Source organism: Cricetulus griseus, chromosome 8 (assembly GCF_003668045.3).
Source record: "Cricetulus griseus strain 17A/GY chromosome 8, alternate assembly CriGri-PICRH-1.0, whole genome shotgun sequence".
Classification (NCBI taxonomy): domain Eukaryota; kingdom Metazoa; phylum Chordata; class Mammalia; order Rodentia; family Cricetidae; genus Cricetulus; species Cricetulus griseus.
This window is the reverse complement of record NC_048601.1, coordinates 30,919,123-31,176,486: the sequence shown is the minus strand read 5'-3', so window position 1 is coordinate 31,176,486 and position 257,364 is coordinate 30,919,123. Positions and strand designations below refer to the sequence as shown.

General features: G+C 48.2%; 6 protein-coding genes across 19 annotated transcripts; 3 read left to right on the top strand and 3 right to left on the bottom strand.

Moving 5' to 3' along the window:
- The first annotated feature begins 445 nt into the window (after positions 1-445).
- Positions 446-7,838, top strand: Vhl (von Hippel-Lindau tumor suppressor). The gene is made up of 3 exons (XM_035448499.1): positions 446-811; positions 4,199-4,321; positions 6,969-7,838. The coding sequence occupies exons 1-3, from the start codon at positions 631-633 to the stop codon at positions 7,163-7,165; spliced, it is 501 nt and encodes a 166-aa protein (XP_035304390.1). The 5' UTR covers positions 446-630; the 3' UTR covers positions 7,166-7,838.
- Positions 7,839-14,978: 7,140 nt separating this feature from the next.
- Irak2 (interleukin 1 receptor associated kinase 2) lies at positions 14,979-69,025 on the top strand. 2 transcript variants are annotated; one of them, XM_027429116.2, is made up of 13 exons: positions 14,980-15,149; positions 24,109-24,291; positions 42,155-42,298; positions 47,783-47,889; positions 50,201-50,401; positions 50,484-50,548; positions 53,579-53,693; positions 54,383-54,492; positions 57,160-57,355; positions 60,546-60,608; positions 63,326-63,526; positions 66,007-66,295; positions 67,905-69,025. In XM_027429116.2, the coding sequence occupies exons 1-13, from the start codon at positions 15,056-15,058 to the stop codon at positions 68,015-68,017; spliced, it is 1,881 nt and encodes a 626-aa protein (XP_027284917.1). In that variant the 5' UTR covers positions 14,980-15,055; the 3' UTR covers positions 68,018-69,025. The 2 variants fall into 2 exon arrangements, with proteins under 2 accessions (XP_035304530.1, XP_027284917.1); XM_035448639.1 differs by lacking the exon at positions 42,155-42,298 and having other exon boundaries at positions 14,979-15,149.
- A 2,309-nt stretch (positions 69,026-71,334) lies between these two features.
- On the top strand, positions 71,335-87,544 carry Tatdn2 (TatD DNase domain containing 2). Of its 5 annotated transcripts, none has more exons than XR_003487622.2 (8): positions 71,335-71,638; positions 71,744-72,148; positions 76,688-77,374; positions 78,312-79,199; positions 83,648-83,775; positions 85,929-86,112; positions 86,292-86,389; positions 86,508-86,648. XR_003487622.2 is itself a non-coding variant. In XM_027429118.2 (8 exons), the coding sequence occupies exons 2-7, from the start codon at positions 71,750-71,752 to the stop codon at positions 86,646-86,648; spliced, it is 2,427 nt and encodes an 808-aa protein (XP_027284919.1). In that variant the 5' UTR covers positions 71,338-71,638; positions 71,744-71,749; the 3' UTR covers positions 86,649-86,675; positions 87,220-87,544. The 5 variants fall into 5 exon arrangements, 4 of the variants coding, with proteins under 4 accessions (XP_035304896.1, XP_027284919.1, XP_035304894.1 ...); XM_027429118.2 differs by lacking the exon at positions 86,292-86,389 and adding an exon at positions 87,220-87,544 and having other exon boundaries at positions 71,338-71,638; positions 86,508-86,675; XM_035449003.1 differs by lacking the exons at positions 71,335-71,638; positions 86,292-86,389 and adding exons at positions 75,743-75,872; positions 87,220-87,544 and having other exon boundaries at positions 72,014-72,148; positions 86,508-86,675.
- A 94-nt stretch (positions 87,545-87,638) lies between these two features.
- Ghrl (ghrelin and obestatin prepropeptide) lies at positions 87,639-105,022 on the bottom strand. Of its 4 annotated transcripts, XM_035449006.1 has the most exons (5): positions 96,715-105,022; positions 96,265-96,381; positions 94,316-94,424; positions 88,658-88,775; positions 87,639-88,243 (listed from the first exon to the last, which is right to left on the bottom strand). In XM_035449006.1, the coding sequence occupies exons 1-4, from the start codon at positions 96,874-96,876 to the stop codon at positions 88,663-88,665; spliced, it is 501 nt and encodes a 166-aa protein (XP_035304897.1). In that variant the 5' UTR covers positions 96,877-105,022; the 3' UTR covers positions 87,639-88,243; positions 88,658-88,662. The 4 variants fall into 4 exon arrangements, with proteins under 4 accessions (XP_035304897.1, XP_027284920.1, XP_027284921.1 ...); XM_027429119.2 differs by lacking the exons at positions 87,639-88,243; positions 88,658-88,775 and adding an exon at positions 93,239-93,384; XM_027429120.2 differs by lacking the exons at positions 87,639-88,243; positions 88,658-88,775 and adding an exon at positions 93,239-93,384 and having other exon boundaries at positions 96,265-96,378.
- A 138-nt stretch (positions 105,023-105,160) lies between these two features.
- On the bottom strand, positions 105,161-118,786 carry Sec13 (SEC13 homolog, nuclear pore and COPII coat complex component). The gene is made up of 9 exons (XM_027429122.2): positions 118,655-118,786; positions 115,909-115,953; positions 113,776-113,891; positions 112,352-112,503; positions 111,831-111,964; positions 108,286-108,419; positions 107,812-107,935; positions 106,848-106,994; positions 105,161-105,565 (listed from the first exon to the last, which is right to left on the bottom strand). Exons 1-9 carry the CDS (start codon positions 118,655-118,657, stop codon positions 105,452-105,454), a joined length of 969 nt encoding a protein of 322 aa, XP_027284923.1. The 5' UTR covers positions 118,658-118,786; the 3' UTR covers positions 105,161-105,451.
- A 7,192-nt stretch (positions 118,787-125,978) lies between these two features.
- Atp2b2 (ATPase plasma membrane Ca2+ transporting 2) lies at positions 125,979-232,306 on the bottom strand. 6 transcript variants are annotated; one of them, XM_035448650.1, is made up of 22 exons: positions 232,078-232,276; positions 203,751-203,948; positions 197,356-197,613; positions 196,389-196,514; positions 188,101-188,226; positions 186,338-186,370; positions 185,121-185,180; positions 179,821-179,862; positions 178,881-179,039; positions 176,402-176,616; positions 171,373-171,615; positions 156,188-156,429; positions 155,250-155,484; positions 145,822-146,001; positions 145,557-145,644; positions 142,569-142,675; positions 141,858-142,049; positions 139,140-139,353; positions 137,581-137,792; positions 137,377-137,484; positions 134,891-135,073; positions 125,979-126,475 (listed from the first exon to the last, which is right to left on the bottom strand). In XM_035448650.1, exons 1-22 carry the CDS (start codon positions 232,274-232,276, stop codon positions 126,164-126,166), a joined length of 3,732 nt encoding a protein of 1,243 aa, XP_035304541.1. In that variant the 3' UTR covers positions 125,979-126,163. The 6 variants fall into 6 exon arrangements, with proteins under 6 accessions (XP_035304541.1, XP_035304540.1, XP_035304542.1 ...); XM_035448649.1 differs by lacking the exons at positions 185,121-185,180; positions 186,338-186,370 and adding an exon at positions 133,243-133,329 and having other exon boundaries at positions 188,086-188,226; XM_035448651.1 differs by lacking the exons at positions 185,121-185,180; positions 186,338-186,370 and having other exon boundaries at positions 188,086-188,226.
- Positions 232,307-257,364: the final 25,058 nt, after the last annotated feature.

Sequence of the window (257,364 nt, the reverse complement as noted above, 5' to 3'; positions counted from 1 at the left end):
GAGCTCCAAGCCAATGGGAGCTATGCAAGTAGTCTCTGTCTTAAAAAAAAAAAAATACTAAAAACAAAAAAGAAAAACTGGAAAAAGAATAAAAAGAAAATATTTTAAACTTCTATTCATGTGCATAAGAACTTTTGAAAGGAAACAAAAAGTGGTAGTACCATATTCTAAGAATTATAAACTGCTGGGAAACAAGTGAAAGTTTTGGGCTTTTTGGGAGGCAGAAGCAGGCGGATCTCTGTGAGTTCGAGACCAGCCTGTTCTACAAAGTGAGTTCCAGGACAGGCTCCAAAGCCACAGAGAAACCCCCGTCGCGGGAAAAAAAAAAAAAAAAGAAAGAAAAAAAAAACGTAGCAAACACAACTCAGGCCTCCTCCGTGGCCCCGCCCTCCACTTACCCGCCCACCACCGCCGCCCCTCTCCCGCGCCCCGCCCCCCAGCTTAGGAGTTCTAGGCCGCCATTTCCGCGTTTCAAGCGGGAAGGAGCGGGTCTAGAGCCCACAGGCCTGCCCCGAGCGCGTAAGTCCACACGCACGCGCCGCCCACGTCCAGCCTGCGAATCCGGAGGCGATCAGTCCCCGGAAGGCAGCTGGTCAAGAGGAGGTGGCGGGGGAGCCGGGCCCTGGGGAGATGGAGGCCGAGCGGCCGCGGCCGGTGCTGCGCTCGGTGAACTCGCGCGAGCCCTCTCAGGTCATCTTCTGCAACCGCAGCCCGCGCGTCGTGCTGCCCCTGTGGCTTAACTTCGATGGCGAGCCTCAGCCCTACCCGACGCTGCCACCGGGTACCGGCCGCCGCATCCACAGCTACCGAGGTACGAGCCGTGCGCTAGGCCGCAGGTGCTGTAACGGGTCCGGTGCGTTTTCCCAGCCCCGAGCACTTTGTTCCTCCCAAAGTATCTACCTGTGCTTTCGGCTGCGGTGTCCCCAGTTCCCGGTCCGGTTCTGCATCCGAAGCCTTGACTTCGTGGTGCCAACCAGGAGGGGCACAAATGCATTAACAGACAAGAGCCAGCCGGTGTCACAATTGCTGCGGTAGGAACCGGCCTGAGAGGGTTGTGAAAGCGTGGGCAGAGTGCGGGTGCGTCTGGTAAGGAACACACCTCCCCGGAGAAAGTGAGTAGAGGAAGAGGCAGCCGAGAGAGTTGACAGTTGTTGGGGAATCGCCTATTCGGACTGGAGTCTTGGCCCAAGACTGGTGAATATGGAATATTGGGTTGAGTTCCTGATCCTGCTGCCTCCTCCACTGAGTGCGGGATTTCAGATTTGTACCAACCAAGCCTAACCGGGTGAGCTTATTAACTGTACCACCATCAGTGGAGAAAAGTTCTATCAAGGCCCTGCCTAGATGGTTATGAAGAGCAAGTCCTGTGTAAAATCCCAAGACTCAAGTGGCTGAGACAACTGCCCCAGGCCTTTTTGTTTGTTTGCTAAATGGGGGAGGAAAAGTTAAAAAGGTTATGTTCAAAAACCCTAGAGAAATAGGGCTGTTTGATATTGCCATAGTGAAAAACATACCCAAATCCTAGTGTGGTAGCCCAGACCTCAGGAGACCGAGACAGGAGGATTTCAGTGAGTTTGAGGCCTATGCAGCAAGATTGCATCTGTAACAAACCAAAAGACAGCTGAGTGTGATGATGTAGACCAGGTTTGCCTCTCCCGACTTCCTCTGTCTTCTGAGTACTGGGATTAAAATAAAGACCTTTGTCACCATGCCCAGATCCTACTGCTCTTTTCAGAGCTCAGTCCCCAGCACCTATATCAGGCAACTCACAAGTTCCTTGTAACTCCAGCTCCAGGGATCTGATACCCTAAATGCCAGCAATCTCTTGAAAATGGGAAACAGAATTTTGACCAAGCAAACTGTGGTGGTTTAAATTGGCATGACCCTCATAGGCTCATGTATTTGAATGATTAGGGAATGGCTCTATTTGAAAGTATTAGTGGGTGTGGCCTCTTTGAAGAAAGTAAGACACTGGGGTGGGCTTTGAAGTTTCAGAAGCCCAAATAGGCCTAGAGTCTCTCTCTGCCTGCTGCCTGTAGATCTGGATGTAGAACTTCTTCTCCAGTCTTCACCATGTCTGCCCGGATGCTGGCGTGCTTCTCACCATGCCGATAATGGACTAAACCTCTAAAAATGTAAGCCAGCCCCAATACTGTAAGAGTTGCTGTGGTCTTGGTGTTTCTTCACAGCAGTAGAACATTGACTGAGACACAAACAAAAAAAACTGGGGCAGCCCTCTTGTCTCAGCCTCCTGAGAACTGGGATTACACATGTGAACAGAACTGTTTACTTTCCATACCCATCCACATCTAGGGCGGCTCTTGAGGGCATTCTCTCCTGATGGTGGTACATCTAATGGGCTCATGCACTTAAGTATGGTGCTACAAACTTTGAAGCAACTTGGAGAGAACAGGGTGGAGGCAGGATGATCAGGAGTTCAAGCCAGTCTGGGCTACATGGAACCCTGGCTTAAGAAGATGAAATAAACTAATGCTTCTCAAATTATCTTTTTGATATATATAGAGGAAAAAAGAAACTTTTTTTTTAAACAATTGGCTTTTTTTTTTTTTTTTAAGAGTTTATTTACTTTTTTTTTTTTTTTAAGAGTTTATCTCATAATGGATGGTTGGGAGCCACCATGTGGTTGCTGAGAATTGAACTCACGACTTCTGGAAGAGCAGTCGTTCTTAACCCTGAGCCATCTCTCCAGCCCCGAAGAGAAACTTCTTAGATGTTTGGAATGTAGCACTTTTGTTTTTTCAATGCTAGTGATGGAACCCAGGGCTTTTCATATGCTAGGCAAGCATTCTGTCAAGGTCTGTCTGGTCTATCTTGTTTCCCTTAAGGGTGTGTCTGTTGTGTTTATAGTGTGCCTATAGAAGCCAGGGGAAGGGCTCTGATCCCCAGAAACTGAAGTTACAAAGGGTTGTTAGACACTATGTGGGTGTTGGCAACCAAATCTGGGTCCTCTACAAGAGAGACAAGTGCTCTTAACCACTGAGCCATCATCTCCCCAACCCCCTACTTGTTTTACTTTTTTTGTTTGAAACAGAGCCTCAGCATGTGTCAGGTTCTTTTAATGTTGGATGAGGAAGAACACAACAGGAATCAAAATTTCTGTAGTCTCCTATTTTACATAGTAGGAACTTGGTTAGTTGTGTATTAGACAAGATTTATCTGTGCCTGATTTTAAGTTTTTGTTGTTGTTGTTGTTGTTTTGGGTTGGTTACTGCTAGAAATTGAACCTAGGCCCTCACTCAGGCTAGGCAAGTACTCTACCATTGTGCATCATTTCCAGCCCTGTGCCTAATTTTATATAAAAAGAATTAAGGCAGGTGTAATGGTGCGTATCTATGATGCAAGTGTTAATGAGGCCAAAGCAGTAGGATTACATGAGTTTGGGACTAGCCTGAACTACACAGTGAGACCCTGTCTCGAGAAAGTTTTTGAGCTTGGTTTCTAGTTAATAATAAGGCACTTCCTGTCAAGTGGGAAGCCTGCGATTCAGTCCCCAACAAAACAAAACACCCACCAAGTCTTCAAGGAAGTTTGTGTCCCATGAAAGATTGCTGTATTCTCTGAGACAGACTTATCTTTGAGATATGCCTTCTTTCCTTTGTTAATGCTGTGCCCTCTTTAGGTATTATCTACACTTTAAGGCGCAGAGATCCATGGACTTTGAGAGGTTTTGGCAGTTGCAGCAACATCTGGGTAAACTTAGAGATGAGAACTTTTCCTCACCATGAGGATCCTTCCTGCTCCTTCTCACTCAGCCCCTTCCCTCCCAGAGTCAGGCTCTTGTCCACTTTTCACACTGTACATTAGTTTGCCTGTTCTTGCCCACAAGTCCTTCTGTGGCCTTTTGGCTTGTTTTTTTTTGTTTTGTTTTGTTTTTTTTGTTTTTGTTTTTTTTGTTTGTTTGTTTTTTTGTTTTTTTGAGACAGTGTTTCCCTTGCTGTCCTGGAACTCCCTCTGTAGACTAGACTGGCCTCAAATTCACAGAGATCTGCCTGCCTCTGTCTCCCTAGTGCTGGGATTAAAGGCATGCGCCACCACCCCCGGCTCATGCTTCTCTTTTAGGATGGTTTTGTTAGAACATTAAGCAGAGCAAGAGGCAAGGTGTTTCATGTGACTTGGAGTAATAAACAGGTGACTCAGACCAAGGTGGCTTCTTAACATTCTCTGCTTGTGTTGACAGGTCATCTTTGGCTCTTCAGGGATGCAGGGACCCATGACGGACTTCTGGTTAACCAAACAGAACTGTTTGTGCCGTCCCTCAATGTGGATGGACAGCCTATTTTTGCCAACATCACACTACCAGGTTGATATTCAGTCTTACATTTTTTTTTTTTCTTTTGAAATAGGATCTAGCTTTCTGACCCAGGTTGCCCTGGGACTATATAACTTATACTGACTTTGAATTTAGAGAACTCTTCCTGACTCAGCTTCTCAGGTGCTGGGATTACAGCCCTGAGTTACCACCTGGGCTCAGTGTTTGAAAAAGGTAAGGGTGAGCATTGTAATGAGAAGATAGGTCACTGGAAGAAGCAGGATATCTAGACTTGGTGGGGGGTGGGGGTGGCTCAAGACAAGGTTTCTCTGTTTTACAGCCCTGGCTGTCCTGGAACTCACTTTGTAGACCAGGCTGGCCTCAAACTCACAGAGATTCGCCTCTCTTTGCCTCCCTAGTGCTGGGATCAAAGGTGCAAGCCACCATGCATAGCTAGTATCTAGCCTTTTTATATTATCCTCTACCATGGATGAAATGGAAGCATTTTATTTCTCTGTCCTGTGTTGAACAAAGATGTTGTGTCTTAGAAGCACTTTGGGCTCCTAAGAAGTTGGCTAAATCAAGGTATCTCCTTGTAGGATTGTGATACCCTTTGGTCCCTTGGTGTTTTTGTTTTTGTTTTAAAGATTTATTTATTTATTGTGTGTAGAGTGTTCTGCCTCCATGTATCCCTGCAGGCCAGAAGAGGGCACCAGATCTCGTTACAGATGGTTGTGAGTCACCATATGGTTGCTGGGAATCGAACTCAGGACCTCTGGAAGAACAACCAGTGCTCTTAACCACTGAGCCATCTCTCCAGCTCCGGTTCCTTGGTGTTATAACATATTTGTGTCCTGTGATCCCAGCTACTCAGGAGGCTGGGGCTAGGAGATCACAAGTTCAAGACTCCCCTACAGAGCAAATTTAAGGCCAGTCTGAGCAACTTATGAGACCCTGTCTCTAAGTGGAAGGTAAAAGAATATTGGGGTTGGGTATGGTGGCCATGTCCTTATTCCCAGCACCTGGGAGGCAGAGGCAAGTGGATCTCGGTTCCAGCCAGCCTGGTCTACATAAGAGAATTTCAGAAGAGTCGGAGCTAGATGGTAAGATTCTTACTCAGGGCAAGAATCACACACAAAAAAGAGCACAGTCAGAAAAGGGACTTGAGGAATTAAAGTTTGCCATATATGACAGTGAGTTCCCTGGCGGCTTTATTATTACGTTTATTATTACTACTATTATTTTAACTTTTTTTTATTTTTGAGAAAGAGAGAGGATCACTTGTTTCCCAGGCTGACCTCAAACTCAGTATGTAGCTGAGGATGATCTTGAATCCCTAATCTTCCTGCTGGAATTACAGGCATATACCACCCACCATGCCTGGTTTTATGTGATGATGGGGATCAAACTTAGAGGTTTGTGTACTCTTCTGGCTGAGCTAGATTTCTTAGTCTATTGTGAGTGTGCTTGCACAGGTATATCATACATTATGGGTGTAGAAGGTAGAGGTCAACCTCAGATGTTATTCCTTCAATTGTCTACCTTAATTTTTGAGATAGGGACTTTCAGTGGCCTGGGACTCACTGATTAGGCTACAGAAGCTGGCCAGAGAGCCCCAGGGATCCTCCTTTCTGCCACCCCAGCACTGGAATTATAAGCATGTGCCACCATTCCTGGCTTTTAACAGGGGTTTGAGTTTGCACAATGAGCACTTTAGCAACTAAGCTATCTCCCTAGCCTCTCCAACCAGTTTTCCCCTCTGAGGCAATGTTTCACTGTAGCCACAGCCATCCTGGTACTTACTTACAGAGATCCACCTATGTCTGCCTCCTGAGTGCTTGGATTATAGGTGTATAGTGCTCTATTTTGGTTTATTGAGAAAGGTTTTGGCTCTGAGTACCTGGCAGAACTGAAACTCTATATGTAGACCAAACTTCCACCATTTTTTTTTTTTTTTTTTTCTGTTTCTGTTTCCTGAGTGCTGGGATTATAGGCTTGTACCATCATGCCTAATTTATTGTTATTTTAATTTTTCTTTATTTTATTTTATTTGAGACAAGGTCTTTATTACCCTGGCTCACCTGGAACTTATGTAGAGCAGGCTAGCCTTGAATTTAGAGAGATCTTGCCCCAGCCTCCTGAGTGCTATAATTACATGCATGAGCCACTCTGTCCCAGCTACCAGTGAGTGCAAATAGCAGTGGCTACCCTACATCCAGGTTGGTTATCTGTTACCATGTGACACTCACTCCCAAACTAACAAGATCCATTATATTTGCTAAAATCTCCAGTCTGGCTGGTTATTTTGCTACTGTTAAGACCTGATGCACCTGTCTCCTGTAGATAGTTGCTAAAGCTAGGCCTCTTAAATGACATTTTAAGGCCTTGTCCCTCTTGGTACAGTCTCTCCAGCAGGGTAGCCCAGAGCTCTTAAGAATGGACAAACAGATATTGCTTAAGGCTTAGGCCCTGAGTTACCAGAGTCACTTCACATTTGGTTAGTTGAAAAAAAGCTCTCATGAGCTAGTTTCACAACTAGCTGTGAGACCTGCTGAAATGACACTATCACGTGTTTCATTTTTTACTTTAGCCTAAAGTGCGACTCACAAGATAAATGTAATTGTTGGTTGGTAGTGTCTGGCTCATCATGTGTCTGAGTCCGCCTCTGAGGACTTGCTTTCCTATCCTGTCCTTGCAGTGTATACCCTGAAAGAGCGGTGCCTTCAGGTTGTACGAAGCCTGGTCAAGCCTGAGAACTACAGGAGGCTGGACATCGTCAGGTCGCTCTATGAAGATTTGGAAGACCACCCAAATGTGCGGAAGGACATACAGCGGCTGACCCAAGAGCACTTTGAAAATCAGCCCCTGGGAGAGGAGCCTGAAGGAGTCCATTGAGATTAGTGGTCCTGAATTCCAGCTTTGATGGTTCTGAGTCTTAACCCACACATAGGACAGGTCACTTTCTTTCCATTTTACAATGTTTCATTCTCGGAGTAAAATATACTCCATTTTGTAAAAGAAAGTTAACTAACATCACTGGACTTTGTGGTGCTTAAGGATAAACATCACAGAATGCCACCAAGTCTGCCCTTTGTAGAAGCACTCATCACAACGGTTTTCGTTTTGCTTCCTGGTAAGTCAGGAAGTTCTGTGTAAGGATGTTTGCGTAAGCTCTCCGGCTGGGATTGCACTGTGTCCTTTAATTTGGAAAATGTGGCAGCATTTGGACAGTGGGCACCTGCCTCCTGCTTTGGGAAGGCTGAGAAGGCCCCAGGGCAGGGACAGATGTTTTAAGGCCCAGTGCCTAATGTGCCAGGAGTCTTAAGTCTGGAATGTTGGATGAAGACAGCATGGTGGAAGAGTTTAGAGGGTCTGTCTCTGTCTGAGAAAGGCCTTAAGGGTACAAGTAAAGGAGCAGCTTAGTGTCCTGTGTTTAGAAAGAACTTTTTTGAGGCAGGGTTTCTCTGTATAGCTTTAGAGCCTGTCCTGAAACTAGCTCTTGTAACTCACAGAGATCCACCTGCCTCTGCCCCCAGAGTGCTCTGACTAAAGGTGTGTGCTACCACCGCCTGGCTGAAAGAATTTTTTCTAATTTTCCATGTCTCAGCACTTTCTACCTTTTTGTTGTTGTTAATTTTTTTTTTTTATTTTGAGACAGTGTTTCATGTAGCCCAGGCTAGCCTTGATCACTCAGTAGGTGGTGCTAGCCTTGAATTTCTGATCCTCCTGTGTCCCCTGCCCCAGTGTTGGGAGCACATGTGTGCACCATGGCCTGCTCTGCTCTTTTGTTATTTTGAGACAGGGTCTTAGATTGTAGCCCTGTGTGGCCTTGAACTCAGTCAGTCACTCCTGCCTCCTGATCCACTCTGGCAGCTCTCGGCTTTTTGACCCAGGTGGGCTTTCCACAGTCACTGTCAGAAGTGTTTTTGTAACTTGACATCTACACAAACAGTAGTGTTTATTCTGGTTTTGAAGATCTTCTGTCTGTGAGTAAGCTGCTGCCAGGAATGGGAATTTCTGTTGCTTTCTGTCAACTCCTGGCATTCCAGTTGGGCTCTGTATTTTCTATTAGCAGGACCTGGTCACAATTTGATTTGAGGGTCAGGGGTTGGCAGGGAGGAGGGAGCCTGTTTATGAAGCTCCACTCAGCTACAACTTCCCAACAATGGGTCACAAAGCAGCCAAAGCACACAGTAGTTTTGTGGGTGGTCACATCCTTTGTTACATATTCAAATATTCATTACTTCTGTCAGACATTTTTATAAGACATAATTTTTGTTCGGTTTTAATTCCTCTAGTAGAGAAAAATTAGAATAGGCTAGGTGTGACTCTACACACCAGAAAAGACAGTCAATGGAAAGGAAGAAGAAAGATCATTGTGCACTCAGCTTCATGTAACCCCTGTGACTGGTGCTCTCTTTGTAGGGCATATTTTGATTGGTTGAAGCAGCTTGTCATAGCTGAGATCACAGGGTTTGTACGGTTTTGTATCCTGACTTTTCATTTAACTTCATTTTTTTTCTCTCCTTTTTGTCTTGTGCTTTTTTGTTGTTGTTTGTTTGGTTGTTGTTTTTTTTTTTTTGAGACAGGGTTTCTCTGTGTAGTCCTGTCTGTCCTGGAACTTGACTTGTAGACCAGGCTAGCCTCGAATTCAGAGATCACCTGAGGTGATCTACCACCGGAGGTGCTGGGATTAAAGGCACGTGCACTAGCATGCCTGGCCTTCCTTTAACTTCCCAGTTGAACTGTTCCCCATGTTACTATAAGCACTGTGTAAACAGCCTTGTGCTACCCTCTTCCTTTGAAGGTGACTGTTGGAGTGTTGTCAGCATCCTGGTCTCCAGTGCAGTTGGATGCTCTAAGAACAGCAAAATGAATGTTTCCCATAACCCTTTCTGTGTCACTCCTTAGTCCACAACATTCCAGGAGCCAGCCAGGTGGCCACATGCCAGTGTAGAGGGTGCCTGTGTTCAGGAAGTCATCAGGTGCCGAAGAAATGCAACATTGTTTTATTTTCCTTAAGCCTATTTTTGTCTTGCAAAGATCTTACGTTTGTCTTGTTAAACTGGAAGTTTGAATACTGTTCTCCGTGCTGACCAGACAGTGGAGACCTATGACGAGAGTCACGCGTGCTCTTCCTTTGGTGTCCTGTAAATGTGTTCTTCAGATCTGGATGTTTTCTACCTTGAGTTTTCTGAAAAAGCTGACCTTTAGTACAATAAACGGTGCTAAGTGAAGGAAGCAGGTGTGTTGTCTTTCTTTCAGCAGGGTTCTTCCTGTGGAGCTGAGATGTTTGCTGAATGGTGGGGTGGGGGTGGGGGAACAAGAAGCAAGGCCTTAATTTCATTTACAGTCTCTATTTTTTACAGACTCAGGTCCTTTTTTTTTTTTTTTCTTTAACATTGTTTCTTCTAGCTTCATTTACCTTATAAAAATGAAGTATCTCTGCAAAAGCATTTCAACCCTGAAGCTGGTGAGATGTTCAGGTAGATGTGGTGGCCTACTTTTGTGACCCCAGAGCTCTGGAAGTGGAACACCTGCATCAGGAGGTGGAGCACATCCTCTGTCACATAGAGTCCAGTCTAAGCCCAGTTGTTTTGTTTTTCTGAGACAGTGTTTCTCTGTGTAGCCTTGACTGTGCTGGAACTTACTCTGTAGACCAGGTTGGTCTTGAACTCACAGATACCCTCCCGCCTCTGCCCCCAGAGTGCTGGGATTAAAGGTGTGCACCACCACTGCTGGGCTAAGCTGGGCTTTTTTTTTTTTTTTTTTTTTAAGATTTTATTTATTATGTATACAATGTTCTGCCTGCATTATGACTGCAGGCCAGAAGAGGGCACCAGATCTCATTATAGATGGTTGTGAGCCACCATGTGGTTGCTGGGAATTGAACTCTGGACCTCTGGAAGAGCAGACAGTGCTCTTAACCTCTGAGCCATCTCTCCAGCCCTAAGCTGAGCTTTTTTTTAAAGACTTCTCTAAAAGGAACAACTGGGCTGGAGAGGTGGCTCAGCAGTTAAGAGCACATGCTGTTCTTTCAGGAGACCCAAGTTTGGTTCTCAGCACCCACGTCAGATGACTCACAGCTGTTTGTAACTTTACTTCCAGGGGTTCTAATATCTCTGGCCTCCAAGGTAACCTGCAGTCTTGTTCACTTATCTATATGCACACACACACAGCTAATTTTTAAGAATAATTCATACTGAGAATAGATTTTTAACCTATGAAACAACCAAGAAAGTAAGTGATTAACATTTTCCTAGGTAGTCAACACTGGTAACCTAGCAGAGGACACTGCACTTTGATTGGTACGCTAGAGAAATGTGAAATAGAAGTGTGTCTCAAAGGGGGAGCACTTGCCTATCATGTCAGAAGTCCTGGGTTTGACACAGGGTTTCTCAGTAACAGTCCCGGCTGTCCTATAACTTGCCTTGTAGACCAGACTGGCCTTGAACACGTAGAGATCCACCTGCCTCTGCCTCCAAGCCCTTGGAATTAAGGGTGAACACCATCACTTGGGCTGCTGGCTAACTTTTATGTCAGTTTACACAAAGGCAGGACCACATGCGAAGATGGAGTCTTAATTGAGAAAATGCCTCCATAGCATTGTTCTGCAGGACAACTTTTTCTTTCTTTTTTTTTTTTTTTTTTTTGATTTATGATTGATGTGAGAGGGCCAGGCCCATTGCAGACAGTGTCAGCCCAGGGCTGCTGGTCTTGAGTATACTGTAATAAAGCAGGGTGAACACATTGGTAAGCATCGCTCCTCCATGGCTTCTGCTTCAGCTCGTGCCCGACTTCCATCCAAGAGGCTGTGATGTGGTTCTGTAAATTGAAAGAATTTTCCTCCCCTTTCCTCTCCGGGATGCTTTTCATCGTGGTGTTTAGACTAAGACAGCAGATCAGAGAAAAATTAGATGAGATTTAAGGTGGTCATTAGAAAAGACTGAGCAATAGCACTGGATTATTTAAAAAAAAAAAAAAAAAGCCTGAAACTAGTTTCTAAATTAGAAGCTAATCCTCAGCAGCATGTAGGTGCCTGTCCCTATTAAGTAGAAGACAGGAAACTCCGCCCCTAAGAAACCCTATAGAAACTCTGTGTCCAGTTTGTGGCTATCTTCTTCCACCCTGGCAGGGGCAGCCACTCTCCTGGATTCTTCCCTCCCAATAAATCTTGAATGAGGTTTGGGTGAGACCTTCTTTCACTGGAGCAGAGATGGCCTTGGGCAGAGTGGAGCAGAACAGGGCTGTAACACTTTTTGCCAGGGGAAATCTTCGGTAGGGAAGTGAAGTTGTTACACTCCACACTCCCAGGGACTGGAGCTGGAACTGTACCAACTGAAGCTGGGGAAATCCGCCCCTGCCCAACCAGAGCTGATAACACTGGGCAAGCCTTTCCCTGGAGCAGGGCTGTAAGCTGCTATGCTTACTGTGACCTGTGGTAGACTTTGGTTCCTGAGTGCCAGAATACTTTTCATTGGAGCTGTTAACATGCCAGAATCTTTCCATCCAAGCCGCTGTAATGCTTACAGTAAGTTCAGGAGAGTTTTATCTGGGCAGGGATACCCCTCAGCAGCTCACCTGCAAGGGAGTTGCATTCTTTACCTGTAACAGGATCCTGACTTTTAATGTATTTTTTTTAAAGACTTTATTCATTATGTATACAACATTCTGCTTCCATGTACATTTATTTGCACACCAAAAGAGGGCACCAGATCTTATAACGGATGGTTGTGAGTCACAATGTGGTTGCTGGGAATTGAACTCGGGACCTCTGGAGGGCAGTCGGTGCTCTTAACCGCTGAGCCATCTCTCCAGCCCCCTTTTAAATGTATTTTTAAAAAGTGTGTGTGTGTGTGTGTGTGTGTGTGTATGTGTGTGTGTGTGTACATGAGTGCAGTGCCTGTGGATGTCAGAACTGGAGTTAGAGCCAGTTGTGAGCTGCCTAACATGGGTGCTGGGAACTGAGCTGTGTGTGTTTGTGTATCTGTACACATGAGTGCCAAAGAGGGCGTCAGATCCTCTGGAACTGGAGTTACACCAGTTTCAAGCTGCCTAACATGGGTGCTGGGAACTTAACTACAGTCCTCTGTAAGAGTAGCATATGCTCTTAACTGAACCATGTCCCAAGAGAATGCTCCTTTGTTACCCAGGGCTTAGAAGAGGTGAGGGTCACAGCAGGCTTGGGTCACATGGCAGCAGCCCCAGAGAGCACCCCTTTAATCCCAGCACTTGAGAGGTAGAGGCAAGAAAATCTCTGAGTTTGAAGCCAGCCTGGTCTATATAGGTCAACTTCCAGGACAGCCAGAGCTACACAGAGAAATCCTGTCTTGAAAAGCCAAAAATAATAAAGCTTTTGATACATTTACTTATTTGTGTGTGTGTGTGTGCATGTCAGAGGACATGTAGAGTCATACAACTTTTGGGAGCTAGCGCTCTCCTACTCTGTGGGTCCCAAGAACTGATGAGAAGTCAAACAGTATTTTAGTGTGTGTGTTGGTGGGTAACTCCTAGAGTTTGAGCCCAAGGTCCATGCTAGGCAAGTGCTGACTTGGCAAATGAGCTACAGTCTTAGCTTTACTTACTTCATTTTGAGACAGGATCTTGCTGAGTTTCCCTGATGGCTTTAAGCTTTCAATCCTCCTGTCTCAGCCTCCCAGGTACCTCGGACTACAGGTGTGTGTGCCATCATGCCAAGCCTGGGATGCATGTTTGTCAGTACCATTTCTTCAACTTTAAACACACATTGCCTCCCCCCCTTTTTTGAATTTTGGGTTAACATTAGAATACTAGTTTTATCAATTTTGTTTGTTTTTCAATTTATATTTTTATTTTATATGCATTGGTGTTCCACCTACATGTGTGTCTGTGTGAGGGTGTTGGATCCTCTGGAAATGGAGTCACAGACAGCTGTGATCTTCCTTGTGGGTGCTGGAAATTGACTTCTAAGCCATCTCTCTGTACTCCCCCCCCTTAAAAACACTGGCGAACCAAAAGCCACGTGTATACCAGTCCATAAAATTGTACTTGAATTGGGAAGGTGAACAAGTTTTGTGCCTGATCGAGCTGTGAAGAGGACCCACGGCAGACTGGAGAGTATGCAGTGACAATCTTCTTGGAGCAGGTGGGTAGGATCCATCACAGTGTGAGAGGGGCTCTCTTTTACTCCACAAAATCTAGTTACAGGAACTTAGGAAGATAAACCAAGCAATAGAATACTTGCCTAGCATGCCAAAGTCGTGGCCTTGATCTCCAGTGTGGCAGAGAAATAAGGTTCAAAACAATGGACTAAAGACTGGCATGGTGCCACAAGCCTCTCATCCTATCACCAGAAGGCAGTGCCAGGTAGATATCTGAATTCCAGGACAGCCTGGTCTACTGAGTGGGTACCAAGACAACAAGGACTACACAGAGAAACTGTCTCAAAAAGCAAATAAATTTAAAATGAACTTAACTTTTTATATCTTATTTTGTGTGTACAGTGTTTTGAATACATGTATGTATGTGTACTATGTGCATGCCTAGTGCCCAAGGATGACAGAAGAGGGCATCAGATTGCTTGGAAGTAGAGATAAGAACAATTGTGAGCTGCCATGTAGGTTGCTAGGAACTGCTGCAGGTAAGGCCTCTTAGCCACTGAGCCACTTCTCCAGCCCCACCTTCCCAATTAGGAACACCCCCCTCTTTTTAAAAATTTATTTTCCTTTTAAAATTATTTTTTATATTCCAATCCCAGTTCCCCCTCCCTCCTCTCATGCCCCCCCTTCCCTCCTCCCATCTGCTCCTTGGAGAGGGTAAGGTTTCCCAATTAGAAACTTTTTTATTGACATGAAAACTATCTGTTATTGCTTTTATTATTATTGTTGTGGTTTTTTATTTGTTTTGATTTTTGATTTTTTGTCTTTTTTGAGACAGATTTCTCTGTGTAACTTTCCTGGCTGTCCAAGAACTAGCTCTGTAAACTAGACTGGCATCGAACTCACAGAGATTCACTTGGTCTCTGCCTTGGAAGTGCTGGGATTAAAGGTGCAGCCACCACTGTCAAGCTTACTTTTCAATTAAATATTTTTTGAGACATGTCTCACTTTGTAGACAAGATTGGCCTGCCCTGGAGCTCAGTGTGTGTTACTAGACTGGCTTTGAACTTGTGACAGTACCCCAGCCTCAGCCAGCAGAGAATGGTGACGGGTGTGTGACACCATGCCCCGTGCATTATTTTTCTTTCTTTCTTTTTTTTTTTTTTTTAGTTTTTCGAGACAGGGTTTTTCTGTATAGCTTTGGAGCCTATTCTAGCACTCGCTCTGGAGACCAGACTGGCCTCGAACTCACAGAGATCCTCCTGCCTCTGCCTCCCGAGTGCTGCAATTAAAGGCGTGTGCCACCAACGCCCGGCGCCCTGTGCATTTCTAAATTGTTTAGCACATTGTGTAATTTATTCCTTCTCCCAACACTGAAGGCAAAAATCTCCAGATTTTCTTCACTTAGGCCTCACCAACATCTTTTAGGTGAATGCATTCCAGGAGGCCATGGAGGTAGAGTTGGCCAGCCTCAGGGACTGCTTTGGTCTAGGGGTCGGGTGACATCTGCTACCGAATGCAACCACTAGGTGGCGCTGGCTTGTTCGCTCTCGGACATGGGCAGGATGGCGCGTGCTGCCGCACTTGATCACTTGGGGGCGCTCGATCGCCTGCCAGCCCAGAGCGGCTACGCCGCCCCTCTCTACAGAAGCCGCAGCGCTCAGCCGGGGCTCAGTCGTCGCGGGCTCGGTTGCCGCGTAGTCACACCATGGCTTGCTACATCTACCAGCTGCCGTCCTGGGTGCTAGATGACCTGTGCCGCAACATCGACACGCTCAGCGAATGGGACTGGATGCAGTTCGGTGAGTGCGACACCGCCCACTTTCGGCCGGAACCCGGGATCAGATCCGCGCCCGAGGCCGGGGGATGCCTGTATAGAACGTTGCTGCCTATGAACTTGCCCAAAGCCTAGGCTGGCTAAATGGAAGGGTGGGTAGAATTCGAACCCAGGCTTCTGGATAACTCCCACTGTAGCCGCTTGGCGTGTTTTTGTTTGTTTTGTTTGTTCCTGTTTGTGTCTTGATCATGGAGCTGTAGCCTCTAGAGACAGGTTGCCTGCGTAATTGCGAGGCTGCCCAGGATGTGTTCCAGTCTCAGAACTTTGCAGCTTGTGGTATCTGGGGCCGCTCTCTTAACTTCCCTGAAACTTGCCTTACTCTATAAACTGCAGGTGACAATTATAGCCTCGTTATACAGTTATGAGAATAAAAGTAGTGTCGCGAAGGCTAGTATTGTCATTCTGTGATTTATTTTCTATTCTTTCTTACTGTTTTGAGACAGTAACACTGTGTAGCCCTGGCTGCCCTGGAACTTGTTATGTAGATCCCCCTGCCTCTGTCTTCCAAATGCTGGGATTAAAGGTATGCGCCCCTTGACTGTCTGTCTGTCTGTCTGTCTATTATTGTAGTGGAGGGAACTTATCCTAGGGGCTTGTGCCTGCTAGGCAAGAAGCTACCACTGAATCATATCAAAGGCATTTTTTTTTTTTTTTTTTTTTTGTCTTTTGAGACATGGATGGTTTCCTTATGTAGCCCAGGTTTTTAGAATTTGTGGTCCACTTTTCTCAGCCTCCTGATTTGAACATCATGCATTGGTGTTTTTTTCTCTTCTTTACTATTTTTGAATAGGGACTCAGGTAGCCCAGGATAGCCTGGAGCTTGGTATGTAGACAAGGATGCCCTTGAACTTGGGATTCCTCACTTTTCCACTTTGGAATTCTGGGATTATAGGCTTGGTCTATGTGGTGCTGGAGATGAAACCCAATAGAGTACTATACCAATTGAGAAACTGCCCCCACTTATTCTTGTAGGTCAAAAGGACATGGTTAACAGTTGTCATTCTTAGTTTTATGGTTTAAGTCAGTGTAACTTGTCACTTAATTTCTTTTAATATATATATATTCTTTTATATATACATATATATATATTCCATTGTTGTTATTGTTTGCTTTTAATTTTTTTTTAAAGATATGGTCTCATGTTGCCCAGGGTGGCCTAGAACTCATTACATAGCTAAGAATGACCTTGAATTTCTGGTCTTCCTACTGCCACCTCTGGAATGCTGGGACTACGGGAATGTGTCACCATGTCTGACTTCAGTAATACTTTTTTTTTTTTTTTTTGCATTACTGGAGGCTGGCAAGATGGCTCAGTGGGTAAAGGCTCTCAATATCATGCCTATGGACTGAGTTCGATCCCTGGGACCCACATAAAAGTGTCAGGAGAGAACCAGCTCTGCAAAGTTGTCCTGTGCCCTCTACGCATGAGCTATGGCATGTGCACGCACACAGATCATACTCAGTAAATTGTTTTACACTTTCTTTTTTTGGGGGGTGGTTTCGAGACAGGGTTTCTCTGTGGCTTTGGAGCCTATCCTGGAACTAGCTCTGTAGACCAGGCTAGCCTCTAACTCACAGAGATCCGCCTGCCTCAGCCTCCCGAGTGCTGGGATTAAAGGTGTGTGCCACCACCAGGTGGCTGTTTTATACTTTCAATGGGTGGTTTTCGAGCCTTTAGATGATACCCCAGAAGTGACAGTTAACATGTGTCTTTTAACGTTTATTGTTGAACCAAAAAGTCTGTGAATCCTAAAATTCACGTGTGGTATGGTACACACCTATAATGCCACACTAGCGACACGGAAGCCTGAGGGTCAGGAGTTCAAAGTCAGGTGCAGATATATAGGGAATTTGACAATAGCTGGGCTAAGTGACAGAAGGCAAACACAAGAGAACAAAACTATCACTCCCCAATATTTTACATTATAAAGCATAGCACTTATGACAGACTTTGAAGGTCCCTGGTGGAGGGCCTCACTATTCCTGGGGATGAGTTGGGGGATAGGTTGGGGGGGTTGGTGGGGAACTTGGGAGGATGGGAGGGAGAGGGAATGGGGGGATGGACATGTAAATATGAGTAGTAATTAAAGAATTTAAATAAAAAGCATAGCACTAAATTAAGAAGTATATAATATGTAGGTATGCTTGACACAATAATAGAGTGAATACGTGTGTGTTGTCCCTAAAGTTTGAACATATAATATGCATGTTAGGGTTAAGATGTCCCTCAGTGGGAGAACACTCAACTAGCATGTGGGAGGCCCTGGGATCTGTCCCTAGTCCTGCAAATGAAAAAGAAAATAAGAAAAAAAAAAAAGAAATCATAAGTATTTTAAGGTAGTGGTCCTCAGCTTGGGATTTTCTTTTCCATAAGTAACAATAGCCAATGTCTACAGACATACCTGTGACACACCTTGGTAAATGCAGTGGTGAACATCGGGCTGCTGTTAAACATCCACAGGGCAGACCGTCAGCAAAGCACAGCTGCCCCCAGAGTCAGCAGTGATGGGTTCAGGGACCCTTTAACCCAGGAAGAAAGGAAGTTGATGTGCAAAGAAGAGAGAGAAAGGGAGAAAAACCAAAGAAAACACTGCAGGAGTGGAGCGCAGAAAGATGAGCCCCAGTTCTGCACAGAGATGAGCATCCTTAGCCTCTGAGAGCCCACTGTAACACCCATTGTTGCTCATGTTTGCTAGCTGCTTAGTCTTGCAGCCCCATAGTGCTCAGGAATGCGCCTTCTGCTTTTTCTCAAATGCATTGAAGTATAGACACGTATTTCAACCCTCTTGTCATTTTTGTACACCAGTTATGACAAACAGCCTGCCTTTTAAAAGAATTTTTAAAATTTTTTATTTCATGTGCTTTGGTGTTTTGTCTGCACGCATGTCTGTGTGAGGGTGTCGGGTCCCTTGGAACTGGAATTATAGACAGTTGTGAGCTGCAGTGTGAATGCTGGCAATTGAACTGGGGTCCTCTGAAAGAGTAGTCAGTGCTTTTAACTGCTTTTAACTGTACTTCACAGACAGGCTTTTCCCTTCCCCTAGTGGTCTGTTGTATTGCTCACACTGGCCTCAAGCTGGTGATCTTCCTGCCCCAGCGTCTCTGAAGCTGGGATTACACAACTGGCAAAGTATTCTTTGGATTTTCTCTTGAGTGTGCACTTTTTTTTTTTTTTTTTTTTTTTTTTTTTTTTTGGTTTTTCGAGACAGGGTTTCTCTGTGTAGCTTTGGAGCCTATCCTGGCACTCGCTCTGGAGACCAGGCTGACCTCAAACTCACAGCGATCCACCTGCCTCTGCCTCCCGAGTGCTGGGATTAAAGGTGTGTGCCACCAACGCCCGGCAGAAGTGTGCACTTTCATTCTGCATCTTTACAAGAGAACTAGGAGGCTGGTGTGGGTAACATCTGGGATGAAAGGAAGTGGCTCTCTGCTCTTGTGCCCTCAGCCTTAGTCTCAGGGTGCCTGTAAGGATGTCTGTTACCACCTGATTGTCCAGGGGACCCTGTGACCCAACACTTGAATGCTCTATGCTCACTTGGAAAATTCCATGGGCAGTGCCCAGCTGTGTGTGTGGTCTTTAATTTTTTTTTTCCATTTCATCCCAGCCCTGAACTGTCCAGAACAGGATACCTTCTATTCTTAGAATGTTAATGTAAGAGGTACACTTATGGCTTATGGCTTTTTGAAAAAAAACTTTATTAAGATATAATTTATGGGCTGGGTGATGGTGGCACATACCTTTAAATCCAAGCACTTGGGAGGCAGAGGCAGGTAGATCTCTGTGAGTTCAAGGCCAGTCTGGTCTACAGAGTGAGTTCCCTTGTCCCAGTTTCTTTTTAGACCCAAGTAATATTCCAGCGTACGGATGTCTCACATTTTGCTTCTCTATTTTTCCATTGATGAATATTTGGGCTCTTCTCGTTCTTGTGCAGTCACGATGATGCTCGGTGGACATTTTGTGTAGTATGTCCTGTGGATGCATGCAAGGGAGATGTGGATACATCTCCCTTGGGTGTACACACACAGGCCCCGGGGGTGAGTACTGCACGTTAGAGGGACACACCGCCAGTTGTTTTCCAGAGGGACTGCCCTGGCTCACACCCCACCCTCCATATAGGAGGGCTACTATTTATCTTATCAAAGTCTGGCCTTGTCCCTCTTTTCGGTTCTTGCTTGTTGGCCATTTACACACCCTTTTCCGAGAACTGCTCTGAGTTTGCAAGTCCTGGAGATGACCGAATTACCTACCCACAGTCCTCTAAGGCATCACTGATTGCGGATATCAAGGACATTACTCAGCAGGCCTGCCAGCTCTGGCTCTCACCTCCAGCTCCAATACCTCACCTCACTCTCCCTGCCTCAGCCTCACTCAGTAACACATCTGCCCGGTGAGTGGGGACTGAGCTACCTCTTTCACTGTGTCCTTGGAGGCAAGGACATTGCTGGGCAAGTGGGCAGGTGCTCAGCACCCAACCCACAGAATGACGCATGGGTGGGGCATCGTCTCACCCCAGGCTGCTCTGAGCCCAAGGCTGGGCCTCCCTTTGAGGGTCAGGGTCACTGGGCCCAGAGCTGGCTATGCAGCTGCCAGCTGGTATCAGGACTCTGGTTTTCCATGTCCCAAAGGAGGGAGAGCTTGGATGATTGTCCTTCTACTCTTAAGTCTTGACTTCTGAGTCATTCTAGAGAAAGGCGATCTTAAGCTGTGGTCCTGGGAGGGAGGGTGTGGGGTGTGGGAAGATCTAAAAGTGATTTAGAAAACCCACAGCCAGGGGAGGAAGGGAGGTAGAAGGGAACTGGGATTGTCATGTAATTCAATCTTGTTTGTAACTCAAATATATAAAAAATAAAAAACTAAAAAAAAAAAAAAAGAAAAAGAAAAAAGAAAACCCACAGCCACAAAAACACACACTGGGATCTAACCCAGTTGGTAGGCTGTCCCTGGATGGTTTCTCAGTAGTCACAACTGGACTCATTTGCTCCTGGGAAAGAGAGTTGCAGTGTCTGCCTGAACCTGTCTAAATGGGCTTCTTATAGTTTCATTTACCGTAAGGGTGTGTACAGAGGGACTCCTACAGGAGCCCCTTTGTAGGACCACTCTCCTTGCTCTCCAGTGCATAGAAGCCATTGTGCACTGCCTAGCTGTGTGACTTCAGGCAAGTGACTGTATGTCTCTGAGCCTTTCATCTGTAAAAGACTGAGGGAACACAGTGGAGTTTGGCTAGTTGGGAGAGGGACGTTTCAGGAGGCTGGGCTACCTCTGCTCTGCAGGACTGTTAGGCTTTCCCAGGATTTGGCAATCAGAATAGAGCAATGTCACATTTATGTCCCCATGACCGAGTGCCAAGTGTTATCCCAGGTGTCCAGTGTATAGAGTTCATCTAGTTCTTGTAGCCTCCTCTGAGGTTGATGAGAAAACTGAGGCTCTGGGAGAGGTGATGAGACCTTTCCTAAATGTACAGCAAGGAAGTGCCAGGGCTGCTCACATGTTGTGTCAACCAACTCAGTCACTGTGAAAAAACACCCTAGGGAGTTGCCTCAGAAAAAGGAAAGGGTTGGTTCACAGCTTGAGAGATTTCAGTGAATGGTCTTTTGATTCTGCTTTTGCCTGTGGCAATGCCTCATGACGTGGAGCTCAAGGTCAGGCAAAGCCACTTCATGGAAGGCGCTGGATTCCCATAGCCCCTTGAGAGCACATCTCTGAGTGCTTGGAATACTCTCTCTGGATCTCATCCCTTAGAGTTCCTACCTCTCCAGGTACCAAGCTGGTAACCAAGCCATTAGCCCCGGGCCCTTTGTGGAACACCAGATCTGTAGCATTCACACTTGTGGGGAAAGGGTGGGAAAAGAGCTGCCAGAATGCAGCCAGTGTTTTCCTTGGGTCTCCCAGGTAGGAAGATAAGGACAACTTTGATCAGATTAATAAGAGCCATAGCCTATCGAGGACCTTGGCAGTGACTAACTCCCCCAACTCTCTGCACATCCCGATCCTGGGTGTAGACTAAACTCTCCCTTTTAGAAGGCACCCTGAGGTTCACTTCCTATTTCTCCAGGGAGGAAATTGAAATTCAGGGAGGGTCAAGGCTCTGGCGGGCCAAGCCCCAGTCCACAGCACCCTCACTGGGCTGGCTTTGTCATGACATCACTCCTTCCTCTTTGCCCCTGAGAACAGTGGGAAGGGGACTCTGGGCTGTTGCATCACTTCCCATTGGCTAGGAATCTGGTTTGGAGTTTCCAGTGACTAAAACAGCAACTCTGAACTTTCCATTCCTACAGGGCACTTCTCCTGGAGGCTTTCTCTGTAGGAGAATGTCTCACCCCTTCCTCATTTATCTAGAGGGGACTGACAGTATAAGGTCCATTGTATTTATCTTGGCTCTGATGTTTTCTATGGTCCTAGGGAGTTCTGAGCTTTGTCTCTGGCCTTCCTGTCCTCTGCTCCCCCCACTCCCAGCCCATAATCCAAACAGAAAATCTCCATGGAGTTTTGTTCTCTCTAAAGCTCATCCCGTCTCCAGCACAGTACTTAATGCCTTTTTTAAATTAATTAATTAATTAATTATTTTGTGGTGCTAGGGCTGAACCCAGAGCCTCATTGGTGGGAGGCAAACATTGTATCACCACAGTCCCCCAGACACTTGACTTTGTGCTCACATAAATCCCCACTCTGGGATTTTTGAACTCTTGGCACCAAGGCTTGATTTTGTTGCTGTTATTTGCTTTGGGGTTTTTGTTTTATTTTTGTTTTTTGAGTCAGGCTGTCCTAGAACTTGCTTTGTAGACCAGACTGGCCTCGAACTCACAGAAATCCTCCTGCCTCCCAAGTGCTGGGATTAAAGACACCAGCCACCACTGCCTGACTAAGGCTTGATTTTTTTTTTTAATTCCTCGTTTTTTGTTCTGTTTTGTTTTGCGGTACTGGGGATGGAGCCTGGGGTCACCTGCACATGCTAGCAGGTGCTCTTCCATCACGATACCTGCCCAGGCTACATCATTCTCAATGTTTGTTTGTTTTAGTTTTATTTTTTTTCTTTCTTCTTTTTTTTTTCCCCCGAGACATGGTTTCTCTGTATTGCTTTGAGGCTGTCCTGAAACTCACTCTGTAGACCAGGCTGGCCTTGAACTCACCGAGATCTGCCTGCCTCTGCCTCCCTAGTGCTGGGACTAAAGACTTGTGCCACCAAAGCCCTGCTTGTTTGTTTTAAATGTGTCCCTTATGTCAATAAATTCAGTGGCAGGGCTGGATATGGTGGCTCATGCCTGTAATCCTAGCACTTGGGAGGCAGAGGAAGGCAGATCTGTGAGTTCGAGGCCAGCCTGTTCTGCATAGTGAGACCCTATTTTAAAAAAGAAAAAGAAAAATAGCTTTTAAGGGCTGGGAATGTAGATCTGTGGTTTAGCATGAATGAGACTCTGATTTTAAACCCAAGTTCTGCAAAACAAACAAAATCCATCCAACCAAACTAACAAACTTTATGAGCTGGAGAGAAAAGCTCTGAGTAGAGTCATATGAAATGAGGCTCTAGGCTCAGTGTCCAGCACCATGATAATAAAACAGTGATAACAATAATAATTCTAGAAAAAGAATTTAATACAGAATCTCACTATGTAGTCCTAGTTAGCTTGGAACTCACTATGTTTGCCAGGTTGGCCTCAAACTCACAGAAATTCTCTTGCATCTGTCTCCAGAGTGCTAGGATTAAAGGTGTTCACCATCAAGCTTGGCAAATGGTAACAAAAGAGGAACCTAGATTAATTGGGAGAAGGCTTGAACTACAACATTAACAAATAAGAACAGGGTCTTACCTAAGCCAGCACCTTGTGAAGGATGAGAGAGACTGGCCTAGTGGACTTGGCCAGGGAGGGTGGGATTGTCCGTGTAGTTCCATGACAACAACCGTCTTTTTTTTTTTTTCTTCATGAGACAGGGTTTCTCTGTGTAGCTTTGGAGCCTATCCTGGCACTCGCTCTGGAGACCAGGCAAGCACCACCAACACCTTGCAACAACCGTCTATTTTATACCAAACAAATGCAAAGGGAAGCCAGTAATGCTAGCATATGGGAGACAAGGGTAGAAGGATTATTGCATTGGAGGCCTGTCTGGTCTATACAGTAAGACCTTGTTTCAAAAAGTAAAAGAAGGAATGCATAGCCGGGCATTGGTGGCATCCCAGCACTCGGGAGGCAGAGGCAGGTGGATCTCTGTGAGTTCGAGACGAGCCTGGTCTACAAGAGCTAGTTCCAGGACAGCCTCCAAAGCCACAGAGAAACCCTGTCTCGAAAACAAAACAAAACAAAACAAAAAACAAACAAACAAAAAAAGGAATGCATAATTTTGCACTATTGCCAACACAGCTCCTTGCAGTTCTGCCCAGAGTGTCACAGTTAGCAAAGTGCCAACCCCATGGGCTGTGTTTGTCCCTGTGACAGTTCCATAAGGACAGTGACCATGGGTTCATTTGTTCATTCATCCATCACAGATCTATGGATTTTTCCCACCAGAGTTGAGACTTAGCCAGGTACTCAGGGAACAACATCAGAGGACATTTGTTGGGGTCCCCCAAGAGCAGGGTGTCCCTGAGGCTGAGGGCCTCCCTACCTTGCTGCCCTCCCTTCAGCCAGGCAGTGTCTCCATTTGGGGATGTGACATTGTTGGAGAGAGATGAAACTCTCTGCCTTCAGGGGGTTTCTGTTTAGATGAAGTGGGCACAGTTCTGCTCCCCACTGAGGCTTTTTCTGGGGAAGAGACCATCCCAAGCAGAGACACTGCCTCTACTCAAGACTCCCAGGCTCCTGTCTTGTGATCTTCCTCCTGTTGGGTGCAGTAGCCATGCTGACACCCGGGAGGAGCAGTGTGGCAGGAAGGGCCTCTCCCTTGCAGGCAGCAGCTCTAGCTCTAAGCAAAGTCCTCTCTTGTCTTCCAGCCTCCTATGTGATCACAGACCTGACACAGCTGAGGAAGATCAAATCCATGGAGAGGGTACAGGGTGTGAGCATCACTCGGGAGCTGCTGTGGTGGTGGGCCATGCGACAGGCCACTGTCCAGCAGCTGGTGGACCTCCTGTGTCACCTGGAACTCTACCGAGCAGCCCAGATTGTCCAGAGCTGTGAGTAACCATCTGTTCCCAAGGGGGTCTCAGCAAGGGCTAATGTGTCTGTCTGAAGACCTTGTCCATCTTTTATCAGTACAAGGGGTGGAACCAACTCGGTGAGATGAGCTCTCTACCACTGAGCTACACTCTAGCCCTAGGACCCTTCTTTTTCCCAGGTTAAAATTCACACACCAAGTCATTTATTTATCAGATATTATCTGCAGGCCTGCTGTGTACCCTTCGTGGCACTGGGTTTATCAGGAGACATGCTAACTAGCCAGAGACCTAAAACTTTTTATTTTTATAATTAAAAAAATATTGGAGCTGGTGATGGTGGCAGACACTTTTAATCCCAGCACTTGGGAGGCAGAGGCAGGTGGATCTCATTAGTTGAGGTCAGCCTGGTCTACAGAATGAGTTCTAAGACAGCCAGGGCTACACAGAGAAATGCTGTCTCAAAGAAAAAACCAAAAGCAACCAACCAACCAGCCACCACCACCACCAACCAAAAAATGGAGGCCAAGAAGATGGCTCAGTGGGTAAGGGCATTTGTTGCCAAGCTTCATGACCTGGGTTTGATCTCTGGGGCCCACATAGTGAAAGGAGGGACCCCCAAAAGTTGTCCTCTGACCTCCCCATGGGTGTTGTAGCAGCTGTGCCTCTCCAGACAAACACTCAGAAAAAAAAATAAATTGAAAAAAATTAAATATTGGGGAGCCAGGTAGCCAGTAGTAATAGGAAAGGAAAATAAACAGATCAGGAGATAAAAGTGATTGGGTAGGGAAGCCTGGTAAGACTGTGGCCAGGGACGGCCAGGCCAAAGAGAAAACACTGCAGGAGTGGAGAGAAATGGCCACGGGTCAGAGAGCCCAGGAAAAGATGAGGCTGGGGCTGGGGGTGTAGCTCTGGGGTAGGGCACTTGCCTAGAGGTGCAAGGCCCTGAGTTCCAACACCAACACTACAAAAAACAAAAGGAGCATCTGAGGCCTGGAAAGTCCCAGCCTGGGCTTTGAAGTTGACCTGTGTGGGGACCAGAATGGTTGCCTTCTGTGCCAGAGACCCTGATGTAGCACTTGCCTGGATGACCTGACCAGAAGCCTTCTTTTAGAGAAGGATGGGAGTTAGAGTGTACCAGGCTCAGAGCTGCAGCATACGGGCTTTTAGGGCCACCCTGGTACTGTGTCTACTTTTCAGCTGCTGGGTAACTCCCTGGGATCTAATGTGTGTGGGAACCCAGGGTTTTCACACTCCATGATTTTCCCTTTGGAGCTTAAATAGGAGGTGCCTGTTGCAGCAGGAGAGAGTCCAGCCAGGCTTGCTTCTGCATTCCCAGAAATCGTCTCATAAACCAAGCCCCTGCCTATTGGCCATAGCTTCCCCCAGTCTCTGGCTTTGTCCTGTTTGTCCTTCCCTGCCCAGTCTCCTTCCATGTCCACCTTCCCTCAGACTGGACAGGGTAGTCTGCTTGACTCACAGTGCTTTAGAACTGGCTGGAACCTATCCTGTCCTGTTCTGAGCTGTGCCAGACTACTGTTCCTTGTCTCCATTCCCAAGGACCAGCCTGGGAGGCCTGGGGCAAGACACAGCTGAGTGAATCCAGGCTTGGCCCATGCTACAGCCCTGGGAGACTCCCCTACTTTCAGAGTACAGACCCCACCATTGTCTTGTGAAGGCACCAGCCTGGATGCCAAGCAGAGCCCTCTCTGGGACTCTTGGAACCTTGGTCCTTGTGATCACTGGAACCAAGAGGCATTTCATTTGATCATGTGATCAGCCCCTGACGATTGTAACCTCAATTTTCTCTGTATTCCTAGAAAACTGAAATGTGACAGATGCTGGGAAATGATAGTGTTGAAATTGGTGTGATGGCAAATATCTGTAACGCAATCCTTTGGAAGGTAGAGGTAGGAGGAGCAAGAATTCAAAGCCAGCTTTGGCCACATAATGAGTTCAGGGCTAACCTGGCCTACATGAGGGAGGGTTCCCGGAAGTAGGAGGAGCTGCCAGCTCATATGTGGTCACAGTGGGTTTGTTGTAGGTTCACTTTGGGGAGGCAGTTGGCCAGGCCAGGCAAACCCTGAGATTGACGGTGGTGTACCATCGGAGGAAAAGCCCCAGAGGTTGAGAAGCTGTGCCTCCTGCTACATCCCCTGGTCACTGATGGCAGAGATCATTGACTAATCTAGGAAAAATCTTTACCATTTGAGGTCAACAAAGACTGTAGCACCAGATTTAAAGCAATACATTCATGCTTGGTGCAATGGTGCACACTTTTAATTTCAGCACTGAGACAGGCTGATCTCTGAGTTCTGGTCAGCCAGGGCCACATAGAGACTCTGTCTCAAAAACAAACAAACAAACAACAAAAGAATGGCTATGTGACTTGAGATCCCAAGGTCCAAGATCCACCCGGTCTCATCTGGATCCGGGGCCCACTGTTCCACTCTCCCACAGAAGTTAAGCGGGGCCTGTTGCTACCAACTGTGGGCTCTCTGCACCACTTCCTGGCCTTTGGGCTTAAAGCCCTTCTCTGACCAGCGCCCCCTTCTGCCTTTTACTCCCCCACACCCCCAAACACACTTCTGTTTTCCTCAGTCCTGCTGGCTGAAGCCACCCGAGGCTGGTCCCCACTCCTCTGTGCCCTGGCTGTCCTTGTGAGGGTCTGGCTATGTGCTCACCATTACATCAAGTCCCCAGGCGACACACTTCTCCTTTCTGGTTCTTGGTGTTTGTTGTTAGAGAGAGAAAAAAGCTGCCTACCTCTTCTGGAGGTAAACACCCAGGGTGTGTGTGTGTGTGTGTGTGTGTGTGAGTGTGTGTGTGTGTGTGTGGGAGCACTCGAGTTCCTGTGTTAGGAATGCTCAGAGCCCCCTTTTCTAGCCATATTTAATCTTATTTTGCAGCTACCTGCTTAATTATTAACTTGCCCAGCTGCGGTTAACTTGAAAAATTGACTACTGCCCGAATGAACTTAGAACCTCATACATGTTAGACAACTGTTCTACAAGTAAACTACGCCCGTGTGTGTGTGTGTGTGTGTGTGTGTGTGTGTGTGTGTGTGTGTGTGTGTGTGTGTGTAAGGGGGGGAGATCTTTCTGTGTTGCCTGGTTAGCATGGGACTCACTATGTAGACAAGGCTGACCTTGAACTCACAGAGTTCGCCTGCCTCTGCCTCCAGAGTGCTGGGATTAAAGATGTGTGCTACTGTGTTTGGCTCCTGCACATTTCTTTCACTCCTTTCTTTCTTTTTTTTTTTAAAGATTTTATTTATTTATTATGTACACAACATTCTGCATGTATATCTGCACACCAGAAGAGGGCACCAATCTCATAACGGATGGTTGTGAGCCACCATGTGGTTGCTGGGAATTGAACTCAGGACCTTTGGAAGAGCAGTCGGTACTCTTAACCTCTGAGCCATCTCTCCAGCCCTCACTCTTTTCTTTTTAAGATTCTTTTTTGTGTGTATGAGTGTCCCTCCTGCATTTATATATGTGCACCACGTGTGTGCAGTGTCGTTCAGTAGTTCGGAAGAGGGCATCAGAACGCCTAGAACTGGAGTTAGGGATAGCTGTGAGCCACTATGAGGTACTGAGAATCAAACCCATCCTCTTCAAGAACAGCCAGTGCTCTTTGAAAAGTTTCACTCTGATAAGCCTCTCCGCTGACGCAGCAATCCAAATCAGAACAAATCAAACAGAATTAGAAAAAGCCCATGTTTAATGGGTACAACATTCCCCAGTGGCCTTCCAGCCCCCTAGAGAGGAGACAGAAAAGGAAGACTGGAAAACCACACATCTGTTTTCTGGGAGACAGTTTAAATACCCTGTGGGAGTGGTTTTGAGCATCTCTGGGGGAGGGGTCATCGTTTGGAGGGCTTTCTGAGATGCAGCAGGGTTTGGAGAGAGATAGGGGAGGGGGCTTGGGTGGAACTTTGACCATAATACTCTTAACTGCTGAGCCATCTCCAGCTGCTCAAACACTTCCCTCCCAGACAGGGTTTCTCTGTGTAACAGCCTTGGCTGTCCTGGAACTCACCCTGTAGACTAGGTTGGCCTCAAACTCACAAGAGAGTGGCCTACCTCTGCCTATAAACACTTCTTAAAGATAGATTTGAAGGTAGCTGCATCCAGCAGATGTCCTGTGGGTGTGTAGCACTTATCTAGGCCAGGACCTGGGCTCCCAGCACCAAAGCCAAAAGCCCCAGCCATCCAGCAACGTCCATAGAGCTGAGGAGTGTCTCAGTAAATACACACTGCAGTAAACAGTGGCCTCGTGACCATTGTGTATGAGCCAAAGGCCAAGTTCAGGCTCACAGGTGCTGGACTTGCATTGTCTTGAAACCAAGTCTTTGAGGGGATTGGCCTTTGAGTTTCTGTTCCTTCATTTTTTCTCAGCTTTAATTGCCAAGGTCATTCTTTAACCCGATAGACATGAAATGCGACGTGAATTAAAAGAAAGGAGTACAGAGGGCACACAATAGGAAGCCACTCCCGCCAGCACAGCCTTTTCCTCTCCTCCCATCCATTCTTGGTAGTCTTCCTGACAGATTACAGGCTCTTCCCTATCAGCTTCTAATGACCCAGAGGGCCTCAGACAGAAAAAGGTTATCTGTACCCCACCCCCTCCTGCCAGTATACCCACAGTTCATCGCTGGGATGGAACAGGAAGCCGCAGGCCATGTAGCTGCCGTGTAGTCAGTGATTCCAGCAGGACCTCTCCATAGCCTGCTGCTGTGGCTGTCCTGGCCAGCCTAGCTTGCTGTCCCTGGTTCTGTTTCACTGGAACCTTGATGGAGGCACTCGGATGTGGAGTAGTGTAGAGCGTTCGATTGCGTTCATAAGCCCGAGACTCATGGTACTTTTGTGTAGTGGGGTAGATAGACAGTAATGATCTGAACACAGGTACCCACAGCCAGGAGCAGCACAGGCTCTGAGAAAAGCTTGCTGTGAGTGGGGAGGACCACCAGGAGAGATGGGAGGAGTCAGTCTCATCCAGGAGGCCTCCCTGGAGGTGCTGAACTTGACTTTCCAACCGAAGGGCTAATGAGCAGCTGAAGGGCGGGTCTGTTCGGTCATTTCTAGGCAGAGGGCTTAGCATGGTCACAGAACCTGTGGTGGCCAGGAGGCATGTTTGTGACCAAGAGAAGCCTTTGAATTCCCGAGCCTCCTGCATCAGCCTCTCAGATTCTGGGATTACAGGTGTGCACCATCACACCCAGATAATGAAACTCTGGGCTTAAACTCAGGGCCTAGTGCATGCTGGGCAAGCATAGTCCCCACTTCTGATTTGAAAAGAAACCTGGGGCTGGAGAGATGACTCAGCTGTTAAGAGCGTTGGCTGTTCTTCCAGAGGACCCAGGTTCAATTCCCAGCACCCACATGGCAATTTACAACTATGTGTAACTCCAGTTCCAGGGAACCTGACACCCTCATACAGATACACATGGAGGCAAAACGCCAATGCATAAAAATTAAAAAGAAAAGAAAAAAATATAAAAGAGAAATCTGCTGTTTAGTGTTGCTTGTGTTCCTGGCTTCTTCAAGACTTTCTCTGTTGATAGAACAAACCTACATTGTGCAGGTCTTAGAATACATCCTGCTGTTTATTTTTAAAGAATAAATCTCAAATGAGATTTTAAGGATTGCTTTTATTTTTAATTTTGTGTGTGTGTGTGTGTGTGTGTGTGTGTGTGTGTGTGTGTGTGTGTGTAGTTGCCCATGAAGGCCAGGGGCATCTAGTCTCTTGGAGCTGAAGTTACAGGGGTTTGTGAGCTGCCTAACATGGGTGCTGCGAATAGAACCCAGGCAGGTCTTCTGAAAGGTACACACTCTTAACTGTTGAGACAGCCTTACAGCCACCATAGTCTGCTTAATTCAATGGAATATTGCTTCATTCTAATAGAAAATAAAGGCAATTAAGGTTTTTTTGTTTTTTTTGGCCAGATGTGGCGGCACATGTCTGTAAACCAGAAAGCCCCTCACAGATGCACCCAGAGAAGGGTTTGCCTCCGTGGTGACTCTAAATCCCACCAAGATGATGAGATCAATGTATCTCATAAAAATGTATTGGTCCCATGTAGTTGCTCGGTTCTGGGTGTCAACAGAGTAGGGGGAGACCCTTGGAGATCTGAAGGGATGTGGGAGGTGACTAAACCTTCCTCTCCCATCGGCTGCCATCTTCTTGTGACTTTTTGTGGGTGCTAGGGATGGGACCCTCACACACTAGGGAGGATCTATGTGGCCGACTTGTAACCCCAGCTAGAATTTTCTTGCTAAGTTTTGCAGTTTTTTGGAATCTGTGCTTGTGCAACTCCAACCACTCAGACTTTGGCTTTGGCGTATGGACCAGAGTCACTTCCTTTCTGGGTTGGGGCTCTGGGGACAGGGGACTTTGGGCAGCTGTTGAGCAAAGCCAAGAAGTGCCCCCCCCCCTTCACACGCTGGTGACAAGGCTCCCATGTATATTCTGAGAGTTTCTGTGCATGTCCTCTCTAAGGTTTTTACAGCCTCAGGGAGAAACAGGATGTGGGACAGGTTCATTCCCTGGACCATTAGGAATCTGCCCTTGAAGCTATCACTGTGTTGGGCTGAGACAGACATCAGTCCCAGAGTCACAGCTTGTGGACCCAGAATCAACCAGACTCATCACCTGCCATGTCCCAACAAGCACCTTTACTCATGACTATAGTCTCTCCTGTTTTATAGATGTGGAAACCGAGGCTGTGTTTAGGTAAATTCTTAAGTCTCAGTTTTCCCTTCAGAGAAATGGGCATCTTGAGGTTCGGTGTGGCATTCGAGAGACAGAGGCAGGAGGATCAAAAGTTCAAAGTTAGTCTTGGCTACATCGAGGTCATCCTGGACTACATGAGACCCTGTCACAAACAATCTAACAAGTGTATAAGCACACCCCTGTTTACTTTACTTTCAGTGCAGGAAGCTTCGAGACCGCGCTGATGCCTAGTGTGGGGCGGGTCACCTGATTTCCTTCTCTGAACTGATTCTTCAGTGTCTGTGGGTTTTGAGAGTGCTGGAAGAATGAGTAGAAGGCCACGTGCAGCTCAATTAAACTGGGGCACCCCGAGGTTCATCTGTCAAACTCTGGCTGTGAGCTATGTTGTGGTCACCAGGCTCCTCTGAGTGTAAGGTTAAGCCATCCTCAGAGGATGCATGAGTCAGTGTTAGACGCATCACGCTGCACAACATAAACCCTGAGCTGAGCTGTAACATGGGAAAGGACAGCTCCTGTGTTGTGGAAGCTGGGTTTGGAACATGTGGCTTCCAAGGTCACTGTGACAGGGGAGGCAATGGAAGAGACTCGATGGCGTTTTGTTCCTGATCAGCCAGCCCAGCCACTAGGGTCTTTCCTTCATTGGCTGAAACTTGCCAAATATTTCCTGTCCCGGGACCTCTGCGTGTGTTGTTTCCTGGAACTTTGGTCCAGGGAACAACTTCCCTTTATTCTTCCAGAGTCCAGTCCTCACCACCACTCAGCTTTTGGGCCTCTGCTTCAAGGGAGTCTCCTCACAGAAGCTCATGGGGTCCTTCCCTCAAGTTGCTTCTCTGCATAGGAGTCCTCCCACTTTGTAAATTGATTGACACCTGCCCCCACCCCACCAGTGCTGGGAATTGACTCAGCCTTTGCACTGAATTTTGTCTCAAGCAGAGAGAAACCCTGTCTCTGACATTGTAAGTGGGTGAGTCACAGTGAGTCTTTGAAACCATAGATAGGTTTGGGCCCTCTGGGAATCTAGGGACAGAGCTCTTAGGAGGTGAGTCAGGTGTAGTGCCCATGCCTTTAATCTCAACAGTTGGGGGGCAGAGGCAGGCAGATCTCTGATTTAGAGGCCTGCCTGGTTTACAGAATTAGTTCCAGGACAGCCAGGACTGCACAGAGAAACCCTGTCTCAAAAAATTACAACAAAAATATTTATTTTTATTTTGTTTATATGTATGAGTGTTTTGCCCCGCAGAGGCCAGAAGAAGGCGTCAGATTCACTGGAGCTGAGATGACAGACAGCTGTGAGTCTCCATGTGGGTGCTGGGAATTAAACTCAGGTCCTCTGGAAGAGCAGCAAGTGCTATCAACAGCTCACCCATCTCTCCAGCCCCTGTAATACACGTGTGAGCACACACACACACACACACACATACACACATGTGCTGTTAAGTCATAGATCACACATGCAGAGACCAGGTCTGGGGGTTAGTTGGAAAAGTCAAAACAAGGGCCTAGTGAGAAGTTTGTCCTTGAGGTGGGTGCTTGCTCCTTTAGTGTGTGGCTAATCACTCTAGATTGTTTGGCAGGGATCCATTCCAGCTGCAAAGTCAACTTAGAATTAAAATAAATACTTAAGTATTGCATTATTATTTGACTTGAGTGGGTAAAGGGCAGGATTTCCAGCATGTGATCATAAAATGAGGGCCTTGCTAGCAGCTCATGCGTTCCTGCTGTCCCAATGAGCAGTGCTGGGATTTGCCACTGTGTTATGTGTCCCCAGGCAGCCAGGGGAGGAGGCCTAGGCCTCCCAGCCCTCAGCCAAGGCTTCAGCAAACAGCCTTTTTTATTTCCACTGAAGGAAGTGGAGCAGAAATAAAGGACTCCAGAGAAAACAAGTGTTTCAGGTTTCATTTTCTTCAGGATGTGAGATGATAGTTGGACCTGTGTGTGAGTGTGTGGGGGCTGTATTTGTTAGTGTGTGCATGTGCATGTATGGGTGCCCGTGGATGTCCGTATGTGTGAGGGCCTTCAGAGGTCAGTGTTGGTGACTTCCTCAGTCACTTCTCTCACTGAAACTAGAGCTCAACATTTCAGCTCTGCTGGCCAGCCAGTGAGCTTCAGGGATGGCCCTTCTCTGTCCCTCTAGAGCTTTTGTTACAGGAATGTGCCCCCATGCCTGGCCTCTCACATGGGTTCTGGGGATCTGAACTCAGGTCCTAAGGCTTACCCAGTAGACACTTTACCATCTCCTTTGTTTCTTAAAGAAGGGTCTCCTTGTGCAGCTCAGGCTGACCTAGAATTCATTGTGTATTCCAGGCTGATCTCAAACTCGAGGCAGCCCTCCTTTAGCATTCTGAGTGTTGGGAGGTTACACCTGAGTCACTATACCAGGGGTATAGTTGAACCTGTGTGCCAGACCTGAGTTAGATGTCCCCAGAGTGGCAATCATTGTCCAGATGGAGCCATCTAACAACAGTGGGAAGTGCCAATGACTTATATCTCAAAAAAATTATTTCAATTTTTGTGTGTATATGTCCTTGGAGGCCAGGGTGAGGGTGTTATAATTTTTTTGGGTTACAGGCATTTGTGAGCAACCTGATGTTGGTGCTGGGATCCAAACTCAGATCCTCCGATAGAACAGTAAGTGCTTTTAACCACTGAGCCGTCTCTTCAGCCCCAATGGCTTACATCTCTTGATCCCCCTTTCCCTGGGCTCATTTGTGAGCTAGCTTGTCAGTGAGCCCACTGTGTGCACTTAGCTGGTGGGATGTTGGTCAGAGCTTTTGGTCGCTGGCTGGCTTTCAGTAAACGATTCTTGCTCACAGAGACAGCTGTACCCGGTGACAGTACTCAGCAAAGAGAGAAAGAAATCACACTCCTCATACTCAGGCCTGGCAACCATGAAGGGGCGTGGACAGTGCTGTGCCCCACCTTTTGCTATTTTGTTGTCCAAGGCTCCATTCTGGTCTGCTCTGTCTAGGTCCGGCCCAGCTTGAGGAAACTCCTAGGCTCCAAGAACCCACATGTTACCAGAGCTATAGATAAAGGGCACCAGCATCCCTTTTCTTCCTGGGGTAGGGGGATTGCCAGGAGAGTGAACTCCAAGATGTCATCCTTCGTGTGATGAGGCTCTCAGTGAACCCTCGGGGAGGTGAGAATGGGTCCCCATTTCTTCCACCATCCACCTCAAGTGCTGTTTGTTCCTGTGCCCACTGAGGTACTCCTTACCCACATTTACTTTCTGAGTATATTTTTGTTTTGTATTATTGAGACAGGTTTTCTCTGTGTAGTCCTGGCTGTTCTGGAACTCACTCTGTAGACCAGGCTGTCCTTGTACTCACAGAGATCTGTTTGCCTCTGCCTCTCGAGTGCTGTGATTAAAGGCAGGTGCCACCACTGTCTGGCTACTTTCTGAGTGTTTAAAATACGCATATAGAGGTCTGGAGAGGTGGCTCAGAGGTTAAGAGTACTGACTGCTCTTCCAGAGGTCCTGAGTTCAATTCCCAGCAGCCATATGGTGGCTCACAACCATCCGTTATGAGATCTGGTGCCTTCTTCTGGTGTGCAGATATACATGGAAGCAGAATGTTGCAGACATAATAAATAAATAAAATCTTTAAAAAATATGCATATAGAGGCTGTCCAATGTAGCTTGGTTGGTTATGTTTGCCTAGCATGCACAAAGCCTTTGGTTGGTACCCAGCCCCACACACACTGGGTGTGATGGTGCACACCTGGAATTCCAGCTCTCAGGGAGTAAAGGCAGGAGAATCAGGAGGGTTTTTTTTTTTTTAACCTGTTTTTGTTTTATTTTGAGACAGGGTCTTCTATGTAGCCCTGGCTGTCCTGGAACCCACTTTGTAGCCCGAGCTGGCCTCAAACTCACAGGCTTCTGCCTGCTTCTGCCTTTTGAGTGCTGGGATTAAATGTGTGCCCTTATGCCCAGCCCAGGATTGGGAGTTTTAAGGTCACTCATGGTTGCATAGTGAGCCTCAAGCCAGTCCGAGCTACATGAGACCCTGTCTCCAAAACACAAAACCCAGGTGGGAATAGCTTTGTATTTCAAATACTTCCTCACAGACCCTCACTGGAACTCAGAGAGGTTCTTTTTTGATTTTATCTAGTCAAGTAATTTATTCTTTTGAAACAGAGTCTTGCTTTGTTGCCCAAGCTGGAGTAGAACTTCTGGGTCTAATGATTGTCCAGCCTCAGCCTCTGAAGTAGTTGTTTGCTTATTTGGTTTTTATTTTAAGATTTTATTTATTTCCTCTGGAAGAGCAGTCGGTGCTCTTAACCTCTGAGCCATCTCTCCAGCCTGCTTGTTTGTTTTTTGAAAAGGGGTTTCTCTGCAGCCCTGGCTGGCCTTGAACTCACAGAGCTCTGCCTGCCCCTACCTTCCAAGTGCTGTGATTAAAGATATGTATTACTGAAGAAATTTGATTACAGATGAGCAGTGCCTGGCCCAGAGGTCCTTTTAAAAAATGACAGTTTTCATTTTGACATTCATACATATATATAAGTATACTTAGCATATATTTGCACATCACACAGACCCCTCTGCTGGTTCCTTTACTGTCCCTAAATTGTCCCCCTTTTGCTTTCTCACATATATGTGTGTATGTATGCATGTATGAATATATATGTATTTAAATATGGATTCTGCATATGAGAGAGAACAGCTATTTTGTCTCCCCAATTTCCTCTCTTGCTCCTCATCTCTGTAGAGTCCTTCCTTCCCCTTTATGGTCCCTTTCTATTTTTCTGTCTGTCTCTATTAAACTCTAGGTTCTGCTTGTGAGAGAAAGCACGTGGAGTTTGTCTTCTGTGTGGCTCCTAGAGGTTTGTTTTGTTTTGAGACAGGGTCTGTTAGTTACTCTTCTGTTGTTGGGATCAAACACTGTGTCCAAGACAACTTAAAGAAGAGAGGGATGAGAGTCTTCGTGGTGGGGAGGCATGGCATGGTGGCTAGAACAGGAAGCTGAGGGCTCACGTATTGACCCACTGACATGAAGCAGGGAGCACAAACTGAAAAGGGCGTGAGTCTTTAAACCTTCAATGACGTACTTCCTCTAACAAGGCTGCACCTCCTAAGCTTCCCTCAGAAGTACCACTGGCTGGGGACCAAGTGTTCATGGGGGTTATCTCTCATTCCAACTGCCATACTAGACTCATGTAGCCCAGGCTGACCTCTCAGACTCACTGTGTAGCAAAGGCTGGCTGAGAACATCAAAGCCTCCTGTGTTAACCCCCTGGTTGCTGTGAGTGTGGGTGTGCATTGCATGGTGTAGGGGTGTGTTTCTCACCTCATCTCACCAAGCCCTGGCATGCTCTCGGAGCTCTGGGGTTAGGATACTATTACTCCATGGAGGGTGCAGGAGCCCGAGGGGATGGAGACCCTGCTCTGGGTACCAGCTGGCAGGGGAAGCCGTGTCTGCTTCATCCCAGGTCTACCCTCGGCCCACACTCTGCCTTTGGATTGTGTAACTCTGACTCAATGCATGTGCCTGATGCCCTTGAGAATTTAATCCCCAAGGGGGAAAAAGAGCAATGTCCCAAGCACTGGGAAGCTGTCCAGGGGAATTCTGTCACCAGCCTGCACGGGGGTGAGGTAGAACACTCACTCACCCCTTACTCTTGAACTCTGGGCCTGTGCTGTTCTATTTTCATCTCTCCAGCATCTCTGTCTTCCGGTGGCTGAAAGAGTGGGTGGGGGTTGGGTGGTAGTGGTTTGTGCCTGAGCCAGCTTTCTGGCTACATTTTCTCCCACTTGGTTTTCACAGTGGGAAAAAGCAAGCAACTGAGAAGGACAAATTAGGATGGTTTAAGTCTGTTTGTCTGTATTTCTTTCTTGCTGTTTCTTTCTTTCTTTCTTTCTTTCTTTCTTTCTTTCTTTCTTTCTTTCTGTCTTTCTTTTTTAACATTTTATTCATTTACTTACATTGGTGTTGGGGATGTGGGACCCAGGGACTCATGCTTACTTGGCAAGCACTAGATCTCTGAGATGGATCCCTAGTCTAGACATTTGAACCTTACACTTGCTATTCATCATTTGCATTCGGAAAGCTTGAGCTAACCCAAAGCTCACCCTGTCCGGGGATTTTTCAGGAAGTTGATGGGGCCTGACGTAGTAGAGCCTGACTGGGGGCTGTCAGCTGACATCTGTGGCTGGGCATGACCCTCCAAGTGTCACTAGGTACCCTTGTGTGGTTGAGGGGGTGTTAACTCCAAATGTGCTGGCAGGTTCCCCTCAGGCCTTCTCAAGCTGCTCCTTCCATTGTGTGTCCTCCTCCCAGGCAACCCTGAATGTTTCCATTCAGTGACACACTGCCAGGTGCAGGCTATAGCATGTCATTGTGGAAAGAACATGAAAGAGAGAAAAGATGGACTCTCCCTGAAATGAAAATAGTAAATGAAGCTTTTGTGTGCCTTCTGAGTGGAGCTTGCAAAGGTCAGCCATGAACCCTGGGCTGTCCACATTAAATGTGCCTGCAAAGAGAGACACAGATCTGTGCTAAACAAAAAAGTCATAGGGGCTGGGCTATGACTCAGTGGCTTAGTGCCAGTCCCTGGTTCCATTCCCAGCAACAGGGGAAAGGCCAAAGCCACCAGGAATAGGACCCAGAGGTTAAGTATGGAATGACCCTTGACCTCCATGTTATTGATAAAGAAACTGAGGCTCAGCCAGGCTGTAGGGAAGAAAATACCTCTAGCTGGGGAGATGGTTCAGTATAAAAAAGCACTTGAATTCAAATCCCCAGAAACTATGTAAAAGCCAGACACTGGCACCTGTGTCTATATTTCCAGTTTCCCTGAGGGAGATGGGAGAAGGAGAAAGGAGAATTTTTAGAGGCTCTCAGGGTAGGTAGCCTGGTATACACAGTAGAAAAACAAGAAAGAGACTCTATCTTAAACTCTATGCAAGCTCTATGGTATATGTTCATGTCCATATTTACACACACACACACACACACACACACACACACACACTCAGACGCACACACACAAATGCTGGAATATGCACATTGTGTACATATACATAGATAAATACAAAATATAAAAGAAAAGCTGTATTATATGCTGGCCCCAAGAGCAATGTGGGGACTGGTGGCCCTTTGGGGGTCATTTCACACTGCTGTGGGCATGGCTTGGGCCCCAAGTCATGGTTGAGGTGTCCTTACCATGGAGATCTCTGTCCCTCTACTTTAGACACCTGTCGTGAGGTGCTGCTGGTATGCCCTCTGAGGACCATGGCTGTCAGGGGAGGGAGGAGCAACACAAGAAAGACAGTGTCCCTAGAGAGAGTGGAGGCTGGGTAAGCCATGTGTGGAACAGCCTGCCCTTTGGGGACAGGCTTAATATCTGCTTTTGGTCTCCCCCTGGTTGGGCAGCTTTGTGGCAGGCATAATCATAAATTGGCAGTTACCTCAGCAAATGGGTTTTGTTGACATTTTGTTACAAAGACTGTCTGTTCCCCTCCTGGGCTTCAAAGTTAGCCTGGTCTACAGGGCACAGACTATGTGGATTGGCTGCTATGGGAAGTGGCTGGTTTAGAGTCTGCATTCCAGGTGATATGACCCAACAAATGCCATTTCTTAATCCCAGCACTTGGGGCTGGGGCATAAAGATAGGGAGTTCACTCTTAATGGTTGGTTTGAGGCCAACCTGGGCTACAAGAGACCCTTTCTCAACAAACAAGCAAACAAAATGAAAAACAAAAACTCCTTCTGTCCTTCCTAGCTTGCTTGCTTTTTTAAAGCAGGATCTAAAAGTATAATTCAGGCTTGTTTAGACCTTCTGGTTATCCTCCTGCTTCTTGATGCTAGGATTACAGGCCTGCCTTACCACACAGCTTCCTCCATCCTCTGGGAAGTGGTCCAGAGTGATCTCATCTGGGGCAGGATGGAGCTGGTGCTTGCTTTTACTTTCCTAAGATGGGCTTTTTATTTTATTTTTTGCTTTCTGAGACAGGATCTCTCTATGTACTCCTGGAACTTGCTATTTATACTAGACTGGCCTCACAGAGATCCTGCTGCTTCTGCTTCCTGAGTGCTGGAATTAAAGGCATGTGCCATCATGCCAGGCCTAAGAAAAACTTATTTAAAAGAGGAATGCGGGCCAGTGAACTGTGGGTAATGTGGCTAAGGGTACTTGTTGCCACCTAATGACTTAAGTTTGACCTCTGGAAACCATATAGTATGAGAAGAAAATCAATTCCCAAAAGTTGTCCTCAGACCTCCACACATGACCAAATAAGTAAATATAATTAAAAAATATTAATAGAGTGTCCCGCGCCCGCTCTGTATTCCTCGCCAGCAAGAAATACACGCAGGACACTCGGATCCTTCTGCAGACAAGCTTTAATGCATTTTACCAGAGTGGAGACATTGAACCAAGAAAACCATCCCTATATAAAGGCTGACCAGCCGCCTGGGACGTGTTACCCTAATGAATGGCTTCAGCTCCTCAGGCAAAAATGAGCCACGGGATAGGCAGAGATCAAAGGAATGGAGATTACCCAGCGCCTGTGAAGTAATTTACACCTTGGTGTCTTCAGGCAACATTATAATGCAGGAACCGGCTTCCTACAATAGAGGAATGCATCATCTACAATACAGGAAACTCAGGGAAAAGTCACCGTGATTCTCATTCAGCCTTTGTTGTCCCAAATTCCTAGAACTTCCCAGTGACCTCATTGTACTTCTGCTCCTAATTGTGCAGGGACCTTATCTTCTCTGCTGGAACTCAGACCTGACAGGGGTCACAAACAGTGGTGGGTTTTAGTATTAGTGATCCAGTCCAGGGTCTCACACTTCCTAGATAAGCACTCGTCCAAGGAGTTACCTTCCTAGATTGCTCCCCATCTTTTATTTTGAATCAAGGCCACTGAATTGCTGAATTTCCTAATTCAGCCTTCCATGGGCTGAGAGTACAAATAGGAGTCAATGTTCTTGGCTTATAGAGATGATTGGAAGTTTGTGGGATAGTGTTGGGGTATGTAGTTCAGCACGAGAGGGCTTTCCCAGCATGTTTCAGGCCTTGGCTTCCATCCTCAGCTCCACCAATAGATATTTTAAAAAGTAAAAGCATGCATGCAGGTATTAACTGCCAGAGATTGCTGTGGAAGTTAAGTATGTCTTCCAGCATTCATGAAAGCATAGTGCCAGAGGAATTTAGATGTTACCTGTTGTGATAACAAAGCTTGAGTTTGCAAAACTACTTCCTCAGTCATGCTTTCTTTCGAGAGACTCCATTTATCACTTGGAATGAATGATGCTGGGGTCCTTTCACTCCAGCTCAGCCTGATATTGTTGAGAGACTGAATAACTAGTCAGCTGTCACTGGGCGCTCGCGCGCGCGCGCGCACACACACACACACACACACACACACACACACACACGTGTGTGTGTGTGTGTGTGTGAGTGCAGGTGACTCAGAGGCCAGAGATGTCAAACATACTTGTGAGCCACCTGATGTGGGTACTGGTAGCCTAATTCTGGTTCTCATAGTCTCTTACACTGAGCCATCTTTCCAAGGTTTGTTATTGTTTGTTTTGGGACAAGGTAGCATTGTGTAGCCCTGGCCTGCCTAGAACTCATAGAGATCCTCTGCTTTCCCAGTGCTGGCATTAAAAAGGTGACTGCAACCAAGCCTGGCTCATTTTAGTGTTTTTGGCTGTGGCTGTGTGTATGCACCACCTGCATTTAGTGCCAGAGAAAGATAGAAGAGAGTGTCAGATCCCCTAAAGGCTTTCATTTTCACACTTCAAACCAACAGAGAACCATGGGGCTGTGGCCTCATTTCTTTGCCCTCACACACATTCCCAAGTGCTCTACCACCTGTAAGTCCACAGCCCTTACAATTTGAGTTTTATCTGAAGCAGTAATATTGAAGAATCCAGGCTGAAGAATTTAGACATTATCCAGGTGCTGAGGAGTCACGGTGCTTCCCTTTAAGCAATGGAATGTGATGGGGCCAGAAGGGACCTATGTTTCAGTCTCCTGCTGCCTGGTGACAAAGGAAGGGCAGCTGAGCCAGAAGCAGTGGAGGCAGGAAGGGTAAGCCTGGGCACTGGTGGAAGAGAGGAGAAAACTGTTTGACAGAACCGCTTTTGAGGATCTGAATGTGAGCCGGCATGTGTGGGACCTCCCAACATCTTTGGAGTTTCCCAAAGTCATGCTAAGTAGAATTGAGGACTCATAGGAGGGCAGGAGATGTCTGTAGCAGGCCTATAAGCCTGGGTTGTGTGAGCCTCAGCAAATCCCTGAAGCTGTTTAGAGATGAGCTGTGCAGTTGTGTGTGTGTGCTGGGTAGGGCATAGTCTGGGGACTCTCTCTAGATATAGCTGCTATGTAGGATTCACACATAGGAAGTGGGGAAGTGAAACTTCAGGGCAGTCAGGACTTTGGTATACGTGACTCCTAGAACTCAGGGTCTTGTGCATGCTAGGTAAATGCTCTCCCACTGAGCCATATCTGGCTCCAATATGGATGCCTTCGACTTGTTTACACATTCTGTAAACTGGAAAGCCCTTTCCAAAGCCCTTTCATACCTGGGCTCTCACTCTCTGCTCACAGTAGCCCTGGGAAGGAGGCAAGCAGGCATTACCTTCATGGTCTCTGTTTGTTTTTAATTAATTTATTTTAAATATGTATTTATTTGTATTGTATGTGTATGAGTGTTTTCCTTCAAATATGTATGTGTACCACCCATATGCATAGTTCCTGGAGAGGCCAGAAGAGTGTATTGCATCCCCTGGAACTACAGTTACAGACATTTTAAAACCTCCATGTGGGTGCTGGGAACAGAATCCAGGTCCTCTGTGAGAGCAGTCAGTGCTCTTAACTGCTGAACTATTTCTCTAGCCCCAATGGTCTCCATCTTATAGGAGGTTCACAGATGGAAAGTAACTTTTCTGAAGTTATATAATTAGCTCTGTCAGAAGGTGTGTGATTCAGAATGTCAGAACCAAAACATGTGGCACTGTCACAGCCTCTCACCCCAGTGAACAGATGAGCAAGCCATGACCAAGAAAACAAAACGCATGAGGCACAGTGAGAATTTGTGCTGGAGTCAGGATTAGACCCTGAGTTCCAGACCCGCCTCTCCATAGCTCCCCTGGTCATGGGAAGTAACAGCATCTTCTCTTCCTTGTTTCAGGGAAGCCGGTTGCTGAGAGCTCATCTCCTCTTCCAGCCTTCCCAGAGGCTGCGAAACCAGGGCCTGTGGCTACTTCTGGAAGAAACCTCAAGGATGAACAGGAAAAGGGACAGCCTGTGAAGCCAGGCTCCTTTCTAGGAACAGGTACTCCACCTGTTCCACTCTCTTCTGCCTCTTCTTCCGGGTTTTAGACTTACTTTTTTATATTTGTGTGCATGGGTGTTTTACCTGCACATATGGATATGGACTACTTGTATATAGTGCCCATGGAGGCCAGAAAAGGGTGCTAGATCCCCTGAAACTGATGTTAGAGATGGTTGTGTGCCACTATGTGCATTCTGGGATTCAAACCCAGGTCCTCTTAATTGTTGAGCCATCTTGTCAGTCTTATTCTTGCTCTATCTATCTTATTCTTATTCTTGCTCTATCTATCTATCTATCTATCTATCTATCTATCTATCTATCTATCTATCTATCTACCTATCTATCATGTATACAGTGTTTTGCTGTAGATGAGGGCATCAGATCTCATTATAGATGGTTGTGAGCCACCATGTGGTTGTTGGGAATTGAACTCAGGACCTCTAGAAGAGTGATCAGTGCTCTTAACCTCTAAGCCATCTCTCCAGGGCTCCCATAGGTATTCTTAAGTTTTTTTTTCTTTTGGGGTGTGTGTATATGTGTGTGTATATCAAAATACACTGTAAAAGTGAATTAGAGCTGGGTGGTGGTGATGCATGCCTTTAATCCCAGCACTCGGGAGGCAGAGGTGGATCAATGTGAGTTCAAGACCAGCCTGGTCTACAAGAGCTAGTTCCAGGACAGGCTCCAGAGCTACACAGAAAAACCCTGTCTCAAAAAAAAAAAAAAAAAAAAGTGAGTTAAAAAAGGGGAACACCCAGGTATGGTGATGTATGCCTGTAATCCCAGCTATTTGAGAGTCTGAGGCAGGAGGGTTGTAAGTTCAGCCCTATTCTGGGCTATATAGCTGGGTGTGTAGCACATACCTGTAATCTGGGTTTACTTGGGGGGGGTTAGGGTAGGGAGCCCTGTGGCCCATGGCAGAGGATCTGCTTGGTACGGACAGGGCCTGGCTTCATCCTCAGCACCCAAACCCCCCAGTCCCATAATAAATACCTTTTGTGGGGGGAGGGAGAGCTGAGGATGGAACCTGGGCTGTAGACATGCCAGCTTTACCACTGAGCTACACCCCAGCCCCGCCCCCTCCCTGACCCTATCATTTTCATTGGAAGAAAAAAAAAAGGATTTGTTCAAGGTGACTTAAGTCCTGGGATTTGAACACTCCAGTCTCTCATACTGCATACGCTGATGTCCCAGAGCCTTGCAGAGCACATTCTATATGTGTCCAGCCTGTTGGGCCCAGGCTAGCGCTGAGGGAGGGTGGAGGACAGACAGCAGTGACTTCTCGAGGGTTCGCTTCTCCTCTCCTGTAGCCTGTGGCCTGCAAGCTTAAGATCCCAGTTCTATGGAGTACAGCTCACCGAGGGGCCTAAAGCCAGCCAACCCTTCGTGGAGAAGCCACTCTGAGGGGCTTGCCTCTGTGCTTGAATTCCCACTCAACTTCCTCATTCCTCAATTCTTCTATCTGTAAAATAGGTAAGAACAGAGCCATTACATCCCATTGCAGGGAATTAGGCACCTTAGCTGGGTGTGGTTCTGTCTGCCTGTTGTCCCAGCCCTGAAGATGTTGAGACTGAAGGATGAATGCAAATTCCAGGCCAACCTGGTTTCTTGTGGGGCATCCCTGTAAACCCAGAGCTGCGCTAGGCATGAAGCAAGTCCAGTTCAGCACGACTCAGTAGCCAGTGTTGGTTCAAACTTCTAGAGTCTGACCCTGGACAGTTTATTCTAGACATATTTAAATATAGTACAACTTTGGGAAAAGGTTTCCTGTAATTGGAAGTTTTTCTCTGTCTCACCCAGTCCCACTGGACTAGTTTCTCTTCTTCGGGATGGGTCCTTACAACCACTTATAAAATAACACTCTGAGCTAATAATTAAATATAATTGTTTGGCCAATGGCTCAGGTATATTATTGGCTAGCTCTCTCTTATAAATTAATCCACTTTTATTAATCTATGTATTGTCATGGAACTGTAGCTTGCCGGTAGTGTTCTGGTATGTTACTCCTTCAGTGGCTACACGGCGTCTCCCTGACTCTATCTTCTTTCTCTCCGTAACTCTGGATTTCCTGCCTAACTATATTTTGCCTGACGTTTGGTCAAAACAGATTTATTCATCAACCAGTAAAAGCACACATATTCAAAGCATATGGAAGGACTTCCCATATCAGTTTCCTGGTGGTAATTATCACAGTAAAGCTTAAAGTGTAACTCTGTTGAAACTCTTTTGCAAAGTACATGTGACCACTCCCATTAGAGTGGATTTCTTTTGGCATTCAAATCCACTGGGAGAAATCAGAGGCTTAGACTCAATTCAAATCTAGATGAAATGAATTTATTCTTTGTCCATTTGTTTGTTTGTTTTTGTTTTTCAAGACACGGTTTCTTTGTGTAACAGCCCTAGCTATCCTGGAACTCACTCTGTAGATCAGGCTGGCCTTGAAGTCACAGAGATTCACCTGCCTCTTCCTCCCAAGTGCTGGGATTAAAGGTGTAGGCCATCACCACCCAGCAAAATGAATTGTGAAATGAATTTATTCTTACTGCTAGCAGGAGAGCAGCCTTAGAGCATGTATAGCCTGCCATTTAGAGATGGGGTAAGGTGGTTTTAAGGCAGACATCAGAAAGGTGTGAATTACAGCTATCCATAGAATCCGCAGCTGGGCAGCAAAGTGTTTTACTTCGTTCTGCACTTTTTTCCTTTCCCAGTATATAGTAATAAAAAGAACATTTCATCTCTTTCCCATAGCGATAGTGACTTTTACAGAAACAAAGGCAGCTGCTAATACCTCACAGTCCATTATCCTATTCTTTTAAAAAATTATTTATTTAATTTTTATTTTATGTGCATTGGTGTGAGAGTGTCAGATTCCCTGGAACTAAGTTACAGACAGGTGTGAGCTGCCATGTGGACACTGGGAATTGAGCCCAGGTCCTCTGGAAGGGCAGCCAGTGCTCTTAACCACTGAGGCATCTCTCCAGCCCCCTCATTATCCTATTCTTATCTCACCAGCAGATCATTGGGATCTCCCAGGCATTCCAGAACAGAAGATCAATGACCCTTAAGTGATGCCTGGTTCCATATTGTGTTTCTTTAGTCATCACAGGGACTTGTGTAAATTCTTACTCAGGTCTGAGCATGGTAATGACTGGGATAGAGAAGTTCATTCTGGGCAGGCAAAAACAAAAAACAAACACATAAGCGAAACAAACAAACAAACAAACAAAAAACCCAAAATACAGTGCCATCAGGTTACAGCAGGCTGTCACATCCCCACAGATTCTAGCTTGGTGCAGGTGGTATATGCCTTTAATCCCAATACTTGGGAGGCAGAGCAAGGCACAGCTCCTAGTTCAAGGCCAGCCTGGTCTATAAAGTAAGTTCCAGGACAGCCAGGGCTACACAGAGAAACCCTGTCTCAAAAACCCAAATAAACAAAACAAAACAAAAAAACCCTGAATGGATTCTATAGCTTATGAGCCTAGAGGAAGATCTAGTGTGGTCTAGGTCACAGGGTTGGGCGGGGGTAGGGAGTGGTGGGGGTTGGTGGTGGTGGTGTACCGATTGTGAGTACAAGGACCTAGGGCCTTCTATAGTTTTTTTGTATCCAGTTCCAGGCCAGGGCTGCATGTTGAGACCCTGTCTCAAAAACGGGGAGAGAGAGTGAGAGAGACAGAGGGAGGGAGGGAGAGAGGGAGAGAGAGAGAAGACACGGAGGGTAGTGCATGGGGACATGGACCACACAGGACATGAAGGGACAGGACACTGTTAACTTTAGGCCAAGGCGTCTGGATTGTATCCTGTGACTGAAGACATTGAAGGAAGGGGAGAAAATGTGCTGCCCATTGAACTCCAGCAGGTCCTCAGACCCATGCCATACTGCAACTCCTTTGCCAAAGGAAGAAAGACAGTGAGAGGGAGATGGGGGGAGAATGGGGAGGCCCCCTGGTGCCCTCTGTACCTTCACCATCAGCCTTTGTATGGCTCATTTTCCTGAGTGGCTAGGGGGAGCAGGTGTGCCCGGGTCACTGAGCCTGTCCCTTCAGTCCCTCCCACATAGAAGGAAGTTACTTTTTGTTTTTGTAGTTGAAAACAGGAGGAGTCATTCTTTCCATGTATCACTGATGCCTGTCAACCCCGGGGAAAGCCCCAAATTCCAGGCCCGAGCGCTGCCCAGGGAAGTCAGTGTTTGAGGAAGCTTTTATTTTAGAGAAAAGTTCAGGCACTCAGGGTTGTGTTCTGGAGGCTTTTATGTAGAGATAAATGGGCCCTGCAGTGTGTCCCTTCATTCCATGAACCTGTGCAGCATTCAGCAGACTGAAAATAACACACTTAGGCCCTCTGTGAGTCATCTGTGGCGACAATGTGTGGTGTTTGTGGTGCAGTGTGTGTGTGTGTGTGTGTGTGTGTGTGTGTGTGTGTGTGTGTGGTGTGGGTGGGTGGGATGTGTGGGTGGGGAATGGTTGGTGTGTGTTGTGAGTGTGTGTGCATATATGCGTGGTGTATGTTGTGTATATGGTATAGTGTGGATTGTGTGTCGGATGTGTGGGTTGTAGTGTGGTTTGTGTGTGGTGTGTATGTATGTGTGTTGTGGTACGGCATGCAGTGTAGTGTTTGTAATTTCTTATCAAGAATTTGCAGTGTCAAGCCAGGTGATGGTGGCACACGCTTTTGATCCTGGCACTCAAGAGGCACAGACAGGTGGATCTCTGTGACTTTGAGGCCAGCTTGATCTACAGAGAAGCCCTGTCTTGAAAAACAAAAACATAAACAGCAACAACAAAGGGAAATCCCAAATGCACAAAGCTAGAGTGTTCATGCTGCCATTTGACAGCTTCAGTGATGATCAGATTTCTGATCATCCAGTGGCCACTGAGGGCTGGTACAGGTCCCCTCTGGGGCACCAGAGTCTATGGCTACTCATTCCCTTCTGTAAAGTAACATGATATTTACATGAGTCACCTTGGTTACTGGTGCCCACAGGATGGAGGTGTTTGCTAACAAACTGTGCCTATGTATTTACTGAGTACTGGGCCTTCCCCTCCTCTCCCTCAGTACCCTCAGCTCCCCATTCCTTCAGACTATCCCAGGTGGTGTTCCTTGTCTCCCAGCCTGGGTAGCCCCTGGCCTTACTTTCCCTAGGGCCTCCCCAGGGAATGCTTGGAGAATGGATTCTGCTGTAGAACTAGAGTGGAAGTTTCTCTGTGTCTTCGGCTATTCTTTGCCAGCAGTGGGACAGGGCAAGAGCATCCCCTATTGTGTGACCTGGGTTGCTTGCTGCACCTCACGAATCCTAGTCTCCTCCTGTCATTAGAGATGATTAATTGAACCCGTTGAAGGTGTCACCAGGCTTAAACAAACTGACACCCAAGGAGTTTGTAGGCTGTCACATGGTGTCAGGAGGTGGCAGCACCTACTGAGCGAGAGGGTTGCTTTGGGATGAGTCTCAGGCAGAGTGCTGACCCTATCTGTCATCCACTCCAGGGACCACCATGGCTGGCACCCAGCAGCAGGACTTGCACCAGCTTCCATGCAAGGAGGATGCCCCTTGTTTCTTGAAAACTGACCAACCTGACTCTTCCCATTCTAAGGTAAACCCCCCTTGGCTTCTATCCCAGTTGTGTCCTGGCTGTGGTCCTCTCAGAAACAGAGTTTCTTCATTCCTTGAGGCTAGTGTGGGGGTAAGGAGGACAAGGGTGACCCCATTCTCTGCAAGCTTCTGAGACTAAGTATGGTCGTCCTTGAAACGAGGAGCCTCTGCTGCACTAAGCATGGGGGGCTTGGTGGATTTTTTTCCTTGGTGTGTAATTCAGGGCCTAATGAAGCACCCTAGCACTGAGTCCCAGGATAGGCCAGGATTCAAGTTTGCCACACTGGGGATTTGAACCGAGGACTCCCTGCGTTCAACCACTGAACTATAACCACAGCCTGTTTTTGTTTTGTTTTGTTTTGAGATGGGCTCTTACTCAGGTTCACAGACAGGCCTTGAACTTGTGATCTCCCTGTTTCAGCCTCTGTGGCCTCTGGAAGACAGGCCTGCACTACCACGGCCGATAAGACCTTTGTTTTCAATGGCCCTTTGTAAGCAGGAGCTAAGCTGGTACCACATACATGTGCAGCTATGGGAACTGGTTTACAGCCATCCAGTCTTTCCAACTTTCTTCTCAGAGCTGAGCAACAGTCAGAGTGGTCCTGCTTTTTGATTTGGGTTCCAGAATGTGTTATGACTTTATTCCTCTGGGCACTTTCACCCTCATTTGTTAATGTTCCCAGATAGTCCTGTGACTATATTGGTAGTAAGATGACTATAATTCATACTGGGTTAGAAATGAAAGCATTGGATTGGGATGCAGCTCAGTGTTACAGCCCTGGGTTCCACCCTAGCCTAGGGAACAAAAGAAAAAGGACACAACTTTTTATTCTTTGAGGTGGGGTTCCATGTAGCTCAGACTGGCTTCAAACTCACCGAGGATAACCTTGAACTTTGCATCCTGCTGCCTCCACCTCCCAGGTTACTGGGTAACAGTCATGTTTATGTGCGCTAAGGATGGAACTCAGGGCCTGTGCGTGTCTGGCAAGCACTCTGCCAACTGAGCTGCATCCTCAGCCTGCATTTAGTTTTGCGACAAGGTCTCACTGTGTAGCTCAGTCTGGATTTGAATTTGTGGTCTCCCTACCATAGTGTTCCAAATGCTGTGGTCATAACCAGGTACTACCCTGCCAGATTTTTCTTCTGATCTGGAAAGATCGTTAAAGCCAGCAATGGTAACGCTCACCTTTAATCCAGCACTTGGGAGTCGGGCAGGCAGATCTCTGTGAGTTCTACATAGTGAGTTCCGGGCCAACCAAAGCTACACAGTGTAACCCTGATATATATATATATATATATATATATTTCCGTGCTCTTGAACCTGGGAAAGAAAGTGGCAGTTCCCGGACTTGTTAATGCACATTTTCTATGATTTAGTTAATCATTTTCAGACGTGGTTGAATCATTGAGGACCTTTAATCCCAGCACTTGGAGGAAAGGCTGGAAGGTCTCTGAACATTTGAAGCCAGCCAGGGCTACAGAGTGAAACTTTGTCTCTAAAAAAGTTTCTTTTTTTAATTTTTTTTTTATATTTATTTTTTATGTATACAGTGTTCTGGCATATATGCCTACACGCCAGAAGAGGGCACCAAACCTCATTATAGATGGTTGTCAGTCACCATGTGGTTGCCGGGAATTGAACTCAGGACCTCTGAAAGAGCTGCCAGTGCTCTTAACCTCTGAGCCATCTCTCCAGCCCCCCCCCCCAAAGTTTCTATTAACATTTATTTTTCTTTTCTTCCTTTTAGTTTTGCACATCATCTTTAAAATTTTATTCTACATTTATTAGGTTATTTACTTATTTATTTATTTTGGTTTTTCGAGACAGGGTTTCTCTGTGTAGCTTTGGAGCCTATCCTGGCACTCGCTCTGGAGACCAGGCTGGCCTGGAACTCACAGAGATCCGCCTGCCTCTGCAGGTGCTGGGATTAAAGGCGTGTGCTACTAATGTCCGGTGCCTCTGGGGTTTTTAATCTTTCTTTATTATATATGTTTTTCTTTCCTTCTTACTCCGTGGCTGGCTGTGTGGCTGGGTGACTGGCCCCTGGTGTCCTCCTCTCCTAGCTCCTCCCTCTTCTCATTATGAATCTCGATTTCTCCTCCTATTTATTCTCTCTGCCTTTCAGCACCCCCCCCCCCATTTCTCTCTCCTGCCCAGCTATTGGCCATTCAGCTCCTTATTAGAGCAATCAGGTGTTTTAGGCAAGTGAAGTAACACGGCTTTACAGAGTTAAACAAATAAAAGAATGCACCGCATCTTTGCATCATTAAACAAATGTTCGCGTCACCCATTCTTCTCTCTCAATCCCCAGGACTGCAGCACATCCACATCTGTGCCCAAGCAGGAAAAGCTTTTGAGTTTGCCTGGAGACAGGTTTTTCTGGAGTGAGACCGATGTCATCCAAGCAACGGAGGACTTTGACCAAAGCCACCAAATCAGTGAGGGGACCTTTGCTGATATCTACTGGGGGCAAAGGCATGGTGTGGCCTTTGCCTTCAAGAAGCTCAGGGAGGTGAGCTGAGGGTGTCTGTAGGAATAGTGGGAGCCTGGGGCTAAAGATGATGGCTCCTCAGGGCTTATATCTTTTCCCACAGATGGTTAGCTCAAGTCCAGGGTCCATGGACAGATTCCTGCAAGCAGAGATGCAGCTTTGCCTCAGGTAAGTTTCCTGTGCAGAGCCTATGATGATAACAGGCAATATGGTGCCTCCTGTATGCCAGGCAAGTGGTTAGCACTGCCATTATTGTTTCAGGCCATTTTCTGTTCCTGTTACCTAGTATACTAGGTATACTAGGTATACCTAGTATACCTAGTCACTGAAAGGGTGGTATCTAAAGCACAAGTTTGTTAATTCATGGTTCTAGGGGCTGGGAAGTCAGAGGGCATTCAGTGAGGTCTCATTCAGGGTGATGCTTCAGCAGTGGGCATCACACAGTGAGACTGAGGGTCACTCCCCCTCTTCTTCTATAGCCATAATCCATGACCTCACCTAACCCTAATTACTCCTAAGCACCTTAGTGTATGCTCGGTTAAGAAAGCTTGGCTTGTTCCAGCTCTTTCCATGTATGAAGACAGAGACCCTTCCTGTCCCATTTTCAAACAGGCAGATAGACTGGGAGTCTGATGGCAAACTGATCTTAAAACCATAGCTCTCAGGGCTGGAGTGATTGCTCAGAGGTTAAGAGCACTGGCTGTTCTTCCAGAGCAGAAACAGCATGGGGATCACAGCCACCTTGAATAAGATTTAGTGCCCTCTTCTGTAGTGTAGGCAGAACACTGTATACATAATAAATAAATCTTAAAAAAAACAAATTAAAAAAAATCATAGTTCTCTAGACACATGGGGACCCATGGGACTAAGTCTGCCTCTATTTGAGTTATATAGCCTGAGAACAAAGAATGCTTTTTATTTTTTATTTTATTTTTTGAGACTAGGTTTTGCTATGTAGCTGCTTGGCCCAGAGCTCTTTATGTAAATCAGGCTGGCCTCAAACTCACAGAGGTCCATCTGCTTCTGCCTTCCAAATGCTGGGATTAAAAGTGTGTGCCACTATACTTGGCCTGGTATTTAGAAGATGGTTGAAGCAAATCAAAAGAAGAATATCCCATAGTCCATGAACACAAGATGACATTGGCCTTTCAATGCCTATAATAAAGTTTTATTGGTACATGGCTGTATTCACCAGTGCCATAGTGTCTGTGGCAGAACACATAGTAGGGCAGTTGTTATAGTCCACAGTCCGTGGATAATTCATATTTAGTAATTCACTCCTTATTCTAAGCTGACTTTGGGGCTGGAGATGTAGCCGAGCATACATAAAGGCCTGGGTTCCAGTCCTAGGAGCTTCCTACCCATTGCCACCCAGAGATTACAGGCCTGAAGTGATAAAGCCTTCTAAAGTTACCTTCCCATCTGTTCACTTTTCTGGGTGGCACACTCTTGTCATTCCAGCACTTGAGAGACCAGGGCAGAAAGGCTGCAAGCTCAAGGCTTCCTGTCCCAGAGCTGGGAAAGGTTTAGGGAGAGAGAGGACAGTTGGGAACTGAGATGTGTCCTGGTTCTGTCATCGTTGACTGGTGACTTGACAGGTGCACACTGACCACTGTCATCATGAGCTGCCACTCAGTGTGGGAAGGTAATGCATTCTCTCCCGCTAGGGTGTAGCTACAGACAAATAATAAGATTTTGAGAAACACAGAAGGGTATAAGTGATGTTCCTCAAAGTACCTGCCTGGCCTAGCATGTATGCAGTCTTGCGTTTGATCCCCGGCACTATCCTGCCATGAAAAACAAAACAAAACAAAACAAAACAAAACAAAACAAAACAATAAAACCCTCAACAAAGTTATAAGAACAATTGTGCCAGATGTAGTAGTGGTAGTTCAGACCTTTAATTCTAGCACCTGGGAGGCAGAGGCAGGAAGATCTCTGTGAGCTGTTAAGTTTAGAGATTGTTATTGTATTTGTTGTTGTATTTGGGTTTGTTGGCATTTGTTTCTAGGACTTTCCATATACTCTGTAGCTTGACTCCTGAGCTGTATCCTCAGCCCTCTTTTTGTATTGGGAAAGGCTTTCACTAGTTGCTTCATCTGGTTTAGAACTTTTAGGTCCCCTGCCTCAGCTTTCTGGCTCCTCCAGACCTAGTTAATTTGTCCGTCCTTCTTTCCTTCCTTCCTTCCTTCCTTCCTTCCTTCCTTCCTTCCTTCCTTCCTTCCTACCTTCCTTTTTCTTTTCTTTTCTTTTCTTTTCTTTTCTTTTCTTTCTTTCTTTTTTTTTTGTTTTGGGACAGGGTCTTATTAAGTAGCTCTGGCTGTCCTGGAACTAGATCTGTAGACCAGGCTGGCCTTGAACTCACAGGGATCCTCCTGCCTCTGCCTCTCTAGTGCTGGTATTAAAGGTGTGTGCCACCAACGCCTGGTTTAGGATTTAGTCTTGCATCACCACACCGAGCTAGTTAATGTTTTCTGTAGTCATTCATGTGAAAGAACACACATGTGTGTAACATGTATATATCTGTTCTCTGGAAACCAGATGTGTGGTTATGCTTTTCTTCAACTCTTAGCTTTCCTGGCTTGGTGGTCACTCCTTCATTGTTGGTTTAGTAGCCCAGGCTTTCCCAGGTTACAGAGAGTGCTCATTTGACATCAGGTAAACCCTGCCTCATGGTACAGTGTAAACAGACATGCAAATGACTAGTTAATGAGACAAGGAGGCAGCAAGCTCTGGCACAGGGACATTTGCAGTTGTCCTTCAAGGTGGACTGGACTGTGACCTTGAGAAGGGCATGGGAAGCGTGTGTAACAGTGCATGACGATTCATAAGGCAAGAGGTTTCTGGGAGGCAGAAGAGAAATGTCCTTTGTCCAGGTAGACATGTGGATGGTTCTCATGTGAATCATGAGACGTGGCTGGCGTCATGAGGAGAAAGGTGATTCAGACACGGGGAGTCCCCAAGTTAAACCAACCTGGGGCGGGTGTGGTGGCCTGTAGCAAGTTCTTCATCCTTAAGCCTCTTCCCAGAAGTGGAGTGGGGATGGTGCCAGCCTGCATAGCAGGGAAGTAGGGTGAGGCCATCAGGGATCAGAGCCTGTGACACCTGGGAGGTGGCTGGTGGCCTGGAGTGAGAAGGGAGGGTCTGCCTTTGGCTCTTGCTGTTTGATGTCTGACTGTACCCTGGTGCTGGGTTCAGGTGCTGCCACCCCAATGTCCTACCTCTGCTGGGCTTCTGCACTGGAAGACAGTTCCACAGCCTCATCTACCCCTACATGGCAAATGGCTCTCTGCAGGACAGACTCCAGGCTAAGGTAACAGCTGGGTCTTGGGTTGTAGTCCGATAATGGAGCGGATGGCTCCTGCCTAGGTATCATAAGGACTTAGAAGAGTGTGAACTTCTTGAAAGCTTATAAAATTCTCAATACAGACATCAATGTATCCTTTATTTCATTTTTATTTATGATTTTTTTTTGAGACAGGTCACCAGTAGCTAGGTTAGCTTCAAACTTGCTGTTTGGTAAAGAATGACCCTGAACTCCTGAGTGCTAGGATTACAGGCATGTGCTATCATGCCTGGTTTATGCAATGCTGGGGAATCAAACCCAGGACCTTGTGGATAGTAGCGGACAGTCTATAACTGAACAACATCCCCATTCTCCTCCTTTTGGTGTTAAGATCGAATCTAGGACATTGTACATACAAGACAAGTAAGTGTTCCACCCCTGAGCTTAATACCTCCAATCCTACATGTCCATTTCATACCTGAGGAAGCTGAGGCTCAGAGGCCTCATATGTCTTTCCCAAAGTCACATAGCTCACGTCTGTCTGAACTTGGATCTGTAAGTCAATCTGTCTGATACAAGCACCATCATTGCAAGCCAGTACATCACTCTGACTGAGCCCTGTGTTCAGGGACATCTTCAAAGGTGCCCAAGAGCAGGCTATACAGACTTCAGAATGGTGCAGGAGTGGCCCTTACTGTTTCTTTCCTTTCTCTTAGGGTGACTCAGACCTGCTGCCCTGGCCCCAGCGTGCTAGCATCTGCACAGGGTTGCTTCAAGCTGTCGAATACCTGCATAGCCTGGACATCATCCATAGCAATGTTAAGAGGTGAGAGGGACAGATGAGCTGGGCCTGCCGCCCAGCCCTGGCTTCAAGAATGCTTCCTATCTCTCCTCTCCCTCTCTTTTCTCCTCTGCCTCCTGTCGTGGCCCAGCATGGCTCAGTCCCAAACCACGGAAGCCACAAGGTTCGGCCTGAGTGGGGGAGTGTGGACTTGGAAACTCCTAGCAACTCAACGGCGATAATGACCAGACACAGGCATCTTGTCATCTTTAGAGAGCTCTCAGTTCCATGCTGCAAAACTGGAGTCTATTCTTTATTCAGCATCTTCCTGGCTGTAATCTAACTATTCTTTCCTGACCCGGAGAACATTTCTCTTCTATCTCCCTAGACCCTATCAGCAGATCTCTCTACTGTCTCTCTTCCAGTCAACTTCTCTGCCAGATACCTCTTAACTATCTGTTCTCACTCTTCACGTAGACTTTTCCCTCCGCCCTGGTGCAGGCCTATTCAAATGCTTAGTTCTGTAGAGATGCAAAATTAAGGGACATTCTCTGGAGCTCCAGAGCTTTGGACCCCGAGAAATCCTCTAATAGCACAATATTCGGGCCCCCAGCAGCCTCCCCTCCCTTTGGGACCTTAGGTCTCTCTGTAGGCCCTCAAAATCCAGTATTTCTGAGGTGTGCTCTCTGCTCACACTTAGCATGTGAAGCTGTCACTATGTCTGAGATCCTACTGAGCCAGTTTCCTTGCAGGCCACAACACCCTAAATGTTTGACCGTCCACTCAGAAGCCAGTCTACATTCCACCTGGGAGCTTTACCCAGCCTCAGTCAGGATCTGAGCTCCATGTCTAAGCTTTTCTCAGTACCCACCTTGCTTGTGTCTGTTGGTGATGGGTCTTGTCAGGGAGGCTTCTTGTCCCCATCATCTTAGTGTTGGGTGTCCAAGAGCAAGTGGTGTGGGAGAGATTCCAGAAGAGGCCAAAACTTTTAGCAGAACTGGCCACACGACCATGGGCCTTTCGGTTCCCTGAGGTTCCTCCCACGTGTCACATGCCAACTCAGATGGTCTTTCCTCTCCTGAATTTCATTTGATGGTACTAGAATCCATGCTGAGACAGGAACTAGAGCTGCCACTGACCCACTGCCCTGCATAGCGGGTCTGCTGACTTCTTTTTTTTTTCTTTGTGTGTAAGTGTGTTGGGGGATTGCACTCAGTATTGGATATGCCAAGCTTGCTCTGCCACTGAGCTGCACCCTGACTCATTTTCAATTTCTTGCTTTCCTCCCACACAACTCCTCACTCCTTGGAGGTTCCCTGGCTCCCAGTCCCTCCTCTGCTCCCCCCCTCACCCATTATTTGATCATGGGGCGCCGTCTCCCCATGTTGCAAAGTATCACGGTTTGTCATGGTTTCTTAGTCTTGCAGTGAAGCGGCTTGCCCATGTTTACTTAAGTGCTCCTAACAGTAGATATTGGAGTTGCTAGCTACCATAAATAAATTTAAACATTTTCTTGGTTTATTGAGACAAAGTCTTGCTGCAGAACAGAACTGGCCTGTAACTCACTGTACAGCTCAGGCTGGCCTGAAGCTCACTATGTAGCCTAGGCTGGCCTTGAACTTGCAATAGTCCTCTTATCTCAGTTTCCTGAGCTCTGAGTTTAGAGCTAAACTACCACCATGCCTGGCTTGATATCTTCTTTTTTTTGATATCTTCTTTTTTAAATACTATTTGGTGGGCCAGTGAGATGGCTCAGTGGGTAAGACCTTTGCTGCCAAGCCCAATGGCCTGAATTTGATCTCTTGATCCTATATGATGGAAGGAGAGAGCCAGCTCTTGCAAGTTGTCCCTCTGAGCTCTCCTCGAAAGTCATAGTACATGCTCCCTCCCACCACATAAGTGTAATAAAGTACTGCTAAGGTTAGTTCTGTAATGAAGCTTAACTTTTTGTCACCGCTCCCTGGGGAACTCTTTCTCTGAGTTAACTCCCTCCATTTGGTACTGGGTCAAAGGACATTTTCACTTCTCTTTTTGAAATTTAAAACATGTACCCTAGCCGGGTGTTGGTGGCACACGCCTTTAATTCCAGCACTTGATCTCTGTGAGTTCGAGACCAGCCTGGTCTACAAGAGCTAGTGCCAGGACAGCCTCCAAAGCCACAGGGAAACCCTGTCTCAAAAAACCAAACACACACACACACACACACACACACACACACAACAACAACAACAAAAAACCAAAAAAAAAAAAAAACCCAACAACCCCAGAAAACCAAACCAAAACAAAAAGAAACATGTACCCTTTCCCTACAACCTGAGCAAACTGAGCTGTAATGGAAGCCAGTGTTTGGCTTTGCACTGGTGAGTCCAGAACTTGTAGTGGGAACAGCTTTGAAAGAGTGAGTCTAGACCTGCATGAGCAGTGGGCTTGGCCTGCTCTGCTGGCCAGAGCTGACATCTGTAGGGAGTGGGAGTATGCATCTTTCTGGCCACATTTCTGAGGCAGTTTTCAACTCCATTCCCATTTAGTGCAGTGAGTGGTTTTCCAAGGCCATGTCCATTTATTGCTATTTTATGTTGGGGGTCTTCTGTGACACCCCTCTACTCACTTGCAGTACTGACATTGCCCACTGCTAAATTGTTTGCCCAAAGTGTCTCTATGGCAACCTCTTCTTCCCAGAATTTGAAGGTTTTGTTTATTGCTTTCCCACAGTGCCAACGTTTTGCTGGATCAGCATCTTAACCCCAAGCTGGCTCATCCTGTGGCTCATCCATGTCCTGCTGATAAAAAGACCAAATACACTGTAATGAAGACTCACCTGTTCCAGGCCTCAGCTGCATATTTGCCTGAGAACTTCATCAGGGTGGGGCAGCTGACCAAGCAAGTGGACATCTTCAGCTGTGGAATTGTAAGGGTCTTCTCTGTATGCGGCTTGTGTGGATGTATAACAGAGGCAGCTAGGCTGTGGCCTATAGGCCACATTTGAGACAAAGCCTACTGTGGCATCTTCTTCAATCTTATTTGTTTTTAGTTTTCACTGACTGAGCTATGTCCCTAGTTTGCCTAAATTTTTCCCCTCTTTTTTGGTGCTGGAGGTAATACTCAGGTCCTCAGTCATGATAGACATATGCTCTACCACTGAGCCATATTTCTTGTAAGTTTTTTTTTTGTTTTTGTTGCAATGAGGTTTCACCCTGTAGCCCAGTCTAGCTACCAATTTATAATCCTCCTGCCTCAGCCTTTTGAGTAGCTGGAACTATAGGTGTATGTCACTAGCCCTAGCTTCCATGACCTATTTTGTATGGCTTCTGAATTATGTGTGGTTTTCAATGGTTGTAAAGGTTTACATATCTAGGTGAGGGGGGTACATGTCTGTAATCCCAGCACTTAGGAGGTTGAGGCAGGAAGATTGTTTCTAGTTTCAGGCTAGTTTGGGCTACATAGTAACTTCTTGGTCACCTTGATCTTGTCTGAAAAACTCTTTAAAAAAATAACATGGAAAGGTATATTCAGAAACTGTATGTGATTGGCAATTCTAGTGGGCTATAGATATTATCTTTCAACTTCCTGATTCTCATCTACACTGTCGGCCTACTTAGCCATGTCCTGTCATGTCTAATATCCACCTGCTTCTGCCTCCCAAGTGCTGGGATTAAAGGCGTGTGCCACCACTGCACGGCTGAACCCGTCTTTTCAGCACCCATTTATCATTCCCATCATAGTTACTTCTGCAGTCAGTGTCCATTGACCTCTCCTATGTACTTCCTGCTTCATGACCAGGTCCCAGGCACTCAGGGCTTACTGAGCCTGATGGTTTGTCTGCTCAGTTTATCTTTAGGACACACTGACTCCTTTCGATGTCTGCAGGATGGGAGAGCTAAAAGGGTTTAGTGGACAGATGGGTTTGGAAGACACTGTTCAGCAAAGCCAAGCAGGTTTTTCATTATAGTTAACAGGAGCTTTTAACAAGATGGTGACCCTATGACCTGAGTGTTGGGAACTCGCCAGGGAACGCTTTGCAGGCTTCCCCAGCCTACTTGGTGGTGGAACCTCATTTTCTTGGTGTGTCTGTCTGCTTGGGGAATGTTGTCTGAGAAACCCAGTCTGTTTGCCTTCAGCCAAACTCAGACCTCTGCACACAGGCCTTAGCTGCTGTCTTCCTCTCAGTCTTGAACTTTGTACTTCCTCTCTGTGACCACAGTCTCCTATCTGTCCACATCTGCCTCTGAAGCCCTAACTGAGCCACCTCCCGCCCTCAGCTGGACCTCTGTATGTCAGATTCAGTTTCCTTCTGGCCCTGGCTGGCCACTCCGCTGATTCCCATCCTCCCCACAACACCCACAATTCCCTGTCAGTGCTTTAGTGAGGCCAAGCAGCCCTACTTGGAGAATCAGTGGCCCTCTGGTAGGGGAGACAGAGGAAGTTCCAAGAGAACCTAGGCAATTTAGGGAGACTGTGTCTCCAAACAAACAAAACAGAATAAAACAAAACAAAGGGGAGAAAAAAAAAAGTCAAAACAAACCAAAAGGGCAGACCCTCTAGCCACCAGGCAATATGGCCTTGTCCAGTAAAGTTACTTCAGCCATGTAACACCTGCTCACCCCATATCTGGGCCTCAGTTTGCCTTCTGTAAAATGGGGTTAGCGGTGCTTCTAGAGAGTAATGGGGCTGGGTGTGATGGTGCACACCTTTAATCTCAGCACTTAGGTGGCAGAGGCAGGTGATCTTTGTGAGTTAAAGGCCAGTCTGGTTTACAAAGTGAGTTCCAGGGCAGCCAGGGCTATGTGGAGAGACTGTCTAAGATAAATAAATAAATGAAATGTAAAAAGAGAGTTATGGGTAATGGGATTCTGTGTACAAATGGGTATTGTAACACTAGTGTGTGTGTGAGTGCGTCTGCGTGTACAGGTGTGCACATGCCACAGTGCATGATGGGTCAGAGAACAATTCTCCAGAGTTGTTGTTCTCTTTTGCCACCTTGTGGGATCAAACTCAAACGGTCTAGCCATCACACAACTGCCTCATCCTGCCCACTCTGTCTCAGTGTTGGGTTTTTTTTTGGGGGGGTGCTTTCTTTTTTTTTTTTTTGAGACAGGGTTTCTTTGGGTAGCTTTGGCTGTCCACTTGCTCTGTAGATCAGGATGGCCTCAATGTCTCAGTGTTTTTATGCCCACTAAGTGACCCTTGTCAGGGACTTGTTCGTTCCAGAACATCTATTGAATTGTTTTCTTTGTTTCTCCTTTCTGGCAACGACCTGATGGGCCGTTGCTTTTCACCTGGCTGCAGTCCCCTTTCTGTTGTGGTGCCCTGTGCTGCCCCCTCCTGGCCACCACCAGTGTGCTCCTCATTACCCTAAGAGCAGGGTCACCTCAGCAACCACTGTCTGTTTCAACCTGCTGCAGGGCGTGGGAGAGAAGCCTGACATAGAATTGCCGCTCACTCTGCAGCACAGAGCTGCTCTACCACACATGGCAGATGCAGAGCCAGGGGTCCAGGTTTCCCTTCTTGTGCAGGGTAGGCCTGGGAATCCAGGCCTCTGTCTCCAGATCCCCCGACTCCTGTGTCTTTATACCGCTGAGAATCCCGTGAAAGGCAGGCTTGTTCTTCACACAGACATGGGTCACAGTTTTCCACTTGGGTGTTGGCTTACACCTGCTCAGGCCGTACTCCTTTGTGAGTGATGTCAGGGTGGCCGAGTGCTCTAAGGAAATAAATCATGTTGATGTGGCAGGAAGATTAGGAACTGAAGGTCATCTTCAGCTACAGAGTAAGTTCATGGCCAGCCTGGGCTACAAAAGACCCTGTTTCATGAACAAAAAATGGGTCAGGATGACTGAGTGGGTAAAGATACTTGCTGCCAAGCCTGACAACCTGAGTTCCAGCCCTGGGAACAACTCCCACAAGTTGTTCTCTAACCTCCACACAAGTGCTATGATACATGAAAACCAACACACACACACACACACACACACACACACCATGTTAATATATAAATGTAGTAATAAAACAGAAAAGCTGAAGCCTCTGCCATTGCCTAAATCTTTTGCTGACTGTGGGCATATCAAGATCACACTAACTCTGTGTTCTGGCCTATCCAGGTATTAGCTGAGGCCCTCACTGGCATCCCTGCGATGGACAAGGATCGAAGTCCAGTTTACCTGGTAAGAGATCCAGTCACTTCTGGGCTGGTATCCTCGAGCACACATCCATGTGGGCAGGGAGGGCCTTGACCATTGCGTGCAGAGTTCTCAGACCTCAGGCCAGAGCTCTCTGTGTTTACCATACCTACCCACAGTGCCACTTTGGAAGTAACAGCAGCTGGCCCTGCCTGTGTGTGTGTACAGCGGTTGAGCCACATTCTGTTTCTAGATGGTTTCTTTTTTCTCCCTTCCTTCCTTTTTTCTTCTTCTCCTTTTTCCTCCTTCCAGGGTTGGGGGAGGTCTTATGTTATAGCCCAGGCTGTCTGTGAATTCTTGGTCATCTTCCCACCTCAGCCTTCTCTCGAGTTCTGGGATCACAGGCGTGTGCCGCACACCCAGATGCAGCCCTCTTACTGAGCTCCTTCTCCTGTCACAGTTGCCTTCCTTTTCTTCGGTGAGTCCCTGTATGCTCTGCTAAAGTGGGTCATTCATCCCATGCAGACTGTGGGACATTTTGGTTTGTCTGATTTCACTCACTAGTTTTTCTAGTTTTCTTTAGAATTTCCTGGGAGTTGGCTCTTGAGACTTGTGTAGGTTCGTGGTTGATTCTTCTGTCAAGAATGCTTTGTCAGGGGGCAGGAGAGTTGGCTAGTGGTTAAGAGCACTGGCTGCTCTTCCAGAAGTCCTGAGTTCAACTCCCAGCAACCACACTCACAACTATCTGTAATTTGGAATAGTGCCCTCTTCTGGCCCTCAGGCATACATGCAGGCAAAACACTGTGTACATAATAAATAAATCTTGGGGAAAAAAAAAAAGAATGCTTTGTCAGGGGTCCCCACACTGTGAAGTCACTGCTGTTTTCAGCTTCTCACACTGGCTCAGATAAGATCTCTCTTTCCTGAGGGGTCACAAGGTGGGGCTCCATGAACAGCTTCTGGATCCCTCCCTCCTCTTTGGTGATAACTTGTCTCTCTCTGTAAACCATTCACGTGTTTCAACTGTTACATGCTGATTTCCTATTCCTTGAATGTCATTACATTTCCCCAAAGATAAATAGTTAAAAGGTCATGCATGCCTACACAAGGAACTTTGTGAGTGTCAGAAGTGCCATGCTGGCCTTAGTGGTCTTTACCTCCAGGTATTGAATCTCTGGTGGTATCAGTCATGTTGTGTTCTCAGATCTTGAAACCACCTACTTGCTAGCTGGAGAAACAGAGGCACATGGGGGCTTACTTTTTTATTTTACTTTTTCTCCCTCTGGAATAAAATCTTGTTCAATTGCCCAGGCTGGCTTTGAACTCTTGGGCTCAAGCAATCCTCCTGCCTTAGCCTCCTGTGTTGCTGGAACCACAGGCCTGTGACACCAAGCCTGCTTAGTTTTTTAAATCTGTGCTGCTGGGGATCAAACTTGGGGATCACAAACACTAGGCCAGGGCTTGACTGTTGAGCCACATCCCCAGTCCTTGTTTTGCCTTTGACGAAACCATCACATCCCGTGGCTGATAATCTTTCAGGGTTGTTTTCTCTGAGTTTGTATGAAAGGTTGTATAAAGTGGACAGTTACATTTACATTGAATTTTTACATCACTTCTACAAACATCTGCCTTAATCCCAGCACTTGGGAGGCAGAGGCAGGCAGATCTCTGTGAGTTCAAGGACAGCCTTGTTTAAATAGCAAGTTCCAGAGCTACATAAATACACCCTGTCTTAAAAAACAAAACAAGGGTCTGGAGAGATGACTGCAGTTAAGAGCACTGGCTGCTCTTCCGGAGGACCTGACTCTAGCTGCAGGGGATCTGATGCCCTCTTTTGGCTTCTACAGGCACTCGCACAGATGACAGACACACAGTTTTACACACACACACACACACACACACACACACACACACACACACACACACAAATCTTTAAAAAAATAAGATTGAGTTGGCGTTGGAGAGATGGCTCAGTGCTTAATAATGTATACACCACTCTTGCAGAGAACCTGAGTTTGGTTCCTAGAACCCACATCCAGTGGCTTACAAACTTTTTACCCTGTAACTCCAGCTCTGGAGGATCTGACACCCTTTGCTGGCCTCTGAGGGCCTATGTACTCACACTTACACACCCACATACAGTCACAGTCAGACACACATACCCAAAAATAGCAAAAAATAAAATCTTTTTGTTCTTTTGAGGCAGGGTTTCTTTGTGTAGCCCTGGCTGTTCTGGAACTCACTTGTAGACCAGGCTGACCTCGAACTCACGAGATCTTCTGCCTCTGCCTCTTGAGTCTTGGGATTAAATGTGCTACCACTGCCCAGCAAAAAATAAACATTTTTTTTAAATATTAAATTATAAGTGCTAGACACATGGTAAGTGTTCTCTAAATGTTGGCTGTTAGCATTCACTGTGCACATATTGTGCAAATGGAAGACATTTATTGGAAATGGGCTATTGAATATTTTTTTCTGTCAGGTATCACATTTTGTGCTTTAGGTCCATTATTGGATTTGCATTGTGTTACACCCAGGGATAGGCATTTCATGATCCCATTTTCTGATGGAGCCATGGAATCTGGACAGGTTAAGCTACTTCAGATGAGCTGTAGATGTCACAGGGACTGCCCTGTGCACAGAGCAAGTCCCATGATTCTCAAGAGCTTGGGTGCTGAACTTATTTGGGGACATTGTGTTTCTTTTTTAAGACATCTTGCCACACCCAGCGTTTCACCTGGATTTCCTCATTCTTCCAACAGAAGGATTTGCTTCTTAGTGAGATTCCGAGCAGTACTGCCTCGCTGGACTCCAGGAAGACAGCCATGGGGAAGGTGGTGGCGAAAGAGATCTGTCAGAAGCACATGGAGAGGAGAGCCGGGCTACTGCCTGAGGCCTGTGCTGAAGCCTGGGCCTCCTCTGTATGTCTCTGCCTGCGGAGGCGCAATGCCAGCTTGGAGGAGGTGAGTTCTTTGCTGCCTGCTGTCTTATCTAGGGAGACTCACACACTGGTGACGTAATAAGTCACATTTAGTCTTGGTTGTCTGCAGCAGAACTCGCTGGGGCCATGTCAGCAATCAGGTTGCTGTGTGGGCCGTGGGGGACCCTGAGAGTGGGTGTGTGACTGGGCTGCAGAGGGTGCAGGACAGGGCCTCTCATGGGAGCCAGTCTCTTCCTGTCTTCTCTCAGCTTGCTTTCTCTCCTGGTTTGTCACTGGCCCTGTGGCTTTTCCTCCACCGTGTTGGAGAGGATGGCTTGGAGTGGCCCAAGTGTTCCTAAGATGGGCTGTAATAAGTGCCTAAAGGTCTCTGACTGACTACAGAGGACATATCCCTGAGCAAGCCATTCTTGTCCTGCTGTCCTGGTGTTCCTGGTCTTTGCACGGGAGTTGTCTGTGTGGTGAGCACCAGGATGGTGTAGACAGGACTCACTGTGTTGAGCCTGGCCAGGAACCCATACACACGTGACGAGCAGTCCCAGAAGGAAGTCTGAGCTGAGGGAGAGAATGCCACATCTTTAGATCTGGAAGGAAGTCCAGGTGGTTGAGGAATAAATTCTTGGGGTCAGACTGGCTTGTCGTGAAGTTGGTGAGGAAAAGAGCCTAGAGTTAGAGGGCTTTGGAGGCACAGAAGGATTTTTCAGGTCACTGAGGATTTCAGGAGGAGCAGTATATAATCAATCAGTATATAATCAATTGTATTCTAAGCAGGTCTCCCCTTGAACCACTCACTTTCTGACATGTCATTCTGACATGCAGTTAGTTTTTCATTCCGCTAACGGTTCAGTGTATCCCTTAAGGCTTGGGTAAAGTGACTGTAAGGAGATGGCAAAAGACATTGGTTTAATCAAGGTTGTTGCCTTTGAGTTGATGGCTTGGATGTAGGTAGCCAGCGCTGCAGTGGCAGTACCACAATATTGTGTTAGCTACATAGCTTCCATTTCAGGGTTCAAGATGGTAACTGTCTCTCAGTCTGTTGCTCAATCCATTCTACCACATGGATCCTGGGGATTGAACTCAGATCATCAGTTTTGACAGCAAGCATATTTAGATATGGTGTTGTTCTTTGCTGCAGCTTCAGGCGATGAAACACGACTCAACAAACCCACATGGATTTTATTGGGAAAGTGAGCAAAGGGAGGGGTAGATGTGAACTGATTGGGAGCAGAAATGGAAAGAGAGAGACAGAGACAGAGAGAGTGAGAACAGGTAGGAGGTGCTTGCTTATATGGGGAACAGGAGTGGCTTAAAACAAGTCTCAGGCTGGAGAGATGGCTCAGGGGTTAAGAGCACTGACTGTTCTTCCAGAGGTCCTGAGTTCAATTCCTAGCAACCACATGGTGGCTCACAACCATCTGTAATGTAGTCTGGTGCCCTCTGCTGGGCAGGGATACATGCAGACAGAACATTGTATACATAATAAATAAATTAATAAATAAATAAATCTTAAAAAACAAGTCTCAACAGTTGCAGCTGTTGAAACTGGAGTCATGGAGCTGCCGTTGGCCCAGCTCCGGTTCCATATGGTTTCTGCATGCAGAGTCCTTATGCAGCCGCCTAACGCATGAGGGACACAGCCACGCAACCTTTGACAGCCTTTGAACTGTCAGCGAGGATCGATCATCTATCAAAGATGGATCTCAGGGTGAGGGAAGGTAGCCCGGAGTGATCCTGTGGTGGGGAGAGAGCCCAAGGACTAGAGAGGCCCCAGAACCAGGAAAGGCTCCCTAAGGAGAAGGCCCAAGCTCAGGAGAGAGCTGGTTCGGAGTGACAGGCAGGTGCTAAGGAGAAACCACAGGGTTGGAGAAGGAGAGGAGTCGGGAGCAGGAACAGGGCCAGGTTGCCCAGGACTCGGGGAGAGGGAGAAGCCAGTATATCAACATACTGAGCCATCTCACCAGCCTACACCCTGAATTGTTTTGCAAGGCACTGAGGAAATGAAAGTTTCTTATTAAGGGTATGTAGAGTGAGCTGTAGTGCAGGTCTGTAAATCCCAGCTACTTGGGATGCTGAAGCAGAAGAACCACAAGTTTAAGACCAGCTACAAAGTGAGTTCAAGGTGTGGAGGCAGTTTAATGAGCTCTTAGATCAAAATGTAAGAAGACAAACGAGAGGACCCAGGATGTAGCTCCATGTAGCATGTTTGCCTAGTGTGCACACCCAAGGCTCTGCATTCAACTCAAGATCTTAGAGACACATGCAAACAGACACCTGCCTACACCTGACCCAGTCCTCGTGATCAGAAGAATCACGAGGTGCAGTGATTGGACCACCTGGGCTCACAGGCTCATCTGTGGCTCTGAGTACTGGGGTCAAGTTCAGATCTCTTTAAGGCAGGATGCTATTCTTCCCACCACAGCAGGCATTTGATTTTAACTCCCAGGAGACCAGGTGTGGGCTCTGGCTTTAATTCAAGTTCCTGTGTTATCTGTCTCTTCCCCCCAGGCACGAGTCTCCATGGCTGGGGTGGTGGAGCAGCTCCGAGGTCAGCCGTCCCTCCCTTGGAGCCGGGTTTCTGAGGGCACAGGCCTGTCTTCCAATACCCCAGAGGAAACAGATGACGTTGACAATTCCAGCCTCAGTGTCTCCTCTTCTGTGATGGTGGCGTCATGTACAAGGGTTGCCTCCTCTCCGCTCTCTGGGGAAAATGGAATAGTACAGCCATCCGCCAGTGGAAGAGTGGAGGTTGACTCCTCCTCAGAGGCCCGCACAGGCCCACAGCCACCCCAGGACGGTAAGCTTGGAAGGGTGAGGTGCCCATGCATGGTCATTCCTGTGACCCTAACTTAGGCCATCCCTCCCCTCTTTGTTTGGTTATTCAGGCATTCACAGCTCAGTGGTTATACAAAGAGGAAGCCCAGTTCATTGGTGGCCATTTTATTTCTGTCTACTCCCTTGGCTCTTAAATCTTTTGCACCTCCGTCTCTGTATTGCACCCTGGTCACAGATACTGCACATCTGCTAGGACAGCTGGGTGGCCTCCCTCACCCTTGATCCACTCTTGCCTCTGGCTCACTAGTTCTTCCTCCAGGATCAAGAGAGAGTGATTAAAATATTATGTATATGGGTGTTCTGAATCTGAGCACCTGAAGAGGCCAGATATCCTGGAACTGGAGTCACAGATGGTTGTGAGCTACCATGTGGGTGCTGGGAATCAAACCTGAGCAAGCAGCAAGTGCTCTTAACTGCTAAGCCATCTCTCCAGTCCCCAAGTTTTAGTTTTTTTTTAAATGTATTTATGTATGCATTTTTGTGGTTCTGGGGACTGGATATAGAGCCTCATGGTTGGTAGGCAAATGAATATCCTACCACTGACCCATATCCCCAGTCCTAGAACTTTTTTGCTTTTTGTTTTTGTTTTTTAAATTCTGAGACAATGTTTCATGTAGCCAGGATAATGTAGACTTTCCTACATAGCTAAGGATGACCTTGAACTCCTGGTCCTCCTGCCTTCACCTTCCAAGTGCTAGGATCACAGGGCTGGTAAGATGGCCAGCAGATAAAGACGCTTGTTTTAAAGCCTGACCACCTGGGTATCGTCCCAGTTCATTACCTGGTAGAAGGAGAAAATTGATGCCTGTAAAGTTGTCCTCTGACGTCCACAAACACAACTTGTCATGCATGTATATGCTCATGTAGGTGTGTGTGTGTGCACACCCCCCCCCCGGGGGGGGGGGAAGAAAATAAAATATTAAATAAATTGAGACAGAGTTTCACCTGGGCTATCTAGTGAAATCCTGTCTCATTTTATTTTTATTGGTATTGCAGGCATGTGCCACCATGTCCTGCTAGAGTGGTTTACAAAAACACACCGCATGGCTCATACCTATTGTACTTCAAAACACCTCATTGGGACCAGCAGGGCCTTGTGTGGTCCCTCTTGCTTGCCTCTTCTCCCTTGTCAATCACTTCTAAAGACAGCTTCTGTCACCTGAACTTGGGTCCAAATATGTCATACTTCCTAGTGGAAAAAAAAAGTCAAACCTTCTCAATGAAGTGTTACCATGCCTTATACACACGGCTCACTGGTAGACTAGGTTCTGACTTCTTTAGTGAAGAAGGAGAATTGGAAACAGCTGCCAGTATGGTTGACTCTACACTTCTCCTCTATCTGTGTAGGGACCTGGGAGCCTCTCTATGGCGAGGGTATGTGTGTGGTGGGGGTTGGGGGGTTGAGGTGTATATGGTGTGTGTGTGTAAATTTCCCTGCAAAGGCAGGAGCCATGGCATGCTGCTTGCATTTGGGGTCTGATTCACAATCTTGACAATCAAGCCTGACTCAAAGAATTTTAATAGTAACACTTGTTGAAGCTGCACTTTTTCTACTTTCTGTTTAACATCAGCTACGGAGACTTCATGGAAAATTGAGATCAATGAGGCCAAGAGGAAACTGATGGAGAACATCCTACTCTACAAAGAGGAGAAGCTGGACAGCATTGAGCTTTTTGGACCCTGATGACCAAAGCACAGCTGAGGACCCTTTTCCTCAACTGGGTGGACACTTGTCCATTCAAGGAAAAGGTCTTTGGCAGCCCAAGGTCTGTCAGGACCCATACAACCTAAATACCAGCCTGAGCAGAAGGAAACCTGTTTTAATCAGTGTTGAGTTGCAGGGAGACAGGGCAGGGGACCTCAACTTACACAGACAACAAACTCCAGGAAACATTCTTCCTTTGTGAGACTTCTGGCCTTCCATACCAGGCCAGGAATGGAACACCTGGTATGTGACCCAAGGATTTGGGTGGTTTTGTGGTTCCAGGGAGATCATGTTGATTATCATCCCAATAGGTGCTGTTGCTCCAGCAGCAAGCACTCCTCCACAACTGACAAGAACAACCCTGCAGCACCCATGGTGTTTTCCAGAGTTATCATCTGTCTGTCATATTTGCTGAGAGCTTTCTGCAAACTTCCATTTTCTAAAAGACCTTCAGCTGGTGTCTCAGTGCAATTGTTGACTCATCTCTCAAGTTCAAGATTACAAAAGCAAGACACTTGGCAAAGGACTTAGTGGGCTTTCTATTTCTTCAGTTAATAATCTTGTAAGCCACTGGTATTTATGAACTGCTTGCTTTGCACCTTTATCTTCCTAGCACACCAATGTCCCACTTTTTACAGAGACTCCAAGACTGTGTGTTATTTATAGCTGGGTGAAGAATCACGAGAACTAGTCTCATGTTTGATTCTGCTGCTAGTTAAGTCAATCACTCAATGTATAGGAACTCAGTATCCTTGTAAGTTATCCCCTGCTCTATTCTCTCTGCCTTGGGAGGAAAGGGGCAGTGACTTTAGAAAATAAATAAAAGGTATTAACTTCATGTTTCTGCCATGTAGAAAATGTTTATGTAGTGGATATATTTTTGAAAAGTCATGTTGTGAACCTTTTTGTGAAACAAAGCTATTTCTAATTTACTATTTAAAATAATTCCCCTATTGTAAAATAAAGATATTTGCTTTGGTTTTTTGAGACAGGGTTTCTCTGTGTAGCTTTGGAGCCTATCCTGGCACTGGCTCTGGCCTTGAACTCACAGAGGTCTGCCTGCCTCTGCCTCCCAAGTGCTGGGAATAATGACGTGTGCCACCAATTCCCGGCGTCCAGTACATATTTTATAATTACTTTTGTGTCTGAGTAATTTGTTTCTAGAATGTGTTTGACTTAAGGACTCTTGCTTTTATTTTATTTTTGCTTGTATAGTGTGTGTGTGTGTGTGTGTGTGTGTGTGTGTGTGTGTGTGTGAATGTGGTGTGTACACTACCATGTGCTTGTGGAGCTCAAGAGGATGACTTCAATTGTCAATCCTTCTTCCACAAGGTCTGTTAATTTTTCTCCTTCTTACACAAGGCTAGCTGGCCCATCTCTCTGTAGGAGAACATCAATTATATATATATATATATACCCTTGCTACACAGCCAGCTTTTATGTGGGTCCTGGTATTTGAACTCAAGCCCTCATGGTGTGGCAAGTGCTTTTATCCTCATAGTAGACTTAGGATATTGTCACTTTAGGATGGGTTCCATCAGCAGTGCTGCCACTGTAGTGGGGATGAAGCATTTTCGTAACCTTCCGTGGATATTAAAGTTGCTTTCATTTTTACTGTCACAAATAGTGATGGCTTCTGGGATGGTTAACCTTTACTGTTAACTTGGGTTTACAATCACCTGGAGATAGATGTGCTTCTGGTTTTGACTATGAGGGTGTTTACAGAGACTAAGGACAGAGGACTTGTTCTGATTATGGGAGGCACTATTCCAGGGGATGGAGACTTGAATTTAATGATGATGATGATGATGATGATGATGATGATGATGATAGTGAAAGCCAGCTGAGTGCTGAGAGCCTCATGTTCCTGTCACCAAAGTTGTGAGCTGTCCTGGAATGTTGGACTATACCTTAAATAGTAAGACAAACTCTTCCTCCCTTATCTTTACTTCTTTTGTTGGGAGTGGAATGTCTTATGTATTCCAGGCTGGTCTGGAATTCCTGACCCTCCCCTCACACCTTCAGAGTGCTGGTATTACTGGTATTACTGGTATTATTTTCTCCTGTAAGTGATCTGCTTTTGAGCCACAACCATTGCCTTTTCTGGGAGTGGGAGGAGGTTTGAGACAGGGTCTCAAGTAGTTGGAGGTGACCTTGAACTCTGGATCCTCTGGACCGAGCCTCCTTAGATGTGTGATTACAGGTAGCCACTCCTTTTTCTTTCTAGAGGTGGTCTCCTCGGAACTCACTAGGCTAGATATTCCAAACTGCCTTCCAATTTACAGTAGATCCCCACTCTCAGCAACCCAAATGGAATTACAGATGTGAGCCACCATGGCTGCTTCATGCTCCTCCCCGCCCTTGTTTAAATTTTTTTAAATTTGTAGGCAGGGTCTTAGTTGTCTAAACTAGCCTTGAATTTGGCAATCTTCCTGCTCTTTTTCCGGAGCAGCTGGGATTACAAGTCTGTCCAACAGGCGCGCGCGCGCGCGCGCGCGTGTGTGTGTGTGTGTGTGTGTGTGTGTGTCTGTCTGTCTGTCTGTCTGTCTGTCTGTCTGTCTGTCTCTGTGTGTGTGTGTGTCTGTGTGTGTGTGTGTGTGTGTGTGTGTGTGTGTGTTGCCTTCTAACTCCAGTTCAGTCACTTTTTGGGTGTGTCGCTTGTGTGTGTGTGTCTTGTGCCTTCTGACCCAAATTCCATCGCTTTCTGGGTGTGTCGCTTGTGTGTGTCTTGTGCCTTCTAACCCCAATTCCGTCACTTTCTGGTTGCGTCGCTTGGTTTCACCGAACCACAGTTTCCTAATTTGTAAAAATGGTGACAACGCTTGGCACGCAAGAATCCGGTACCAAGGAGCCCGAGCAATCGACCTCTGGTATTCGCTCCCGGCCTACTCAAGCTGGCGCTACGCGGGGCTCCCGGTCCACGTGAGAGGCTGCACCCCACGTCTCTCCCAACCAACCAGAAAGTCTTGTGAGGCGTAGGGCCGCGCCCCGGATTGCCAGCCCAATAGGCGCGCTCCGTCTTGCGAGGAGTTACGCCCCCTCCGGTTGGAGCAATGAGCGCCTTCCCTGGCGCAGGCTCCGCCCCCGCCGCACGCCGCACGCCGCACGCCGCACGCCGGGAAGGTTCAGCGGGGCTGACGCTGAGGCTGCGGAGTAGGCGTCGGGGCGGAGGCCTTGAGTGAGGGCGCGGCGCGGCTCTGGGCCAGGTCGACTGGGCGGGCTGTGGTGACTTCCGGCGCGCGGCTCCGGAGGCCAGTGGTTCCTCTCAGGCCCCGGGGCGGGGCGGGCGGGAGCCGAGCGGCCACCCCCGCCGCGGCCCGCCCTTGGCGTCCGGGCCTGCGGGAGCGAGCAGCCCGAAGGGCGGCTGCTTCGCACGCGCTCGGAGCCCCGCGAGGGGCTTCGGAAGGTTGACCGCCGCGCCGCGCCGCGCCGGAAGCGCCTTGGCGTCTCGGGAGTGGCGCGGCGCTGCTGATAGGAGCGCTCGCAGACTACGGCAGCGCTTCGTGGGCTTCGGCGTTCGGCCCGTGGGCGCTTCGCGGAGCGCTGTGGCGTCCCTGAAACCCGCAGCACTGGGATGGGCAGACGACAGGAACGGGAAAGGTCAGTGGGGCCGGACCCTGGCGCTGCCCTGGCGGCTTCCCGGTGGTGTGAGGTGAGCAGCCGCGAAGGCTGGTGCTGCAATCCCCGTTCCTCTGTCCCTGGCAGGTGCCCATGGCGTCGGAGCGGCGCAAGGTCAAGTACCACTGGGGCAGCACGTCGGAAGGGTGTCCCAGCAAGCGCAGCCGCTCCCGGGAGCCCGGCAATGTGGCCTCCTCCAGCCGACCAGTTCGCAGCTGTGCGTCGCGTCCTCGAGGGGCCAGCAGCCCCCAGCGTCTGAAAGCCCGGCGGGGGAACGATGTGGCCCGCACGGCCCGGAGCTCAGCCCGCCGCCGCACCTCCTCTTCCTCTTCGTCGTCCTCTCTCTCCTCAGGCTCAGGTGCAGGCGGGGCTGCCTCCCCTGGCTTCCTGATTGCGAGCCCTCGAAGGTTCCTTACGTCCAAGAGATCCTCTTTGCACCCTGCCCACTCCTCCCTTGAAGAAATGGCTTCTCTTCGGAAGGAAGCTTGTAAGGTAGGTGGTGGCGACATCTAGCAAACGGTGAAGTCTCTTGCACGTGGCTTGAGAGCTGGAGAGGAGAAATTGGGTGGGAGGAGACTAAGAATTAGATTTTTTTTGTGTGTAGGGTTTGGGTGTGTGTGTGTGGGGGAGTCGGGGGTGGAGTTCAGTGTAGAGGGAGTTTTCAAACTTGGTGGCATTTGCAACTACTGGAAAGCTTGGCAATGCTTGTGGCCTGCCATCCCAGAGAGAACGATTAAAGAGGGGATCTCTGGAGGAGGTTGGAAGGTGGAATGTTGCTCAGGAGAGAGGATGTAGATTTTGGTCAGTTTAAAGAATTTGCCCTTGGGGCTGGAGAGATGGCACATACTGGTCTTGCAGAAGACCCAAGTCCTGAGTCCAATTCAGGGGGCTCACAACTGCCTCCAATTCCAGCTCCCAGGAATCCCATTTCTCTGGCCTCCATGGGCATCTGCATGTGCTACATACATACACTTAACTAAAAATAGAATTTAAAAAATGTCGTTGTTAGAACAGCTATGAATCTCAGCCAAGGAGTTGGACTCTTTGTGTGACTTTTTCACCAAAGTTGTGGATTCTGGCATGTTGACATTCTCTTTGGTGGTTTGGTTACACGGTTTTGTTTTTTTGAGACAGGGTCTCTATGTAGACCAAGCTGTCTTGGAACCCACAGATATCTGCCTGCTTCTGTGAGATTTAAAGGCATATGCCACTATACCAGGATTGTGTGGTCTTTTTGTTAGTAGTTACCTTTGGAGATTAACTCAAGTCTAGTTCCCCAGTGGAAGCCCAGGAGTGGGGTTTGTAAGTTCTTGGAGCAAACTGAGGAGTGCTTCGAGAGTAGATCCATTTCACGTTTTGAGTAGATTTACTGAGGTCCTGTTTTGTGCCTGACAGTGGTAAGGAGTGTGGGATTCTTAACTGTAAAATAAAGATCTCTGCTCTTATACTGATGTTACAGTGTAGGCCTCTTAGCAGATATGTGTGACCTTGTTTGTCTTGAGTCTCAGGTGTTGTGAGCTGACACAGCTGAAGATTATTGATGAAAACATTTTCCCAGGGCCATCTCAGGTTGCTTAATCTGTCCACACCAGCTCTGCTTGCTTTGACTTCGACTGGTGCACACTTGGCCTTGTGTGTCCCACACTTTCAGGTCAGAGCTCTCAGTGTCAGGACATAGAATGTTCAAGAGGGAAGATGTTTGAACATTTTACTTATTCCCTGAGGGCATTAGTTTAGGACTTCCATATGAGCCGGACGGTGGTGGTGCATGCCTTTAATCCCAGCTCTCAGGAGGCAGAGGCAGTCGGATCTCAGAGTTCAAGACCAGCCGGTCTATAAGGGCTAGTTCCAAGACAGCTTGGAAAGCCACAGAGAAACCCTGTCTTGAAAAAACACCCCCCCCCCCAAACAAACAACAAAAAAGGACTTCCATATGCTAGGTGAGTGCTCTGCCTCTGAGATACATTCCCAGTTCCTGGTTAGTCCTGATGCCCACCTCACTTTGTTCTTTTGTTATTCCTCAAGTCTGAAGTTGATTTCTTAGTTTTTTTTTTTTTCCATCTTTTGTTTTTTGTTTTTTGTTTTTTTATTTTTTGAGACAGGGTTCAGGGTTTCTCCTGGAACTTGCTCTGTAGACTAGGCTGGCCTTGAACTCATAGAGATCCACCTGCTTCTTTCTCCCGAGTCCTAGGATTAAAGGTGTGCTGTACTATAGCCCCTCCCCCCTGTTTTTTTTTTTGTTTTTTGTTTCCCAGCTGAATTTGGCTTTGAACTTCTGATCCTCCTGTCTATATTTTCCTAGTGCTGGAATTAGAGGGGTGTGCACACCATACCTGGCATCTTTTTTTTTTTTTTTTCCTTCTTCCAGAGTTGTTCCTTTTTAAAAATAACAAAATAATGTTTATTGGGCTTGAAGAAATGGTTGAGTGGTTAAGTACCGACTGTTCTTCCAGGTGACACAAGTTCACTTCCCATCACCCACATGACAGGTAACCTTTGTCTGTAACTCCAGTTCCATGGAATCTAATTCCCTCTTTTGTTCTCCATGGAAAGTGGTGTGCAGACATATATGCAGGCAAAACACCATGCACATTAAATCTTTAGCAAGTCATTAAAATGTTAATTTTGTGTGTATGGGGGGCATTCATGTGGTGATCAGAAGATAACTTTTGGAAGTGGTTCTCCCCCTACCAAGTAGGTCCTCAGCATCTAATTCAAGTTGTCAGGCTTGACAGTAAGTAATTCAGTTTACTGGTTCCGCTGCACTAGGGTAGCTAGCCAACAAACTAGGAATCCACTTATCTCCACTCTCCTTTTCACATGAAACCATCTCTCCTGCCCCAGGGAGTTTATTTGTAATTATTAGATTTTTTTCCTTTTACTTGGTCAGGGATGGAACATGGGACTTAATTACAAGTGCTCTGCCACTAACCCCCCAACCCTTTGTTACTACCCAGCTTGCTACTCTTTGCAGTGTGCTTAATAACCCCCCACTTTTGTTTGTTTGTTTTGGTTTTTGGTTTTTCAAGACGGGGCTTCTCTGTGTTACAGCCTTAGCTATCCTGGAACTTGATCTGTAAGCCAGGCTGGCCTTGAACTCACAGAGATCCACTTGCCTCTGGCTCCTGAGTGCTGGAAGTAAAAAGCATGTGCTACCACCACCCAGCAATAAACCCATTTTTTTAGTTTTAGTTTTATTTGTGTAAGTCCATGCAACAGTGTTTGAATGGGGTCAGAAGACAACTTTCAGCAATGGTTCTCCCACTGTGGGGATTGAACTCAGCTTGTAAAGCTTTGCAGCAAGTGTTTTTGCCTGTTGAGCTATCTTTCTGGCTCAGTAAACTTGTTCCCCCTACCCCGCCCCCCCAAAAAAATTTAGCAACCCCGCCCCCCCCAAAAAAAATTTAGCAGAATAACAGTAGTGGCTTCTACATTAGGTCCTACTACTATCACAGTCACTGGCTTTTGACCAGTTTTGCAGTACTGGATGTGAATTATCGTCATTTGAGCTGGCCTTAACTCCAGTCAAAAATCGGTTAGCTATTCTTTTAGTAGTAATGCCTCTGTTACACTAGTGGGTATATCTTATTTGTCAGGTCAAGAGTGTATACCGTAAGGGTCCACAGCATACTAAGACCATTGATGACAATTCTCTCCCAACAGCATGAGTATCCCCTTCTGGCATTATGAAAGCTAGCCAGCAGGGAGAAGACTTCTAGCTTTATTTTTTCTGTGTCATACAACCAGAGCATGTGATGGTTATACAATATGGACTTCCCCTTTCTGAGCTTATTAAATGGCGTGCGTGCGTGTGTCTGTGCGTGCGTGTGTCTGTGCGTGCGGTGTGTCTGTGCGTGTGTGTCTGTGCGTGTGGTGTCTGTCTGTCTGTCCGTCCATCCATGAGTGTCTGTCTCTGGCACAGGAGAAAGTAAGTCAAAGGAATTGGGTTCTCGCCTTCTACCATGTGGGTTTGGGAATTAAACTAAGATTATTAGGCTTAGTGGGAAGTGACTATGTTGGTGAACCATCTCACTTGTTCTGTTTTTTTTTTGTTGTTGTTGTTTTTTGTTGTTGTTTTTATTTTAGGACACCAATTTTTAATATATAACTCATGCTTACCTGGAACTCAGTGCCCAGGCTGATTCACATTCACAGTGATCCTCCTACCTTAGCCAAGTGCTGTGATTATAGGTGTGTGCCACTGTGTCTGGCCCGAGTGAGTATATTTGCTTTGAGAGGAATGTAATATAAACGTTCAAGCTGCGCTGGCTGTAGAATGCCCTAGGCTCATATTTGTTGTGTTTTACAGCTGGGGAGGTTTGATGTTTCTTTGCATTTGTGAGGGCTCCAGTTTTCTATCATGCTGGACTAAAAGTGGACCTCAGTGTTAACACAAACTAATAGTCTGGCTTATCTGCTGCAGACTCTTGGAGTAAGTGGAAACAGAAGAAGAAAATGGGGCTGAGATACTACCTTTGTTTCAGGAGGTTCATCCTTATGTCATCTTTGGGAGAGTATCCTCTAACAGCAGGGTTACAGTTTGGGGAAAGAGTTAGAAGAAGACTCGAAGGGAAGATTAGTCCATAGGGGCAGAACTTAGGACTAGTGGACTTGGGTACCTTAGGCCAGCCCTCCCCCTTGCTGGGGAAGGTCTTAGGTTTCCTGAGTTTTGTAGTGGACTGGGCTAGTTCAGTGGAAAAATATTGATTTGTTATGTTATTTTATCTATTGTGAAGTGTGTCCTTGTTTCCCATCTCTCAGTATATAGTGCAGCTATACTGTTATGTTCCCTGTTCACTGAGGTAAGAAGATGCCATGATGCACTTTAGAAGTGAATTTTAAATAAATGACTAAAACATTATTAGCTTTCCGAAATGGAATAGGAAGAAACTACTGTCTGGGTGAATCTTACCTTTGTCACGTTCACTCACTTAGGCTGATGGAGCTACTAGTGACTTGTCATTGGCTAAAATTTGCAGATACCAAATTTTTCTTAGAACAAACCTTTGAAAGTTTCTTTTTAAATTCCAGGTTGATTCTAAAGATAATTCTTGTCACTCTATGAACTCTGAATTTGCAACTGAAGCTGAGGGTCAGAGTGATGCTATGGAGGAACCTAACAAGTTCCAGAAAAGGAAGAAGGACAGGCTTCGAGACCAGGGCTCAACAATGATCTACCTAAAGGCCATCCAGGGCATCCTGGGGAAGTCAATGCCCAAGAGGAAGGGAGAAGCTGCCACCACTCGGGTGAAGACAAGCTTGGGAGAGTATCCAAGCAGGGAAGGACCAACCAGGAATGTGGAAGGACCATCCAGAAGCAGGGAAGGACCCTCGGTCAGGAGTGGGGAAGGACTAGCCAGAAGCAATGAAGGACCTGCCAAGGGCATTGAAGGACCTGCCAGGAGTATTGAAGGACTGGCCAGGAGTGTGGAAGGACCAGCTAGGAGCCGGGAAGAACTGGTTAAGAGTGTTGAAGGACCAGGTGAAAAGGTTACAGTTACTGTACCTCAGAAGGAAGAGTCACCTACAAAGGTCAGGGTGAAGAAGAAGGAAGAGTCTATGCTAGACAGGAGTAGCTTCTGTAACAGAAGAGTGATTATAGACTCTGTGAAGAAATCTAGTGAGGAGCTGCTTGGTGACCAAAGGACAGTCATTGACAAACCCTCTCCAGTCCTAGAATTTTTTGATAACTCTGACTCTCATGCAGATATTCAAAAGGTAAATGAGCACACACTAAACATCTGGGTTTTGAATTATCTTGACTATGTATATTTGGCATTTAGTCTTTTTAATTTGATCCTAAGTGATAGAGATACTATAATTGGTATCATCCCCCCTCCTGACCTGTGTCCACCACCATACTGAGGATCAAATTCAGGACTCTAGGCATACTAACTAGGCAAGTTCTACCTCTAACCCCAACTCCTAGTTCCTGGAGGATAGTAATTAAAAGCAATACTTGATTTAACATGGACTCCAGGAAATTAGCGCCTCTCTTCCATCATTCCTTTCAATTATTAATAAATTTTGTTTGGCTTTTTAAAAAATAAAAATTCTATTAAATGTGATAGGATGTAGGTTTGTTTGCATTGAAAAAGACCAGCATGATAGTGGCCTAAACAAAACTGAATTTTTGCTTAATAAGGATGGGCTCTTGGTGCATTCTGTCTTGATGCTCTGCCCTGCTAAATATAGTATCCATCTTATAGCCTGAGGTGGGTGTACTGATAGAATTGAGTTTGTTACACAGACATTTGCCAGTAGAAAGCAGATGAGAGAAAAGGAAATATACTTTTTTTGTTCTTGAGAACTTGATTCAAAAATTATACATATTGAATTTTTTCACACCTATTTAGAAGCACCTGGAAACCTAGTTAATATCTAGCTTCAAGAGAATAGAGTATGAGAAATTCTGCCTTGAGCTCCATGTTCAAATATCAGGTTCCACACTGAAGTCTTTATCTGAATCTAATTGCATTGCAAAGACCTTGCTTCTGAACCACACAGTTAGGTTAAGTTTATACTCCCTGGTGTAACCTCAGAGTGGGATTAAGATCCGAGTGAATTCTGGAGGGGAAAGACTATTTTGGAACCACAGCACTGGATGAGAGAGGGGTTTCCCATAGGACGGCTAACTTCTTGCTTTTCTCTGCAGCACACAGACAGAGAGGTGGTGATTGAGCATCCCTCTTCAGGGAGTGACTGGTCAGATGTGGATGAGCTGGCCACTGTGAGGTTTTCCCAAGAGGAGCCTGTCTTGCTGAAACACTCAGCAGTTCCAGAATCTTCTTCCTTCCCCACTGACTATGTTATGTACCCTCCTCATCTGTATAGTAGTCCATGGTGTGACTATGCCAGCTACTGGACTAGCAGCCATAAGACTCCTGGTTATCCATTGGTGGGATCCAGCAGCCATGACTCAGCACAGACTGGGAAGAGCAGCCAGGACCTTTTGAGTGTTCATTCCTCTAAGTCCACAGTGAATACCCAGAGTATCTCCAAAGACCTGGACATTGCCCAGGAAAGCAGGTCCCAGAATTCCCATTCACTTCAATTCTCCAGAAGCACAGAGGAGAAGGAGGAGGTAAAGGGGAAAAGGACATTCCGAGAGGAGACACCACCTCGCTACACCAGAGAACATACATGCAGCTCCTTGCCAAGGAGCCACCGGGAGATGAACCTGGAGGAGGGCTTTATTGATACCCACTGTCACCTGGACATGCTTTACTCCAAGCTGTCTTTCAAGGGGACCTTTACAAAGTTCAGAAAAATTTATAGCACTTCCTTCCCTAAGGAGTTTCAGGGCTGCATCTCTGACTTCTGTGATCCAAGGACACTGACTGATGGCCTATGGGAGGAACTCCTGAAGGAAGATCTGGTTTGGGGAGCCTTTGGCTGTCACCCTCATTTTGCACGCTACTATAATGAGAATCAAGAAAGAAAGCTTTTGCATGCCTTACGGCACCCCAAGGCTGTGGCATTTGGAGAGATGGGCCTGGACTACTCTCACAAGTGTACCACACCAGTTCCTGAACAGCACCAGGTACTGCCTCTACTAGTCTGCTTTCCCTCATACATTTCCTTAGTGGTTGAGCCTCCCAGTAAGAGCTGTTCTGCATTTAGAACTCCTTGAATGCCATTCTTCAACTGTTTTTCAGAACTTTTTTTTTTTTTGTTGTTATTGTTTTGTTTTGGAGACAAGGTTTCTCTGTATAGCCCTGGGTGTCTTCGAACCATAGGCCAGGCTGGCCCAAGATCACTTGCCTCTGCTCCCAAGTGCTGTGATTAAAGTGGCCTTTTTTTTGCCACTATGTTAAACTGACCTTGAAATTGTGATCCTTTTGCCTCAGCCTCCCCAGTGCTGGGATTAACAGCACCCTTGACAACACCATGCCCAGTTTTTTTTTTTTTAAGATTTATTTATTGCCAGGCAGTGGTGTCTTGCACCTTTAATCCCAGCACTCTCGAGGTAGAGGCAGGTACATCTCTGTGAGTTTAAGGCCAGCCTGGTCTTCAAAGAGAGTTCCAGGACAGTCTCCAAACCTACAGAGAAACCCTGACTTGAACAAAAAACAAAACAAAAACAAAAAAATTTATTTATGTATAAAGTGTCTGCATGTATGTTTGCAGGCCAGAAGAGGGCACCAGATCTCATTATAGATGGTTGTGAGCCACCACCATGTGGATGCTGGTAATTGAACTCAGGACCTGTGGAAGAACAGCCAGTGCTCTTAACCACTGAGCTATCTCTCCAGCCCAGGGTTTTGTTTTTGTTCATTTACTTTGGTTTGGGAATTGGCATTGTTGAGGTTTAAATCCAGGACCTTTGCAAATGCTGAGAAGGTGCTCTGCCACAGAGACACACCTAAAAGCATTTTATTTGTCTCCTTTTGTAATCAATCCTAGCTGGCCTGGAATTTGCTATGTAGAATAGGTCAGCCTAGAACTCAGAGACCTCTTGCCTCCACTTCCTGAGCAATAATAATTAAGGCATGTGCCAACAAATCTGACTTTTTGGGTTTTGGAGACAGGGTTTCTCTGTGTATACATGGTTATTGTGGAACTCATTCTTACGGACTAGGCTGGCCTCAGACTCAGAGATCCACCTGCCTCTGCCTTCTGAGTGCTAGGATTAAAGGCATGTGCCAGCCCACATGGCTACATCTGATTTCTTCAGCACTTTTATAAAAGGTGCAAATGAGGCATTTTGAGTCTTGTAGAAAATTATATTTATTTATTCATGTGTGTGTGTTCATGTGCATGCATACTGTCTTGGTGAGTGGAGGTCAGAGGAGTTGGTTCTCCCCCACTGCGGGTCCTGGGGATTGAACTCAGTTGTCAGGTTTGGTAGAAAGTACCTTTATCTGCTAGTTCATCTTCCTGACCTTTATTCAAATAACTGTTTTTAAAGATCCATTTAAATTTTAGTGATGTGTATGTATACATATATAGGGATGTACATGAGTGCAGTGCCTGTGAAGGCCCAAAGAGGGTGTTAGAGCCCCTGGTGGAGTTCTAGGTCTTTGTGAGCTGCTTGACATGGTTTCTGGGAAATGAACTCAGGTCTTCAGTAAGAACAGGACAGAAAACTGAATCATCTCTCCAGATGCCTGTTTTGAAAGCACTACTACTACTACTACTACTACTACTACTACTACTACTACTACTACTACTACTACTTGGTTTTCCTGAGACAGGGTTTCTCTGTGTAGCCCTGGCCATCCTGGAACTCTGTAGACATGGCTTCCCTATGCCTCCCAAGTACCACCACCCTCTTGAGGGTTTCTATTGCTGTGATAAACAAAGACCAAAAAAGAAGCCAAGAGTAGGAGCCTGGAGGCAGGAACTGAAGCAGAGGCCATGGAGGAATGCTGCAGATTGGTGTGCTCATCCTTCTTTCTTAATATACCCTAGGACTGCCAGCCTAAGGGTAGTGCTACCCACAGTAGTCTCCTCAAATTAACCATCACTCAAGGAAATAATCTACAGGCCAATATGGTGGGGACATTTTCTCAAGGTTTTACTCTTTCCAGATGACTCCAGCGACTGTCAAATTGATAAAACTAAGCAGGACAGACCCTGTGGCACAGGTTAGATGTGCCAGGGGAAGAGGAGCAGTTCAGGGAGCTCATCCTTGCAGTGTCACAGGTTTACTGGATGCTTGGTGCCAGGAACCCTGTTAAAAGAACTTGACAGTACCCAAGTTCTTTGTTAGATTATGAGGGGCTCAGATCACATCTACAGTCCAGAGTCACTCTGCTCAAGCTGAACTTAGTGTTCTTCTGGCTCTCACTTGCTTTGGTGAGATGAGACTCAAATGAAAAATAATAATTAAGGAAGTAGATTGCTGATTGGAGAAGGACAGAACACACACCTGAATGTGAAGCACTTCTCATCTTAGATGTTTCTGTCAACATGGAGGATGCTGAGCTGGAGAGGGGAAGTGGATGCTGTGTTTTTTACATAAATCTTAAATTAGGTACCTGGTAAAGTGAATAGTGACCTGCACCAGCCTGAAAGTTTTTCTTGGTGAGGAAGAACCCAGGGAAGTATTGTGTCTGGCAGTATTGGGAGGGGTCATACCTGACAGAGTGTGAGTACTTGAGCACTTAGCATGGGCCATGCTTGGGTTCTGTGTTTGATTCACAATACACACAAGAGTAGCTAGGTAGCTGGAAGGAGGAGGAGTGAAGCTTAGTTTTGTTACTTGATACTTACATACTTCCTGAAGGACTGAGAAAATAGAGGGGGAAAAATGAGGAAAATGGTTCGAGTAGTTCTCATTAAGTCTTGTTTTTATCTGTGTGAACACCAATTTAACTACTTCACTTCCAAGGATTAGGCCCTAGATATTTCCTGAATGCATTGCACATTCTTTGAATGAAAAGCCAAGAAGACTGACCTCACCCACCTCATTGAGTCCTGGGTATCTGTGCCTCTATTTGTGTTCTCTTGGAATTAATTATTGGGTTAATAAAGATGTTAGAAAGGCTTGGTTCGCCTAGGAGAGCAGGGTTAAATCCAAAGTCCCTGTTAATGACTTGTCAGCTGAGGACCAAAGTTTAGGTAGTCAGGAGAGAATGTTGGGGTAAATAACACAGGTGTACATCCTTTATTGTTCTCTTTGACCCTGCATGCTAGGGTTTTTTTTTTTTTTTTCTCAATGTTTTTTGTTTTTATAATTTGGATGAGTGTGTCAAGCTATTGTATATTTAATGTTAGGCCTGTTGGTAAGTTGCAAGGGACAGTTGGTGACTTGTCTTAAAATTACCTGTCAAAGATTCAAGAAAGTAAGTGTAGGTAAGTGGTCCCACCCTCCTCATGCAGGAGATAGAATTTAGAGTCTTGGGAGATGTGCTACAACAGCTTTAAAATTGTGCCTTGCAATAATTTTAAGAAAAGAAAATAGGGTCATGAGATAGCTGAGTGGGTAAAAAGATTTGCTGTACAAGCATGAGACCTGAGTTTGGATTCCAGCATCAGTGTAAAAATCATTTGATTTGTGTCTGGTTATTATCCTGTGCTTAACACTTAAGGGTGCCAGTGAGATAGCTCAGTAGGTAAAGGCACATGTCATAAAACCTGATGACCTGAGTTTTATCTTCTGGACCCACTTGGTGGAAGGAGAGTTGTCTAATGATCTGCCCTCACCTTAAATAAATAATAAAGGTATAATAATGTTTTTAAAAAGTTAAAAGCTATATTAGAATTGATATTGGCCTGTACTCCGCTTTGAGATTATTTGGTACCTGCTTTAGACATGTTTGTCATTCCTAAGTGGATATTACCAAAAGTGTGTTGTTACTGACCTGAAGATGCAAACATGAGCTATACTGCACAGCTAAAATAATTGCTTATGAAAGTGTCATGTGTTAGGTGAGGCAATTTGCTGAACAATTCTGGTACTATTTATTCTAAATTTGGCCATGGTAGAGGAAAGAAAGATTTGTCTCTGCTCGTTTGCTTACATTATTAACTGTGGATTTTACCAGTCTACAGAATGAAGTGGATCCACAGGTACTTACTTATCAGGACATTCAGGAATTGTAAACCCTAAGACATGGGCATTTTGTTGGTGGTGTGAGTTGAGTGTACAGTCCTTCCATAGGGAAGGATCTTCTTCAAAGTAGAGGTGTGAGGTATTGTGCTGAAATACAGCAAATTGGAATTATATACTCTAAATCTCTGCTCCTGCACCCTTAAACATTGCCAGCTGCTCAGGGAAGTGAATTGGGTATCAATAGCTCTGGGTTACCGCTTTCTAGGCTGGCCATAGTGCCTGCCCAGGGAAACCAGTGAGGATTGCAAGTTGTTAAGCAGCACAAGGGCATTGAGGACTGGGCAGTGTAGGAAGTACCAGTAGATGGTACCTTTTTTTACAATTCTATTGTATAGTTTATAGGTTAGAAGCGAAGAATTAGAGGCAGAAGTACCCAGAAGTAACAGACTGAAGGGCCACTAATTAGATGCTGTGATTTTGCTTTCTCTCAGGTTTTTGAGAGGCAGCTGAAGCTGGCTGTGTCTCTGAAGAAGCCCTTGGTCATCCACTGCCGTGAAGCTGATGAAGATCTGTTGGACATCATGAAAAAATTTGTGCCCTCTGACTACAAGATCCATAGGTTAGGAGCTGCAGCTTCAGTGGGCACATGGGCACTCCTGTACTAACTGCAGATAAAACTCGAGGAAAGCAATCATGCTATTTGGGTGTTTTTTGAGGCCTTTTGTGATCTGGACTCTTGTTCTATTTTAAAAATAACTTAAATATTTTTTTAGATTTTCATACATGAGTACTTTATTTGTTTTGCTTTTTCCAGATAGGGTTTCTCTGTTTAACAGCCCTGGCTGTTCTGGAACTCACTTTGTAGACCAAGTTGTCCTGGAACTCACAGTGGTCTGCCTGCCTCAGCCTCCCAAGTGCTGGGATTAAAGGCATGCTTTATTTTATTTTATTTTTTTTGTTTTGTTTTTATTTTTTCAAGACCGGGTTTTTCTGTGTAGCTTTGGAGCCTGTCGTGGAACTCTTCTCTGTAGACCAGGCTGGCCTCGAACTCACAGAAATCCATCTGTCTCTCCCTACGGAGCACTGGGATTAAAGGCTTGTGCCACCACCGCCCAGCATGAATACTTTATTTAAATCATGTCTACCTCTTCTACCATATTACATTTAAGAAAAATTTGGGAGTTTTGAGACAGGGTCTTGAAAGCCTGGGGTAGCCTGGAACTCATGGATATCTCTTTGCTTCAACCAGAGTTCTGGGATTACAAGGTGTGCCACCACATCTGGCTTCCTATGTGTTTTAAAGTATCTTTTTTAAGAGAATTAAACATTAACTAGACTCATAGGAAACTTCTGGTGCTTGACAAGTTTTTGCTTATACAGCCATGACTTTTTAACAGTTTAATTTAATATTCTTTAATCACAAAGGAGCTAGAAGGGGCTTCCTGGTCTCAGATGAGGGAGAGGCTGCTTTAGGGTACAGTAGCTCATCATACAGAGACCCTTCCAAGGTTTCTGAAAAAGTACTTCTTATACTTCTTTTCCTTACTTGAACTTGAAAGCTCTTTTTTTTGTTTGTTTTGTGATAGGGTCTCACTTTAGCTCAGGCCAGACTTCAGATACACAGAGGAGGATTACCTGAATTCCTGATCCTCTTGCTCTGTCTCCCCTTTGCTGGGACTATAGGTATACACCACCAGGATCAGGTTGTTTTACCTCAGTGACAACCACAGTCTTAGTCTAGAAGACTCTCTTGCATTCCCATATTGCATGTACCAGGCATGGCCCTGCCCTGGGGATGCCATGGAGGCTGTAGAAGCTAGACAAAGGCTACTGGTGGCATTAGTATGCAGAGTGTGGGACAGAGGTGGACATGGATATAGGTCCATTAGTCTGACTAGAGGTGGTCAGGAATTGATGCCTGAGTGAGCTGTTTTGCTGGGCAGAAGGGATGAATAGAATTTGGCAAGGGTGGAAGTGAATCTGGGTCTTGTCAGATGGCAGGAGGGAGTGGGTTTTCAGTCAACTGCTGCTACTCACTGGGTACTAAGTGGCTGAGGTGCAGTGAGGAATGGTTGGTTGGGTTTTTGGGGCTTTGACAATGGTTGTCTTTAAAGGGACAGCTGGACCAAAGCTAAGACAGTTTGATGGGGAGTTGTGGCCGCAGGAAGCTGAGAGTTCCAAGAGTTGACAGTATTTGTTGCCCAAGAACATGAACTGTTGTCTCATTTAAGAAGAAAATTCTTAATTTCAGTAGTTGAAAAGCAGAGGCAAATGAATCTCTGTGAGTTCGAGGCCAACCTGGTCTACATAGTTTCAGGACAACCAGGGCTATATAGAGAAACCCTGTCTCAATAAGTTGGGGGGAAATTTTTTTGCCCCCCCCCTTTACCCATTTCCCATGATTTTCATTTGTCTATTTCCTTTTAGTGCTTCTGACAGCACAGGCATGATTTTTCCATGCTGTAGTTGTAACCTTGGGAGGGATGGTCTTTATTTCTTCTGTTTCCTCTCCCACACTTCTTCAGCCTGTGCTATGGCTGTAGTTGTGTCAGATGGCTGCCTAGATTGTGGGATGGAGGTGAGACTGGTGGTGCCTGGTATCTGAACTTCATACCAGCTTGTTCGGCTGTGTTTGTACTGGCTCCTTTCTCAGCTTGCTCTGGAGAAAAACTGAGCTTTTCTAGGGTCCACTAATGGGGGCTGCAGGCCTGGAGGCAGCTAGGGGCTGCTGCTGAGGCCTGGGAGCAAGCCCTGAACCATACTCTCCTACAGGCACTGCTTCACTGGCAGCTACTCAGTCATTGAACCTTTGTTGAAGTACTTCCCTAACATGTCGGTGGGCTTCACAGCAGTACTGACCTACTCCTCTGCCTGGGAGGCCCGGGATGCCCTTAGACAGATCCCATTGGAGAGGATCATTGTGGAAACAGACGCACCCTACTTCCTCCCTCGCCAGGTAGGACTGTCTTCAGACCGACTTGAGGCACTGAGGTGAATTGGTGGGAGGCTGGCTGGGCCCAAGTCCCAGTGACCTTCTGGTCGCACCCTGTGCGGTATAGGTGTCTCCCTGTTGTTACTCTGTAGAACCAAAAGTCCTGGGGGCTGAGAAGCTGAAGGGTAACCACTCTCTTCCAGGCAGTGCAAAGCCCTACCCTGTAGAGGGTAGTCCATGGAAGCGTGGGACCCCGCTCACCCAGAGCCCCCCATGACTAGGACTCTCCCTGCACCTGCAGGTAAAGGGGTCTCTACAGGGCAGCCCCAAAGAGGTCCTTGCTGGACATGGGATGGGGGACACTCTATGTGACATGTTCAGAAGGCACAGCGATGATGTGAATGCTTGCTGTCTTCCAGGTGCCGAGGAGTCTTTGCCAGTACGCCCATCCAGGCCTGGCCTTGCATACAGTTCGAGAGATTGCCAGGGTCAAAGAGGAGTCACTGTCCCATACTCTGGCGGTCCTCCGGGAGAACACCAGTCGCCTCTACAGTCTTTGAGCAGGGAGCAGGCATCTTCTGGCAAAGGTCATAAAAGCCACATGTTTCTTAGCAGTCAGCCATGGGAGTCTTCGGCTGTTTTTTTGGCTGTTTTGGTGTAACCTATTAGCTGGCTTATCCAGCCTGAAGCCTGCAGCCAAGGAAAGTTACGAATACAGTTGAATGGAAGTCCATAAACTAACTTAAACTTTGAGATTTATATGTTTTGTAACTAGATTGCCTGCTTAGGTGTGAACTTCTAGATGACCATGTTACATTACAGTGTTAAAGACTGAACATATCTGGTAGGGAAAGTAAAATCAAAGGCCAGTAAGATGGCTCAGTGGGTAAAGGCACTTACTGTGCAAGCCTGGTGAACTGAGTTTGATCCCTAGAACCTGAATAAAGGTGGAAAGAGAACCAACTCCATAGAGTTGTCTTCTAAACTTCATGCCTGCTGTGGCATGCATGCCTCCTCAATCATGCAAATTCACAATAATAATTTTTTTAAAAAAGAATGTAAGTCTAGGATTGGTATTAAGCCTGATTTGTTGAGCTTGAACTTGAAACTTTTTCTTTTTAAACCCTCTAGGATGACCAGTGCTGCCTGATAGTTTAGGATGGGCTCCATCTGCCTATCCAAGGTGAAGGATATGTTGGAGATCCTGTCAAAACTGAGCAAACCAGGATGGGATGTTACCCTTGGAACCTAATCACAAGGCTTCACCTGCTGTTTGGTGGATGGGTACTGTGGAATGGGTTGGGGAGAGGGGTAGTTTTGCCTGCTGGCGACACGGCCCCAGGGTAATCAGTGAGCAAAACATTTGTGACATAAATACAATGAGTTGGCCAGTCTGGATACCTGCCCAGTGGCCTGGGTTTCCCAGCAGTCTGAATAAAGTCACTTCTTTGTCTTAGCACATGTGGATGAGTAATCTGGTCCCTGCTTCTCTGTTGTGAAAGGAGCTTCCTCGGGGAGGTCTCCTGGGCATTCTTTCCAGCCTTGGTTCAGGTGTAACCTTACATGATTCTTCCATGGTTGCTACTGGTTCTGTGTCTCTGTGGTGCTGGTCTTTATGATCCCACTACTGTGTAATGATGTGTCCTATGAGTACTAAAGAAAGAGGTCTTCCTGTGATAGATGAACCCCAGAGGATGTAAGGGGTCCTCCTTTGGTAACGCCCCTTTGTCAGGTAGCTGAGCATCTGGGCCCCTTTTTGTATCTTGTTTCATAAAACACAGAATATTTCTCTTCTTTCACACTTGTCAGTCTCCCTGTGTCCCCCACCCATGCTGCCATTCCCCAAAGCTTGCCAGGAGCTTTGGCCATGTTGGATTGCTAGCGTTGAGCAAGCAGCCTAGAATCTAGGTGTGATTATTCTCTCTTGGCTGCTTTCTTTGTCCTGTTTGTTTTTTAGGACCCTTCATTTGAGCAGTGCATGTTCTAAATTGGTGGCTTTGTTCTCATCTCTGTGGTTCCTTGTAAAGGTTGGGTCACTTAAGGTCCTGGAGTTGGTGCTGACCCTGTTCTTGGTCCAGAAGGATTAGGTTGTGTAGTCCAGCACTTAGCAATGAGTTCTTCTAGGTGGCTTTATCTTTGAAAAGTGCTCTTGAACCTTGTGAGGTAAAATAAATAGGTGATGTGATTATTGCCTGTTTGGACTTTCTGCCTAACCATGGGACTCAGTGTCAGGTCTGGGAAATAGCTTTCATCTCTGTTCACCTCCCTTGGGTCAACAACGTTTTGTCTATGTTTCATATTTGTTAAGTGGGAAGAACAGGGGACTTGGCTTCCTGTTTGAAGACTTGGGTCTGCTCGGTCTGCCACACTACTTGTTACTCAAGCTGTACTGTAGCCGTTTCTTTTGCAGCAGGCCTTTGGTATCTTTGTGGGTACCACTAGCCTCACTTTAGGGCATTACTACTGACTATTACACAAAATTGGAGGTGACTACCTTGCCCAGATGCCTCCTCATCTCTTCTCCGACTCTGACCTTCTCTTAATCCCTTAATTCCCATCCCATGCTCACCTTGCTTATTTAGATTGGCTTGAGTGATGCAGGAGGCTATAGCGTCCTCTCAGCTTGGTAACATGGTATTCTATGTGCTGCTTTCTGTTGCTGTGTTGAAACATTGACCAAAAACAACCTAGGGAGAAAAGGGTTTATTTCACCTGAAGATTACAGTCCATCAATCAGGGAGTCAGGGCAGGAAGTCAGGTAGGAACTAAAACAGAGGCCATGGAGGGACACTACTTACTGGCTCCCCATGGTTTTCTTAGTTTGTCTCCTTATACAATTTGAGACCACCTGCTCAGGTGTGACACCACCCTCCATGTTCTGGACACTCCCATATCAATCATGATTCAAGAAAGCAACCCATTGGCCTGCCTGCATGCCAGTCTCATGGGAGCATTTTCTCCATTGAGGTTCCCTCTTCCCAGGTAACTTAGCTTGTGTCAAGTTGACAAACTAACCAACATACTTGGGAATGTCTGGAGATATTGTTAACTTATTGTAAGATTAAAATGGCTGTGAGAATACAGTTCTGTCTAAAAAGTCTGCTGCCTTGGAATGAGACATCCATGTCACTTTCCTGCAGACTTGGGTGTGCTTTAGCTGTTTAGCCTTTGGGGAGTACATAGTTCAGCAGAAGAAAGCAGTGTTGTACATGGGGATGTTGATGAAGTCAGTTGTAATGCAGGTTTTGGGCTCTGAACTCTTGTCTCCAGGTAAACTGGGGGGAACTGTTTGACTATCTGCAGTCAGTCATCTTATTTTATGGTATTTAAAATTTTCTGGTTTATCTGTATGGGTGTTTTGCCTGTATGTGTCTCAGTGTACCATGTGTGTGGTGTTCATGAAGATCAGAAGAGGGCATTGAATTTCCTGAAACTCAGCTGCTATGTTGGTGCTGGGAATTGAACCAGGTCCTCTGGAAGTGAAGGCACTACACTTAACCACTGAATTATATCTTCAGTCCCTATCAAGGTGTTTTTTTGTGGGGCTTTTCTGGGTTTGTGGTGCCGGGGATTGGCCCAGAGCCTTACTTGCTTGTGCTATTAAGCAAATTCTCTACCATAGAACTGCACCCTACCCTTGTGCTGAGATATCCTTGAACTTTAAGCTGGAAATGAATGCAGTACGTGAGATAGGCAGGTTCCCTTACCCCTATGTGTAAACATGGTCAGGTGATTGTCATGGACCATAGATCACAAATTTCTGCTTTGTCTTCATGTCTGGTTCTGGGAGTTGTCCCTTCTGAGGCTCTTCCAGTGTTTCCCTCTTTTTGCATTGATACTTGACCATTTAATCTCAGCACTTTTGTTTTGTTTTGTAAGGGAACTGCTGCTGGCATGTATCAAGATACACTGTCAGGGATGATAATTGGTACTGGCTGGTTTCACTTGGTCCCTTTGACTGTTTGTCTCTGGTATTTGAGTGTTCAGATTTAGGGAGAGAGGCTATTGTGTGTGTTTGGCCTCTTCTTTGGTGCTTGTCAGACTTTTTGAGCATGTAATATATAGTGAGATAGATATACATGCTGTTATGCTAATTATAAAACATTTTTTTTCTCTTGAAGGAGAATTTATTTTTTCCTCTTGAAAATGCCTTGTTCCCTCTAGAGATACAGTTTCCCTATTCCAGGGACCCTTAAATTAGTGGAATCGTTAATACATGAAGGAGTGGTCTTAAGAAAATTGAACTAGCCCAGTAGTAGTGGCATACCTTTAATCCCAGCACTGAGGAGGCAGAGGCAGGTGGATCTCTTGAGTTTGAGGCCAGCTTGGTCTACAGAGTGAGTTCCAGGACAGCCAGGGCTACACAGAGCGACCCTGTCTTGTACTCCCCCCCCCCCAAAAAAAAAAAAAAAAAGAAAAAATATCTAGGGACCTGGGCACCATGGTATATGCCTACAGCCCCAGATTTTGGGAGGTAGAGGAGGGGAGTTGACAGTTCAAGGCCACCAAACATGGGTGACTTAGCAAGCAAACAAAACAAAAAAAGGAAATTGATGCTGGAACATGTTTAGAGAGATGTATTTCCTTGGTACTGTACACCCTCATCGTGTGCTTGGATGTACTTTATTTCTACCAGTTTTTAACTTGAAAGTGTCCTTGATGAATTATCAAGGAAAATGAAAAACAAAAGGAGGGCCCCACCTCCCTGGTAGAGTGCTTATTTAGTATACAGAGGCCCTGGGTTTATCTTCAGCACTGAAAATCCTTATGAAACCCTGGATCCTTGGCAGTTGGGCCAATGGAGCAGATGGAAAAGCCACATGCCTCAAGTCTGAAACTCTGGTTATGAGTCTTCAGGTATTTGTTGTTTGACTTTGGGAGAGTTACTTCATTTCTCTGAATTCTCTCATAAGTAGATGTACTGTGGAAATGAACAGAAATTAAACTCATCTTTGAATATATACAGTAGGATCACGGAATCATAGGTATTAAGATGATTGTGTGCCTGTTCTTCAGGCACTATTATGCCAGATGCTGGGTTAAGTTTTGCAGTGACTGTGGCAGGGAGGAGCCAGGGAAGTGCAGGGTCTTGATGTGGGTTGTATAGTCCCATGCCCACACTGAACTGCCTGGTAGGTAGAGTTTGGCCAGAGTGCTCAGCATCTGCTTCTTGAAGGAATAATTACAGGGCAATGGCAGAAGAAAGAGAAGTACTCATTTTTTGTGAGCGAAGCATCTTGTGAACAACTGTTCATTCAAGTTCTTTCCCTCCATTTGCTAAGTTTCTTCCTTCATTTCTACTTTCCAGTAAGTCAAAGTGGTTACTTGTGACAAAAATCTTAGACCTGTGCCATTCTGAGGTCAAGACAGGTGTTGTTGGTAGAAAGGCAACAGGGCATTGGTGCTGTTGCATATCTTAGGGGTAGACTTAATTGATATGGGTGAGCATTGCATAGATGGGAGGGAAAATATGAGAAGCTGAATGCATTAGTTTTTCTGTTGCTAGGATAAAAAACCTTGACCAGAAGCAACTTGAGGGAAGAGGCAGGTTTATTTTACTTCAGCTCACAGGTTACAGTCTACCTCTGAGAAAAGCCAGCAGAGGAACTCAAGCAGACACCATGAAGGAATACTGCTTACTGGCTTGTTTATTCCTGCTTGTTCAACCTGCTTTCTTATAACCCAGAACCACCTGTCTAGGGTGATACTGCTTGAAGTGGGCTGAGCCTTTCCACACCAATCATTAACTAAGAAAATGCCCCACAGACTTGCTTAACAAGAAATCTGATGGAGGCGTTTTCTCAGTTTAGGTCCTTCTTCCCAGGTGATTTAATAGCTTATGTCAAGTTGACAAAAACTGAGCAGCACAGTGAACATCTGTGTGTCTCCATGTTTCCAGGTTTGTCAAGGACCCCACACAGCTCTGTGTTGTTTGAAAAGGATCCTGGGACTTCTAAGCAAGTCATAGATTGGGGCTTTGTTTTTTTTTTTTTTTTTGTTTGTTTTGTTTTGTTTTATTTTTCAAAACAGGGTTTCTGTGTAACAGCTCTGACTGTCCTGGAACTCACTTTGTAGATCATGCTGGCCTCGAACTCCTAGAGAGATGTTTTTACCTCCTGAGTGCTGGGGTTAAAGGCGTATGCTACCATGCCTAGCTTGGGGCTTTGTTAAAGGATTCTCTGGAGAAGGGCTAGAGTGGGACCGTGCATTCATTTGTAAGGAGTTACCAGATGGTAATATCGAGGAGCATCACAGCTCCTTGGCAGGGATGCATTTAGATTCCATAGTGCCTGCCAAGTGTGCTTATCCCTGGTCATCTCATGCTTTGGGTTCTGGGTGGCCAAGGCTTCCCTTGAGCAGGTACATGTCTCCTGCTGCAGCAGTGTTGCCCTAGCTGGGCAACACTGGGTGTTTTCCTTCTTTATCCTAAGTGCTTACTGGGCTGCACAAGGAATTTGGAGAGCTTTAGTTATGGGTCTCATGTAATATCACTGGACTTTGGGACATGGTCTAAAGATTTGCATTGAGGTGTGAGTAATATTCTTAGTATCTTAACTAAAATTACAATGGTAGGACTTGAGGATTGAGGCTCATGAGCTGTGATCTGGAGTTTGGGAAATATTTTGGGATGTCTACCTGGTATCAGGTGGTGGTCAGCTTTGAGTACATGGGACATTTGATTTGCCAGACTTCTCCAGGAGTTGAAGAGTGGAGAATGTGGTTACCTAGCCCTGTGTGGTATGGTTGAGAGCCATTGCCAAGCACCCATTCTGATCACCCCAGACAGGTCTTGAGTGTGTCGATTCTGATACTGTCAACTGGTATCTTTATGAATGTAGCCATTGGTGGCTCTTTGGAAGCTCCTAGTGTAGCTCTTAATTATTCAGGAAGCTCTGCTATATGGTGGACTGTGTTTGTGGCCTCCAACGCCCACCTTTAGAACTGTCTGTCTTATAATCCTTCTGCTGTTTTACTGCTGGAATGAGCAAGGATTCGTTTGGTTTTCAAGCATGCTCTCACCTTACTGTAGCTTTTTTCTTTTCTTTTCTCATGGGTCATAAACTTACAGCATTGTTTCATTTCATTGTTTCAGTAATTTTTAAGTAAAATGTAAATTTTACCATGTTGATGAAAATAATTATTTTGAGCATTCAGCACTTAGCTTGAGCATTTATTCTTAAGGCAGTAGGAGAGTGCTGGGTGTTGCAGTGGAGCCTAAGGTTAGATGTGGGTTCTTGCTCAGGAGGAACTCATAGTGGGCCAGTCCTGTCAGTAGTCACTTGTCAGCTGGTGCTTCTGAAAAGCAAGAGGTCAAGTCAGTCTTCAGGTTCACCGTCTGACACAAGTCATCAAATTTGCTTTCCTTAATCATGGTCTGCTGGGAGCAAGTGTGTTGTGTTGGGGGTGGGGATCACTGGCCTTGGACTTAAAGAGGATGGCATTTGAGTGTGAACTATGTGCTTTAGGGTAAGTATCCTTATATCTCCCATCTTTCCTCATCTGTATGGTGAGATATGTATGATTGCCATATTTGTGAGGAAGTGCTTAGGGAAAGAATGTAGCTTGTTTTTGAAATTTTTGTTTTCTCAGCCATGGAAAAGCTGGGTATTTTTTTTTTTTCACAAACTAAGAGGGTACTGAAAACCAAGGATGCAGCTCAGAAGTAGTGTGCTTGCCTAGTATGTATGAGGCTTTGGGTTTCATCCAGAAATTACATAGAAATCCTAAGATATAACCAGGCATAATAGCACATGCCTTTAATCCAGCACTTGGGAGGATAAGGCAGGTGAATCTCTGTGAATTCCAGGCAAGCCTGGTCTACAGAGCAAGTTCCAGGACAGCCAGAGCTATTATACAGAGAAACCCTGTCTCAAAAAAACAAAAGATACATGTCTGCTGGCATTTTCAGTGCCACTTTGTAGTTGCACTGTAAAGATATTTCAACGCCAGATGATTTGAAATGCAGGAAATAGATATCAGCACTACCTCACAGTTAAAAGAGTTGAGGGTCCAATGGGGCCTAGCAAGCTAGCTAACACACTAGTTTCTGGAACATGGGGCTGTTGAAGATGGACCTGAATCTCCAGCCCTCCTGAGCTGCCACATATACCAGCTCAGCGCCCTTTCCCATAGATAGTGAGGAAGATGAGAAGCTTGAGAGTGGGGTTGGGGAAGAAAATTTGTGTCACTAATAAAATAGGTTAAGCTACATTTCAGATTGACTCACCTTTGACCTCTTCCCAGAGGATGTCTTGAAGGAACTTCCCCAGGGCCTGGCCATGCTGCTGGTACTGAGCTCCTGACAGCTTGATACCAACGTCAAAGGGAGCGTTGAACTAGGAGGTAGAGTTGGGAGGGCCTGAGGCTTTATCCTGCCTGCCCTGCCCCAAACACCCACCTCTTCCCCAGGGAGGCCTGGCCATGTTGGCCACTTGGGTATCTGAGTGGTCTGTGAATGTAATCTTAGAGTCAGTGGGGAGTGCTAACTGGTCTGGTACTCTCCCTGTCCTCAGGTCAAGCCTGGAAGACACCTCTCTGTGTCACAGATAGAGGTGATAGTCAATGATTTAGAAAGCAGGATTCTGAAATCTGCCTAGCCCCAAGTCCTTGCTTGGTGTGGGCACAGGCTCTGTCAGGCTGCTAGGCATCAGGTGAATGGTAGCCTGCTCCTCAGTTTGTTTCGGGCTGTAGGAAGTATGAGTAGGATGGGGAGTGCTGGGACTTTCAGGGACCTGGAGCCCTTCCAGCCTTCTCTTCAGCAAGTGCTAATTGTTCTCCTCACACTCCATTGTCTGTGCAAGCTGGTCAGATCACCTAACCATACTCTATTAGGGTCACTGCCAGGGCTTACACCCTAGTACTGGATGGTCAGGGGCATGTGAAGTGGCAGCATTTGATTCTCACACAACCTGGGAAAGCCCCTTCTTCTTTGATTCAGGGTCCATCTGTTTAGTGTGGTGGAGATTGTTGGTGTTCTGTCTACAGACCTGATTTTGAAGAGAAAACCTTTGAGGAGAGATGGAATCCCAAATGACAGGGCAAGCAGTGGTCATACTCTATGCCCAGTACTTGCTACATAGGCCAGATGTTGAGGATCATAGGAACTAGGAAATGTTTAATCCTGGCCCTGTGCTAAGATTTCTTTCCTAAAAGAACTAAGTGCAGGACTTGTGGCTGGGGTAGCCACCTGCCCAGTGTGGACTTGGCTGTCTCAAGACAGTGTCCATGCCGTGTCATCGAAGGAACCTTGAGGAGCCAGGGGAATAGTTTTCAGGGTCAAACTTCCTGTGGAGCAAGGGTTTATTTGAGAAGACGCTCCAGAGAGTCAGAGACTGAATTTGGTGATCTTGGCATTGGCATTTGCCCTTGACTAGAGAGGAGGATGGGGGAAGGAAACCCAGACCTGTTGGCCTTGGGTGAGTTCACCTTTCAACTTGGGTTTCTTATCTACAAAGTTTAGTCAATGATGCCAGTCTTGCTTAGCTTAAAGGGTTTTTAAAAGAGTAAATGATCCATGATAACGGTAGAACAGGGCTGGAGATGTGGCACTTAGCAGAGCACATGCCTAGCAGTTGTGAAGCCCTCGGTGTGCTCCCTGCTGCTCAGTTAATCATGGTTGCTGTGTTTGAAGATGAAGTTTCATGTAGAAACACAGTATAGGGACAGACATCGCCAGATGCTACTTACAGTTCCCAGGGGAATCCTAGGTGAGCTGCTGAGAGGCACCTATGGGTTCCTTTATTCCTTTCTCCCAATCCTTGAGCTGTTTGTGGTTTTTCTTTACCCCATGCAAAATTCTTCAAAGCAAAACTGACTCCATTAGGCTAGTGGTGTATGAGCTAGCCAGCCTGCACTAGCAGCCCACTTACCTCTCCATAACCAAGGCAGGCCTGAGAGGCCTGGGATAGACAAAGACTTTCTTCTGTCTGTGTCTCTCCATCTGTGCTCCCTGGCTCTTTGTGACCCCCTGGAGTCTTCTGACATCTTTGCTGATCCTGGCTGCTCCCTTGCTACCCTTGCAACATTTAGCTCTTTTGTGCCAGAGACCCTGACCCCCTTGCAGAGCTGTTGTTGCTGGACTCTTAATTCATGAGAATCTTGAAAAGCTTATACTCCATTCTACCCCACCCAATTCCCATTACTGTCACAAGAACATACTGGTGCCTGGGTACCAACCCTGATCTCCAGTTCCTCCTCTGTCCCTTCTGCCTGTCCTCTGCCCTCGGGGTGGAGCCAGCCTTCCAGAGATCGTGGCTGCAGTTTGGCCTGTGGCTTCTTGGATTCCTTTCTCTGCTAGAAAGGAAAAGAGGGTCCCTTTATTTTTCTTAAAATTTATTATTATATTTACTTATTTTGAGATAGAGTCTCACTATGTAGCCCAGGCTGGACTTAAAATTTGAGGCTCATCTGCCTTTATCTTCTAACGTTGGGATTATAGTGTGCACTACCATGCTTGGATGAGGTTTTCTCTTTAGGGACTTAAATCTGCATATCCTACCAAAAGCAGAATTGGGTCACATCAGAGTCCTCCCTTAAGCTTGAAGGCCAGAGAGATGGAGCCACTGCTGCTCGTCATGGGCCTAAAACAGACCGTTTTAGATATGGGGCTTGTGGAGACAGGCTTACCTGGGCTTTCTGGTGCTCTGGGCTCAGGAAGCTGGAGCCTGTCATGGCCACATCCATCCAGAGCACACTGAGTAGCAGCAGACTGCAGATGGTCCCTGAAGACAGCATGGCCTTGGTGGTGGGTACAGGTTGCCCTGAGAAAAGAGAGTCTTCTGGCAGCATACCTATCTCTATGATACGCCTTAGATTTTGTTTAGGTTGGAACCCAAGAAACTTCAAGAAGGGTAGAACCTGGAGTGGAGACTGCTGAGTGAAGCAAGACTCTCTTGTCTTAAAAGGGTGGGAGAGCTGAAGGCTGAACTCTGTCTTTTCTAAACTAGAAGGCTGTGGTGTTCATCCCACTGTCATTTGTCCTAAGCCCCCAGGAGCCTGATGATGGAGCTAATTAGTTCTTTATTCAGCTTTTTCTCAGCAGCCAGACTAAACGTAGGTTGTCCACTGTCCCTTTTGTTCAGTGAGCTCACTGACACCCAGAGAAAGTAAGTAAATGGCCAGTAGTGAGTAATTTAGACCCCTATGAGCACATACAGTTGTGCATACACATACACACATACACAAACACACAACACAGCCTACCTGGAATGCCTCTGAGGTTGTGGTGCCTGCTGCCTGACTGCTCCTTATATAGGAAGCCTTGTGTTTGTTCAGATCTAACAGCCTTATCTTTGAGGCTGTCTACTTTGTGTGGGCAGTATTGCATTCCTTGGGAACTAATATTCTACTCCCTCCCCACTGTTGAAGAACAACAGTGGCAGTCAGGTGCTCTGAGAGGTATCATACGCAGTTAGCTTCTGTTGGGACAACAGCTCCTGATGTCTCTGTGGTACCCATGTGGGTCTGGCTCTGCTAGAGTGTTGGCAGCTCTGAGGTCTGGCTTAATTATGGTGTGACCTTGGCTTGTCCCCTTCCATGTGAGATGATATTGCCACCAGGAGAGCTTTAAGATTTTGTTCAGCTTTGCCCTGCTACTGTGCTTTTATAGCTTCCACATAGAAGCCTGATTTTGGGGTGTTCCCCAAGATGGGCTGAACTGTCTTCCCTAGGGAGTGAGTAAGGGGGAATGCTCACCTGGTGGCCATGCTTTATTGGTGTTCTGTGTGGTAAAAAGACAACTGTTTGGTCTTTTGTTTTTGTTTTGAACTTTTAGGCATAGTTTCCAGGGCCTTGTACTTGGTAGGCATTTTCCACTGAGCCATACCCCAGCCTCATCTGGTGTTTGCTAACCTGGCAGCTTGCCTCTCTGTCCTCTGTCTGGTATCAAGGCCCTAGGACAAGGGATGCCCATTGTGGAGGAGCAGATGAGATGGACCTGGTGATAGGAGTCCTGCAATATAGCTTTGACTGGGGAGAGTTCTAGGAAACTTTCCCACAAAGATCCCTTCCCCTTGCCTGCTAGTTCTTTGAGGACAGAGTGGGAATACGTTATAACTGATAATGTGGCCCGCAGGAGGCAGCTGTGTTGAACCATACCCATGGTTGTGATATACATGCCAAATTCTGTTGGCCCTAGGACTTGCAACTTCTAGAGGACTTCATGTAGTTGGATACTCTTCAGTAATGCTCTTAAGAAAAATAGGGCTGGGTTGGTGCATGCCTTTCATTCTAGCACTTGGGAGTTGGAGGCAAGTAGATCTCTGAATTCAAGGCCAGCCTGATCTATAGAGTTCCAGGACAGCCAAGGCTACACAGAGAAACCTTGTCTTGGAAAACAAAATAAAAAAGAAAAATAGGATGTCTTGAGGGCTGGAGCCTATAGATCTCTACCTGGGGCAGTACAGGCTTCTGATTCCAGACACACTGCTTTCTGACCTGTCCCTGCTGCCACAGTGATAGTGACATTGCATCGACATGGCCACTCTGGGTGGATGTCCAGTTAAAGGGGCCTTGATAACAGAATAAATGATTCAGGGCCCCATGACATCCTGAACTACTAGATAGTCTTGGGGGAGATTGGGCCCTTTGGGAATTCTAGTGACAGGTGAGGCATGGGCTGCGTTGTACCTTCTCTAAGTAAAAGACCATCTGGCAGGGGTAGCTGAAATCCTATGTTTAGTCCTAGCCGCACATAACTATATTACCAGGCACCTTCATAGCCCTGTCACCCACCTGAACTTAGAAACCATTTGGCCCTGGGGCCCAGAGGGGCTGAATATGGAGGTGGTGAAGAAGCACCTGCAGCCCTCCAGTCTGGGAGGACAGAAAGCCTATGCATGGTGATCAGGCATTGGCTGAGATAAGAGCTTGTCTACTTGGTCCCTGGAAGCTTCTGGAGGCAGGAGGTACAGGTGTTGATCTTAGATAAGGCCACAGGTGAGCAAACAACAAATTGCTGGCTATCTAGGGACAGAGCTGGCACCCTCTAGTAACATACCTTGGCATCTAGAGTGTAGGTTATAGCAGGGAGGAAGGTCTGGTGATGGAAGAAGTGTGGAGGGAGAAAGTACTAGAAAATACCTAACCACCCACCCAAAGCTGTGGGAGAGGGATGGGGCTGGGAAATGTGCCTCCATCCTAGCAACAGGAGCTTGGAGAAGACTGTATGACTCCAGAAGGACAGGTGGCTTCCCTACAACCTCCTCCCCTTTTAAAAGATTTATTTATATATATAGGTATTTTGTCTGCATGCATGTCTGCAAACCAGAAGAGGTCAAATCTCACGGGACTACAGTTATAAACAGTTGTAAACCAACATGTGGGTGCTAGGAATTGAACTCAAGACCTGGAAGATTTCAGTGCTCTTAACTGCTGAGCCATTATTCTAGCCATTTCTCCACTTTTTAATTGTGACCAAAACCAAATTGGCAGCTCCAAGAATGGGAGCCAGGCTAATTTATTCATTCTATCCAATGGTTTTTCAATCAACTAGCTAGGGTTAGGCTTTTGAAATGGTCCCAGTTTTGAATAGCTTTCTGTTCTGAGATCCCTCAAGTACATCGTGTACACTTCCTCCTCAGACCTGAAGCCAAACATGTGCCTAAAGAAGCAGTTGTTTCCATTAGTGGGAACTCTTTGTGCAAGCACATACACCCCTTTACATGCACTGTGTACACATGCTGGTGGAGGTCGGTGGTTAACATTAGGTGTCTTCCTCGATTGCTCGCTAGTTAACTTACTGATACAATCTCTCTCTCTGAATTGAGAACTTGCCAATTCAGTTTTTCTAGCTGGCCAGCTTGTCAGGGGTTCTCTGGTCCCACATTCTGGGCCTTAGGATTTCAGGTAGGCTGCCATACCTGCTCAGTTTTTAAGAACCCCCCCCTGGGGATCCACACTCAGGTCCTCGAGCTGTGTAGTGTTCTTGCTGAGGACCTGAATTCAGTTCCCAGAATCCATGTTGGGTGATTCAAAACCATCTGTAACTCCAGCTCCGGGGGACCCAGTGCCCTTTCTGGCCTCTGTCAGCACTTGCACTCATGGGCACACACCCAAACACAGACACATACATATACATATAATTTAAACATAAAACAAAAAAGGTAAACTGTCATTTTTACACTGTTACGGAGTCTCCTTTTGCAGCTTCACTTTGCATAGGTTGAATTAGGGACAACTATGATCTGGAAATAAAACATGGAAAAGTCTGGAAATAAGCAATTCATATGTGTGGTTATTTGTTTTTATTTTATTTTTTTTTGGCTTTTCGAGACAGGGTTTCTTTGTGTAGCTTTGGAGCCTATCCTGGCACTCTTACTATATACCAGGCTGGCCTCAAACTCACAGAGATCCACCTGCCTCAGCCTCCCGAGTGCTGGGATTAAAGGTGTGTGCCACAAACACCCAGCACGTGTGGTTATTTGTGTCTTTTTCCCCTCTTGTTTTGAGATAAGGCTTGGCTGTGCTGTATGTAGGCTGGTTTAAAATTATTCTGTTAAAGTGATGTTCCTGCCTCATACTCCAAGGAGTGTGGGGCTAGATACATGGCAGAGACCTGGTTCACATATTTTAAGTAAGTTTTATTATGGTTTATTGTTAAAATTGTTCTTTTGTGTATGGTGGACTTGAGTTTGTAGGTATAAGCTCTGTGTGTGCATGTGGGGGCCATAGCAGGATGTTGGGAGATCCAACACCAACCCTTTGAGTTTAATAGTTTTTTAAATATGTTGGGGTTTAAGGTCCCTAAGTTTTGTTTGATGAGTATTGTAGCAGCAAATGAGCAACAATCTGAAGCATTGCTGGGTAGAATGTTCTGTATGTTAGGTCAAGTACAAGAATGGCTCATATGTGCTGTAAATGTACTGAGTTTGAATGCTCTTTAGGTTCTGTTACTGAATGAGAATTGAAATGTCAGAAAATTGGAGCTGGTTTCTTTATATATGTTCCTGCTCCAAGTGTCTGGAAGTTCCTGTTAAGGGCAGACGGTTTTGGATTGTTAGGCCTTCCCAAATTGACCCTTTTATCATGTTCTGGTGTCTGATGGCATTTCTCCTTCTAAAGCCTGTTTTATTTGACAGAAACAGATAAACTTGATTCTTTCCTTTTGATTAGTATCTGATATGTTTGCAGCATTTTTATTATTTCTTCCCTTTGTGTTTAAAGTGGAGCTAATATAGTCTGGTCATACTGATTTAGAGATTGGTCTTGCTTGCAGTCCCTTAGCTGGGATTCTAGCATATGCCACTATTGGGCTGATTTTTCCTCCTCTCCCTTCCTTGTTCTTTCTCCATTTCCCTTCTCTTTCCATTCACTTTTCTTCTGGCTTGAACTGGACTCATTTGATCGTCCTGAAGCCTCAGTCTCTTGAGTAGCTGTGATTATTGTTGTCACTACACCCAGCCATGTGGTTTGATTGTGTGTGTGTGTGTGTGTGTGTGTGTGTGTGTGTGTGTGTGTGTGTGTGTGTGTGTATGTATGTATGTATGTATGTATGTGGGTAGTGCCAATATGTATACAGGCAAGAGACTGGCATCAGGTGCTTCCCGCATTTATTTACCTCCACCCCAATTTTCTTTTATAATGTATGTGTGTGGGTTTGTCTACATGTGTGCAGGTACTTGTAGAGGTCATAAGTGGGTGTTGATCCCCTGGTGCTAGGATTACAGGAGTTATAAGCCACCTGATATTGGTGCTGATAAGAGAACTCTGATCCTCTGTAAGAGCAATGTGTGCTTTTAACCACTGAGGTCTCTTCTTATCCCTCCACCTTACTTTTTGACACAAGGTCTCTCACTGAACCTGTAGCTTGCCTGTTTGGCTAAACTGGCTGCCTAGCATGACCTCAGGATAATCCTGTCTTCATCTCTCCCATTTTATTGTGTGGGTTCTTTCTAGCCTTTGCTTGTTATTAAGACAGTATCTCACTGAACTTGAACTTGCTATGTAGCTGAGACTGGCACTGGATGCTTGGTCCTGCCTCTATCTCCTGAGTGCTGGAATTACAAGTACATGCTACCATACCAAACATCTTGTTCAGATCTTGAATGTTTGGTAAAGGCTGCTTTTGCCAACCTGTGTGCTGGTGAGAGGTGTGATATAATGGAAGATTAAGGTAGTGAGGAGATATGCCCATGAAGAGGATACTGGGGTCCCGGTCCCTTTCTCTTCTTGCTTCTCCCTGTCATGAGGTGAACAGGCTTCTTCCTTTGCCTTAAATTCCCACCATGATGTAGGTAAACCACAGGCCAAAGGAACAGACCCAACGAACCATGTACCAAAAATCCCGAAATTTTGAGCTAAGGCATTTTGTCATAGTAACAGAAAGCTAATAGATCTTTATTTTATAAAGACATCTTTATTTTAGCAGGTGTGGAGTTCTGAGTTTTCTTTCATCAGAGATGTTTTGTTTGATTTCTGATGACAAATTGGCTGCTATTCCTTTATGTGTTCTTGTGACTATAGCATGTATGTCTCTGACTGCTGCTGTAACACCCTTAATGTGCCCAATGGTTGTGGAGGATTAGGGCTTTAATTATATTTGGGGCAGGGATTGAGTCAGGGTTTCTTTTTGTATGTAACAGACCTGGCTGTCCTGGAACTCACTTTGTAGACCAGGCTGGCCTGTAGTGCGCAGAGATCCACCTGCCTCTGCCTCCCAAGTACTGGGGTTAAAAGCAGTGTGCCACTATGCCCGGCAAGGGTTTTAATTTTAATTGTGGAAAAATATTTGGCTGTCTCTTCATATTTCTTCCCCCTGTACTTTTCCTTTTTTTGCCCTCTTCCCTCAGGACTCCCAACTACACACAGGCTAGACTATATGGTATTGCCCCACAGATCACATTATTGGTTCAATTTCTCAGTCTCCTTTTCTGGTAATTATTTGGTTCCTTCTGGTAAGTGTTAAAATTCACATATCTTTCTAACTGTGTTATCTAATCTGAGTACTTCCAACTAGAGTATATTCTAGAAATTCCACTTACCGAGTTTTTAGGTATTTCTCTCATGTTCATTTTCCTTTACATTCTTGAAAACGTAACAGCTGCTTTTAAAGTTCTTAGCTGCTACTTCCATGGTCTAACTTTTTTTTTTATTTTTTTGAATGGTGTTGCTATGTAGTCTAGGCTAGCCTGGAACTCACCGTCTCCTGCCTTACATACACTCTTCATTCTGCCTCCTTTCCTCCTTTATCTGAGTATGGAACCCAAGTCCTCACAAATTCTGGGTAAGCATTTTACCACTGAGCCAAGACCCCAGCCATGTATCTTTTCCACTTTTGGTTGAACCATATTGTCCTCCTTTTTGCACACCTTTAGTTTTGATCTGTAAGCAGGATATTCTGGTGTTTGAGTTGTTCTGCATTTTGTTATATTCCTTTAAAGCAGTGGTTCTCAAGTTGTGGGTTGTGACTACTTTGGGAACTGTATTAAAGGGTGGTAGCATTAGGAGGCTTGAGAACCACTGTTTTAAAGAATGTTAGGCTTTCTCACACAGTGAAACCACAATAGATTCCTTTGGCCTTTGCCAAGGCTGCTTGGCTTCAAGAACAAACCTTAATCTGGGCATGGTTTACACACCTTTAATACTAGTAGTCATCAGGTAGAGGCAGGAGGCTGAGTTCAAAGCCATCCTTAGCTATGTATCTATCCAGCTCCAGGCCAGCCAGGTAAGGTGTAATAGCTGGGTGTTTGAGACAGGATTGCAGTATGTAGCTCTGCCTGCCCTGGAACTCAGACAAGGCTGGCTTTGAATTTTTGACAGTTCTCCTGCCTCAGCTTCCCAAGTGCTGGCATTACAAGTGTGCCCACCATGCCTGACTATCATCATTCTTGGAACTTTCCCTAGTGTAGTACTGTGAATGTGTTCCATTGACTTACCTCCGGTGTGGACACCAGAGATTGTTTTGCTCTCAGCCACTTAGAGCTATCTTTCCTATCATCTTAAACTCTTAGGGTCACAATTTCACTTACTGTAGCCCCATACCATCTCAACTAGCCTAAGCTACAAAGAGGTCCCTGGCTGCCGTGTGACACTGTGTCATATCATCTCACTCTGTTGAGAGCAGCAAGCAGCATAGGAAGCCAGGCTTGTCCTTAGGCTGACAGACTTCCATTCTCTATGAGCTGAGAAGCACAAGAAAGCTTCTTTCCAGCCCTTTTCTCACACATATTATGAAAGAAAGGAAACTGGTTTTCATGCAATTTCCAGAGGGCTTGGGTTCTATGGAGTGACTTGGGAGGCTATGTGGGCAGGTACTAGCATCTCCTTACTTCAGTTCCACCCCTTAACATGACAAAACAACAGGTTTGGCTTATGAACAGTAAAAGGATAGATGGGAGCTCTGCAGGTCTCCTGAGGTAACTGGTAAGTAAAGGTTTGGTGTGAACATACACTGTGGCAGAGGAATAACAACACCCACTCATCAACCCCCCACCCCACCCCCACCTCTGGTTCTGCAGTGGATAAGTTTGGGGTAAGGTGGGCTAGAACTCTAATCCTGACTTTCTCTTTAGCAAGTGGATAAGTCTGTCTCCTCTGCCATATTGCTTACCTGAAATCCAGTGTAAAGGACTGCTAAAGCAGCAAGTGGTAGATGGTAGCTATTATTGTTACTTACTGCTGGTTTGGGTGATGGTTTCAGGACTTCTGCTGGGAGTGGTACCTGGCTTAGGATCAGAATTGATTTCCCATCATAGCCTTATGTTTGAATGCTGAGTTAACATTCCTTGCCTGGCATATACGTGTGTTAGCATCTCATTACCTATTCTTGTTTGTTTTTGAGACTAGGTTTCTCTGTGTAGCCTTGAATGTCCTGGAAATTGGTTTGTAGATCAGGCTGGCCTCAAACTCAGAGATTCACCTGCTTCCTGAGTGCTGGGATTAAAGGCGTGCACCACCACCCGGCTTCTCATACCCATTCTTTAGGACAGAAGTCATCACTCCCATCCCATGGAGTAAGTGCACCCAGAAGGGGCTACTGTCCTTGAAGGCCCAGCCTGGAAAACATGGCTCACACAGGTGCTCACCACAGCAGACCAATTTGGACAGATGCACTGTGTGGGATGACACAGTAAAGTTTCTATGCAATATGATTTTATTAGCTTGGAAACAGCCTGAACCAAAAGATAGTTAAAAATGGCCAAAAATATTTAAAAATAATAGTCATTTGTTCCTAGCATGAATACTTTTCAGATGGACATTAAATTAAACACAGGAAATCCCAGTAAGGCAGGTGAGCACCCAGTGTTCCATCTGTGGGTACTCCCAGGGTGAGGAATCTTGGTAGCATTAGGACCCTTCTTCCCAGTTGTTGGGATGTTGTTCCAAAATAGGCAGTCCTAGAAATAAGACCAGGCCACCTGTGTTGTCACTGCTCATTCTGTTGGCCTTCTGTGATGGAGGCTGACACGGAACCCTGGCCCTTGTTGACATCACTGATGCACACCCACTGTCCATCCACCGACTCTTTCCATAGGGTCACCTGCAAGTTAGCGCACAAAGTCACAGGTCTGCACCTGTTTCTGCTGTTCTCCAGCCTCATCCTCAGTGTGGACTCAGAGGCTGTGGGAAAAGCATTTACCTCCCACTACACTTGCTCAAAATGCAGGGGAATGACTAACTCATTGCAGAGAGCAGAAGGAAACAGCACAGTAGAACATGGGATGCTGCTCTAACTAGAGTGGCACAGAGAGGACATACGTGGCTAAGAGCAGGACAGGATTGGGCCACCCGTGTCCCCAAGTTTAACAGCACAAGTTAGACAAAATACAACTATTACATGAAATTTAAAAGGTCTGTCCCTGGAGAAGAACTGAGTGGCTGCTCTCAGACTCTCAGAAGTACATGACCTTGTGCAGCTCACCTGCACCTATCACGGAAGTAGGATCTATACTTTACACATAGGGTGAGAAATGGCCTTATAAGGCAAGCAGAATAAGCCAGCTGTAAAATGCCTCAGGAATGCCAATTTAAACACCAGGACCTGACTCTGGTAGACTGAAGTAAAGCTATCCTTTGAGATAGAGCCTGCAAATCTGTTCTGGAATTACTGCAGAGCAGAAAAGGCTATCTGCAGAGGTGTGAAAAAACATGTTTCTTCACTCATACTTTTAGCAATGAACAATGTTGTTTGCATTAGCTTTAAAAAGGAAAGCCATTATGCTAAATGAAATAAGCCAGTCACAAAAGGACAGAAAGTAGAGTGGGTAGTGAAGGGAGCTAGTTAATGGGTACTGAGTTTGTTTTACAAGCTTAAGAGTTCTGAACATAAACTGCATAGTATCAACACAAAGCACTTAAAGTCATTACAATGGTTTAAAAAAATACATATTTTGCCACAGTTACAGAAATTATGGAAGTACCCCCTGCCCCTACAGAGAAGCTATGCTTTAAGGCAGAAGGTGCTCCCTACTTTCTTATCTCTGCCCTGTGTTGGTCTTTCCAATGGCCACTTGGCTATGGCAGAAGCAAGGGTGGAGACATAGGAGGTAGTAAAAGCCCCTGTGGTATATTCTGATTCTTAGGAAAGAGGCCCATCAACATCCTGGATAGCTCAATGTTCTCCTAGCAGAGCTCAGGCCACACTATAGCTATGCAAACCCTATACAAGTCACCTCCTTTTCTGTGTAATAGGGCACACAGTGTCTCAGGGTTGAGAGGCTGAGATGTAATTTAGATCCACCTCTGACTAGGTGGGCCCACATGCCAGCAAGTGAGAAAACATTATAGTCTTGTATGCTTGCTGCCCAGGAAATGGGGTATACCTTATTGTCTCCACCTGACACAGCTAGGATGTTTGCTGTGATAGACCAGCTCACATGCCACACGACATCGTTGAATTTGTGCAGGAGTTTGGGTGACCACATATTGCCTGAAGCATCATCGCAGGTCCAAATAAATACTCGACCATCCTGGGGAAAGACACACATCAGGAGATGGAGCATTCTTCCCAGGGAGAGCCATCTGAACCTGTAGACAGGCTGCTGAACAGTCTGTTCCAATGCTAAGCTTCTGATCCATTTACCCTGAACACATCCCACAACAGACAGGGGCTCTAAGCTGGGCAATGGTGGTGCACGCCTTTAATCCCAGCCCTTGGGAGGCAGGCGGATCTCCATGAATTCAAGGCCAGTCTGGTCTATAGAGAAAGTTCCAGGACAGGCTCCAAAGCTACAAAGCGGAAACCCTGTCTTGAAAAATAAAACAACAAAAAAGAAAAAGCCGGGGCTCTGGTTTCATGGATGAACAGGCCATTGCTATGGGTGTTCTTCTCCCTGCCTGGCTAGTCTTTCTCATCAAAATGGGGACAGCAATCTTTTAAACCAAGCTCAGAGACAGGGAATGAACAAATAAGAACAACTTCCAATAAAACACTCGAATGGGCCTAAAGGTCTTGCCTCTTACCTCACATCCCAGTGGTGACAGGACATCAGAGATGGTTGTGTCTGGGAAAGGTGACTAGGTATATATGAACCCATGAATTTGAGCAACCCCATCCCTCCTACATGTGAGGGTCAGGAGGGACCCGAACTTGCCTCCAAGTTTGGTACTAGTTCTCAAGCTACTTCTGACCCATCTCACTGTACACCGGCCTTACATGCTCCTGGTCTCTGCCCAAGTCTAAAGATGCCTGCTGCCCTCCCTTCCCATTCCAAAGGACTTTTCCTCTGTTGACATTGGAAGGAATCAAGGCTGAGGACATGGGATGCCCTCATGGGGAGGGCTGACCTGAGAGCAGCTGGCAATGGTGCTGGTGGGCAGGCCAATGGAGGGGGCCCAGGCAACGTCTCGAACCCAGTCGCTGTGTGCCTCTAGCTTCTGCTCCTCCTTCCATTGGCCATCTTCCTCCTCCCTACAGAGGAAACCAGAGCAGGGAATGTAGTGGCAAGCAGGCTTTTCTACCCTAGGTGGAGAGTCCACCTTTCATGTTCTCTTCAATGAGAATAATGAGTGGAATTCTATTTAGCTCACTAAGCTGTCCATGAAGCTCCCAGGAAATGCCCTCTCTTCCATAGCTTCAAAGTTTTGGTAAAACTCAACATACTCAGAAAAAGAGCAGGTATTTGTGTTGTTTTTAAAAGGATGTCCTAACAGATTGAAAACAGGGAGAAAGGTGATCTTGCTTCTTGTAGAGTGTGGCTGAGCAATGACAGGCAAGAGTAGAAGTGCCCCTCTGAGGAGATGTCCACACAACTCACTGACCTCCACAGCTTGATGAGGTTGTCACAGCCACCTGATGCAAACTTCTTGATGTAATTGGGCTTCTGCCCTGATGGTTGGTCTATGAGGCTTCCAGGCACAACAGCAGGGGCCCAACTGACGGCGTTACAGCCAATCTGCAGAGGGGAACCTGTGGTGAGGCTGCACTCTTGCACAGCAGTGGGAAAGTATCCCACAGACTCCTAGTGATTTTCCTCTAGTTGTCAGGACTTGGATTACAGCACACAAATAATGTGATGAGCAAGAATTAGGCACTGACATGTTCCTGTTATACCAGCATGGGAGGCAGGATAAGAGGACATGAGTCAGGTAGATTCCTTAAGGTCAGTAGTCAACTAGCCTAGCCAAATCCATGCACTTCAAATTCAATGATTCAGTAAGAGATCTTGTCTCAAAAAAGTAAAATGTGGGAGCAACAAGGAAAGACATCTGATGCCAACTCTGGGCCTATATATTACTAACAAGACACACAAAGTAGAGTTAACCTTAAAGGCAAACTATTAGACCAATAGATTTCTCAGCAAAAACCCTACAGGCCAGGAGGGCAGTGTTAAGTCCTCAAAGAAAATAAAGGACTATAGTACAGTCTCAAAGTAGAAATGAAGAGCTTCAGCTAAGAGCATAATCCAAGGGAACTTGGCTACAAGACTAGCCTTGTGAATGATGGTGGTGGTGGTGGTGGGGAGGTCCTGTACCAGAGAGGAAAGAAAGATTACCCATGGATTGCCCATGGGAGAATAAATCCCACTAGAAAAGTACACATGAAAATGAGAAATAGCAAACAAACAAAAAAACCAAAACAAAAAAACTAATATAAATATGAGCTAGAGAAGACACCATCAAAGAGGAGTCAAAACAACTAGATGACCAAATAATGACTTTTCATGGTAACCCTGATCATTGGCTTATATATTTAATTTTCTTTTGTTTGGTGGCAGAGCTTCCCTCCTTCCTACCTCAGTTTCCCAATGTAAATTATCTCAATTCACTAGTTAAGATACAGACTAGGGCTGGGAAGGTGGTTCAGTAAGTAAAGTGCTTGCTGCAATGAAGGAAAACTGAATTAAAAAACAGGAATGGGCCAGGTGGTGGTGGCGCATACCTTTAATCCCAGCATTCAGGAGGCAGAGGCAGGCGGATCTCTGAGTTCGAGGCCAGCCTGGTTTACAGAGTGAGTTCTAGGACAGCCAGGGCCACCCAGAAAATCCCTGTCTTGAAAAACCAAAAGGAAACAATAACAACAAAACAGGCATGATGATGTGTGCTTGCACACTTGTAGTATTAGGGGGTAGGGACAGGAGGATCCCTGGCACTGTCTAGTCAAATCAATGAGTTTTAGTTTCAGTGAGACCGTCTCAAAAAATAAGGTAGACGGGCGGTGATAGAGGAAGACATCACACATTGACCTCGTGTCTTCACATGCATATGAACACGTACACATGCATACATTACACTACAGAAACAAAGAAACAGACTGATTTGCAACAAGGACCAACAAAATTCTGGATGTAACTCACTTCAGCGGCTCAAACAGAAATCAATCAAGTGTAACCCCAAATTCAATCAATTCCAGGACATGATTAAAAGATTAAGAATTTATGGGGTAGGAGGAGTTAAGATCAAAACTAAAAGCAGTGAAACACTACCCAATGTAATCACAGCAAAAAACTTTACTAATTCCCCCCCCCCCCAAAAAAAAGCAATGGGCTCAAGTGTAAGATGCATTTAAACCACAAATAGGAATGGCCACAGAAGAAACTTTCTATGACTAGGTAAAATGTCAAGGCTATAAAACAGTGACAATATTTAAAGCTGTACAAGGGCTGGAGGATGGCTTGGTGGATAAGGGCACTTGTGAAAGATCTAAATAATTCAATCAATAAATGGCAGATAAACTGAGCAGTTCTCAAAAGGATCAGTAAAAATGCAATACATGAAACAATGTTTGTCTAGTTACTCAAGAAATATAAACAAAAGCACACCAACTCCACCCCTCCCTAGGCAAAGCAGCCATCAAGAAAACAGCAGCAAATTCCAGGATGGATGAGGTGGGAGAAAGAACGCTTACACAGTGAAGGTGGTGGGGGTGTATGTAAATTAGTACAGCCACTACAGAAAAGAACTCCAACAGGGTTCTGCTCTGTGACTTGTATACATACCTACCTACCTACCTACCTACCTACCTACCTACCTACCTATCTATCTATCTGTCTATCTAGAGGACTCTGAGTCAGCACAGCACAGGAATAACTCAACCATCCATGTTTATTGCTGCATTATTGACAGCAGCTAAAAACTGGAGCCAGCCCTCTGTACACCACCAGAGAAAATGACCAAGGAAAACGGGGCCTCGATACACAATGGAGGGAGCTTCATTCTGCCACGGAAGAATGAAATTATTTCATTTGCAGAAAATGAATGGAACTAAAGGTCATCATGTTAAGTGAAATAAACCTCACTCAGAAGGACAACTATCACATATGGAATAGACATAAACAAGCCAGGTGGTGGTGGCACACGCCTTTAATCCCAGCACTCAGGAGGCAGAGGCAGTGAGTTCAAGAACAGCCTAGTCTACAGAGAGTTCCAGGATAGCCAGAGCTACACAGAGAAACCCTATCTCAAAAAAAAAAAAAAAAAAAAACAAGCAAAAAAACTAACCAAAAAGAAAACCAAGACATGATAATAGACGAGGTACTATTTGGGAAGAGGACTCGTGGACTGTTGGGAGATGAGAGGGTAACAGGTGAATGTGATCTAACTATATGATATGCATGTATGAAAATGTCCCAAATTGTAATTTTGCACAATGATTATATACTAATTGAAAAGCAAAAAGGTAAACATGAAATTGCCAGATGACCCAGCTATTTACAGAAAGATATATACCCAAGGGAATTTGAAACAGAGATACAAAAACATACCCATAACATTCATAGCAACATTTACTAATAAAAACTGAACATGCCCATTATCAGACAGGAAAAATGAATGAAGGTTTGACACACCAACTCCACCCCTCCCTAGGCAAACCCTGAAAAATTAGTATTTGCTAGTTTGTTCTTTCATGTACAACTGTGTTTGAGAATTATGAGACATCCAGTTAGGGGCTCAAGAAATGTGAGTTTCCACTTTCCACAATGCTTTCTAGACTATTTCAATCTTAAGGTCCAAGTGCTAGAAAGCACAGGGAACTTGATCTCTAGGCCAGTCTTTAAAACACCACTGAGTTCTGGGAACCCCTAATGCATGTCAGCCTGAGGCTTCTGTAGCCAAGCTTCTATAGTAGTTGAAGGCCCCCACACTTCTACCCCCAACCTGGGGGCTTACTAGGAGAAACCAGTGCCACCTCTGCCTTGGACGGAGAAGGCTGGTGCAGCTGCTGTCCCTCAGAGTAAAGAGGCTCCAGCAGTACCTAACCTATAGCCACTTCTCAGCAAGGATTCTCAGTCTCCTCCTGGGAGCACAGAAGACTTAAGCACAGCAACTATGCTCTCCTCCATGCAAAAGGTAGGGGTTGGACTCACCGTGTGAGCGTTGTTAATCTTCTTCACTTCCCATTGGCCTTCCCCTGTATAGGTCAGCAGGGAGATGGCCCCATCCGAGCTCCCACAGGCCAAAATCAGGCCATAATCATGAGGGGCCCAGCATACAGAGTTCACTGTAGAAAGGAGGCACAGTGAGCAGGCTTTTATCATACATCTGCAATTTTGCTAAACTCTTAGAAAAACCAGAGGGGTTGCAAGTGGCCAGTTAACATTTGGCCAAATAAGGAAAAATCAACACACCTAACAGCATTTCCTAAGACTGTCCTCACAAAGCAAGGAGGAGTGGCAGCCTGAGATTCAAGGCTATCTTGGGAAGCCTCACTGTTCTTGATAAACCTTTTTCTGGACTGGCTTTAGGTCTTGGGGACTGACCTCAGCCGTGGAAAAGCCAACCAGTGTCCAAAGGATGGACAAGCAAGGGAAGGGATTTTGTCATGTGACCAGAACAGAGGCCCTGCCCACCCACAGGACCCTCCCACTCACCTGCTAACTCCACATACCTGAGGAGTCATGTCCTGAGTGCTCATGAGTCTTCTCCCAAGTGCCATTTTCCTCCTTCCAGATAATAACTTTCCGGTCATAGGAACAGGAGGCCAGGATATTGCCGTACATGGGGTGGGCCCAGGCTACTTGCCATACTGGCCCCTCATGTCTGCAAGGGAGGGGGTCAGAGGATGCTCAGAGGGTCAGGAGACCCACAGAGTTACCTCCCTCTGGAGAGACAACAGAATATTCCCAATGTCTTAGTTTTTTGAGTCAGGGTCTCACACTATTTAGCCCTGGTTACCCTTGAGCTTGTTGTGATCCTCCCAAATGCTAGGACAAAAGGTATGTGTCACTATACCTAATTTTGGTCTTCGTTCTACTAAGTTTAAAGCAAAAACTCCCTATCATGGAATGAATTACTAAAACACTGAATTGCCTCTTTGCCAAAATCAAGCTAACAAGTGGCAGGTCTAACAATCTCTACAACTTCAAAGTCACAATGAGCACAAATGGTATTCTTAGACAACTACATGTAAGACAAAAACACATCTGACTTTTCTTGATGACAGAGTGATGACAGGCACTACAGTCACTACTGGGGTTTCCAGCCTACATCCAAAATAGAAGGAAGTGGTCAATTCAGAGTCATGCTAACAAATGTAATTGCTTTCCCTGTCCCAGTTTGCTAAACCTTTGTTTCTATTTTGAGAACCCTTGTAGACCTAGGCATCCTAGGTTAGGAACCCACATTATGTGAAAGGCACTGATGGAAAGCAAAGATAGGACTATGCAAATGAGCCAAGACCTCAAGGGTTAGTGGGAGAGAGAAGAGCAAACAGGGAGAACAACACGATGTATACAATTTGTCTTACGGGCCCAGCAAGATAGCTCAGTGGGTAAAGCACTTTCTGTGTAAGCCTCAACACCTGAGTTTAACTCCCAGAACCCATGAAAAGGCAGAAGAGAACTCCATAAAGTTGTTCTGACTGCCACATATGAGCCTGCACATGTGCCCCAAGTAAGTTTATCTCATGATCATACTTATCAAATGATACTTCAGGTCAAATGGCTAAATATGTGCAGGAAGGTAGTTGTGTTTGTTGCTTTTGAACATGGTAATGGTTGCCCATATCAAAGATATACTTACGATGGGCCCTGGATGGAGGCAGGATTAGCCCATCTGAAATTAAGCAGAGTAGGGCTCCAAGATGCAAAGTGCCTCACTTGCCTAGGTCTCTTGGGGGTAGAGCCAGGGGTCATACCTGAATACACCTGTGCCCTTATCTGCACCTCTGCTAAGGGCACAGGGGTCTGGGCTCTAAGTCTCCTCATTGCTGAACACACTCTGGGACTGCTCTAAATTGGTGCTTTCATCCTTCCTCCCAGGCCCGAGAATCCAGCTATCCCCGAGACCTTCTCCAGGCTTGTTTACACTTACCCTCTAAGGTCTGCAATGAGGATCTGCCCTCCATTTCGCACATCAAAGATTTTGACGGACCTGTCCGAGGAGCAGGTTGCTAGGCGGGTGCCATAATAGTCCATCTGGGCATCATGCTGCAAGGGAGGACAACTGGGGAAGCCTGTAGGATGGGTGGGTGACGCCCCAGCTAGGCCTAGTATAGAGCAGAATCTACCCAAACTCCTATCTGTGCATCATGTTGCAAGGGGAGGGCAGCTGAGGAAGCCTGAAGGACAGGTGGGTGAACCAGTCAGGGCCAGGTACACACAGGAGTCCACTCAAACTCAGTCGCAAAGAATCATCACCTCACACACAAGAGGCTACAATGCTGGTATTATCACTTCCTTGCCAGGAACGTCTTTCTGCAAGGGACCAAACAAGCCATACTACTGAGCTGGTTGTTCCAGACCCTCCACGCACAACTTCTAATCCTAAATGGGTACAGGAGGAAAAATTGACTTAGCTGTCCTCTGCCTCCTTTCAGGCCCTGTCCTCATCGCACGGGCTATTGGGGAAGTCACCCTGAGGTGACCCCAAGGCTAATGATAGAGAGCAGACCTCAGAATACTTCAGGCTCCGTGCGGCACCTCTCTGAGGCACTGTGGGCCTGGACACAGAATTCCGTACAGTTATGTGGTCCTTTCACCATACCAAAGTCCTAGATAGTTTGGGGACCTTTTCCCCAGCAGTGTGCCTAGTACTCCAGATTCCATACCATTGCTCCTGTTGCTTAGGAACCAACTTTTGACACCGACTGGATACCTGGACTTAGGGCTGGCTGCTGCCCCAGTTTTGGGCCTATTTCTGCAGCATGTTATATGGTCTCCTTCAACATCAGTCCCCTGTTGGCTGGTTCACCTATCCAAGTGGTTGCTGCTTTCCTTTCCCACCCTGCAGGTTTCAGCAATTGTCAGCTATCCCCTGGAGCAGTTACAACCTTTCAAAGGTGTTATATAGAACTTAACATTCCTTTGCCACTTTCCTACTCAAGGAAAACAATTCCTCTGGAAGGTCATCTTTCTACTGTGTTACTGCTCTCCTGGTAGGCAGGCTGCACACCCATTTCAAAGTGCTTTGCAGCAGAGTTCTATCATACTGGGAAGGAGGGCATAGGACCTGGGGTGGAAATTCTATCTCCTTAGCTTACCTATTATACAACCTTTGAAAACTTAGTTTATTTCTTTAACCTGTGGTTTCCCTATCTTTCAAAGGGGTTAAGGAGTGCACTGGCTTCAAGAGTGAAGACTTAACAAGGTATGGAATGGAAAGTACTCAGGATCTGATGACAAACTTAGTGAGCATGTATTACTACACTGCCTCATCTGGTCCCCAGGAGGAAACAAAGGCAGGACACTAGCAAGGGTGTCTAGATTGGATATTATTGCCCTTGGGCCCATGCCAGCTCCAGTTGTGGGCTCATAGCTAGACTGCTCATGACCAGTACCAGCAACATGCACAGCTTTGTATCAGAACCCCCAAACAAGTGCCAGTAATCAGGCTGGGAGGCCAGGAACCTCAGAGAAAAGCCTGAAACCACCAGGCCTGGGTCCTCTACCCAAAGGCTGCCTGCACTATTTGGCTTCAGGAAGCAAGCTGAATTTTTCTGTCTGAGACTTTAACCTTCTGGACCTTCCCCAGCAGCACTACATTGTGCCCTGTGTTAGCCTCTCAAGAAACGTCCTAAGTAATGATTCAGGCCTAATGGCCTGGTGTGACCTACTCTCTGGGGCAGAAGCCAATCTGTCTCTGCCCTAGGCTTTCACTGTGGCTGCCACTGACTTCCTACTCTGCCTCATTTAACTCCCTTTCAATGGAGCTAAGAAGTGGCCTTAGGAGGAAGACAGGTGGGAAGATGACTGTCAAACCTCTATCCCCAAATCAGCCTTACTCGCAGAGCAGGGTACTGTGTTGGCCAAAGCCTGAAGGGCCTGAGCTGTACAACAGAACCAGTTTCTCACAGCAAAGACAAGCCACTGTCAAAGCCTTGCCAACTCAGAGGTCATGTGGGAGAATGACCCTGGAGGCTATGGCCTGCTGGCAACTATTACACAGTCTGAACCCCCAGGGAGAAGGCCCGTGTCCAGGCAGGAGAAGGCAGGAATGAATACTTACAATCATGTCCTCATGAGAGGTGTCCACGGTGTTGATTACTGACACCTAGAACCAAAGATACTCTGTGAACTCACTGACAGCAGCTGTTGAGAGTCATCTTAATGAAGCACCAATTGTTTTAAAGTTCTCAGGCATTTGTTCACTCATTCATTCACTGACACGCTCATTCAGTAAACACTGGCTCTCATTATGTAATTCAGTCTGGCCTTGAACTTGCCTCAGCCTCCCAAGTGCCAGGATAACACATGTGCATTTTGACTTCCAGCTAAAGACTTTGTATGTATTGAGTACTGTGGGAAGGACTGCAGACTGACAGGAATGTGAATGGCAGTTCTTGCCTCAGGGAGGCTCATGTGTAAATAACCTGCCAGTAGCCAGATGAGCCATACTGTGGTTTGTGTGGGCAGGAGGAGCCCAAGATGAGGGGATACACAGTTGCCTTAAGTGATGAGACCCAGGGAGAAGATATAATCCAAGCAGACAAGGATCCCATGGGCAAAGACAGTCTGAGAACCTGAGGTCAGTGAACCTGGAAAGCAGGTCTGGCAGCTCTCAAAGGTGAGGTGGGACCAAGCAGGAGCAGAGTTCACATTCCCTTTCTGCATTACAGAGCTCCAGATGGCCCAGAGAGTCTCAGACAGGACTTGATCTGAGCTGCTTCTGAGGCTACTCTTCTGGCCTGCCTAGACTTTCACCTTAGTGTGACCCAGGTTTGACAGTTTGTAGAGGCAGAAAACAGCTGTGATGGCCATCAATGATTTCCCCATTTGTTTCCTTGGTCCCCAACTAGCTAGACTCTTAACATATACAAAAATCCTGGACAGCTACAGTACTGTATGCTACTTCTCTGCTGGAGAATGTAGGTTCTAACTATCTGTAGCTTTGACACACATTCTCCATTTGTCTTAATGCACAGTTCTAGCTGGCCTGGAACTCACTATGTAGAACAGGCTGACCATGAACTCTGAGATTCACCTGCCTCTGCCTCCTGAGTGCTGCGATTACAGGTGTGTGCCATCCTATCCCTCAGCTTTGAATCTCTTTAAAATTATTTAACACATAAATGTGAAAAAATGTAAAAAATAAGTTACTACAAAAACAAAAAAATAAGAAAATTACTTAGCACCATGTCTTACAAACGGACGAAACTCAGTAACTTATTCACTGAATTAATAAATGAACAAAAATATACCTTTTTTTTTGTGGCTCAGCCATTATTTAACTCTTGGAAGAGAAAGGGGGGGGGGACTGAAAAGGTGGCTTCCATTTGAGATTGATATTTCTCACCATTTCCCTCATGTCACCTTTTTCAGTGCAAACCTTGCAGTTCCAAAGTCTGACTCTTCAAGGCAGGGTGTTGTGGTGCAGGACCCTAACACTCGGAAGCTCAGGAAGGTAGATCAAGAATTCAAGGCTAGCTAGCCCGGGCTACTTGGGAGAGCATGGTAGTAAGGCATTCAGAAGGCAAACACTTAAGTACAAGTTTCTTTGAGAATTCCAAATGCTCTAAAAAGTGCACTTGAGGGTCTACAAAGACTACAGGAAGAGGAATTGCACCTGCTTGCAGACACTGACATTGTCCCATGAGCACTGAGAGGCACGAGGAGCAGTCAATTACAGCCAGCAGAAAAACTAAACCGCTTAAGAGCCAGCGCAGAGAAAAGCCTTGCCAAGGCCAGACTGCTAGGAATAAAGCCTGGCTCCGAACCCTCTAACACCCAGCTTGTTGTCAGAGCTCCCCCACCCCATCCATATAAGGCTGGCGGTGTTTCAAGAATCCCCACAATCCAGACTGGCTGAGGAAAAAGTAATTTGACATTGGTGACCCAAAGGACCCGTGAGAGCTGGCGTTTCTTTCTAACCATTCTCAACAACAGTCATGGGTTGTGATCCACACTTTGGGATGCTATGTGTTATAAAGCTCTTGGAGCAGTCCTCTGCAGCACCCATCACTTATGGGGTTACTGGAATACAGTAAGAAACAGCACTCAAAACAATTCAGCTCATCAGAATCACACCAGTTACACATTTAGAATGAGCTCAATGACCAACTTAAGAACCTCCAACTCAGCAACAGAAGAGTCAAAGGCCAACAGAAGAGGGAGGCAGCTCTTTGCATCACTGTGCCAACCAGGCCTAAGACTTCCAGCGGCTGATCCTCATTTATTCACACAGTGACTCAGGGGGCAGCGAACACATACTGCAGATACCACCGAACTTAAAAAAAAAAACAACAAAAAACAAAAAACCCGAGACGATGCCCTAGACTACAGCCATTCAGCTAGGCCTCCCATCAGTTTCCGGAAGGGCCTATCATACCTGGGAGCCCTGTGTCTGAGCAACTGATCCCCCCACCGCTTTTGCTGAGGTAGTAGGTGGCAGGACCAAATGGTTAGGAGGATTTGGATCTCAGCTTTGCCACTGCCCAGTTCAAGTGTTGAGGATAGCAGCACCGGCTCCGCAGGCTACGCGCAGGCAGGGGATGTGCGATGGTGGGAACGTACTAAGGGCGCGGTAGACAGCAGCTTCTATAATAGTTTTGGCTTTTTTGTTTTTTCCAATTACGGAAGACACGATTTGGTCAGGAGGTGCCGCAGCAGCCTGGGCCTCTGAGTTCCGGAAGGCCCGGCGACCTTGCCATAAGCGCGCACTCTGAAACCCACAGAGGCAGAACACGCAAACCTTTAGGAGGTGTAGTGGGGGACAGCTCGAAGGTCACGACTGGGGCCGGTACCGCAACACTCACCATAGCTGTTGCTGCGGCGACTCACGGCTTCGGACGTGGCAGCACAGAACGCTTCACTTCCGGCGCCGGCCCGCAGCCGGCAGGCCGCCACCCAGGAGCTTCCGGTCAGCAACACATTCGACTCACACAAAGGTTCCGCCTCTCCTGGAATCGCGCCCCGCCCTCCCTCGGTTCGGACTTTATTGTTGGCCGCCTGTGGGGCTCTGATTGCTATGGCGACCCTAGTCACGGGGATTTAGTAATCTGAAACTGTCACTAGCGGATTTTCTACCTAGACCAAGCTTTCCTGGTTCCTGAGATGCATAAATGAAATGATTAGTGATTACAACTTCACCCTCCTTTTCTGTGGGTTCTGGGTCCCTCTGGCTTTTATCACGAACGTGATAGAGGTTAATTTCGCGACTAGACTGGGCTAGAGCTTTGTTAGGTCTTTTGTAGGACGGCACTGCTATAGGGCAGATGACTTCAGAGACCACAGACTTCCAGAGGGATTCCTAGGATCTCATGAGTCAGGCCCATGAGGGATTCTAGAAGTCCTGTCGGGAGACCGGGGCCCCAAGATCCCCAGTGTCCCCAACCGTTAGTACACCAACTTTCTTAAGGGATGGTAAACCAGAGTCTCTAATCCCGGGTACTCTGACTGCTCCTAGGGAGGGCAACTTGAGAACTTGAGACCTGTAATCCCTTGCCCCTAGCTTTTGGTTTTCTACACAAGCACTGTAAGGAGGATGCTGAGCTGTGGGACATGGTCCCATTCTCCCACCCACTGCAGACCTGAAGAAGTCAAGTGGCCCCAGGGTGGGACTCACCCCCTGCCCCCACCAGCTAAGTCAAAAATCCTTTCTGGTCTTATGTTGAAACTGAGATTAAAAACCCTGGTGCTCCAGGACAGTCTCCAAAGCCTCAGAGAAACCCTGTCTCAAAAAACCAAAACAACAACAACAACAACAACAACAACAACAACAACAACAACAACAAAACAACCCTGACAGAAGATAGCTACCAGCAAGATGATAAAACTCAGGGAGAATGAAGGGGCTTTGGAGAGGGGCTAGGAGAGTGAAAGCCTTATCTCCCTGCCCTCCCACCATGGTACCTTTGAGATCTTTCTTCTCCTCCAATGGAGAAGTTATCACAGGGGCATGAAGAGGTAGTACTTAGGGTAAAACAGAAAACAAACTTGAGGGGCCAACTTGGCCTTCTATACTCCAAGAAACAGGTCCCTCAGTAGCTGTACCACTAATCCTTCAATTTATAAGGCCAAGTTAGTTTTCTCTGAGCCTTTTCTTCAGTGAAAAATAGTGACAATGGGATCTTATATGTAAATATAATGCATGAGGTGTCATTGTTATTGAGGAAATTTCCTGGAATAAATCCTGAAGCTGAAGACCTTGAGGATCTCAGATAAGACATTTGCAGGTAGACTGGAAGGCAGGGTGTTATAAAGCTTTAGAGAGCCAACTCTGGCTAAAGATGGAGAATTACCATAACTTCATCTCCTACTTTTGAGGGCCCATTCTTTGCCCTTTTGAGTGACTGTCTCCTCCTCTGTTTGGTGGGGAACACAGTACAAGTGAAGTATCTCTTCTCTTGGGACCAGTAGTGTTTCATTTTGATTTTGTGAACATTTGCATACCCATGAGATATCCTGAGATGGGATCTAAGTTTGATTACAAGCACATACATATTATATACTCTTACACACATAATCAGAATTTATATATTTTTAGTAATTTTGGGCCCAAATCAAACTTTGATGATGTAGGGTTTCCTGTTTGTGGCATCATGTTGGCACTCAGAAAATATCAGATTTTCAGATTCAGGATGCTCAGTCTGTAATACCTACTCTGAAAGTTGATGTTGGATTAAATTAACCTTGGAACTGAAACAGTGTTTAGAAGTTAGAATGAGGCCACTGATGCTTGATCTGGGGGCCAGTTCAGTTTGGGAAGAGCTGGAATTTTGTGTATGGAACTTGATGTTTGTTTCCCAACCTGGCATATTTTCTTGCCTGTGACAGGTTTGCCAAATTCAAATTACTAGTTGTGCTGTTTAGGTGGTGTTTTGTTCGTTTGTTTTGTTGTTGTTTTGGTTTTGCCATTTTGACACAAGGCAGGGTCATCTGACAAATGGGAATTTCACTGAGTAGCTGCATCTATCTAATTGACCCATAAGCAAGTCTGTTGGAGCATTTTCTTAATGAATGACTCATGTGGGAGGGCCCATCCCACTGTGGTTGGTGCCATCCCTAGGTAGGTGGTTCTGGGAAGTATAAGAAAGCAGGCCAGGAGGAACAATCCAGGAAGCAGGGTTCCTCCACATTCTCTGCTTCAGTTCCTGACTCCAGATTCCTGCCCTGCTTAAGTTCCTGCTTTGGTTTCCTTCAGTGATGGACTATGATTAGGATATGTAAGCCAAACAAATCTGTTCCTCCTCAAGTTTCTTTTGGTCATCGTGTTATATTCCAGCAATAGAATGCAAACTAAAACACTAGGGTACCAGGCTCCTCTTTGATTCCCTCTGCTTCAGTAGGGAATCCCACCTATAATCTGTATCCACATTTCTTATCTTCTTCCTCTGGTTTATCCCAGACCACAGTCAGTCCATTTATAGCTTCCTCCAATTGCTTCCCTTCATCTCCCTGCCACTTTGCCTCTGAGTTACTCTTTTCTTTTCTTCCTGAGACTCCTTGTCCCAAGCGTCTTTTTGAGATGGGTTAATGGCTCATGACAGGTCCCTCAGATGGTGGAGCTCAAAGATGCGATCTAGGGTAAAATGTCTTTCCCAACCAGAGACTCAACTTCCCCAAGTTCAAATCCATAGATAACGGGGACCCAGCTGTCCTTCGGAAAAAGGCTTTGGGATGGTTACCATGCCTGCGTTTCCACGTGTGCATTTATTGTTATTGCTTAGTATAGTGTTGAAAAGGCAGACAAATCCCGTTAGTTACAAAGAGCACAAGCCAGAGATACAGAGAAATAAAGAGTGTACAATAAGAGCACAGTCACTTCCCAGCCCCGATTGTTCCAGAGTCCCCCAGAGCCCAGGCAGCTTGTGGAAGCTGGAGGCGGCACCATCCCCTCGCTACTCTGTTATAAAAGATGTGCACACGAGAGTTAGCAAAGTGTGGTGACCCCCGAGAGGAAGGGCCCTGGAGGGAGAGCACCACAGACATTACAAAACAGACCAAGGGCCTGGAAGGTGGCCCCAATAGCCTCAAACCTTTTGTTTTGGAAGGAGGGGATGATGGTAGCTGCCCAGGGCCTAGGGTTTCACACCTTGGGTGGGTTGGATCTATCTATTAAATCAGAGGGCTTCATTTGGACCTTGGAAAATATTTGGAGACTTCTAGGGTCTCATTGGGCCCTTGGTGCTTCAAGAAGTATCCTCTACCCTTGGGTTCTCTAAGAGCGGGGCTTCAGATACTAGAGGAGAGAGTTGGGTGGAAGGCTTGTCAGTGTGTGGTTCAGTTGGCAGCCTCTTATAGCTACAGCAAGCAGGGAGGGGACCAAGGGTGCCAAGATATCCAAGCAAGACATGTTTGTATCCCAAAGGTGGTAAAACTCTGAATTAATAAGAGATGACCCCCAGTAAACCAAATAAAATAAAATAAAATAAAAAAAGCCAGTTTGGAAAAGGCAGACAGGAAGTGTCCCTCTGCAGAGTTGCTCTGATGAGGCTTCATGTTTTCCCTTAGTACTGGGTCTGGGAGAGGCCCTCCTTTCCCATCCAGACAAGGGGCAAATGGAGACCTGCCCTGGCACAACCACAGGAGGTGACTTGTTGGGTGCAGCTTGGTGGCCTCTACTGACAATTCCAGAGCTTAGGGGACAGGTAAGTTGACATCTTCCCAGAATTCAGGATGCTGTTTTGTCTGTCCTAACAGGACATTCTGCATGTAGAGGCTCTGAGTGGACAATGATTACAATAGGGGTGGGCGTGGCACACAGAGTGATGAGGCCCAGTATGAGGGTTGAGGGGGGGCAGAAGAAGAGATGTGAGTGGAAATATTGCATAGAATGATGGGTATTCACCCCCCTGGGACATACCAAAACGTTTATGAGGGACAATAACTAAAACATGTGGCTGATGCCAGAAAGGACAGCAGATGAGGGGGGCAAGAGAGCACTTCAAGAATTGGGCTTAAGTCTATATATAAAGACATCAGCAGGTGGCAAGGTGGCTTTCCAATAGGCATGGGGTCAGGGTGGCTCTTTATTAACCAGAGGACCCAGAACAGGGTGGGTTCTGGTTTGGAAGTAGTCAGTGCCACATCTGCTTTCAGAAGTAGGGCACCTCCCCCCCAGTTAGCTCTGTGCTGTGGTTGGGATGAGGGTAGCAGTGAGGTGGGTGGAGAAATGGAGACTGCTCCTGAATCCCGGACAGCCGTGAATGGCAAGTCCAACCTCCCTCCCCTCCTCTGCAGCATCCAGAGCTACACACAGTGCAGGCTCTCTGCTGGGCCCTCACCTCTTACTCCTCACCTACCCAAGGGGGTGGAGAGTTGATGCACTTACATAGGACAGGAAAGAAGGGGGCAGGTCCCACACTAGGAAAGAGTAGGTTTCCTATGTTCTGCTTGATTTTTTTTTTAAATACTATAGACATACCAGAAACACCTGTGTGAGTCGGAAGAGTCCAGCCATGGAAAGCATAACCATTGCATAGTATTAAATGAGCAGAGACGGTGAATTCTTTATTTACAATTATTGTCTAGATAAAAAAATTCATAAAAACAGATGAATGGTCATAAATTATTGACCCCCTAATGGGGTGAACTGCCAAACGTACCCCATGCTGCTAGATATAGGACGCGGAAGTGCAAGCTTTGTGTACTACAGTGAGTTCTGACAGACCAACCATCTCCTGTGTAGGTGTGTGCGTGTGTGGATGAGTGTGAGTGTGTGAGGGTGAGGGACTGGAGCTGGGGCTGTCCCTCATCCCTGACACTGGGAAGCCAATGCTAATGTCAGGCCTCCTTGCTAGTTTCCTCTGCTCCCTGTCTGAGAAACTGGCTCTGCTCTGAGAACCTCTTCCCGTTTGCCCTTGAGGCCTAGTTCCAAAGTCCAAGGACTCTGATTTGTAAGCACAACCCTGGTGGCATGGAATGAGGTCATAGATGCATGACTGAATGGAGGGCAGGATGAAAAAATGTGACAAAGGAATCTCCCCAAAAACCCCGAACCAACCAAACGACAACAACAACAACAACAACAACAAACTCCAAACCAAAAACCTATCCTGTTCCAAGGCTGCCCCAGGTTTCCTTTCCTTCATTGGAGGGGTGCTGTGGGCTGGCTCTGATGGTGTCTGTACTGGAATCCAGTCAGCATATCTAAGGCTGGTCCACCATTGCTGGAGAGGCAGCTCTCTCTCTTGGATACATTCAGATTCCTTCGAGATATTCTTCCTTACAGAAAGATTGTGGCCAGGTGGGATGGGCTGGCTTTGAACCCCAAACCAAAACTCAAGTTTTTTGTTTTTTTGTTTTTTTTTTTTCCACAGCCATCCAGACGTGGGCCCTCCCAGCTGACTATGGCTCTTTTCCCAAGTGGCTGTCATCTTGTTTAGTGAAGAGGTCTCTGGGCCTGGAGGAGGGCTGGGGGCCAGGCTGAGGAGCGAGGAGCAATTGTGGGAAGGGTGGGAGTGAAGGATGGAGTTCACCAGTGAGGCGGAAAGTGTTTGGTTCTCCTCGAAGCACGGGACATCATCGATCATGGTATTCAAAATGTCTTTTGCACTGTACAAGTTTATGGAAAAAGATTGTATGCTGAAAAGTCTCAAAGCAAACTTTGTATTAAATACAAAAGTTCTTTTATGAAAAAAAGCTGAGACCCACAAAGTGCTTAGCAGTTAAGAGGCCGACAGACAAGCTCTTATTAAGTGGGGCTACTAGTGCTGTTATTGTTGGGAGAGGGGATAGCCACCTTTTCTCACCTGTGATATGGGAAGATATCAGAATGGCTTTCTGTCTGGGAAAGCAGGACTTGCTGTTAAAAGGCTACAGTATGTATTGTGACTACAGGAAGACAATTTGGTTTAAAAATCACACTGAATACATCTCAATGTACACATCATAAGGTTCATTCGGATCTAAATAGTGCAGAGAAAAAAGGCTATTCTTCTTCCAAAAGAAAAACAAAAGCAGCAAGCCATACCGACCTTCATCCAATATGTCGGCAGTGCCTACGCTGCCATTTATAAGGAAAGAAATGTCTAAATTACTAACTAAAAAAAAAAAATCAACACAATAGCATTTGTAATATATGAACACTACCTAGAGTCACAGACAGCGCCAAAGACAACTTAGTTCTGAAATGCTCTCTGTAAACTCAAGCGAGTTTCATTGAGAGAAAAGCCTTCTACCGGTGTGCTATAGACGCTGGCGTCATGGGACCTGCATGGGTCAATCGGGTTGCCAACCCGGGAAGCCTTCTCTCCTCTTCTCCCTTGTCTACGGTGGAGCGCGTTGCTTAGCTCCTCAGGATGGATCCTTGGGAGCTGTTGGCTTTCTGCCTGAGCTTCCCACAGTAGTGACGTTATTGAACGGAAATAGCAGGCAAAAATCAGAGCATGGCTATTGTAAAACTTCAAGGATGCAATCCAGGGGATGTGTCTGTTGGGCCGAGTTGTTCATAAGCATCTTGGCCACCAGTGTCCTTAAACCACACATATATCCAAAGACATTATCTACAGGTTTGTAAACAAATTACATTCTTCTTTTAGGACATAAGTTAAAATAGAGCAATTTAAGCAGAAACAAGGCAACATGCCGGCAAAGGAACTTTATATATCCATGTATATATATGTATATATATATATAATATCTACCTATCTATATACACGTATACAGTCTCCAAGAAGTATACGTTGATATAGATACAAAGAAACGGATATAACCTCATGAGTGTCTGTGGAGTTCTTGGGTTCCATTGGTGCAAACCTACTCTGTGATTTCAAAAAGTTATTAAATTAATCTAGACATCTGAGACCATGCTGGGCAAGCATTTGAAACCTCACAGACCAGTGGACTGAACGAACAGCAGTCTGTTTGCAGTTCCTGTTTGCAGTTCCCGCCTAAGAAAACAAACGGAAAAACTCCCCTCCTGAACCCTTCAAGAACCAAATAAGAGAGGGGACTGAAAGTGTCCAGGTACATTCATGCTGGGCACGCAGTGGCCGGCGGGTGCATGGCTGGTCCGTGTCTGGCTGGAGCCTGGAAAGGCTTTTTTTTTTTTTTTTTTTTTTGAAAAACAAAAACAAAACCCACGCCACTCTCTGCTCCAGATGAACCCAGAGTAACCCCGCCCATGACCTAGGAGTGAAAAAAAAGTTCAAACAGCATGGCAGCCAGAGAAAGGGTCTGTGGGTGGAAACGGGTTCTCTTTCTGCTGTGTGGGTTCCGCCCAGTGCTCCTTGTTGCATCGGGGAGTCGGTGCCTGGAAGGGTGTGCGCCCGGAGGCAGGAGGCGGCGGGTCCATGAGGGTGGCCAGGCGACAGGGACCTCAGCTAAAGCGACGTCTCCAGGCTGTGGATGGGGCTCCCTGGACTTGAAGAGGTAGCTGATTTGCTCGTGTCGGTCGTCAGGTTGATCCCGCTGTCGATGGCGCTATTGTTCTTGTTGAGCGAGGACGGCGGGCTCGAGTTCTGCTTGAGCGCGGCATCTTCTTCCAGGTCGGTGTCATCGATGAGGGGGATGTGAGGCTGGGAATCTTCGATCCGGAATTCAGGATGAGCCATGAAGTTATGGATGGAGGTTCGAGACTCGGGTTTTTCTAACCCTTCATAGAGAGAGCTACGGAACGCCTTCACGACGCGGATCTGCAAGGGAAACACATGGGTCAGGAGTGGGTTGGGCCCTTCTGGGGACTTGGAGGAGGGTTAGGGGAAGGGAGGGCACGCGGGCGGCTGGGATCCACAGTCGTTGGTGTTATGAGCATCGATGGGGACGGATGGCAGAGGGCTTGGGGGATGCATCCATGAGTTGGTTTTTAAGTGGCTTTGGTTTGGGTCAGAACTATGGTATTAGTGGGGACTGTAAGCACCATCTCACAGATGCTTGGGCAGTTGTAAACCGGAGCATGGTCCACTCTGAAGGGCACCCGACCTAGTGAGAGACTGAGCCTTGTTAATGTCACAGCAGAGTTTGACCATGCAGGGGGGTTGGGAATTGAGGGGTGGGGGAGTAGGAAAGAGGAGAATCTATTTGTTAAAAAAGTGAATCTTCAAAAACCACACACAGTTAAGAAACCAAACCACATGGAACAGGCTACAGGTCACACAGAGAAGGAACAGAAAGGAGAGACAGTCGGATGAGGTGGGATGAGAGGACACACGAGGGCCACACAGAGAAGGGGACATCAAGCCGAGGCAGCAGAGCAAAGCAAAGCCAGGGAAGGCTTTCTGAGGTGCAGGGCTGCAGCAGCCAGGAAGCACAGAGGAGCAGCACACAGGACGCTGGGGGCAGGGAGCATGCCACAGGGGTCAGGGGCCACACGCACGCACACACACCGACACACAGCTACACTTGGAAGCCTGCACAATGTGAACAAAGTTGTTTGTGCCCAGCGCCTCTTTCCTTCATGCATTTGGGAGGTAAACACTCGAGTATGGGCTCAAAGCCCTGGCCAGCCATTGCAGCTTGCTAAGGGGCTCCCTCATTTCCTGGAGTTTGGGGTTTATTGCTTTGTTCGTGTTCTGAAAACACACCAAAAAAAAAAAAAAAAAAAAGAAAGAAAAGAAAAGAAAAAACCCAAAACAAAAACAAAAAACCCAAAGTCAAAAGACACAGGCCAGAAGTGGACGGCCAACCCCCAGTTTCCCTTCACATTTTGGGAAGTGGGGTAGTGTAGGGAGGTTTGGCACAGCATCATAGTGAGTAAGCCAGGGACTTCACTTCCTGAGGCCTTTATTCTCTCCTCTGAAGAATGAATGGGAGGAGCCCAGCCTCTGTGTCCAAGACTAGTGCAAAGAGCCCTGGATTTGGTTTAGGAAGGGCCAGGTTGAAGTCCTGGCTTGGCCATTCCTCATTCCTTGGCTGTAGAGAACCACACCACCTATCTGGTCCGTGTTCTAAACTGTTTATGGGGTGCAGAGGAACAGGAACACATCTTGAGTCTCAAGGGTATGATGGGACTTGGAATAAAGGTGCCTCCTGCTCTCTTCCCAGTGTTGGCTCAGAGTAGGGAAAAGGAGAAAACACAAGATGGCCCGGTGCCACCCACAACTGAGGGTCACATGCCTTGGCCATGGGGGCAGGAGACCTGCCAGAGACATTTGTGGGGAGGTCCTTGAATCCCAGACTGGAGCTGAGCTAAACCAGGGAGCTCCTTGTGGGCCATGGTTAGGGAGATCCCCATTCCCAGAAGAAACTGCTAGATGGCTTTGACTGCTGAGTCTGTGTCACAGACGAGGATGACTTTCTGATCCTAAGCTAAGACAACTGCATAGATTAGAGTTCAACTTGGCACTCATCAGTTGGGTTGTACTCTCTGACTTTTTTTTTTTTCTCTCAGTCAACTCTCCTCCTTTGCCATCAGCCTTCTCCAGCTACAACTTCTGCTTGCCTTCTGAAGAGCACCCTGTTTGTCTCCTCCCTACACACTAGTGACCCCAGAGCACTCTGCTTGCTGGAATCCAGGCAAGCGGTCAAGCTGGAGCCTGTAGAGCCAGGCAGTCTGAGTGCTGGTGTTCTGTGACACTCTGAACTATCTTTGTCTCTGGATTCTCTATGCAGCTTTTGTAGATTTTTTATTTTATGATCTGATAAGTGGGCCATTGAACCCTTGAAAATAATAATAATAAATAATAAAAGGTATAACTTTAGTTTGTTTAGTTTTCTTTTTGTTGTTTGTTTGCTTAAGGTAAGGTCTCATCTGACTCAGGCTGGCCTCAGGGGATGATCTTAAATTTGTGACTCTCTTCACCTCTACTTCTTGACTGGTTTTCGTAGGGACTAAGGATCTAATCCAGGGCCTTCTGCATGCTAGGCAAACAAACACTAGGTAAAACCCAGTTGCTGGTTTCCTCATCTGAAAAATGGGAGTGCAAATGTCCCATCCCCAGATCTATCCAGCTGGTTGGGGCTCATCCCTCTGAGGCTGATTTGCCATAAGACGCTGGCTGGCTGGAATGCCTCGTATATAGAGGGAGTTAAGGGACAGTGGCAGGCACTGTCATATGACTGACAACGTAGAGGGACACACACAATGAGATGAGGCCCCTCCGTCCTCCCCCTGGCATGGAGACAACAGAAAGAATGAACTGCTCTGGACAGGACTGTGGGGACAAGACTTTTGGGGACACCCCGACATGGCCATCTCAAGACTCCACTTCGGTTCTTTCTGCAGCTGAAATGGGAAAAAAAATAGGGGAAGAAAAACCAAAAACAAAAGCAAAAATCGCTTCCATCTCCACTGCCTGCCTGCTGTGAAGAGGGGTTTCAGGACGGAAGACTCATGGGAATGTGGGGCCAGGGAATAAATAAGGCAGGGCCAGTGGGTGGGATTGTGGATGTTTGCTTTCAGCAGCCTGAGGGACCTGGAGCTCTTGACCACCGGGGTCTCTGGGGAGGCAGAAGCCTTGTTCTGAGGTGGGCTCCGCATACTCGAATGTTTACCCGGCTTCAAGGAAGCCAAGAGTCTGGGATTAATTCACATTCATTTCAGGCTCAAGGTTAAAGACTCACAACCTCTTTTAATTTCACTCTCTCTTGCTGAACTCTGTGTCCAGGGTTCTCTAGCCCTCTAGGAAACAAAGACATGGAATATTCAGACAGTGGAGAGCTCTAGGGTTCCCCCCCACAGAAGCAAGCCATTTCTTTGCCAACCCGAGCTTGCACCAGATCAGTTACCAGAATGCTAAGGAGAAACCCAGCTTTCCTCTTTGCCATGTCTGCATTGCTCCTCACCACAAATGTCACACAGTGGCAGTTCTTGAAACCCACGTCTAAAGGGGACATGGGAGCACTTGGGAGAGAGAGAGAGAGAGAGTGTGTGTGTGTGTGTGTGTATGTGTGTCTGTAGAGTGTTGCCCTTGGCATTGTGAGGCTGAAGTGTTCAAAGTGCAGCCTCTTCAGACTTGCTAAGGACAGAGCTGGTTTGAGATGGGTGAGGTGAGGGATCTAGGGGAGAAGGGGAGGCTGACCTGGATGAATGAGTCTGATGCTGTCCTGGATGATCAGTGAAGCACTGCTTCTATGTCTCTGTGGGCTAGAGGAACACGAGTGGATCCCCACCCCCGCCCTGTTCTCCACACCTATGGTGGTGGAAGAGGTGCTCCCTCTCCTCTGGAAGGCTGTGGGCACCAGCACTGGCTCCCAGGTCTAATGGCACCCTCTGTGCTATAGAGTCAAGCCTGTTTGGGAAGTGGTGTGCATGGAGCACGAGTGACTTCAGAACACTCTCCTGCTGTTTCCCTTGCTGTGTGGCCTTGGCCAAGTGGTGTCTCTGGCTGCCTTGGGAAACTCTCCTGTCCATGGTGAGATGTACATGAAGTAAGGGAAGTGGAATTGTTGGGTAGGGCTCAAGTGCATGGCATTAGTGGTGTGGCCTTGAACTTCTGGGGGTGGAGGACCAAATTCAATTTTGAGTCAGGATGAGAAAAGCTTGCAATTCCCCTGGGTTCTCTCCCGAGTGCCCTGGTCCCATCCCAACTGACCGTGTCTCCTGACGTGCAGTGTCTGCTTGGGGCCATCTAACAGCTGTGCTGTGGAAGGGCGCACAATGAACCCCCAATAGAAGCTTCCTGATTGTAGCCCTTTGTGATCCACTCTTAATGGCATGAAGGAAAGAGATTTGTCTCCCTCTGGGGCACACAGACTCCACACATTTGCTTCAGCAGGCTGGTGCTCTGCTGGAGGCATCCTGAAGAGTCTGGTGGCCCGGCTCCCTCCCCCCCACCCTTCTGCTTTCTGTCTTCCTGTCATATCTTCTTATGGGAAGAAAACATTCTGATCTCCAAAGGAACTTTGCGTAGTATCTAGAGGGTCCCCAGAGTTCCAGGAGAGCAGAAAAGGTCATGGTACAGAAACTACCGAAGCAGAGGATGAGGGAATGTCTACTTGACATCCCAATTGTGATCTTAGTGATCCAAATGTATCTTTAAACCAATGGCAGTCCGTCTAGGAGCCAGTGCAACCTGCAAAGGGATGGTCAGGTTGTTTTTGAGACCTCACACCCACTGAAGGGCCCAAAGAGACTAAGAATTACAGACTGGAGTTTAGAGCAGAGGGAACAAGTGGGAGACTGTTAAGGAGGCTGCGGAGGTGACAGAGTAGAGGCTGGGTGAGGGAGCTGAGTTTGCTCTTGGCCTCCCTCTTGGCCCTGAGAGGGAGTGAAGGATCATGGGCCAGGATGGTAGATGAGTTTTGGTACAACTCTAGCTAGGCTTTCTTCCAATGGCTGCTTCAAAGTTAGGGTCACATGGGATGGAGGAGGGACTAGTCTGTCTGGAAGCAAGAGAATGGGGGCATACAGGCCTGTCTGTAGAAGTGTGTCAGGAACAGCCTTCTTGATGGCTTTTGGTGGTGATGGACAGGTAAGAGGGCTGCCAAGACAAGGACAGCTTTTTGCTCTAGAATGTTAGTGCTAGGCTGAGGGGCTGACTCAAGGATGACTTTCAAGGATACATGGCACTTGGGAACACCACACGAGCTCTGTTGTGGCAAGGGTAAAATGCTATGCTTAAGGAAAGAGGTAAACCAGGACGAATAAAGAATTGAGCTTGTTGGCCTAGCAGTGGTGGCACCCATTTAACCCCAGCATTCGGGAGGCAGAGGCAGGAAGATCTCTGTGAGTTAGAGGCCAGCCTGGTCTATAGAGTGAGTTCCAAGACAGTCAGGGCTACCCTGTTTCAAAGGGAGAGGGGGGAGGGAGAGGAAGGGAGAGGGAGGGAGAGGGGAAGGGTGAAGGAAAGAATGGAGCTTATGCCTTGGAGCTGGAGTCCTAACAGTCAGAACTCAGGGTAACACAGGAGTCACTAACAGGGTTACCGCCATGGGAACACCTGGTGACTATATTTCAAGATGGGAGGTGCCAAGCAAGACCAGAGTTGGATTGATGGGACGGGGAAGAAGGAAAGTCCAGCTGAGCATGGATCATTCACAAAGGTGAGGAAGGCTGTCTGCTCAAGATTTCTCAGTGATTCAGACACCATCTGCTCACAGGTGCCTCTGCCTCATCTGTGCTCATTTTGTGCCAATAGGAGACCATTCAGTCTCCTTGTCACCCTGTACATCAGGGAGGGCAGCACCTACAGGATGGTCATGGGACACCAGCATGGACTATCAATGGGCTCTTAGTGATCTGTGCCTCCTGCTGGAGTGCTCCATCCAAGAACCCTAGGCCTGTACACGGCTCCTCCCTGCTCAGAGGCAGGAAGGCATGATGCTGGGTTGGGATAGGGGTGGGGCCCTTCATTATGCAGCAAAAGATGGAGTCTGCTTCTCATCAAAGAACCTGAATGCTGGCTGGGGCAGCACACGGGTTGTGTCCATGTTATAAGGCCAGAACTGAGGTTCCATGTACTTTGGAAAGGTATGAATGGAGGCACCTGGAGACGTCCTGCAAAGATCTAGACAGAGCCAGAGACGGGAAGACTGGGTCTGAGGTGATGGTATGGACAGATGTGCTTGGGAGAAGGAAGATGAAGAGGAGGGTGAAGTCCCAAGCTATTTCTCAGGTAACAAGGAAAGGGTACCAGGGTTAGACCAGCTCTTTTGGGTCTAGCTGGCACCCTGGTAAGATGTGTGTGCCCACCATTTTCTACTTGAGATCAGCTGGATGGAACAGGAGCCTTGTCTCTTCCAGGAAGGGGTCAGGATTTCAGCATGCTCCACCCTCTGTTGGGGAAGGGTTAGTAAGGCTGCCAGTGTGCTCAGTGTACAAGGGAGGGACACCATGATCCTGAAGTGCTGTGCTTTCCCTGGTTGTCTGTCATTCCTGTCTGTGACATCTGACCTGGAGTGATTGCTTGGCACATGGTCCCTCTTGTGTTGAGCCCCCACTGTGACTGTGACCCCTGAGAGGGGGTCACACTTTGACCCACATTAACCTTTTGACTGACTGCAAGACCTCAGACAGAGCGCTCTGACGGTTTCTTTCGTGGGCCAAGCTTTTCCTGACAAGGTAAGGCACTAGAGTGGGGGATGCTCTGTGCCTCTCTTGGTGACTGGTACCTTCTGGCCTCTCAGGTGCTGAGGGTTTGGGACCCTTTGGATTCTAGAACCTTCTTGACTATGATGTGATCCTTTGATAGACCTCTTGACTGCTTATAATTCTAATGACCCACTGCTGGTTACAATCCTTGACACCCAGCTAACCCCACAACTGCCTGAGAACTCTTGACCAATGATACTGTCTTCAGTGGCTGTGGCCCTTAAGCCCCTGGGCCTCATAGTGACCCCTGTCCCCCCATGTCCTCTGGAATCCCGGCCCCTGCCCGCCTGCCCGCCCAGGAGCTGGCGTTGGTGGTGCCAGTGGAGGCGGTAAGGAGTCACACTCACGCCCAGCTGCAGCAGGAGGAAGGCTGGTCGGAGAGGAAAGAGCATTGGATAACGACACGCGACTAGGGCTAGAGAGACTGGCTACGTCCTGGCTCTGGCTGGTGACGGAGGACTGTCTCCGCAGGGCCCCCTGGAAGGAGGCCCCGCTCTTGAAAGTATTGACTACTTCAATCTGCAACGGAGGAGAGAACGAGACAAGTTGCGAGAAGAAACGAACACCACAGCTACACAACTGACGGGCGCAACATCACACAACAGCCGCAGCCACGGCGACAAGGACAACACCACTTTAAACGAAAATACCAGACACACTCCAAGGCTCGGAAAGATGTCTGCTCAGCTCTGGGCCCATCTGTAGGCCCTGGGGGTCCCAAGCAGGGGTGGGAGGTAGGGGGAGCAGGGTGTGACCTCTTCCCTCCATAGTGGCTCAGAGGCTGGGCTGGAGGTGGTGTCAGAATGGAAGAGTGGCTTCAGGCATACAGCCTGAGTGATGTAGTGAGACCTTGGGATGAACAGGCCTTGGGCCAAGGTCTAGTTCTCTGTATTACTAGCTAGGTGACCTTGGGCAAGTCCTGTTTCTTGTTCTTAAGGAAAGGCAATGCCACCCAGCTGGGAGAGGTATAAGTGGCACAGTACCAGGCCCACAACAGAGTTCAGGGAAGGCAGACTCCCTCAGGACTATAATCATCAGGGGACTATAGTCCCCTCTTCCTCTTGAGATGTGAAGCCTGTGAGGTGGTGCCACCTACTGCATCCCTCCCAGGAGATAGGGGCTGCCAGGGTCCTGGTCACAGCTGGCGAGCCCAGGCTTGTGTGGGGCAGTTGTGAGTCTAAAACCCACTCCCCTAAATGCCAAGTGGGCAGTGCAGGGGTTGTATGAGTCAAATGAGTCCCTGTAGGGAACCCCAGCGGAGCTGTTTGCTGTCACCCACGGAAATGAAGTGATTGGATTGATCCACTTGCCCAGATTGCTTGGGTGAGGGATCTGAGGGTGATGTTGTCCTGGGTAAGAGACCTCTTTCTTGGTTTCCTACAGCACATTCATAAACTACACCTGCCCCAGGCACGGGGCCTTTGGGAGAACATGGAATGTGCATGTGTGTGACCTTCCTGCACCATTATGTAGCACACAGTGGCTACATAGCTTTTGTTCTGAGGTAAAAGCCTGCTTCTGGCTGGGCAGTGTTCATATGTTCTTATATGGAAGCTTGGCTTGCATGTGTACCTCTCTGTATATGGGGATTTTAACCTTTGTTCCACATCTAGGTGGAACAGTACTTGGAGACCCTCACAGAGGCAGAGGGTGTGTACATATCTGTAAAAGTGACTAGCTCCCTGGCTGACAGTTTCCCTCTGGTATTACCTGCCCCTCCTGGTAGATACCCAGCCACGATAGAACCCTCACTCACCTCAGCCCTCATAGCCACCGCCATTCTCTCAGGGGCTTTCTCTAGAAAGCCACAGTGAGTGAGAGTCATGCCAACCCCTGGCTAGTCTTCCTGAGGTTGCACTCTGCTTGTGTAGCAGGTGATGTGTGTGTGTGTGTGTGTGTGTGTGTGTGTGTGTGTGTGTGTGTGTGTGTGTGTTGGCTGGAGGGATAGTGAGGGCTTTTCTGAGGCCACATGATGGACATGGCTCCTATGGCCACCCTCCCTCACATCAGAGTGTGAGGGTACAATGGAACACCCTGGTCACACCCTCAAGTCTGGCCCAACCCTAGGAGTTCCCCGCACCTGTGTCTGGATCCGATTCAGGCCCCGGAACCACAGGATCTGGCCACGGCGAAGCTCTCGCTCTGCATGGTCTATTTCCTCCACGTCTTCATTTAACTCCTCCTCAGGAATCTCTTCCTTCTGCGTGAGCCGCCCTGCCTCCTTCAGGAACTTGAGCCTGCTGGTAGGGATGGTGGCAATGACCTGCAAGGGATGTACCCAGCCAAGGGTCAGGACTGAGGCCGCTCTTCCTGGTCCCTTAGCCCCATTTCGTCCTTTTCTGTTTATCTGTTTCCTAGCCCCATGATAAGCCCCTCTTTAACCTGCTACCCCATTCTAACTCAGCTGTCAATTGCTTCTTATTAATGGCCTTTTACCCCATTTATTGGACACAAAGGACAGAATGGAACAACTTGGCCTTGAGGAACTGGGCAAGTCATGGTCCCCTGCTAACTCTGGACTCCTCGTGATAAGGCTGGGGTAGCTTAGGAGTTGCGAGGACCCAGGCAGGTACTGTGTACATGCTGTAAGATCCTTCTGTAGATGGCCCTCCGTGAGCATGAGATGTTCTGGACCTGAAGGCAGGATGTGTGTGGGATGCGCCCATTCTTATTCTTCCCCGAAGTTCCCTAGGATGAGGCCTGAGAGTCAAACACCAGATGCCCCTTAATATCTGTGAGGGCAGGCAAGGGCTGGACCATGTGCTTATGCTCGTTGGAAGTTCAGGGTCAGTGCTGGTTACTGGTATCAGCCTTAGTGCTCATGAGTTTGTTCCCCTGGATGCTGAGGGACCCCTCAGGATGCAGGCTCCCAGGGTCCTAATCAAACTTAGTTTTTTGTTTTTGTTGTTGTTGTTTTGTATTATTTTGTTTTGTCTTCCAAGATGGGGTTTTGTGTAGACCCGGCTGTCCTGAAACTTGTTCTGTAGACCAGGCTGGCCTTGAACTCACAGGCCTGCTTCTGCCTCCTGAGTGCTAGGATTAAAGGTAAGCACCGCCATCGCCTGGCTCACACTTAGTTCTTAATGCTTTGAAGATGTGTCACAGGCCCTTTTGGATGGATTTGAACTTTACCTTTTTTTTTTAAAGATTTTATTTATTTATTATGTATACAACATTCTGCTTTCATTTTTATCTGCACATCAGAAGAGGGCACCAGATCTCATAATGGATGGTTGTGAGCCACCATGTGGTTGCTGGGAATTGAACTCAGGACCTCTGGAAGAGCAGTCAGTGCTCTTAACCTCTGAGCCATCTCTCCAGCCCTGAACTTTATCTTTGAGGTAACATTTGCCTGAAATTTCTAATCTTAGCCAAAAGGCTGGGAAGTGGTTCCCACTGTAATCTCTGTCTACCAAGATTTCTGAGACAACGTTTTACCATGTAATCCAAGCTGGCATCAAACCAGTGGTGAACCTCCTACCTCCGCCTCCCAAGGGCTGGGACTACAGGCGTGGACCACAATACAAGTTACCACTGCATCACCACCTCCTCTTCCTTTTATTTTTTTGTGGCAGGGTCTGGATATGTAGGCTACACTGCCTTCAAATATGCAACCTTCCTGCTTCAACCTCCGGAGTGCTAGGATTACAAATGGGTGCTACCATACGTGGCTCACCGCTGTAGTTTCTTACTCTAGCCTGGGGATAACTTGAAGAAGAAAAATCGTCTTAGGCCTGTGATGAGGCCACTGCCTGGATGTCTGGGCATCTTTGGGAATAAAGTCCTTTTAGCTTAGTTTATGAACAAAGACATTTCTTCCATGTAGTGTCCTTGGTCAGGGGACTGAGATTTCAAGCTATCAGCAGTGGTGTGTGTGTGTGTGTGTGTGTGTGTGTGTGTGTGTGTGTGTGTGTGGTGTACTTGTATGTGCGTGCACAAGTGCATGTATGCCTGGAACTTGGTCAGGCATAGACAATGAGCCAGGTAGAAGAATGCTCTAGAGTCAGAGATGGAGTGACCATCAGAGAGCATCTTCAATTTAGGAGATGTTCAGACAGTCACAGGCCCACCCTAAGCCACACTGTAACATGGCAGGACATGTCCCTGCTTGGTGCCATCAGGTCACTACCCTTAGGATACCACTAGAATATCCCCCTTTTTAGCATGTTGGTTTCAGGTTCTGAGCTGTGTCAGGCCCAAGCACCTCGGCAGCCTTGGTGCCTTAGCATCATGCCCCCTATATTAAGTTTTTCATAAGCTTCTGCTTATGGTAGGTGATGCTAGTAATACAGAATTGCCTTTGGACCCCAAATTAAATGATATTGCAAAGTGCTGCAATATAAAAAAGAAAACATCAGCAGCAGTGAGATACAGATAAAAGGTCAAAATCAGAGTGCTGGTACCCACATGGCTTGCATTTGCAGCCTTGGACCGACTCCATTGCTAGGATGCCCGGTGTTGGGAATGGCTTCCCCTCGTATGGACATGGCACAGCCAGGACCAATCCTGTTGCTCTTCCTCTTCCCTCGCTTCAAGGCCCCCTCTGCTCACACCCCCAACACCGACCTGGCCCCAGACGAGCTCTCCCAGGCCGATGAAGATGCACCACATCCACTGGTCCAGCTGGAGTGGGGAGCAGCTGAAGGGCTTCCCGCCAAACTGCACGATCACTATCTGCAGGTCAGAGATCGGGAGGACAGACACGGAGATGGCACGAAGGGCTGGGGAGCCACCGCCTTGCCCAGCCCAGGTTAGGTGGGGGCTGGGTACCTGGATGGCAAACGTGCCCAGAACGATGGTGCAGAAGATAGGGTTCCGGAAGATTCCATCGAAGACGTTGCGCTCGCCGTGGATCTTGCGGGCGTTGATCTCGTTGAAAAGCTGCATCATGACGAAGGTGTTGAAGATGATGGTATAGTGCTCTGAGGGCGGTGAGTGCAGCGGTGCGTTCCTCCCACTGTCAATCTGGAACATCTTCTCACCTGCCGAGTCAGAGGGTGGGCCCAGGCTGAGGCAGGGAACGGGGCAGGGCGGGGCCTGTGGTGCCTGCTCAGTGACAGAAGCCTTGCTCTAGATCAACGGTTCTCAACCTGTGGGCCATGACCCCTTTGGGGGTCAAACAACCCTTTCATAGGGGTCAGATGTCAGCTGTCCTGAATACTAGGGTGTTTACATTACAATTCACAACAGCAAAACTACAGTTACCATGGAGCAATGAGAACAATTCTATGGGTGGGGTCCGCACAACTCTAGGGACTAAGGGACTGCATTAAAGAGTTGCAGCATTAGGAAGATTGAGAACGACTGCTCCAGAGGATAAATGGCTTGGGGCCTGTCACCTTTTCTGTGGACGTCTGAGAAAAGTGGCATGCCACCTGCATTACAAAGTGACATTCCTTCTAACAGCACTGGGAAGACATAAATCCTCCAGGTAAGGCATTATAGCTTAAGCAAACGTGGCCGGGTGACCCATGTGTTTCAGACCTAGTGCCCAGACTATGGTGCTGTGGAGCCCAAACTGCCCTTGAACTCATGTAGCCAAGGATGACTTTAAACCTCCGGTCCTCCTGACTCTGCTTCCCGAGTGCTGGAATTACAGGCAGGCACCGCCACACCCTGTTTGTGGTGCTTAGGATGGAACCAAGGGATACGGAGTAAAGGATCTACCACATTCCTAACCCTAAGGGAGGTGCTAGAACCTCTCTGAGGTGAAGTGTGATGGGAGGTTTCAGGCCCATAGCGCTCTGCTTCCTGCCCTGAGGTGAGGAATTTTACTTCACTGTGTGTCCCTGTCTTGTTACTGGCCCAAATCAATGGAGTCATCCGAATATGACCTCCTAGAATGAGAGTTGAAATCATCTCAGGGACTTTATTTTAATGAAGAAAAGCTGACTAAGGCACAGGCAAGGGCACCTGGCTCTCTGAGTGAGTGGAAGAGCTGAGGCAGGAGCTGACAGCCCAGTAGGTTGTATGTCTCTCTCCAGGAAAGTCTCCATGAAGACATCCTGGGAGCAAGAAGAAGTTGCTAGAAGGGGTCAGGGAAGGGGAAGGTTGCTTGGCCCAGGGCCTTGGCTCTCAGGGTTTCATCAGTCCTGGATGCTGCTGCCTTGCCTGGTGTGTGCTTAGTACTACAGCTGGCTTTGAGGTCAGCCAGCCTGGGACAGGGCATGAGTCTTCCCCGGGTGCTGCATCTACGTTTTCCTCTTAGGCCTCAGTTTCCCCATGAGTAAAACAGGGTGGCATGTGTCAAGCCAGATGTTGGATGTGGGCCATGGTGTGTCCAGAAGTTGGTGACCTGGCCACGGAGGGGTGAGTACTGGGGTGCTCACCCACAAAGAGCAGGGTGAAGATGAGAGTGAGCTGGTAAACGGCATGGCCCAGGATGTTCTTCATCATGGTCCGTGAGATAAGCGGCTTGTTGCGGCCATAAGGTTTCCTCAGCAGCAGAGTCTCGGTGGGTGGCTCTGTGGCCAGTGCCAGGGAGGCAAACGTGTCCATGATGAGGTTCACCCAAAGCATCTGCACGGCCTTGAGAGGGGAGTCCTACAACAGTGGCGGGGAGAGGACTGTCACACAGGGAGCCACCACAGTCAAGAGTACAGAATGGGCCTACTTCAGGGTCTCAGCAGGTTCCCACCACAGGCTGCAGGCTTCCCCAGCTGTGGCGCTCTTAGCATGTGTGTGGCAGGTTCTTGAAGCTTCTGTGGAGAATGGTATGAACTGCCCACTTTAGTCCTGGGCCCACAGCTCCATGACTTCCTGTCAACTCAGTCACATCCGTGCCTACTCCCCTCCTGTCTGAAGCCAGCACCCACACTCTTAACTCCCCACTGCCTCTGCCCTTTGACCTCAGGGGCTCAAGTCTCTTTTGTCCTGGAGACAATGTTCTTGACTTCTGCTCCCAATTGCACCATACTTTCCATCATCTTGTATCTTTTCTTTCTTTTTTTTTCGAGACAGGGTTTCCTCTGTGTAGCTTTGGAGCCTATCCTGGCACTCGCTCGGGAGACGAGGCTGGCCTCGAACTCACAGAGATCTGCCTGCCTCCTGAATGCTGGGATTAAAGGCATGAGCCACCAATGCCCGGCCATCATTTTGTATCTTACAGTTTTTTTTTTTTTTTACAACTATGACTCCAAAAAGAGTGCACTATCATGATAGGAAGTCTGTCAAGTAAGAAAAGTAGGAAGCTAACACAGAGGTGATTGCCACAGCCATGCTGGTGTGAACCCTGTCAGGTTCACTCTGCTGGGCCCAGGCTGGACAGAAACAACATGTTCTTTGTGCACTGACTGAAGGAGCCGGTCCCTTATCCTTCACTCCTCACAACTACAGGCCTTGCCCACAGCAGCCAGAGCTAGCCTCACCCCCACCCCATGTCTTTCCCTAAAGTCATCTGTGACTTTAAAAAATATTTTCTTTCTATTTTTATGTACATTGCTGTTTTGCCTGCATGCATGTCTGTGTGATGGCATCAACTCCCCTAGAACTGGAGTTACAGACAGGTGTGAACTGCCATGTAGGTGCTGGAAATTGAAACCTGGTCCTCTGGAAGAGTAGACAGTGCTCTTAACTGCTGAGCCATCTCTCCAGCCCCTATCTGTGCCTTTTATGGCATACTGAGGGACCCCCTTCCCCAGTCTCTCTCGGCAGCAGCCCCCCTAGTTACTCCTTTATTTAACATCCTGTTCTCTTCCTTTTACATCTGTCTTCCTGGGGCCCCTTTCCTGTCCCATACACACCTGTCACCTGGTGTCCGGGACAAACCTCTCCCACACACAGGCCTCCTCCTATTCAGAGCCTGCTGTCCCTTGCCATCGGCTCTATCCTTGACTGTCCTGTGGCCCATGAACACCCCTCCAGGAAGCCCTTCTGTACTGAAAGCATAGCAGCTTCTTGCCTGTCTGCCTTCCCTAGGTTTCCTTTGCTGCTCCTGCCACCTTGCCCCTGCCTGGTAGGGCTATGGCTCTGGGCTTTCTGCTGCCCTTCTAAATTATCTGATACAAGAACCTTAGGATCAGGTGTGCAATTTTCCCACCAAAGCCTGCATGGCCCTGCTCAGTCAGGGATGCTGGGCCAACTGATCCTTGTCTTTGAAACTGTTTTCTTACTGGCACCAGTCCAATCTCCAGGAAGCTGTCATAGTAATGTCTATAAGCTACCACTAGAGGGAGCTTTTCATCCACAGGAGAGGTTGCCCATTAAGCAGAAGGGGAACCTTCAACCCAACTCTCCGGGTTTGGGTGGCATATGGTCAATACTGCAGCTACCACAGGCATCACCATGGTGGGAGTCACAGCAGAGTGGAGCAGTATCCTTTGGGCCATGTGGCCCTTGGGGACGGCTGCACATGGGACTCTGGGCTCCCCTATGGGCAGGGGCGTGTGTACCCAGGTGGTGAGTGGGAACCACCAGCCCTCTGAGACTATCTTAGAACTGAAGTCACTTTCCTTCCACACTCCAGAAAGCCAGTTCCTGGGAGGTTCAGTCTGGTTATAATGTCAGGAGCCAGCCATTCTCTCCTCTGAGCCAGTTTCTGCCTCTGTGAAATGGTACTCACTCCACCTGGATCCCCCTGCCTCAGTGAGCAGGCTGATGATGACCCAGGAGCAGTGATCTGGACAGACAGACAGAAATCCACTGCCTCCTCTACCTAACTCCACCTCTCCTAATCCTCTTCCCCACAGAGCCTGGCTGGGTCTGGGTCTTCAGCTGGCCAACTAGTCCCTTGGGCCTGCACTGCCTCTGCCCCAGCTTCTGCCAGACTCTGGAGCAAGGGTCAGGCTGGTGCAGGTGGTGAGACGGATGTGAGGCCTTGTACCCCTCATTTCTGGGGCCACCTGAGTCATATTACCTCTCCATGCCTTATTTTTAAACTGCATAGGGCTGGTGGCTGCTTGGAGGACTATGATAGAGTCCTGCTCTTGTGAGACACACCACGGCATATGTGTGTCCATCCCCAGTGTTGTGATCCCAACAGCCTAGGATGTCCTGGAGGCTGGAGGCTGCCCTTTCCCAACCTTGGGTATGATTTCCCCAGGACTCACCTGTGTAATGCAGGCACCTGTGAAGGCCACGATCACAGCCACCACATTGACAGTCAGCTGGAACTGCAGGAATTTGGATATGCTGTCATAGACATTACGGCCCCACATCACTGCCTTGACGATACTGCTGAAGTTGTCATCTGTCAGGATGATGTCTGAGGCCTCCTTGGCCACATCTGTGCCTGCGATGCCCTGTGGGGACAGGGACAGGGACAGGAGCCTGGTGGGGCAGCTGGGGGTGTGAGTGGCTCTATACGGCTATTCTTACCTCTACATACCCTGTGCACCTCACCCCTGACCCAAAGGAACCAGCTCATTCAGATCACAAAACCCATGTGTGTAAATGCATATGCACGCATGCAAACATGTACCCATATACAGGTGTGCATGTGGGCACACAGACACTCTTCTGAGGCCACCTTCGTCCTCCCCCCACCCCGGAAGCCTGATCTTGCCGCATTCCTCCTCGACCCTCTAAGTATGCAGCAGGGCAGAGCTGACCCCAGCAGGGCACAGCCTGCATCCTTCAGGAAGACCTCTGAGGCTAGACTGGACTCAAAAGCTTTGTTTGTATACAAGATGGATGGCAAGGGTGAATGTTACGTGTGTGCAGGGAGTCCCACAAGCCTGTTTGAAGCTGTGTAGTCCAAGCCCTGCCATCCTTGCCTTTGAGACACAATCAGACACGAAGCCCTCTTCAGCTACGCTTACCATTGCGAAGCCCACATCTGCCTTCTTGAGAGCAGGTCCATCGTTGGTCCCATCCCCTGTCACAGCCACCACCTGCCGCTGCTCAGTGTGTGTGCTGTCAATGATGCCTAGGGGGTAAGAGTGTGTGTTCAGGGCCCCAGAGCCAGCCCTGAGCCTCAGCACGGCCTTCTGTCCTGTCTGTCAAGCCAGCCCCTCCCATCACCATTCTTCCCAGCATTTCCAGAGGTATCAGGCTCCTCATTAGCCCAGGATGGCTTGGGGATGCCCAGCCTCCAACACTGTCTTTGCTCTCACAGTCCTTGACAGTCCTACCTAGAAACACAGTCCCCCAGCTATTCTGCCCAGACCCAGGAGTTTGGTGCACCGTCAGGGACTCCCACATCTGCTTTTCCAGTTAGAACCTTCTAACTGGGAATTCCAGTCACACATAGGGACTATTTGCTAGTGATCCTGCCCCACTGACTTGGACCTCACTCTGTACACACATCTTCAAGAAATAATTAGTGAGAACCAGATTGAACACAGCCTCTCATGTCATCACTGTGGCTGCTGGCCTCCTTGTCCATGTGTAGGCTTTGCCCTGTCTGTGCCAGGCAAACAGCAGCTGCCTGTGGAGCAGGAGACAAGTTCCCAGGGTTGGGACACCATTCCCTTTATCCCACACAAATCCCATCCTCCATGCCTGGTTCCTTGGGAGTTAGCTTGGCTATTCCCACTGGCTGGCAGCCAGTCCAAATCCCACTGTCCAAGGCTCAGCCTGTTTGAACTCCTGTCCCTGAAGTTGGCAGGTCAGTCTTTGACTCTTCTAGGTCTTTGGCCAGCAATGGGCTCCTCTAAGGCAAGGAACTCACTAGTCCCTACCCTGCATGGTTCCCTGGTGGCCTCCCTGTGGTCACATCTCCATCATGTCTCTCCTGGTCTCTCAGCAGCTGGTTCTACAGGGGCTGGCCCATACTCTTCTCTGTAGGCTTTCTTCCCATCTTCCTATATACCTCTCATCCCTGGGTATCCTCCTTCACCTGTCTCTCTGGTCTCTAATGGTCTTCTTTTTTCTTCCTCTGGATTTTTGATCAGGCTGGCCTCAAACTTGGAGAGCCACTTGTCTCTGCCTTTGAGTGCTGGGATTAAAGGCATGTGCCACCACTGCCTAGCATCTAATGGTCTTATTTCTGCAACATTCAGGTGGGTGCCCTGGGTTCTTCCTCTTCTGGGGCTTATATGCCCGCCACCCCATAGGGCTCTAGCTGAGGCTCACAATGTCCTGACTCAATGGCTGTCTGTTGCAGATGGTACTACTAGGGTGTCAGAGGCCTTGGCTGGGAAGTCTTATGTTAAATGTTAGCATCTCACCAGGTTTGTTGTGCCTGACACCCAGGTGAGAGATGTGGGCCTGTAGCAGGGCCTGAACAGGAGCACCCTATGGGATTCCCTGCTGTTTCTCTCCACAACAGATTCACACACAACCTACTTGGATTCATCTACCCATAGATGCCGCACTGCACCCCTCATTCATACTGCAGCTGTCGCCTTTGGAAGACCCCAGTGACCCCTCTGCCTTCAGGTCATTCTCCTAAAGCAGGATGAGCTTCCTATGCATCATTGTTCCTTTCTTGGCCTTTCTATGTGTCCTCCCCACTTGAGTGACAGTGTCACTGGCCCATCATGGCCAAGGTCAGTCTCCCTTAGTCTCCTCTTGTTTTCTCTTTGATGACACCAGGGCCTCTGCACAGTGTAGTTCCCTGTGCTGTCTGAAATATAGAGCTGCTCCCTGCCCCCACCCGACATCTGGGCTTCACATCCTCTCCAGAGCAAGAGTCCAGTGTCTGGAGCCTCTTGACCTGTGCAGGGATATGGCTTGGTGCCTGTCCTGTGGAACCTGTCCTGCGGAACAGTGAAGGACCAGCTAAAGCACACAGTATTTCCTCCATAAATGCTCAATGACAGAGCCAGGGAGTGAACTGATGAGTCAGTGAGGAGCCAGGGTGAGCAGGGCCCTCTGCTCTAGGGTCTGTGAGTGAGAAGCGAGGGTGAGCAGGGCCCTCTGCTGCAGGGTCTGTAGTCCTGGGGTTCTATGCTTCTATCCACAGCCCATGTCTGCTTCCATCTATTTTTACGGGGGGTGGTTCAAGACAGGGTTTCTCTGTGGCTTTGGAGGCTGTCTGGAACTAGCTCTTATAGACCAGGCTGGTCTCGAACTCACAGAGATCCACCTGCCTCTGCTTCCCGAGTGCTGGGATTAAAGGCGTGCCCCACCACTGCCCAGTGTCTGCTTCCATCTTTAAGATACAGGAATCTAAGATGCCTAGGGGTGATCCCAGGCAGAAGTAAGATCCCCACCTTCTGGACATTTTACAGATGGGGAAACTGAGACCCAGAGTAGACAGATTTGCCAAGGCCTCAGAGAAGGTAGCAGGAGTCCTAGGATGTGAACCAGGGTTGCGACTACAGGAATGCTGGTTGGTGTTGCTAAGGCTCTGTGAGTGGTCATTGTAGGCAGGAAAGTTCTAGCCTTCTGCTATTACCAACACTTCTTATCCTTTGGGTCTGTTAACAAGGGTTGGTTGGAAACTTCCTAAGGGTCTGGGGCTGACTATTCAGAGACAAAGAACAGTAACTATGGCCAAGGCATGAAGGAGCTGAAGGTGTCTGTGGAAGGTTCCTGGAGGTCTGCATAAGAAAGGCTTTATGCACATGGACTAGAATACCTCTACCACAGTCAGCCCTCCTGCCAGGTGGTCTGAGACCCCAGGCCCAGGCCCACTGCCACCTAGAGGAAGTTAGAGGGTCTCCCCATTGCCGCTTCCCCCAGACGGCCCTCTGCAGGCCTCCCATGGCTGAAAAGGACCGAGCCAGAAGGTCCTCATGTGAGGAGAATCCCTGATGTGCTCATTTCCTTTCTGTGGTGAAGTTGCAATGCCACGCAAATTGGACTTGGCTCAGGCCTGGCTGGTTCTGGGTTCAGAATTACCGGCGTCACCCCAGTCTTACCTTTAACCAGCGTGTGCTTATCCGTGGGCGAGGAGCGAGCCAGCACCCTCAGCTTTGGCCAGATCTTGTCAATCCGCTCCTGCTCAATCTGGAGAGGGGTGTGGTATGTCGGTGGGGTCAGAGAGAGAAATTGAGCCCCATGCAGTCACTGGGCTCTTCGGGGCACACCAGCTGGCTTCTGTTCAAGCATGCAGTGCCCACGCCTCCCGGCCCCCTCTTGAGTTTGGCCCGCTGCAGAGCCTTTGCAGTGGCCGCATGCGCGTACCTCCCCCTTCTCATTGCGGATCCTCCGGTTGAATTCTTTGCCTTCTAGGCACAGGAAGTCCTCCCCAGGGTGGATAATGCCACACTTGATGGCGATCGCCCGGGCTGTATTGATATTGTCACCAGTGACCATTCGGACTGTGATACCTGCCCGCTGGCACTTGCGGATGGCTTCCGGGACCTGTACGAAAGGGTAAAAGCCATGCTGGAGGGCACCACTTGGGTAGGCTCTCCTTGTTTTCAAGAAGTCCAGAGTTATCCCTTCTCCCATGCAATCTCCCTAGGTAACTAACCATCAGCTGATGGTGCCTATGGCCTCTCATCTATGCCTGGACAGGCATTACCAATTGATCACAACCTCCTCCGATTAAATCTGGGAGGGTCTTAGAATTTTCAGTCTTCAGAGTCCCAGACAGCCACTACCTATTGACCATGATATCTATTCTGAGATGAAATCTATGGCTTCTGACAAGGATAAAAGTCATTGGAAAGACCCTAAAAAACCACCCCTTAAGTTTGGCCTCAGGCAAGAGTGCAGAGTGGCGGACTAACTACACTTAAACTTGTACAGGCTTCATCTACAAGCTCCATGATCAGTTCCTTTTTCAATGTGTATTTTTCAATGTTTGGTGACAGAGTCTTGTACACTCAAAGTCACTTTATTTACCTTGATTTAGAATAAATGCAAATGGCACTTTTTCATGCTAAACAGGACTGAGAGGGACAAAGCACCTGGCCCTTGCTGCCTGAAATGGCACACTGACATCTGGGACGATCTGGTCAGTCAATCAGAAGGAGATAGGGCCCACCCTTCTCAGCAGCCTCCCGTCTTAGAGTGGTTAGGATGCAGAACATGGCTGAGAGCCAGTGCCAGTGTTCATATGTGACACAGATGACCTGAATGAGTAACTGACCCAAGGCAGTGACAGACAGAGACATAGTTAGGGGACATCTGCTGCAAAGCATGATGTGTGAGAGAACATGCCACAGTGTACTGAGATCCAGAGCATGCTAGAATCTTGAGCCTGTGAGGCAAGCCCGACACCCAAGTCTTTTTGCACATAGTGGAACCAAGAGCTCACCCTACCCCCAATGCACTGGAAAGAGTCTGAACCTTTCTACACCTTCCAGGACCCATTGAGCTGCTGCTCTGTGACAATACTGTGATAGTTTGAATGTAACTGGTTCCTATAATCCCATAGGGAGTGGCATTATCAGGAGTTGTGACTTTGTTGGAGTGGGTATGGCCTTGTTGGAGGAAGTGTGTCACTGTGGGGGGTGGGCTTTGAAGTTTCCTATGCTCAGGATACCACCCAGTGTCTCAGTTGACTTCCTGTGGCCTGCAAGATGTAGGACTCTCAGCAACTCCTCCAGCATCATGTCTGCCCGCAAGCCACCATATTCCCCTCCGTGATGATAATGGTCTGAACCCCTGAAACTATAAGTGAGCCACCTCAATTAAATATTTTCACTTATAAGAGTTGCTGTGGTCATGGTGTCTCTTCACAACAATAAAACCCCAATTAAGACAAAGACATTACTGGTAGAAAGCATCTTTGGGTTGTTCAAGGTGAGGTGAGGTCATGACTAGTACCCTCATGGAGGGGGAGATTAGGATACAGAGTTGTACACATGAAGGGGTGCACATGACGGTGAAGGCAGAAGATGCTGGGCATGTGTCTACAACCAGGGATGGCACCAATCACCAGGCTCCTGGTCTGAATGCAAGTATATGACCTAGGCTCATATACTTGAGCTCTTGGTCCCCAGCTGGTGGGGCTGTGCTGGCAGGTCATGAACTTTCAGGAGGTAGAGCTGGCTGCTAGGGGAAGGTCTTTGAGGGTTACAGCCTAGCCCTGGTTTTAGAACTACTCCCTGCCTTCTGTCACATGCTCTTGCTGCCAGGCCTTCCTGGCCAGGTCAAACTGAAACCCCTCTGAAACTGTGAGCCCAAGTAAACCCTTCTCTCTCAAGTTGCTCCTGTCAGCTGTTTAGTCACAGTGGTGAGACTAGAGCTAGCAACTCCATAGAGGCAATGAGACAGGGCTGGCAGACTGTCCCCTCCCCTCATGGTCCTGGGGTCAAGTGGATACTGCCCTGCTCAGTGTCAACAGTGTACCATGTCTGATATCTCTAGCCCACATTAGACTCAGAGGCAAGTCTCCAGGCATGGTTATCATATGCTTTGCTTTTGTGTCTTCATGAAGTCAGAAGGTCTGAAATCAACTCATCCTAAGTTAGAGAACATCTGTGTTTTGTTTGGGCAGCGTAGCAAACTAAAACAAATGTTCTGTTCAAAGTCTTACATGGACAGTTCTTGCTCTGGGTCCCTTCCCAGCCCAGGAACTGCAAGAAAGGAAGGGGGACATTGAAATGCTCTTCCTGGGTCTGCCCCATCTTACCGGTCACTCCCAGGTATAAGATCTGCTTTACATAATTTACTATGCCCTCAGGGGCTCAGTGTGTGTGTGTCACTCTGTGTGCGACTGTGTGTATATGACTGTATGTATGCATGATATATGGATATGTGCATGATATATGTGTGTTTGTGTATGATGCATGTGTATATGATATGTGTGTGATGTATGTATATGTAAGTGACTGTATGCATGCATGCATGTGAATGATGTATGTGCTTATGTGTGTGTATGATATATGTGTGTGTGATGTGTGTATGATGCATGTTTGTGACTGCATGTATATGTATGATGTGTGTGTATGATACAAGTACATGTGATGTATGTGTATGTGTGTGACTGTATGCATGTGTGCATTTGATGCTTGTATGTATGTGTATGGTGTGTGTGTATGTGTGTGTGTGTGTGTGTATGTGCGTGTATGTGTGTGTGCTTGTGTGTATGTGTGTGTGAGTGTGTATGGTGTGTGCGTGTATGTGCGTGTATGTGTGTGTATGTGCGTGTGCTTGTATGTATGTGTATGGTGTGTGTGTATGGTGTGTGTGTGTATGTGTGTGTGTGTGTATGGTGTGTGTATGTGTGTGTGTGTGTGTAAGCAGCACACTTGCCTTCATCCCCTGAGCTGCTGATCTAGAAACCTGCACCCTGTCTAGCTTCTGTCACTAAGGAGGGATTTGAGGTCCTAGGTGGGGAGAGGCTTTGCATCATCTTACTCCACCCCAATGCCCATTGCCTAGATTTGCCCAGACATCCCCAGCAGATGGCTGGCTCAGTCTCTGCTTGCACACCCCTGGTGACGGGGGTGGGGGGAAGGGGACGGGGGGGGGAGTGCTGCTCCCTATCTTCGAGGTCTACTGTTGCACAGTGAAGCTAGTCTAGCTTGTTGTAGCTTGTTGTTTCTTTTTCCCAGAGGTACTGTTACTCTGTCATACCTGAACTCTCCTACAGAGAGACAGGGTCTTTAGTGCAGGCTGAGACTAAGTCTCCAGAAAGCACAGTGGAAGGTGGGTGGAGGAGAAACCACTGAGAGCTTCCTGGAGGAAGGGGTGTTTGAACCAGGTCTGAGCCACTTCTTTTTTTGTTTTTTTTTTTCGAGCCAGGGTTTCTCTGTGTAGCTTTGGAGCCTATCCTGGCACTTGCTCTGGAGTCCAGGCTGGCTTCGAACTCTCAGAGATCCGCCTGCCTCTGCCTCCCGAGTGCTGGGATTAAAGGCGAGCACCACCAATGCCAGCGAGCCACTTCTTTTCAGTCAAAAAAGACCTCTGGTGTGAGGTAGCACACAGGGCCTCAGGGCATGCAGATAGCACCCAGAGGGAGGTCCTGTCCACATTGCTGATCTCAAGGTATACAGAGAAACACCTTCAGGTGTGAGAGGTCTGGGCTGTGCTGTAGGCCATCAGAAGCCGCTCAGGGGAAGGTGTGGGATGAAGGCTGTGTGAAGCTTCTGAGGATGCTGAGGTCACACAGCGGTGTGTGTGCAGTGCGGGGTGGAGGTGGGGGGCCGGGGTGTGTGTATGTGGGGGTGGTGGTGGTTGGAGGTGGGGTGGGGCATTTGCTTCAGGAGGCACCGGGAGTCTTGGGAAGTCCTGCACAACAGACAAGGCGGTTTGTAGTGTAGTTTAGGACTCATGCTTTGCTTGTTTGTTTTGTTTTGCTCTGCTTTGGACAGAGTCTCACTATGTAGAGCAGACTGGCCTTGAGCTCACAGAGAACCACCTGCCTCTGTCTTCTGAGTGCTGGGACTCAGACTTTTTAGACTGCCTCAAAGGAAAAAGTTGACCACATTCTAGGCTTTGCCAAACAAACTAGGTCTGGGAGAACAAGGCTCCAAGCCCCTTTTATGTTTTCTTCTCATAAATGCAATAGGGATTTTCACAAGGGGCCCATGTGTAGCGCCTGAGGTAGTTTAGACCCAGAGTGTTCCCTGAGGGCCTGTATATTGGAGTCTCAGTCCCCAAGGTGACACTAACAGGAGGTACCAGGACCTTCAAGGAATAGGTATGTGGGATGTATCTTGGAAGGGGACTCTGGGACCTCAGTCTCTTCTGTCTTTTGCCTCTCAGCTCTGACATTAACTGTGGCTTTGCCATGTGTTTCCACCATCATGTTGCTGCCTTGCCACAGGCCCTAAAGCAGTGGGGTCCACCTACCTGATACCTCTGAAACCATGAGCCCAATGGGAACTTTCCTTTCTGTAAGCTGATGATGTCCATTATTTTATTACATAATGGAAAGCTATGTGTTTCCATTTCCTTTTCTTTGCCCATTCTGCCCCTGTGGTCTGGGACACCCTTTCCCTTCAGCCTTTATCTGTGAGGTTTTACCCCCGTGGCCTGGGCCTGAGATGCCCCTTTCCCTTAAGCCTTTATCTGTGAACTTTTCCTTGCCTTCTGTGCTCAGTGCTCTCTCCTCAGGAAGCATCCCTCCAACCCAGAGGGACATTTCCTTAAATTGTGCTCAGGATTTTCTTTGATCACTCATTCATTCACTCAACAAACAGCAATGGAATATTCAGTTGCTCTAAGCTCTGAGGACTGAGATGATTAAGACTCAGATCTCAGGAGCAGGGCTCTGGTTGAAATATGCTTTCCATATAAATAAAACCAGTGTTAACTATTTTAAAACGTGGCTTCCTCTGCTAAAATTATCCTAGATATTCTCACCGAGGAAAAACAGCCAGGAAATGGGCGCTTCCTGTTGCCATTACATAAAGGCTTTTAAACATCTGCTGTTTCTGTTGACAGCCGGTGTCTGTGACTCCAAGGGCTCTGAACACCCCCGGGGTAACCCCCAGCATGTCCTAGACCGATGCTCTACTGACAGTTTCCTCCATGCTGTCTTCTGTCAGCTTTGGGGTTGTCTTAAGTAGGAACTTTGGTGAATGTTTGATGTTGCTTGATCTTTTGGTGGGCCTGAGAGAGGAAGGCAGTGTGACAGTGGGGAAACTGAGGTATGTGGAGAGTGTTTATCTGCAGCCGAAGAGTGAGCCTGGGAAAGTCTGGGGACCCACTGCAGAGCCCCCTCTTCCTGGGCCTCACCATCCTGGAGCCTATTACAGGGTACTTTCTTATGTGACTCCAGGAACCATATGCTGGGTATAGGGACAGAGGACAGAGCTGGGAAAGTGGCATGAGACATAGGCTGGGACACTGCAGGAAAGTTACTTACAAAACTGGTGATAGGAGCTCCCTGTGAGTGGGACCTGAGGCCTGCGTGTGGTGAGGGCTGCCTGTGAGGTGGGAATCGGGCCCTGGGTTTGGTGGGGACTCCTTGTGTGGTGGACCTGGGGGTCTTGTCAGAATGAGGCTCTAGGTTCAAGTCTCAGCAGGAGAAAGAAGACCCCCCCGCATCTCACAGCTCTGCTGGTTTAACTTTGAGATTCATATAGTCCAACACACAAGGAAACTGAAACCCAGGAGGAGATGTTACCCACAGCATCTGTGACGTTTTACATAGCCTGCCATTGACAGCATCTGCAATCATCTTGGGGTCAGCTCTCTGGCCATGTCTGTGAGGGCTTTTCCAGATTAAGTTAGTTGAAGTGGGAAAATCCACCCTAACGATGGGCAGTATCTGTCCATGGACCTGGGGTCCTAGATTGAATGACGAGGAGAAAATGAGCTGAGCCCTAGCATCCATCTCTCTCGGCTTCCTGACTGCAGATGCCATGTGACCAGTGCCTCACACTCTTGCCATCATGCCTTCCCTCTCCAAAATATAAGCTCAAATAAACCATTTCCTCCTTAAGTTGCTTTAGTCAGGTATTTTTGTTTCAGTGCTGAGAAAGAAACTGATACATCACCCATGAGAGAATATCAGAGGGGCATGTTAAAGCTGCTGTCCCAATGCTGCTATCACAGCTTCCAAATGCAGCTACAGCTTCCAAATGCAGCTTGCAATTCTTTAGAAATTAAAATGATTATTATTATTGTGTGTGTGTGTGTGTGTGTGTGTGTGTGTGTGTGTGTGTGTGTGTGTGTGTGTGTATGATTTTTACATACCACAGTGCACATGTGCAGGTCAGAGGACAGCTCTGTAGAGTTGGCCCTCTCTTTCCACCTCTATCACAAATCTAGAGATCAAACTTAAGGCATCTGGCTTGCACGGTAGACACTCTCACCCACTGAGCCATGCTGCCTTGGTGGCATTGAAGGGACCAACTCCTCATTTCGGCAGCCATAACAGCCGAACATGTACTTGCCTGACCTTGTCTTGGTCACTAAGGTCAGATGCCTGCCCCATTTCAGCAGCCATAACAGCCGAACACGTGCTTGTCGACCTTGTCTTAGTCACTAAGAGGTCAGACGCTTGCCTTGTGGCAAGGAACAAATCAGAAGTTAGCTGGTGGTGTTATGCTTTACGGCTCTGGGTGTGCTTTATGGACAAGTGCACAGCAATGACTCGAAGAGCATAGCAACCACCCTGGGAGAGTCTATGGGCCATAACAACCAGCTGACCAATCAACACAGGGCAAACCCTCCAAGCCTGGAGGCACACCAATCCTGAGCCTGTGCATATCCCTAGACACTCCCCTTATGCTGCCCTATATGATCTCTATGCAGATACTTCGAGCTGTCTTTCTAGCCATCCACCATGGTGGGTAGATGAAAGACCTGAGCTAACATGGGGTTAGCTCGTTAAACAACTATAATAAAGCCTCATGCAGTTTGCATCAAGTTTCTACCTCCGCATGGTGTTTGGGGTGGCTGAGGTCCTGGGCTGAGATCCTGGGGGCCTGAGCTTCCGGGGGTCTTACAGCATCATAGCATGCATTTCTGAATACACACTCCAGTGGGCCATAGGTAAGATGGGGTCTAGCTGGATGATTGAAAGGTGATGGGCAGGATGATGGACTGATGGAAGACCCAGGGGGTGTGGGTATGAGGCTTCTAGCAGCTGCCTCTGGTCTAAAGATGGCAGATCCTGGAAGGAAAGGGCCCCTGAGTTGACAGCCATTCTATAGATAGAAGATAAAGGTTCCGAGGAAGCAGGTGGCTTGTTGGGAGCAGAGCTTGGGCTTGTGTTCAGCTGCCTCTTGCCATTTGTGCGTTTGAAGCAGGAACTCTAGAAGACAATATTGTCATTAAAAATTACTGGGGGCTTAGCCCTGCTCCAAGGCCCTGGGCATGGAATTCTCTGGGGCTTCTCCTCCTAATTCCTTTTTATGGTACCTGGGTCAAGGCCCAGAACACCAGGTCTACTCTGGATCCATCCAGTCACTTACAGTGAGACTTTGGGACCATCCCAGACTCTCTGTGCATCTCTAAACCGATGAGCAGGAAAGGGCCTGAATGAGAACAAGGGTCAAACCTCAATGACCAGCATTTAAACTGGAAAGAACAGAGGACACCTCTAGCATTTTGACTTCACGGAATTCTAAGTGTCAAGTGTGTTCTGAGTCACAAGGGTGGGTCATAGCTAAAACTCTTAGCACCTCATGCAATTTATTATTGTCCTCTGGAAGGGTGTTTCCAAGGCTGGTTGGGGCAGGGTCAATCTGGAGTTGTAGCCCTCTTCCTGTCTGTCTGCCTATCAGGGAATCTGTCAACTCTTAGTCCCCTAAGATGGTTTTCAGCCTCCCAGGACAGCTGCTTGTCACCAGCTGTTAGTGGGCTCAGGTCTCCCAGAGATGGGTTTGTTATTATTTCCTTACTGGAAATCACTGGGTATAAGCTGCAGAGGTGGTATGTCAGGCCACCTGCCCAGCCTGTTCCCAGGAGCTCCCTTCTGATATGGCTCACAGAGATTATATAATTGGCTCAATGTCACACAGCCCAGCAATATTAGCACATAGAGACCCAGATCTGTCTGATACCTTTGCTCACACTTTCGTAGATGCCTGACTGTCATGAAAGTCCATGAAACCTGGTTTCACCTGTTCTTTGGAAGACAGAACCCTACAGAACCAGATAGGAGTCCACAGATATCTCTCCTACCTATCCCCACTTTTAAAAAGGGACCACTGGGGCTCTTAGAGAGCAGCGAGTGTCTAGAGGTCCAAAGAGAACACTGCCAGGGCAGGGCAGGACACTGAATCCGCCACTGTTGGAGGAAGGTAGTCCCTCTGGGTATCAATACCAAATCTCACAATCAAGGCCCACATGGACCCACTGGGGCCTGAGGGAAGAGGATCCAGCTCCTGCACCTGCTTCAGGCCCTGTGGATAAGGTTAATGCTTGGCTTGCCCCTAGCACTGACATCTTTCCACAAAGCCTAATCCTGCATTGGCATACATGGGACCACATAGCCCTTCTTCCGTGACCATGACAGACCTTCTCTCTCTGGATTCAGATTCAGTTAACAGAGCCTGGAGATGGATTGTGCACCCAGAATCCCATGAGGAACACTTCACATACCACTTTCATTTTTATCACATGGGTGAAGTCACCTGTCCCTTCTGCTGGGAGTGTGACTGGCGGTTGACTTGGGAGGCTTGTCTCCCAGATGCCTGCTGAAGGCAGATTGTGGCTGTGTTAGCAGACTGGTCAGGGGACCCTATTACTGAGCCACCTCTGGGGAGAGAGAGACTGTAATGCTGACAGAACACTATGCTCTGGGTTCTCCTGGGAGGATGCCCTGTGTACCCAGTAGTAATGGAAGCTTTAAGTCCACCAGAACATCACAATAGCTACATCCTATATAGGATTAGATACTTCTGGAGCTAGGCAAGGCCTACACCTGTCCCTAGGGAAACACCCTTGATGGCTGTGATGGAAGGGGCAGTATGAATACTGTTCTCAGAGCAATTCCTGCTTGAGGGCTGTGGGGAGGTCCTTCCCATGTCTTTCTGAGTAGACAGTTGCTAAATACATCCACACTGGTTTTATGTGGAAATGTTTGAGATTGGGAAGGACCCCCCTCCTGTTGCATGGAGGTTTCTAGCAGCTGCCTCTGGTCCCCGCTGTGGCATGGGGACCTGAAGCTCAGAAAGCTGAGCAGAATTCCCAGGTTACTCACTGGTCTGGCTCTAGCCCAGCCTGCTTCTCCCGAGCTCACTGGCATCGGGGCCTACCTCAGGTCGCACTGGGTCTTCGATGCCCACCACACAGATGCACGTGAGTTCATTGAGAATGTCATTCTCATTGTCCCAGTCGGGCTCAGGGCTGCTGGGGAAGTCACGGTAGGCCACACAGATGGTTCGAAGTCCGTCACAGGCCATGGGCTCGATCACCTTCTTCACCATCTCATCTCTGTCACGGGGCCGGAAGACACGGGGCTCACCCGCCCCACTAAGGATCTTGCAGCACCTGGTGGAGGGTGGGGAAGAAGATGAATGAGACTCACCCACCTTAGCCATACCCACCTTGTTCCCCTCCCATGCCCCAGTGCATTCACCAGGCCTGGGGTCACAGGCAGGGGTGCAACTAGGTGGCCTTTTTACAATATTTGCCTCAGGCCCCTGAGCTGTCTGCTGTATGCTGTGTTTGGGAGATTCCAGTTGGGGGCAGGAAGCAGTATGTCAGCTGAGATGGCCTGGGAAGCCCTAAACCTAGGCTAGTGGTTCTCTACCTTGCTTAGGTATCAGGCTCACCTGATGAGCATCTAATGAAATGAAGGTATAGGTCAGCCTTCATGGTTCTACTCAGAGCTGTCTGGAGTAAAACAGGAATCAATGGCTTGTCTTTCTTCCTTTCTTCCCTTCCATCCTTCTTGCTGTCTCTTTGAAAGAGGGTCTCAATGCAGACCAGGCTGGCCTTGAACTCAGAGATTCTCCTGTCTGCCTCCTGAGTGCTGGGATTGAAGGTATGCACCACCACCGCCTGCTTCTTCCCTTTTTCTTTTCATTGAGGTGATTCTAATGCATGACAAGTCAGGGTTGAGAATCTCTGGGATTGACAAATGTTCAAATGGGGAAACTGAGGTGCAGAGGGACAGTGACTTGCTCAGGTCTAGGCTGCATGGGGTGGTGACCTGTGACTCAGACATTCACAGCTGTGCTGGGTGGCTTACTTTTTGAGCACGATCTCCGAGGCACCCTTGCTGTACATGCGGAAGCTCTCGTCCGGCATCTTGATAACGGTGCTCATGGACTTGCGCACGGAGTTGAAGGTATACACCTTATACAGCTTCTCCTCTGGCATCTGGCTGCGCACCGGCTCGTAATCCTGCTTCAAGTCTAGCACGAAGCCCAGCAGGCCGCACTCAGTCTTGTTACCCACCTGCCGGGGCAGGGCACCCTCCTTTTCTGGGGGCTGTGGAGAGAAGCGGGGTGGCTTGTGCAGGGCAGAACTTGCCACAGAGGAAGCCTTGTCCTGGCTATCCTTTTGACCCTGCATGGCTGAGCTGTCAGGAGTCCAGGGCCACTGGTGTCTAGGATATGAGCCTCTGAGATCCTCTGGGTCTCTGAGACACTCTAGGCCAATCCTGATTTTGGGGCAGGTCATTAAGCAGAATTTGCTTTTTAAAAAATTATGAATGATTTCTGTTCTAGTCTGTTTTCTATTTCTATTGTGAAAAACCACTATGACTTTAAAGCAACTTGGGGAGGAAATAGTGTATTTCAGCTTACATGTCCTGATCATAGTCCATCATTAAGAGAAGTCAGGGCAGGAACGCAAGGCAGGAACCTAGAGGTAGGAACTGAAGCAGAAGCCATGGAGGAACACTGTTTACTGGCTTGCACCTCATGGCTTGCTCAGCCTGCTTTCTTACACAACTCAAGACCATCTGCCCAGGGATGACACCTCCCACAGTGGCCTGGGCTCTGTCACATTACTCGTTAGTCAAGAAAATGCCCTGAAATATTGTCTACAGGCCATCTGATGGAGGCATTTTCTCAGTGGAGGTTCCTCTACCTAGATGACTCTGGCTTGTGTCACGTTAACAAAAAACAATCAGTATAATTTCCAACATAAAAAGATAATGATATAAGAAATAGGTAACTACATAACTGCTTCAAATTCTTTTCATGTTTGCTTGTTGTGAGACAGGGTCTGTCTCATGTAGTTCAAGCTGGATTTGAACTTGGTACACAGCCAAACGTGTTCTAAAACTCCCGATCCTCTTGCCTCTAGCTCCCAAGAGCTGGGATTACAAACATGTGCCACTATGTCTGGCTAGATTTTTCTTTTTTTGAAAAGTAAAACTGTGGGTTAAAGTTGAACCCCTCTGTATATTTCTTTTTTTCTTTTCTTTCTTTTTTTTTTTTTTTTTTTTTTCGAGACAGGGTTTCTCTGTGTAGCTTTGGAGCCTGTCCTGGCACTCTCTCTGTAGACCAGGCTGGCCTCGAACTTACAGAGTTCCACCTGCCTCTGCCTCCTGAGTGCTGGGATTAAAGGTGTGTGCCACCAACGCCCGGCTTGTATATTTCTTCTTATCTGCAGAACTCAGCATTTAACCCAGAACTGGTCTCGGTCTTCAGTTTGTTTTAAATCATCCTTGGGTGTGTGTTGTGGCATTTTATTGTAAGATAACTGTTGATGAAAACTCACAGAGGAGGTCCTCCAATACTCTCCTCACAGCTTCCCTCAGTGTTAGCCTTCCGCATCACTATGGAAACAATATCACAACAAGGCAGGGATGCAGACACAATTGCAGCAACCTCGTTCAGACCCTACATGTATACACATGTATTTGGTTCTTTATCAAGGCATGACATTGATTCCCGGAAGCACCATGATGTCTAAACAGGACAGATTTTCATGCATCCCTGTTTCACTCTTTGATGGCCACAGTCTGCTCTCTCTCTGCCTCAAGCCACCAATGTCCACATCTTGCCTCATTTCTCTTTTTCTTTCCATGCAGTGCTGGAGATCAAATCCAGATCCTCGTACATGCTAAGCAAGTGCTTTACCATGTGCTCTACCATTGAGCTACATCCCCAGCCCATGTCAGTCATGTCAAGCATGGGACATACATGAAATCATATAGGATGCCATTGGTGGAGACTGGCTCTTTCACTCAGCATAAGCCCCTTGAGACCAGGTCCCGTGTATCTCAGGCCTTTCAGTAGCGTGCTCACAGTGTGGGTGGGCCATCCTCCCACACTGTTTTGATTTCGGTTAGAACATACAGAACAGCTACTTCTGTTACATTAAAAAAATGACCAAACAGGGGAGGAGAGATGACTTAGCCACATAGTGCCTGCCAAACAAGCATGAAGCCCTGCATCTGGAGTCCCAGGACCCACATGAAAACCTGGGAGTGCCAGGGAGGCAGAGACGGCAGGATCTTTGGAGCTCGCTGGCCAGATAGCCAAGCAAAATTGGTGAGGCCAGCTTTTATGCAAGACTCTCTCAAAAAATAAGGTGGAGCCAGGCATTGTGGTGCATACCTTTAATCCCAGCACTCAGGAGGCAGAGGCAAGTTGATCTCTGTAAGTTGGAGGCCAGCCTAGGCTATATAGTGAGACCCTATTTCAATAAATAAAAAAAAAATGAAGTGAAGGGTGATTGAGGAGGATATTCAATATTGACCTGTGGCTGATACATACATACACATACTCACATGCACACCCACACACTCCTGCCCTCCCCCACTCCCCCAAGAACAGTGGCCTTTTCAAGAGGTCTAGTCCAATGTCTGAGTGGGCATGTAGCTCTGTCTTGCTTGTTGAAAGCCACTCCACAGTCCATTTGTGAAGCTGGTTTGTGTTTGCCGTTCTGGTGTGTTTCTTTTAAACCCTACAAATGCCACTCTACAAATAAGCACAATTGACTCATCCTTTCTCCTGGTTCTTCTCTGTTTTCTTTCTCCCCATCTGCTCCTCTGACACCCCCTTCAGCACCTACTTTGTCCTCTAGCAGAATCTCTTGTCCTGGAGGCTCAGAAAAACATGGGCTGCTCCTCCAGAATCCCCTTCCCTTAGTTGGTGGGCAAAGTCCTTCCTTAAGGACATGCTCAAATATCTCCTGTGTGGGTCCTTCTCTTGTCTTCTAATTTGTTCCAAGTTCCCAGAGCAAGCATGGACCCAGCACATAGTAGGTGCTTACCTATTATTTGCTGATGGTTCAAGGTGGACTAGTTGGCTGGGAAAGATGTCGGACAGGAGGCCAGCACAGGATGCTTGCACATGAGCAGCAGGGGTGGGGTTGGGACAAGCGGACAAACGGCTGCTAGGAAGGCAAGTGCTCACATTCCTTCCTGCACCCTCTCCCCCAGACACATACCCACTCATCATCTCACTGAAAATCACTGTGTAGCTACTTGGGTGGTGGGTGTCAGGGAACAGCAATGGCTGCTGGGGATAGCCCCAGGCCTGGAGAAGTTTTGAAGAGGAACAAATACAATAGACACATCTGTGTTCCCTCCAACTCAGAAGTGGCTGTGCCTCGGTCTCAGACCAGTCTCGCAAAAGGGGGCTATCTGAATCTCCATCCTTACCCTCCTATATATGGCCCAAGAGAGCATCTGGGCCAGGGAGGCAGATTCAAGATGCCAGCTTGGGAGCTGGAGAGCTCAGCAGTTACAAGTGCTTGCTATTCAATCAATGAGGCCAGAGTTTGGATCCTAACCCGGGTAGCTCCCAAGTGCCTATAACACAAATGCACGTGACACCCTCTTTTGTCCTCTGGAGGCACCTGCATACATACACATAAACACCCACACAGACACATATATAAGCCACCCACACATGCACAGAAATAAAACACAATAAAACTTAATTATAAAAAAGATGTCAGCCTGTACCAGCGGCTCAGGTTCTAGGGTGAGCCCTCCCTCATTGATGGGGCATGCCTCTGGCTTACTCTCCACTCTTGAGGCCCTGGCTCAGGCCTGGGGAGCAGAGCAGAGCTATGGGGGGTGGGGTGGGATACAGACATTGACAGGCAGTGGCCCCAAGACCTGTGGGTGCCAGGAAGGAAAGAACATTTCAGATATGCCCTCAGTTTCCTCATCTGTGGAATGGAGGGGTTGGAGAAGAGGAAAAATATCAGCCATTTCTACGTCAGTAGAATGTGGGGAAGGATGGTGGATGGGACTGGGTGGCAGGTTCCTCAGCGGGTGATCTATTGCCTAGGACAGGCATGAGGCTCGGAACATCTCCTGGCTCCCTCAGCCTGGCTAACCTGAGATGCAGCATCAAGTGTTTTGGGCAGCACCCCATGCCAGGCCATGGTGAAACAGTGGCATCTTTGGGACACTTCCCATAAAAATATATTCTTTTTGAAAGAATAAATTCCAAGGCCTTCCCTTTGACTCACTAAATGCAGTTAGGCTGTACTTTAAAAACTAATTTTATAACTAACTTTCTGGTGTTTTCCACAACAGCATTCCACCCCTCTGCTAATGAAAGAAAATGACGACACAGAGGTCTTAAATAAAAATACCTAATTACTTATTTGCCCAAGAGAGCTGAGCAGTCATGCCTGCCAAGCACCCGGCATTTTATTACCCTCTGTGAAATATTTTAATTTTCCTCTAAAAGGATTTCAAACAATCCAGTGTTGCAAATGGCAGAGCTGCCTCCTCCGTAATTCAATTTGTTTCTCTGAACTTGAGCTCTGAAATCGCCTACGTGCGTTACTAAGAAGCTGTTGGTTGTCCTTCACTCTGCTCCTGACTCTTTTTTCACCCTGACAAACTCTGAGGTTTTGCCCCTGTGTTCCAGCTGCAGAAGGTGTCTTCTCTGCGGGGCTCCTGCTCTGTGGCTGGGGCTGTGCCTGCTTAGAGGGAGGGGTCTCATCTCCCCTCCCCCATCTCCAGGAGAAGGGAAGAGATAAGCTGCTCTGGATTCACAGCTGCTGAAGCCAGGCCTGCGGCTGTCGCAAGTATCCTGAATCCATCCCAGGGCTCCCCGCCCTTACTTGGGTATTAAGCCCCCGAGCAGCACGGGGTGTAGCCAATGGCTTATCATAGCTGGGTCAATGGATGCCTCTGGTACTGGGGAGTGAATGCAGTGAGTCAGCACATGATGACTTGAAGAACTATAAGCAATAAATACAGTTGGAAAAAAATGGGATTAAGGGCTGGTGAGGTGGCTCAGTGGGTAAAGGTGCTTGCTGCCAAGCCCGAAGACCCGATTTCAAGTCCTGGAAGCCACAGTGCTGAAGGCGAGAGTTGACTCCACAAAGTTGCCTTCTGACCTCCACAATGCACGCCACGGCACCTGTGGAACTATACTCACACACATCACACCCTCATACCCACAAATACACAAAATTAAAGCCAAATACCCAGCACACATCACCTCACACCCATTACGATGCTACTATTAAATAACAAAAGCTTCAAGAAATAACAAATATTTGCAAGAATGCAGAGTGCCTGCAACACTTATACGCTGTTGGTGGCAATGTAAGATGATGCAGGCACTGCAGAATGCTTAATGGAGAGAAGCTGTGTCACACAGTAAAGTGTACTTCTGGGTATCTTTTTAAAATAATTACCAACAGGGATTCAAAGAGACCTTAGTGCATCCATGGCAACTAAGCTGTGGAAGCATCTGATGGGTGAATGGAGACGCAAACTGTGGTCTACAAGCACTATGGAGTATTACTGAGTCTTAAAGAGGAAAGAAATTCTGACATCTGCTATTACATGTGTGAAGTTGAGGACATTGTGCTAAGAGAAACAAACCAGACGCAAACAGTGTGATCTCAAGAGGTATCAACTCATAGAGATGGAGGGCTGAGTGGCTGCTGACAGGAGCTCAGGGAGAGGTGTGAGAGGTTGGGGTCAGTGTAGCCAGAGGTTCAGTTTTGCAAGATGACAAGGGTATGGCTGGGTCACAGCCATGGGAGTGCACATCGTTCTACTAACCCATATGTTTAAAGATGGATGAAAGGGTCAAGATGGCTAAAATGGTCAGATTTCATGGTACATGTGTTTTCTTACAATGAAGGAAAGCACTCCAACAAACTCCGTGGTAACTGGTGATTTAAGTATTAAATATCCTCTATGGGTCAAAACGTCTTAGAGACCGACACCTTTAGGAGGTGGCAGAATCTTAGAGAGGAGGGGCAGACAGGGAGGTCTTAGAGTCATTGAGTGTCCCCCCTCAGACTCCAGTCTCCTCTTTGGCTTCCTGGCACCATGGTGACTGGCTTTCTCTGCCACGTGCATCCACCATGATATATGGTCTCACCACAGACCAAAAGCAAAGGCACAACTGATCACAGACTGAAACCAACCAAAATGACCTATCCCTTGTTCGAAGCTGGTTTCTCTTGGACATCTGTCACAGACATAAGGCTGATAAAGTGTGATTTGGTGATTGTCCACAGGACTGGCTCTCTGGGACTAAACACAATCCTCAAGCACCTCCCCCATGCCTGGATTAGTCACCAGATGTGGCCATTTCCCTCCAAGTTGACTCAGCTTCCTGTTGAAGCAGTTGCTCATTTGCCCCCCAGGCTGCGTCCTCATGGCTCCCAGGAGGTAGGTGGGGCTGCTGTTCCCATTTTACAGCTGTGTACTCTGAGGCTCCAGGAGGAAAGGTAGCATTGTTCAGATGCAGTTGAGCCTGTCTCCCTCTGGAACAGTGTAGACCCTTCCTTCACAGATCACTGAGCGTGACACAGTCAGGGGGCTGCTTAATAGGCTCATCTCTGCCTGCCTCCAGCACTGGGGACCAGCCAGTGACAGACTATCCAGTTGATGGATAAATCTTCTATGTGGCCTGCTGCCAATAGGACACCAGTGAATTTTGGCCGAATTATCCCCCACAACTGCCTCCCCAAGAGCTTCTGAGGAACTAGGTTTCTTATTTATTTATTTATTTATTTATTTATTTATTTATTATGTATATAGTGTTCTGCCTCCATGTATCCCTGCAGGCCAGAAGAGGGCACCAGATCTCATTACAGATGGCTGTGAGCCACCATGTGGTTGCTGGGAATTGAACTCAGGACCTTTGGAAGAACCACCAGTGTTCTTCACCTCTGAGCCATCTCTCCAGCCCAGGAACTAGGTTTCCTGAAGAGAGCAAGGTGACCAAGTCATCCACTGAGCCATACTAGTGAACCATGAGATCTTTCTGAGAGGCTGGGGAGCAGGAGGATGGGTAGGTGTCCAGCACACAGGAGTCCCTGTGACATGTATATGACTGCTCATATGTATGTACTGCTCATATGGACTAAGCTCTGCCATGTGTGTAGTGTGTGGTGTTTTGATGGCATATGGTGTGTGTGTGGATGGTGTATGCAGTAACTGGGAGGGGTGTGTTATATATATTACAAGTGGGCAGCATGCACGTGTTGTAGTATATAGTGTGTGTTTGTTGTATGCAGTGGGTGATGGTGTGTGATATGTGTCTAGACTGTACATTGTACCACGTGCTCTATGTCCTGTGATGTGTAGTGTGAATGGCATGAGGGTATAGGGTGTATGAAGTATGTTCTACGCATGCTGTTCTCTGTGATGTGTTATATGGGGTAGTGCGAAGTGTGTTATGTATTGTGTGGTATTTGCTGTGTGTGCTTTGCTGTGATGTATGCATATGACGTGTATTAAGTGTTGCGGTATCCTGTTACATGTAATGTGTAGCAGCATGGATATATGTTGGTATGAGAGTGTGTGCTGGTGTGAGAATGTGTGCTGGTGTGAGGTGTGTGCTGGTGTGAGGTGTGTCCTGGTGTGAGGTGTGTGCTGGTATGAGGTTGTGTCTTGCTGTGAGGGTGTGTGCTGGTGTGAGGTGTGTGCTGGTGTGAGGTGTATCCTGGTGTGAGATGTGTGGTGGTGTGAGGTGTGTGGTGGTGTGAGGTGTGTGGTGGTGTGAGGTGTGTGGTGGTGTGAGGTGTGTCTTGCTGTGAGGGTGTGTGCTGGTGTGAGGTGTGTGCTGGTGTGAGGTGTATCCTGGTGTGAGATGTGTGGTGGTGTGAGGTGTGTGGTGGTGTGAGGTGTGTCCTGGTGTGAGGTGTGTTTTGCTGTGAGGGTGTGTCCTGGTGTGAGATGTGTGGTGGTGTGAGGTGTGTGGTGGTGTGAGGTGTGTGGTGGTGTGAGGTGTGTCCTGGTGTGAGGTGTGTTTTGCTGTGAGGGTGTGTCCTGGTGTGAGGTGTGTCCTGGTGTGAGGTGTGTGCTGGTGTGAGGTGTGTGCTGGTATGAGGGTGTGTCTTGCTGTGAGGGTGTGTCCTGGTGTGAGGGTGTGGTGCTGGTGTGAGTTGTGTCTTGCTGTGAGGGTGTGTCTTGGTGTTAAGGGTGTGCATGTGGACTGTAGGGCACAGGGTGGGAAGCTGCTATTCATAGCCCTATCAGAACTAGAATCCCCCTCTGGGCTCCCTTACTCTAGACTTCTTTCCCCAGAGATCCTGTTTGTAAAAGATGAAAAGCAGGATTGCTGCTGAGTTTACCATGGTGGTTCCTGTTATTTTAGCTATCCCAAGACACCATATACTTCATATATGTCCCTTCGGAGTTCTGCCACATTCCTTCGTTTTCCTATCTTGGCCAGAGTCTAGCTGCAGGATGTGGTCTGAGTAGGAGCCATTGAGACTCACTCGAGCTAGACTGGACCCTGGGTTTGAAGTCAGGACCTGATTGGAGGGCATTTCTACTCTCCCTCAGCCTCCTGACGTCAGCCTGGCCCTACAGGGACACAATCAGCAGATGCTTTCTACTGTTTGGGCATTCCCCAGGCTCCCTGGTCAGGCAGCACCGTAGCCACCTTAGGTACAGACACCCTGGGAACCCTGGGGCTTCTAGCAAGGCACAACTGGGCTCATCTGTTCAGAAACTACCTTGTCAGGCAGAGCCTTGTTTCTTCTGATCCAGATCCTGCTCCAGAGAGATTCGTTCTCTCTCCATAGTTCATGTTTCCAGAAACATGTCCTCTGTGTGTTCTCACATGGCTTTAGCTCCACTCAGCATCCTCCATTTAAGATTCGAATGTTAAGTACCAGGTCTGCCGGCTTTCAAGAGCCCACGTCCGCTCAGGAGTGTCCACTAGGCAAGAGTGGATGTGGGCGGAAGCGCCTGTCTTCCCAAGAAGGTAGAGAGCCGTTTGACTCTGAGGAAAGCCATTTTCATTGGAACACTTGGCTGCTTCTCTGAGAAGGGCAGAGTGACAAGAAGCCAGAAGTCTTGAGATTCAAAGAGCTGGAGACTACAAAGGCAAAGGCGTGTGTACAAAGAGCTCGCAATAGAATTTCTGAGGCAGCGAAGCAATTTGTAACAAAAAAAGATGACTCACACAGCTTTCTTTGGAGGTCAAGTCTAGTTCGTAACCATGCACAGTAAGAGTGGAAAGAAAAAACGCCTGAGTCTCTGAAGGGATGGTGCTTGGTTTTGAGGCTGACCCACAGGGCTTTTCCCAGATTTGTGCTTGCCACCTCAGCCCTTGCAGGGCTTCAGTGCGTCTCCTGAGGACTGAGGTCTGGGGATTTTGAGAGGCTCATCTGTGACCTAAGACCCCTCAGACCCCAAGCTTCATCTCTCACCCCATGTTTCCAGAATGAGTTGAGTATCTCTAGGCTTGTGGGTCTCTGTGGGGCTGTACCTGCCTGGAATGCCATTGCCCTTCTGCCCTTTGAGAACTCCTCTAGAATTCTCTGGGGCCCTCTGCTATGTGGTGACCAAGAGCCATCTTAAACTTGCCCTCATTGTCTTAACACCTTCTGGAGTTCTGGGACTCCATGTGTGAGCCATCACGTGTGGTTTATGCAGGGCTGAGCACTGAATACATGGCTTCATGAGTGCTGGGTGAGCATCCTCCAGCTGAGCTACGCCTCAGTTCTGTTTGTTCCATTTCTAAAGAATAAAAGGTACAAGCAAATCAAGAGGTCTGTGGACCACTGAATGCAGCCTTTGTAACCAAGGTGGTTTGGGAAGAGTTCAGCTCAGCGGTCTGGAGGCTGGTGCTGCCGTGGTCTGGATCTGGGGTTAACGGCCACTTCTTGTTGCCATGGAAAGAGGTATAGGGTGTTTCTGAGACTCCTACCATCTTACCTACATCCATCTATCCACTCACTCGTGCTTAGCCATCATCCACTCTTTTATATTCACACATCCTCATCCATCTGTGCAGCCAACCATCCATCCCTATCCATCCATTTACCCACATACCTCCATCCATTCAGCCACTTATGCACTTATAGTGACCCATATCTATCCATCCATTCATCCATCCATCCATCCATCCATCCATCTGCATGCATATGTCCATCTATCCAACAGTTCATCCATCCACTTACTGTACTGAATCCATTCATCCTCCACTCATCCATCCAAATCCACACATCCCTTATCTGTCTACTCACAACCTTCCATCCATCCACTTACCCACAGCATCACTCTCCCCTCTTTCTATCTCTCCTACTCATCCTCTCCTTCACCCCACTGATAATATACCTATTTACCTATAAAGTCACTTATCCCACCTCCATCTAGTATTTCTCAGAAGTCTATTCCAGTGGACCAGAGGTGACTTAATTGCTGTTCACTGTCAAAGAGCATACAGGCTTCAGGAGACACCAAGAACACAAGAACAGTTTCTCACATGGAGGGTTAAACAGCATGTAGGAGTCATGCCCTGGCCAGAACCCCATGTCTCTGGCTAAGCTCTTGTCCCAGCCCCAGTGGAAAGACCCTGTGTCTTTCCTGCCATTTCCTCTTGCAGGTTTCATGCTGTCTTTGGAGCTCCAAGTTTGGCTTGCAAGGTAGATAGACATGCTGGCTAGTTTTACTTGACATGCACAGATAGTTATTTGGGAAGAGAAAGTTTTCTTGGGTTTGTTTTTGTTTTTTAAGAGACAGGGTTTCTCTGTAAAGCCTTGGCTGCCCTGGAACTCTCTCTGTAGATCATGCTGGCCTTGAACTTAGAGATCTATCTGCCTCTGCCTCCTGAGGGCTGGATTTAAAGGCGTGTACCACCACACCTGGCTTGGGAAGAGGGCCTTTTAATTGAAAGAATGCCTCCATAACGTTGGTCTGTAGGCATGTATATAGTCTATATTCTAAATGATTGATGTGGGAAGGCTCAATACACAGTGGCCGGGGTAACCCTTGGGCTGGTGGTTCTGGGTGCTATCAGAAAGCAAGATGAGCAAGCCATGAGGAACAAGCCAATAATCAGTACCCTCCATGGCCTCTGCATCAGTTCCTGCCTCCAGGTTCCAGCCCTGACTTCCCTCAGGATGGTTACTTGGAAATGTAACACAAAATAAACCCTTTCTTTCCCAAGTTGCTTCTGGACATGGTGTGCTATTATAGCAACAGAAACCAACAAAGACAATGAACTTCTGCCCCAGTCCCTTCTCAGGCTTCACTTGGACCAGTAAAAGGAATCCCCAAGATCCCCTTAGCCCTATGTGATTGAAAGGGCCTGTGTGTGGAGCTGACCCTCTGGACTCCAGGCCATTCCCAAGCTCAGCACAGGGGAGTGTAGTGGTTGGTTCTGAAAATCAGAACCTGATTTGGGCCTTCTGATGGAGTAGGTATCTTCAGGGCTGAGGTTGCCTGGCTTTGCCTCTAGCTGCCTGTCAGGCTTTGGGAAAGACACCCTTTCTACCCAGAACAATGTCCCATTATCTGATGGTTTTCCAGCTTCTGTTTTGCTACCAGCCGAGTCCTCTCAGCAGGAAGATCCACTGATGAGTAAAGATGGCAATCCTATCACATGCCCACCACACACCAGGCCTTGAGCTGGTTCCTGCCACTCATAAACTCACTTCATTCTCACCACAATCCAATCATTTCCCCTGAGACACAGAATGGAGAGGTAGAGTAACTTCTTTTGTTCACACAGCTAGGGAAGGTTTGAAGCCAGGCCAGCATAGGCGTTTTAACCACCACCTACTTACACCACCAGCCCCCATGCTAATGGATGTTAGATGTTAGCCTAGCAAAGAGAACTAACGGCATGCCAGAGCATTTTTGGAAAGACCCAGAAAGACAGGCACATGGGTCCTAGGGTGACAAGCTTTGTGATAAAGCAAGGGAACCTGTTGCCTGAGAAGTGAGTGACCGTCTAACTTACGTATCCCAGGTCCTGGGTCCTGGCAAAGATGAAGATATTCTAAAGGGACACATGTGTGCCTCCCCTTTGGCTTATCAGACTACTAAAACAACAGATGCCAAGAAATTGATTTCCCCAGGAATCTTAGACGGTGAGAAGGAAAAAGGCCAGAGCCTGCCTGGTGCTGGCCAGAGGGGAGCTGGTCTCCTGAAAGAGATCTCACTGGTTCTGACTCATCAGACCATTTGGTTGGACAGACTGGAGCCCAGACAATGATGGGTCAGTGATGGGTGGGACCACACCCTGACTAGTTATGTATACCCCTTGCTTTCTATTTAAACAAACCTTGTGTCAGGACTTCGGGTAGGAGTGGGTCTCTAGACCTTTTTGTTCCTTTTACCAACCATGGCTACACTGGACAAACCTTCCTTTTCCTGCTTATCTCTAGTAATTTTGTCTTTAATTGGACTGAGGATGAGTGGCCAAACCTGGCTTGTACGGAGGCTGTCAGTGCCTAGGCTCTGACCCTACCCATCTCTAGTTAACACGGCTCCTCCCCATTCCCCACAGCTGCACCCTCACCCTGGGCAGACAGTTGACCTCTGATCTTGATGCTGCCCATCCAAAGACATCACCGGAGTTCCCTGCCAGTCTTGGAAGCACTGTTCCATGGAGACTCCCTACTGTGCAGCCAGGGGCAGCCCTGCAGCCCTGCAGCCCTGCAGCCCTCTAGACATATCCCAAGAACTCCCTCTGACTGTAAAGGACTCATAGGCATTTCAGTCCAAGCCCACCCTGTGGGGCTGTGCCTGCCTGGCCACCCCCACCACCCTGCTCTGGGAATTGCCTGCTCCTCTCTGCCAAATCTGCAGGACAAAATCATTAACAGCGTCTCAGTTATTTCCAGGAAGCCCGGGGGACAGAATAAAGCACAGCTGATCTCCCCTGCTTCCGAATCAGGGTAAAGAAGATAAGAATGTTGTCATTTGTGGCATCACCCCCGCCCCCCACCCAGTGCTCTATCACACATGTTCTCCGACCTACTTTCCCCTTTGTCACTTTGCTTCCCTTAGCCTGCCGCCCCAGGGTGGAAGCCACGCTGCTCAGCTGGTGGAGGGGACAGAAGCTGCCTCCTCCTCTCCTCCTAGCCTTGGCCCCAGTGGGACTGACTCACAGGCTCAATAACACAGCACTTCTGGTGACTCCTTACAGGCCCATGCAGACACATTCGATGCATGGGAGGGACAGAGCAGGCTCAGGGACAGGAGGGAGGTCAGGGCCCCCCGCACATTTGGAGGGTGAGAAACACCCTACAGCTGGGCAGCAGCGAACATCTTGATGGGAGAGGTCTGGTTAATTATCAAGAGGCCACAGTGCTTCTCAACCAGGCAGGGAGCATAGGCCAGTTAGCTGAGACTGGGAGTTACGTCTCATTCAGGGCGAGGTGGTGGGGGGGGGATGTTTCTGTAACACCAGTACCCTCTGTGAGACACTGTGAAGTGGCCTCCCTGATTCCCCTCTCTGAAACCAGACTCTTCCAGCACTCCCCATGAGAGGGGCTATTGGCCATCCCCTGGAGCTAATCTCCTGATGTGTATATATTCACCAACACAGAATGACAAAATGACATAGCCACAGTTCCTAGGTCAGGTTTCCAGAGTGCCTGCACAGCCTCTGTTCTTTCAGAACACTCTTGTTTTCCTGTGGACACACCCAGACTAGCCTGGCAGAGGAGGCCAACAGCATGCAGAGCAGAGCTGAACCCCTCCCCCACATCAAGGCAGCTGTCCACCTGAGCTGAGAGGCATGAGGAAGGCCAGGGGAGGTGGGATGAGGCTCGGCTCGAATGCTCGGTATCCACCCACAGGACACTGGTCATGGACTCCCATTGAGGTCTGCAGAGGCGCAAGTCCCTCTGACAAAATGATGCAGCAGAACCCATGCATATTCTACTTCAATCCATCTCTTGATGACTTAAGACACAGTGCAACGTAAATGCTAAGAAACGGCTGTTTCCCTGCATTGTCAGGGTGTAAGGACAAGGCATAAAGCCAGCAAATTGTCAATGTCCATGCAACTCAGTGCTGCTCAGTGTTTGGTTTTGCATAAACCCTGTGTCAGGACGCTGAAGATGGACTTGGGGTGAAGTTTCTAGACCTCTTTGTTCTTCCTTATATGACCACACGGAATGAACTCCCCCTTTGCTGCCTGTCTCTGTCTTCAAGGACTACTGAGGACGAGCGGCCAAACTTGGCTTGTAGGGAGGCTGTCAGGGCCCAGGCTGTGATGTACATATTTGTGTGTCTATGCATTGGTTTCTGTGTGTGGAGGTGAGTGCATGTGTGCAGATGTGCAAACACATTACAGGTGACAGCTGGAGGACAACAGGTGTTTTCCTTCGGAGCCTTCCAGCATGCTGCTTGAGATGGCGTCTCTCACTGACCTGGGGCTTGATAATTGGCTAGGCTGGCCAACCACTGAGCCTCAGAGGTCACTTATATCTAGCTCTCCAATGCTGGGATTGGAAGTGGGCTCACCCACCCCTAGCCCAGGTATGTTAGGACCCACATGAAGAGGTCAGAGAATAACTCTGTTTTGGGGGACTCGATTCTCTCCTTTTACCATTGTAAGAACTGGAGACTGAACAGTGCTGGCTGGGCCCAGCAGCAAGCCCTCCTTCAACTTGGTGAGCTGCCTACCTGGCTTTTCAAAAGTGAGTCTGAGTGTTGAATTCAGGTTCTTGTGCTTGTAAAGCAATCGCTCCACCTGCATTGTCTCCCCAGTCCTCTCCTGCATATTTCTGAGCCAGTGTTGATTGAATCAGTGGGGGCCTGGAGTCTGTTCACACCGAGTGTCTGCTGTATACAGTTGCTCTGAGCTCTCACTTGGAGTAGTTTGATGTACAGTAAAAGCTAACCAATATGGCTGGATGTGGTGGCACATGCCTTTAATCCTAGCACACAGGAAGCAGAGACAGATGAATCTCTGAGTCCCATGCTAGAGCTACACAGGGAAATTTTGTCTTGAAAAAAAGTGTTTATTTAGTTTTGAAATTGTGTGCTGTGTGTGTGTGTGTGTGTGTGTGTGTGTGTGTGTTGGGGGAGGTCAATGGCAGGAATTAAAAATAAATATCTAAACCACAGCAATCACCAGTAATAACTAGCAATGAGAGATTCTCTGGGTTTCACAAACATTGCAGCCATGTTAGTAGGAAGTTAGGAGCCGTGCTGCCCATTTTGTGAGCCTCAGAATCGGCATCTGAGTCAGGTGCTCCACTGTGGTGGATGCTCCCACGCCCACTTACCAGGATCTTGGTGGTGTAGGCGCTGTTGATGGCAATGGCGTTGACCAGCAGCTCCATGGTTTTGGCATTGATGGAGCTGGGATCAGGGATCTCCTTGTAGTGGACATCGCCGACGTAGGCCTGAACCACAGTCATGCGGTTGGTGGTCAGCGTGCCTGTCTTGTCTGAGCAGATGGCCGTGGCATTGCCCATGGTCTCACAGGCATCCAGGTGTCGTACCAGGTTGTTGTCCTTCATCATTTTCTAGAGAATGGATAAGAAAAGGGAAATGGAGAGGAAGAGAGGGTGAGGGGGATTTCCCGAGCCTCAGTCTCCCCTTAACCTTTGGCATGTGCAAGTGATCTCTGGGCTTCTTTAGCCTCACCTGTGGCTCTCTTCCTCCTTTTTATTATTAATCATTTGGACCATTTAAAATTTGATAATTGAATTTGTTAATTTTTACCACAGAAGTTACTCACATTCTGTTTTGGGAACAAGGTCTCATGTAACACAGCCTAGCCTGGAACTAGCGATCCAGCTAAGGACAACTTTGAACTCATGATCCTCCCATCTCCATCCCCCAAGTTCTAGGATCATAGGTGTGTTCAACCACACCCTGCTTCATATATTCATCTCTCTCTCTCTCTCTCTCTCTCTCTCTCTCTCTCTCTCTCTCTCTCCATCTATCTATATTTGTATATTTTGGTTTTTTGAGACAGAGTTTCTCTGTGTAGCATTGACTGTCTTGGAACTCACTTTATAGACCAGGCTGGCCTCAGAAATCACAGAGATCCATCTGCCTCAGCCTCCTGAGTGCTGGGATTAGAGGTGTGTGCCACCACCACCTGTCCATCTATATTCTTAAAAGGTTTCTTTTAGATTTCGTTATTTGATGTGTGAGTGTTTGCCTGCACATATGTGTGCATGATGCGCACAGAGGTCAGAAGAGGGCATTAGACCCCCTGGGACTGGGGTTACAGATGGTTGTAAACTATTATGTGTGGGTGCTGGGAACTGAACCTGGGTCCTCTGGAAGAGCAACAAGTGCTCTTAACCTCCAAGACATTTCTCTAGCCACCTCGTCTACATTCTTTATGGAAAAAATAGCAGGAAAAAATTTTAAAAATTAAGGCTGGGCCATCCCCAATTATTCCTAGCTTAATGTAAGTAATTGCTCTTCATTTGGTTCTGAGTTTCTCAAATGCTTTCCTGGTGCCTGGTGAAAGACCTATCAATTTCATTCTAAGTAGATACATTTAGGACACATATGTGCTTACAGATACAGGAAAATATCTGTAAAAAATAGGAAAACAAAATGTCATTATCACTAGGTGATATAATTACAGAATAGTATTGACTCCTTCAAGTCTATAAATCACCTTTTCTATAATGGGCATTTATTATAGCATGCATAATAAAAACTAAGTGTGTGTGTTCATGTGTGTGCCCACAAACATGTGTGTATGTGTGAGACAGTCAAAAGAGCACCTTTAGTGTTCTCCTCTGTGGTTCTCTGCCATATCTGCTTGAGACAGAGTCTACCACTGAACCTGGGGCTCTCTGCGTTTTGGCTAGACTGACTGGACAGTAAGCTCCAGCCACCATCTTGTCTCTGCTGAAAGCCCTGGGGATACCGGCACATCCAACTGGACCCAGCTTTTGGCATGGGCACTCAGAGTCTGGACTCAGCTCCTCAGGCTCACACAGCAAACACTTGCACACTGAGCCATCTCCCTAGTCCCAGTTAAAAACAAAACAAAACAACAACAACAGCTAAAGGAAAATAAAGGCTAGTGAAATGACCCAGGAGGTAGTCACTTGCTGGGACCCAGATGGTGGAAGGAGAGAAATGACTCTCCAAGTTCTCCTCTGACTCCCAGATTGTACTGTGGCCTATGTACACACACACACACACACACACACACACACACACACACACACACACACACACACACACTGTAATACAAAAAATGCACAACATAGGTTACTGCCTATAGTACACACGTTTCATTTACCAACATCCTTTCTTTTCAAATTTATAGCATTACCCCCCTGGATCTAGGAGTATTTATTTCCCTCCATTTACCGTTCTTTCTGACCCAGTTCTATACTCCTAACTTCTCCTAGTTTCTCCCACAAGTAATGAAAATGACATAATTCTCAGGCCGGCCCTGCTGGCGTGCTGACCCCATGTGGCAAGGAGAATTTGTGAAAAGTCTCCAGAGGCAAAATCAAGCGGGAGACTGTGCCTGGGGATTTCCTTCATTCTTGTTCCCCACAGTAACTCTTTATTACAAGGTTAAAAGGAGTGGAACTGGACAATTTGAATAGAGACTTATTTTACTAAAATGAATATTGGTAGGATAAAATGCTATTGTATTTCCCTTTCTTAAAACTTGTGGTAGTGGCACCAGAACGTGTATAGCAAGTGTCTGATCCATGACAATCTGAGTTTGTGACATGTTTTACAGTCTATTTTCTGGTGCTGTCTGTCAGGATCCTATGAGACCTGGGAGGAGCCTGGAAAGCTACTTTGCAATTGACAAATTCCAGGCAAAGTGAGCTGAGCAAGGTCACACGTGTGGTGAAATGAAGGTGGAGTTTGAGCTCAACTGTCAAACCTTCCAGCTGCTCCTAACCTCCAAGCTCCTCCTAACCCCCCAGCTCCTCCTAACCTCCCAGCTGCTCCTGACCCCCCAGCTCCTCCTGACCTCCCAGCTCCTCTAACCTGGCAGTCTACTTCATTCCATCACATTCCACTCCACCTGTCCTTACTGAAGGAGCCTTGGCTCTTTGCTTTAAGAATTTCTTGTTGGAAACCAGGTGTGGAGGCACATTCCAGCAACTGGGAAATAGAGGCAGGGGGAATGCTGTAAGTTCAAGGCCACCCTGGGCTGTCCAGTGAATCTCTATGACAAACAAAACCCCAAACAAAATGAACAAAAATCTCTCATCAGGACTGTCCAACATGGTAGCTGCTGAGGGGTGATGGACACTTGAAATGTAGCCTGAAGTATATAAGAGACACTGGATTTAAAGAGGTGATGAAAACAGACATACAGAGGAAGTATCTCTATTGTGCTGGTTACATGTTGGATTGCTGATAATTTGGACATAAATTTGAGTAAATTTAAGGTTAATGCTACCTGGCCTTTTTTTTTTTTTTGACAGGGTCTCATGTATTGCAGGCTGACCTTGAACTTGCTATGTAAATGGGGATGACCTTGAACTTCTAAACTTCCTGCTCCCCTTCACAAGCATTGGGATCATAGGTGTGCATTACTGTGCCTAGTTTATGTGGTGCTAGGGATCAAATCCAGAGCCATGTGTGTGGTAGGCAAGGGCTCTATCACTGAGCAATATCCCCAGTCACATTTTATACCCTCCTCATATGTACACTTTCCAATACAGGTTCATGTGGAGGCTAGAGATTGACAATGGGGTGTCTTTTCTGTCTTAGTTTTTGAGACAGGCTCACTCACTGAACCTGGAGCTTGTCATGCCAGCTATACCATCTGGCCAGCATACCCCTTCAGGATCTGTCTGTGTGGGTCCCTCCCAGGGCTGTAGTCACAGGTTCATGCTAACAGGCCTGACTTTTATGTGGCTTCAGGGATCTGACTTTGGGTTTTCACACATGGCACAGCAAGCACTTTACATGTTGAGACAGTTCCTTAGACTTATTTTTAAGAAGGTAGTTACTAGGACATTTAAAATGATGTTCCTGGGTTGTGTGGTACCCCTGTGAAGAGGTGCTAACCTAAGAGCTCACCATTTGCTCTTGGTGGTGGCCCCAAGGACAAGCTCAAAGGGAAAATGTTGGCCTCACTCTTTATCATGTGGTTTTGCCAGTCACATGCCAGAGCTAAAGACTTCAGAAGATGCTCAGGCCTAAAACTGTCTGCCTATGATGTCCTCAAAGCAACTCTACCAAGCTTCACAGAGTCCTTGAGCTCAGTGGTGTGGCAGTGGGAATCTACTTATGGCCATGCAACAGTAAGCCTTGCCAGGCTTACTTGAGGAGTACTGTGCTGTAACCTGTTTGGACTTTGGTTTGTGGGACAGGGGTTCTTTGAGAACCAAAAGAGAGGGAGCTGATAAGGGCTGTATCCCTTACACAGAACTGCCATTCGCTGGCACCTGCAGGGAGATCACTCTCTATATGAAATTACATCGCAGAGCGCCGTCTAAATTCAGGCTTGGAAACTGATGCTCACATTGCCCTCTGGCTGAGCTGCTAAAGTCTCAGAGCAAAAGCCTTCTCAGAAACATCTTGGTGTTGGGGCCCTGGGAAACAGGAGTCCATGTACCTGTCCAACAAGATGGGGAAAGGAAGAACATGAGCAGACGGGACAATCTGGTAGGGGCACCATGGGCCAGATTTGTAGCATGTAGGCTCTCTGATGGCCACTGCTTCCGCAGGTATATGGGCACTTAGGAAAAGCCCTAGATTCACACTTGGCCAGGAAATGTCCAGGTAGTACATTGCTTAACTGCCTGTAAACCTGAGAGGTAGAGGGGCTTCCTGTGTGGTTTTGCTCAACTTTCCCACACCTTAGGGCAAAGCCTGTTGGGCTTGGTGGAAAGGGCCTCTGTTCTGGCTTGCACAGTGCTGTCTGCATTTGACAGCTTGCAGTGCTGTGGCCTTGTGCTTGCCAATTAAGTCATCTATCACTGAGCTATACTGCAGCCCCATTTTATTTTGTAAGTCTGAGTTGATTGTCAGTATGGATCAAGACAGTTTATACTAAATAGAGATTTTTGGCTTCTTTTTGAGAAAAATTCTGAAGGTCTGGCCAGCCTAGGTTGCATCCCCATCAAGCCATCTTGGCTGGGCTGAATAGTGGGGGCTCCTGTGGCCAGGGGCTACCTCTTGGCTTGCATTATGCTTCTGAAGGTGTCTGCATTTGGGGGACCTGCTCACCCATTTCCCCCAAGTTCTTGTTTCAGCCACACACTTCTTAGCTCATCTTCAAGTTCTAGTACTGGCTCCCTGACAGAACCCCAGCTGGGACTGCCTCAGACACCCAACACTGCTCTCCTCTCTTACCTTCACGGAATATGCCAGCGAGATGGTGACAGCCAGAGGGAGACCCTCGGGCACAGCGACCACCAGCACCGTCACACCAATGATGAAGAACTTGACGAAGTACTGTACGTAGACGGGTGTGCACTCTGTCAGCCACGGCTTCTTGTTGACCACGAAGGTGTCCACGGTGAAGTAGAGCACCAGGATGATTACTGTGATGGCTGACATCACCAGGCCTGTGACATGGGGACACCTGCTCAGAGAGCTCCGGGGCAGGGGTGAAGTGTGCACCAAACCCCCTTCTGGAGGCCTCTTGGGCAGACCCCATCTCATTTCCTAGTTGTACTTCCTTGCTTTGTGGCCTAGAACAAGTCTGTGATCCTCAGGGAGCCTCAGTTGCCTCTTCTATATAAGGCATGGGGGCAGATTTCCTGTCTGTAGTTTTGTAAAGCTCACGTGGAAAAGAGGGAAAGTGCCGAGCACGGGGCCTGCCCACACGACAGTCAACCACACTATAAATATGTGTCAAGGGAACAGATGAGCACATCAAGAGCCACCTGTATACAATCGTCACACAATAATGAGGTAAGGTTGGAATCGTACTTATTCACTCAACCAACATCTTTGAGCACCTGTGATATGCCAGGTGCACGGTGCTCCCTCACCTAGGACACAGAGATCAGTCAGTAACAAAGGCAGACACTGTGCCCCAGCAGAGGAAGGTAAGCAACCCAGTAGGTAAATACATAGCAAGAGTGTTGGGATTATAGGTGTGTGTGTGTGTGTGTGTGTGTGTGTGTGTTCCACCATGCTTGGCTATAGTCAGATCATTATAGACATGGGTTGATTCTGTGAGGAAAGATGCCAGGAAGATGTGGCTGAAGAAGATGGCTGCTGTAGGCAGCGTGACCAGGGAGGCTGTCTTGGAGGAGGTAGTATTCGAGGAGACATCAGGATACGTGGTGGTCTTGGGGAGAGTGTCCCAGGTGGAGGGAAGTGCCTAGGGCACACAGACCAGGGTAATGCTGTGGCTGAAGAGATACACTTGATCTTTGAGGTCCCTCCTGCCAGATCAGTGTGCCTATCTCTGACCTGCTGCAGATGTCCACACAGGTGCTGTGGGGACTGTGCCTACCTGCTTTTTCTGATGGAGGAGGGCTAATGGTAAGGGCTTGTGGGTGCAACCACCCCAAACAGATGCCCATGACCCCCTGGCAGATGTATAGGTTTCAAGACCCAGGCAGCTCTGCATGGTGGGTGTGCTCTGTCAAGTAGCTTGTCGTCTAGGGGTCCCATGTAAAGCAAAGCCTGGGAATTCTCCACAGGTCTCAAGAGTCTCTGGCTTTCCACCCTCTCTGATATGCATTTCTTGCTTAGCAGACTCAGTTTGGAGTGCCCATCCATAAATCCGTGGCCACCAAGGGTTCAGCCCCAGAGGGAGGTGGTGGAAGGCTGGAAGCCCAGGATGCCTGACTGAACTTTATCCCTGGCAGGGTTGTGGGAGTAAGGACTGAGGTCTTCAGAGGCCAAGAGGTTGTCATCATTTAGTTTCTTGGTCCCTTAGTGCCACTCGCTACTGTGGAGTCACCTGCCTGTGACAGAAATGGCAGCGAAGGAGGAAATCCCTGGGCTCATATCTCCCCACCCCAGCTCCAGCTGCGGAGCTTCAGAGCCTAGCTCTATCCTTGCCTGACAGCCGCAGGGGTGGGAAGCCAAGCTCCTGGCAGCCGGCAGCCGAGAGAGCTGTCACCAGGTTTAAATATAGACCACTGAGCCTATAATTTGCATCTGTCCCCTGCTGCGCTGTCTATAATTAGAAATGGAGACAGCCACAGAGGCCTCAGTAGCCAGGTGGGAGGCCTTGCCATTCATAATCCTCAGCACAAGGGGAGGTCAAGGCTGTGTGGGAGGGCTGGGGCTCACCTTGCAGCTGGGCTTGGTTTCCAGGGCCAGGAGACTGCCATAGCTATCAACTGCAGCTAACATCTCAGTTGGGAAGCCTGGCTTGCCCTGTGGGTCCGAGGCAAGTCCTTCTGCGTGGACTCCAGGCTCTGCAGTCAAGCCCTTCAGTCCCCCTTCTGCACTATGGCTAGGGTGGTTATTACATCATTATATCAAGTCCAAATCCATTCTGGTTCCCCCTTGCTGTTACCGCTTCCATATCCTGTCCTACAGGGACTGTCGGCCACTATATAAGCCACAGGCTAGGTCCCCTGTCCACAGAGTCACCTTTAATTCTCAAAGTAATCTATCACACTGTGACAAGAATTATCCCCAAATACAGAGGAGTAGGCAGGGACTCAGAGCTGGAGAAGCTGCCAGCCCAGATCCTCAGAGCCGTGGCTGTGGCTTTGTCTGCGGTGCAGGGCTCCTCATATGTGGAGCCAGGCAGACCTGGAGGGAGGACCACTGGAATCAAGATTCTTCTTTTACAGGTGATATGAAAGAGGGCCGAGTAGGGTAGGGCTTGGCAAGGAGGAGGTCCCCGCTGTGAACTCACCCGCCTTGCCGATCTGCACAGCCAGCTTGGTGAGCTTGCCCTGAAGCACCGACTTCTCTTTCTTGTGCATGTTGGCTTTCTTCTTGTCATCGGCATCGCCGCCCTCTGCGCTCTTCAGGGGCTGCATCTCCATAGCAGCTGCCCCATCCTGCTGCTTGGCTGTGGGGGCAGAGCATGAATGTGCACACAGACACACACATGCAGGTCAGCCTGCAGGCCGGGATCCTTAGCACCCACCCTGCCTGCCCAGGAGAAATGCTGATTGCCCCATCTGGGCCCTTCGTGGCTGGCAAAGAAGCCTCGGATGGGACCTGTCCCTTCCAGCTGTAGTCTCTGGGTCCCAGTAGTACCTGGGACCTGGGATCAGAGACATAGTTGGGACTTTATAGGACAGGACTCTACCCTGGATTCCCAGCAGGACAGGGCTGAACCAAGCTCCCAGTTCCCACTCTAAAAGGGCCCTTGGCCCTCTCACAATCAGACAGAAAGAGAAGGGCTCCCCCCCCCCGGGTGTTCTTGAGGCCAAGTTATTGGGATGCTAGGGAGCTAGAATTGGAAGGACACAAAACATGGCTTAAAAAAGAAAGTAAGGTGTCCCAGGCACAAGTGCTTAGCCCTCACATCCAGCTAAGGGATCCTCTTTAGTGTGGAATGGACGGAAGGACCTGTTTCTCTTTTGTGCAGAGGTCTGGCCAAGCCTCTACCTGTAAGAGTATCTAAGAGCTGACTTCCAGACCCCAGCTGATGGGTAGGCATGGGAGACCCTGGGCCTGGTGCATCCCCTCACCTCACTGCAATACCTGTTTATCTTCCCCAGTATTATAAGAATCACGACTACACCCCCAAAGATGCCAGAGCTCCCCACAGGTGTGCGTGCATTTGCCTCTGGCCCCAGTGGGTCCCTATCCCTGTGTTACTCAAGCCCCATGGCTGCAGTTACCTTTGCTCTGGCTGCTGTCGGCACTGCCATCCTGCATTTTACCTACACGACAGAGAATTTCAACAGACAACAGGCGGCACAGGTCATCACAGGGACACAACAGGCCACAGACACTCATGTCACAGACAAGAAGGGTCAAGCTGCTCAGGGATGCTGAGGAAACCTAGAATGAAGGCCACCTTGGCCATCATGTTAGCCACAGGGGCTGTGGGGCCAAAAGGCTCTTGATTCTTTGAGGCTGGATGTGTGTGTGGGTGTTTCTGTTGGAATAACCTTGGCCCTGAGTATTTTATGCATGAAAAGAATGAGTTGTAAAGTAAAAAGGACCAGAGTCTGCACAGGAAGCAGAGGGAAGCTCCCAGACCTCCAAACTGAGCCATGGCATGGTGCTTATGGCTGAAAGGAGGAAAAGAGAAACTTTCTTTCTTTGTTTTTTCTGAGACAGGGTTTCTCTGTGTAGCTTTGGAGCCTATCCTGGCACTCTCTCTGGAGACCAGGCTGGCCTCGAACTCACAGAGATCCGCCTGCCTCTGCCTCCCGAGTGCTGGGATTAAAGGCATGCGCCACCAACGCCTGACTTATGTTTTGTTTTTCAGACAAGGTCTTGCTAAGTGTCTTGGATGGCCTGAAACACATGACCCTTCTGCTCTACCCTATAGCTACATTGTTTTAATTTTTCCCAAAATGATGAAGAGAGAGAGAGAGAGAGAGAGAGAGAGAGAGAGAGAGAGAGAGAGAGAGAGAGAGAGAGAGAGATTTATGCTTCTAGAATGGAGAGGAATAGAAGTCAACATGTTCCTTGTTTTGGGCTGGGAAGATGATTCTTTCTCCTTATCTCTCCAAAGGATATGATGTTAGGTTCCAAGGACATCCCTGCCTAATGTCCTATAAAGTGTACAGGGCAGAAGGTGAGCAAGGGTCCCCATCAATGGTCACTGAAGGTGCCCCAGGGTATCTGAAGGTCTGTGGGAAATGCGTTGGTCCTAGGAGGAAGCCGTTGGTTCCTGGAAGAGATCTTAAGGAGTAGCTTCAGCTTCACAGACAAGCTAACAAGGGCCAGTGGCAACACTGGGTGCTATCGCCTATGCCAGGGCCTGATGCAGTCAGGTGTGGGGAAGGGCTGGGGGTGGGACTTTTTACCTGCCATCAGTGCTGTCTGGGAACCCTTATCACAGCCTGGGCCACTGTGGGCAGGGTTGGAGGCTGCTGCTTCTTGCCTGAGACAACTGCTTTCAGCTGTGCCTTCCTATCCACTAGGCCTATGCCACTCACTGAAACTGTTCTTATAGCTTTGGTCCCTTAGGAGGGTGGGAGAAGGCTGTCTATCTATAACATCTGCTGCCAAGGCCACTAGGCTATGAGTTCACATGGTCTCCATGCTTTCATCTAGACCAGTGGTTCTCAACCTTCCTAATGTTGTGACCCTTAAATATACTTCCTCATGTTGTAGCAACTCCCAACCATAAAACTGTTTTCATTGCTGCTTCATAATTGTACTTTCACTACTGTTCTGAATCATAACGGAAATATCTGATATGCAACCCTCAAAGGGGTCTCGACCCACAGGTTAAGAACTGCTCATGTAGTGCTTGACACTGTTTCTTCTGAGAAGGACACTCACTTTGGACTCCCATTTATTGAGGAGAAACTGAGGCTTAGAGAGGGAGGTAGTTTCTTAGGCAGAGAGCTTGCCTTGCCTTGGAGCGTGAATGTTTCCATTTTTGCTATTGCCATTGGCAAGACTCCTTGGAGCCCAGGACAGAGGGCTCGTGTGGCACTGTGAGGGGTTTCTGAGAATCTTGTCTGGACACTGACCAGCTGTGGCTTTGTCTCTTACATCCTGTTTGCACCCTGGCAGAGTGGGGTGTTGTATCCAGACCCTGGGAGCATCTAGGGGTTTACATTCCTAACAACCACTTCCACAGGCCAGCCTTCAGCTGACTGAAGACATCTCTGCAAATGTCAGCCTCTGCCAGATCAGGTGGGAGGGACCATCAGCTTTGTCATTTTATAGATGAGAAAACTGATGCTGAGGAATGTCCAGAGGCAGCTTGCCTTCACAGAACACTTCCAAATGACCCTGGGAGCTGTGCTGCTATTACTGTGGATGCTTGATGGGTGGCTCAGATCCCAGCTCACTAATTGCCATCCAGAAAGCCAGTGTCCATCCTGGGGTTTGAAGAGAAAGTCCCTTCTTGTCCTGTTGTAAATGTGTTCTTTTGGATTAAAAAACAACAGTAGAAAAAACTTTTTTTTTAAGAGAAAAAAATAATGGGCAACAATTTTTTTTTCTCATAATAATTTCACTAACTAGGGTAAGGGGTGCCAAAGGACTGGGCTTCCAGAAGCACCTTTGGAATGCTGGAAGGGCTTGTTTTGCCTCATATTATCAGATGTTCTAGCTGCTGCCTGTACCCATTAAACTCAGCAATTCTCTCTTTTATTGCCATAGCGATTACATGGCCAGACAAATAATCAACAATGCACATGCTGGGGGAAGGGAACCATATTTGGGGGTGCTTTGCTGCAGATGGCCTGGTTTGTCAGAAGCAAGGGACTTATTTGAGGCTCTTATTAAACAGGCGCCCACCTGGCCCTGCATTGTATTGCAGCAGCCGGCTCGTCACCACACAGGGCCTGGAAGATGGGATCGAGGATGAGAGAGGGGACCCAGGATAGGGAAGAGTGGGGTCTCAGAGGTTCTGCTCTTCGTATATCCTACGTGGACCCATACTGATCCCTGGACAGGTGATGATAAACAGGGTTTGGTGGGGACAGGTTACATGCCAGGAGACCTCAGAAAGGCCACTGCCCTTTCCTTCTCTGTGAAATGGGTTTACAGTAACCTAAAGGGTTGTTTGGAAAAAGCATCCGATGTGTGCTGCCAAGAGGCCAGGAAGCCACAGGGGTCCATCATCTGTCTTGATTGACAGTGAGATGTGTCTTGATTGACAGTGATTGTGATGGCTCCGGGGTGAGGCCACACTTTTTAGATGTGGAATTGGGGAGAGTCATAGTTAAGGAACCATTTTTGTTGTTGTTTTCTTTCCTGTATCGTCAAGGTTTGGCTCACAGAAAGGAGGTGAGACTATGGCGGGCTCTCTCTCATTGCCCCAGCCTCAGCCACCAGCTCTCTGTGCTTGCTTCTGGAGTTTGAACAGCACCACAATTCATATTCAATTCAATTGTTGGCCTGGAGTGGGGTCTGATTTCCCAGGTGCTACCTAGATTCAGGGTCCTCTAATCTCATCTTCACAGCAGTTTCCAGAGAATGCCACGGATCCTTGTCTATGCTAAGCAAGCACCCTACCACTGAATTAGGTCCCTAGCCTTTGGGTCTTTCACACAGGGCTTCACTCTGTAGCCCAGACTGGCCTCAAATTCACAAACCTACTGTCTAGTCTCCCGAGTTCTGTGATTATAGGTGCATGTCACTACATCTGGTCCTCAAATGTCTTAGACTAGAGGGTCACCCCCCCCCCCCCGTCCCCAGGGAACGACTTCTTCATTTCAATAGAAAACCTATAAGACATACTTCATTGTGGAATCCTGGGTTGACTAGAGGAAGAACATACCTTAGAGACAAGCAGGTCTAGGTTCTAGATTTACATTTCCATTCTGCTACTTTATTTTATATGTATAAGTGTTTTGTCTGTGCACCATGAGTGTGCCTGGTGCCTTCGGAGGTCAGAAGAGGGAGCCAAGATCCTCTGGGACTGAAGCTACAGGCAGTGATGAGCAGCCATGTGGACAAGAGGCCAGTGCTATTTTGTTGTTTTGTTTTGAGACGGGGTCTTTCTATGTAGCACTGGCTGTTCTGGAACTCACTCTGTAGACCGGTTGGCCCTAGATCCACCTGTCCCTGCCTCCCGAATGCTGCAATTAAAGGAATATGCCACCATGCTGGGGATGGAGCTAATGTCTTGATTTCCTTGAGTATCATTCTCTCCATCTTTCATATTTGGACAATGAAACTGTGTCGCAGGGCCTTCATGAGGATGAAAGCGAGCGAGCGAGAAAGAGAACATGAAACACTAGTAGCAGTGTTGGTCTAGAAACTCAAGTTCTTCATCTTCCCTGTGGGTTCTGGCTGCAGCCTGCAAGGGGAACTCCCCTTTTCTTCCAGAACTTGCTGATATGGACGATGCCTGTATTCTTATCTCCTAAGGAACGTGGGTTCCTGGTTCCTTCTCCCTCAGCTGTGGGTTTGCCCATGCTGGCTCTTTCTGTCACCTCTCAGCCACCCCTCCCCATGACTTGACACCACCCACAGCCCCAGCTGTCTCCCTTCCTCCTCCTGGGCTTGAAATAGACCCACACTAGAATTAGCAACTGTTTGCAGAGGTGCCTTCTGCAGCCCCTGACATCTTCCGGGTGGGTCTGCTGGGCGCTTTGAAGGTAGGTGGGTTGTTGAGAGGTGTAGGGTGGGAAGATGGGGTGAGATGGGGTTTCTGCAGGAGGGGTGGGGCATGAACTGCAGAACGGATAAGAAACAGGTCTGGCACCCAGTGATGCTTTTGTCCCTTGCCTCAGCTTCTGTGGCAATATTTTCACAGCCAAACTATAATGACCCTGAGCATTCAGGTGCAGCCCAGGTGGCTACCAGGGGACCAATGAGGACAAGGGTAGTATCTGAGGATGATGGACAGTGGAGACCCCTGGAGCAAGTGGTTATAATCCTCCATACCTGTGTGTGAGGAGATGATGATGAAGACCTGGGACACAGACAGCCACCCCCACCAGCCACCCTGGTAAAGTAAGAATGTAGAGACCCATAGATGCTTCACCCCAGGCACCAGTGAAACACACCAGTCCACAAGCCCCAGTACCTGCTGGCTTGGCAAGAGAGAAGAGAAAAAGACTGAGGAAGAAAATGTCTACCTGTGGCTCAGCCATGCCATGAGTGGGGTTAGAGGGCTGAACTCCAGCTTGAATCTCCACTTCTGAGGAGTTTTGGAGGAGGCTAGGAGCCTTTGCTAGGGACCCAGATGCTGGCTTCTGTTTAGTTCCTGACCTCAGGCCACTTTTCAAAACCAGAGCCAGAAACATGTTTAGGGGTGGGCCATACTGGGTGGCATGCTGCTTCTCATGGGGCCAGATCTGAAGCCAGTGTCAGATGACTTCACTTCTTGGGTCATGACTCCGCTTTTAAGTACTTGGCCCATATGGGAGGGAGAGTGTTCTGGGGTGTCCATGTGTGTCAGAGGTCTGAGGGGACTCAGGATAGGGAAAGCCCCAAGTAGGGGGTGGAGAAGAAGAAACCCGGCAACCCAACCCGAGAGCTCACTGTGGAGACGTACCATTGACTAGGCTTGCATTTGTGCTACCTGCAGCGTTGGCAGGTGCTGCACCGTCGGCCGCTGTGGGGTGGGAGGGATGGAAAATGCAATGTCACAATGGAGAAGGCGACAGAGACATGAACCTACTGGGGGATAATCACACGGCTTATTCTTAAAGAAATAGAACCTCTGCTGGAAAATGAGGAACTCAAATTGGGGGAGGGGGTGAAATGTTCCTATGGAGATGTCACAGGGTGGGTGGGTACTGAGACTCGGACACAGAGGGTCTGTGAAGGACAGCAGGGAGTTTGGTCAGGTGCTCAGGTGGGATGGCACTTAATATTATTTATTATATTTTGAGACAGGGTCCTATCGTGTATCCCTGGCTGTCCTGGAGCGGGCTTTGTAGGCTAAACTGGCCTTGAACTCACAGGGATCTGCCTGCCTCTGCCTCCCAAATGCTGGGATTAAAGGTGTGCTCCACAAGCCTAGCTGTGATGGCACTTCTATGGTGACATCTGCGTTCTTCTATAGACTGTCCTAAGGACCATGCTGGCTCAGCTGGTCAGGTGGGAACCCCAAGGGATAAGAAATTTCTGTCCAGGGACCCATGACCACGAGTCAATTCAAAGTGCTCAGTGAGTGGTGCTGGGTGGCCTAGACACTTATAAGGCTTTCCCTGTGACCACCATCGTTGTGTCCCTGAAGATCTGCTGTCAATGGTGGTGACTTAGGTAAGGCTTCTGCCCACCACTACCTTCCCTGACCAGCTCACTGAAGAGTACTGCAGTTACTGCCATGTGAGGTATCTCACCAGAGAGGGCTTCTAGATGTCTCCTTTTATATCAGGGAGATTTTAACTAAGAAATTAGCAGTCATAGGGGACTGCCAAATTCATCCCCATGGAGTTTTTTCTTGGGGTGGGGATACAGTTATGTGGGAAGCAGGAGGAAGGGGCACTGGGGAGTGAAGAGACAGAAGCTGAGCTGGTGTGTGTGTGGGGTCAGGGGTGCTGGGATGACAAAAGAGGTACTGCATGTTAGTGTGTGGGGCTTCGATGGAGGTGCCATTTGGCCTTGGGTATAAGGACAAGAGGGCAGAGGAATGTCTAAGGGGATAATCTCCAGTAGGCATGGAATTGCCTCCAACTATGTGTTACTAATAGGGGCAAAGCCTAGGGGCCCACAGCTGTAGCTATATCTAAAAGCCCATCTTCCCTGAGGGTTGTCTTACTGTACCTGGTAGCTGAAGGCCATCCCCCTTCTTCACACCTGTGTGATGATTTTTGAGACATGTTAATGAAGGAGAAGCACATACAGCCTCATGTGTACACCACATCTCATCAGACACCACACACACACACACACACACACACACACACACACACACACACACACACACACACACACACACACACACACCACACACACACACACACACACACACACACACACACACACACACACACACACACACACACACACACACACACACACACACACACACACACACACACACACCACACACACACATACACACACACACACACACACACACACCTGCACATGAGACCATTCTGAACTCTGAGCTGTGTGTATTAGACTGACATGATGGGATGGGAAGACCGAGGGGTCCAGTTCTGGCTCTTCAGCCACAAGTCCTTCAGACTCCACCTTGAATCCCTACAAAGAACTGAATCTTCTGACTTTCTGTATGCTGGTTCAGATTCAGCAAAGGGTCCTGAATGGTACCCAAGGGGCCACTGAGGCCTGATTTCTTTATGGCATTGTCAGATGTAGGGCTGGCTTGCAAGAAATCCTGGGTGTCTGTTCCCAGCTAGGTCCCACAGATATTGGAACACAGGTACAAACTACTGTTTTTCACCAACTTCTTAGCTCTGCCCTCAGTCTATTCATCCTGGCTACAGGTCCTCACTCATACATGAGACCCTGTCCCACTACCTGCTGAGACTCTCAGCTAGGGCTTTGCTCCATTCTGAACTCAGCCCACCTTTGTTCTCTCCAGTCTCTTGTTTTCCCAGATAACAGCTCAGCTTCACTGTTCATTCTGGGTGTTGAAGATTTGGCTATGATCTTAGGGAACACACTGGAAAGGAGCTCTTCCACTCAGTTACCAGCTGCCTTCAGTTCTGATGCAGGTTTTGTGTTCCAGTGGCCTCTGAGGGTAGCATGCTTGGGAAGGACCATCTGCCTACTTATCAACCTTTCCCAGCTCCCAAAGGTCTGAATTTTGGGGGTGTTATTCTAGAGCTTAGGGAAGGAGATGAAAGGCTGACAGTCTGAAAGGGGACTGTGCCTGAGACCGAGTGTGGACACCAGGTAAGGTTCTGGCTGTTCTAGGCTTTGGGTTCAGGGCTATTTGTGTGAGCATCTCTCCTCTGTTCTGAAAGATATTTGTATCTCAGATGCCTACTCACTGCCCTAAGGGGTACTTGATGGTAAGGACTGTTACTTTGAAAGGGGAAGTGGAACCAGGGCTTGGGGAATGTGTCAGCTCCTGGGGAGTCAGAGCAGAAAGCTTGGAGCTGTATTTCAACCACCTTCCCAAGAGTTTCCTGCCCATGCTTGGCACTGGTCTATGCTGGATGGATTGACAGCTCTGCTGGCAGAATTGACCCATGTCAGAAGGAACATTTCTGGTTGAGGACTTCTACTCAATACTGAGGTGAGAGGAAGCCAGCTCCTGCTGGCTGCCTCTACTGCTGGAGTCCAGAGATTGAATGACATGCCCAGCATCCTGAGGCTGGCCTAGAGGGGAAGAGGTGGGGCTCTGCAACATGACTGGACAAGACAGAGACTGAGGCAGATGGAACAGACATAATACACCAAATCCAGCAGGCCCTGAGGACAAATGAGGCAGCTGTTGGTACAGGGCACAGTGTAGCAGGCACTCTGCATTGTGGAGTGAACTGATAAGTGGAAAATGTGGCCTTAAAAGCTCCTCTTCTGGTTTTCAGAGTGTGTGCTTGTGGGAGGCTTACCTTTTTTGTCTTTCTTCTCTTCCTCTTCACCTCCAGCCCCCAGCAGAGTAAATATGATGCCAGTCTGAGAATTCACACCTACAGCAGTCACTACCATCCGTCCTGAGCCCTCCATCACATGGGTCCCTGAGGAAGGAATAAGCCACATTACTATCACATGGCCAAAGCCTCCTTCCCAAGTAAACAGAAGGAACAAGTGTCCATTAGCTTCTAGTACCTTGCCCACTGAGGTCATGGGGTGTCACGTTCAGTCAGGGGTCACATCATGGGCATGATGGGGTCTTTGCCAATGTTGCTGTCTCAGGGGAGGCTAAGATGGACTTGGGACAGTATTTCTGTTGCCTCTCAGTTCTCTGTCTCACAAAAGATCCAGGCCCAGCACCTCCTATCCTGGTCTGGAGGGTTACCTCCTGCTTGTCTACGTTTCCCACTTCATCTCCCACCATTATAGTCCAAGCAGGGAACACTCTCTCTTCTTATTGATAGTATTTAGAATCAGACCTCATTCTGCAACCAGGAAGAAATGGGAACTAAGGCTCAGAGAGGACTGATGAGAACTGGCCCATCTTCCCTCCTAAAGGAGAATTCAGGAATCTGTGAACTGAGATGGGAAAGCCTCACATATATGTTTTCATAGACCTTATTTCAAAGTGAAATAAGTGTTTCTCCCCATTATGAATGTACACAACATGCCAATAGCATCACACACAGTTGTAGACATGTTATAGAGATTCCATATATCTTCCTGCTGGATCTTGTTTTGAATGCTAATCTAGAAACACAGATATTACACTGTCACACTCTTTAAAACTACTTTGTTTCAACATACCTGGTTTCTGTAAGTCTTTAAGTATCCTGTGCCTTGTATTTTATGACCTTTCACATTATGCTGAGGAGGCGGGTACACAGTGACATCAGACTCCCTGGTGCATCTGTGCTACAAGAAAATTTCAGGCCCTTTCCCTAGAAAGTTACTACTACTGTTATTGTTGTTGTCATGGTTATTATTTGGGTACTAGGGATTAAACCTAGGCCTTGTGCATTTGAATCTAGTACTCTGTACTAGTACTCACAGAGTGCCTTCCCAGCCATTTTTGAGACAGGTTTTCATGTATCCCAGGCTGGCCTTGAACTTGCAGTGTGACTAAGGATGATCTTACACTACTTATTCCATGCCTCTATCTTCCGAATGTTGGGACTACAGGCATATTCCACCATGCCTAGCTTATATGTTGCTAATGATAGAACCCAAAGCTTTGTGCATATTAGACAAAACACTCTACCAGCCAAGCTACATCTTAACCTTTTTGAATTTTTAAATTTTGAGACACCATCTCACTAAATTGCCCAAGATGTCCTTGAACTCATCCTAGCCCAGGCAGGTCTTGAACTGTGATCCTCCTGCCTCAGCTACCTGCGTAGTTGTTACTGCAGGACTGTGTTACTACATCCAGCTCATTTCTTAGAATCTTAAGTTTCTCAAATTGAGTTCCAGAAAGCCCTAGTATTTGAAGGGCCTGGAAAAACTGTTGAATGGGGCAGTTATATGTTTATTCATCTTTGTTATTTTTAAAATCTTATTTATTTTTGTTTTATGTGTATACATTTTTGCTAACATTTATCTCTGTACCATGTGTACAGTACCCAAAGATGCCAGAAGAGGGCACAGGATTCCCTGGAATTGGAGTTACTGGAGGTTGTGAGCCAACTCATGGGTACTGGGAACCAATCCTGGGTTCTTTGCAAGAGTGGCAAATGCTCTTGACTGCTCAGCCATCTCTCTAGTCCCCATCTTTGGGGCTTTTGAATCAGCAAGTCTTGTTTTTTTTGGAAGACAGTCCTCTACTATGTAGGCTCAGAGAGTGGCTGTCTTAGACACCACAGAGAACTTGTGGGAGAGTGAGAAAGATGCAAAGGTAGAGATCTGGTGGGTGACACATGTTTGTCATCCCTGTACTTGGGGGTAGAAGGGGCAGGGGGACCAGGAGTTAAAGGTCACCCTCTGTTAAAGGTCAGTCTTAGCCATATAGGGAGTTTTAGGGTAACCTGGGCTTCATGAGACCCTGTCTTGGCAAAAGTTCCTTTCTACCTCTCTGGTGCACTGGACTGTCAGCCCTCAGGAGGTGGCAGTGCTGACATACACTGAGATACCAAGGAACTCTGGGAACACTAAGGCAAGTGGAATCCACCTGCCATACGTTCCACAAGCTTCCAAATCCAGAGAGAGAAAGCAGAGTGGGGCAGCCATGGCTGCCAGGGGCTCTGAGAAACTGGAGTCTCATGAGATCAGACAGCATTGGCTGGGGAATGTGGGAAGTCCCTGGAGGTGGAAGGTATCTGCCTAACAGGATGGTTCTAACTGCCATTGAATCTGACAGTGGCTGCCAGGGAAGCAGACAGCAGCCATGCTCATGAACCAGTCTATCCACAGGGAAGTACAGGGTCTCTACCTTCTGCCCGTCAGCCTACTCTGGCATACCCAGAAGCCGTGCTTGTTCTATGAGACTGTCCAACAGGGTTAAGCTGACCTGCCACTCAGCACTCTGGGTACCAACTCTGCTTATGGACTGGGATGACAGGACTGACTGTCTCACCAGACAGATGAGGAATCTGAAGCTCCAGGAAAGCTCCAGAACACCTACTGTGAGCTCGCACTGTGCTGTACTCCAACCCTACAAACAGCAATCTCAGCTTTCACATCATGGGAAATTGAGGCAAAAGGGTGAGGTAGGCTTCCCCAGAACCTACACAGATGAAGGGCAGTGCCAGGTTCTAAAAGTCTCTGTCTTTACAGCCTAGGATCTTGGACACAGCTCACACCCCCAGGGGAAAGGCCCCCCACAGTTAGCTCTAAAATCCAGGTGAGAGAAGGCTGGCTAGGAGGTCACTCTATTGGTCCTTGGGTCCGGAGGCCACAGGAAGGCTGTTTTCCACTTGCCTAGCAGAGGAGGGATGGAAAAAGACGTGGGGGCCAATTTCCACCCAAGATAAGCAGGCCTCAAATCACCTTCTAATCTAATCACACCCATCACCATGCAGGCCTAGCAGCTCCTGTAACCTGTGAAGGCAGATAGGGGACAGAGAAGGGGGGAAGGACAAAGAGCTTACCAGATCTGGGAAACCCCCAAGGGCTCCTCAGGCCTACCACCGGATAGAAGCAGGGGCTTTGGGGAACACAGCCCCCTCCTCCAAATGGCAGTCTGACAATGTCCCCCAGTTCAGACTCGTCCTAAACCAGTGGCTCTCAACCATGCTAATGCCATGACCCTTTAATACAGTTCCTCATGTTGTGGCGACCCCCAACCACAAATTCATTTCATAACTGTAATTTTGCTACTGTTATGAATTGTAGTATGAATATCTGATATGTGACCTCCCTGAAAGGGTCATTAGATGCCCAGAGGGGTTGAGACCCACAGCTTGAGAACCACTGTCCCAAGGGCTTGGCTGACTCCCTGAGGCCCCAGTGATTCAATCAGAGCCCCACCCCATCAGATCCCAGCCTTCTTGTGCTGTGCTCCTTGACGTCTGACCTCTGGCCCATAATGACTCTGGGGCATGTGAAGCCTTTCTGGAAGTTTGAGATGGCCTTAGGGTTAAGCAAACTGACCCAGGCCAGTGTAAACATTGGAAAATGATTTTGTCTGTAAAAGTCCGGATTTATCACTGCTGTGGGGGAATTGACAACAGAGCATTGTGGTTGGTGCCTCTCCAGGTGATCCCTGCAGCCACAGACCTGGGCTTCTGGATTTCTCAGCCCTTCTCTCTGACCATAGTTTGTGTCATAGTTTGGTGTCTGCTCACCAATCCATCCTGGGGGATGCTACGTGGATGCCTACAACCTAGTCTAGTCTGCTGTTTCTGAATATGAGATCTTTCTAGATTCCTCCCCTCGGCTCTGGGGATGAACTCGAGGTTTAGTGGATGCTAAGCTGGAACTCACTTTCTCTGTCTTTCCTCACCTTTGCTGTGCTTGGAAGGGAGAACAGACCTGTGGTCTCCACAACTGACTACCAGTGTGTCCCCGCCCCCCAACATGGACACAAGCTCCTAGGGACTGAGGGTCCTTCTAGGACAAACAACTAGAACTTGACTTTTCTTTGCCTACTTTGATGTCAGATTGTTATATGTCAGGAGGGAATTCTAAAACTGGGATTTGGGGGAGATCCATGGATACCCTAAAACTAGTGCCTCTGGGTTCCTGCAGGATCAGCAGACAGGAAGACTGGCAAGGCCTCCTGGCAGGGTTATAGAGTTCAAAGCATCTAGTCATGGTAGCAACACCAGAAGATCCACACAGAGGCGTTTGGGTGGAGGAGGGGCAGTCCTGAGAGGAGGAAGAAGGGGTGGGGCGGGACATGGAGATGGAATGTTCCTTGCTTCCACATACTCCTGTGAACGGAGACAACCAAACCATTTTACACAGGAGCAAACAGAGGCTCAGGGGAGATGTGGGGGCTGTCTGGGGTCCCAGCCAAAGAGGATTAGAGCCCAGTCTTGTTTCCACCTAAGGAAGGACGTCCACAGGGGTCTACAGTGTATTCTACCGACCCTGTCCCAGTGCCTCCCTCTTTGTGTTATCATGGACACTTTATGAGTCTCACAGGTACACTGAGGCTCAGAGCAGGCAGCAACGTGTGAGGCCACACAGCAAATGCATTCCAGAGCTCAGGTCCCACCCATCACCTGCTGCCTGCTCTTCTGACATCCTTCACAGTTTCTCCCTCCTCACTCTGCTGGGCTTGGGGCTAAAGCTGGGCACAGTCTCTCCCTGCCCCCAGCCATATGGAAGTGGTGTCAGGCTCAGAGCTCTCTACCTGGACTTGATTGGTTGGAGAACTGGTTCAGGTGTCTGCTGTGGGCAGGCCCCTCAATGAGAGACCAGTTAGGTTTGGTCTGGTGGGAACATTGTCAGTTCTGCTCTTTCTTTATTTCTTTATTTTTTATTTTTTGAGAAAGAGTTTCTTTGTGTAGCCTTGGCTGTCCTGAAACTCATTCTGTAGACCAGGTTGGCTTCAAATGTACAGAAATCCACTTGACTCCGCCTCCTGAGTGCTGGGATTAAAGGTGTGCCCCGCCACCACCTGACCTTTTTTTTTTTTTTTTTTGGCTGCTCTTTATTTTTGATGGTTTGCACAAAGCAAAACTCATCAATGTTGCAAAGTAGTACCCAGTGTGCTAACAAGAGTGGCCATGGAGGACACTGGTGGTCATGGAGACCTTCCTAGTGAGGTGGGTCTTGGTGGATGGTAGCGGTTAAATAGCAAAGAGGAAGCAAGATGAGTACTGGGGGGGTGTCCATCTATCCTCAGTGGCTGGAGGGAATTCATCCCGTGGGTCTGTAGTGAGGTCCATGGGGCGGAGGGTGAAACTGCGACTCTCAGAGTTGACAGGGCATCAGATGTAGTGCCCTCCCAGCAAGCCACTCTGATTTGTCCAGGCTCTGCTCATGTAGCCAGCGATGGAGACGCACTATCTGCTTATTTTTGCATTTGTTCTGTTCCCTACTGCTGACCACACTTGTCCATGCTCTGCTGCACCTCCTGCCACTCAGTTGGTCTTCTGTGTGTGGCCAGCTTCTTCCTCATCCACCAAGTTAGTTTATCATATGCTGGGGCCGTCTTTGTGGATCTCAACTCCAACTCTCCTTTTTCTACTTGCCCTATGAACAGGCCCTTTCAAACTGAGAGGCATGTTTTCTGGAGCCTCCCACCAGCCCACTAGCCCCACAAGGTCAGCACAACCTATGGAAATCTCTGCTCCAGCCATCCTCTACTCTTGCCTACAAGGATGTTCCTTGGACCTTAATATCTGGAGGGCAAAGCCAAGCCACTTCTTTGGCTCCTCATAACCTTGGGGACCTGTGGTGGCTTCTGTAGATCTCCCTTGCTTGCCTTGGTCCTCACATGCCACCTGCTCCTGATCTGATGACCAGCCCGGGGTTCAAGGACCCACACTTGACTACCAATGAGACCTGGAGTGTCCTCACTGTCACCAGTTCCATCCTAGCCCATTTGGGATGTGTTCCCTATCCTATCTCCAAGAACCTAGGCCTCTGTTCTCTTCTGGCTTCTACCATTTCTGTTCTTTAAGGTGTCCCAAGCTCCTCCCATCTTCCTGAGAGAAGGAAGGGCCAAGAACCATAGAAGCCCTAGCTGTGTTCCTCAAACTCCTCCTCATGCCTCCCCTCCTGCCTCTTCCTGGCTTTGCCTTCACCTCCAGCTTGGTTTCACTTCCAGCGCCTCCTTTCTCTCTGGGCCCCGTGCCTCTGTGAGGGACCTGAGACCCAGTGATTCACCCTAAACCAGTGGCAGCCAGATTCTGGAATCTCTGTCCATCCTGGAGTCCTCCCTGGTTGATTTGTGACATTGTTAGCTAGTGAGTGACTCTGAATGCTGTTTCCACCAGGCTCCTGCTAGCATAATCCCTCATGCTTTTTCTCCATGCTATCTGGAGACTGTCACAATCTACTCTGGACTCCCATAGAAACCACTGCACACTTCCCCTAAGGATGGCTACCTGCCTGTCAACTCCTGCAGCTCAGAGGCTAGAACCAGGGCTGATGGGGCTGGGACCATCTCCTGATCTCTCACATGGCTCTTTGTTCCCAGAGGCACTGGAGACTTTCCATGATCCCTTACTCAGATCTCAGGGCCTTTGCACTTGCTGTTTCTCTGCCAGGAATGTGTTTCTCAATGTTCTGACTTTAGCTCGAATGTAACCTCCTGAGTCAGGCGTTCCCCGGCCTGTTGAGATTCTTCCTGATGTCAGGGCCCCTTTTCAATGCAATCTTGTGTCTTTGATGGATTTACTGTCCCAGAAATCACCTGAGTATTTGCTGTGTTTCCTTCCTTGACTGCTTCCCTCACCAGATTCTAAATTCTGGCACAGTACAGACCTTGTCTGTCCTGTTAGCCACTGACATATAGTAGGTACTTAATAGATATAGGAGATGAGGCTAGCCTGGTCTACAAAGCAAAATAGATATAGGGATATTTTGGCTAATTTCATGTCAACTGGACACAGGCTAGAGTCATCTGAGATAAGGGAGTACTAATTGAGAAAATGCCTCCAGGAGATCTAGCTGTAGGGAGTTTTCTCAATTAGTATTGATGGTGGAGGACCCAGCCTGTTGTGGGTGGGGCCCAGGCCCAGGCCCGGGCCCAGGCTGGTGGTCCTGGGTTCTGTAAGAAAGTAGGTTGAGTGAGCAGGCCATGGGGAGCAAACTGGCAAGCAGCTCCCCTCCATGGCCTCTCCAGGTTTCTGCCCTGTTTGAATTCCCAACCATTTTTGCTGATGAATTATCATATGGAACTGTGAATAAAATAAACCTTTTGCTCCCCAAGTTGCTTTTGGTCATGGTGTTACATCACAGCAGTAGAAACCCCGTCTAAGACAAGCAGTGAATAAATTCTAGATACATAAATACTCCAGCCTTTCTATTACCTAAAAGATTCATGGATCTTCCTTTTGTATTGCCAGGGAGTCCCACCCACCTGCAGGGAAATGAACCAAGTGAGCTCCTATTCATCCTCTAAACCCTAGTTCAATGTACCCCCCTCTGGCCTCTCTGCTCCCTTCTTGATTTTTGCAATCCATTTTATATCTCTACTATGTGGTTAGCTGTTAAGCAGGGCTGGAGACCCCAACAGTATGGCCAGGCAATGTGGCCTATTAGTTATATCTGTAGGTGGTATTCCACCCCACACAACCTCCCCAGCCCATCTTTTGCCCCTGTGGTATCCAGAAAAACTAAAAACCAAAAACCAAAAACCAAAAAACCAAAAAACAAACAAACGCCAATGTCATTATGCAACCCCATCTGGGCAACCTCATCCTACTCAGAATAACGTCCTGATTCCTCACCATAGTTCAGAATCCAATTATCTATATCCTGCTCTGCCTCAATTCAGTGTGGTCCTGCCTCTGGGCTTTTTGCCTTTGTTTTCCTCCCTGCTCTGTGAGCTCTTCCCCGGGAATGGCAAGGCTGGCTTCCTCCCATGGCCCTTCCCCTGTCACAGGGCCTGGTGCCTAGTGGGTATCCCGAAAGACTGTCACTTTGCAGGAAACCAAGCCACTAGAATCTATGTTGTAGAGATACTCTGTGATGTTTGCTGTAGTAGTGCCAAGGCCATGGCTCTGCATGGAAGGCGTAATGTGAGCTTGCTTGGGAAAGGGTGGTGTGCACACAGGGGGCTGATCCTGACATCAACCCCAGAGTCAGGGCCACACCAGCTTCCCCATGGTGGGTGCGAAGTGGCCGCAGGGGCATGTAGGCTGCAGCTTACCTGACAGCAGCATGGGGTCCTTATCCACAGACTTGCGCACCTGGTCAGACTCCCCTGTGAGCGAGCTCTCGTCGATCTTGAGGTCATTGCCCTGGATGAAGAGGCCATCAGCAGGAAGGAGGTCACCTGATTGGAGAGAGATGGAGTCAGCAGAGTCAGGTGGCCAGAGAAGCTGGAGCACCCCTGGTTGGAGGTGCTTATTAGGCCCCAGAGTGCAGAACCAAGAAGGTAATGGCAGGCCAACGGGCAGCTAAAGTGACATCCTTGGAGCCTGACATAGAGCCACTGGCCCATGCAGCTATTTTCTTCATAGTGTATAGCCTTTGACCTGATGTGCCCCTGGACCCAGGGTGCTCTGCGGTTCATTTTTCTGTAGTCTTTCATGACAAAGCAGGCTATTGTGGGTGGACTGAAAACACTCCAGTCAAGTAAGCCACCAGGGCTGAGAGAGGAGTGCCAATCCAATCTCCCCAACCTGCGTCTACTGATCTAGGGCTTATCTTATCCAATCTCTCTGGAGCTAGCCTACCTACCTTTTCAGTAGCAATATGACTGGCTTGGGATACTCACCCACCTACTTCGGCTCTTGCTAACTTCCACCAGGGAAGTCAATTCAGGCATGGGAAATGGATTTTGTCTCATAAACCCACTCTGAGTGTTAGTGGGGCTGTGCTGGGAAGCTTTCTGAGGCTGTATTCAGACTATGAGCCGTGATTGATTAGTCATGTCTGCTACAGATGGAAGCTAGAGGGCATTGGCATGCATGCTATGAATCTGACATTTCTGATTTAAGTGGATATGGGAAACCTGTCTCCTCTGGAACCCTTGGGGCCTCAGAATACATCCTGCCACAACATCAGCTTTTATGGCCCCCAGCCCCTTCCCTGGGTCAGGCTCTTTGTATCTGCCTGTCCTGTCCCACTTCTACCCAGACTCCAGCTCTAGAATCATGGTTAGGAAGACTTGCCATATTTGATCTGGGCGATGTCCCCGACCACAATCTCAGCCACAGGGATCTGGACCACCTGTCCAGCCCGGACTACGGTGAACTTCTGCTCCTGCTCGATACGGCTCTGCAGGCCCCGGAACTGTTTTTCCTTACTCCAGTCATTGAAGGCTGTGACCAGGACCACACAGATGACTGAGAGCAGGATAGCAGCCCCTTCAATCCATCCTGCTTCGGCCTCACCTTCATCCTCTGCCCCACCCTGGGCTGTGGCACATCCTGTAGAGAGACAAGGACACAGTGGATCCCCAGGTCACCAGACAAGAGCTTCCACACAGCTTAGCTGTGCCAAGTAGTCACTGATAATCAGATGATGGCCTTGGTGTGCCTTTGTGTGCAATGCTCTGGGCAAAGAGCACCCCCTGGTCACTTTATAGGGCGCCTGCTATATGTCTCCCACGAATGGGGAAGCTAAGGCCTCTCAGAGAGGTCTACTAACTGTCCAAACTAAGAAGGGTGGGTGGAAAGCAAGAATGCCATGCTAGGCAGCATGACTTCAAAGCCACCATCTGAACCATACTGGCCCTACCTTTGTCCTAGCTGTGAGACCTCAAATGAATGACTCTCTGAGCATCAGTTTTCTCATGAGACAGGAATTCATGTAGCCCAGGCTTGCCTGAAATTAGCCGAGATGATCTTGGAATCCTGATCCTCCTGCTTCTACTTCTGAGTGCTGGGATTACACCATGCCTGCCTTTATGCAATGCGATGGAAGTGGTGGGCAGCATTGCTGGCAACACCTCCTGGGGCTTGGGGACAGGAAATGGGTAACTCCAGGGCACACTTACCATGTAGTAGGTTCTCCTCAACTCAGGTCACAGTAAGGACAACAGGACTCAAGACAAAGGCTGCTACCTCACCCAAGGGACTCTGTACCCCACACTTGGCACTACTGAGTCCCTAGTAAGGGCCCACAACTCTCAAGGTTGGCCAGGCCCATGGGGAGATGAGAAAAAGAAAAATACCAATATGCCCAATATGGAGGCTCAAACTGAAGACCCACAATGCCAGAATGTGAAGAGCTCATGACTCCCTAACCTCTCCTTGCTCCCCACAGGGGTCTCAAGACCAAGAGGCACCTGACATTTCTAAATGCAGAACCCAAGATTCTGAGTGGCCAGGGATCATGTCCTGGGTGACAGCTGGTGCTCTCCTCATGGTTTATATTCCAGGAGCAGTGTCTGACCATCTCCCTTGGTCAACTCAGAAGGGTACCTTTCACAGGGGCTAGGTTGGCAGAGGCCTGGGCAGCCTAAAGCATTCATCCTCATCCTCAAGATGGCCAAAGAAAAGAAAGAGGCTCAGAGACAGGCAGTGACTCAGCTGGAGTCACACAGCAGATCTAGAGTTTGAACCTAGGCCTGGAATATGAGCCCAGATTTGTCCTGCCCTGAGCTCCTGAGCCCTGAGCTATGGCAAGTGACAAAGACTCATCTGGGCATCCAATCTGATCCCAAGGAACAGAGACAAGCAGTTTCAAGGGGCCCCCAACAGAAGTTTCTGGAAGCCCAGGGGTCAGAGGCAATGAGACAAGGTCAGGGAATGTGTGGGAAGGCAAAGGATCGCTGTGGCCAGGAACACATGCCACTGGAAGATTTCAGGTCTCTAGCTGACTCAGCATTCCCCAAAGGCCAGTAAGCTCCTGAAGGGCTGTTTGTCTGTTAGGAAGGTTTGAATTGCCTCAGTAACTTAAAACAGTTCAACCAGACCATTGTTTGATGGTAGTGGCTATTACATTGGTGCCACTGAAAACTGTCCACCCCCCACCCGCCCCAAGTTCAAATCTCAGCTGCAGACTGGCTCAATTTTCTCATCAGCAGAATGGGATGATAATGGGTGGACCCCCCCTCAGGTGGGCCACAAAGTGAAGGGGGCCTTCCTTGGGAAGTGCCCGCCATGGGGTCCCATGGGGTCTCATGGGATCAAGCACATGGCATAGAGCAGGAACCAGTTGGAATTCAGTTACCTGAGATGAGGGAACTAAGGGGCTGTGTGTGGTCCTGTGTTTCTGTGAAGGACACCCACAGAGATACAACTCCCTCCCCCAAGAACAGGGAACCTTAGAGATGGAATCCTTGTGCTGTTAGCTCTGAGTGTCACAGAGCTCAGGCTCCTGACCTGTGACCAACCACAGATGGGAAATGATCAGCGAGGGGACACCACCTCCGCACTAAGCATGCCCAGACCTCTCTTGTCATTGCTCCCTAAGTAACATGGTCTCACAGCTGTTCACCCAGCCGTCACACTGGGTGTCATCAGAAGCCCAGAGAGGACTTCAAGTATACAGAAGGTGGTAAATAACATCCAAGGTATCCGCAGAAGGTTCCAGCAGGAGCCAGGGGATGGCTGTATACACTCTGAGACACGAGAGTGGGGAAGGGAGGACTTGAATCCAGAGCTTGATACTCCATTTTGTAAGATTTTGGTTGTCCTCACTTCTTGCCACATGCTCTCTAAAAGAGATGCCTGTCTCCCTTGGTGTGCTTCCTCGGAGCCTGTGAATGTGCGTGCGTGTGCGTGTGCGTGTGCGTGTGTGTGTGTGTGTGTGTGTGTGTGTGTGTGTGATTATTGGAGTAATGGGACACTCAGAGTCAAGTCAATATAACACACTGAGATTCAAGACTTGGAAAGACACAGATTCAAAGTCCAGGCCCTGCTATGCAACTCCAGGTAAGTGAGCTTCCAACAAACACCTAGCACATGCCAACGTACTCTTCCCCCTTTTCCTGAGTACCCCACAGATGCATCTTAGGACTCTGCTGCCCTGTGTCCCAGGATCTGTGTTCCTTCTACAGATCAGAAGGCAAGACTGCAGGAGCCGATCCCTTGCCAGGATTAGTACCAGGTCCCCTAGGGTCCTCTACTTGCGTGACACCTGACTGTGACATGGGGCCCAGGCATCTGTGTCTCACACTGGCTTGTAGTCCACACTGAGGGCAGCTTAAGGCCTGGTTTGAGGCTATAGCTGAAGTGTCTGAGGCCAATTCTAGGCAACTGTTCTCTCCCCCAGCCCATACTTTCACTTGCTCAATAAAATGCAGACTACATACCAGCCAGATAAGAACTCTGCCAGCTGAGATGTTGGCGCTGAGATGTTGGCTCTTGGTTGCTCAAGATAAGGGCAGGTGAGTAACGCTGCAGGCAGACTGCATGCAGGATGCTTAGCAGGGTGGTGGTGGTAAGGGTTCCACCTCTCTTGGAGGACTAGAGTGTTGTAGAATGTTATTTTAAGAAGTGTTACATTTGTTTATGCCATGGAACACTTGTTTAATGATGCAAAGATGTGTTGCATTCTTTTTTTTAAAAAGATTTTATTTATTTATTATGTATATAACATTTTGCTTCCATGTATATCTGCACACCCAGAAGAGGGCACCAGATCTCATAACAGATGGTTGTGAGCCACCATGTGGTTGCTGGGAATTGAACTCAGGACCTCTGGAAGTGCAGTCAGTGCTCTTAACCACTGAGCCATCTCTCCAGCCCCGTGATGCATTCTTTTATGTTGCATTTGTTTAACTCTGTGAAGCCGTGTTACTTTGCTTGTCTAAAATATCTGATTGGTCTAATGAAGAGATGAATGGCCAATAGCTAGGCAGGAGAGAGGGTAGGTGGGTCTGGAAGGAAGAATGATTAGGAGGAGAGATCTGGGAAGAAAAGGTTGAGGAGAGAGAAAAGGCGGAGGGGAGGACATCAGGTGGCAGCCACCCAGCTACACAGCAAGCCACAGAGTAAGAAGAAAAGAAAGGGATACAGAAATAGAGAAAGGTAAAAGCCCAGAGGCAAAAGATAGATGGGATAATTTAAGAAAAGCTCACTAGAAACAAGTCAAGCTAACGCTAGGCATTCATAAGTAAGAATAAGACTCAGTGTGGTTTATTTGGGTGCTGGGTGGTGGGCCCCCCAAAAGAGTAAGAGCTAAGAGCAAAAAATCACTACCACCAACAAAAACAGAGAGACAAACAAATAAAAAACTCACTAGTCTGTGAGCAACCTGTCCTGCCTCCCTCCCTCCATTGCTTTGCTAGTGGGACACAGTGTAGACTGTTGCCTCCTACTGAATGTGTGACTGGGCCATGAGGTGCAGCACGGGCAGAAACAGGTCACATCAGGCCACACTCCAGCCACCAAGCCATGATTTCTGGACCCTGGGTTTGTGCACCCCAGAAGTTTTCATGGAAGCAGTTATCTGTCTGGAGCCATGGGGTCTCTCTTGGCACATCTCAGGAGCTCTGTTATCCTATCTTGGCCTCTGCCAGATGCCCTCATCTCACCTTGCTCAGCAGGGCCATGGGAGGCCACTAATGTTGGTGACTCAGCCCCAGCCCTTTTTGTGAAGCTGGATGTTTTTGCCAGAGCCACAGTTTCAGACCCTTGGTGAGTGACCTTGGCATATCCTTACAGGCTTGGGGACTCATAAGAATAGCATCTAGCTCCTCCTGGGTCTAGCCTGATGAGTGTACTGTTCATCCCTCACCAATGATAACTTCTCTTTGCAATAGACGGAGACCATTACAGAAAACACAACCAATCAAAATGCAGAGTTGTGGAGCCCAGGCCCAGTGGATAGATACATCTATAAAACATTCCGACGTCTAAGGATCAGAGAACATTTAGGAAGAAAGGGCAGAAAGACTGTAAGAGCCAGAGGTCCAGGGACTTTGTTGTGAGATTGTGTCTTTAAGTAACATCTGAAGCCATACCCATAACTTTACATTGCCACTGCCCAAATGTGAGCTGAACAAGAATGACTCCAGTGAACATGCCAAACTGCACAGGGAAAAAGCCCATGAGCCCCTTCAACCTTACACAAAGAACTACAGACAACTGAGTAAAACTGGGAGCAGGAGAAGTGGCCCTCCCCAGGAAAGAGCATACCAACTGGCTGTCCAGTGTCAAATGGTCACTCCTGAAAACACATACCATTAATATTACATGGACTCAACAGGTTATATTTGGGAATATGTATGTATGTACAAATACATATATATATATATATGCATGCAATAACAATTTATGAGAAAAGAGATTTGGAAAGCTGGGAGGGGGATATGACAGAGTTGGAGGGAGGAAAAGGAAAGGAGAAATGTAACTAAATTACTATCTCAAAAATGAAGAAAGAATAGTATCTGTCTATAGAGTTACTGTGTGGTTTAAGTGAAGGGGCAATGGGTTTCTGCCACAACATCTCCCGATTTGGGGTAGCTCTGGAAACTAGAGGACATATGTCAGTCTTATCATCTTCAGTCTCCTGCACTGGCTGAAACCATAAGGAAGGCTGTCCACAGGACATCCCTCTCACTATCCTACAGGAACGTCCATCCCAGGACCCACTGTCAGAAAAATCTCACCTTCTTTCTTGTTGATAACTTGACCTATGAAAATCATCCACCTTCCCTTCCTGCCCTGGCTGCTAGGAAGCTCAAGTCAAACTTAAATCTGAATCACAGTAGAAATTGCAACTGGTTTGTTTGCTTCCAACCTTTTCTGCCCAACTTTTTTATTTGCCTCCCCCCCCCATCCTCTATGGAAAGGAATCAGGGCCAGTTAGATGGCACAGTGGGTAAAGTACTTGCTGCCAACCTGATGACCCAAATTCAATTCCCAGGACCCATATGGTAGAAAGAGAGAACTGACTCCTGCTCCCATGGTCAGGTGTCAGGAAGAAATGGCCTTGGAAGGAGCCTGGCAGCATGCTGTATCATGCTCCACAGCCAACCTGAGTGAGGCCTTTCTCCTAGGTGGGCACTGTGGTCTCATGCTGGACATTTACTCCTTAGGCTCCCATACAGGTGGTCTTTGGGGATGGGGCCTTGGTGAGGTAACATGGGTTAGATGAAGTCATAGGGTGGGCCCCATCCCAGGGCAAGGAAACAGCTGAGGCAGCATGAAAAAAATGCCTGGCCTTCCCATCAACCCCTCCCCCCCCCCACCATGCTATAGTGCAGCTCAAGCCCCTCACCAAGCCTTGCTGTTGGGATTGGAAGTCTCCAGAACAAAAAGACGTGTCTCTTTATAAATCACGTAGTCAATGATATTTTGTGAGAATAAAAGAAAATGAACTTAGATACCGGCTGACCCAGAGCGACTCACCTGCCTTCTCTATGTCCCAGTCTCCTTATCTTTAAAGGAGGCACAAGCTGGGCATACTGGTGGTGCCTAATAAATGCCCACTATAGCTTTTTTTTTTTTTTTTACCACTTTTGGCTTAGCCTTGCACTCACAGTGGGCTGACTGGGAACTTGGGCCTGTCCTGGTCTCTGTGGCCTGAGTTCCAGTGAGCTTGCTCCCTCTGTGCAGTGCCGTGGGAGCCCTTCCACCTACTGTGTGCTTCAGGAGTGCCCGGGACACCCTACCTTCGTTGCTCTCTCCAGGTGGGTGGTAGAAGGACAGTCCCAGGGAGATGATGGCTGCGATCTCCAGGATGATGAGTGTCACGTCCTGAAGTGCTTCCCATACCAGCTGCAGGAAGGTTTTTGGCTTCTTTGGAGGTATGAAGTTTTGCCCAAAAATCTGTTTCCTCTTTTCCAGGTCTGGAGCGGTGCCTGGCAAACCTGCGGACAGAGGACAGACGAGCTGGGCAGAGGCCAGGGAAGATGCATACCTATCACTGGGAGCTAAGGAGCAAACGTGGCTGGAACCTTCCAGGCATTTGGCCTAGGAGCCCAGTGTTCCAAGATATTCATGTTCCGAGGGGGCCCCTGCTAAGTGAATGGAGGAACATGGATGGTTTCCAGAGTCACGGTGGTGTCCATCCCCATGAACATGCATGCTAAAGAATATCTCATACGCCTGACTCTGGACATCAGAGCTTAGCCCAGCCCAAACCACTACAGCTCAGCAGAGTCATACCACACAAAGCCTCCTTCGGTGGAGAAATTCTTAGCCAGACCATTGTAAGCTGAGGAATCTGTGAATATCCAAGCTTAACTCCCAGGACCCGGATCAGTGACCTGCCTTGGGAAAACACTCTCTGGAGACGTGACTAAGGCCAGAGCATCTTACATTACCCAGGTGTCCCTCTGTCCAGAGGTAAGTGTCCTTATGGGTAATACTGACTCAGGCAGGGAGACAGCTGTGTAAGAGGATGGACAGAGATTGGAGGGACACAGCTGCAACCAAGGACACCACACAGTTGCCAGATGCTGAAAGAAGTTGGGACCCTCTCCTGATGGGTCTAAGGTAGAGTCTGGCCAACACTCTGGCTTTGGACTTGGGGCTTCAGAGCTGTGAGAGAAGCCATTCCCGGCTCAAGGCCAACTAGTGTAGGATAGACTGCTCCAGTGAGCATGGAGGCAACCATGCAACCTGCTTCTTCCCTCGTCTGTGTTCCCACTCCTTAAACAGGCAGATCTTGGAGTGTCATTTCATTTTCCACAATGAGCCTCCTCTGGGCTTTGAATCCAGTCTGACCCTCAGTTGATGATGATGGTGGTAGTAAGGGCACCTAGCCCATAGGCTCGCGTGTTGCTGAGTCAGCAAGTTTTCCTTATGCACCAGTGCAGTGTGCATCCCTGCAGCAGATCCTGTACACTGTGCAGCCCTGCAGCAGATCCTGGGGCAGTATGCAGCCCTGCAGCAGAGTTGAGAATGAGACAACACAGCACCAGCTGGGAGCCAATCTCTGGTGGACACACATATACATTACTCTGAGACCCAGCTTGAGGGCAGCAGGCGCTCAGGTGGCTCCGGCTATGGCTCCTGGACCAGGGCAGCAAGAACAGCCTTGGCATGCACCTGTTGGAGCAGTGGGGTCCACTGACAACCCACCAGCTGAGTCTGGATAACTCTGGAGCCTCTTGCAACACTGGAAGTACCTCATCATATGTGTCCCATCCTGCTGCACGGCTTCTCGTCTGACTTCTAGGCTACAGCTGAGGTCTCCTCTTTCACTCTTGGTCTCCATCCCAGCCTTCCCAGGGTTATTCCTGACTGGTCTCTGACTCCCTCTGCCTTTGTAAGCCCATGCTGAGCCCTCCACATGGCCTCCTTCTGTGTGTCTGCACCAAGACATAGATGACTAAGGACTAGTGAGTGCCTGGGTGAGTGTGCAGAGATTGGTGTGTTGAGTACTAGTAGGGAAATAAGCTGTGTGGCAGACAGTTGGGTCACAGCAGTGTCCTGTTCTGGTCTATGCTTCTTATTAACTTATCATTATTCTTGTGTTTGGATGTGTGTGATAGGTGTGTGACCCGCGTGTGTCATAGCATGTGTTTATAGGCCAGAGGAAAACTGTGGAGTGAGCTCTTTCTTTTCCACCTTCATATGAGTTCTGAGACTCTTTGGTTGTCAGGCTTGCACAGCAAGCACCTTCACCACTGGAGCCATCTAGCCAGGATCTGAGCCAAGGACAGCCTCCTTGCTCCTACACAGCATGCCCACTGTCTTACAGGGGTGGAAGGCAGCCACCTTCTTACTGGTCCACTCCTGGCCACTATGGGTTATGGGTTTGTGGGATGAATCATCTCTCATCCAGTTTCGTGCTCTGGAGCAAAAGATGGTCTCAGGCCTGTCCCTTAGGATGGCACAAGAGGCTTTAGACTCATCTCATCATGACTGCAGGTTACATGTCTGAGTGTAGTGAGATCCATGCATGAAGGGCTAAGTCCCTCCAGGCTCACTTAACAGAACAGCTAGGGTGGGTGTCGTCAGGGAGGGGTGCATCTTTAAAAAAAAAAACAACAAAAAAACCTCAGTCTTTTAGTACTTTCTGGGAAGGCAAAAGCCCAAGGCATGCTGGGATGGGAACTGAAGATTCAGCTATTTTATTTTCTTGGGACTGAACTAGTCACCAGGTTTGGTAGCAAGAGACTTTAACCTGCAGGGCCAGCTTGCTGGCCTTTAAGAAGGTACTATAGCCTGGCTTTTGGGTTATGTCTTAGTCCTCTGTGGGAGCACCCGCTCATCCATCCTTTTAGTCCACAGTGTTTGAGCCTCTAAGAAACCCGGAGAGAGTGGTGTGCAGGCACCAGGTCTGACTTATGGCTGTAAGCACTTAGGCGCCTACAATCCAGGCCTGGGCTTCAGGGGAATAAGGAAGAAAGGCCAGAGGAAGAGGGAACATCACTTACTTGATACCCAGAGTCCCACAGAACCTCTCTGAGAGGTAAAGGAAGCCCTGGGCAGCCCAGTTCCCATCTACATAGGAAGGAGGAGTCAGGAGCTGGGCCATTTACTTTATGAAGGATGGGGCTTCCCTGAGATCCCGTGAGCCCTGTGTTTGACATGTGGAACCACTGAACCCATTGTCCTGTTTTGGGCTGTCTGCACACAGAGAAAACAAACCCAGCCTCCTGGGAGTTTCAGAGGCCGTGTGGTTTCTTCACTGTCCTGCATCTCAGAGGCCCCGAGCTTTATTCTTTTAACCAAAATCTCTGGTTTTCTGGACACCCTGGAGGGACGTGCACTCTTTATTTGTGCACACCAAGTGTGGGTGAGCTTTAGGCTTTCTTCCAGGAGTGGGTGCTATTGAGAGTAGGGGACCTGTGAGGACGGGGCTCCGGTGGCCTGTGCTGAGATTTTCTAGGCCTCTGATTGTCGAGTCCCTTTTCTGAGCCTATTTTCCCATCTAGATACTGAGGGTCTTCATAAGATGGAGCTCCCAGAGGGTCCCCAGGTTCTTGAGTGATGGCAAGGCCAGATTGAGGGGCTGTTTTCACAGCCTTTCACAGCTGTTTTCTTGGCACTCAAGAAAAGAAACTGGGCGTGTATGGTGAGGACTGAGCCAGGGCCTGATTGAGTCTTGGATCCCCCTGAAGCTCTGGTTCTAATGATTGACAAATGGTGGACAACTTGGGAATCAGTTCTGGGGGGTGGGTCAGGCCACTGCTCTGAGGTTCTGTTATGCTAGGGACCCATAGGCCAGACCCTAAGGACCCAGGCCCTGTGTCAGCAGACAGGGACTGCAAATGCCACAACTGAGGGCCAATGAGTGAAGGTGGCAGCAGGGAGGGAATCGGGAGTAGTGGAGACTAAGGCAAAGAGCATATTGGCTTTTTGAAGGGAGAACATGGGACCCAGTGGAGACAGCTTCCAAGCTTTCATAAATCAGAAGGCTGGAATCTGATACAAGATCTCCCATCTGAGATGTTTTGGAGCCAAATTCTACATCCCTGTGGGCTGTGTTCCAGTGTGGTTGTCCAAAGACATGTGAGTACCAACTGGGGACTATAAACTGCCACATTGCCAGTGCCACTGGTACTGACTACCACAAACAACCACACACTCACCACTTCCACTGACTGTCATTGCCCCCATTGCCACCACCCCTACGGCTGTCCTGGGCCTGGAATGTTGGGCACTTTTTTTCTTGCCATGCTAGCAATGGAACCCAGCACCTTGTGTGTGTGCTATGAAAAATGCTTCTCCATGGAGCCATACCCCAGCCCGGGCCTAGAAACTTGAGTTTGTGTTCACCTGGGTTAGGTGTTAGCACCCCTCTCCCTGAGTCAGGGGACTTGGCTGTACCTATCTTTCCTTGCTGTTCATGATCCTGTGTAGATTTTATATTCTCTGAGTGGGGGGAGGGGTGGTGACCCTGGGACTACTGTGTTTGAGGATCCCTGAGCCACAGCTCTGACAGAGCTTTGTACATAGTCAAGTTGCTGGGCCATGCTGCACAGACCTGCACACCGAGGCAGAGGGTCCTGCTATGGCAAAGGCCAGTGAGACAAACCCAGTAGCCACCGGGCTCTCTCCAGCCTGATGATGGATCCATGGCAGCCTGGGCCCCCAACCCCTAGGTGTCTAGAGCATTGAAACCATCAGATAGCTTCAGGGCCCTGCTACTTACATTCAAGAAAACAACAGTGGTTCAAACTAGACCATGTCCAAGAGGCTTCAGATGACAGCTGTGGGACTTAGCATGAGCTGGGGACTGTGGGTGCCTGCACATGTGATCAAGGAGGGTGTGGTGGGGTTGGGACCCTGCTATAACTTGGATGTGGTTTAGCTATAACAACAGCACTAACAGCTGGGCTGGTGTGCTGCCGTGTAGTGCGACTGTGGGAGGAGTCCATAGGCTCTATCCCTTGCCAGAGGCTAGTCCAAAGGGCAGCTCCCAGGAAACTACTACTAGGGACTTGCAGCAATAGGCTGAAATGGGATAAGATGCTTGAACTACTCCTGGCCCTGTGCCCTCAGGCAGGTGGCCTCTCCTCTCTGGGCCCCATTTTCCTCATGCCAGGCATTTGAATGGCAGCAATGCTTGCCTTTTCTGAGCTCAGTGGCAAAGGATCCAGTGGCTGTCAGCTGCTAGTACTGTCATTATGAGCCACCTACAATGTAGTTGCTGGGACATTTAAAGTGTATATTCACACCCTGACTCCAATGCCAGTTTTTGACTGAACTGGGCAGGGCCATGTCTTGAGGTGGAAAGAACTCCCTGGGATCTGTCTTGTTGCACTGCTGGGGTATGGTGGTCCTCAGACCAGAAGTCTCTCCCAGGAACTAGAGGAAATGCAAGTTCTCAGATACCACCTGGGCCTGCTGCATAGATCACTGTGTGGGTCTGCCGCCTATGTGGTTACCAGTTTCCTCAGGAGGGGTAGTGCAGGCTCTGTGTAGAGAGCTGTTAGTCTGCAGAGGCAAGACAAGGAAAATGGCTTCTAGGTGAACCTGAGCCCAGGGTCTCTGGGAGCCATGACACATGTAGGCCTTGGATCACTGGGCAGCCTAATGAGAACAGCGACTGACCCAGATTACATGGTGGTGGGTGACAGAGTCTGGACTCAAGAAGACAGCTCTTTGCTCAGTTCTGCCATGCTCCCAGCTCCCATGTGGCCTGTCTTACTTCTCGGAGTTTCAAGCAGCTGCCAAGTTCACAGCCTCCAGGAGGCCATACTTGATGCAGAAAGTTCATCAGGCCGAGAACTTGACAGCCCCAGACATGGGGCTGAGGAAGACTGGAGGAGGAAGCTAGAACACACACACACACACACACACACACACACACACACACGACTCAGTGTTCATGGCAGACATGAGCCTGCATGGTCATACACTGACTGGTTTCTCTGCAAGCAGAGCCCCCCCCCCCCGGGACATGGTGGGGAACATGGGCCTCTAACTTCACCCAGACCCGGACACGAGGGTCACTGATCCAAATCCCCTAATGTCCTTCACCTGAGTCAAGCTGAGTTACTGTGAAGTCCATGGGACTTTCACGATATTCAGCTCACGGCTCTAGAATGTTCTATGTTGGCAGAGAAGGGGGCTCATGAGTGGGGACATGTGGGGCTGGTTGGTGGAGATCTCTAGATGCTGTGAAAATATCAATTATTTGTACCAAGGAAGAGTTAGACTCATGAGTATGGATTCCCAGATGAAACAGAGAGTTGGCATTTAGGATAAATAGCAAACACATCCTTTAGTGTGAGTGATGCCCTATATGATTTTGGGACATACTTGCTGTTCACCTGAAACACAAGTTATACTGATCTGCCCCCAATGTTCCTCTAGGTTTCTCTTGCAACCTGATTCCATGGTTACTCAGTGGGGAACTGAGACACCAAAACATGGAAGTTACTTGGCCTTTAAGCAATGTGATTTGGCTGCAGAAGAGGCCTGGACCCCTCTTCCACCCTGGCCCTCTCCACGCTGTGGAGATGTAAGGGGGTGTGACCGAAGGGGAACCCATATCCCTCAAACTAAGCCTGTTGCACACACAGAAACTGTGGCCATTCCATACTCTGTCAGCCTCATAGAAGACACTTCATTCAGCTTGCCTCTTGGTGGCTTGTGCCCGCCCCTTGGAAAAATAGAGGCCCCAAAGCTATAGTCACTGCCCATGCGACCCTTCCTCCATAGAAAGTGCTTCAACACAAAAACACTGCAAGCAGCACTTCCCCGTTGCCCCAGGAGGGGGCGCACTGCACATTGGCCAGTTGGCAGGTGGGTGCCTCTCTCTGCGCCTCCATATTCTGAAGATGGGACCTAGGGACAACCTGGCTCTATGTGTTGGAGGGAAGAAAATGCGAAATGTGGTATGTTTTAGGCATACCATAGGTGTCTAGAACCTGGACAGGACACCCTTTCCTTCCTTTGATCTCTGATGTTGATCACACAGAGTCGGCAGTAGGGCAGCCTGCCTTTTCACAGCCATGACACATAGCTGAAGCCCAGACCACAGAGGCTCCATGACTGCTCTTTCCATGACTGCTAGCTGCCTTAGACAGGGCCCGGTGTCCAGGTCAAAGGCAAAAACTCTGCCTCTCCCCTGCTGTTACGGGGACAGCCACATGTTCTATACAGAGCCTTGGCTGTGGACGAGCACTCTCTTCAAGGCACCTGAAGGGAATCTGGAAAACACAGTCACCAGGCTGGCTGTTGCTAAATATTTGTGCTGTCAGTGTGATGTGGGTTCTTCCATTAGCATAAATAAAAGCCTTATATATTTGAGAAAAAAAACCCTACAAGCTCTTTAAAAGCTACATTTATAGAAAAATGAGTTTCTGTCTTTGGAAACTGAGTGGGCTAAATAAACTGTACTTCATCTAGCCCACAATATACTACACGGCAGTTCTTTAAAAAATGAGCTCGGTTTAGGTTCACTAGCATTGAAGTTTCTCCAAGGAAAAGTGGTGAGCGAAAACAAGCATTGGACAATATGTGACGTTCAACCCCATTTGTGTAAAACAAAATGCTGCATTTCTATGGGTGCACAAACATGCAAGTATGCCCCAGGAGGTGTGCAAGGTTCTGATCCAAACGCATGAAGGGGGCACTCACGCTTGGAAGAGGCAGTGGGAATGGCTGTGGTAGTCTGCTCTGACTGGAATATGTGAATTTTAACCAGGAGAATGTGTTTTATATGAATAATTCAAACTTTAATTTATTTTTAAATTAACTGAAGAAAATGAAGGCTCCCCCCATATAACTTTTAGAAGAAATGGACCTGGAGATAAATATTCCTGGGCTAATACCTTCATTTTATCTTTGACCTGAGTGTCCCTGACTGGATTATTTCAGTTCCTCCATGTCATGGGCAGGATGGTGCTTAGTTCATAGCCTGGTCATGGAGATGAAAACAAGGCATGCCAAGCCAGGCACACAGTAGGTGCTCAACAGTCTCACCTTCCCCTTTGTATTTTGTCTATAGTGATCCTTTAGGTCCATTCCCACCTCTTTTATTTTTTTCCTAGGGGTGGGATGGGGGAAGACAGGGTCTCACTATGTAGACTGGGCTGACCTTAAACTCTCAGATCTGCCTGCTTCTGACTCCAGAGCTGGGATTAAAAGTGTGTGCCACCATTATTCTAGGATATGCCAGGCCCCCTTTAGCCTCCTAACCCTGCTGCACAAAACTCTATCCAAAGAAAAACTCACCTCTGGCCAGACTTTTGCTGCCTGATTCCCTCAGTTAGTTCACCATCATTGCTGCCCCGGATAGCTTTACTACCTGGTCTCTCTGCTCCCAATCTCAGTCTGTGTTTTCAGAGCATAAGGTGCATTCTGTTCATGTTAAATCCTTATCTGCTACCCTCCAGTGACTCCTATCACACACAGCTAAAAGTCACAATCCTTACGAAGACCCAAGCCCTGCTCCCTGCCTTCTTCTGCAGCCTCACTGTCCCAGCTCCGTCATTAGGATCCCGTGACACTAGCCTCCTCCCTGAGGCTTCAACGCAGTTCTTTCCTGCCTCAGGGCCTTTGCACGTGGTGTTTCTCCTACTGGGAATGTCCCCCTCTTTGGCTGAGCCTCTTTTGGTGAGGGTGGACTCCATTCTAATGCTCCCCAAGCCCCCAAGAATCCCTTCTATTTACATCATTAACAACACAATTTTTTTCTTATACTTGGCTCTCTTACTAAGTGTCAGTTCCATGAGGGCCGGGACAGTGTGGCATATTTTGTTCTGAACTACAATAGATGTTTAGTCTTTCCTAGATACACATGCCTAGGAAGACAAGAGGTTCAGGGACAATGCTCAAGAGTGACATCTTCTCCAGGACAGATGTGTTTGTGAAAGGGAATGGAGTTATTTTTTTGGTGGCACTCAGGGTCTCCTCTGGTCATCCCCTCTACGCCCAAGTTCACTCTCAGTGGCTTTGAATTCTTGCTGACACAAGGGGTAGGAAAGCCTCCAAGCACACCCCCAGAGTCATGGAGGCCAGGGGCAGGCTTGACGAGCAAATGCGTATTGGCAACCCTGAGCCTTGATCTGGATGCCTGTGACCTTTCCATATTGATGTTACTCTTATGAAAACTGTAGGACGCTGGGTCCTTCCTGTTACAAATGGCCGCTGGAGGACCAGGCCAGGAGGCAAGCTGTAGAAATGGATGCTCTCTCACATTGAAAGAATTCTGAGGGCTTTTGGGGATGAGTGGGAGATGCAGGGAGCCATGTGTGATGGCAACTCAGTGAGAGAGAGTCCCTGCGGAGGATGGTGTAGAAGCTGCTGCACCTGTCCCTAGTCTCCTGAGGGGCCTCCCGGGTTCACAGTACACACAGGGAAACTGTGGGTCAGGCAGACAGAGGAGTCAGCCCACGGTTTCACACTGGGGCAATGGTGACAGTGTCCCCATCATTTGCCCTGCTTGGGCACGGCATCATTTACTGCTCATGGCTTCCCTGTGACCTCATTTTGTGAACTATTTTATGGATGGAGAAACTGAGGTATGGAGTGGTAAAGACACCCTCCTTTGAATTACACTTCATGAGTGAAGAAACTGAGGCACAGAAGAAAGGGGAAAAGTAGACAGGCATGATGACTCACACCTGTAAATCCTAGCAATGGGCAGGCCGAGGCAGGAGAATTGCCAAGTGAGTTTTGGGCCAGCCTGGGCTACATAGTGAGTTAAAGGACAGTGTGAACTAAATAGCAAGACCTTACTTCAAAAAGGAGAGAGATTGAAAGAGCCATGAAGGCAAATCACTGATGGGCCTGGATTGTGCAGAGAAGCACAGCACCCCTTTGCTGTTTCATTTTGTTTTTCTTGAGACAGAGTCTCATGTAGCTCAGGCTAGCCTTGAGCTTGATAAGTAGCTTTCACCTCTCAAGCTACGGGAGTACAAGTATGCACCCCCACACCCTGCTTACTGGTACTGGGGGTTGCACTCAAGGCTTTGTGTACTCCAGGCAAGTACTCTACCAACTGAGCCACACCCGAGATCTCCAATGCTGCTGCTCTGAGAGGCAACTTTGAGGGCTTTGAACCCTGTGTGCTCCTTTTCATCACGGCTGCAGGCTCTGGAGGGGCCTGAGTTAGAACCTGAGCTCTGCCAACTTCCAGTTGTCTGAACTTCAACAAGTTACTGTAGAGTGGGCATCAGTTTCCCTGTGTGTGAAGCACCAACTTCCCATGCTGAGCCTAGGGTACTGAAAAGTGTCCTTGCAGGGTAACGTCTCCCCTGTGACCACCTCTTTACCAAGTTGTAACTGTGTTCTTTGTTGTAAGGGGTCACATGCCAGTGAGCAGAAGCGCTGGGGATCATCCCCCTGGGTTTTCTGCACTCACTTGGAAGCCTGGTGTGGCATTGCTGTGACCACATGCTGGGTGAAAAATCTTATGGGAGCAGTTGGGTCAGGCACAGATAAAACACAGCATCCTTTTTCTTCCTCAGGCCTTTGAGTGTCATGTTGCAGCATCTAATGACTTGCCTTTCTGCTTTCTAGCTGTATGGTGTGAGGGACAGTCACTCACTTTCTCTGGGCCTCTCAGGACATAAAGTGAGGGGGTTCTTTAGGTTCTAGAGGGTGAGGAGAGGACTATGTGAGGCGGTGTAGGGGCACCCAGGGCTCCACAGAGTGACATTTGGTAAAGAGTCGTACCAGTCCACAGAGAGGGAGGTGTCTAGGCTTAGGAAGCTGTCAAGTGCTCCATGGTCTTGACACTCTGCTTTGCTGGCTGTTGAAATCTCTTGGGCATAGGTCAGCATTTACAAGGTATGCCATTCCTGGTGGTGCTCCACCAGGCACCATGGGGACTCTCTCATTAACCAAAACGCCCATTGCATCTCCCCAACAGTCTCTCAAAGGTCCCTGTGTGGCTCTCACCACAGCCCAGGACTGCCCTCTTCACTGCCAGGGTCTGCGGTCCAGTGTGGCAGAAATCAAATAAGTTCCCTGCCTTGTGGGGCTGGGGTGAGATGCAGCATGGGGTGTGGGCGGGAGGGCTCTGTGAAGCACTGGGCTATGCAAACACAGGAGCCACAGTGGCTGAGGGGAAACAGCATCCATCAAGGTGGAGCTGGGCCCATCATCACCCAGCCTGCCTCCTTACAAAACTCAAGACCTCTGTGAGGAACCTGTCACAGTCTCTTTATGTAATTTAGTAGCTGGTGTGATGTGGTGGCAGGTGCCTCTGCCTGCACTCAGCCACTGCTTGGCTTTCTTGAAGTACCAGAGCAAGTGCTTCTGGCTTCAGAACACTAGGGCCCTGAATGGCCCACCGGCCTCTGGTTACATCCTGTCACATGTGAAATGGCCTCCTTTGGCAGATAAGGGACAGTGCCTGACTGACTATGCTCCTGTCCTGCTGGGTTGGAGGTCAGGACTTGGGGTTCTGGCTGCAAGGAGGCCTAGATCATGGGCTCTAACAAGAGATTGGCAGGGTCTATATCCCAGGGCAGGAGAAACACAGACTCCCTGATACTGGCCTGCCTTCTCAGATGCTGGCCTGAAATTAGTGTTGAGCTGTGATGGGACGTGACACTGGGATTGATTAGTGATGTCTGTCACTGCTGTGGGTTAAGAAAGGAAGGATTTGAAATGTCTTTCAACCTGTCTGTCTTCATTTTCTTTTCAATACCCGGGACAGAATCTCACGGTGTATAAAAGGGGAGCCTTTTGTTGTGGTTTTAGACATGTCTGCCAACCAAACTCACTGTTTCTTACACATCTTTTCCTCCTCTGGCTGGCTGTGTAGATCAGCCTCCTTGGTGTTTTTGGACTTGACCTTTCTTTGCCGTTGAGGTTACACTTAGAGTCAAGACTCTAAGCCTTTCTCTCTTGTCTATTTCTCCAATGGCCTCTCAGTAAGGATCCTCTCTCCCACCCCACTTCTGATTCACCACGTAGTCCGGGCTCACCTCCCCAAGGCGCCACGACAGACTTCTACTTCTCTCCCCTTCCTCCTTCCCATTCCTTCCTACCCTCTTCTTTGTTCATTTTTCAAGGAAACATTTCATAGCTGCTGCATCCAGAGTGTTAGGAGTGTCCTGGCTCCAAGGGGCACAGAGCTATGTCACACGCACTGTTTGGCGGCGCTAAGTCTCAAATGGTGAGTGGTGAATGGTGGTGGCAAGCTGTTCCTGATTTTTCTGGAAGTGCCTTTACCTTCTGTCTACTTTTCCAAGCCTGGGTCTGTTTCCTCCCTGTAACACCCCCTCCACCCACCTTTTTTAGCTCCCTTCTCTGCCGTCCCCTGGACACTTTCCACCAACCTCAGCTCTTTGCTAATAAGATGTGAGTCAATTAATCTAGCTCTAGTTTTGAGGAGAATCCCAGGGGGTCTTTATTTCTCCTCACTGGTCCTCAGCCTATCCCCCCCAGACTTGCCTTATGTCCATTGGTCCAGATGCTGGGCTTAGGGCTACAATGCCTGACCCTGTTGTGCACAGGCTGGGCATATTAACCTTCTCAGTGCCCTTGTTTTTCATATCTATAAAGTGGGACTTGAACAGTACCTCTCCCACAGGGCTATTGTGAGGCAAAGATGCACCCATCACTTATGTGAATCTGCTGGGAACAGTGTTTGGTGCCTGGCCAAAAACATGGGCCATCACGATGTCCATGAAAGATCTTCCCATTATTTTTGAAGGAGACCCTTGGCTCAATTTTCCTCTGGGGCATTCACTTTTCTGTTTGATTTGAAATGTTTGCCTTTTCTTCTTGTGTCCATTTTGCCCCAGGGTTTCCCCTGCCTGTCTGGGAGGGGTTGTATCTTGAGGCACATAGAGGCAAAGAAGGGTGGGTGCCTAGAGTGAGTCATCCCCCATCTTCAACCTCCTGCACTGGGTTGCACCTGGCTGCCTAGCAACCAAGGATGTAGCTACTTGCAATTGTATGGGAGACATGATGTTCCGAACGAACTCTTGAATCATACTCCGCCAAGTTCTGTTCAGCCCGAGGCCCAGCCATGAAGACAAAATGACAGAACAGAGCACCAAGACACTCAGGTATAGAGCATGATGGTAGAGGCCTAGAGCCAGGGACATCCTCAAGTTGAGCAGACAACAGTGGGTAGGCGGTGTGAGTAGCTTAGCTCAGGTCTGTGTTAAAAGAGTGACCTTGTTGCATCCTCACCCGGCGAGCCACCTCTCCTCTTTATGCTTCAGCTGTTCCTTCCCCATGTGAGACTGAGGGCTTAGAACCCACTTTGTAGGCTTTTGGCCAAAATTAAACAAGAGTATGCAGCTACCCTACTCCCTGAAATGCTCCACATTTTAGAGGACAGCCCCAGTCCCTCCATGGCCTCCACTCCCTCCATGTCCACTGCCCTGGGCTCACATCCCCTAGATCCTACCTCTCACTCAGCCTTTGCTGAGTCCATCCTCTAGCTCTTACTGCATCCCTTTCCCAGGGCTCAGACATCCCCCTCTGAGCTACATTGCTGTTTCCCAATGTAGCTTTGTGCTCGCAGCCTCTAGAGCCTCCAGAACCCTGGGCAAGCTCCTGCACTGCTTTGTTCCTTGGTGTTTTCCTGTCATCCATGCTCACATGCAAGTCCCGTGAACACAGAAACATGGGTGATTTTGTTAATTACTGTTTTTATCTCTGGGCCTGGAGCCATGCTTAGCATGCAATAGGTTCCCAAGAAACACATGGATGAATTTAAAAGTTTTGGTAGATATGCATACCAGGACATTACCATTGACATCAAAGCCAGTTTCTGAACACCTGGTGCTTAGTAGATGTCCATGGGTTTCAGCTCCCTTGGTTACATCTTGAGTTTGTTTCTTTCTACAAAGGAGCCAGGCCGATGCCCTTAAACATCATGCTGATTGGTTCAACATCTACTAGAGGCGATTCTTTTTCAGACAGTCATCACATTATTAAACCTTTCATGATTAGAAAACAGGGCAACAGAAGGCCACCATGCCTGGCAAGTTCAGGGACAAAGCTGAAAGTTCAGGACTGAGGTGGCATGTTTTCCCAGAGGCCTTGAAGAGCCGTATGAACTGGAGAGCTGGAGCTAATCTGAGAGCCGAGTGAACAGAGCTGGAGCCAGGAGGCTCAGGCCCCTGACTTCTTCTGCCACTTGTTAGGGTGTGTCCTGGCACACTGTGCCTTGGTCTCCTCATCTGATAGATGCTGATAATACAGAAGCAGCTGCTGCAATATCCTCCCTGTCTCCAGCTGTCCTGCTCTGCTCAGGTAAGGCCTTTATCAGGCCCCATACAGCTGTCTGTTCTTCATTAGTGACCTGAAGCCTGGATGCTCACATGGTGCTTGTTAGCTGGCTTTGGACAAGCCTGGGTGGGGGTGGAACAATAGAGAAGCTCGAAGTTCAGGATCAAATAGCCATCAGACCCAGCGTAGGAACATGAGAGAGACAGATTTGCAGCCTGGCCCTGCAGCATCCAAAGCTACTCCCTTGCTCAGTCCTCTGCCCGAGCAATTAAAATTCCTGCCTCCCCACTTCAAGAGGAAGCCTTTGCCTCCTTCCAGAGCCAAGCCCAGATCTTGCTCAGCCTCTCTCTGTGCCCCAAGGCTAACAAGGGGCAGCTGGGGTGCACCTCCACCAGCTCAGAGGGTCCCTGTGCTTGGGGATCTCCCCTAGAGTCAGTGAGGTCAAAGGGATGGAGCTTTCCTCATCAGGGAGAGCCCTTGGGTATGTGATCAAGGAGGCTATGGGGTGGAGACAGCTGAAGTGGGGCTGGGCTGTGGGTGTTTGCAGGGCCGGGTAGAAAGGAGCCCTCAGCTCACATACATGGTATTGGGTTTCGGAGGGAATGAAATCACCCTTGCCTTCAAGAGGTGGGAGTCCCCACACCCAGGACACTCCAGCTGCCCCTTTCTAGGGAAAAGGAGACAGACGCTTAGACCTTCATGACTTGAGAGGAAGTTTGGGAAGATCAAAGGCAAGCATGGTGCTCCACAGCCTACCTTTGCAGGGACATTTCTTTTTTGGTCCCAGGCCACACCCAGCATACTTCCCCAGGACACTCCCCACCCCCTGCAGGTCACAGTACTAGATGCCTCTTGGTTATAGCCACTGTACACTCTCCCGGTGCCCCCAGCTAGGAGGGAAGTGAGGAAAAACCAGAGGGCCAGCAAGGGCAGGGACCCAAAGAAAAGCCCAGGATTACCCACTGGCCCTTGGCCAGATTCTCCCAGAGAATCCATTTCTTTTCTATAAAATAGGAGGTTAAAGAGTTGGCTCTCCTGAACTCTGTGATGTCCAAAGGCCACAAGGATCATTGAGCTCATAGTGTGACAAGAGCTAGACACAGGGAGGAAATCAGGCACATACACCCTCATTATCCACAGACAGTTCTTTTAGGCATCCAGCAATGGGTGTGGTATAGGACAAGTGACAGCCCAGTCTCATTGACAGACCATACATCCGTCAGCCCTGCCCACCCGCTCATATCTGGCCCTGAGCACCAGTGTGTTTAGGAGAAGGTGAAAGGTCTCAGGTTGCTGAGCCAGCTCCTCACACCTCCAAGGCAGGCAGAGACCCATGGATGTCCCTCACACCTCCAAGACAGCCAGGACCCATGACAGAGGGTCAAGACCATGGGTTCTCACTTATCCAGACCTAGGTTTTCTTCCCATAACCATGTGACTTGGGCAAGTCAGCCAGTCTCTTTGTCCTCAGTTTCCTCATCCACCAAATGGGTGAATGGTGATGTCTCCCCACTACAGGTATGAGCTGCTGGTTGTTCCTGGAGGATGGGCAGTGCCATCTCCCTACAGGCTCCCTTCCTATCCAGGTCTCCTGAATGCCCTCTGTCCAACACATGGTCTTAAATAAGGGGCAGCAGAAGTTTACAGGTGGACACCTTACCCCAGCATATCTGTGGACTCTGATATGTCATGATGAACCAGGCCTAGCATGGCCATCTCTGGAGGAGCAAGTCTGGAGAACAACTATTCCAGCTTCCAGCCACTGAAGGGCCTCCAGTGTCACCTCACCTAACCTCATGGGGTCTGCTCCAGGATGCTTGTCACCTTTGGGTGCTATTCCCCAGAGGTCTCCAAGAGAAGACCTCCAAACAGGAGCAGATGTTGAGGGGGAAGTTTAGCTCAGTCATTTATGTCCCTGGAGAAGATGAGGGCAGGGAGGGACCTAGCATGGCTACTCAGAGCCCTGTCACTCTCTGACTGGTCCTTTCAACTTGACCTCCCTAATCCTGGATCCTTTAAAATTCTCTGGGAGTTTTGCAATTGTGAGTTAGAAAGAAGAGAGAGGAGGGGCAGGAAGAGGAGGGGAGAGAGAGAAAGAAAGGAGAGGAGAGGTGAAGGAGAAGGAGAAGGGAATGAAAGGACCAAGTGGGAAGGGGAGAGAAGAGAATGGAAGCAAAAGTTGCAAGGCAAAAGTAGAAGGAATGAATAAAATTGGAAAAATTCATCCGAGAGCAAGGATGAGGAAGCGGACAAAACACACGCTGCGTTTGGCTTGGATGAGGTTCTTTTTCCTTCAGGACACAAGGACTCTCCCACAGGGAGGAGTTTTGAGAGCTGTCAGGCAGGATACACCAGCTTCCTGGCCTGAGGGCGAGCATGTGAACAAAGATGCTCTTTAGTATATGGGGTGGCTCACACCTGCTTGTTAAGCTGTCATTAGAGGTCTGTGATATAAACTCATAACTGTGCAAACTGCCTTCTAGAAGGTGACTGAGATGCTGGAGAGATGGCTCAGTGGTCAAGAGCTCTGACTGCCCTTTCAGAGGACCTGGGTTTGATTCCCAGCACCTACAGGGTGACTTAGCAACTGTTCAAAATTCCAGTCCCAGGGAATCTGGTGCCTTCTTCTGGTCCCCATGGGCACCACACATACATTGTGCACAGGCACACATGTAAGGGAAACACCTATTCAAAAAACACTTAAAAGACATCGACACTCCAAAGTCGTCTCTTCCTACTTCTTTGAGCATGCCCCCCCCCCGGACTTTCTCCTGGGGGAGTCTGTGTGGTGAGGGCACAATGCTGCCTACTCTTCCTAACTTCTTGTTCGCTATTGTCTCTAAGGTAAAGCAATGGCAGTATCTATACCATGGGAAGTGATCCACACTACAAGGGAGTCTCCTGCTGTGGAAAGCTGGGTGCTACACACTTTTCACAACAGCTCTGCTCAAATACTCAGTGACTGGAGGAGTTGGCTATGCCTAACCCCTCCCCACCTCCGAACTCTCCAAAAGACACTTGCTCTGTCAGACCTGCCACCAGACGGGACCCATCTCAGTTTCAAACCTTCTGAACACTCAGCCTGGGTTCCCAGTTTGCTCCCTTTCCGAGAGCCCACCACCACTCCACCCCTTCCATTTTATGCCACTAGGTTCCTTCTGTGACTCATGACCTGCAACCATAGCTGACAATGCTCTTGGAAGAAAGAGCGTTGCCACTCTCCCAATATCAGGAAGTTTCCAGATGCTTCTTTGCATAGAATCATTGCCTTTGTTGGGAACAAGGCAACCCCCTTTATCTGTAGGCCAGAGGCTGATGTGAGTCTTCCTCTATCACTGGCCACCTTATATCTGAAGTTGGGTCTTCACTGTGTCAGCTGGATTAGCCAGCCAGCAAGCCCCAGGGATCCTCCTGTCTCCACCTCTCTGATGCTGCTGTTATGATCATCCTGCTCATAGCCAGATTTGTATATGTGTGCCCGGGATCCAAATTCAGGTCCTTGTGTTTGTGTACCAAGCACATTAATAACTGAGCTATCTCTCCAGCCTCTAGCCTCCCCCCATCTTTTAAAATGCTATTTTGCAAGGCTCATCTTTGTTGTTTTATGTTCTCTATGACAACCATATTCCAGAGTGTTCCAAATAGCTCTGTGGAATAGCAGAAAAAACTTCATTGCTATCCTTACATTGGCATTTAAGAATCACCTGTCATCCCTTGCTTCTGACATCACACAGGACAGAGCTGAGACTCTGGGGGTGCCCTGGCTCTCATTTGGATTTCTGTCAGATGCCCAGTGAGCTTGGGATCACCTCAGTCTCTTTGCAGCCCAAGCTTTTTGTTTCAACATCAATATCTCCACATATTCTTACTAAAACATTTAAAGTGTATTTTACTTGCTTTTGTGTGTGTGTGTGTGTGTGCACATATGTACGTGTGTGGATACACATGTGCCACAGCATGTGTATGGAGATCAGAGGACACATGTGGATCCTTCGGATTGAACTCGGGGTCATCAGGCTTGGCTCCAAGAGCCTTTACCTGCTGAGCCATCTTGACATTCTGACTGGTTTTCCGCCCTGGCTCTGGAGTTTCCAGCCTGTCTTGCATCTCCATTCATCTCTGTACATTATCACTGTGACCCCAGGCAGGTTCCTCAGTTTCCCTGTTATAAAAATGGGATGCTTGCCCTTAACTGTGAGGATTCAAGGAGACAGATTGGTCAGGCCACATGAAAACACCTCACTTGCTTGCTTACTCCGAATGACGGCAGCTTCTTTTTCCTGCCCCAAGCCCCAGGCAAACCATTTTGTATTCCTTTCTTCCTTATCTCTGTGACTTTGTCCATGCTGGAGCACCGTTCCCCACTGAAACTGCTTACACTTTGCTTTTTTTTCAGATACTGCCTCTTCCATGCAGTCCTCCCAAGCCTCACATCAGAAATGCCAGCTCTTGCCTCTTAACCCTATGAGGAATGTCCAAAGCTGTCTCACAGAGGGACAGGTCTTCTACCCATCAACCTTTTGGGGCTACCTAGGTAGACCACAGGGATTTGTGGGGAACCCTTTTTGAAACAGAGGTTAATGTCATCTGGGTACCAGGGAGCCACATACCTGGGGTGCTCATTTCCATGGGCTATAAATAACTGTCTGAAACCATGGCAGGGGCCAGGACTGACTAGGTGGAGTAAGGTAACCACTGAGAGGTAAGGGGCCTGTGTGGGTAACTCATCTGCCCTGCCTAGACTTCTCAGGTGACAGGTGCTCGTAGAGAGGCAGTTTCGGCTGTCCTGAGCCACACCTGGCCCCATGGGACCCAGGCTGGTCTTAGAGCTGAAATACCACTAATGTTAGAGATGGTTCAAACACTAAGCACAGTTTCTTGTCATTTAGCCCATTTTACAGATAGGGAAACTGCGGGCCAGGGAGAGGAAGTAATTGAAAATTAGGGCTCAGGCCTTTGGACTTTCGGGAACTTTTGTCAGGGGATACCTCTGTGCTGGTTCACTTCAAAGCCAGCTGGATAGGGCAGGGCCATGCTCTGGTTTGAATTCTCAATGTGTCCCATGATGGAAACCCATCATTCCACATGGCAGTGACCTTTGAAAGGTGTAGTCACCTGAGCTCTACCCTTATGAGCAGAGCAGCAGCATTGCGGTGGTTCTGGCTAGTCACAGTGGGATAGAGTTAGTAACCATGGGTGTGGGACAGTGTAGGGGAGAGTTCGAAAGGATGGGCCAAGCCCCTTTCCTGCTCTCTCTGTCCCTTTCTCTGGCTCTCATCCCTTCTTTCATCTTCCCCAGAACACTGAATTGCTCTAGATTTGGATCCCTGACCTTGATTTTTAACCTCCAGAACTATTAAAAATACACTCTGTAAGATGCCACTCAACAGATGTCACCACACAAGACAGGGATGCAGGGGACATGGAGGTACAGTGGAGTGGGAAGTCCAGTGTCCCAGCCACATGCTATCCTGTTTTCTGGGTGCTTTGGTGAAAGCCTGGAGCATGAGGGAACCTGGTATGAGAACCGCTTCCCCAAGTTCTCATTTCTTTGGCTCATCTAGCCCCTGCTTGCTGTGGACTCCACTCTTGGGAGCTTGTGGTCCTCTTTACACTCACACAGGCAGGATAGGCCTAAATAGTCTCACCCCAGGTGATGGTCTGAACACATGGTGCAAACAAACCAACTGCATCAGTTACTCTTTCTTTGCTGTAACAAAATACCCCGGAGAAAGCAATTTAAGGGAGAAAGGGTTTGTTTGGCCATCATGGAGGGGAACGGGGAGTTACAGTAGGAAAAATAGGTCACACTGCATCCAGTCAAGAAGCAGAGAGTAATGAAAGCCTGTGCTCAACTCACTTCCTCCTTTTTCATACAGTCTGGGATTCCAGCCCAGGGAATGGTGCCACCCACACTGGGCAAGTCTTCCTTAATAAACAAAATATATGTTATCTATATCTACATCTATATCTATATTTATATCTATATCTTATATCAATATAATACACACACACACACACACACACACACGCACGCACGCACGCACGCACACGCACACGCACACACATACACGCACAAGATAACCCCCTCCCCCACAGGCATGCACAGAAAACTGTCTCCTAGGTGCTTCTAGACATTACCAAATTGACGATTGAGATTCACCATTTATCACATTAATTAAACTCAGACTTCACAAAATTATCTCCAGCCTGTGGCTGGAGATCCCTGCTCATTGAAGGCTTCTCTAGGAACTTCTCATGTCTCACGCTCACCCTGATCCTTACCCCAGGTTCTTGTTGTTCTCCACTGAGATCATACTTTCTTCCTATGGCTAGGCAGGCAATGCCTCCCTGCCCTTTGAGTCCAGCTCAGAGGAAGCCTCTCCCAATTTTGACCCTCCCTAGGCAGCATCAGTGCTCCTCTGATCTCCAGCATGTTCCCTCTCATTGCCGTCATTCCTGTCTGTCACATTCAGAAGCCTGGTAGCATCAGAGATACACTTTTTAATTTCTTTTTTTTAATTTAAATTCTTTAATTACTACTCATATTTACATATCCATGGCCCCCATTCCCTTGCCCTCCCATCCTCCCATGTTCCCCACCAACCCCTGCCCAACACATCCTCCAACTCCTCCCCAGGGATAGAGGCCCTCCACCAGGGACCTTCAATGTCTGTCATATCATTTGGTGGAGAGCCTAGGCCCTCCATTTTGTATCTGGGCTGCAATAGTAACCCTCCATAGGGAATGGGCTCCCAAAGTCCATTTGTGCTCTAGGGATAAACACTGGCTCCACTGTTAGAGGTCCCATAGACTGTCTTGGCTTCCTAGTTGGCACCCACATTCAGAGGGCTTGGTTTGGTCCATTGCTGTTTCCCCAGCTTTATGACTAGGGTCTCCATGCTCTCACTAGGTCAGGTCAACTGTTTCTGCGGGTTTCTGCAGCACCATCTTGGCTCCTTTGCTCAGAGATACATGTTAATTGAGAGGCTCTGAGCTCCGGTTTCTTCCTATGTCAGCTGGGATGGGAAAAGTTCCTGGTTCCCAAGGCTGATGAGAAGACAGTGGGGCACAAAGGCATGGGGGCTGGCACACTCCAGGTAAGTGTGCTCTAAGTAGTGCTCTAAGTAGTCTATAGTCTACAGTTACAGCTGTGATCGGTTCCCTGATGGAAAGAGAACTGCTCCTAGACCAGAGAGTGATGGGACAAGCATAGCATAAAGCCCACTGTGGCTCCCTTGGGATCTTTAGGAAGTTGGAAGAAGGATATCTGGGAAGGATTCTGCTCCTCTGCATCTCCCCACTGGCTGGACCAAAGCCCTGACTGCCTGTGGCTTCCAGACTGCCTACAAACTCTTATACTAGTTTCTGGCTCAATTACTCTGACCTTGGACCAGAAGTGGGTGTCCATGAAGGCTGCCTGGTCCTCAGCATCCCAGGTGCAGTCATGTGACACATTGTTCTGTTCCCTAGGGAACATTTGGAAGCTATTTCAGATCTCTTTACAGAAGAGGTCGTGTGGTCCAAACCTGCACATAATAAGTATGCAACATATAGTAAGACTCAAAGCCAATGCTCTTCTCATTCATCCCATTTTTGAGCACATAGCAAGTGCTTGCTGTTTAGTGCTTTTCTGTTCTGTTAAATGATGATGGCTTTATTATGGGGCTAAGGCGACCCTTCCTCTCCACACTTCCCTTTTCTGTTGAGGCTGCTGGGAGCATTTGATCTGGACACAGCTGCCCACAGTCAGTGACTGACAGCTGCCTACCAGCTTTCAGATTTAGCATCTTCACTCAATGGGTCTGCCTAAAGCAAGGCCCCCTCCTGCAAACACCCCCTCTGTGACTGTGCTGCATGGTTGGCTGCGCAGAGCATTGCTGAATGGCTGTCAGGGCCACCCATCCTGCTGAGATCACCTGGAGCCTTCTGGTCAACTGCAGGGTGGCCCTTTTTTGGACTGTCCCCTGCTCTCCCTTGTCCCCCATGCCCTGTCCTGCAGAGTAGTGTATTTGGGATGATCCTCAGCATGCACTCATGGGCTCCTGGCCTTATTCTATTGATGATTCAGATGCTGTCTGGGCACCACTCTGGAGAGCTGTGCCACTGACTCACTGGTGTCCGGATCAACCCGCTTTTAAAGGACTTTTCTCCTTGGCAGGGGTGTTTCAGGGACAGTGAATATGCGCTCCAAAGCAAATAGCAGGCGTTTTTTAACCCATAGACTCCTGTGTGTTGTGCAAGCTCACTTATCTTCTAGGACTGGGTGCTGGTCCCTCACCACTAATTCAAGCCCAACGTGTCCCCTTAAGTTACATGGACATCACCAGAGAAGAATGGCAACAGCTAGTGCTGAGGTCACAGCCACCACATGCCAGGCTCAAATCACATTGTGTGAATTTCTTTCCTTCTTACAGCAATGCCATGGAAGACACACAGTCTCATTCCATGTTACAGATGAGGAAACTGAGGCCCAGAGAAGTAGATTAGTGATCTAGTGACCACAGCTGGATAGGAAGAGGAACCAAGATTTGGCTGTGATATCTGCCAGTCTCCTCACTCTGTGACACTTGTCACGGGTGTCACAGGCTGGAACATACTGGCTGCTTTGGTGTTTCCCTGCTGAGTTGGGCTGCTGACTGGAGTTGGGGTATAACTGGTGTTCTGGGACCTTCCATGTCCCTTAGCTGTCCCTCCATCTCTTCTTCCTGTGCAGGCTGAGCATTCCTTAGGAGCAAAGTGTCTACTTTTCCTTCCCCTGGTCAGGTGTGCAGCCAAGGAGCCCCTGTGGTTCTGTCCCTAGTCCCTCTTTAACCTTTATTGGTCTTGGAGAGACAGATTCAATCAGTTTGAGAGTGGTCATGTGACTACAGGTGGCCCAGTGAGAATCTCTTCTGGGATGTGAAGGGGCGTAGTTATGAGGAAAGTGATGTCTTTCGCTTCTTGGGAGACTGGTAATGGGAGGACCTTGGCCTGAGTCTTCTGGGGTCCCCAGTGCCTGCCTCTGAAATAAAACCTACACAAGGACAGCAGAAGTTAAGCAGAGCTGGAAGGATGGACAGCCCTGGAGCCAGCCTTGCCTGGGGCTGACATGTCTGTTTGCAGACAGGAAATCCCTTTTATGTCAGAAGCCTATGTGAGATGATTGGCTGTCAATAGCAACTAACTATACAAGGAGATTCTATTTCTTTTTCATTAAGACATTGTCTCATGAAGCCTAGGTTGGCCTTGAACTCCCTATGTAGCCATGGATGACTTTGAACATCTGATTGTCCTGTCTCCACCTACAGAGTACAGGATTATATAGGTGTGCACCACCCCTGATTTATATGGTGCTGGGGATAGAACTCGAGCCTTGTGAAAGTCAGGCGAGTACTCTACCAAACAAGATGATTTTTAAAAGAAAACTTCTAAAAATGTCTTGAGTTGCTGTCTCCCAGAGGTGGAAGGACACCCAAAAAGCACTTCACAGAAGAAAACTAAATCCATAAAGGTCTCAAGCCCCCTTAGCAGGAGGGCTGAGGTAGGGGCTGTCCTCCTCTCCTAGTCTTTTTCTCTTGCGCTGGTGAGAAGGTAGCTAAATTTCTCAGCCTTAGGGATATTCCCGTGAGTCCTTCTCTTCTGAGCCTCACACCACACAGGGTTAAGGGCCCTACACAGGAGCAGCAGTCCTTCTAGAAAGATCTCAAGGGACCAGGGAGGCCTTGTCACCTGTCTCCAGTCTGTGGAGGTGTCCCATGTGGAATCTGCATCCTGGAATCCCGTCTCACTTTACCTGGGACGCTGTTACATCTCTTCCTGCCTTGGTTTCCCTGCTGACCCCTCAGGGGCCCAGTGTCCTACGTGGAGATGGAAGGCTCCACTCACTGCCCCACCCCTTCTGGGTCCCCAGGATCTGGCAGATCCATTGATAGTTCTGGTTCTAAAACACAAGAGCTACTTTCCACCCCAGTTCCTGTGCACAGGCATGTTCCGTCTCCCACGAACTGTTCCTCACCCTTTGCCCCTTGTCCCATGGTGTAGGCTGGGAGTCATCTAAAATTAACCACAGGCTCCCCTTTACCACAGCAGCACAGTGTCAAGTTCCCAGTGCTGGCCTGGCCCTTTGTCTCTCTCATTCTCCCCACCAAGAGACACTCAGTGATAGACACCTGACAGGGACCTGTCCCAGGCACCCTTCCTGTGGGGCTGGGGAGGGAAGGGTGAGGGCATCAGAGCCTCATGGGACTCAGGGCCATGCTGGGCATAGGGAATCAGAGCTACCTGTCTCACAAGTGACACAAAGTATTCCATGTCCTTTCTCTAGGTCCCAGCTCCATCCCTTGCAGGTAGGGGCACCATGGAACAACTGTCTCTCCCTTACCCCTTCTTCTCTCCTCGGATACTGGTTAAGTTGCTGTTCACTATACCAGGTGTGGAGAGACCCCGGGAAACAATACAAGCTTCTTCTCCAGGCCTGGGTCCCCAAAACTGGTCCCCTCACTTTCTACTTCCTCAGAGAGTATATATACTCTTCTCTGGGGTCTTATCTGTTCCTGTAACTCCAGGGCCATGTGTGCTTCTTTTATAAACACTCAGTATGGCAAGAGAAAAGGTGACCTGCATCTCCTCAGCTGCCTCAATGGTTTATGGAATCAAATGGCCACCAGGTGCTGCTGTCATCCCTATCCACAGATCAGGCATCAGGAGTTTCACTGAACTCTCTGGGTGTCCCTCGAAGAGAAAGCCATACAGGATTGATTCCCTACCATCCCAGGCTGGAAGAGTGTGGAAAGAGAAGGATCAGCAGGAGAACAGGGCAGGGCATCTCCCAGCACTCGGAACTGAGTGCCGAGGGGCAGAGGGTGCCTTGGCCTCACTGTAGGTCTTTAAAGCCAGACCTCTGGATAGACAACCCAGTACTGCTGGCCTCAGGAGTTGAGCCCACGTCCTTTGCTGCAGCAAGTGGTGCTGCAGGCAGAGTCACACTGAGGGAGGCCTCAGACCCTATCTGTCACACAGAGAGCTTTCTGCCTAAATTTAGCTGGATGAGTGGAGACTGCTGTACACAGGGCTGGAGCAGTTCCCTGCACCAGCTCTCTAGTCTCCACACCAGATGAGTGGCAGGAGGTGTCTGAATGGCCAGTGTGAGTCTCCACCTGGAGTGGGCACAGCACAGACCACGTGGTTCTGAATTAGTGGCTGAGGCTGTGTGTGTGTGGGGGGAGGTAAATACTTCTTTAAATCATAAGTTCCAATACATCAGGGCAGATGCTGAGCCTGAGACAGAAGGGAGAAAAGTGTTAGGGAGCCCAGTAATGCTTATGCCTGGTCCACCAGGGGTGCCCTGGGTGTAATACTGCACCCATCTAATTGGTAGTGGCGGCCTCCACAAATCTGCAGAATGGGCTAATTGCTTTCAGAAACACACGTATGGGGGTGCCACGGAATACTAGCTATGGATCCAAAGAATTGTATAGTGTCCTGTAGGGAGAACATGACTTCTTCCATAATGTCAAAAACAACCAAAGTCACCACTGCTGGGTACCTAGACACTGGGCACTTGGTTTATGACATTCAGTATGACTGGACTGTCATGTGTCCTCTGAGCTACTTCACATTATCCTCACCACAAGCCGAAAGGTCATTGCTATCATTAGCTCCACCATGGAGACAAGGAAACAGGCAGAGAGGCTGAATAACATGGCCAGAATCCTACACCTGGAGAGTGGCAGAGCTGGGATTTGAACCCAGACCCTCAACATCTGGAGATTTGCAGCACTCTACCCTTTTGCCCCTCCTCATATTTCCATCTCTCCTGCCACTCTGGAAGAACTTTCTAGAAACCAATGTAGCAGGATTGGTTAGTCCAATGGTGGGCTTCACTCCTCAGAGCTCTTTCTTCCTAGAGCTCTCAAGTCCAGAGAAGCAAATCATGGCCCAGAGGCATAGGGCTGACTGGGCCACAGAGAGAGAAAAACAGTTTCTCATTTACACCTGGAGCTGAAGTTCTCACCATGTCCTGTGTCTGGACTTTTGTAAGAAGCAGTATTTTGTGCGGTGTTACACATGTTCCCGTCTCTTGCTTCCATAGCCAAACCCAAACATCTCCTCCGGGAAGCCTTCCAAATCCTCCCTGTCCACTTGCTTCACCTCTCCTAGGAGCCATCAGAATGCAAGATTTCTGTCTCTGTCTCTGCCTCTGTCTCTCTGTGTCTCTGTCTCTCTGTGTCTCTGTCTGTCTGTCTGTCTGTCTGTCCGTCTCTCCCTCTCTCTCTCTGTGTCTCTCTCTCTGTCTGTCTCTGTCTCTCTCTCTGTCTCTCTGTCTCTCTGTCTCTCTGTCTCTCTGTCTGTCTCTCTCTCTCTCTCTCTCTCTCTCTCTCTCTCTCTCTCTCTCTCTCTCTCCGTGTGTTACAGTTATCTGCTATGTGGTTTGAGAGGACTCCCTGTGGACTGGGATTTAGTGGACACATCTCAGGGTGTCACTGGCAGACATTCAGCCTTCTTTGGTGGCAGGCACCAGGCTGGGTGCTGGGTACACAGAGAAAGGATGCCAAGTCCCTCTCCTCAGGGTCACACTCCCTTCCCCGGCAGCAGTGCAGAGCAGATGACTGTTTGGGAGTGGTTCTGTTAGTGCTAGAACTTGGTCATGCATGCCCCCATGCCCTGAAGTCCTGAGAGCTTGACTAGCGGCAGTGGGGGTTGTTAATCTGGGATCCAAACCTGTTGGAGACCCTGAAGTAGCGAGCCACATCTGGTTTCGACATCAGCTCTTTGCCTGGGGAGAGGATCACAGCTTCCATCAGCTCCCCCCCTACAGCTAGGGTCTAATGACATTTAAAGCAACATTCAGGTCCCCCATTCAAAGGCAAAGAACACTCAGGCATGTCTGTCTCATGGCAGGCCAGATGCCTGCTGGATGGCAGGTGAACATGAACCACTGTGCCAGAAATTGCCTGGTAGGACATGGGGGCAGGATGCAGAATCCTCACCTTTCTAGGGCCCCTCACGGCTGTTTTCAAGCCTAGAGTCAGAATATATGCTTCCTTTATGCTCTCTCCCCACTGAACCATGCTGCCAGACTTCTGGCTCAGCTGATGGGCAAGGTATCTGTGAAGGCAGGCAAAATAAGAAGAGCCAGCCTTCCCCAGCTTCTCCTTCTGGCCCAGGAGGGAAGACCACAGATCTTCAATAGACACCAGGAAACAGCAAGGTACTGATAGGTGACACCAGCCTATCATGAGCTCCACAAAGTGGTTTCAGCACCAATGGGCCAGGGATGATGTCTAGTAGTGTCCAGCTATAGACACAGGACTTACGGGACAGATTTATCCAAACCTAGTTGCCAGTCCTATCCCAGACTGCATTCTTTACTTGAGGGAGTAAGTGCTATCTAGTTAAAAATCATGTTTGCTACTTATTGAGCACCTACTGTACACCCAAGTTTGCATTAAGCTCTGCACAGGAAGCACTTGCTTCATATTGCAGAGGAAGAGGCCCAGGCTCAGGGCAGCCATTGTCCCAGATCACAGGCCTGCGAGAGTCATGGCAGAGACAACTGCCTTCTCTTTTGGCTTTGTGTGGGGAAAGCGTCCCACGTGGTCACAACGGGTAACTAGCAGTAGACAGAGTAGGATTGGAGCCCCAGCAGGGCCTGGCTCTCCACTCTGGGTAAATGTCCCATCTCTGGCCACCTCTGGAAAGATGGGAGCAGCAGAGTGCTTCTCGCTAGAAGCCCCAGGCCTGTTCTCTTTGAAAACTTGTAAGACAGCCCTATTCTTCTCCAGGGCAGAACCTACAAAGACACCCATCATCTTGTCCACCATGGCCTGTAATTGGCTCCCCAGACCATTCTGTCCAGAGTCCCAGTCCAGATCTATTCAGAGCCTAGATTTGGGACTGCAAGCTGGAGGTGGGGCATGCTGTGACAACTGGAATTGGCTGCCTGTCTGCAGTGCTTTGGGTTTATGCCCCAGCCAGCCAGCCAGCCAGAGGGTGCCTGGCATGGTGGGCAGATGTGGGCTAGCCACATTGTGGAACCCATGCTGTATCTAGACATGGGTGAGCAGGACATGGCTCCTTATAGAGTTCCCTGCAGTCATCCTACTGCCCCACCTCAAAGTCAAATGTCTCTTGGTTCTCACAGAGGTGGCAGTGGCCACCCCTTCAGACCGACTTGTTACCTTTCTGGAGTACAGCCCTTTCCCAATTGTCTTACTGTCCTTTCCTCTGCAAGTGGCATGGGTCAGATGTGACCGTTGATGAGATTTAACCTCCATGCAAGAATGCAGCTGGACTCTGAAGGCATTAGTATTTCAGCCCACTTTGGAGACATCCCCACTATTAGATTTCATGGATGCAGGCCCTGGCGCCAACTCTGCAGCAGACTAGGTTTAAATCTCCCACACCTACCTTCAACAGGCGAGGTTTTGAGGCGCCGGCAGATGGCTTCAGTATCCCCATATGTCTCCTTGATCTTGACCACGGCCTCGGTTCCCCGAAGCTCCATGAGGGAGCGCAGCTCCTCCATGGTGCACCCAAACTCGCCTCCATGGCTCGACTCGTTTCTTTGGTTTTTGGAGTAAAAGTCGCTGTTGGTCATATCACCCATGTCTGCTGAAGTCTCTGTTCAGGCTGGGCCTGAGGGTCAGCACTGGAAAAGGGACTTCTGGGTGATGGCTGTGTGTGGCTATCCTCAGCACACCCTCACTAGAGGGTAGTAACTCCAGGCGGCTGACTCCGAGTCCCAGAAGGTGGTGATGGCTGAGGTGGGCTGGCAACAGCACTGGAGAGCTCTGAGGAGTGTCCCCAGGAGTGGGGTGAGGTCCAGGGGCCAGAGAGGCTCAGGGTTGCTGACCCAGGAGTCTCCATTCATTGGGGCCCATGCTGTTCCCTGGGGCTGGCATCTACATGGTCGGCAAAGTTCCTGTGGAGACAATCACAGAGTGGGTGATGAGGATCAGACATTGAAGTCCCATGGGACAGGTGCTTAGGAGGGTCAAGGCACAGGTGTTGATATATCATCCTCAGGAATCATTGAACACACACCCATGTACTCTACCACACATATCTGGTCCAACTTCCCCTCAGTACACCTGCACGCTGCCAATACAATGGTTACAATGCTATTCCAGTACTGAGATAAAGCCTGGGAATACTGCAGGACAAACCCTAACCCCACATGACACGCTGACTTCCCACACATAGCCTGGGATGCAAATGCCCTCTTGCCAAACACGGCCCAGATGCTATACAACACACCAACTGGTCTCTTGGTGTCCATCCCACTGCCACACACATACCAGCACAGTGTTCCACTTGATGTCACCCCGATGGAGACACTTTTTATGCATGCTGTCATACACTGTCACATCTCTAGACATATAACGGAATGCGCCTTCAAACACATACAGCTTTTCTCTGCTTCCTTTTCTCTGACTGGCCCTATATGTTTACAAATACTGTTGGTCCACACAATCTGAGACACAACTCATCTCTCCATGAGTTCCTGACAACTCCCCTACAACACTCCTTCTCAAGGCCCCATATCCACCCACAGTCCCCCACCACAGTCCCCCAGATATTCATGAGGCTGTCCTTGAGCCCAGAGCTTTGTTACCCAGCAAGATCTGGGATCCACAGAGCCCTCACCTGGAGCCCGACCAGTCAGCACCAAGGACAGCAGACAGCAGTCCACAGGTCCCCCTGGAAGCAAGGAGGAGGGGGTTACTTCTCTCTGCTGTTCAGGCCACCCGTGCAGGAGTGCAGTGGCTCAGGACTGCCAGGAAGAGAATCCAATCTGCCAGGACACCCAACACCAGCAGCCAAAGCCCCAGCAAGCATTGGGTGACAAAGGGCCCCAGCTGAGCTCAGTTGAGCTTGGCACAGGGATCAGCCCCTCCCATCAGCCACAGCCAGCTGGCCATCCTGAGCCGACAGTGAAGAGCATGGGATGGAAGAAGGAAGAGAGGCCTGAGTATCACTCCACCCTCCCTGTCTGACTTTTCTCCTTTACAGGCTTCTTCCCCACATTTTAGAGGCATCCGTGTCAGGTTGGTGTGTTTCATTTTCTCAGTGGGGAAACCCCAGGCAGGGAAGGGAGCTTGTCTAGAGCTATCGAGAGCAAGGGGGTGGAGAAGGAGCCTAGAGGGCATGATGTCCTTCCACCTTCTTCCCTGGGAATGCTCTCTCAGAAGTGCTGGGTGGGATGGACTATGCAGGTAAACACTGGCACAGGGTGGGGGTGGGGTCTCTCCTGCATCTGTGCCATCCTCCGGGAGGCACTTCTAACAGGGATTGGAAGTGCAGCATGGCTTAGGGTCACTGGGACCAACATGAGCAGAACATGGTGTGGACACGATGCCCCAAGAGGAGACCTGGGCACCAGTGAAACAACACATGTCTGGAGCTTCCCTTCAGTGCAGAGGTGGTCCTGCAATGGCACTGTCCCGAGCTCATGAGGTCTGATTCACCCTAGGAGCAGGTGAGGTGGAGGCCAACTCTGCACATGAAGAGAAACAAAAATATCTTCTCCCTCATTTTTTGGAGACAGAATATCCCCAGACTTGCTATGTAGCTGAGGATGACCTTGACATTGAACTCTGGATCCTCCTGCCTCGACCTCAAAAGTGCTGGGGTTACATGTAGGCACCACCACACAAGGCCTTTCCCCTCCGTTTCTTAAACAAGTATATATTTCTTAAACATATATCAGATGGCGTGCTAAGAGGTTTCTGTACATATAGTATCACATGTGAGGGCCGTGTGTTCAGGTCAGCAGTATAGTTCTGGGATCCATCCCCAGTCTCTCTCTTTCTTCCTCTCTCTCTCTCTCTCTCTCTCTCTCTCTCTCTCTCTCACACACACACACACACACACACACACACACAGACACACACACACACACACACACGTCATACAGCATCATCTGCTAGGAATTAAGTTCCAAGCATGCAGACAGTGTATTTCACGTGTTGCTATGGGTAGAATGACGTCTTAGTATCCATCCTGTAAACTATGAATAAATGAATGAAATAAAAAGCAGTGAATATCTCAGTGAGGTATTGTTTTCTTTTTGAGATAGAATCTCTTGTAGGCTGTCCTCCAATGACCTTGAACTCCCGATCCTCCAGTCTCTACCTCCCAGGTGATGGCAGTACAGGCATGCTCCACCATGCTCACATTCCCATCGGGTCTTTACAACCCCATGGGGTGGATATCATAAATAATTCCATTTTACTGACAAAAAGAATGAACCCCAAGGGACTGAAGAAATTTATCCAAGGTCTCTCAGAGGGTGTATGTTAGGAAATTTTAAACTTTGGACTGTGGCTCACCACTCCATAGGAAGGGCCTGGGTGAGTATCCTCTAGGGTTCTGAGCCTCTTTGGAAGTGCTGGCATCTGAGACTCAGACTTACTATGCTTTCCAAGGCTACAAGATATTGCAGGTCCTCAGCAGGATCTCAAACCCAGTATACATCGTCTGTAAGAGGTATGGGGAGCTCTCTCTCCAAGCACAAGGTTGGAGGAGGCCTGGGCCCAACACAGGGGCTTGTGTGTTGAGCAATACACTTCCTACTACAGACTGTGTCTGGTGGAAGTCCAAGAAAATAGGAGAAAAACCCTCATCAAAACCAAACAGCCGGAGATGGTGATCAAATAAGGCAGCATGACTTTGTAAGTAAGACAAAGATCAAATGAGGTGGAGTATCTTGGCCCTTGTTAGTGTCTGTAGATGCAAGGTGGTCTGAGCTCAGGGTAGGTAGACCCCTTGCTGGAGGGAGGGGGTTATTAGAAGCCTTTTAGAGCAGGTTTTACCTTCTCAAGGATAAGAGGTAACCTGATGACACACAGAATTTGTATTTGCAACCTGAAGGCCCTGGTCCAGCTAACAGGGTGAGTAGGAGAAGACAGACAGGTGCATCTTCATGACCTCTGGCCTGCCTGATGCTTAGTGGCAGAAATAGCACTGTGAACTTAAGCTCTTCTGTGATTTGCATGTGATACCACACCATGGAAAGCCATTTATTAGGCATTCACCAGATGCTAGGCACCTTGGTATGTTACAGGGATATCATCTCAGAGATAACATGACATATAAGAGCAGTGGCTCTGGAAGCTTCCATGCATTGGTTCAGATTTTGTTTTTTTTTTTTACCTCCCAGAAGAATGGAAAACAAACTGACTTTGGTTTCATCATCTTACAACAGAAGCAGGGACATAAGAGCATCTCTCTCAAGGAACTCCTCTGCCTTGGTGAGTTATTGCATATGACATACCGAGGACCAGACCTAGTGCATGGAGATGCACCAGGAAGTGATCATTAGTTAATGCAACCACTTGTGACAAAGGCTGCCTGGACATCACCACAGGTCATACGTGGAACTGAGGCCAAGGAAGGTGATTTAACTACTCAAGCTCTTGTGGGTTGGCAGCAATGGACCTGGAATTTGAACCCGGAAGGCATGGGTAGAGAGACTGGCTTATTCTGGGAGATCCAGGGCCTTGCCTGTGATACTCCCTCAAGGAGTTCTCATAAGGCCTAAACCAAGCACCATATGGGAAGCAAAGTGGCTTGCAAACCACAAGGGGCTTTTAAACCTAAGGTGCTGTTTTCTCTCCCTCCCTTGATACCTGTGGCATGGCTTACAGGCACTGATAATTACTTCTGTGGCAGCACAAGCCAGGAGAAGTGTTAGCAGCAATTATCTCAGTGATCACAATAGCACGCACGAGCTAATGGGCAGCTATTGGTATTAAGGATCATGGGTTAAGATGAACTGATTTCCAACCCTATCCACTTGATCACTCAAACGTCTGCCCATTCACCATTTATCTTACTTTCTTCCCCTACCTACCAACCCATCAGTCTGTCCATCCATCCATCTATCCATCCATCCATCCATCCATCCTTCCTCCCTCCCTCCTCCACCTTTCTCCTGCCCTTCCTCACATCTTCCTTCTACACATCCATTAATACACACCTGTGTATCTACCTCTCTACTCACCCCACTGTCTTTTCAATGACGGTATTGTGGGAATGCTTTTGGTGCCAGGCAACGAATAATCAAGATCTGGTCCCTTCCATCTAAGAACTGACAATCAGGGCAACAATGAAAATCATGACTTCCAGGACTTGATGGGTCTGCCACCATGGAGAGTCCTGGGTGCTGTAGACACCTTGAGTATGTGATACCTTTTTTTGCATGTAAAAAGAAGCTGCCTCAGGAAAAAAATAGAAATACATAACTGGTTGCCAGGAAAGATCGCAGGGGCAGTGTAAGAAAGTACAGAGGGATGCAAGTATAGGGTAATCAAATCAGCTGCAACTTAGCGTTTGAGTCACTCACAGGTGACTCTTCTCCTTCTGATGCTGCTAATTCCCCGTCCCCACACCCCACAAGCACCTGCACAAGGTCACCTCCATGCCGAGTGCCTTGTTTTTTTTTTAAATTTTTTGAAATGCAAAGATTACTTTGGGGTTTGCTTTGCCTGGGAGAGATGACAATTAAAAATCACGGGGTTCAGAGCACAGCAGCACTTGGTAGAACCCCAGTGATCTCAGGCAGAGAGAAGGAACCACTGACTCAAAAGTCTCTGCCAACTCTATCAGCCACCAGGATCCTAGAGCCTTGCGACAGCCACACTTGCAGTCTCTGCCCAGGCCTCGGCCTTCCTAGCAGCTGCTGTCCACCTGGGTTTCAAGTGCCATTTTCTCAAAACTGCCTCTGGACATCTAGCAGAAACATGTGCCCCTGGCTTGGTGCACAAATCATACTTCATCATGCACAGACCTGGTGAACTGTCTGCCCCTTTTGCATGAGGGCTGGAGAGCCACACATGGACAGGAGCCATGTCCCTGTGGAGCCAGGACATACTGGAATTCACATGTGTTCCATAGATGTTTAGTGAATGAATGGAGTCCTAGATCAGTCCCCAGGCTGCCATCTATGAGATGGATGGATATATTGGCAGGTGGGTGGAAGGATGTTGGATAGATAGATGTGTAGAGGGTAGATGGATGAATGAGTGGGTAGGTAGACGAATAAATAGGTTGGAGAGATGGAGAGGGGAAGGAATGGCGGAAGGAAAGATGGATGTGTGCCTGCATGGATGGATGGATAGGCTTGTGGATGGGATGGAGGGAGGGGGAGGGGAGGTTGAGTAACAGAGCAGGTTACATAGCTCAGTGAGATTTTCCTCCCAGCATACCCAGTTTCTGCTGTGTGGCCTTGATCAAGCCCCTTTCTTCTCTAGGCCTCGGTTTCCCATGTGACAAGTAAAGAGAGTAAACTTCCCCATGGTCCCTTCAGGCTCTGAAGTTCCAAGCCATTCAGAGACCAGAACATTGTGACAATATTGGATTTCTGAATTTGGTTTCATCTTAGCATTTAAATGAGTCTGTATTGTTAGATTTCAATGAGTCAAGAATAGGTTAGGGGACTTTGGAAAAAGTCTTCCCAGGAGAGACACTGGCAGAGGAAGGACATTTTATATACATGCACATATGAGTTTATTTATATATTATATATAAATTTATAAATTATATATATGTAAGCTAATTTAACAGGGAATTTATATTTCAAAGGGAAGATTTTAAAAAAGCAACCCCTAGCTCACACCAACAGCTTTTCAGATCTGAGCTGAAGCATGCCTGGTAGCTGGGACGGTTGCAAATGAACTGTCTACTAAAAATAACTCCTGGATGCCAAATCCTTCTGTTTTAAGAGGTGCTGAATTTAAATGCCACCTGAATATGTATTTTTAAAGTCACCACTTTCTTTGAATCATCCCTGGCAGCAAGAACAGATATGGGGATACAAGCCTAGTGTGGTGGCTCCTGACCACTCAGGTCTGTCTCTGCTGCCTTTATGGCTCTGGCAGGATTCTAACCTCTATGCCTTGGTTCCCCCCTGTCCCAGATGGAAACCATCCAGTTAGCCTTGCAGGGTTTTGTAAAGGTTGACTGAAACAGAGCATGGCACATTTTCCGGATACAATGAAGTATTTGTTATTTGGTGAATGTTCATATCACTCACTTTATGCTTCTAACTGGCTAAGCTGGACTGTCCCCTGAGTACCACCTTTAAAAAAGCCCCAAAGTGGACTTTGTTGCTCACTGAAGAGCCCTCGCTCCTGCTTGGGTACCATCCAGTCCGCTCAGCACATAGGCGTTGTCCCCTCTGCTCTGGTCTAAATGAACCAATGATCTCTCCCTCGGGACAGGGCATTTTCTTTCCTCTCCTAGCTACACAAATGGCAGTGCAGGATCTGGGTAAGGAGGCCAGAGAAGCAGTAAGCTCAGCTCAACAGGCAGGGATAGGGCAACAGAGTTCTTGGACATCTCTTTTGGGAGGAGATAATTTTATTTGCATACATACATTGGAAAGGAAAGAGGCTGATGGCCTTGAGTGATCATGAGTGTGGGTGTGCACGTGACTGTGGGGTTTGGCTCAGCAGGTGTGTATTATGCCAGGTGTGTTAGTGTCTAGGGGACAAGGCCCGGGGAAGACCCAAGTCAGGGATGTGAGAGATGGAGAGGTCCTCAGAGTGGGTCAAATGTGTGCTTGGTGTGAGGGACCCCAAAGGATGACAGGAACCACAGAGACCACTGGATATGTCCACGGGAGTGTGGGAAACCTACTGAGCCAGAGAGATCTGTGCTATCCACATCTGAAGGTTTGAGCACTGCACTGCACACGTGTATGCATGAGGATTCATCAAATCGGGCACTGACAACCTCAGCTCTGTATCCTCATAACTGAGGAATGAGAACAGGGAAAGAGGAGCTGAAAATGAATACCTCCAAAGCAAAGTTACTGCTATTTTTAGGCAACTCCTATTCTGTTAACCAGAAAAGGAAAGTTAAAAAAGGGAAAAATCCCACAGAGAGAGCCTTGAAAGCCTTGCAGACACAGGTGGCAGAAGTAGGGTGGGCAGTTAGAGACCTGGGGCTTCTTTGTGGTGTCTCCTTTAGCGTCAGCTCTGTCCACTTTCCCAGGTCTCCAGAGGAGCTGCCAATGGTATGTGGTGGGGACAAGCATCCATCTCTGGTTCTCTAGGTACTTCATACACATATCCATGTATCAATCCAACTATCTACCCATCTGCTAATCATTTATCCACCTATCTACCCACCCACTTAAACATCTGTCAATGTACCCACCTACCCACCTAATCATCCATCTATACACCCACCTACCACCTAACCATCCTCTACCACCCACCTAACCATATACCCACCCACTCACATAAGCATCTTCTAGCATACCCACCCACTCAACTAATTATCCATCTATATATCCACCTACCACCTAATTATCTATCAAGCTACCTACCCACCCACCTATTCATTTAGCCATATACCACATAACCAGCCATCAACCCACCCACCTAACCAGCCACCTGTCTATCCATCCACCTAAATATTTATCACTTACCCACCCACCCACCTAATCACCCATATGCTATCTATCCATTCATCATCTACCTCCCAGCCTCCCATCCAGCCATCTACCCAACCACCAACTCATCACTCACCACCTGACCACCCATCAATCTACCTTACCCACCTAACCATCCACCCACCTACCAACCACCACCTAACTATTCATTTAGTCACCATGACCCACCACTACCTAACCATCCACCGACCTGTTACTCATCACCTCGCTATCCATCTGTCACCTTCCACCTATCCATCCATCCATCCATCCATCCATCCATCCATCCATCCACCTACCATGACCTAACCATCTAGTCATCAATCCATCCACCCACCTAGCCACACACCCAACAAGGTATATCTCAGATCCTATCCAGGACACTGGACTTGTAGGGAGGGCAGTGAAGTACTCAGATCTTTTTCCTCTGCATAGGATCTGCCTATCATGCCACACAGTCCACACATGACCTGCAGGTCAGTATCTGGAGACTGAGTTAGGAATTAGCACACAAATTTTTGTGTAGTGTTTCTAAGGATATAACCAAAATATCCCTTGTCCAGATATCATATCTTCTGGGTCCCAACCATGTCTTGACCAGTACTGCCAACAGCAATTGCATAGCAAGTGTCCTCCATGACTGTTTCTAATTTCCACGCAAGGAGGCTGAGGATTCAAGATGCAACAATAGAAAAGGTCATAGGGTAGAATTTGAAATAGAAATAGGTCTGCCATGGCACCAAGCCTTTGTTTATCTGTGTCCTGCAGCCTTTTACCAAGCTTATCCTTGAACAATATGGCCTTTCTCCTGCCTCAGTTTCTTCTTCTGTAAAGTGAGGTTACTTGCTGAACACATACTCAACTTACAGGGCCATTTTAATGACATCCTCAAGGATTCTCTTCTCCCTTGATACTGGTTTCCTAGGAACACACAATTTCCTGGGCTTTTTTTTTTAAATGCTACTGGTCTCCAGTAGGAAGGACTATACCAGCTGCAGGCCAAGTCCTGATTGGCTGGGGGAAGAAGGAAGGAGAAACACCCCAAATCAGATGCATGTGCTGGTTATAATTCACCTGCTGTGTGTGATGCCTACGGTTTCCCACTGAGGCCTCTGCACAGCAATGTCTGCCTCACAGGGCGCTTGCTTTGTGTGTTTCAGGCTTAAAGACCTCCCCACTGAAGAAATCTATGAGTTTCCTGAGCAAACTAAAATAGCCAAGAAATTAGCAGGTGGACATGAGAAGGGCTCAGTGCAGCAAATTGAGAGGGTTTATTTTGGGTTTCAGGAGAGGGATGTGTTCTGAGAAGCCTGGGGATTGGGCTGGAATGGTTGATTTGAACATTGTCCCCTGAGTCTAGACACATGCCTTCTCTCAGAATCATTTCCTGCCGTATGGCAGCATGGAACTTTGTTGGGTCCTTTGCAATCCCGAAAGCTCTGAGTTCCGAGATCCCACAGTGACTCTGTCCCTTTCTGGCATTGCTCTCGGCTCTCCCCAGTTTCCCGCTCTGTCCTCACAGGCTACACCCAGAGTCTTGAAGAAAGGAAGGATAACCGAAGTCATGGGTTCGAGCCCCCTGCTTAGGGCTATGATATATAATCTCCACAACCCTGTCATTTTCTTTCTAGCAGCTTAGGATCCTTGCCCTTCTCTCTGGGTCTCCAGCAAAGTAAGGCTTTGGTAGACAGAATACTATCACAGACAGGCCTCTAGCTAACTGATGGAAACTGACTGTGGAAGGATGGGGCCCAGGGAGTAGTCTCTGGGGATGAAATGTTGATAGATGACTGGAGGTACTGGAAAGGACTGGGTGTCGGGGAACCCGATAACATCAACCTCTGCCACCCCCTGCAAGCAAACCCGCAGATGCTGGCATATGAGCTGTCCACATGGTCCTGGTACTGAAACATGCTCACTACTTCAGTCCTGAACCCTCAAAGACACCAGGGCAACAGGCTCCACTCGGAGCTGTCCTCAAGGCCGAGGTGCTGATCCGGAGGGAGGGCGGAACTGGAGGAGGGCATGTCAGGGAGCTGTCCATGGGCTATGGTGCTGATAAGACTAAGTGTTATATATGCCCCTAAAGCTCTCCAGGACAACGATATTGGCTATCAAGCTGAGGGGTTGAGAAGTAAGAGTTAAAGTGTCTGGATATGTGATACAATGTATAGGTTCTGGGGAGAGCACTGAGTCTTTTCATGAGTTCTTAAGCGGGCACCAGGAGGTTATCCCTCACATTCAACAGTGATGTTCAAAGGGTCTTTCTCAGGAAATAGGGGCTGTTGCTGTGGACACACTCAGACAGAATGATAACACCCTGCAAAAGATTTCTCAGTACCACTTAAGTGCACAGTCAGAGTACCCATCAATACATCACTGTCACTTACCCCCAACTCCAGAAATGCTAACAACCAGTGGTTTATTCTTTGTTTCTGTACACAGTCCTTGAGCCTTGGCTCCTACCAGGAATGAAAGTATACTTAGTTAGGTTTTGGTAAGCCCCTCTCTGAAATTACAAAGTTATTTTCTCCACAGGGAATGGGAGATGTGCCAGGGATAAGCCTAGGTTGGGAGATTGCTATATAATAGTTCAATGAGTCCCGTGGGATCTAGATTAATAAGGCAGAGAGAAAATGCTTCTGTGTAGCAGAGTTTGCAGAATTTTGTGCGACTGTTGGGGACAGAAAAGACCAAGTAGGACTTAAGTCACAGGGTGGAGAAGTCAGAGTGATCCTGTGACAGGTGGCATCCTGAAGCATAGGTCAGCCATCGCTCTTTCTCTTCTATGCTTCAGCTGAGGGGACCCTGGCTTGGTGGCTGTGTACATATTGTCATCATGCTTGAGCCCAAGTTATCTCTATGCAGAGACTCCTTGGAGGAAATCTGGCCATCTCTGTGATATCTTTAACTTGGCCTTAGACTTAGAGAAAGGGCATCAAAGGTCAGGAAGCCACAGTAGCTGTGGCTAGTACCTGGGTTCCCATCCCAATCTTAAAAGATGTCATTTCCTTTATTTTATAATGGTATCTCCAGTGGGGCTTGAGGTCCCCAGGACAGAGCTGTTCAGAGACAGTTTGTTGAGGGCTGCTTGTATTGGCATTCCAAGGGGCTGATTAAAACAGAAGTGTGCCCTTCCACCCTGCATGGATGGGTGAGTATCTGAAGGTGTAGGCTGGCAGTTTAAAGAAGTTTCTGGTCTCCCATACTTGATACTTCCTTGCTACAGGTTATGGCTCAGAACTATTCTGGTTATCTATTTCTTGTTCATTAAATTCCACTTTCTGATAGGCCAGGACCTCAGTTGCTTTTGGAGATGGTTGAAAGCAGCCAACTCCAGGGACTGGCAATCTCTAGATCCTTGCCTATGAGGGATGTCCCCTCCCACCTTCTTAGGAGTTTTCCTGACCATACATGCTCAGGCTTCTCAGGAGCTTGCCATGGTCCTGCCTTTGGCACTTGTAAAAGCTCTCTAACCCTTGGCAATGCTACACACCTGACACCAGCCTGCTTCCTCATATAGGCGTTTTCACCTTCTTCTCCCCCAGGATCTACAACTGACTAACCCATGGCTGCCAAGTGTCCCCTGTGGTGATGTCCTGGGCCCTCAGACTCCCTCAGATGTACTTATCCTTCTGTAGGAGCTGTGATTCTTGTGGAATTTAAAGTACTTCCCAGTAACATGCCCCTCTTTCACAGCCTATCAGGTGCCCAGACCTGGACAACTCCCTTCTCCTCCCCAATTGGGCTCTGCACTCTGGTCTAGCCAACTCACTCCCCACACCCTTATTTCACTCCTTGAAGCAAGGTTGGTGGTAACAGCCACGTACAAAGGCCCCTGTGAGGCAGGAGCTTCATTGTGTTCTGTAAACCTTACCCTACAACAGTGTGAAGAGAAGAATATATGATATCCCTTTCACAGATGAAAATATTGAGACTCAGAAATGTAAAATAACAGCTTCCCCAAGAGCATACAGCTGAGTGGCATTGCCCAGAGCAGAATGAGATGTAACTCACATGGTTGGGAAGACAACCCAGTGAGTAAAGTGCTGTCTGCACAAACATGAATAGCTGAATTCAGATCCCCAGACCCTGTGTGAAACCTGGGAATGGTTGCCTGTACCTGTAATCACAGTACCAAGGGTCAGAGACAGGTGGATCCTGGAAGCTCACTGGGTAGTCATTCAGTCAAAATGGGGAGCTTCTGGTTCAGTTAGAGACCTTGCCTCAAGGCAACAAGGAGAAAGACAGGAAGAAACTCAGATTCCTGTTTTGGCTTCTGCATGGACTTATAGGGAAATAAGCACCTGTTTACTCATGGGCACGCACCACACCCATAGCCCACCACAACCCCAGCCCCCCACAATGCACACATAACACACAATATCACACCACACTACAGTCACACACCACACCCATAGCCCACCACAACCCCTGCCCCCCACAATGCACACACAACACACACACACATATCACACCACACTACAGTCACACACCACCCCCACATCCATACACTATACCATACACAGATGACACACACATGTATCATACACACATACACCAGAACCACATACCACAGTCACACACCGCACAGACACTATACCACATACATACACACAAACCCACACCACACATATACCATACACACCACACCATGCCATACACACACATCACATATGTCACATGCACCACACATCACACACACCCCAGATACTCCACATACACCCCTCTCACATACTACCACACAAAATATACCACACACATACACTACATGCCCATACTCACACCACACACACACACACACACACACACACACACACACACACCTCACACACACCCAACATACCACATCATACACACACATACCACGTCATACACCATAAATATGTACCACAAACACATACCGCACACTTACACACGTACTGCAAACCACAGTCACATCACCCACCACCACATACAGTCTAAAAGCCTTCACTAGCTCCCTGGTGGCTGTTTTTAAAGAAACCTATTCAAGGCCTGGCCTTCAGGATCCTGTCCAGCTGGCTCTATACCAGCCCCTGGGGCTCAGGTCTAATGGCACCATCTGCCATTTCTGATCTAATTCATGCTCCTACCTCCCACCTCGACATGCGTCCCCTCTTCCAGAAGGTCCAGGCACTAGGTATCTGTTAACCACAACTTTACCTCCAAGACACACCGACTTCTCCATAAAGTTCTCCATACCCTGCTCTACTTCAAGGTCCCACCCACCCCACTGCCAGCTCCCCACCCCACTCCATAGGCTCATGCCTCAACACCACAGCCCCGGGGTGGGGTTTGCCAGGTCCCAGCCCACCCCACATAAGTGTGAGCACTCTGAAAACACAGTCCTCAGCCAGGCTGGACTCTGTCACTGCTGTCTGTGCTACTGATGAGGGCACCCAGAACAAAAGTCTCATGGTGAAGTCTATATCTCCCAGCTGAAGCTGGTGGTCTTCCTGGGGTTGCCAAGAGTCCTCTCTGGAGGGCCTTCAAGCCCTCAGGTTCCCCAAGATGTTCTCATCCTTCTGTGAGTCCTGTGCTCTTTGTGACAGGAACAGCTCAACCCAGTGTCTGCTCATCAGGGGCAGTTACTGTGCCTGCGTGAAGGCATGGCCTCTGAGAGCTCAGTCCAATCCTGTGGCATAGCAGCTACCAGGACCTGACTTCCTACCTAAGGAAGCAGAGACTTGGCAAGCTGAGGAAGTTGGCAAGGGTCACTAACGGTGGGATCTGAATTCAGGAGGACTGCTGTCCAGGCTTCAGCTCCACATCACCAGTGTGGCTGGGTGTGGTGGTGCACACCTTTAATTCCAGCACTTGGGAGGCAGAGTCAGGAAGATTGCTGTGGGTTTGAAGCCAGCCTGGCCTACAGAGTTAGTTCCAGGACAGCCAGAGCCCTTACACAGAGAAACCCTGTCTCAAAAACAAACAAACAAAAAAACCAAACCAACAATCAAAAAATACCAAATCACCAGTATGACACAATGCCCTGGTGGTGGGACATACAGCTGGGAGTCAAGTGGAAGTGTCCCAGCCCTTCTGTTCTAATGGTATGGATCTGATATATTATTTATGCTTTATTAAAGTTTGCCTGAGGATTATAAAGCAAAGTCACCACAGCCATAGAAGCTAGGCACACACCTTTAATCCCAGCAGCCATAAATTAGGAAGTAGTGGTACACACATTTAATCCTAAAACACAGGATTATGAGGTAGACGGATCTCTCTGAGTTCAAGGCCACCCAGGTATACACGAGATTGAATCAGTCTAAAAGAGTAACAGATCACACACCTTTAATCCAAGCACTAGAGGGGTGTAGAAGATAGAAGCAGGGTCTTCAGGATTTAGTAAGAGGCATTTATTCTCCAGCTACACTGAGGAGAGGCAACAGTCTGAAGCTTGGCGAGAGCTTGTGGAGACAGGATCGGCCCTTTCAGCCTGAGGTAGAGGTTAAGAAGCTAGTGGCCAGCTGCTTTGCTTTTCTGATATTCAGTTTGAAGTTTGAACCCCAATATCAGTCTCTGGGTCATTTATTTTTTGTGTTACACAATGGAGTCAGGCCTATATGTTCACCATACCCAGTGTTAGGTACTGCAGGGATACATAAGTCTGTCTCCAGTCTTCTCCCTTAGTCTCTCCCTTGGTCACCTCAATCCTGGAGGTCAGAGACAAGTCACTCAGAATCTACAAAGGAGATGTCCAGGCCACACAGGGAGTGTGGAGACTGATGACACCTCCCACCCTAGGCTTGTCATCTGCCACTCTCTGTCCCCCAGAATCACATGCCCTGCAGGCCTTGGGCTGGTAGGCTGGTCAGTGACTCTCCCAGTTAGAAGCAACTGAGGGGGACCCAGCTCACTCTGCAACCCTCCCCTGACTTGGCACGGCTGTCCCCGGCCATTGCGGAGACACGCAGAATCCACTTGGTACGTTGAACAGATGGTGCCACCTCTAAAAATAACTATGCTGTACCACACTCCCAGGCACAGCCGAGGCCTGCGACAGAAGGGGGTCCGGGTAGGGGTGGGGGCTGCTAGATGCTCTCACCAGCCATCTGTGAGGGGACAGATGCGAATGCAGCCTCCTGGGGAACATGGGCCCAGAGGACCCTAGCCTTGTTAAAGCTATGCAGAGCCATGGGCTTCATGCCCAGACTCCAAGACGGAGGTGAAAGTCAGTCAGTATGGGTAGGCATGAACGATTTACTCCTCTGAACTCCTCCTTCGGTAACCCTCAGCAACCTCACCCCTGTGAGTGGCCCACATGGAGCTCTGAGGTCATACCTGCAGCGTCCCCCCACCCTCTCTCTCCCTGCCACCTTCCATCCCATTGCTGGTCTCTAAGGCCCACAGTCCACAGTTTTCACTAATGGCTCTTCTAGACAACTCCAGCCAAGGAGGCACCTCACCCTGGGGTGAGCATGGCCTTAAGCACGGGCCATTTCCCTTGCAAGTGACTAGGACCTGAGTTCCTTTGCTCAGAGCATGTGGCTGGATGGGCCTCATTCAGATGCCGCTCTCTGCCTCTGCTGAGTAGCCGTGGTGCAGTTGGGTCACCTACCCCCCTTTCAAGGGTAACAGATTTCTAGAAGGGAGGTGGAAGGTATTGGCACAGAGCCATGGAGCAGCTGGTGGTGGAGCTGGACACAGGCCCAAGGCCTGTCAGAGGTGCCACCCTCCTGAGCCACCAGCCTCCTACTTCCTAATGCTCCAAGGGTGCACCCACCTTCTTCCTAGGCATGATTCTCCTTGAGGGCCAGCCCCTCCTAGACTGGCCTGGCAGGCTCATAGGAGCCAGAATGCACTGTCCTCATTTCCTGCCAAAACCTAAAGGTCCTAAGTCCCCTTATAGATTCAAACTTCAAACCCCGAAGGTATCTTGCTCTGTCTCTCATCTCCATTCTCCCTGCCCTGAAGTCCCCTTCTCCATAGTTCCGTGTTTGAGGAGGGCTTTTTTCCTGGTCTCCAGCCCTGAGGTGTTGTATTTCACAGTCCCTTCCAATCAGATCACGCTTCCGCTCAGATCATGCTCCCTTCAGGACTGTCTCTCCTAGCATGTGATTGGGGAGTTTATGCTGGGGCTTATGTGCAGATCCCCAGGCTGGGGTCTCTCTGTCTGTAAACTCCACATTACAATGGATAGGCAAGTCAGAGGAGCCACCTTGGTCTCTCTCCAGAGAGACCACAAAGTGGGTGCTAGGTCCACATGCTCAGCTGTGAGTATCTCTAGTGGTTGACCCCCATTTCCTGCCTGGGGAAACACCTAGGGAGGCGATCCCCAGAACAGTGGTCCCCCAGAGCTCATACACTCATAAATCTCAGAAGTGGCTCCAAGCTCACTTGAATCTAGTTAGGGGCAGACCTTGGAGGTGGAGGTCCCTATGATGTCCAGGTTCCCCACAGCGTTTGGGTTAAACTTGGGTCCACATGCCTCCCCTGACAGGGGGCTTACTCCATGCCCACACAGTCTGTGCTAATGCACTGGTCCTAAAGTCCTCTTTGATAATTGGGGTTTTCCCTTTCCTAACCATCTGTATTGTTATCTAGGTCCCCAGTGTGTCTGAAGCATTCTTACCATCACACAGGCCACCAGCACTTCTCCACTACACAGGTGCATACAAATGTGCCAGACAAGAAAAGCACGTCCAGTTGTGTAAGCACATGCACAGGCTGAATCTGTGTGTTAGAGCAGGATGAAGTGCAAATGTGTGTGCGTGAATGCTCATATGTGCACAGCAATGTTTGTTTAGGTATGTCAGGCAGGGCCAAATAGTTGCCCATGAGTTTGTCTGAGTGGGTAGGTTCTGAGTTGGGAAGACAGTGTATAAGTCTCTGGGCTCTGCATGTATATGTGCATTTGCATACACGCATGTAAGTGTGCCTGTGTGTTTGTGTGTCTATGTGCATGTACACATATGAGTGCATGCATGTGTATACATGTGTGTGTGTGGACATGCATACATGTGTATATATGTGAGAATACATGAGTGCTGTGTGCATAAGTGTATATACGTGCATGCATGTGTGTGTGTGTGTGTGTGTGTGTGTGTGTGTGTGTGTGTGTGTGTTACGGGGCATGCTAAGCCAAGAAAGATGACAGAGCCTCCCTAGTGTGGAGCAGGGTTTTGATCCCCACAGATTGGGAAGCAGGTGGGTAGTGTTCAGGGACATTTGTAAGGGCTCTGGGCAAGAAAGAAGACTGTCCTACAGCTGACACCTTGATATCATCTCTGTGACTGTTGCAGGTGGTCCTGAACCCTTCAACCTTGGAGCCCCCAAATCATGCCAGTGGGTAACTGGTTTCCAGGGAAATTGGCCAGTAAGGCAGACCATGAGCAAAACTTAACAGCACCCAGCATTTGAAGTGAGTGATTATTGACAGCTTTTAGTTTGAAGTTTCACTTGGTTTTTTCCATCTCACAGGCAAAGAAACTGAAGCTAGAAGGGTTCAGGGGCTTAGGGTGGGTGCCACAGACAGCAACACCTGCAGGTGTGACCTCAAGGGTCATGGCCATGCATAGAGTACACACCTCTATGGCCATCACTGCAGACCATGGCAGAGAGACCCACAGTTAGCTGTCCCTGCTCCATCGTCTTCCCTCTATGGGCTTCAGTTTCCCCATCTTTCCCAGAGGGAAGTCAGGCTATATGATTCCAATAGTTCCACACTGACTTCCACTAGGACTTTGACATGGAAAATCTGGCTCCCTGGCTCCCACATCTTATCTTTTGCCCCAGTGGGCATGTGTGTACTCCTGAGAAGTCATAGTTACATCTGCTGGCTGCCCAGACATCCATGTGCAGAGAGTTACTCACTTAATAAAACCATAAAATCAACTCAGAAATGCCTTGTGGATGACCCGCTATGCATTTACATATGCTGGTCCATTGCTTCTGCTTCTTAGCCTGATACACTCCTAGAGGACCCAACTCAATGGACCCTTTCTCGGTAAATCATATGCTAATTCCATTCTCCAGGCAGAGTCAACTGAACCATCCTTGAAATTTGGCCGTTTGTGTCCCCTAAGGGCTCATACATCTCCAGGTATCTCATACATACCTGACAGACACAGCTGGCACACTGCAAGTGGACACACAGAAAAGCACCAGCAGGAATTCAACCTTGGCTCAAGAAACTGTAAGCCTCAGACACATTCGCTTCCCAACAGGGTGTTAAAATACAAACACAGAGTGAGCACTGAGCACCTGCTGTATACCTAGCCCTGACCCAGGGAAGGGCAAAACTGAGGTAGACATGAAGGTCAGGAGGGTAACCTTTCTGGCAAGGATTTGGCCAGATAAATAATGCCATCTGAGAGAGTAGTAACAGACTTAAAAGTAACCAGGAGCCACCATGTGTTGTCATCCCTAGGATTGCTCCCTGTAGTCCCCTTTCTCTGTGCATGGCTTGATGATGTATACTGAAGTCTCCAGATAGATGTCCTGATTTTCTTTATTATAAAGATGAAGAAACTGGAGTTTACTGAGGTGGAGTGACTGGCCAAGGTCACACAGATGGGTGAAGACCAAGTGTCAAGTCCATACCTTGACCTTGGCGCACAATAGACTCCTGGACTTGAACTTGGGGCACATGGAACTGCTCTGTGGTGTGCAAGGTAGAGTAATGAAGAAGAGGAAAGGCCAAGGCTGTCTTCTCCCTCCTCCCAACCAGAGGGGAGGCATGCGGTAATGGAAGACTCCAGCTCCAGCACTCTAAGAAACCCCTGAGAGTATTCTCTTCCTGGACTCTGTTGACAGGTGTGAGGCCAGGCCTAGAGCAGGAACAGGTGAGGGGCTTTGGCTGACCTGGGGCTGGGTTGGAGGGGGTGGTGAGCAGATGGCAGTCCCTTACTGTGCTTGAAGAAGTCAAGCTGGGGACGTGGGAGCTGCCAGCCTGGCCGTATCACCTGCTGTTAGAAACAGCCCTGGGCCGGAGGGCTGGCAGCCACCCAGTATGGATTTGCTGACGAATGGCAGGCCCTGGGGAGCCTCAGCCACCAGGCTGGCCCTGTTCCATGGCTGCTCCGTTACCTCATTATAAATAAGAGCTGTCACTTGAAGAGACTCTACAGTCTAACCTCCTGGGTCAGTAACCATGGAGTATGGCACAAAGTGGCCACTGCACAGATGAGGAGACTGAGGCTCCAAGAGGGACAGTGATATGTTTGACAAGGTCACTCAGGCTCTGTCTTGGACCAGAGCAAGGCCTGGAGACCCTTGAGGTGCCGAAGGCGGGACATGCAAGGAGATGCTGGCACTCGGGTTCTCTGTGCTGCCAGCTTCCCCTCCGCTACCATCTGTCTGCTGGGCTATTTCCGTCTGCCTGAAGCGCCCAGGGCCCTGCTCCAGCCCTCCCCAGCCCAGGGCAGAGCCTACAGAGACTGTAACCACTCTTCAGGTCTCTTTGTGGGTGACACAGCTTCAGGGGAGCAGAGCAATACTGGAGTCATAAACGATGTTTAATGAGAGCATTTTTTTTGGCGCTCAATTCCTGCAGCAATGGCTGATGTCAGGGGCAATGCTCATTTCCACTCATCTGGGAAGCTCTTGCAGGGGGCCTCCCACAGGCAGTCTGTGCCCTGAGGCAGGACTTAACTGTTCTTAAATAGTTGGGTGTGGTTTCCTCCCTGCTCAGCACAGGGCATACATACACACTATAGAGTTTAGGAAAACTAATGGGAGGGAAAAGCCAGGGGGCATTTTTGTGTATGTGAAGCCCCTACGCTCACTACTCCATAGAAGTCAGCCTCTCTGATTTGCCCCAGAGCGATGAGGCCAGCCTTCTCAAGGTCCAACTTCACATATAAGAGCAACAAGGCAGAACAAACAAACAAACCAAAAAGCTGCTGAGCTGCTAGGGCCACTTGGGTGGCCTGCAGAGTTGTGGGCACTGGTGGAAGGAGCAAGAATGAGAGAGACCCCTTGGGGAGGTTGAGGCTATGAGAGTGACGTGGCACCCTGGTTGCCTGTACAGGCTTTCAAAAGGGGGCCAGGAAGTCCTTTATGTCTGGGGGCAAACAGGTTGGGACCTTCCAAGAAGAGGGTAGTGGTGACAGCCACTATGTCAGCTGGCAGCCAAAGGGGGCTCAAGTTTCTCTGAGCCCAGCCATGTGTTCCACCTATAAAGCTGTCCAGGGCCAAGGACCCCACCCCTACAGGCAGACTTGTGCAGCCATGGGAGTCAGGGAAGGTGTCCCTCTGAGACTGGCCCTGGCAAGAGCCCCTGAACTGAAGGGTGCTGCCACCACTGGACACCCTGACACCCAAGCCTCTCTGGTTCACACCTCAGTTGCTAGGCAACCAGGTAGGCATCCTTCTCCTTTAGCCAGCTTTAGTTTCACGGGGCAGGCTCCTGGGTGTGACATAATAGCAACTGCCTAGCCGGTTTGGGGGAGATGCTAACACATACATGGCAGACTTGGGCAGTGATCCTGTGGTCACTGTGTGGACGGGGAATCCTAGATCCAGGAGCAAAAGTGAGTAACCTAAAGTGACCCAGGAAGTTAAGTGAGGACCATGAGTCTGTCTCCAACCTGGAGGCCAAGGCAGAAACAACAGCATGCTTACAAAGTAATAAATACAACCTCATTTGGGGGCTGACTACATGTCTTCTCTATGGTGGCCTATCTCATCTATAAAGCAACATAATAGGGGGCAGATAGCATTCTCATGACCATTTCACAGATGGAGAAACTGAGGGTTGTAAAGCTGCATCACCTCTGTAAGGTCACCAGGTCACTGAACAACAAAGGCCAGACAGCTCCAACCCCAGGCATTACCAAGGCCCCCAAGGATCCAGGGGCCTGCCTGACAGCTGGCTGAAGCAAGGATGAGGGGTTTGAACTCATGTCTCTTGCTTGAAGGCTTGAGCCTGGCTCACTGTTCCCAGGCTACCAGCAGAGGCCCCTGCCAGGCCCGGAAGCCTCCTTGCCTCAGAAATACCAGTTCAATTTCTCTAAGCCGGGTGAAGTCTCTAGGGAAAAAGACCCCAAACTCCAGCCCTGAACAGAGCCAGCAGTCCCTAAGCAGTGACCCTTGATTCCAGAACTGGACCTGTCCCCCACTCTCCTTCACCCTCGCCTCCTGAAACCTGAGTCTGGGCTAGACAGGGACACCCCTGCTACCATGGTAACAGTACATTGGATACTGACCTGGGGACCCACTGGCATGCAAGGGAGGGGCAGGCTTCACTCCAGAGGGATGACTGGAGTGGTAGAGAGCAGGGGCCTCAAGCATCAAGGCAGCCTATTTGGCCAGGCTGGGGAGAAGTTGCTATTTCAAGCCTGCTGAACCGGCCCAATGCCTGGCTGGGCAGGTCTACCTGCCCCAGATGCTCAGCTACAGCCCCCATGGAGGAATGGGCTCAGAAACACGCTTTTACCTAGCACAGAACTTCCTACACCCACCTCTGTACCCAGTTGGCCTTGTCTCTGAGTCCTGGTGTCCAGGGAGGTAGAGTTTGGGCTCTAGTTTTAAAGATGCTTCAGCTAGAGTGTGTGATTATGACTGTGTGAACACATGTGTGTAAGTTTTCTAGGAATTTTCTTACTAGACAGAGGGAAGGAGAGGAGAGAGGGGAGGGAAAGAGAACAGTAAAATGGAAGTTGAGAGGCTGGGTGGGACAAGGGGGAGAGAGAGATATCTGTGGGACAAGAACCAGAGACTCAGACGAAGGTGGAGAGGTACTCCAGAGGAACCCTGGTGGCCAAGGCCCTGGCTGGCCAGGTAGAGGGGGAAAACAACCCAGGGGTTGGTGCAGTGGCAGCAGGAAAGGGAGGGTCTGTACCCTGCCTTCTGTATTGAACGCTTAGGCCCTGGGCCAGTTCCTGGTCCAGTTCCATCCCTGGCATCATTCCTCTGCCCCGCCTGCCTGGGAAACAGGGCAAGGATTGCTCCAAGGTCACCAGAAGCCATTGGGAAGCTCTCCGCTCCCGTGGCTTGCCAGGCTGTCCGCCCTCAGATCTGGGTTATTTTGGGAGCTGCACAGCCAGAACACACCCCTCCCCCCTGCTCAGGGGCCAGTGGTTGCTGACGATGACATTCTCTCAAGGAATAGTCTCACTGATGTCCCTGCTTCTGGGAACCTCCCCCAACTATCTGGGTTGTGCCTTCTGCACTGTAGGTGTTTGGTCCAGGGAGCCTCCACATAGGCTGATCTGCTACCCCTATCAACTGTGGGGTTCCCAATGGTGGGGGTAGTCTTTTTTCCTGAGCATTGTTCACATCATGTGGAGGATAGCCCAAGAACCCAACATGCAGCTTCACTGAGCACATCTTAGGGGCCAGGTGTGCAAACTTCATCAGTATCCCATCAGTATAACGGAGGAAACTGAAGTCCTGATGTTGTTGTAGGGTGGAAACTATTGAATGAAGATCCTACCCAAGGCAACATGATTTCAGAGCCCACCTGGTCATCATGCATATAGCCCCCTCTTCTTTCACGAACACCCTCATATTCAAATCTCTGCTCAAGAGCCTTAGGCTTTCCGAAGATCAAAACCACACATTCTTTCTGGTGCTAGACACGTTCCTCTATTTGATCCCATTCTCTCTCCCTTTGATCTACTCCTAGACCCTTCTACTTACTGATTTATACGCTCAAAGGTGACGAAATGAGCACCTATTGTGTATGCTTTTCTTGGGGCAGGAAGACTGCAAAGCACTATGAGGGAAGATGGCGTTACTATTGAGAGGGGCAAGAACCAGTTCTGCAGAGTAGATGTCAATAAGCCAGGCTGTGTGCCAAGGTGGAGGGGTCATCCAGGGGTGGGGAGGGGTCGGCTGGAGGTGGGGAGGGGCCTGGTGGCATCAGAGTGATGCCTGAAGCCTGAGTTCACTTCGGAGCCAGAGGGATACCTCTGAAGGTTCTTTGGTGGGAGAGTAAATTGTGATTTTTAAGGTCTGCCACCTCTATCAGGAGTGTGATCAAGAACAGAGGAACCGAGGAGGCTCCTGTGTCACAGAGGCAAAAGGGAATGAGGTGGTGGCAGCGGAAGAGGTGGGGTCTGCAGGATGGGCTAGAGAAAAGGAAACTGGAGGAGCAGGGAAATGTGTGGGGAGGCTCAGGATGAACACAGCCAAGTGTCTGGTTTGGGACTTGGTGACACCGAGAGGCTTGCTTGCAAGACACCCAGGAAGATGTTGAGTGGGCAGCTTAGGAGAGAGTCCTGGCTACAGACAGAAATGTGGGCATCAGCAGCTCATGGCCAGGGCTTATAGGGCTGGGACAGGAAAGATCTTGAACAGCTGGGAGGAGGCTCAGGCCTGAGGCCTGGCCTTGAAGGTCAAGAAGAGAACAAAGAGCCACACTTCACATTGGCAGCCCCCACGGAGTGACTCTCTTGCACAGGAACCTTCCATGGCTTCCTACTGTCCACAGAACAAGGTTTAAAATCCTTAGGTAAACACATTAGTTCTGCTTTGTCTATATAGGCTGCTACTCTTCTGTTTCAAGTCTGCGCTGCAGGCAGGAAGGTCAAGGGTAGGAGGGGGCAAAGAGGACCAGGTGTGGTGAGCGCAGAAAGTGGGTGCTAAGCCTCCCACCTGCTGTGGCAATGGGGGGGACAGGGAGAATACGAGACAGAGAGAGAGAGAGAGAGAGAGAGAGAGAGAGAGAGAGAGAGAGAGAGAGGAAGAGGAAGAGAGAGAGAGAGGGAGAGAGAGAGAAAACAGTCCAGCAATCAAGTTCATCTACCTTCACTATCACCCTGAACTCAAGATAAGAGACTTCATTATGCAGGAAACAAACAGTGAGTGGGGTGTTGTGGATCTTGTCCGAGGGCAAACTCAAAAGGCAAACTCAAAAGCTCCCTGTCCCTGGCTGCTGTTCTGGTTCCTGTTCCATGTCACCATCAGCAGGGGCTGGCAAAAAGCTATCCATCAAGGAGGGCCTTGGAGGGATGAAGGCAGGTAGTACATTTAATAAATAATTGCCAAGGAAGACACAGAACAGCAGGGGCCAGGGACAGTGGGGGAGCAGGGATAGTTGGGGAGCTGGGACAGTGGGGAGCAGGGACAGTTGGGGAGCAGGGACAGTGGGGGAGCAGGGCTCAAGACTGGACTAACCCAGAGAGTCCAGCACCATACTGAGAATATCCTGGGATGGAGTCTCTACAGATTTTCTAGATCCACCAGTGGACTGCAGTGATCCTCTGTGACAGCATGGCAGTTAGGGCCAGGCATGGTTTCTCAAGCAACAAGCAAAATCCTGGTCCTCCACTGTCTGGGGTCTCCATTGGCCTCCCTGCTGATGTCATTCATGGGTCCATCCGTTGGCTGATCCTCATTTCATAGAACAATAGGAAGTGACAGAGGTCCCAGAAGGTGGACTTGGGTGAACAGAACGGGTTCTCAGGGGTGTGGCCTTGGATGTGCCTCCTTACTGCATCCTTCATGCGCCATCCTCCGCCTTCTGACCACTCTGAGATAAGCAGTTCTACTGTCCTAACTCACCAAGGCCCAGAAACAGCAGGGCATGAGGACTGAAGCCTTGGAGACCTGCACCGAATACACTTCTCTTACTATAGTTGATTTCTTCATGTATTTTGCCACAGCAACAAGAAGCAGAAACACAAGACCCAAAGTGCAGCCTTGTAGCTCAAAGCATCACTTGGTCACAGACTTCCCTCAGCCCAGGTCTCCCCACGAGGTTGACACTAGCATCCTGCTGGCTTCTCTCCCAGGATGTCACCTCAGTACACACTCAACAGCTCTCAAGCCCACTGTATCCATTTTCCCCTTTTATGGCGTTTTCTACCTTTTTGACAGACATTATCTCTTCTTCCTCACTGCTGAAAACATTCTGCTGTTTTCTTAGAGAAGGTTCATAGTTGTAATTTTCTAGTTAGGCCCATGAGCCCTTTGATGTATTAGCTTTCATCTAGTTTCCTTTTTACTTTGGTTAAATTTACATGAAACGAACCCACCATTTTAACCATTTTTAACGCTCTGCTCAGGGGTGGTAAGCGTGTTCGTAATGCCATACAGTGGTCATTGCCTTCTTATTTTTTATTTTGAGACATGTAACACAGGCTGGCCTTGAACTCCCTATGAACCCAAGCTCCCGATCCTCCTGCCTTTGCCTCCACAGCCCTGGGATCATGGGTGTGCATACCTGTGCTTAGTTCATGTGTTACTGCACTTCAGGCCCAGACATTCTATAACCTTTGCATTTCCTCCAAATTAATCTGTCTCCATCAACACTAAGCCATATTATCCCTCCTCCCGACACCAAC

Bases quoted from the DNA above. Each gene is read 5' to 3' on its own strand.
- Irak2 (XM_027429116.2), top strand. From the start codon at position 15,056: ATGGCTTGCTACATCTACCAGCTGCCGTCCTGGGTGCTAGATGACCTG. The intron at 50,402-50,483 runs GTGAGCTGAGGG...CTTTTCCCACAG, and splicing joins CCTTCAAGAAGCTCAGGGAG to ATGGTTAGCTCAAGTCCAGG. The intron at 50,549-53,578 runs GTAAGTTTCCTG...TGCTGGGTTCAG, and splicing joins GAGATGCAGCTTTGCCTCAG to GTGCTGCCACCCCAATGTCC.
- Atp2b2 (XM_035448649.1), bottom strand. From the start codon at position 232,276: ATGGGTGATATGACCAACAGCGACTTTTACTCCAAAAACCAAAGAAAC. The intron at 146,002-155,249 runs GTAGGCCCCGAT...CCTTTCGTACAG, and splicing joins AAGACCCAGTGCGACCTGAG to GTCCCGGAAGCCATCCGCAA. The intron at 142,050-142,568 runs GTAAGCGTAGCT...CTGTCCCCACAG, and splicing joins CAGATGTGGGCTTCGCAATG to GGCATCGCAGGCACAGATGT.
- Sec13 (XM_027429122.2), bottom strand. The intron at 108,420-111,830 runs GTGAGTCCAACC...TCCCCTCTGCAG, and splicing joins AGATTAACAACGCTCACACG to ATTGGCTGTAACGCCGTCAG. The intron at 106,995-107,811 runs GTCAGCCCTCCC...GTCTTTCCCCAG, and splicing joins CCATTGCCAGCTGCTCTCAG to GATGGTCGAGTATTTATTTG.
- Vhl (XM_035448499.1), top strand. From the start codon at position 631: ATGGAGGCCGAGCGGCCGCGGCCGGTGCTGCGCTCGGTGAACTCGCGC. The intron at 812-4,198 runs GTACGAGCCGTG...TTGTGTTGACAG, and splicing joins CCGCATCCACAGCTACCGAG to GTCATCTTTGGCTCTTCAGG. The intron at 4,322-6,968 runs GTTGATATTCAG...CTGTCCTTGCAG, and splicing joins TGCCAACATCACACTACCAG to TGTATACCCTGAAAGAGCGG.
- Tatdn2 (XM_027429118.2), top strand. From the start codon at position 71,750: ATGGCGTCGGAGCGGCGCAAGGTCAAGTACCACTGGGGCAGCACGTCG. The intron at 72,149-76,687 runs GTAGGTGGTGGC...TTTAAATTCCAG, and splicing joins TTCGGAAGGAAGCTTGTAAG to GTTGATTCTAAAGATAATTC. The intron at 83,776-85,928 runs GTTAGGAGCTGC...ACTCTCCTACAG, and splicing joins TCTGACTACAAGATCCATAG to GCACTGCTTCACTGGCAGCT.
- Ghrl (XM_035449006.1), bottom strand. From the start codon at position 96,876: ATGCTGCCAGAAGACTCTCTTTTCTCAGGGCAACCTGTACCCACCACC. The intron at 94,425-96,264 runs GTTGGTACCCAG...TCTACCTCCTAG, and splicing joins AGGAGGAACTGGAGATCAGG to TTCAACGCTCCCTTTGACGT. The intron at 88,776-94,315 runs GTGAGTCAATCT...TTTTCTCCCTAG, and splicing joins CCTCTGGGAAGAGGTCAAAG to GTTGTTTTTGGTCAATGTTT.